A 288,358-nucleotide genomic window follows, 5' to 3' on the forward strand; every position below is an offset into this window, starting at 1 on the left:
CAAGGTTGGAAGTCAGATGGGGACAGCCTGTTCAGCCCACCTTCAGAAACATGTAGCTAAACACCCAAAGGTATTATAAGAAGGTATTTGAAAATAAACTAAAAATGTGTATAGATTTTAAACTTTGGGTATCGGTAAATCTGCACATTTCCTGTATTTTTCATTTTGTTAGCCCACATAGGGGCTTTTACAGGAATCGGCAATTTAGTCTTCAATGAGAACAGTCGGAGTCACTGAGACTGAGCGTACAAAGAACCAGTGGCGACTAGAGGATGCCTTCTACCCCCCCAAAGAGGGTTGCCCTAAGATGCCTTAGTCCCAGAAGTCACCCTTCACGTCAAACAATATCAACTGTGAATCTTGTGCTCCCTTAAATGATATAAAAGTTGTTCAAGGGAACCCCAACTTGTTGTGTCAACTTTCACCCAAAACACAAAGTAAGATTAAAAACAAACACTGGCCTTTTAAAGTATTGATAGTGGTCTTCTCTTTCTTACTCATTATTTATATTTTTATCTTTATATTATTATGATTTTATCCTTACCACTTTATTTCTGTTTGTGTTCTGTTGGGTTTTCCAGTGTGTGAGGACACAGGAGTGGATACATTGAGCTAACTGATGCAAGGGTTTATAAGGAACTAAGTGGTGGGAGGGTGAGGGATAGGGAGGGTGAGGAGATTTGGGGAGTAAACAATGAAGGGGGAGGGGGGAGCACTAGAACTGAATGTGATTACATAAGTCATTTTAAAGGTGATTTAACTGTAAAAAAAAGAAAATTTTCCAGATAGGGCAAGATATGACAAAATAACAATCTATAAATTATCAAGGGCTCATGAGGGAGGGGAGAGCGGTGAGGGAGGAAAAAAAAAAAGAGGACCTGATGCAAAGGGCTTAAATGGAGAGCAAATGCTTTGAAAATGATTAGGGCAAAGAAAGTACGGATGTGCTTTATACAATTGATGTATGTATATGTATAGATTGTGATGAGTTGTATGAGCCCTAATAAAATGTAAGAAAAAAAAAGGATTAGGGCAAAGAATGTACAGATGTGCTTTATACAACTTATGTATGTATATGTATGGATTGTGATAAGAGTTGTATGAGCCCCTAATAAAATGTTTTTAAAAAAAGAAAAACTTCTAAAATTGATTGTGATAATGATTGTACAATTTTTCTTGATATGATCAAACTTTCTAATTGTTTGGTATGTGGATTTTGTGCCAATAAAACTAAAAAATTAAAATTAAAAACTGTCTGGAGGGGCAATTTGTTAATGTCTGATCTTCTTAAATGCACCCAACTCTTGGATCAAGAACTCTGCTTCTGAAATGTGCTTGAACATTCCACGTACACAGCGACACACTTGAGGAAACTCCCTACAGAAGATGAAGACCAAAGGCAACAGGGCACTGATTAAATTACACCCACCCTACTGCGAAAACACCTGAGATGGGTCAGCATGTACACGCTGATGTGGAACAATTTCAGACATATTGTGAAGCAATAAGCCAAATGTAGAAATACATATAGCATGCTCACATATGTATCCAAAAAGCCTCCTGAGGAAATGGTGTGAAGGTTACATTTAGCCTCTGACTTCAGCAGAGAAAGCCAATCCAAGCCCTCCTCACCACAAGGTCAACTGCCACAAGGCCGGGATCAGACATGCCTCCCTCTACCCTCCATCCTCCTTTACCCTCTTCTGAAACCAACCGTTCCTCCTACGACACTCACTCTACCTCTCTGCTAGATTTGACCATCTGCAATGGGAACACAGAACTCACAGAAAACACTCGCAATGATGAGGCTGAGTTACAGACGTGAACAGCCTGCCACAAGTCAGGATCCGAAAACATGAAGAGGTCAGTTAGCGGTTCCCAGCAATGCCTGTCCTCTGTTAGCAGCCTGGTCCTTGGCCTCTCGGCCACAGGGTCCATTGACCTCTGCCTGGTTTTGAGTAGGAAGGTTTGCCCACTGCTCTGCCTCACAGTCTCGTCTTTTCTGGTTGCAGCACTGCAGGGTGCCTCTCCCACTTCAGATTGGGAGGGATCTTGAGTATGCTCCACTGGGGCTCTTCTTGATGGTCCCAGGTCTCCCCTCTGGTCCCGCTTCTGAGATGGCTCTCGGAGACATAAAAGAATGGCATTCCTTTCTATTGATGTCTCACCCGTCCTATTTGAAGACCCTCCAGTAAGCCATTTCACATCACCACTGCTATTCCATACATATGTCATTGTATGTACAGATCAACAAGTTTCTTCTGAAAGGGCCACATAGTAAATATTTGTGGCTTGGGAGGCCACACTGTGTCACAAAGCACTCATCTCTACCTCTGTAGTAGAAAAGCAGTCATAGACAATAAATGCACACATGAATTAGCATTACTATGGGCCAATAAAACTTTATTTACCAAAGTACATGACTTCCTGGATTTGGCCCTGGGCCTATAGTTCACCAAGTCCTTGTAGAGTTTTTCCAGAAGGCCCCACTCTATACACCACACAGATAATAGGAGTTGCTTGGAGTAGTAGGGCACAAGAGGTCTGACGACTGGCACCTGGCTGGTCCTGCTGTGCTAGAGAGTTGGTCCTGAGTCATAGGACCCTATAAAGCAAGGTAAATGAGCCCAGAGTTTCCTTGCCTACACTCTGCAGAAAGAGATGACCAGACCCGAGTGGCCAGTGGGTTTGAACGAATTGCCAATCTTTGGTTAGCAGCCAAGTGTTTAATCACTGAGCCACCAAGGTTTCTGGGGGCCTTGGCGAAAGGGATTTACTTACCAATGAATATCGTTATATTATTTTATCTGAAAAATAGTAAAAAGGTTTAAAAATAAAAAGACAAGTTGACTAGAGAGAAATCATACCCCTAAGCCACTGTCATTGAGTTGCTTCTGATTCATAGTGATCTTACAGCAGTTGGATTCTTTGTCTTGTTCATGGTTAGAGGGCAGCAGGGTTGACGGAGCAACTGGAGATGCTTCAAAGAGGCCCAAACACTGAGAATCGGTGGGGGAGGGGAGATTCTGAGAGGCCTGTGGGCAATTTTTCAAGAACTCAAGGTCCACTCTATGTCTGTAGGTTATTTCCATATAAATAAATGAAAAAAGCCCTGTCCAGGAGTGGCACGTCAGTTCTCATTCAAATCCACTTGGATCCTTCTCTCTTTTTTTAAAATTTAATTTTTATTTATTTATTTACTTTACAGTTTATTAGGGGCTCATACAACTCTTATCACAATCCATACATATACATACATCAATTGTATAAAGCTCATCCATACATTCTTTGCCCTAATCATTTTCAAAGCATTTGCTCTCCACTTAAGGGACCCTTCTCAATTAAAGAACAACCCCTTTACCACAGTGGATGTATTTATCAGACAAGGGACTACACTCTAAAATTTTCAGAAAAATATAACAGTTCAACAAGAATCCAATTAAAATGGGCAGAGGACATGAATAGACAATCCACCAAAGAAGACCTTCAGGCAGCCAACAAGCATATGATGAAATGGCTATTTCATTAGCCATTCCAGAGATAGAAATCAAGACCATGAGCTATCACCTCACCCTGGTATCCATAGCCAAGTTTAAACAAAGGAACCACAACTGATGCTGGCAAGGGTGTGGAGAGGCTGGAACCTTGTATACTGCTGACAGGACTGCCAGAAAGGGAAACTCCCTAGGAAAGCAGTCTGGTGCTTCCTCCAAAAGTTAGTAATAGAAAAATCATGACACAGTGGTTCCTTTACTCGATATACATCTGTGGTAGTCACCTAATTGGTGTCAATTTAAGGATTAAGAGTGTAGGGGTGGAGTCTAGGCTGTCAATCTGGAGATAGCCAATGAGGCTTCTGTGGGCATGGCCTTCTCCTGAGAATTCTGGGAAATCTGGGACTTCTTCCTTGGAGGCGGAAGACACCTCTCTCTCTGCTATTCCCTGGGAGGCGTTGCAAAAGACAAGACACGCGGATGCAAGCAGACCTCGAAGCCGGAGAAGCCACAGAGAGATCCCTGCCAGCACTGAGATGCTTACAACGCCACTGGACCCAAAGACTTTCTACCCACTGGCTTGTGATTGTCCTGCACTTGGCTTCATTGCATGTCTTTCGTGAGTCTGAAGAGGACTTTATAGATTGATATTGGACATATGGGCTAATATCAGACTTATGGCCTTGGACCAGACTGGGTTGGGACGTTTTCTCAATGTTCAATTCCTCTTATATATAAAACTCTTTCCTACACACATGTGAGTTTCTGTGGGCTTGTTTCTTTAGTATACCTGAACTAACACAACATCCTAGAAAAATAAGAGCCATGACACAAATAGATATATGCACACCCATGTTCACTGTAGCATGATTCACAAAAGCAAAAAAAGATAGAAACAACCCCCACAGTGGGAGAATGGATAGGCAAACTTTGGTATATACAACACAATGGAAAACCAGACAATGTTGAAGAGTAACAAGGAATCTGCAAAATAGTTCACAAGGATGATCCTTGGGAACATCATGCGGAATGAAGTTACTCAAGCAGAAAAGGACAACTATGGTTGAGACCACTATTCCACAAAGCTGAGAGTACTTTACCGAACTCACAGTAAAAAGGTAAATAAGAGAGAGTCAAGGATAGGTTTTGTACTAAAGAAACATTCTTTGATGTACAAAGAGATAAGAGGGTAAGGGAGGAAGAAGTCGTGAGTATTGGGTAGACAAGTGTTAACTTGGATGAAAGGGAAGACAGGAAGACAGTTAAGAGGGAGGTTGACCCAAAATGGAGGCAGGGGAGAGATTGGCGCAAGTTAAAGGTAGCAGAGGCAAATATTGTTGTGTATATAATCCTGCAACAGTGGGTATCTATAATTAGAAGGTTGGATAGACACACTGGCAGAGCAGGTAGGTGTGTTATCTTCCTGAGCATTCGCTCCTTTATCTCTAGGATCTAATAGCCATTGCAATAGCTACAGAGAATTCCCAGATAACATTCATGATTAAAGGGTTTATTAAGGAAGGTACTAGGTAGTGATGCAAATGAGAAATGCTCATGGCAGAGTTATTCATCAAGACATGTTACAAAGTTCTTTGGGGAATATATGTAGTATATGTTGTTTTAGATGCTACCGAATTGGTTCTAGCTTAGTGACCCTACATACAACAGAACTGAGCACCGCCTGGTCCTCAACCATCCCCGTGGTTGTTGCTATGCTTGGGTCCAGTGTTGTAGCCACTGTGCCAATCCACCTTCAAAGTAAAATGAGTTCTCACTATCCTTGCCTCTAAGGAGCACTCTGACACCATCATTGAAGGGCTTCCTGTTTTTCTTTCTCTCAAGGATCAGTGGTGGGTTTGAACAACCAACCTTTCCATTAGCAGCTGAGCGCTTAACCACAGAGCTCTTTAGAATTAGGTGTTACCCAGAGTAAAATTCTGCATGTTCTGTTCTCATTTTGACTACAAAATCTCCCAATGAGCCACAGTTAATAGTTCACCCCCGACACTTAAGTGGTGAGATGAAAAAACCTCAGATTTCCCATAAAGAAGTTTACAAAGCATTCCATGTGTCCTGCCATTGTTCCCCCCTCTGAAATTTAAGTACCATTTCCCTGGCGCACACCCTTCTGGAAATAAATCTGGAGCTCCGCACTCCCCTGAGCAGGTGATCTGGGAGACAGGGCTGCTGGCCCAGGCAGGTTGCGGGGGTGGGGGGGTGGGGTGGGGGGGTGGGGGGGGGTGGGGAACCGAGGGGGCGGGGGAGAGCTGGGGCCTGTTTGGGGAAACTCCTGGAGAGCCAGCTCTGGTTCCCATGTCTGGGGTTTGAGGTGGGGCGGGCAGGGACTGCGCCAATTTTCATGATGAAGGTGAGAGGATGGGAACCACCCAGGCCCCTCCATTTCAGAGCCGCCTTCTTCCCTCCAGGCCTTCAGAGTCCTCCACCCCAAGTTCAAGTCCGGGCAACAGCACCTCCCAAAGCAAAAGACACCCTTGACCCGCTCTCCCTGGCTGGGGAATTCCTGTAACTCCCACCCGCCTTCCTCCTCCTTAGAAATCAAACCCCAAGACCCTCGGTGGGCAATCACGCTGGCTCTCAGGGCTTACAAATGGCCGCCACTCCTTCCGGCTGGGGCCCGGCCGGAAGTGGTTTTCGGTGATGGGGAGGCTTCGGAAGGGCTCGAGGGGACGACTTACCTTAGGCCAGAGTCTTTTTCTTTTAACAAACAAACAACTTTTAATTGTGAATTAGCTAGGTGGCCCTGCCCAGGCCCTGGGTCCCTGTCCGGAAGCGCTGGCAGCAGCAGGTGGGGGAGCAACAGGCCCTGGACGTGGGGTCACGACCTCCGCCGGCCTCCGTGCCCAGTGCCCCTCCCCCCCACCGTCTGCTCAGCTCAGGCCCAGCGCCTAGGAGCCGGGCAGCAGGGTAACCTTCCACCAACACACCGCCCTGCCTTTTGCCTCCCAGAGGCTGGTGGGCAGGAAGCGGCAGGTGCTTTTACGCCAGGAAGCCGCCCTGCAATGACATGACCAACCATTACCCTCCGTGGCACCAGGGGTCATTCCCCCTCCCACCTGCCCAGCCCACAAGGAAGTCCAACCTGTCAACCTGTTAGGGAGTGTACAGCACCTGGGTTAGGGAAAATAAATTTCTTTTTAAAAATCATTTTATTGTGGGCTCGTACAGCTCTTATCATAATCCATACAGCTCTTATCACATCCATTGTACCTAGGTTGCCCTCGTCATTTAAAAAACCTTTTCTTTCTACTCCAGCCCTTGGTATCAGCTCATTGACCCCCGCCTCCCCCACCCTGGGTTAGAGATCTTAATGGTGGCTCTAGAACTGAAAAAGAAAACGATTCACAACAGCTCAGTAAAATGAGGTCTACTTGGAAAATGCAATAAAGAGCATTGACTGCACCACAGAGGCGCTGAACGAAGTCTTTCCCCCAATCACCATATTTTCTGAACTCTGGCTTAAAGGAAGTGGCAGAGACGCAACGTTATATAGCAGCTGAGGGGGTATAATTGCGTCCAGGGTTAAATGGCTGCAGGCACTTAGACTCAACTAACTTCTCAGCCGGCAAGTTTAAAACCCAGGGCTATTCCAGAAGTATGATGCCGATAGGAAGCTCTCTATCCTTGGAGAGAAAGTCTTGAAAAGGGATTTTCTCTTAGCTTGGGGACCAAGAATGAGGTCCCACCATTCCCTTTGGGAGACTGAATGGCCTAAGCTACCTGGTTTTTTTCTTTTTCAGTTAAGCCCTTCACACCTGAGTCTTTCCAAAGATTTATGCAAGCAGTGAGGAAAAGAAAGGCTGCCACACACCTAGATTTGAATCCCTGGGGTGACAGTACTTGTGACTTTGGTGAAACTATTAACCTCTCCAAACTGGTTCCTTTATCTCTCCTGGGGATTAGGGAGCCCCTTCCTAAGGGCCATGGGGGCTCAGAGAGGCCCTGTAAGTGCTCAGTTTGTGGGAAGTGTAGATACCTTCTCTTTCCCCATGCTCTGAATCCAAATCTTAATTGTTTTCCATTTACTATACAAAATTAAATATATATTTTTTCTTTTTAAGAGAAGAATCCACTAGACAATTTTAGGAAGGACTGACCTTCACTTGTTTTCTGACCAAAACGAGAGGTGGTGATGTGAGCACACAGCCAGGCGGCCACAGCTGACTTCCTTGGGCCTCAGGGGGAAAGGAGAACCCAAGTCCACACCAGCCCAAGGTCAATGCCTACAAGGCGGAGATCAGACCTGCCTCCACCCTCCAAAATTCTGGACCCTATTCTGCCACCAACCATCCCTCCCTCCCACAGTATGCTGTCGCTCTCCTGAGGTTGATCATTTTTAGCAATGGCCACACAGAACTCACAGACAATACTCAAAGTTATGCCCCAACCACAGAATGGAGTGATGGAGAAGATGAAGAATTCTACCAATACCATCCATCAGAAATGCATCAAGCATGCAATCAGGTTGCATTGATAATTATTGGCAATTGGCACGCAAAAGTTGGAAACAAAGAGGAAGGAATAGCAGTTGGATAATATGGTGACAGAAATGAAGAGTGAGGGAACGAAACGGGGAACCGACTACAGTGATGGATGTATAACGCCCCACCCTTCAAGCCCCCCCCCCACCCACCCAGGGACACACAACGGACACATGGGTGAATGGAGACAGTGGCTGGTGTAAGATATGAACATAATAATTTATAATTTATCAGGGGCCCATGATGGCAGGCGAGTAGGGGAGAGAGGGAAAAAAGAGGAGCTAACACCAAGGGCTCAAGCAGAAAGAAAATGTTTTGAAAATGATGATGGCAAAATACGTACAAATGTGTTTGGGCTAAACTTGATCATTCCTCTGTCATAATCGAACTGTTTTAAAACAGGAAGGGAAATTATCCTCACACCATGTTTGAATTCTGCCCTAAGGCCTTCCACCCAGTTTAGGAGAGTACAGTGAATCCCCAGCTAGGAAGTCAGATTCACTGACACTCCCTCCTTACCTTTCCGGTTGTGTAAATCTGTCCTCACTTGGAACCATGTGCGCCAACCCTGACTCACAACCAGCTCCTCACAAGCACCTCTCTGGCTGCTTGCGCAGCTTTGCAGTCACTAAATCGGCCTCAATCCTTTTCTTACACTTTGTAAAGTAAGACTAAATGAAAACCACATGCACCTGTTTAACTTACCTGCAAGCTGATTTAAGGACACATTTAAGGGAACAGATGGGCCTCATTGGTGATGCCAGGTCCTGATACCAGGTTGGGTATTGCCCGTGTTTACAGAGACTAAACCTGGAAGAGGTCTGGGGGGTAAATTACACCACCCAAGGGTGGGGAGTGGGTTGAAGGAAGTGCAAGCAATGTGCTAATGAAGACACGAGTCAATCTCCCAGCTAAGGAATCAATTAAAGGAAAAGCAAGCCAGCTCACCTGAAGATAGTCTTCCATCTGGGCGTCTTGTTTCATAGCCTGCCACCCGATTCCCTCATTCTTGTGGCTACTAGTGACACGATTTGGGCTCTCGGCGAATGGCTAAGTTTTAGCAGAAACCCTCCCCGTGTGGAGGATGCCCTCTCTGTGCACCCCACGATGTGAAAAGTCTGTGGATTTAGACATACCAGGAGTTTGGTGGGGTGCCCCCCCCGGAGTTTTACAAAGAGCCACACTCTTCAAGAGAACTACCATTTAAAAGGTGCACTCATAAGAAAGGAAACTCCTGATCCAGTTGGTTAAGCCGGTGTCCTTCCCAGCTCCTTGCTGTCAATAAGGCCCCATCCCCGCCCAACATGCTCAGTCCCAAACCCAGAGTCTGTTTTGGAAGCATACCGGAGGTGGGAGGATGACTCAGCCAAGCTGCGTCTTTCCTCCACACCCACAACACCATGCCAAGGAGCAGAAAGATGGGTTTCTTGCCCGAATGACCTGAGGTCCCCATTGTTGGAAAGATCTCAAAGATAGGTAAACATCCATCAGACTGTAAGTGAATAAACACACTAAGCACACAAAACTCCAGAACCATGACGGGCCAGTGACACGGTCCAAAGTGGGGACAAGCCAACCTCAAGGAACAAGAGGTTACAGGCTTTAAGGGGGAGAGGTTTTCCGTCCTGTTTGCAAAAGGAAATGCTTCCACTTAAGCTTTTTTTTCTCTCACAAGTCAGAAAACTAAGGAAAATAAAGCTGACCAGTTATTTGCCACCTGGCAGTAACACTCTGTGGACAGTGTGTGCTTTCAGACTGTTTTCACTGCACACTTTTTGGGGTTGTTTGTGTTTTAAAAAAAATACAAAAGCTTACTCTATCGGCCCTGTCCTGCACACTGTCCCTTTCGCGTCACGATATACAAGGTGACTGATGAATCCTCTGTTAAACTGGGCCTGTAAATCAAAGTGTCAGACAATAAACAATTTCTAACAAAGGTTCATATACTTTTCTATAGGAAAAGGCATTTAAATAGTAGAAGCTTGCTTTGTAGGATTTGTCCAGCAAAGCTAACCGATCTGTGATTTCTGAAGAAGCCTAGACCCTCAATTCCATGTTTGGGGGAGGACAGGGTGGGGAGAGGAAGGACATATTTTTTAAAAAGCACTTAGCAGTGATTGAAGACAGGCACTTCCGTGAGGAAAGAGCCCCATCAGAACACTTTCCCCCGCAGCTACAGCCAAGTGCTCCACTGCAGGGCCTCGGTAAAGCAGGTGCTCCACTGCAGGGCCTCGGTAAACCAGGTGCTCCACTGCAGGGCCTCGGTAAACTTGGCAATCGTTCCCAGGTCAGAAGCCTCTGTCAGTTCCAGCTCCCGCCTTCCTCTCAGAGCCCATCGCATGGGACTCTCCTTCTCCATGCCGCTTCACCAACACTGATCTGGGTAAAGTTCCTAGAACGGCTCACTCTTGTCTGCCTCCAGACTTTTGCACTTGCTGTTCCCATGTAGAACCACTGACCCGACCAGCCCCTTCCCATCCCTCAAGTTCAAGGCTCGCTCTTGTGTCCATTCTCCTTTGGGTTTTCTTCACGTAAACAGCCTGAGCAGTAGATCAGACGTTGGCTTGTTTATCCCGTCTCCCCACGGGGAGGGAAGGTGCTTAGAGAACTTGTTCACTGTTCTCACTGCAGCACCAAGCACACAGGGGTCACCTCCGCAGACTGGCCCTCAATAAGCAGCGCACTGCGCACGGTCCCCTTCATTGCTTACTTCCTGGTAAGCTGGGCATGAATCCAATCCCCAATGTTGTGGCAACAGCCTCAGTCCCCATGCCCGCACTTCCTCATCCTTGTGCCCAGCCATTCCCGTAGTCCCCTCCCAGCCCCAGCCACCACCGCTGGGTCAGAGCTCACAGGCTCGGGCGGGCACCATCTTCCTGCACTAGTTATATCCAGAACCTTCTGACAGAGTGCTAACGAGAGAGCCTGCTGGTTCTCACTGCCCCTGTGGGTTCACTAAGATGCTGGGACAACTCACAGGTTTTACACATGACATCACACTTGTCACGGCAGATTGATGACAACCCAAGCGGGATACAAATGAGACAGAGAGGTTGACGTCTGGGAGTTACAACACAAACCTTCCATGGCCCAAATAGGGCCACGTGACCCTCTGCTCACATGGTCAGTCACCAGGAAACTCCATCTGAGCCTCAGGGTTCAGGGCTCTTACTAGCCTCACCACGTGACCCTAAGAGACGCTATCATGCCTCCTAAGGCTAGGGGAGTGGTCACTCCCTACTCATGAATGAACCTCAGGGATTGGTCTGGCTGCAGAGTGGAGAACAAAGGTCAGCCAGATTTCCCCAAAGCAATTCTCGACCTTGCAAGGACAAAAAGTTACAAGTCCTGTCATTAAAAACTTGTGAGGTCGGTGACGGGAGGAGGAGGTTGGAGGGGAACGGTGGTGGACGTATGGGAATGGACAGCAGGAGGGTGGGTGAGGGGGGGGACAGTCGTTGGTGTGAGACATGAAAAAATTTTTTGTAGGTTATGGAGGGTTCATGAGGGAGGGGAAAAATTGAGCTGATGCCAGGGGTTCGGGTAGAAAGAAGATGTTTTGGGAGTGATGATGGCAACGATGTGCAAACGTGCTTGACACAGTGGATGGATGGATGGATTGTGGTAGGAGTTGTATAAGCCCCCAATAAAATGATTTTAAAAAGAAAAAAACCCAGAAAATGATGAAGGCAACATGTGTGCAGATGTGCTCGGCACAATGGACGGATGTATATAAGCTCTTGTGATAAGAGCTGTGAGAGCCCCCAATAAAATGATTTTTTTAATGAAAGAACAAAACCAGAGGTGACAGCAAGAATGGTGCACAATTTGAAGAATGTAATCAACTGACATGTGTTTGGTTTTCATTTTTGTTTTTACCACACTCACACAAATTGCTAAGGGAATCCTGGCCAGGCATGACATCTTGGGCAAGGCTTTATTCTATCGGTTAAATGGGTTAATGGTTTTCCCATCCCAGAGCTGCTGTAAAGGCCACATGGCGTTCAGCATTGGGGAGGCTGCCGAGAAGCAGCGCCGTGGGACAGGCATGCCATGGACAAGCCACTGCACTGCCACGGGGAAGCTGGAGAGACTCAGCAACACGGTGTGCGTTTGTTCTATTGTTCTGACACCGTACACTCGGCATTTCCTTCATCCTGACATTCTTAATGATTTTCTGGGCTATTTGACAATACTTTTTTTGGTTACATCTAGGGCAAAACTTGTTCCTTAAGTTTCAGAATGCTGTAGACACACACCCGTCTTATCATTGGAAAGCCAGGCAGACAGTTAACTGTTTGGGTTTTGTTTTTTCCTTGTTAGTAAAAGATTTCCCTCAGAGATGTCTAAGAAGAGCACCTTCAACTAGCTTTGTGCAGCATGGCCATCAGCTCGGTAAACTCAGCGGAACGATCCGTTTCTCTTTCCAGTCCGATATCTTTGCATCTTTCGGGACAATTCTTCTCCAGACGGTGCGATTGTAAGGGCTTGTGCTCACATCCCTTTTTCAGCACAGCCCGCCCCCCCCAAGGGCCATGAAACAGACCAAACCGCACTGCAGATGCCGCAGCAGGGTGAGGCCACAGAACACATCTTCACCCAGGGCCTTTGCCACCCACCGGTCCCTTGAATCATAGGCGTGTCACAGTGAACCTGCCTTGGCTGAAGGAGAGGCTGCCCCTCATTCAAGAGAACCGTGAGCCCTGTAGAAACGGCACCATGGATCACTTCAGCTCACCAAGGGCGACTTGCTTGACTCCGCAAGTGCGATGATCCACTTCCCATTTTCTTTAGGTTCTGACAGCAAAGCGCTGAAGAAAAATGCTGGACTTAAAATCGACCCATCTATCATCTCTTTCGATTACAATTCTTCCAAAGGGGAACAGCACTGGAGCCTCTCAGGTGTGGGGAGGAATATGGATTTGTGCAAAGTCATAGGAAATGAGAAACCCGTATCTGGATGTACGATGGTTTCTTGGCGGCCTTGGAAAGTTGGGCTATGGCAAGAAAATGCCGAATCCTGCCAACTTTTTTAAGCGGCACTCATGAGGAGATCGCACACTGAATTCTGGGCTTTGTTTTTAACTGGCCCATAGGACCAACGCCAAAAGCTGATCTGTTGTGTGTACCTGCTTGGACAAAGCTACAGGGCTTAGAAGTCTTGAGCAGCAAGCCGAAGGGGCCAGAAGTGATGCTGCTAAATCCCAAGTGTTTCTCTGGCAACAGTTTGTGATCCCCCTTGTGGAACAACACAGGAAAAGCTTTGTTGGACTGAGAATATGGTCGTGATAGGGGAAAGATGGGTGACTTTCAAGAAAACCTATGGCCTCGATTTTTAAGAATAGTTTTATTGGCACATAATTGACATATCATGCCTATAATTCAATCCTATTTGAAATATGATTGTGTAATCCTCACCACAATCAATGTTAGGACATTTCTTCTTCCTTATAATCACTATTGTTAGCTCCCCAATTCCCAACAACCCTCCCCTGCCATGCCTCTAGGAAACTATTAATCCAGTTTCTGTCTCTATAGATTTACCTAACCTGGATTTCCTCTATAGAAAAGACACACAGAATCAACACAAACAAACAAAACAACCCAACAACCATGACAGAATAAAACAGGGAAAAACTTCAAGGGAAAAGAAAGTGGAAAATATTAAAAATTGAAACAAATCACCATACATACTCGTGGATAATCTGAGTTGGTTTGCTTTTTAATAATTAAATCTTTTTATTGGGGGCGTGTACAACTCTTATCACAATCCACACATACATCCATTGCGTCAAGCACTTTTGTACATTTGTTCCCCTCATCATTCTTAAAACATTTCTAATTGAACCCTTGGTATCAGCTCCTCATTTTCTCCCTCCCTCCCTGCTCCCCCCTCCCCCATGAACCCTTGATAATTTATCAAGTATTATTTGGTCATATCTTACACTGTCTGACGTCTTCCTTCACCCACTTCTCTGCTGTCAGTCACCCAGGGAGGAGGTCATATGCAGTTTCTTGTAATCTGTTCCCCCTTTCTACCTCACCCTCCACCCTCCTGGTGTTGCCACTCTCACCACTGGTCCAGGGGTTGGGGGGGGCAGGGTGTTCATCTGTCCTGGACTCCCTGTATTTCCAGTTCCTATTGATACCAGTGTACATCCTCCGGTCCAGCAGGGTTTGTAAGGTAGAATTGGGATCATGATAGTGTGGGGGAGGAAGCATTTAAAATAGAGGGAAATTATATATTTCATCATTATTACTCTGCACCCTGACTGCCTCATCTCCTCCCCCTGACCCTTCTGCAAGGGGATGTCCAATTGCCCACAGATGGGCCCTGGGTCCTCACTCCGCACTCCCCCTCATTCACAATGATAAGATTTTTTTGGTCTTTTATGCCTGATACCTGATTCCTTTGATGCCTCATGATCTCACAGCCTGGTGTGCTTCTTCCATGTGGACTTTGTTGTTTCTCAGCTAGATGGCTGCCTGTTTATCTTCAAGCCTTTAAGACCCCAGCCGCTATATCTTTTGATAGCAGGGCACCATCAGCTTTCTTCACCACATTTGACAAACGGAGTTTTCCAGCACATTTTTTAAAATGCAGTTTCTGTGGTAAAATTGAGTGCCTCGGCTGATATTCGGGTCAGCGTATACTAAAGTATATACGGTACATTGGATCAAAAGGGAGATCAAATGACAAGGTGTCACATTTAACTTAACTGCAGTAACCCACCCAAAATTCGCTCTGTCTGATAACAAGGCCATTCTCATGCCTGGTGCCTAGTCAGAAGGGACTCACTGGAGGCTTCATCTTCATGGGGTCCCTGCAAATGGGTTCTGGGCTTTCACTGTCAGTGTAGCCTTCTGCAAACTGCATGTTCAAAATTTAAGCTCTAATACCATTCCCTCCTCTGGATTTGGTTTCTATTATTTACAATCCGTGGATCACACAGATGTGCTTCTTCCATGTGGCCTTAGCTGATACCTCACTTAGATGGCTGCCTGTTTTAAGACAAGCCTTTAAAACCCCATGTCATCAAATTTTATCTGCAGTGAAAACACCTAAATGAAATGGATATATATATATATATATATATCCAAAAAAAAGAGAAAAGAGGTTAATTAATATTATCAGATATTTGCTAGAACTTTGAACCAGTTCAGTCATGGCTATAGGAGTCAAACAGGGATGAATAAAAAATTTCAAAATGCAGTTGCCTGGAACAGTAATGTGACTGGAAACAATTATGGGTGAGAGGTCTGGGATGGGAGACCTAGAAGAGGTATAGTGAGACTAATTTGTCTGATGCAGGAGACTGGATTGTTACCAGGAATGGGAAGAGCAACATACACTCAAATCAGAGAAGCAGGCCACCATCTTTGAATGGGACATCATTATTCCCAACTCTGGAGAAGCCCTGGTGGCATAGTGGTTATGTGTTGGGCTGCTCAATGAAAGGTCAGCAGTTCGAAACCACTAGCCAACTCCAAGGGAAAGAAATGAGGCTTTCTATGCTCTGAACGAGTTACCATCTCAGAAACCCACAGGGGCAATTTTATCCACTCCTTCAGGATCATTATAAGTCAGAATCAACTCCATGGTAGCGAGTTTGGTTTTGAGAGGTTCGCCAGTCAAAAGATCTGACTGGCAGGTGGTGTATATTCACTTGGCCTTTGCTTTTTATAAGGAAGATTAAGTTTCTAGCAGGAAGCTAATTAATTTTTTAGAAGCTTCTCTCTCTCTCTCTCTCTCTCTCTCTCTCTCTCTCTCTCTCTCCCTCCTGGTTATCATTCCAGGCATCTACACTTTGCAACTTCCTGTCCCTCCAGTTTCACTCTGTTGGCCGTGACCCAACAAGGGAGCAGCTTTCCCGACGTCCTGGTCTTCCCCTCGCCAGCATGATTAGACGGCGTCCCCTTGCTTCTTCACTTTGCCTTCCTCCCTCAATTGGTCATGACAGGGAACCAAGATTGCTTGGTCTCATGCTCTAGATGATTTAGAAACTTTTCAAACTTTAAAAGGGAGGCGGGAGGCATGTGCTTAATGTACTCAAAAGGGAAAAATTTGCTATCCAAAGTCTACATGGTATAACACCCCCACCCCCCGCCCAAGGCAGCCCTCCCCGCCCCCACCCCACTGCTGAAAAAACAATGTCACTGTCATGCCAAATCATACGGACCCTTTGGAACAGGGTAGAACTGCCCCTGTGGGGTTCCGGGACTGTAACTGTTTATGGGAGTAAAAAGCCCGCCTTTCTTCTGAGGAGTGGAGGGGGTTTTGAACTGGTGGCTTTGAGGATTTCAGCCCAACTTGTAACCACTGTGGTACCAGGGTTTCTATCAGAAGGTTCTCTTGATATTGCGTAGGGTGTCTAAGGTTGGGAATTGACTTCACGGCCGTGAATTTGTCTGTCGCTAACTGCGTTGTTTGTATTTGCCCAAATGGATTCTCAAAGGTGAGTAGCCGTGAAGGGGGGCAGACCTCACTGGGTAACCAGGTTCTACCTGTGTACTTAAAGTGGACTCCCTCATTCCCATAACCGTATGAGGGAGGCAGCACAGAGGTAAACAAATGTGGATCACCAGCACCGACATCAAAAATAGCCCAAGGCCAGGCCAGCTACACTCTCTATGAATGGTACACTCAGCTTTAAATCACCCGAAAGAGCTTGTTTGTTTTGTGTATTCCACCAAAGCTAGAAGCATCAATGATTCTGCACTTCCCCTTAAAAGGTCCAAGGCTGGCCATGCGTGCGTGGTGCACCAATTACCTGCTGATTGGGGTTCTTGGGTTTAAATTGTGACCACGGCTTTGCGAGCTCCTGTACCTACCAACCAAGGACCTTCAAACAGTTCCTGGAATATGGAATGAAAAGAGAATGGGTTCCCCCCAAAACAAACAACCTTTTGGAAATGTCTTCCTACAAAGATGCAATAGAATCGAGCACAAGAATCAAAAGCTAAACTAAAGGAAAACTCAGCCAAGAGAGGAATTTCAAAAGCAGAGATCTTATTCTGTCACGTGCCTTACTAGAAGTCAAATCTAGAAGCCACTTGATGCCAGGGAGCTCTCCAGCCGGCATCGCCTCCAGAGATGCTCTCTAGAGGACACATCACCACACGTGGGTTAGGGCAACATCATTTAAAGAATAAATCAGATTATTTAATTAACAGGATTAGATGTCTACGTAACCGTATATGCCAAATGTATAGAAAGCAAAAGCAAACCCCAGCTCTTCAGGATTTCAGATGGAGTAGAATATTTAAAGGCGTGACAACAGTTGGGTACCAGTGCCAGAGCAGACGGGGAGCAGTGGGACACGAGTTGAGAAGCTGAACTGGTAGCTAAGTCTATTTTATGTGGCTCTGGCAGAGGACAGTTGCCTCCCAGCATCCACCCTCCTTGTCTCCTGTATGGAGACCCACTTCCTTTGAGTTGATTCAAACTCCACAGGAGAGAGCAGAGCTGGAAGCAGACTGCTCCCTCGTTGTCCTGCAGAGAAGCTGGGGCACCCGGATTGCTGACCTTTTAGTTAGCAGTCAAGTACTTTACCACTCCACCCCTAGCCTTCCTTCTTTACTGAGAGATCTGCTATCGGGTTAAGGGGCAGGTATGTGCCTCTCTAAACAAATCTAAAGGCTTTCCCCCCAAACGCTATTCCGGAGAAGCAGGCGATGAAACAAAATGCAAGGTGTCTGGGGAAATTCTCCAAGGAGCCTCATTCCGGTGGGAGGCGTGGCATTTTGTTCTCTTCTCCCCTGCTCCTCCTTCTTCCCCTTTTCAGCCTAGAACTCCGACATGATGACCGGAGTTGTAGCAGCCATCCTGGGGTCACGAGGAGCAAGTCAAGAGAATCAGACACCTTGATTCCGACACCTTCCACCTGTGAACCAGCAGTAGCAAAGGCCACTCGGAATGCTTGCTATATAAGAGAAGTGAACCTAATACGAGGGGGCTTCAAAAAGCTCATTGAAAACATTCCACTATTTGTCCTTTCGTTCTCCCTCAAGCTTTTTGAAGCCCCCTTGTCTGTTTAAGGGGCCCTGTGCTGTAGTGGCTACCCGTTTGGCTGGGATCTGCAAGGTAAGCATTTCAAAACCACCACCTGCTTCTCAGGAGAAAGACGAGGCTTTCTCCTTCCTACCTTGCCTTCAAGGGGGTCGCCGTGAGTTGGCATCGATCGGTGGTAATGAGTTTGGCCAGTATACTTCTGTTCCTTGCATTTGGAGAGATGCCCACGCAGATCCATCCATCCCCACACGGCAAGAGTAAATTGAAAGCATACACAAGTATCTTCCTGCTGTACAGTGTACAGTCTCGGCTACAGCTGAGTCTAAAATTATGGTCAACAAATGACCAAATGGTCAGCATTTACCCTAAAATGAAGATGGGGCATCTAGGGAGGGACATGGACGCTAGATTACTAGAAGCAGGACATAAAGAATGTAAACAGAATGCTCACACATTGTGGACATTGTAACCAATGTCAGGGATTAAAGGACTCCTGGTGACGCAATGCTTAAGCACGCAGGTGCTACCCAGAACTCTGGCTGCAACCCATCAGTCACTCTGTAGGCAGATAACGTGGCAGTGTTCTTCCGTGTAGATGCAGAACCTTGAGACAGTCCCACTCTGTGCCCTTAGGTCACTCTGAGTGGGAATCGGCTTTGTAACAATGGGCTGTTGGTTGTTTGTGGATCAGGTGGTAAAAAAAAAAAATGAGACATGGGAACCTAATTGCTTATGTAAACTTCCACCCCAAACACAATACAGTGATTTTCAAAGAAATCCCTCTGGATCACAGTTCACCTCTAACACACTCGGAGTGGCCATGAGTCAAAATCAACTGGACTAGATCTGGATGCTCTGTGGCCTATGCATTCTAAGTAGTATCTGGTCCACTTTGTTATAAAAAAAACAAGCTTTCTCTCCTCATTCCAGATCTATGAATTAGTTGGGAAACATGAACATAGAAGGAACGATCCTATTTCTATGCCCGCGCCTGGTGGCGTCCTGGGTCTCTCATTGGGCTGCGAACCACGAGGCCAGCGGTTGAAAACCACTGGCTCCACCTTGGGGAACGGCGGGGCTTGCCACTCCTGTGAAGCCTTGCAGCCGGAGACCCCGCGGCCGCTCTCCGCTGACCTAGGGGGAGCGGGACTGGACCGATGGCCTGGCTGGGTGGCTTGGGTTTTGGGGGAAGCAGACATGCCCGCCGCAGGCTCCGGAGCTGGGCGGCGTGAAAGGACGCGGGGCAGGAGGGGTCTTGAAAGCAGTCAAAGGACCGGGCCATCGCGGTTCCTTGTGCGAGATCTTTTCCCAGGAGAGAGACGTCACTAAGGACCCCCAGCAATGCTTCTTTGACTCGGGTTCTTTCGCCCGGTTGTTCATTCGGGCTTCTCTTCTGGGGCGGCACTTCTCAGTTGGATATGTTTGTCTCAGCTCCACGCTCTTGGTGCGGTTCTCTGAAGGTGAGTTCAGGCTCTGGTCTTCACGACTTTGTCCACCTGACCTGTACCCTTCCATTTCTCTCGCAGACCTCCGTGCCGCGTCTCTCTGCGCTGGAGGAGGGCCGGGCATGCTGCAGAGCCCCAAAGAAAGAGACAACAAATGGGGCAGAGGACGCTGCCCCGCGAGCCCTCCCGCCTTCCCTTCTCGCCCAGGTAGCATGAGGGTGGGAGAAAGGAGCCGGGGCCCGGCTTCGTTCAAGGGCCGGGAATGCTGCACAGGAGCCGCAGAAGGAAGGGGACGCGAACGCGGCAAGGCCAGGGGCTGTGCTGGCCATTCGTTGCCTCTGCCTGGTCCTTGGCAAAACAGGACCACCTGGACAAGCTGCTGGCTTGAACAAGAGTGGCTCTTGTAGAAAGGGCACCAAGGAAAATGCCGGCATGCGCGCGCCCTTTTGGAACTGGACCAGGCAGGCCACCTGTTGGGAGTCTGAGCCCCTCCAAGAATCCCTTCTCCCAAGAAACAAACTGCTTGGCGGTCACGCACTGTCAAGTGACCTCAGACCCCTAGTAAGCGGACACGGCGGATGAAACACGGCAAGGCCCTGCTCCACCTTCACAGTGGTTGTTCTTTCTGAGCCCCTGTTGATGGCTGCCTCTTCTTCACTGCCCTTCTCCCAGGCCTGATGTCCTTTCCCAAGGACCGACCTCTCCTGCTCCCCCACCCAGAGAACGGGAGGTGACGTCTTGCCATTGTTGCTTCTAAGAAGCATTCTGGTGTGCTTCTTCCGAGCTATTGACCGTCCGTGGTCCCTTCAGCAGTCTCCTCCAGCACCATGATTCAAATGCCATTCTTCTTCGGCCTTCTTTAGTCCATGTCCAACTTTCACACGCACAGGAGGCTGCCACAACCCCGCTGTCTGGTTTCGCCTTAGCTCTCTTAGAAAAGAACCGAGAACGCCAACACAGAGGTGACGTAGAGGTGGACCAGAGAAGGCCTGGCCGTTCAGAGGAGCACGGAGCTTCATGTGCGACGACAAGAGAAGACTGTCATCAGTATGCGTGTCTGCATGGGCCAGCAACCAAGTCTTCCTGTCATGTCATTTTGCGCTCTGCCTCTTCAGAACCTTCCTCTGCAATTATCATTGCACTTCCTTATGAATCATGCATGAGCAAAGTTTTAGATGCGAAAGAAAAAATTAATCCAAGGCTCTTGGCTAAATCTAGGCATTAGCACAAAACTCTTGGGTTCTCAAGCTAGAGGGAGGGCGAGGCAGAGGGAAAGCAGGGCACAATTTTAGCACAGTGGGGAAAGTGTTGGCTGCGAACTGAGGTTTGGCTGTTCAAACCCACCAGCTGCTCCGTGGGAGAAAGCAGAGGCTGTGTGTTCCCATAAAAATGTTGCTGCTGTTGTTGTTGTGAGGCGCCATCGAGAAGCTTCTGATCGAGAGAGCGACCCTGTGTAAACATAGACACTCAGAAATCCCGTCAGGGCAGAGTCCCACGCTGTCCAGCAAGGGCCCTGTGAGTTGGAATTGGGTTGCTATTTTGGAATTTCTAAAGGCATATTAATGTAGCCATATCTAAACGAACACTTAATTCTGTGTCACTTGCAAAGAAAGCCATGCCAACCGTGTAAACAAGAGAGGGGGAGGTGACCATCGCCATCAGTGATGGTGGCGTGTTCTAGCGGATTGCAGTGACAGATGCGGAGAACAGAGTTACAACCTATGGTCCTATCAGGAGAAGCCACGTGAGGGAGGCCATTTGAGAAGCAGTATGGCCTGATGACAGTTATCCTGATCTTATGGACATCAGGTTTTGAGCAGCACAGACCCTGAGGACGACCTCTAAGTCAGATGGTCACCTTGTGATTAGTTCCTTAAGCCAAGACATCAGGCAGCCACATCGCCAAGGACACACACAGGTAACACTCAGTTTATGCAAAAGAGAACAGAAATGAGACCCCAACAGATTCGAGCCACCCAGGCACTCGAAAGATGAACTCTAACAGTGAGAAATACAGAGATCAAAACGTAGGTCCCCAAACTGAACTGGTCTGGCACCAGATCTGCAGCAGAACATTTCGTGTTTTGACCGAGTGTGTGTTTGGTGTGAGTCACAGTGGGATAAGACGGATGGAAGGAAAACAAGAATAAGGCAAGCAAGCCACGCCACGCCAAACAAAACCGCAGGAGTCCTTTAAAACGAAACCAAACAACCAATCGCAGTAGTCTCGGACAACGTGAGAACCACAGAGGTGTGGAAGGCCAGAGGGATTTTAGAAAGCACCTCCCATCACTGGAGAATTTGGGGTGGAGGGGTGGATCCCACCCTGCTCTGCCTGACACCCCTGGGAATATGGGTCTGTGGCAGGGTACCAGCCTCCACCAGCATCTTATGAGGGAGGTCAATTCACACCTTCTTACACAGATTGTTTTTATGAGTCACACATGAGCAAACTTTTACATTTCAAAGTAACGAGGTGAGGAATCTGAGCCTTTGGGCTAAATCTAGATGCTACCAGAAAATACTTGAGTTCTAGAGCCATCCAAAGGGTAAGACAGAGAAATTATCAGGTACAATTTAAGCTTGCCATTACCTCGAAATTATGGCCACAAGAGAAAAGAAGTAGAGCTGGGAGGAGTAAACATTTGAGAAGAATAAAAACTGACTCCAAAAGAAAAGTGGGTGAAGGGAGACAGCAGTTCAGTGGAAGACATGAAAAAAAAAAACAGTAATTTATAAATTATCAAAGGTTGATGGGGTGGGGGGTGGATCAGCTGATACCAAAGGCTCAAGTAGAAAAAAAATGGTTTGAAAATGATGATGACAACATATGTACCAAGATGCTTGACAGAATGGATGGATGGATGGATTAGCATAAGAGCTGTAAGAGCCCCCAATAAAATGATTTAATCAAAAAGATTCAAACCAGACTAAACCAAACCCCTGCAACAGATGGAAGTCCAACGTGGAGCAACTTTAACTAGGTCTCCAAGCTGTGGAGTGTTATGGAAACAGAAAGCCTCAACTCTATTCCGCACTCACGTGACTGGTGGATTTGAACCCTTGACGTTGTGTTTAGGAGCCCACAGCTGACCTGACAGCGGCACAGGAGTTTATTTGGAAACCCCATGGACAATTTTAATTACGTCCCATAGGGTGACTATGAATTGGAATCTATTAGATGTGTTTGGTTTGTTTGGGGCATATCGTTTGGCTTTTAGAAGACAGTAAAGAGAATTTTGGGTATAAGGTGTAAAGATTATTTCAGGACAATGGTTTCAGGCGTTCATCTAGCCAATGGATCCAAAAAGTCTGGCGTCCAGGAGAATTTGAAATTCTGTTCTGCACACCTCACAAACACACCATTCTTTGGGGAAAAAAAAGAAGGTGCATTTCTAACACTTTCTCAGGTGATGCTGACGCTGGTGGTCCATAGCAGTACGTCACAAAATCATAGTGTTGTGCGGTTGTTGTTGCTTTTTCTTAAACACTGTATTCCTCTGGGGAAGGGCTGCTCAAAATCGACTCAATGGCAGTCGATTGGGTTCTGATATTTCTAAGATTTTCTGAAGTCACAATTTCCCAGTAAATCCAAAGTAGGGGTAATTTATTCGATTTTAACCTCCACGGATTCTTATTTAAGAGTATACTCTTTTTGAAATTACACACTAGCAGCCACTCAATCTTTACTTTTGGGCCAATGGTGTTTCTTGTTAATTCCGGTTGGTAATGCAGACGTCTGGGTCTCCTTCTGCTTCATTTTCAGGCACTTTTGCTAACAGGTGGTTTCCTCTCCTTCTTCCACTTGTCCTGCAGTGTTCTATGATGCTCAGCAGATTAAGCTTAAAAACATATTAAGATGTGACCTGCTGGCTCCCCACAGTTTCTGGAAGGTGCTGTCCTTTTCTTCTAAGCCCCTCGGAGCCCACTGTCCCCTGGGGTCTGTTAGGATGGAAACAATTCGGCAACCCCTGCTTCGTTTGATCGTTCCTACAAGAACCACCTGCAAAGACCCAAACCCGGTGCGGCAGACACCTGACGGAGAAGGAAACACAAGGCGTTTCCACTAATAATGAAGCGCGACAGAGAAGTCACTGCCCCGGAGGACTTTTGAGACCTCGACAAACGAGGCAGCCCCTCAGAACCCGGCTCTCACGGGTTCCTGGTGCTTTCAGTTGGAGCCTTTAGATCCCAGAGTTAAAGTGCCAGCATATGGAAATGCAGATGAAGAGGTATGCAAAGCAATGCAAATGAGTACAAAAATACCATCTCTGGGAAAAGTCTGTCAGCCCCACACGCGGGGGTGCTCTGTGCTAGGCTCCACTGCTCTCTGGCCAGCAGTGACTGGTTCATTTCACACCACATTCAGCACCTGACAGTTGAGGGCAAGGCTAAGGGGAAGGTGTCCCCACCTGTGAGTCAGGCCAGTGAACTTGGCCGCTGGTTAGCCTCAGATTACCAGTAAATCCAGTTGCTGTTTCATCAATGACGATTCATGGTGACCCCAGGTGTGTCAGAGAATAGAACTGGCTCCACAGGGTTTTCAGGGGCTGATGTGGGGGAAGCAGATGGCCAGGTCTTTATTCCGAGGCACTGCTGGGAGGACTCAAATCACCGACCTTGAGGTGAGCACCTTTAAGTGTGTTAGCCATTTGCACGACACTCAGGGACTCTCACTGTTTTGGATGAAAAACAAAACACAAAACCCTTCAAACTTCCTGCCAGCAAGTCTGTTCCGAATCACAGTGACCCCACTGGACAGATTAGAACCGTCCCTGTAGGTTTCGGAAACTGTCAATCCGTACAGGAGCTGTGGTTGGGCTGTTTTTAGGTAAATTCCAGTGGGTTTGACGCATTTCCTTAGGTATCGGATCCTCCATGCAGCAGTGAAGCACCCCCGTCCAGCACCACCTCAGTGGTGATGTTTGAGCCCATCGTGGCAGCCACTGGGCCAGTCCGTCTCCTTCAGGCCTTCCTCTTCTCTGCTGCCCTCTACTTTACCAAGCGTGCCGTTCTTCTCAGAGACTGATTTCTCTTGACCACATCTCCAAAGCAGGTGAGACAGTTTCACCATCCTTGCCTCTAAGTTTTACAGCTGTGCTTCTTCCAAGGCAGATTCGTTGGTTCTTTTGGCAGTCCATGGTACTTAAAAAAAAATCATTTTATTGGGGGCTCGTACAATTCTTATCACAATCCAAACATCCATCCATTGTGTCAAGAACATATGTACACTTGTTGCCATCATCATTCTCAAAACATTTGCCTTCTACTTGAGCCCTTAATAGCTGGTACTTTCAATAGTCTTCCCCAGCACCATAATTCAAGTGCATCGATTCTTCTTCAGTCTTCCTTAGTCAATGTCCAACTTTCACAAGCATATGAGGCAATGGAAAATACCATGGCTTGGGTCAGGCACACCCTTATTTTTCAGCGGGGGTAGAAAGTCTCATCTTTCTCCCGATGGCTGTCCCGACTCGAGACCCACGACACCACCACGCTGGTTAAACATCTGTACGAACGACACTCAGAGACACCTACAGTCTTGGAGAAAATGAAAAACCAAACTCACTGCCCGTGAGTCAATTCCTAGGAAGGGTAGAACTGGCCCTGGGGGTTCCCAAGACTTAACTCTTCACAGGAGTAGAGGCCTGTCTTTCTCCTTTGGAGGGACTGGTAGTTTCAAACTGCTGACCTTGGGGTTAGCAGCCCAGCACACAGCCCGCGACAGCACCAGGGCTCCCAGGAAGTAGCTTAGGGCCGACTGTCTTGGCAGATGCATTGGACTCTGGCAAAAGCGCCTCTGTGCAGCTAATTTTGAGGATGGGGCCCAGCTGAGGCACTCCCAGTGTGGATGGAGCTGGCTTGAGGGAAAAGGTCTCTGGAGGTTCTCACAGCTGAGAGTAGTTTTGATTCTTTAGTTGAAATGTCATCCCAATTTGCAAATAACATATTAGACCAACTCCAGTCAGTTTCTATTAGCGGCGTAGTATGACTTTTTAAAACAATAATTGCTTCTGTAAGACGTGGACAGCTTCTGTGCTATGCCTCCGATATCACAATGCCATCACACACCCTGTAGCCTGCAGCCTGGGTCTGAGCTCACTCCTTGCCTCAGCTTTCAGCCAGACCGCAGGCAAATCTATAGGGTCCCATTTGCTCTCCTAGAGCAGCGGTTCTCAGCCTTCCTCAGGCCGTGACCCTTTCATCCAGTTCCTCATGTTGTGGTGCCCATCCCCCATAAAATTATTTCCATTGATATTTCATAACTGTAATTTTGCTACTGTTATGAATGGGGCGACTCCTGTGAAAGGGTTGAATGACACTCAACGATACCTACAGTCTTGGAGAAGATGGGGTCGCGACCCACATGTTGAGAACCGCTGCCTTAGAGCAATCACCCACAAGGAGACCGGAAGGGCAGCATTTGCCCAGGGATTAGATCAGAAGGCAGGAAGGGACAGGAGAGCTGGTACTATGTGAGAATGATAAACGATGCCACAATACAAACGCGCATGGGCCATTGAAAGGAAAGCCAATTTGCTCTGTGAACTCTGACCCGTGTCACAATAAAAACGGATTACGAGGATCTACATATAACCTACTCGTTGGGGGATGGACAACAGAAAAATGGGTGAAACAAGACATCAGACAGCGTAAGATAAGACAAAATAATAATAATTTATAAATTATCAAGGGCTCATGATGGAGGGGGCAGTAGGAAGGGAGGAGAGGAAAAATGAGGAGCTGATACCAAGGGCTCAAGCAGAAAGAAAATGTTTTGAGAATGATGATGGCAACAAATGTACAAACGTGCTTGACACAAAGGATGTGTGTATGGATTGTGATGAGTTGTATGAGTCCCCAATAAAATTATTTTTTAAAAAACACCTTTTTTTTTGGTTTTTAAAGTCAATCACAATCAGATTTTTTACCCAAACCTTAAACGGAAGTTTTTGTTTTTTTGAACTCAGAGCTTTGAGAAACCAGTTTCTGAAAGTAACTTTTAATTCAAACAATAGCCTAGAAAGCAGCTTCAAAAATCCCCAAACTCATTGCAATTGAGTCGCTTCGGCCTCACTGCAGCCCCGTGAGACACAGCAGAACTGCCCCTGTGGGGTTCCAAGGCTGGAATCTTTACAGGAGTGGAAAGGCTCGCCTTTTTCATCCACCAGACACCCTGTCAGTCCAACCTCTCTGCTCTCTTGCTTCACGCTTTCCTTTTTTAACTCATGCAATCTAGTCATTGGGTCGCTTTGTGCCACCATCACCACGATCAACTTCAGAACACGTTCTTCTTCAGCTGGTGGCGAGTTCCGCATTCCCCACCCCACCCAGCCTCCCTTGCCCTGCCCTAAGCAATTCTCCATCCGGTTACTGTCTCGATGGCTGGACGGAGCCTGGTTTCAGAATCAGAAAAGCATGTGAATCACAAAAAGGAAACAAACAAACATTTTTTTAAAAAACAACAATGACTAAACAAAACAAAGAAGAGAGAGCCTCAATCAAAAAGAAAGCAGGAAATATTAAAACACCTTAAAAATTAGTCCAAAGATCCATCAAATGATAAGGTATTTAATTTTAACCTAATTACATCTGCCATAAGTGACTTTCCAGGGCTCCCTGTCTGACAGCAGGGTATTCGCCTCCCTGGACGGTGGCCAGAGGGGAGTCACAGGAGGCTAATCCATGTGGAGACCTGCAAGTGAGTTTCCATTGTCTTCCATACGGTGTTCACAACTTAAGCTCTGAGGTCATTCCTTCCTTCGGGTTTGAATTTTATTGTTCACATCCTTGAGTCATACAGGCTGGTGTGCTTCTTCCATTTGGACTTAATTGACACCTCGTTTAGATGGCTGCTTGTTTGAAGACAAGTCTTTAAGATCCCAGACACTATACTTTCTGATAGGCAGGCACCAGCTGGTTTCCTCTCCACACTTTGCTATAGCACCCACATCTTCCGTGATCGCTTCATGAGAACAAGCATTGACCAGGGCCATAACAAAGGAATTTATTGTTCTTAAAAAATCATATCATTGTGAATGAGGGGGGAGTGTGGAGTGGAGCCCCAAAGTCCATCTGTGGGCAATTGGACATCCCCCTACAGAAGGGACTTGGGGAGGAGATGAGCCAGTCAGGGTGCAGTAGAGCACGCATGAAACATACAACTTTCCTCTAGTTCTTTGATGATTCTTCCTCCCTACTATCATGATCCCAATTCTACCTTACAAATCCAGTTAGACCAAGGATGAACCCTGGTACAGATAAGAGCTGGAAACACAGGGAATCCAGGACAGACAAACCCCTCAGGACCAATAATGAGAATAGCGATACCAGGAGGGTTAGGGGAAGGTGGAGGCAAAAAGGGAAACCGACCACAATGATCTACATATAAACCCCTCCCTGGGGCATGGACACAGAAAAGTGGGTGAAGGGAGACAGTGTAAGACATGAAAAAATGAGAATTTATAAATTATCGAGGGTTCATGAGGGAGGGTGGAGGAGGGAGGGGGAAATGAGGAGCTGATACCAAGGGCTCAAGTAGAAACAAAATGTTTTGAGAATGATGATGGCAACAAATGTACATATGTGCTTGACCCAATGGATGGATGGATAGCTTGTGATAAGAGGTGTACGAGCCCTCAATAAAATTATTTTTAAAATTTATTGTTCTTAAATTGAGGCTATAACTATGCTTTTGCACCACCCTCTCCCCACCCTCACCCCTGCCCCAAACAGTTTTATTGGCATATAATCCACATATCATAGAATTCAATAGCTCCATCACATCAAGAAGAGCTGTACAAGCACCACAGTCGGTTTTAGAACACTTTCTTCACTCTTGTAGCTCTGTGCCACCCCCACCTCTCCTGCCATACCTTCAGGAAACCACTAATCCAGTTACTGTCTTATAGATTTACCTATCTTAGATTTCATACACAGAAAAAAATGTTTTAAAAATTAGCGAGAATAACCAAGTAAAACAGCAAGAAAAACCTCAATCGAAAAGAAAGCAGAAAATATTAAAAACTAGAACAAATGTAAATGCATCATAAAAGAGATCCAATGACAGAGTGCTAAGTTTTAACCTAAGTGCGCCTGCAGTGATGCACTTCCCAAGGCACTCTGCACACTAGCCATTCTGTTCACACCCTGGTAGATGGTCACAAGGCACTCTGCACACTAGCCATGCTGTTCACACCCTGGTAGACGGTCACAAGGCACTCTGCACGCTGGCCATGCTGTTCACACCCTGGTAGATGGTCACAAGGCACTCTGCACACTAGCCATGCTGTTCACACCCTGGTAGACGGTCACAAGGCACTCTGCACGCTAGCCATGCTGTTCACACCCTGGTAGACGGTCACAAGGCACTCTGCACACTAGCCATGCTGTTCACACCCTGGTATACGGTCACAAGGCACTCTGCACGCTGGCCATGCTGTTCACACCCTGGTAGATGGTCACAAGGCACTCTGCACACTAGCCATGCTGTTCACACCCTGGTATACGGTCACAAGGCACTCTGCACGCTAGCCATGCTGTTCACACCCTGGTAGACGGTCACAAGGCACTCTGCACGCTAGCCATGCTGTTCACACCCTGGTATACGGTCACAAGGCACTCTGCACACTAGCCATGCTGTTCACACCCTGGTAGACGGTCACAAGGCACTCTGCACGCTAGCCATGCTGTTCACACCCTGGTAGACGGTCACAAGGGATTCACCTGTGGCTTCATCGATGGGCATTTCCCCCTCACTTTTTTTTTAACTGAAACAGCTTTAAAATGGGTGAAAAGAAAGATCAAATGAGAAGATATTACCCTTGACCTAACTACATCTGTCATGATCTCTGTCTGTTAACAGGGCTATTCATAACTCTCAACTATGGTCAGAGGGGATTCACCATGTGTGGTCCCTGCCCATGGGATTGGGGTTTCCACTAGCATCTGTAGCACTCTGCGAACCAGACGTTCGCAATTTAATCTCTGATACTATTCCCTCCTTTGGATTTAGGGTTTATCGCTTACAATCCTTGGACCACACAGGGTGGTGTACTTCTTCCAAGTGAACTTGGTTGATGCCTCACTTAGATGGATACCTGTTTGAAAACAAGCCTTTAAGGTCCTAGACGGTAGTCTGCCTGATAGGTATGCACCATCTAGCTTCTTCACCACGCCTTTTCTTTCACCATTCTTGGGGTGGTGGTTTTATTTTGTTCTGAAATCATATTTCAATATTTAAAGCTCTTACATCTTTGCAAAAGGCTTCCCTGAGCCCCACCTCACACCTAGCACCTTCCAGGCCTCACCTCTGCTGCTCATTCCAGAACAGACAAGGTTGCGTCATAGCCTCGTCTCACACTGCCATAGTTTTCCTCCTACCTCTTCGCCATGATGACACAGGTGCGCCTGACCCAAGCTGCGGTATTGCAATTGCCTCGTATGCATACAATGCAATAATAGCTTATCATTCAATCTCCGCTTTCACTCATTTTAAAGCCGTTTCCTTTATAAAAGCAAAACGCGAAGGGGAAATCCAGGTGGATGAAACCCCTGGGGACCTCCCCTCTGACCGTGGACCAGGGCTGCGACTCGCCTGACTACCACGCAGAATGCCTTGGGTATGGATTGTTGCAAATGTTGGGCACTGCATGAGATGGATGGATGCATTCGAATATGGCCTGGTGGAGAGCAGGGTTTGGTTCTGTTACACACAGGGTCTACAGGAGGCACAACAAACCAACCTGTCCTGGGAGAAGTGCGGCCAGATTGCTCCTTAGATTAGAAGCCAGGACGCGGCCACTGCGTCTCACGTACTTGGACATGCTGTTGGGAGGGACTAGACCCTGGAAAGGGACATCATGCTTGGTGAGGTCCAGGATCAGTGGAAAAGAAGAAGACCCTTGTGTTAGTCCTGGCTGACGACAGAAATAAATTCATAGACACGCATATGTGTATAAGAAAGAGCTTTAGATACAAGAGCAACTGAATATTGAGAAAACATCCCAGCCCAGTCCAGATCAAGTCTGTAAGTCTGATATTAGCTCATATGTCTGATACCAATCTATAAGTCCTCTTCAGACTCATGAAACACATGCAAGGACGCTGAATGCAGGAAGATCACAGGCCAGTGTAAATACTTGTGGATGCGCAGGGGTGGTGTAAGCATCTCAGCGCTGGTGTGGGGTTTCACGTGGCTCTCTCAGTTCCAGGGCTTAGCACACGTAGCTCCATGTGTCTTGTCAACAGGAATGTCTCCCAGGGAGTGAGTGTACTTGGCCTCCAGTGAGCAATTTATCTCCGTGGCGCCTCCAAATGAGGTCATCAAGCTGAGACCTGATTGACAGGCTAGATGCCACCCCTTCACAAGGTGACACCCAATTATGTAACTACCATAACCCTCAACAAGATTGATGGACACAGTGCCTATCACCCTGGGCTCACACATAGGCAAGAGTGGGAGGCTGGTGCAGGATCGGGCCTTGCTGTGACGTCGAGCTGCTCCACAGCTCCTAGCAACCCACCCGCACCCCCGAGTCCTCCCATCCACTTGCGACTGTTCAGATGGTGGTACGCTCTGGGTGGTCAGCTGGAGGGCATCTCTATCCAGTGATTTACGAAGCATTTCCACTTGGGAGCCTCAAGCAGCTAAGACTCAACAAACCCTATTTCTAGTCCCCTCCCACTTTCATGGTGTTAAAAAATGGCAGCACCATCTACTCAGCTGTTCTAGCCCCAACCTGGGTGTCACTCTGAACTCACAGGCCTTAGACAGAACCACGCCACTTCAGAGTCTACTCCGAGTCCACCCATTTGTGGGAACCTCAGTGTCGCCACTCACTTCAGCTGAAACCACCAGGTGACATAGAGCCTCCACCCAGTCTTGTCGCCTTTAGGAGCTCCATCCTCCTTAAACAAGTCCACTCTCCACACAGCACCCCGAGTTCCATTTTGTTTGGGGTCTGCTTTCATTCAAACCACATCGGGACACCTTCAGCTGGGAGGCTACCTACTGCCTCTCACTGACTGTGGGGAGTCAATTCCACACAAAGGGCTCTCCCCAGGTCATGCTGGCCTCCTGTCCTTGCAGGTGTCCTGCTCAGTCTGGTTGTTCCGTGTGGCTGAGTCTCAGAGAGCCAGCGCCGCCCAGTAGAAGTGGGTTTCTTTATGGAAGCAGATAACGAAGGTTTGCCATGCAGCTGTTGGGGGGGAGGGGGGAGGTCACACCCTGGAGCTTTAAGTTAGCAGCCCACACATTTTAACCACTTCTCTTTTCCTTGGCCCTAGGACATTAGGATGGAGCGTTCCCAGGAACAGGGATGTCCCCATCCCCTTTGGCCTTCCCTTTAATTAGGTGGTCACCTTCCAAACACAAATCAAAGCAAACCCACTGCCATCAAGTGGCTTCCAATTGATAGCAGCCGTGGAGGGCAAGGTAGGCAGCATTGCTCCACCGAGTTTTGGTGGCTATATATTTTTATCGGAGTAGACAGCCTCATCTTTCACCCAGGGAGTGGCTGGTGGGCTTGAAGAAAGGACCTTTCAGTTAGTAGTCCAAAACTCAATTATGGCACCACCAGCATTACCTTCCAAACCCAACCCATCACCGTCCAGTCTGTTACAGCATATTTCTACCCCACAGTGTTCCCGAGACTGTAAGTCTTTATGGGAGCAGACGGCCTCAGCTTTCTCCTGTGGAGTGACGACTGGGTTTAAACAGCCCAATGCCCAATCCACAGCACCAGCAGGGCTCCTGAAATTTACTTTTAAATCTTCCCATCACTCCTGCCTCCACCCAGATGAAATGAACTACCGCACCTTATACTGTCTCAAAAGCAAAAACCAAACTCACTGCTTGAGGTGGTTAGTTTTTGTGCCAACCTGGCCTATAAACACGTGTGGAATTAATTGAAGGGCAGAGAGATGAATGGCTCTGTGAGCCTCGCCTTTCTTGTCTCTTGCTCTTTGATCATCGGACCAGTGTGCGGCTGCCTTGCTTGTTCTGTGCCTCAATTTGCAAGCTACACTACCTGTGGGACACCTAACCTGTGGACTGTGTCGCTGTAATTTGAGGTTCCTTCAAGACCTGTTTTGCCACAACATTGGATCTTACATCTCTTGAGCTGGACACTGTCGAACACTATCATCTGACTGACTGTTGGTGACCTGCCTTGCTGTTGCTGCCTGTGCCCAGATAGCCTGAATTGCTCTACAGAGGACTACCCGGCGGCCCTCAAGACTTGAAGGACTGCCAGTGTCTCACAACTGTCTCACGGGAGTGAGTTGCACTGGGCCATTTGTACTGCTTTATAATTTAATTAACTGTTTATTTCTTATAGTATATATCTCTCTGTATAAATATATATAAAAGTACTAACATTCTGGTTTTGTTTCTCTAGAGAACCCTGTCTAACACACCGCTATCCAGTTAAGGCAACCATGTAGGACAGGGTACAAGTGCCTCTGAGTTTCTAAGACTGTAACTCTTTACGGGAGTAGAAAACCCTGTCTTTCTCCTGAGGAGCAGCTGGTTTCAAACAGCTGACCTTGAAGTTAGCAACCTGACTCATAACCCTATGCTACCATGGTTCCTCGGCACTGCCCTGGTATACAGTAAATGCTCAATAAATTTGGCTGTGGTATTGGCCTTTTGATCATGCACCACACAATTCTAAAACCTTACTGCTTTTCTTCCTGCTCTCTAGCCTCAGAATGAAATCCTTAAAAAGAAAAAAGAATTTAACTCACTAAAATTTGAACATAAAGTTTATTTTGAGCAGTTATTTTACATGCATTACCAGTAGTCCATTTGGAGTCTAGAGAAAGCAAAAGGCTAGAAGAAGTTGGGTGCGATGAGGCTTATAAAGAGAAGCGGAGAAAGAAGCATATGAGACCAAGCCCTAGCGAATCAATCCATGGATTCAGTGAGTCTTGCTTCCCCGTTATTGAGACCAACTGCTCGCAGAGATTACTACTGTCCTGGCTGCTAAGAAGTTGGCTCTCTACCCCACCTGGGGTCTCAAGGCTCTATGAAATTCAAATTAGGCAATAATGGGTTGAGATGTTGAAAAACAGGCTGTTTGAACAAATAGATGCAAACCAGAAGACAGCTACTCAACCCACCCACTGAAGAGATCCATATTTGTGCCTATTCCAGAAGAAGGTGATCCGACACAATGCGGAATTAGCAATATCATTAATATCACACCCCAGGAAAATTTTGCTGAAATACTTGAAAAATGGTTGCAGGCTGGATTCAGAAAAGGATATGGTGAGGGATCTCAGTGCTGACACCAGATGGATCTTGTCTGGAAGCAGAGAAAACCAGAAAGACGTTTACTTGTGTTGTATTGATTATGTGAAGACATCGGACCGTGTGGATCATAACAAACTATGGATATCTTTCAGAAGAAGGGGAATTCCAGAACACTTCATTGTGCTCATGTGGACACCGGATATAACTCAAAAGGCAGTGGTTTGAAGAGAGCCAGGGGATATGAGCAAATACTCAGAGAAGCTGGATTGGACGAAGAACACAGCATTGGGATCGGAGGGAGTGTTATTAACAATCTGCCACATGCCAATGGCACACACTTCCCAGAGGACTTGCAGCACACACAGACTTCAGTCTGGAATACTCCTCCAGAGAGAGAAAAAAGAAATCCTCATAAGGAGACCAGTAAACAACATCATGCTAAACAGAGGAAAGACGGGCGTTGTGAACAATTTCGTTGTACTTGGCTCCACAATTAGTGCCCATGGAAGCCACAGTCAGAAATAAACTGATTGACGCCCTGGCAAATCTGCAGCAAAAGACCTGAGGAAAGTGTGAAAGAGCCTTACAGATGTCCTTTGGCTGGCTGGGGGCGCCTGCCCGTGGTTATTCTCAAAGATCTCATCCATCTGCATGTGAAAGCTGGACAGCCAGTAAGGAGACCAGAGGAGACCTGGTGTGGGCAGAGAATATGAAATCTGTACCGCAGACTACCAGAAGGACCAAGTCTGTACAGCCAGTCTTCCACTTAGAAGCAACGAAAGATGCGTTTATAAGGAGGGGCCAGTTTCTGGAAAAGGTCAGCGAAAAAGGAAGATCCTTTAGGAGAGGGACTGACTCAGTGGCTGCAGCAATGGGCTCACACATAGCAACGCTTGTGAGGACAGAGCAGCACCTGGCCAGGGAGTCTGGGAGTGGAGAGGCAGGCTGAATGGGAAATTCACCTTATCCTGCAGGCGACAACAGGATAGTGGGCAGCAAAGATGGTCTGACAAGGATCTTTTCCTAGAAAGATAAGGCAAATGTACACTGCCATCAGATAGTTTTTGGCAGGCTTTTGAAGTTTGGGTCAGGCTTTTAATGGTCGGTTTTGGTTTGTTCTGTAGTCAAAAGCTTATCTTATCTGCACCCAGAAGAATTCAGAGGTTCATACACTACCAGCCTGTTGGCAGAGGAAGCAATCTGCTCCTGTAAAGGGTTACAGGTTCGGAAACTCTTTGGAACAATGTTGCCAGGCCCTATAGGGTCAGTATGAGTTGGCATTCACTAGATGGGTAGTCTTAAATTCCATGTCAGATGTCTGTTAATAATTTTTCGATGCAAATCTACTTACAGTGTATGGTATAATGAGAAGCCAGCGCTATGTCATCACATCATATTCCTAAGGCTAGCTGGTTCTTTAAGGAGAAGAGGACAGAGACAGGGCACTATTCAGGACCACCTGCCCACATGCTTCCATCATCCTTGTGAATGATTGGAATTCCTTCACTATCACTTTCTAAGTATTTATTGCCTACTCTCCTGAAGATATTTAGCAAGGAGCCATCCACTCTAAGCCATTGCCTCACTTTACCTGTGGCATTTAGCAAATTAATGTACACTTTAGCACCCCAAGGCACGTGATAAATAGGAGGGACCACTTTTCCACCCCACTGCTCCCCCATAGGAAATCTTCCCTTCAGACTCCAGGCTTCCCCGTCACTATTAGACATTTTGCTGCTTTGGCTATTGTTTTCCGCTGGAAGATAAGTGATAATTCAACAGCGTCTTACTGGTCATTTCTCAGAGAACTGGACTGGAGGACATAGGAACTGCTCTCTACAATAATTCACGTGGAAAAACTGTACTTCCTCAAGACACTACCGACAGAGGGTGTCAGAAGGGGCAGCTGGACTCCGGATAGGTTTTAATAACGAAAGCGTGTGTGATGCGTGTAAGATCCAAAAAACGGTGACTGCCGTCGTCTACACAGCACACTTAAACTCATACATCTCTTCTGGTTTGATGCCCAAGGGCTAGGCTAATACCACCTCCAGTTCTGCCAGGCGACAGACAGTAAACACAAGTGCCGCCGCCTGCCTCCCCCGCCCTCTTCACCATATTGACTCAGAAAAACCTCCCCATCCCGGAAAGCTAAATTCCAAATTTGCAAAGTTTAAATTTGCAAAACAACCCCCACCCCCAGCCATTCCCACCGTTCTAGTAAGCAAAGACACGAAAACATGAATCCCCGGAGACTCCAGCCAGAGGTCCCTTCCTCCCAGGCAGCCGGGGGAGGCGCCACCACCGCGCAGCGGGGGACGATGTTGGCCCGCGCTGCCGCTCCGAACTTGACCTGCAAAAGCGCCGGAGCTAGAACCCACCGGCACAGGGCGCGGCCCTCCGGGCGGCTCCCGGAGGTTTCCATCCTCGCACTCGCCGGAAGAGAAGCACTCTCCCCCTCTACCCGCCCTCCTTGCCCTAGAAAGGTCTCGGGCCACCCCTGTAGGCGACCGGGTCGCTCCGCCACCCCTCGAGGCCCGGCGCTGCGGAGAGGCGGGTCCCGGACGGAGAGTGGCACCCTGGGCGCCCTTGACCCGCTCGAACGCGGAGACTGAGACGCGGGACGGACGTCTCCGGCCCCGAGAAAAGGGCGCCTTCCGGAGTCGTGCCATCACCACTTGGGGGGAGTCCCCGGCAAATCCCAGGTGGGGAGGCGCTGGGCTACACCTGGCCTCGCCCGGGAAGGATGCCGGCTCTGCGGCGCGCGCTGGCGACTCCCTAGGGCACCCTGGACCCCGGCTCCTCGGGAGCCACCCTCCGCCCTTTCCCAGCGGGGGCCCGAGGGAACTTTCCAGGGTCCGGTTTCGGGTAGCGACTGCGCGCTAAGCCCTGAAGTTGCCCACGGGACCCGCGACCCCGGCTCCGCTTCCCCGGCGGTCCTGCCGGGTCCCCCGCTTTCCAGGGGGAGCAGGGCCAGGCAGGGGATCCCAATGCCCCACCCCCCATCCCACCCGCGGCCCAGTGGCCAGCGCCAGCCGGAGCCGGACCCGGAGCCAAGTTCCCCCCCTCGCGGGCAAGGGAAAGTCTGGAGGAGAGAGGGTCGCGGGGTCTGGACCCCGGCGCTGCTCGCCGGCCCGCGAGGCCAAATCGACTTACGAAAGGGAGTCGGGGAACCCCGAACGCGGAGTCCCGGGGGCTGACGAGGGGGGCCCGGCGGGGCCGCGGGCTGCGCTGCGCTCCCAGCTCCGGCCCCTCGGCGGCGGCGGCGGCGGCGCCCGCTCGCTCCCGCCGCTCTCCCCTCTCCGGCTCCGGCTCCGGCTCCGCCGCGCGCCGGGCCGGGAGTCGCGCGCCCTCGGCCGGGGGTGGCAGAGCGCCGAGCGGCCCCGGTGACGCGGTGGAAAAAGGTGGGGCGCGCCGCCGTGCCTCCCCGGAACCGCAGAGGGAGCTCCCGCCGCGTCACTCCGGGGTCCCAGCCCCGCGCGCCGCACCAAGCGCCCCGCCGCCGGCCGCTCTCCCCCGCGCGCCGAGCGCCATCCAGTCCCTGGGCGGCCGCAAACGCACCTGCACCCCGAAGGCCAGCGGGCGAAGTGACCTGCCCCAGGTCGCGTGGTGGAAGGTGACAAAGCAAACTCACTCTGAGCTTTCCCCGGACCCCGGGGCTCTGGGAGACTCGGGCCGGGCAGGACCCGCCTGGGGGACGTGGAAGCCACGCTCGCTGTCACCGGTAGGACGGGAACAGAGTCCCGCGCCGCCGGAGAAAAGGCATGACCCCTTAGGGGCCGCGGGGAAGGTGGGGCTTTCGTCCCGTGAGCAGGTACACATTCCAGCAGCGCCTGCAGGACGCATAGACACTGCCCCAGGCTTCCCCTTTGCCCTCCAGCGGGGCCGAGGCCCGCGGGGTCCCGTCCCAACCCCGCTCCCCAATGGCAGGAAAGCCCGCACGTACTTCCCGGTGGTTAGCACCCACTCGTCGGCGTTGAGTGCAGGTTCCCGTGAGTCTGCCGACTGGGTGGGGGGTGGGGGTGGGGTCACTGTGTGGCGCTTACATTCCCTCACGTCTCCTCACGCTCCGCGTCCCTCCAGGGCCAGACGCTGCCTGGCAGGCTGGGGAGACACCAAGCAAGTGCCTTCACTCCTGTTACCCTTCCTTCGGCCAATCCACGTGAACTTCAGGCCTGCCCTCTGCCAAGGCGGTGGGCGGGGAGCCAGGTAAGACCCGGTTAGGCCGGGCCTCCAGTTGGGAGCTGTCATTTCCTTCACTCGGTGCCCGCTGGGAGTCCCAGAGAGGGAGGCCCCGCAGGGGACCGCGCCTGGTCTTTACCCCTTACCCAGGAGTCTGCCCACAGCCGAGACCCAGTCTGTCTGCCCTCGCTAGAATTCCCTTTGCTCCGGGAGCTAGTGCTTCAACATTCACTTCACACAACAGCTGTGCATTCATTTTCACACTGAGACCTCACCAGGCCAAGCCACTAAGGGTCACTGTCACCTTCCCTGGCCTCGCTTACCCTTCCTGCAGATGATGATAATACTGGTTAAAAAACAAAAACAAACCCGGCAAGATTGTAAGCCATTGATGAACTCTGGCAAGCCTCACCACTGAGAGTGGTGTGCTAGTTTTATTCCTGAGTTTACCAGAGAGAAGCCCTAATTTACAAGGGAGCCTGCCCCGTTGAGGAAACAGAGGCCTCCAACACTGGGATTTAGATCGGCCACTGGCTGCCTCATCGGCCCTGCCTCACATGGGGGAAGTCTCAGTGCGAAGAATCTCCTGCCAGGCTCTGAGAACCTCCTCCCAAACGGAACTCACTCCTGTTGAGCGGATTCCAGCTCATAGCAAGCCTATGAAGGCCGCCTCTCCATAATTCCTCCCAAATGGATCGAATGTTGACGAGGAATATCAAAAGGGCCGTGGGATGCCCAAAGAGCAAACAAATCTGTTTTGGAAGAAGTATGGTCAGAATGCTCCTTAGGAAGAATGATGAGCCTTTGTGTCACCTCCATTGGAACATGTTGTCAGGAGACAGTCTCCAGTCCCTGGAGAAGGACATCGTGCTTGGTAGAGTGGAGGAGCAGCGAAAAGAGGAAGGCCCTCCAGGTGGCCTGACACAGTGGCTGCAACGATGGGTTCAAACAGAAGAACAATTGTGAGTGGCAGTGTCTGCGGTCTGTTGTGCACAGGCTCGCTATAGGTCAGAGCTGATTCGATGGCACCTAAAACAACAACATACCAAATTATAAAGTAGCTGTCCATTCACTCCCTTTCATTCCTCTCTTCAGCTTCAGATCAACCTTTTGCCATAAAGCAAGCACTCTGTGGTTGGCCCTTAAAGATGATCTTCAACCAAAACGTTCATGAATCTCCCTTTGGATCCTTCCTGTGAAAACCAAACTCACCACAATCATGCCAATTCTGGCTCATAGCTCCCATAGGACAGGGTAGAACTGCCCCCGCTGGGTTCTGAGAGGTTGACCCTTTAGGGGAGTAGAAAGCTACATCCATCTCTCTCCCACAGAGCAGTTGGTGGTTTTCAATTGCTGACCTTGTGGTTAGCAGCTCAGCACACCAGTAGCGTTCTCTATCCTTCCTATGGTGGAATGAAATTTCTTTTTTAAAAATCATTTTATTAGGGACTCATACAGCTCTTATCACAATCCATACACACATCAATTGTATAAAGCCCATTTGTACATTCATTGCCCTCATCATTCTCAAAACATTTGCTCTCCACTAAGCCCCGGAATGAAATTTCTGAATATGTAATTCCCACCAAATGATTGGGTAGGACTGTGCAAACGGGGTGTGTATAATACTAATAAGGGGGATTGGTCCCTTTCCATTACCATCCCCACCGGCTATAAGGAAGAGAGAGGGTTCTAGATCTCTGTCTGAAGTGGCACCAGAGACTGTGGCCCAGAGACTCTGGGATCTAGAGAGAAAGAGGAGCAACATGAGACTACGGCACTGGGAGGCAGAGAGGCCAAGGGACCCCATGGCACGAGGCTGAGGACCAGAGAGACTAGTGTGCTGGCTAAGCGGGGGTGTGGATCAAGGATTGTATCCTTACTGTTTAATGATCCTGACTTGTGGTAACCTAGTAATGTTCCTATAATTGTGAGCACTTTTTGTGAGTTCTGTATGGTTATTGCAACAAATTATCGAAGCTAGCACAGAGGTTGAGTGCTGTGGGCGGAACAGAGTGGGTAAGAAGGACAGTGTGAAGGAATGTCTGGCTTCTCCCTCTTTCTTGGCAATAGGGAAGCCAGAGGAGGTCAGATATGGTCCCCACACCATTTACTGCACTTCCATACTCAGAATCCCATTGGGAATACTCAATATCTTTCTGATTCTCTTCCTTTACTGCCTCCAATTATTCCCTTCCTTCTGTGATCGTCTCACTCCAACAAGGCCCCTGTACTTCACGAGGGTGGCCCAAGGCTGGAAGGTGCGCAAGACCATGGTCCTTCTGAGGCTTTCTGAGAAGAACCCTTCCTTGTCTCTTTTTAGTTCGTTTGAAATGAACTTGCATCACTAAAGAATCCAAGTCTACTTCAGTTTTACCCGTCCTTCTTTCACAGCCACTCAGACCAAGTTTAGATCCAAGGGGTAAGGAATCTGGAAGGTTTTTGTAAGACTGTCAGCCTTCACTCTTCTTGTTCTTTAATGCTACCTTATTTATTTTATTAAAAAACATATTCTGTGTTATTGTACAGCCTATCTCATCAAATCAAATTATTAACATATCATTACTAATTAAACCCTGTTAAACCTCCCATAAATGCTGTGTTTTCTTTTGTTTTCCCTTCCATCCTACCCCTTCCCTCCAGAATATCCTGTCCTCCCACCTCCCTGCCCTCCAGGGCCCCTGCCTCTGGCCGCTTCTTCATGGTACATGGTGTAAGGTCTGGGTCTTGCTTCATTCTTTTGCAAGCGAAGCTTTCTTGAATGCTGCTTTTCCAGCAGCATTTATTTAAAAGGCTATGTCTTCCCCCACTTAGTGTGTCCTTTATAAGAAATCAGGTGTCTGTAGCTACTTGACTCTGTTTCTGAGTTTTCAGTTTTAATCATTGGTCGTCTCTTCCACGCTTCTGGTGGTTGGAGGCACTCCTTCATGTTCCCTCTGCTGGCTGTGATGTCAATCACACCTCTCTCCCCAGTCACATGGTCTTCCTCGTGTGTTGTTTCTGTGCACAGATTTCCCTGCAGCCACTGGATTTGGGACCCATCCTGAATGGTTATGCTGTCATCTTAACCTGACTACATCTGCAAAGACTCTGTTTCCCAATAAAGTCATATTCACTAGACATAATTTGGGGGCCAGTGAGGGAGAGGGCATTATTCAACTCAGTACTACCCCCCAAAGTCACTGTTAATGAAATGGATTGAGTTGTAGGTGTGAAGAGTCCAAACCCCAGACCATTCTCTCAAAGACGTGAAGTTATAGCAGTAATTGTGTCTCCACCCAGACATATAAATAACAAACAAGAGATGCCAAGAACCAACGGACTGGGGCCACATGACAATCCTTGTGCCAAAGGGATGCTGAGTTCAAGGAATTCAATCTAGTCTGTCAACTGAGGCTACCCCTTCCCTTCAAGGGGAGGAGCTTCTGAGCTCCTCCCGGCTGTGCCCGGTTGCCTGCTACCCACAGGCAAACAGGTCAAAACCACAAGAATTGACCTGATGGCAGTAAGTTGGGTTTGTCTGTTTAAAATTTAAGTTTACTCCTGCAGAGCTGCTGGGTGAGTTTAGATCACCAATCTTTCTGTTTGTAGCCCAGTGCTTAACCAACATTCCACACAGTTGTTGTTGTTGTTGTTAGGTACCGTCGAGTTGTTCCAACTCATAGCAGCCCCACAACCGAACGAAAGGCCACTCATTGTGCCAGCCTCAAAATTATTCACAATCGTCACACCCAATTACAGTACACTTTATTAATATTAAGGAGCCCTGGTGGCGTGGCAATTACACATTGGGCTACGAACCCAAAGGTCAGCTGTTTGAAACCACCAGCTACTCTTTGGGAGAAAGACAGGGCTTTCTACTCCCGTGAAGAGTCACAGTCTCAGAAACCTAGAGGGGCAGTTCTACCCTGTCCTTTGGGGCACATTGAGTTGGTATTGACATAATGGCAATGAGCTTGGCTTTTTAGTTTTGGGTATATTAGTATTATAACATACTACATTAGTATATTGTAACTGCATAGGACTAGGGTTGTTTTAATGAAATTACTGTTAATATTTTTATTTGATTTATCACCATCCTGAAGTTATCAGAGAAAGGGACATCCGTATCTCCATAATCAAATATTTCAAGGCACTAAGAAGTCAACTAATTTGTCCAGGTCAAACAGAAAATCAGTTGTAGCTTGGGTGCAAGCTGTGTAATTCTGGACTTTCCTTGTTCTGGAATCTCCCCAGCAAATGATACTGCCTCCTGATCCGACCCTCCAGACTAGTTTCATTGTTCAGAGACAGTGGAAAGCATTTGACGAGTAGGGTAATCCAGCTAGCAACGGGGACTTCTCTGAAAACTCGGTGAATACCAAATGGGAATTACAATAAACCTTTCTAAGACAGATAAAGTGGTTGCACTAAGTCTCCTGAGGATTTTCATGTATATTAAAGAGTGTCCCCTAGGTCTTCAGAGACTTAATAGGCTCTAGTGGTCTGCGGAACTCAGCTAGTTACCTCAAGGAAATAGTTGAACGGACCTAGGAAAGCATGCAGAGACTTCCGTAAGATGCGAGGGCGAGTTGAGTACCAACGAAATCATGGCACAAGATGGTTACGCTTGCAGAGATTGACAGCAGAAACTCAGTGCTTCATCTTCCCAGCAGGGAGTTATGCACAGATGAGTAGATCTTAGCATGTTTTGAAGACTTTCTGATAAGAACCTGTATCTATGTTTAGTAGGTGAAAGCAAGCAGGAAGTTCAACCTTGGCCTGAATTTTTGGTGATTCAGTGAGTTTCCCTGGATGTTCCTTGCTGAGTCAGTTCCAATGCATAGTCACCGTAGGTGCAAGGAACAAAACACTGCCTGCCCTGCACCATCCTGACAGTGGTTGCTATGTTTGAGCCCATTGCTGCAGCTACTGTGTCAGAGTAGGGTGAAAGAAGGATGGAGGATGGAGGCATATTTGACCTCTGCCTTGTGACACTTAGCCTTTGGCTGGTGTGGAGTTGGATTCTCCTCCTTTGTGCAGCCATTTCCTGGGTGATTCACTGAGTTATTATTTGTGCAAATAGTTGCTCTGGGAGAATACAGAAATGTAAAAATCCCTTACCTTGAAGAAAATCTCATCTAATTTAGGAGACCTGCTACATAGAGATTTTCAGTGAAATATAGTTCAATGAACTTTGTAGGCAAGTTTCTTCACTCAGTTCAGCCACCCCTTCATGAAGAGGTCATCCAGGCTCACCTTTTGAAAACAATGGCTGCCCCACCTCCACCTTGCCTGCCAGCCCTTTATCCTTTCTCTGTGGGCTTCACGACACCTACCGCTCTCTGAAATCCCTTCTTTGCTCTGAACTTAGACAAATCCTGAGGTTGTGGACTTAATTTTAGTCTCTGCATTATTGCTAACACCTAACACCATGTTGAACACATCTTCTGTGTGTCTTAAAAATTTATTGAATTTATTGACTGAAAATGGATTGTGATCACTTTGAAATAGTGTGGTGTTGCCACACTTGTTTGATGAGACTCACCTAAGTACCTATTTCGAAAAAAGCAAACAAATTCCTGGCAATTGCAAGTCAGTAAACCTGGATCAGGGCCTAGGAATCTGTATTTTTAAGAAACATCCCTGGGTTTCTTAGAATGGAGCTATTTGGGGAATACAGGGCTAGTGCAGTGATTTGAGGTGAGAGATAAAGACATAATAAGAGCAGGTTTCAGAAGTCAATTGCTGTGATTTGTATCATCTGGGGGAGATGCTTACACCCTCCTCCAGGGTCGAGGGTTACGGGTCAGGCTGTCCCACAAAGTCAGCACCAGGCACACTGAGAAAGAAAGACGAGGCTCCAAGGGGCAGCACAACTCTGTCCTCCAGAGTCAGTATACATTGGATTTAGCTTAATGGCAATGATTCTGAGACCTTGCACCAGACCAATTACATTAGTCTCTGCGATGGAGCCAACGTAGACCAGATTGTAAAGCTCAAAAGGTGATTCTATACTGCAATCAAGACTGAAAACCCTCTAGGATCTGTAGACTTAATTGCGAGTACTGTGAGTCTATTACTAGGTGGATTTCCAACATCTTGTGCCCCACAGCTGGGGTCCTTGATCATCCCCTCCATAAAAGAGTTATGCAGGGATTTTGAACAACTTGGTTTGGAGAAATCTACAATAGCTTCTTAGAAATTTTTCTCATTCTATCCAAAACCTCCTAATGCGATCCTTTTCAGAACAATTGATGGTGATAGCCAGACACCAACTCTTTCTGTGATTTTAGGATTATGGAGATTGATGTCTGTGTGTGTGGTCTATTAGTCCATTGGGTCAGTTGCTCCCATATTTGTTTATTTATCATCATTCTTTCCTCTGGACAGGAGAGACTAATCGTTGTACCTGGCATGGCTGCTCACAAGCTTTTCGGACCCCAGTCAATACTCCCTGGGGAAGTAGAGCATTGACTTGATGAATTGTTGTGTCAATAGACAGTCCCTCTAGATTATGGTTGCGGTACCCCAGGCCATCGCCAACTTTCCCCAAGGTGCTTGGTTTATCTAAGTAGCGTTCAGAACTTTGTCTCCTGTATGCTCCATCACATTTATGGATGTACTTGCAACAAAATACAATGGGCTTTTAAGGAAAATTCAACCCAAATCCAAACCACTGGCATCAAGTTGATTCCAACTCATAACAATGAGGGTTTCCCAGATGGTACCTCTTTACCAGAGCAGACAATTTCATCTTTCCTCTTCAGGAGTGGCTGGGAGCTTTCACCTCCGGATCTTGCAATTAGCAGCCCAGTGTCTAGCCCCTAAGGCCACCAGTGCTCCCTCTGACTAGAAAGAGTGGGCTGTTGGGTTTGCATTGTGATATTTAGAGTCACTTGTGGCACAGAATGGAACTCTTCCAAAGTTGACTGGGTAGCCTGGTGGCACTTTCGGGAAAGCATTTTTTTTTTTTGCAGTGACTCTTCCTATATGAAAGCCCCTGGCAAAAGAGCCTAAGTGTAAAATACGAACTTCAAATTTCAGAAATTTGGAGATCAATCATTTAACCTGTATGGAAATTAAGACTGGGGAAAGTTGATTTCACTTAGTCTAAAATGCTTTTCCTCTTGTTTAGGTTACAGAGAATTAAGACCATGAAAACATTATGCTCAAGTTCAAGAAGAAACTTAACATACTTTGTGGTGTTTTCATGCTTCAGAAAGATAGATCCCTGGTCTTCTTTGGCAAAACTGATTCCAACAAGCACGAGGACAAAACCAAAAAGCCACATGTGGAGGTTACACGATATCAGTTCCGGGGACACTGAAAATCCCAAGAGACTTAAAATTCAGGCTCTGTGGCACAGTCCCACTAGCTGTCTGTCAGTTTGTCATACTGTAGTGACTTACTTAGGTACCATTATGCCACCCACATTTCAATTATCAGTAGAGACACATCAAGGGAACAGGTTTCAGTTGTACTTCCAGACTTAGGACAGACTACAAAGAATAGGCTGTCCTCTTCTGAGGGATTAGTCACCGAAAACCTTACTAATAGCAGCGAAACAGATAATAATAGGGGAAGATGAGCCTCTTAGATTAGAAGGCACTCAAAATATGAGTAGGAAGAAGGTGCCTTCTCACAGCAGAGTTAAATAAAATGGAGTAAACTTCTAGGTCATTCATTTGCTGATGGGGCATGACTCAAAATGAGAAGACAGCTGAAAACATTCATTAATGGTCAGAACAGGGAATATACAGAGTATGAATCTTGGAAAGTTTTAAGTCATCAAAAATGAAATGGATGCATAGAGAGCAGTATTTTAGGCATCATGGGCAGAAATGGTGTGCTATGCCAAGAACAACAGTTCTAGAGGAATGGCATTACATTCAATATAAAAAAGAACACCTTGAGATCTATCGCGAAATACAAAGAAGAAGGTCAGTGAAAAAGAGGAAGAGCAACAAGATGGCTTGACACAGTGGCTGCAGCCATGGGCTCCGGTGTAGCAGCTGTGATGATAGGTCGGTCTGGGCACTGTTCTCTTCTACATCGGGGCGCTATAGAACCGGAACTGAAGTAATGGCAGCAGCAACATGGGCACACTCATTCATTTGGAAGGAACTAACAGCTCCCTGTGTAAGTTGAGTTTGGGCAGTATTTTTTTTTTTTTTTAATCTTGAAAAGGAGAAAGCTTCAAGCGCAGAGACCAATGTGCTTGCACTGGGACTTCTCCAGTGTGACTCCCTCATCTTTTCCCACCAATGAGTAGTGTGTGAGGAATCTGAAAAGTACTATGGACTGCCGAAAAGCAAGTCCAGCTTAGGGTGAATTCTGCCAGAAATGAGTTAGGAGGGTGAGACGTCACCGCACAAACGTTGGACATGGTATCAGGAGAGAGCGGGCAATGGAAAGGACGGTATGCTTGGTAAAGTGGGCCCAAAAGAGGAAGGCCCTCAGTGAGCTGGATTTATGCAGTAGCTGCAACTGTGAGCTCCAGCCTAACAACTGTGAGGACGGCGCTGCAGCGGGCAGTGCTTCATTCTGCTGAACACGGGGCCTCAATGAGCCGGAGTCCTTTGGAAGGCCCCAAACAACAGGAACAAGACCTTTACTAAGCAATCCCTTGCTTACAGATTGACATGGTTTCACTAAAATTATAAAGGTCTATATAACATATACAATATAGGTATGATTTAATATGCATACCCTCAAAGAAGTAATTTTCACTAAACAAGGGTTTACATTAAACGTTGCCCATACATTTGTAATTTTCACTTATTTATAGTTATACTTTTCTATGTGGTACCTATGTTAGTGATCCATATTTTAAATATTTGTTAAAATAACAAGAGGTGTGCCTACTTGCGTGGCTGAGAAGTGCTGTGAAAAAAAGCACTGAATCTCTAACATTTTTTTAGTACTGATTTGTAACCTTTTAACTTCTCTGGTTGTTGTTAGATGCTATTGAGTTGGTTCCAACCCCTAGCGACCCTGTGCACACCAGAATGAATCACTGCCTGGTCCTGCACCATCCCCATAATTGTTCCTATTCTTGAGCCCATTGTTGTAGCCACTGTGTCAACCCATCTTCTTGAGGGCATTCTTCTTTTTAGCTGCCCCTCCACTTTACCAAACATGATGTCCTTCTCCAGGTACTGGTCTCTCCTCGTAACATGTCCAAAGTAGGTAAGACAAAGTCTCACCATCCTTGCCTTTAAGGAGCACTCTGGCTGGACTTCTTCCAAGACAGACACTTGGCCTTTTAGTAGTCCACAACACCCTCAATACTCTTCCTCAGCACCACAATTCAAATGCACTGATTCTTCTTTGGCCTTCCTTACTAATTGTCCGACTTTCACCTGCACGTGAGGCAAATGAAAATACCATGGTTGGGTCAGGTGCACCTTAGTCCTGAAAGTGACAGCCTTGCAATGAGCGCTTATGCAGCAGATTTACCTTTAATGCAACACATCTTTTAATCTCTGGACTGCTGCTTCCATGAGCATTGATTGTGGATCCAAGCACGACAAAATCCTTGCCGACTTGAATCTTTTTTCCATTTACCATATTATCTATTGGTCCAGTTGTAAGGATTTTGGCCTTCTTTACATTGAGTTGTAATCCATACTGATGGCTGTGATCCTTAATCTTCATCAGCAAGTGCTTGAAGTCTTCCTCATTTTCATCAAGAAAGGTGTCTAAATATTTCAGGTTGTTAGCAAGCCTTCCTCCAATCCTGTTGCCACATTCTTCGTCATAATAACCAGCTTCTCTGATGATTTGCTTAGCATACGGATTGAGTAAGGTGAGCATCTACAGGCCTGCTGCCCACTTTTCCGGATTTCAAGTCATGCAGTATTCTCTTGTTCTGTTTACACAACTGCCTCTTGATCCATGTACAAATTCCACAGGAACACAATGAAGTGTTCTGGAATTCCCATTCTAAATTTTGTTTAGTCTTTTATGATCCATACAGTCGAATGCTTGGCATAGTCAACACAACAGAAGTAAACATCTTTCTGGTATTCTCTGCTTTGTGCCAAGATCCATCTGACATCAGCAATGACATCCCTTGTTCCATATTCTCGTCTGAATCTAGCCTGAACCTCTGGCAGCTCCCTGTCAATGTACTGCTACAACTATTGTCGGATGATCTTAAGTAAATGTTTACTTGCATGTGGTATCAATGATGTGGTTCTATAGTTTGAGCACCCTGTTGGGTCTTCTTTGGAATGGGCACAAATACTTCTCTTCCAGTCAGCTGGCCAAGTAGCTGTCTTCCAAATGACCTGGCAAAGAATTGTGAGTGCTTCCAGCTTCGTGATATGCATCTGCTGCACCAGCTTGTTGAAACATTTCCATTGGCATTCCATCAACACCATTGGTTCCTGCTCATATGCTACCTCCTGGAATGGTCAAATGTCCACTAGTTAGTTCTTTTTGGTACAGGGAGTCTGTATAGTATTTCCATCATCTTTGGTTACTTCTTGAATCATTCAATGTTTTACCCTTGGAATCTTTCAATATTGCAACTTGAGGCTTGGATTTTTGAGTTCTTTCGGTTTATGATATTCTGAGCATGTTCTTCCATTTTGGTTTCTAAATCTTTGCACATTTCATTATATTTGACTTTGTCTCCTAAAGCTGCCATTTGAAATTTCTATTCAGCTCTTTGACTTCATTAATTTCCTTAATAAACCTCATAACTGTATTGTCTAGGAGTTCTATGTGGCTGTTGTAATGAATGGTCAACCCTAGCAAAAACTGTAGAGTGCTGTGGGAAGGATGGTATCAGAAAAGGGTCAAGAAAGTTGGAGGGTACAGGCAAGTCTGATCTCTGCCTCACTGGAGTCCTATTTGAGCAGCTATTAGTGGGATTCCCTTCCCCTTTCATGAAGTTAGAGGCAATTAGGCATGGCCCTCATGCATTTCTTCATATGGGTTCTTACTTTGATTAATAGGTAAATATTTGTGGGTGTTTCAAATACTTAAAAAATTATTTAAATAGAAAATGCACCCATTACCTGGATAATTTTTTATATGGATCCTCTATCCACATCTCTGTAACTCCCTCCAAATGATGAATATAACCAGGCAAATGGGGGCATGAAACAATAATCGAGGCGATTGGTCCATTCTAACTGCTTGTTTTTAAGAGATGTATTTTAGAAGCAGGAACAGAGAGAATACACGGGGCCCTCAAGGAGGAGGAATCAACAGTGCAGCATGTTCAGAGTTCCTGCCTAAAGTAGAGGCGGCAGCGGAGCCCATGCACTACAGAGACCAGAGGCTGAGGCAAGGAGACCAGGAGACTAGAACAGTGCTGAAACTGAGACTGTGAAGCAGAATAGTGGCTAGGCTTCCTGGCCCATGGACAAAGGCATAGGCCAAGGGCTGAGAGGCTGAGGACCAGAGAGACACTTGGCTGCTGGCCAAGGAGAGGTGTGGCTGTGGACCAATGACTGTATCCTTAACGGTCCCTGATCCTGGCTTATGGTAACCTGCTCCTCATAACCCCTTTTAAGCTTCTTATATAAATCCCTATAATTGTGAGTGTTGACTTGGAGTTCTGTGTGGCTGCTGCAATGAATTACTGAATCCAGCAGAGTGCTGTGGGAGGAAAGGCTGGTATCAGAAGAGGGTGGTAAAGAAAGATGGAAGGTAGAAGCAAGTCTAACTTTTGTCTTGTGGCGATTGGCCTTGGGCTGGTGAGGAGATATGATTCTCATTCTCCTTTGTGTAGGCAAAAGAGGTCAGATATGGTCTCCTCACCATTTTCTCACTACCAATTTTAAGTTAGGAAAAAATATGTTAAAAGTCAGTCTTCCTTTCACCCTGGCCTTATAATCTCTCCATAGAGGCAATTATTAGGAGCCCTGGTAATGAGTGGTTACGCATTGGGTTGCAATCCTCAAGGTCAACAATTCAAAACCACTAGCTGCTCCACAGGAGAAAGATGGGACCTTTCTATTCCCATAAAGAGTTATAGTCCCGTGAACTGACAGGGGCAGTTCTACCCAGCCCTCTAGGGTTACCGTGAATTGATATCAACTCGATGGCAGTCAGCTTTTGAGCGAGGGCAATTATTAACCAGTGTATTATATTATTAAAAAGGAAGCTAAGATTCTATATATATTTGAACTAAACTTAAAATTCCATAACCTATCTCCAAATTCCCGAAAATCCTAGCATTTTATGGAATAATTTAAATTATAATTTTGGTTTCTCTACCTAACTGAGGAGTAGAGAATTAGGCCACAGAATGAAAAAAAAAAAAAAACTCCACAAACTTATTTGGGAGCCTGAGGTGAGGTATATATAAAGCATAATTTAACTATAAAAGGATTCATATAAACCCTTAGAGAAAATGATAAAACCTTTGAATATATTTTTCTTTAAAAATAAAAATCCTCGTTTGTGATAATATAACAGATACTAAAGATGAAGTATGAAGTTTATCTGATTTATATAATCAACACCCAAATTAACACTTGATTCATTCTTTGCTGTGAGTTAATATATTTAAAATTCTATCTAAACTAAATTTTATGAAACTTAAAATAATCTCTTTCATGATTTATTTCAAGGCACATTTTGAAATGAATTGGAGGTGGCACTAAGACTTTAAATTCTTGTTTTAAGTAGATTCATTTTACCTGGGACTTTTTGTTTTTAAGTCCATGGGTCCCCACTTCTATCATGAGATTACTGATATCATTATAAAGGTAGAGGTGTTGACTGAAAATTTAGTTTATGTCAGTAAAAAGAAAACCAGAGAGTCAATTAGGTTTAGTTCAAAAATGCTTTTATTTCAAAGGCAAAAAAAGTTTAATGAAAAAATAGTTTGAAGAGTTATAAATGTATGCATCTTAAGGAGCAATTCATGAATACTTCATGGCATATACTATGTCACAATAGGCACAGCAGCTCACTCAAGCTAAAACATGAAATGTTAGTAATTCGAACAAATACCTATATAAATTCTTAAGATAACAAGACTTTAGAATGTTAGCTCCTCACATTCTGCATAGAACTTCCAATGCTGGTCCATTATATGGCAAGGGAGAAATTCTTGATCGCTGATTAATAATATTTCATTTATTTGTAGATAATCTGGGTTCCTTTGCAATAGCTCTCTGGAAGTTCCTGTTTAAAGAAATATTACCAAATTAAAAACTGACTTTTAAAGTAGAAAATTTAATGATTACAATGAACAGGCCCCTGTCACGTCTACGTGAGAGCACAGATAACAGGTGTACTGACCAGGGAAGGCTTTACTCAATCCACTTTCCAAGCCTGCAGCGAGGTTATAAATCAGCACTGGTGGGTCCTGGGATAGAGAGGCCTCCTTGTGATCTAAAAGAGAAGGAAAGGTTGACAAGGGCTAAGTCCATTCAATGGGGAAAGGAGAGTCTTGCCATAAGTGGTGCTGGGAAAATTAGGTTTCTGTAAACCAAAGAATGAGACAAGATTTATGCCTTATGCCTCATGCCATGCACAAAAACTTATTCAAAATGGATTAAAGACCTACGTGTGAAAGAACATTCTTAGAAGAAAACATAGGGGCACTGGCTGCAGGACTTAGTATTTCACAATGGATCACCATCTGTGACAACCAAAGTGTAAGCAGCAAAAAACAAAACAGACAACTGGAAGCTCAGGAAAATTAAACACTCTTGTTCATAAAAAGATTTTTAAATGTGGAGAGACAACCCACAGATGTGGAGACAATTTTGGGGAACTATTTTTTTTCTGAGATGAATCCAATATCTATAATATATTAAGAAGTGAGAGGGGCCACTCCTACAATTCTACAACAAAAAGACAAACATTAAAAACAACGGCAAAGGACTCGAATGGTTCACCAAAAAAGATATTCAAATGGCCAAAAGCACACGGAAAGATGCTCAACATCACCAGTCATTACTGTTGTTGTCAGATCGTTACTCATAGCAAACCCAAGGGAGGGTGTAGAACTGCCTTCTAGGGTGTTCTAGGCTGTACTTCTTATGGAAGCAGATTACCAATATTTTTTTTCTGAGTTGCTGGGTGGATTGGAACCACAATCTATCAGTTAGCAGTTGGTGCTTACTTAGTATGCCACCGGAGCTCCGTTAGGTAAATGCAATTCAAAGATATTTAATGAGATACGACCTCATCCCAATTAGAAAGGCAATGACCAAAAAATGGAAAATGAGATGTTAGTGAGGATGTGAAGCAATTGGAAATTTCATCCAGTGCTGGCGGTAATGCAAAATGCTACAGCAGTTGAGAGAATGTCTGACTGTTCCTCAAAAGATTAAACAAGGGACTAAAAGGTGACTCAGCGATTTCAATCCCAAAGAAGTGAAAACAAGAACACGAACAGAGACAGCACACCAGTGTTCACTGTTCTATTTGGCTAACATTCACTGTGCTATTGGTTCACACCAATAACACTGTCACAACGGTGAAAATGCAGAAACAGCCTAACTTTCATCAGCAGATGACAAAACAACGTGTGGTATACATACAGTGGAAACCTACTTAGCCACAAAGAGAAATGAAGTCACAAGATGGATAAGCCTTGAAGACAAAATAAGAAAATGAAAAAAGGACAAACACTATATAACCTTATTTATATTAAATAAGTAAATATGTAGAAATCAAAGCCTAACAGTAGTTACTAGGAGTAAAAGGCAGAAGGGAGGGAGTTTTTTGAGGGGCACCGAGTTTACTTTAATGGGGATAGAATAATTAGTAAAATGAGGGATAAGGGTTGTTTAACTTGAGTGTAATCAATGTCACTGAATTGTGCATGAAGAAATCTTTGAATTGGCAAATGTTTTGTTTTATATATTTGCACCACACAAAGTAAACAAAAACATGACCAGAAAGGATGATCAAAGTTTATGTAGCTTACAAGGCCCTATGTGCCTCAGTTGCCAATAATTTCAGAATGAACCATTGTGAAGAGTAAGAAAGGCATTGTGTATAACGTGCTTACCATACGGCCTGTCATCTAGTAAACACTCAATAGATGCTCAACTCAAAACTCACTGCCACTGAGTTGATTCCAGCGCGCAGCAATTCTAGAATACGGGGTAGAACTGCCCCTGTGGGTTTCTAGAATTGTACCTCCGTATGGGAATAGAAGGCCTCATCTTTCTTCCAATAAATGCTAGCTTCTATTAATATTATCACTGTTTTTAGTGATATCACAATATTATTACTATTCTAGTCCTGGCTTTACCAGAAATGTGGCATGTGATTCAATTTCGTCCTCTGCGAGGTGAGAGTTGATGATCACCATGGTCTGCTTTAGTTCTTTTGGCTACAGGGCAATGAGCCTAAATCTGCGGTCTTCAGTCTCCCTAGCAAACCCTGAGAGCTGTTTCTCAGGCTGGCTATATGAGCGATAAATCACTCAGCAAATTGAATCTTATTCCCTAGCTAGCACCAGGATGAGTGTGACCAGGACCAGGCAAGTCTGGTTGTTTTTAGCTGTTAAGGAAGTTCCACCTTAAATGGAAGAGAACAAAATTTTGCCTTGTGCTGTGCCCTCCTCACACTTGTGCCAAAGTTGTTTGAACCCATGTTGCAGCTACTGTCAACCCATCTCTCTTTTGTGGATCTTCTACAAAACATAATGTTCTTCTCCAGCAATTGGCTTATTCTGATGAAGTGTCCAATGGAAGAAAAGATGAAGCCTCTCCATCTCATTTTTAATGAGTTTTCTCCATGTTCTTTGTTTAAGGCTGGTTCATTCATTTAGTAGTTGTTATGTGCCACTGAGGTGGTTCTGCCTCACCGTGACCCTATGTACAACAGAACGAAACACTGCAGTCCTGCACTACCCTCGCAATTGTTAAGTTTGAGCCCGTTGTTGCCCCCACTCTATCTCCTTTACATTTTTCCTGTTTTTCTCTGCTAATCTCCTTTAGCAAGCGTGATGTCCTTTTCCAAAGGATATCCCCAAAGCAGGTGAGATGAAGTCTTGCCATCTTCTATTCTAAGGAGCACTCTGGCTGAACTTCTTCCAAGACAGATGTGTGTTCTTTTGGCGGTCCATGGGACTTTCAATATTCTTTGCCAGCACCATCATTCAAATGCATCGATTCTTTTTTGGTCTTTCTTATTCTGTTTCCAATTTTCACATGCATATGAGACAATGAAAAGTACTACGGCTTGGGTCAGGGCCACCTCTGCCCTCAAAGTGACATCCTTCTTTTTCAACACTTTAAAGAGGTCTTGTGCAGAAAATTTACCAATGCAAACTGTTGTTTGGTTTCTTGATTGCTGCTTCCATGAGCTTTGATTATGGACCTATGATGAAAGCCTTGACAACTTCAGTCTTTTCTCTGTTTATCATGATTTTGTCTATCGGTCTAGTTGTGAGGATTTGTTTTCTTTACATTGAGTTATAATCCAGACTGAAGGCTGAACTCCTTGATCTTCATCAAGTTCTTCAAGCCCTTCTAATTTTCAGCAAGCAAGGTTGCATCATCTGCATGCCTCAGGCTGTTCCTCCAATTGTCGAGTTAGGGTCTTCCTCATGTACTCCAGCTTCTGGGATTATTTGCTCAGCATACAAATTGAATAAGCATGCTAAGAGGACACAACCTTGATACACACCTTGCCTGATTCTGAACCACTCAGAACTCACATTATTGTTACTGCTATCCATAATTAATTATGATACACCCAGTTGAATGTCTTTGCATTGTCAAGAAAACACAAGTAAACATCTTTCTGATATTCTTTGCTTTGAGCCAATACCCATCTGACGTCTTCAATAATATCACTTGTTTCATATTGTCTTCTAAATTTGAGTTGCATTTCTGGAAGGTCCCTGTCAACATACTGCTGCAACCATTGTTGGGCGATCGTCAGTACAATTTTAGTTGTATGTGGTATTAATGAGAGTTTGATAATTTTGGCAGTCTATGGTATAGTCACTTTTTCTTCACCAACACAACTAAACTGTCAATTCTTCTTTGGTTTTCCTTTTTTATTGTATAACTTTTGCAAGCATATGAGGTGAATGAAAAGACCGTGGTCAAGCATACCTTAGTTCTCAAAGCGACATCTTTGCTTTTTAAGACGTCAAAGAGGTCTTTTACTGCAGATTTGCTCAATGAAATCCATAGATTGATTTCTTTCTTTTCCTCTCCATGTTTGAAATGAACTTGCATGTCACTAGAGACTCCACTTCAAGTTTACCTTTCCTCCCTTCTTTTTTTCCCCCTCGCTACTCAAAACAATATTTAGATCTGGGTAAGAAATCTGGAGGGTTTTAAAAGTCTACAAGCCTTCACTCTCATTTTTATTTATTTTGTTTTAAAAAGAAACATTCTATATAATTGCATAGGCCACCTAAACAAATGAAATCAATCAATAATATACCATTAGCCTCTTCCCCTTATCCATGGCTCTCCCCCCGACCCCAGTCTTTGTTCCTCCCTCTAGATTCTAGCATTTCCGGTCCTTCCTTCTCCCTGACTCTACTCCCGTTCTTGGCCTCCTTGTAGTCTTTAGAGTATCTTGTGGTGTAAAAACCACTTTTTCTTTAATTTCCCTTATACTTATGGTGTCATTCAATATTATCTTTATAAGACTAACTCATCTAAGTATAATGTTCTCTTATTTCATCCATGCTTTACAGTTAATGGAGTCATCATTGTTTTTATTTGATGCCTAATATTGCATTGTCTGATGGTACCAGAGTATTTTATCCATTCCTCTATAATTGGGAGGCTCTTTGTTGTTGTTTCCATCTTTTTGCTATTAAGGAAATTGCTGCAATAAATATAGGTATGCATATGACTGTTCATGCTGTATTTCTACTTCTTTAGGTTATATACCCAGTAGAGAGTTTACAGGATCATAACTTAATTGTATCTGCATTTGTTTAAGGATGCGCTATACTGATTTCCATAGTGGTTGTACAATTTTACAGTCTCATCAGCAATGTATGAACATTCCCATCTCTGCATCCTCTCCAGCAATTATTGTTTTTTAAAAATTTTTCTAAAAATAAATGCCAGTGTGTGGTGGTTATCTCATTGCTGTTTACATTCGTATTTCTTTTGTTGCTAATGAACATGACCATTTCTTCAAATGGTTGTTGGCCTCCTGGATGTCATCTTCGGTAAACAGTCTATTACATTATCTTGTACCCAGTTTTTGACTGGGTGGTTGGTATTTTTCTTGTTAATCAACTGACTTCTTGCTGGCTGATTTCAGGGATGTTGATTGTTGAGCCACAAGTAGAATGAAGCCCTTGACAAATTCAGTGTTGTCAGTGTTAATCGGGATGTTGATCATGGGCCCAGTTGTCAGGATTTTCATGTTCTTTTTGCTCAAATATAATCCATACTGGAGGCTCTCACCTTTTTACCTTTATTAGTCAGTGCTGTCTTCACTTTCTTAACAGTTTTATTGGCCTATCATTCACATATCATATAATTCAATACTGCAATCACGTGAAGAAGCGTACAATCATTATCACAATCAATCTTAGAATCTTTTCTTCTTTCTTGCACTCATTGTTATTGGCTCCCTGTATCCCCACACTCTCCCCGCCCCGCCCCTACGGAACCATTGTACTTATCCTGGATTCCATATGCAGAAAAACATCTAAACAAAACACTAACAATAACAACAAGGCAAAACAGAGAAAGTCAACTGAAAAGAAAGCACGGGGAACAAAAGAAAAAGAAAGCAGAAACCACTAAAGACTAGAACAACTTTAAAAATGGGTCATGAGGAAGATCAAGTGATAAAGTGCTGGGTCCTGTTATCTTTCATGTTCAGTCTCTGTGTGAGGAGCACAAGACCCAAGAAGCTAGACTCTGGAAAAGATGGCAGACTTAGACTGCGTGAAGACTCACTCACAAATCGCAACATGCAGATGACCCAACTTTGTTCGTCAAAAGTGAAGGTACTGCCCAGAGTCAAGGGATGGGAATAGCCTTGTTATCAGACAACATTGCGAAGTCGATGATGGCAGATATAGTCAGGCTAAAATGTAGTGCCTTATTTGACCGCCCTTTTTACCCATCTAAAAGTTGGTTCAGTTAGAAATAAAAAGTGTGGATTAAGCCTCAGGTTTTTGGTGTCCAGTACCAATCTACCCTTCCCCTAGATCTCTTTTGAGAGGACCGTCCGTCTCTTTCTCTGGTTTCTTGCTGCCCAGAATGTAGCTGTGATGGGTGGAGACTCCTGGCTATATAGGGCAAGAGATGAACTGGAAAACACAAACCAGCACCGAGGAGGATGAACTGACTACTGAAATGCAGTAACACCAAACACACACACACACAAACACACACACACACACACACACACACACACACACACAGTCTACCCCACCCTGAAGCAGTCTGCTATTATCTACTACTAATTTACACACACACACACACACACACACACACACACACCCTACCCCGAAGCAGTCTGATAACATCTACTACTAATTTTTCCCATGAAAGTCCCCAGTCCTCCCTGCGGGGATGAGGTAGAATAGTGCATGAAGGTCGAGTTCTGAGTAAATAAAAGGGACAGGTACGGCAAGGAGGATTGGTTTTTTTGTTTCAATTCTACCATTGCAAAAAATTTTGAGAGTGAGACAGGGAAAAACAAATTATTAAGGCAAAAGAACTGATTAAATTACTATTTCTTAGAGAGTTCTAATTTGTTTCTACTTCACTCACCCACAGGGGCAGTTTTACTGTACCCTACAAAGTCACTATGTGTTGGAATCAATTCAGTGGTAGTGGGTTTGTTTGTTTTGGGTTGAGTAATCACCATCTTTGCATTGACAACCAAAGACATCTACTTATAGCTTTGTGACAGAGAATCTTTCCATCAGGAGCTGTGAAGACCACCAATCTACTCCATTTTGAGGTTGGTGGTGGAGAGAAACCCTTTTGACTTTTACCTGAGATAGATGCCTTAGACAAGGTCAGTAGCCTCTGAGATCTGTTAACAAAATTTCTAAACAGTAACACATCAGCAACCAAGGTCAAGGGAAAATGAGTTTATGCAGACGTCTGGTTCTCCTTGTTGCTGCCCCAACCAGGTCTGCAAAGATAGGAGCCATTGTGCTGAAGCATGACCGGGAGGGCATACATCTTCCCCAGATGATAGCACTAAACTTCAGATATTCTGCACCAGTCTACTTAAGCTGAACTGCCAAGTTTCTTTACTGGGTAAAAAACTGGGCAATTAACACTTCCAAACAACCTTAGCTTTTACTCTTCCTTCTCCTTCTGATGCCTGCTTTTGTTTTCTTGAATTCCCCTTTCAATACAAAGATGGGTTTGGTTCTTTTAAACTGACCACTCATTTCGGAAACGTTATCAATCTTATGAACTCACATTTAGTAAGTTTCACTTCTCTAGATCTTTTTCATCCCTATAATATACACCAAAGACTGGCTGATATGTGAAATTCACTTTGTTTCTGATGTTATTGAACTTGGATTTCTTACACTTGTTCTTACAAACTAAGCATTTTACATTGTATTAGGATTGTGGAAGAAAAATTTCTCTCTGGGTATAAATGGAAATGAACATACATATGTATTAATTCTCAATTTGAACCAGAAATTTATTTCAATCAAAAGCAAAAAAATTAATAAAAATCTCAATGAGTGGTTATATAATGCATATGCCCTGGTTATAGAAGAAAAGAATGCTGAATTATTGCCATTATAAATAGGTAATTCAATACCTTTTTTAAAATAAAGGATCCTAAAGAATAAACATTTAAAAATTAAAATAAAAAATAATAAATATGAACAACAGTGGTTCAGTGGTAGAATTTTTGCCTTCCACATGAGTGACCTGGATTCAGTTTCAGTCAGTGCACCTCAAACATAACCATCACCTAGCTTGCTGTTAGTGAAGGCATGAGGTTGCTATGATAGTCAACACAGCAACATAGTGGAACTTCTAGACAAAGATAGATTAGGAAGAAAGGCCTGGTGATCTACTTGCAGGAAAAATGTTGTTAGGTACCACTGAGTCGGTTCTGACTCATAGTGACCTGGTGTACATGAGAACAAAACACTGACTGCCCAGTCTGCACCGTCCTCAAATTGTTAAATCATTTTTATTTTAATCTGTTGTTGCAGCCACGTGTCAATCCATCTTTCTAAGGGCCTTTTTCTTTTTAGCTGCCACTCTTCTGTACCAAGTATCATGTCCTTCTCCAGGGACTCGCTTCTTGTTCCTGCCAACATGTGCGAAGGACGTGAAATGAAGAATCCCCCATCTTTGCCTCTAAGGAGCATTCAGGCTGTACTTCTTTGGAGACAGATTCATTTGTTCTCTTGGCAGTCCATGGTATTTTCAAAACTCTTCACCAGCACCATAATTCAAATTTATCAATTCTTAGTCAGTATCCAATTTTCAAATGCATATGAGGTGACTGAAAATACCATGGCATGAGTCAGGCACACCTTAATCAGCTGCATAAGACCTCCCAAAACTGGTCAATAAAAAACCCATAGATCACAATTCTGGGATCCAGTTTTGATGAGTTAGGGTTGACTCAGCAGCTAACCAAGAGTAAACATATGGTGGTAGAGTACTACATGCCTTGATAGTTAATACTAAACTAATAATTTGATAGAGATTTGCATTGATAAAGTGAAAATTGTACTGGAACCAATAAGCAGACATGACATTATCCCTACTAGGTTAAAATTATTTAAGTCCTCATACTTTGAGAAAACTGAAATCTAATAGGTAGTTTCATAAACAGAATTGATTTTCAGTTGAGTTTTTATGTAGAGTGTCCAGGTTTTTTGTGCATTTGATTGTAAAGAAATAAATCCAAGAGTTGTACTGAAAGGAGGCTCTTAAAATGTATCCAAAATAACCCAGCAAGGAACCTGGTCCTGTTTCTCCTCTATCAGTTGATAAATCTTCTACTTTATGAATTAGGTCAACAGAAGAAAGGATGGGCCTAAAGTAATGAAGAGAGCAACAAGCGGTGTAAGTAAGAGCTAAAAGGACACCTCTGCTCGGTTACCAGGCACCCATCTCCCCGGATGCTTTAGGGTTAGGCCGTCTTTTAACCACATAAAACAGAAGCACCTGTGAATGTGTGTGCTCACCACATTCACTCTTCTAGAGAAATGGAGTGTAGTGACAGCACTGGGACAAAGAAAACTCTTTAAAGCTGTTTATTATTATCAGTAGACTGAGGACCATTTTGTTATGTATAAGAGCGTCTACTTTTTTTCCTGGAAAAGCATGTTCTTTGTTGACATAAATAATGTTAGGCTCCCATTAAAAATATATATACATATATATAATTCGTGTGCATTAAATGATGGTTTGAGAAAAAGGAAGACTTGAGGTACTCTTCCATTACTAGATGACTGCATTTAGCCTAATGTGTTTGCAGTGCTGTGGTGCTATGGTGACAGGGACACAAATATATAAAGCTGGCTTGCAAGGTGAAGAATGAAAGGTGATTATCTTAAGAATATTTTTTGTAAAGACCTTTGTGAAAAACATGTCAATATACCTGCATATAATGATCACAAATTACATAGGTTCTTATGAAATGGTCATTTTCCCCTTCCAGTTTACACACACACACACACACACACACACACACACACACAATCAGTGATGCTTCCCTTAAGTACATAGAAGAAGTCCTCCAGCCCATTACACAGAGAGAAATAGACTCTGGAGGAAGGGGTGAAATTTAGGGGAGACAATCACCAGTCTCACTCCATTTGAAAGCGTAAAAGGACTGTGGAGATAACAGATGCTATAGGGATTTATCAACATTTCATCTAATGAATCCCAACTTTAAATGTTGTGTTTATAGGTTTTAAAATGTTTAATCCAAAACCATATGTACCCTCAAATGTGTTACTGCCATCTCTGGGAATTAATTTCATCATCATCATCATCATCCATTAATAACACTGACTTGAGTCATCAATTTAAGTATTTGAGTTTAAATAGAACTCATAGAAAAAAAATTCTTTTTCTTGTTTGATTCATTGAAGAAAGTCTTGAAATGGTAAGATAAAAACAGTTATCGCTGATCTACATGATTCAGGATTTCCTGATTTCATGTCACCAAAATGATTAGTAATAAGTTAGATATTAGGCTGTTGCTATTTATCCCATAAAATATTTATAGATATCACATCATTAAATTCATTTAGGACATGTGGATTAACAAAGCTATGAGCTTGTAGAGACTTTACCATGTTATTGTACGCTATACTCCTTAGGAAGAGGAGAGAGGGAATACGATCCCACGAGTCTTTGCTCATGAACCCTCCCTCCCCTCATTTCCCAGAGTCCTTTCTGGGGACCATGTTTTAGTACAGGGTTCAGACTTGAGAGCCAGGCAGAGTTTGTTTTGAGTCCTCTACCTTGCCACTTACTAGGCAATAACACCTTGGGTCAGTTCCTCTATCTACAAAGGGGTAAAGATTAAATGAGATAATTAGATAAACCTGTAGCTCACATATTAATAATCATCCCAAAACATTTAGGTATGATTTCCAACTAAAAACAGCAAACCATAACTGACAGAAATTGAAAAGCACAACCAGAGTGCTTGTGTGCCAACCTTTGACCTCCTCTTCTGCACTTGAGCGGCTGGGCTATCACAGTGAACCCTTGCCATGGGCCTGCTCTGTTACCAGAGCCGGGAATCGGACAAGGTTTTGGCGCAACCTTCCCTACCTGGCCTGCCACTGCCCTGCCCTGCCTAGAGAGCTGGAAAGGCTTCCCTACTCTCCACACTGCTGCTGCTGTGAGGGGCCATCGAGGGGGCCCTGACCCAGGAGAATGAAACACTGCATGGTCCTATGCCACCCTCACAATTGTTCCCATGCCTGAGCCCACTGATGCAGTCACTGTCAATCCTTGTCAAGCGCCTGCCCCTTTTTTGCTGTCCCTCCAACTTTACCAACATGATATACTTCTCCAAGTAATGGTCTCTCCTGACAGTATGTTCAATATATATAAAGACAAAGTCTTGCATCTAAGGAGCCCTCTGGCCTTACTTCTTTCAATACAGCTCTGTTGGTCCTGCTAGCAGGCTATGCTTCCTTCAATATTCTTCTCCAGCACCACAATTTAAATGCATCAGTTCTTCTACAGGTCTTCCTTTTTCAATGGCCAACTTTCACATGCATATGAGGCAATGAAGAATAACATGGCCTGGGTCAGGTGCACCTTAGTCCTCAAAGAAACAACCTCGCTCTTCAACTCTCTAGAGAGGTCTTGTGCAGCAGATGTACCTAATCTGTCGTTGGATGTCTTGCTAATCACACTGCTAGCACAGCACAAAAGACTGCAGGAAAGCTTTCCTGCGGGACTCAGAGATGCTAGGCACAGAGCCTGACAGACTGGTATTCTACTTGTTACACCTTTTGTATCTTCATCATCATCATCATCATCATCATCATCGTAAAAAACCTCCTTGTTGCTATTTTGTAACGCACTTTGATGTAAGCCTAAAGCCAGTGACTGGTCTAATCCCCACTTTTATTATTTTTCCAGAAGAACTTCCTAAAGAAGTTATACAAGTGGCCAAAGTTACATATGACTAGGTGGTTGTTAGGCGAAAGATCCCTGATTTCTCACTTCCTAATGCATTGCTACTTCTATTCACCCTACCTTTTGCTGCATAAGAATGTGACTCACACGAATACTATCAGAATATACATTTTCACTAAAATACCTTTCTTTCAGCTGCCTTTCCTTCCATTCTTTTCTACCATTCTTGCCTCTGTAGGCCTTCAACTCTTCATCTGCAAATTGGGAATGAGAAGCACTTTTTGACCTCTTCCGGTCTTTCCAGGTTTCCAAGGTTTCCCGGGATTTTCAAGACAGTGTGCTCTATTTCCACTGAAGAGAAGACTCTTGTAGTGATGCCCACTCTCTTCTCCTCTCTACGGAAAATGACCCCAGAGGCTCCGGCTACATCGCCTCCCTCCCTCCCTGGCTAGGTTTTCCATTATATTTTGCCTTCCAGTGATAAATGACACAAATTAACAGCAAGAGACAGGATAAGAAGGAGGAACAAAATAGAGAGAGAAGAGTGATGATGATGGTACTTTTAAAATTTCCTGGTTGAGAAAATGAGGATCCGTCACTTTCAAAATTATACACAGAAAATTTAAATCAGGAAGATGATATTAACTAAATGAAATCCTATTATACCATTTGTTAAATTCTTCACCAAAAAGTCCATTATAGCCTGTACAAGATCTAAGTGAGTCCACCTATTAAGACAATCACAAGTAAATCCAGTTGTAAAATATCAGCCACTTGGATCCTCTCATGTTTTTATTCTCTGTTCTTTTATTCTGTGTACCTCACATTGGGGAGCAAAGAAGAAAGCGAGAGTTGCTAAGCATCTCTCTGTACTCAAATATCTTCTTAGCCTAGCAAGGGAAAATGACTAGGGAGCCAGCAATTAGTTAAAATACAGGCTGCTATACTTAAGGCTTGGCCATCTAATTGCACAAGATCATATTTACAGTGTTGTTAAGTACAGTGTTATAAGTCCCTGGCAGGTGAAAATGGTTGAGTATTTGACTACTGGCCCAAAGGTTGGCAGTTCCAATCATGAATCTGTGTGTTTTCCTTGACCTCCTATGTCCCCTTTCAAGCTCTGTGTGTCAGAAAACCCTTGGACACCATAAAGACCTCATGCCAATGGTGTCCTGCATCTAGATAATATACCTTTGCCTTGTCTGGTTTAGAACTTAATAACTGATTCTCTAAAGGTAGCAGTTCAAACCCACACCAATGCCTTGGAAGGCAGGTCTGGGGATCTACTTCCTGCACACATGGGGTCACCATGGGTTGGAATCAAGTCAACAGCAATGAACAACAGAACCATATCCTTCTTATACAAATAAATGAACTGAAGTTTCCCACACACTTTTTTTTATTCTCTCCAAATTTCATTTTCTCAGCAAGTGTTGGCTTGGCTCCTATCCTGCATCATCTGACCCGGGCACACTGAAAGGCAAAGGCAATTCTGCCGTGTCAGCAGGAGCTGGTCTGATCAAATCAGATGTGCGGTGGCCAGAGTCACGAGGATCGGAAAGAGCTCTTCCTAGTTCCCCTTATTCCTGAAAATCACTATTCTGACAACTGTGATCATAAAAGAGCTGAACTTTATTCCAGTTTTTATTATTGTCTGCTTTCTTTGATAACTATTGGTGATGGTGGAGCCTTGTATGTTTTTCTTTATATGAATTCAGGATAGTGAATCTATAAAGATAGTAACTGGATTAATAGTTTCTTGTGGTTGTGGTGGGGGACATGGGGGGAGGTGGGGAGTTAATAATAATAAGTACAAAAAAGAAGAAAACATTCTAAAATTGATTGTGGTGATGATTACACAAATTTTTTTCATGTCTAACCACTGAAATATATGGTGTGGGAATTACATGCCAATAAAACTGAAAAATTAATTTTTTTTACAGGGAAGCGGGGGGAGGGGGAGTCACAGGGGGACCAAGTTAAATTTTTAAAAAGAGCTTAAGGGAACAGATTAAGCTAGTGAGAGAGGCTTAACAAAAAGACATGGATAAGTTCTTCTAGAACCACCACTTCTACGATCATATTCTGAAATGCAGAAGAGAGCAATATTCTCTTCTGAATGCTTGAAACAAGGCTAGATTACATTTTCCTACTTTGCCAAGTCTTTGTGTTTCCTTCAGGTCCCACAAAATCGGGTATAAAAAGAGTTCTACAACGGAGAAGTTCAAACAAAATTCCCGTATCAACCTACAGAAAGAATGCCAGCAGGGACCAGCCTGCACGGTCTTAGCATAGGGCCAAGGAGCCTAGATGCTGTTTGGTGCGCTGACAGCTCCACAGTTCTGAAATTCGCATTTCTGCAATATCCAAAGCAAAAGGGAAGACACTGTTTTTACTGCGAGGGAAAATTGCAGCAGTTCTGAGTTCTTCTCCCTGTCTACACTGGCTTCAACTGGGCTGAGGGGGGTATGTTGGAGGGAAAGAACCTCAGTCAGGTGAGCGTAGCAGAACATGTGCGGGACCTGCCCCAGTCATTTCAAACCTGCTGCTCACTGAGGAGGACTCTGTCTTCTTCTTCCTCAGACTCCGGTGTATTCCAGTAGACAAGGCTGATTAACATATGCTAACAAGCAGAGATTCATTTTAGTATGTAGTTTTTAAAAGGTGGAAAACTAATCAAATCATGCCTTTAGGAAAGAGACCTATACTTTTGTTTTGTTTACTTCTATATAAAAGAAATCTATCCAAAGGATAGCATAGATTTAGAGAAAAGATCTGTGAGGAAAAGCATCATATCTTAAATTCTCCTAGAATGAACTGTGGTTAAAAATGGAACACTGAATAAGTAAAAAAGAAACAACACTATACCACCTCCACCATCCTACCCCTAACTGCCCCCCCCAAAAAAAAGCCAGCAGAAAGTTATAGGTGTTGATGAGGCTGTGAAGAAACGAACTACAGTGCATCTCTGATGGGAATGTAAAGTGGGACAGCCTAAAAAACAAACAGACTTAAAGGAGAAGCACAGGCAGAATGCTCCTTAGAAGCTAGGATGGCGAGAAATTGTCTCATTACTTTGAAGATGTTAACAGGAGAGGCCAGTCCTTGGGGAAGGACATCATGCTTGGTAGAGCAGAAGGGCAAGGAAAACAGGCAGATCCTTGCTGAGGTGGATGGACACTGTGCCTGCAGCAATGGACTCTAGTATAGTGACAATTATGGGGACGCAGGACCGGGCGGTGGTCAGTTCTGCTGTACCAAAGATCACTGTTCTAGAACCAACTCGCTGACACCTAAAACAGCAACTAGCAGGCTAGTATTACACATATTCCCCAAAGAACTAGAAATAAGTGCTCAAAACAAATACAGGCGCACACACAAAGGTGATGGCTTCAAAAAGTTCATGGAAAAATAGAATGAAAAGATAATGGAACTTTTTACACAAGGTTTGAAGCCCCCTTGCATATATGCACATACTCATGTATATATAATGGAATATTACTCATCGACAAAAACATACTACAACATACCTGATCCTAAAAACATTATGCCAAGTGAAAGAAACTAGCCTTACAAGGCTCACATGCTGTGTGCATTTATGTGAATGATGTAGAGTAAATAAAGCTCAAGAGCTAGGATGCTGATTGATAACTGTGGAGGAAGGCAGGAAGAGTAACTGCTTAATAGGTACAGGGTTCCCTTTTGGGGCAATGAAAATGGTTATATAACATCGTGAATGAAGTAGATGGCACTAAATTGTTCACTTTAAAATGGTTAATGGTCTCTTATGTAAATTTCACCGTGACAGAGAATAAAAAGGAGCGCTTTCTCGGTGGATCTGGTGTTGAATTCCCACAACTAGGAAACGGGTGTAGCCTGTACTTACCTGGAAGGCAAGGCTGCGGTTGCGGAGCTATCGTGCTTGGCTCCGGAGGCACGGGTTCCTCCTCAGAAACAAACTTCAAAAGCTCTTTCCCAAGGTAAGTTACCTGCACAGGATGAAAAACGCACAAATATACATTCTACAGGTAGAAAATATACCTGTCTTCTGCACATTATAATTCTTTTAAAGTAATGACTATTGTTACTGACATATAATAGGCTGGCAAATGACAACTTGTAGCCACATTATTTTGTAAATAAAGATTTATTGGAGCACAGCAATGGGCATTTATTTATGTGGTGCTTGTTGCTTCTTCTGTACAACAACAAAATTGAGTCCTTACAGAAGAGACCATCTTCCTACAAAGCCTAAAATATTTACTCTATGTTGTATATCATTACTTACTTTACCCATCCACTTATTCAACAATCATTAATCTAGAAAAGTTACTTAATAACATTTAAAAACGTTACATTATATAAAATTAAGCCATAAAAGTAACAGTAGTTAAAAAGATCAGCTGTGTAACTGATTAAATTAATAACATTTCCATTCCGTTTTGATTTTGTACTTTTGCTGGTCACATATATGTGCACTCAGACATTATCTAACCAGCCCAAAGGATCAGAGTCTAGAAATATTTTCACAAGTGGGCTAGGCTGAGGCAGATGAACAAACACCTGCCAGAAATGTGCTGATTCTTTGGCTTCTGCATTCTTAATTCTAGGGTGACCTGATAATAGACGCCAGAGGTTCATTCCCTGTGGGAAACCTTTGGATTCAAAAGTATCAACTCAAACACCAGTCCCTCCATGATGCTGTTCTTAGAGGTCATCAAGAAGATTCCAACGCACAGTGAGTAGACTCATAGTGACCACCTGTGGGTTTCTGAAACGGTAACTGTCCATGGGAGTAGAAAGCCCAGTGTGTAACAGCATTATGTAAAATTTTGAAATATTGTAAGAATTACCCAAGTGTGACATAGAACCAAGAAATAAGTACATATTGTTGGGAAAAGAGTCTTGTTTATTTTAGGGCTGCTACACACCTTCAGTGTACAAATACACTTTATTTACACTTTGTCAGTGGAGTGTAAAGTAGTAAAGCAAACTGCAGTAAAACGTGGTATGCCTGCATTTCTGTCACAGTTTTCACATTCCAATGAAATTATGTTAATGTGCCTTTTCCAATTAAACTACTATAAGCTTCTTGAAGGTAGAGTCTGTGTCATGTTAATTTTTTATGCTCTGAGCATAGCGGGGGTTGCATGTTGGACAGTTAACTACAAAGTCAGCAATTTGAAACCAACAGTGGCTTCGTGGGAGAAAGATGAGGCTTTCTGCTTCTATAAAGATCTCTGTCTTAGTGGCACAGGAGGGAAGTAAAAGGAAATAGAAGAAAGAACTAGAAGGCAAAGTACATTTATAGAGGCATAAATACAAGCATGTACATATGTAAATATATTTATATATAACGATAGGGACATAGTTCTATGTACATATATCATATGTTAAATAATAAGTTAGCAGACGGACATTGGGCCTCTACTCAAGTTCTCTCTCAATGCAAGAACACTTTGTTCTAATAATCTGGCATTCTGTGATGCTCACCTTCCTGGCACAATCACTGAAGACAAAATGGGTGCATAACCAAATGTGGTGAAGAAAGCATATGGTGCTCAGCTATCAAAAGATACAGTGTCTCCAGTTTTAAAGGCTTGAAGATACACAAGCAGCCTTCTAGCTGGAAAGCAACAAGGCCTACATGGAAGAAGCATATCAGCCTGTGTGATCATGATGTGTCTGTGGAATCAGGTATTAGGTATCGAAGACCCAGCACAAAAAAACCCAAAAACATATCGATGCGAATGGTGGGGACTGTGGAGTAGAGTCCCAAAGCCCACCTGCAGACTTTTGGACATCCCTTCACAGAAGGGTCACAAGGAAGAGAGGAGCCAGCCAGGGTGCAGCATAGTACTGACGAACACACAACATTCCTCTAGTTCTTTTAATGCTTCCTCCCCACCACTATCATGACCCCAATTCTACTTTACAAATCTGGCTAGATCAGAGCACGTACACTGGTACAGATAAGAGCTCTAAATACAAGGAATCCAGGACAGATAAATCCCTAAGGAACAATAATGGGAGTAGTGATAAACCCCTAAGGAACAATAATGGGAGTATTGATACCATGAGGGTAGGTGGAAGGTATGGGGAGAAAGAGGGAACCACTCACAATGATCTAAGTATAACTGCACCCCCCCACCCCGCAAGGGGGATGAACAACAAAAACATGGGTAAAGGGAGACAGTGGTCGGTGTAAGATATGAAAATATTAATAGTTTATAACTAATCAAGGGTTCATGAGGAAAGGAGGGTTGGGGAGGGAGGAAAAAAATGAGAAGACAATAAATACTAAGTGCTCAAGTAGAAAGAAAATGTTTTGAAAATGATGATAGCAACATGTGTTCAAATGTGCTTGACATAAAGGCTATATGGATTGTTATAAAAGCTGTAAGAGCCCCCAATAAAATGATTACAAAAAGAGATTTCTATCTTTAGGCACCCACGGGGGCAGTGCTACCCCGCCCTACGGGGTCACTATGAGTCAAACTGATTGGATTGCTGTGAGTTTGGGGGCAGGGGAAGCATTTCACATCATCCTGGCAATACTGGTCACCAGACTCTGCAAGTTCCAGCTTTTAAGCAACATTCTCTTGAGCCTCAATTTATACATTTATAAACAAGAGACCCTTCATTTTATTAAGTTGTCATAGGAGTAAAAGCATTCATATAAAGCATTTGTATACATCCTAGGATATCTAAGTAATCAATAAATGTGTTTTAAATTAAACAGAACATTTGAGATCAGTGAAGCACAGGCTCCTGTTGAGCTCACATTCATAACCAAACAAAGGCTGGTCATGGGAATGTGGAATCTGCACCACTCAGTGTGTGAACCCTTCCTCTTCCACTTTGGAGGCTCTTTTATTGTTTGATGGCTCCCAGGGGCGGGGGTGTGAAAGGGCGCGTAAACAGGGGCAGACACATATTAACCTGGGCACAAGGTAAAGACCTGCAGTAAGAGGGAGATCAGCAAAAAAATGATGATGGCAAAGGAAGGAAAGAAATGTGAGGAGCACACAAGTTCAAGACAACATTACACACACAATCTTGTAATAACAATTGTCTGTGAGTGGACACACAAGCTGAACCAGGCTGGGAAGAAGAATGGTGCTGTACTCATGAATGAATAAAGATCTGACAGAAAGCATTTTACATACATATTTACATATGATGCAAGTATATCGATGAACACAGTAGAGCATAGAAGAGGCAAAGATATGGAAACTTCTGAGCCAGAAGCAAACAGCTTGAGGGAATGAGTTACTGGGCCTGTGGGCTTAGACTCATAGCCGTAAGGAACATCACCTGGCGTAACTCAGCCCACAAAGACGGTGTTCTACATTCTTTGGTGAGTAGTAATCAGAGTCTTACAGCTTGTGAGAGGCACATCTGTTGATCTTTACCCCTCCAGAGCAAAGAAATTCAAATATGCATGGAAACAACTATCCCAATGGACTAATGGACCACCTCTCAGTTTCCAAGACCAAAAGACGTAGATGGTTCCTGGCTACCACTGCAACCTCTCTAAATGAGGTAACATTACAATATTCAGGGTAGAAAGGGAGAGAAAATGTGGAACAGAACTCAAAATTATAAAAAATGACCAGGCTATCAGACTAGTTGCTTAGAGACTAGAAGAAGCCTCAAGACCACGAGATTTAAGTCACTCCTCAAATGTGGAGTGGATCTCACCTATGGCTCAATTTTCAGGCGAATAATAGATAGGTTTATAAGGTGATGCTGGAAGTTATGTCACCGGCATTTCCAATGCCAGCGGGGTCACCCAACGTGAACCGGGTTCAGCGGAAGAATTCGTTCTATTGTGCATAGGGGTCGCTGAAGCTTGGAACCAATGTGAGAGCACCTAACTACACTACAGATGAACATAGGGGGGAATGGAGAGCACAGAGAAGACGTGGGATAAGTGATGTTACATTGTAGGGTTTGTGACTGATGTATAAAACAAGGTGTGCATGAATTATTGAATGGACAACTAATTACTCTGTGAACCTTCACCCAATTCACAACAAACATACAAAAAGAAAAGAAAAGGCAGATGGATCATTATTCCTCAGAAATCAGTCTAGGCTGGTTGCCAAATCATACTTCAGGAAGAAGTCAGTGTTATCGCTGTTGTGTGCGTGTTGCAGTGAAATTCTATCCATGCTCCTCTTCTATCCATGTCGTGTCTCTGTAACTCCCAGCAAATGCCTGGGCGGGACTCTGCAAACTGGGTGCGTGTGACACTAATAGAGGGCAGGTCAGCTTGAGTTACCATCTTCCTGGCTAAAGGAATGAGCTGTCTTTGACACCGGAGAAGAGAATGAACTCCCAGGACCATCAGAAGAAGAGCACTTGCGAGCTCTGTGTGAAATGGCAGAGGCCGAGCCCACAGGCACCCAAGGCGGGCAAGGGGGTCGACAGAGGAGCAAGACGGAGGCCATGAGACTGTGAGGCCAAGCAGCAGCCTGGCTTCCTGGCCCACGGAGGCAGAGGCCAAGGGACCATGTGGCTCAGAAATGAAGACTCGAGAGAGACTTGGCTGTTGGTTGAGGACATGTGTTGGCAGGAACCAAGAACTCTGTCCTTGATGTTTTCTGATCCTGGGTTGTGGTAGCCTGTTAGATCCCCTAATAACTCCTTTACTCGTGACTAGGATCTGTGAGTTCTTTGTGGCCCATACAAGGAAACATGAACCCAGCATAGATGCAGAGTGCTGGTGGAGGAATGGTTGGCATCAGAATAGAGTCAATAAGGATGGAGGCATGTCTGAACCCTGCCTTGTGGCAATAGGAAAGCCAGAGGAGGTCAGATATGGCCATTCCCATGTTGGGGGTGGGGGGTGGTGTGTGTGTGTGTAGAAGCCAGGCAGTGAGACAGAATGAATGAATCAGCTAGGAACTATTCTGGAAATATAGCTAGAGAATCAAGTGGAATTATCAAGTAACTCTTTTTTTGGGTAAGATCTCTGAAAAATAAAGTGTAATATAATTTTGATACTAATTGTAGTAACTAATTTGGTCCTAACACACAAAATATAAAATATATTCTGCTCTTAAATACAAAAGAAGTATCGAAGAATTGACTTCCCTGTTGCATTCCATTTTACTTGGTATTATTAGTCCATTTTTGGTACATCTTCAGAAAAACCATTTGTTGTACTAATGGATGGGGATCTGTTCATGGGTAATTCAATGACTGTTTTAACTCCAACTTAAATGTTGTAAAGCAAGTCTCACAAATTTTCACTACCCCGGGGGAGAGGGATTGAAGAATTGTTTTTTTATCTCAGGGGAAAACAAAATAAAATAAAACAAAAAGTCAAAGAAATAAAAGGAAATTGTAGGTTTTCTTTTTTTAAAATTAATAAATCTTTTTATCGGGGCTCATACAGCTCTTATCACAATCTGTACATACATCAATTGAGTAAAGCACCCTTATACATTCGTTGCACTCATCATTCTCATAATTCACCTTCCACTTGGGTTCCTGGAATCAGCTCGGTTTCCCTTTCCCCCCCTCCCTCTCCCTCCCCGCTCCCCCCTTTCCCCTGGTCCCTTGATAGTTTATAAATAATTATTATATCTTATCTTACACTCCCCGGCGTCTCCCAACCACCTCCCCATTGCCCCTCTCCCAGAGAGGAGGTTACACATAGATCTCCAAGATCGGTTCTCCCTTTCTACACCCCCTTCCAGCCTGGTGTCGCCACTCCTACCGCGGGTGTTGAGGGATTCGTCTGTCCTAGATTCCCTGTGTTTCCAGATCCCCACTGCACCGCTGTACATCCTCTGGTATAACCAGGTCCACAAGGTAGAATTGGGGTCATGATAATTGGGAGGGGAGGAAGCGTTCAGGAAGTAGAGGAAAGTTTTGAGTTTCATTGTTGCTACACTGAACCCTGAGTGACTCATCTCCTCCCCACTACCCCTCTGGAAGGGATGTCCAGCTGTCTACAGATGGGCATTGGGTCCCCATCACGCACTCCCATCATTCACGGTGATGTGATTCTCACCACCACCCCGCCTTTGTTGTTTGAGACCTGGTCTCCTCTGCCCTTCACGATCACCTATGTTGGTGTGCTGCTTCCGTGTGGGCTTTGTTGCTTCTGGGTAGGTTTTCTTTTAAGTGTATTGTAAAACAAAAAAGACATTTTGGCAATGAAAATTCTAAAAATTCTTCAAGTGAAACATTTCTGTAGGGACTAGGAGGCCAAAACGGAAAGTGGCAGGAAAGTGACCCGGCTTAGCAGAGCTGCTCCTGAGGAGAAGTGAAGTTCACTGTCATTACAGTCCGCCTCTTTCCAATGCCCAGCCCAGGAGGCCACTCTCAGGCAGCTCCAAGCAAGAGAGAGCAGTAGGCCCTTTGCATTACCTCTGTTTTCAGGCTTCACCCCTACTGGAAATGTGTACTTTAAAAGAGGCTCACCTCTGTGGCGGCCATCATCTGCCCTTCTTCTCCCTCGAGAACTGAAATGTACACGGGGTTGCAGGAGTTTAGGTAAAGACACGGAACAGTGGCCATGCGATGGAAACAGGCTGCCTGTCTGTCCAGCTCAGCGCTTCCCATCACTTCTATATTCCTATCCTGCCCTCCTTTCCATATCTTTCCGTTTCTAAGCATGGCCGTGGGGAGAATTTTTTTGTGAAGGGGGCAGAGGGAGGGGTGGGAAGAGAGGGCACTCACAGGGAGAGGTCAGCACCAAATCCAATGGACTGGATGTGCAAAGGTGTACGTTTAGGCAGTAAGGCATCTGGATGGGAAGTACATTTAAGCTAACAATCTGTGTTGTACTGCTTAAACCACTGCCCAAAACAGCAGTCTGCTTTTCAAACTGCTATTTTTATGATTCTTGTGCTGGAATTATACCACAGAAAGGCATTTTTTCCCTTCCTGTTCGGGTGGGTGGATTTTGCTGCACAAGACTGAGGCTTTGCATAACTTCAGGAAGAAGGCTAGATGACAGTACACGCTTCTGGAGTTTAGGCAACCTCGGTTTCTAGTGGAGGCATGCAGGGCTCCCCTGTGCCAGCATTTTCAATGGAGAAGAGGGTAGCGGGAAATTTAGAAGACATGGTCTTAGTCCTCGTTCTGCCACTGACTGGCCATTATACTAAGTGGGCCATTTAACCTCCCACAGCTGTTTTTACCTTCCTCCATCAGAGTCGTCAAGAAGGGATACAGAGAAGTCCTTGTTTCCAGACCACAGTGCTGGAGAAGTGTCACAGAGACTATTTCGCATTACTCCTATTGCCATTAGAATTATTTGGGAAGCATCTTAAAATACTACTACTTGGTCCACCTCAGACTATTACTTCAAGGCTATTACTTCCCTAAGCATTGGTAGTTTTTTAAAAGCTCCCAAGTAAAATTCCAAAGAGCCCTGCTGCTAACCACAAGGTTGGTAGTTTGAACCCACCAGCCACTCCAAAGGAGAAAGATGAGTCGTTTGCTTCCATAAAGAGCAGCAGCCTTGGAAACCTTCAGGAGAAGTTCCCGTCTGTCCTATGGGGTCGCTATGTGTTGGAATTGACTCGATGCAATGAGGCTGGTTTGGAGAGAAGTGATTCCAACATGTGTCCAAGATTGAGAGCAGCTGGCCAGACCATGTAACTTAGCAACAGTCGTACCAGGACTAGAAGCCTGGTTGCCTGGCCCTGAACGCAGAGTTCATTCTGCCATACAGGAAGATGCCTAACTGATGGGAGGCTGTGGCAGAGGAGAGAGTCGGATGCGCTCTGGGACTAAGCACCAGGATTTCCCCAGTAAAGCTGTACCACAGACTAACTGCGTGGGTGGGAGGAATGAGTCATCCACCTACCTAGTGGTTCTGTCTGAGACAAAGGAAGTCCTACTTTTCTGGCATTTCTTTTCTGAAAACCACTCACCCTGGCCAACTATCTCCATCACCGTTTTCAGAACTCGTCAATACAAACTGTTGTTCATATGACCACCATATCAGAAAGCTCCTTTGTGAACTCAGAAGTTAATCCAAGACAAGAGGAGGCCATGATTTCTTTGGTAAACTTTAAAAAGGGAAGACTTTAGAAACGGTTTTAAATACTGTAATGAAACTCACTGGCCAATGTTTTTTAGTCTGAGAAGTGTTTTTGAAACTTTGTTTCCATTGTTAGGACAATTGTTAAAAAAAACCATCTAGTCCTGCTCAGTTAACCTTGATGAATATCTAGTATGCAAGAATTTTAGTGCCCACTTTGCACTTGGCTTCACCATCACACTGATGAAGGTGGGACACTACGGAGGTGGAAGATAAGGAAAGAGCAATGCGACATGCAAACCCAATGACGTCACAGGCAGCTGTTCAAAGATGGACGTTCCAATAGAGAAACGAGAAGAAGAAATGAATCAGCACTGGGCACCGTGTCGGCGGGTATGTCAAGTTGAAAGGAGTCTATGAATTGGTACCAGGCTCATGCTGTGAGCATTGGTTCCACGTCAGCTAAACAATACATAAGGTCATTGATCCCTGCAATAAAAAGGTACTTCCACAGATGAGCTAGGTATTAATTACCAATGCGTAATCATGAACAAAGAATTCATGGGAAGGGCTGGGCAAAAGGACTAAGATCAACTAAAAGCAGATGACCTGGTGATTCCCAGAGGAGAAACATAACAAACACCTAAGTGGGGTGGGGCAGAGAGACCATATGAGGAGGTTTCAAAGCTTCCGTGGAAAAATGGAATGGAAAGATAGTGGAAGTTTTTCCAAAACGTTTGGAAGCGCCCTCGTGTAGCTGCGACAGTCTAGAAGATGCTGATGTAAGGGTAGTGAGCGCGGTACTGTTAATACTTGCCACAGAGGTCTATCAATAAAGCCTGCAGAGTTTGGGGGCAATGACTATTAACGCAGTCTAGGACAGGGGTGTGCAGGGCTGGGTTGGAGAGAAGTACGGGGGAGGAAGCTGCTCTCCTGTTACTGGGGCACTGAGGTTTCCTGTTGGCTAGTGAAGGTGGAAGGTGTCCGCCGTTCTGTGAATGTAAAGGTAGATAACGAATCACCCAAATCCTGTTCCCAAAGTGGTGCCACGCATGTGTGGAGGTGGAGGGCATTGCAAGTTAGCCACATTTTCTGGGTAAGACAAGTTTCAAGCACACTAATTTCTGTGGTCTGAGGTCCCTTGCCCACTCCTCTCAACTTAAGGGGAAAATTAAACTTTTTAAAATCAGAACACAAATAACACACCAGTGGGCCCAAACTTTCTGTGTGGAGTCACAGAGCTCTGGAATCACTTGTCAGGATAAAAGGGGATGATTAGGAACATGAACATTTCTGAGACTAGGTCAGGGGCAAGGAAGGGAGGCACAGCTGGCTGCGTAACTCTGCCCACAGGGAATTCTGGGAAACAGAAAAGGCAAGCATGTAGCCTTTCATGAAAGGGGCATATGAGGACATCAACTAGCTTAGAGATCGTTCATATTTCTTTAAAAAGGAAAGGAAATAGTTCTATCATTCTCGCTGCCACCACCCCCGACACATAAATACACCACTCAAATTGAGTATGCAATTAAAGATAAAATGAAGAATGGCCAGCCTAGAGAAACACGTGGGACACAGCTCACACAAGAGACGAGGCCTACTGATGGACCAGAACTGATGAGACCCCCGAGACTACGACCCTCGGTCCCTTTACAGGTCTAGATGTGAACATTCAGCCAAACAACAGCTAGGTCTATAAGAGGTGCAATAACTTTAGGGAGGTACGCACATCTTAGACAAGCAACCATTTGGGAGTAAAAGGGCAGCATCTGTCCAAGGACCAAGTTTAGAAGGACTAGGAAAGAAGGTAAAATTGAACTTGGAAATACAGGGAGGATATGTGGGAAAAGTGATGCTACATTGTGAGGACTGCAGCCAAAACGTAAGACAATATGTGTACGGATTATTGAATGGAAAAAGGATTCACTCTGTGAACCTTCATCCAATTTGAAATAAAAAAAAGAATCAAATAGGTCTCAGTTAAAATGGATGAACCATGTGGCAACTATGTAACCTTGGTCAACATATTTATGATATCTGAGCCTTAGTTCCTCTATTTGCCAAGTGGAATTAATAAGAAAGGAGCCCGAGGGAGGGGGAGGTAAATGGCTAAGCACCCAGCTGCTAACCAAGAGGTGAGAGAGAGGTTGAAGTCTTATTATTTATGTAAGCCTGACAAAAAACCAATGTTTTTGTTTCTAAAGCTGTGTGGAACTGTAGAGATCTCTCCCAGGCCTTTCCGTCACAGAGGAAGTACTAGAGCCCAGAAGCTGAGCAGTTGTGGAAAGATGAAGGAGGAGGAAGTAAATCTGGAACTGATGCTCCTCCAATAGACTTGGGGAGTTCACCCAATCTCCCTAAAATGGGTGATTCTGAGGACAGTGAAATAAAATTATGTAGAGAGCTTGGCTCTCCAAGGTCTGGAATATAGTAGTTGCCTAGTAAAATGTTTCTTTACATTCTCCATTAAAAAGAAAGGAAGAAAAAGAAAAAAAGACTCACCTTACTCCAAGCATAATTCCAAGTCACAGAACTGTCACCTCCTAGGAGATCCTTCAGCCAGGTGACTAGGTTTTGATAAACCTGACCATTTTCTACCTTAATTTTACCACTGAATAAAATACTGGCTTTGTGGGTAGCCTCCTGAAATAGAAGATAAAAGAAAAATTAAAATACAAAAATAGTTGTTTGTATCTAGTATAATGAAATTTCAAAATGCCATAAGAAAAACCACCAATAAAAAATAAGCAAAATATTACAATAGAAATCACCAAAGTATAAATAGAGATGGTAAATAAGCATAGGGGAAGATGCTCACCATCTTTAATTATTAGGGAAATGCAGATTAAAACTACAAGGGTAAGCCATAATGATATGTATTTCAGCATGGTTTAAAAATAAGAGTGATTGAGAAATATATAAATACATATTTATAAAATATATATAAAACATACATATTTATAAAATATATAACACAATATAAATATATATTTATAATATATTAATATATAAAGACTAGTCACCCCAAGTATTCAGGATATGGAGACAGGGGAAAAAGGAACTCTTATACACTGTTCTAGGAAAGTAAAATGATGAAAATAGTTTGGTAATTTCTTAGTTTGGTAATTTCTACCATATGATCCTGCCACTCTGTCCCTAGGTATTTACCCAAGAGAAATAAAAGTCTATGTTCCACCAAGACTTGTATACCAATGTTCATAGTGGCTTTATTTGTTACAACGAACAACTGGAAACAGCTCAAATGTCCTTCGAGCATGAACTGATAAGCCAACTGTGGTATATAAATACAAGACTACTCTTCAGTACTAACAAGGGAATGGACATAAAATAACAATGGACTATGCTACAAGGATGAATCTCAAAATAATTATGCTGAGAGAAAGAAACCAGACACCCTCTAAAAAGGTGTTCTATTCCGAAACATGATTCTTCACTTGCTGAGAATGCAAGCACTTTTGGCCTCTAATCAGGTAGGCCAGTCAAACCCCACTTCTATAACCATAGCTACGTAGTCTAAGTGACAATAACATTTATAGTACATACTTGTGTATAAGCCAAGTCTTTCAGCACATTTTAATGCCATTTTTGTGGTAAAATTAGGTGCCTCAGGTGATATTCAGATCAGCTTATACTCGAGTAAGTAAGTACTCATTTATAAAACTTACACGGTTTTAGAGAAAAATTAAATAGGATACCTGTGTTTTGAATTCCAGAATGTTATGCCCAGGATTAATTTTTCCCATTAACATCAGATCCTTTATCTGCAAACGTTTCTTTTTAGGAGCTATGTTGTAATTTAAAGGCTTTTTAATAGTCTGTTGATGGCAAGTCCCTGAGCTGGCCGTCTGATGGTCACCTTTACATGAGACAGCAGAAGCTGCGTTTTTAAGATATGGTTTCACCTGGCTTGCAGTATCACTGCCTAGGACAGTAATTTGTTGATGTGCCAGGGAGTCTAATGCTGCCCGAGGTGGTTTCTGGGAACTTGTTTTCTTTTTTCTTTTTGGAACATAATTGGGAAGGTCTTGGTCACAAATAATAGTTGATGGCTGGACATCTTTTTGGGTAAATACCGTTGTGCTTTCTGAAACATCTAATGTGCTAGCAATTGCAGGAGAAGTGCAGGATTCATACTGTTTGGCTGTGGTTTTTAAAAGATGTGAATAATCTGCTTGAGCGATAAAAGCAACAGGTTGTGATGGCAAGGTAGTCTCCTCAGTGCCATTTGAATGACTGGATTCAGAAAACATGCCCAAGGTATAGTCATTGACATTTTGTTTAGAACTCAACTCATTTCCAGAAAGTTCTTCACTACATGCTGTCTCTGAATTTAGGCACATATTGGTACCTTGGCTGTCATTCTGAACTTCAATCTCAGTTTCTGGGGACAACTGTGTTTCCTGTATGCTTCCACAGACAAGGCTGGCAGGGAAGCATGCACCTGTTTGGGGCTGTATTGATTTTTCCAGACTGGTAGGCTTTTGACTGTTCTTTTTATTAGAGATTTCTGGGCTAGATGGCGGCTTCCTCACAGTAAGTCCAGACAATGATGTGTCATTCTTACAGCTTTGAATTTTCAGGCTTATCTTTTTCTGTTTATTTGCCACGGCTAAAAGACTCTTCTGCCTTGCAGCCAAGTTGGCCAGTTGTTCTCTCAGAGCACCTTGCTTAAATGACTCTTTGGAGACCCTAAAGAAACAAACACAAAAACAGGTGAAAATTTGTTTCTGGGTAGTATTTAGGTGTTAAAGTTTAGATAGTATGTTATTTAAATATTAAAATGTAATTGGTTTGATAAAATTAATCAGGTAAATGTAAAGGTACCAAATGTCTACTTTTGCAAGGTAGTTCCTTGGAGGGGAAACGGGCTGTGTTAAGTGGGCTTGCTTTCTTATAGGGGGTGACTCTCTTTATCCCGAAATAGCCTCGTATCATCAGTTGTAAATTAACCCTACAAGGAAAACAGGAGTTAGTTGTCAATTTAGTCATCTTGTAATCCTTAAGCTAAAAGGTGGCAATTAGTGGCTCTGGAGGGACACTATTATGAAACACATTCTGGAAAGGTGTCTCAGGAAGTAAAATTTGGGAGTAAGTTCCATTCGGTTCCCTCAGCCATGTAGGAGTGAAATTATTCTGTGAAGAAGTATACCTCAGGTAGGCTTGAGATATATCAGCTCACCAACGAATTACTATGATTGTACTTTGTCCCACACAGAGGCACTTTCAAGTTCAGGGGCATTCTCCAGACAAACATTATCTTGTGTTCCTTGCCCAAACCATATCTCTCAAGGGCTTGGCTATGGGAGGGGAAATGGCTCGCCATGCCTCTACCACAGCTCTATTGTCTGGTTGTGCTCACTCATCCATCCCTCAAGGATCTTCAGGATATTGGCCACTTGGTTTCCCCTGTTCTAAACATTTTGTTCTCAAGACCCATTTTCACTCTTAAAAATTACTGAAGACCTCACAGAGTTTTTGCTTATGTGAATTTTATGTATCAATAGTTTCTATTAAAGAAATACTTCAACAAGCATATCTTCTATTGGTCATTTGAGTGATATCATCATGCCATGTGGCTCCTAGAAATTCCACCTTCCACCCAAGAGAATGAGAGCAGAAGATGCAAAAAACGTCTTAATATTGTTATACAAATGAAGAAGCCCTGGTGGGGCAGTGTGTAACACTTGACTGTTAAAGGAGAGATTGGCTGTTCGAGTTCACCAGCAGGATTGCAGGAGAATGATGTTACAACCTGCTCCTGCAAAGACTTCCGGCCTTAGAAGACCAGTTCTACTCTGTCCTACAGTGTTTTTGTTGTGAGGCAGAATAGTTCAATGGTAGTGAGTATGGGTTTTTTTATTACAAAAAACATTTTGACTTCACTCCAAGCCAACCCACTGGTGTTGAGTTGCTTCTGAGGCTGTCAGTCTTTATGGAAGCAGACTGACCCATCTGTTCCAATGATGAAGGACCTTCCTGTTAGAAGCCAAGCGCAGACCTTGACTGATTTCACAGATCCCTGAAAATGATCTCAGGACCCCTCGTGGGTCCTTTAGCCGACCTTAAAAGGCTTTTGCTTTAAGAGGAAACACTAAAGAGATTTTGCTTCTTCTCTTTAGTTTAGGTTTGCCTGTGGAATTATACAAAGACTTCCCCAGCTTTGTCTCCCCCCAAAGACATGCCAAGTATTAGAGGTTTTTTGCCAGCATATGGTGGGAGAGGTCAGATGCTTTAGAGACATCCTCCCTGAAGGCAGTCAGTTGCCAGACAACTGTCTGGTCCCACCACAGGTAGGGTCCCGCTCCCTGCTGTTAAGGAAATGGGCTACTTCCCCTTAAAGGAGAATGCTTGTGACCATTAGCTTGGTTCCTGTAGGGTGGGTTTATACCCTACTGATAATAGTTTCTATGGAGATCCACAGAACAGGTCAGACCTGCTCAGTGACATCCAAAGTTAGGTTGCCATCCTGTATCTAGGATCCGCCCATCTTGTCACATGGATACCCCTAATACCTCCCCTTCCTATTACAACGTGGATATCCTTAGATTGTCCCCCTCTCATTGCTGTATAACCTATAGTGCAACCCCTTCCTGTGATGTATTCTTTACCTGTAATTAGTAGGCTTGCACTCCCCCCAAAGATATATAGGCCTGAGTTAGCAATAAAGAGTTCTCTCTCAGGCTCCCCCTTGGTCTCTCATCAGCTTGGCTCGCTCTCCTCTCTCCCCTGTTCCCTTTCCCCTTGTCCTCCTCCCCCTACCCCTCTCTCCATGTGGACCACCAAGCGGGGCTGAGGTGAGCATGCTACCATGAAATGTGTCTGACTCCATTATTTCAATCTCTCTTCTTTCTCTCATGCTCTTTATGACTTTAATATAACCTTTATATATTTTAAGTGTATAATGGCGCCTATTGAACCCATGTTTAGTGGTGGGGGGCTGGCATTTTCCCCCACAGTTGCAGGTACTGAACTCTCAGCAGATGGGATCTAAAAGGGAGCTGCAGACATAAGGGGATGAAGCAGCAAGAAAGAATCAGATTAACAAACAACAGAGAATGCAAGAACCTAAAAATCAGAGAAAGGAAAAAATATCATACTTAAAACGGTCTAACAGGAAGTTCAAAAAAGCCCAAAGGGGTTCTTTTTAGATGACTCAGACCAAAGTTTGAGGTCTTATCACAGTATTCATAAGGATTTACTAACTCCCACTGATCTCTCTGCACTCCTACATCCAGAGTTAAGCATAGGATATTAAAGGAAACTGAATTAAGCTTCTCCAAAGTGCACTAGAAATAAATTCATCCTATAGTCAATCATCACCGATATACTACATGAGCTCACTTACATTATACTGATAGAAAAACAAGTCTGGAAATAAAAATAAATTTATGATTCTGATCCCTTAGCGACAAAGGAAAACTCAGGGGAAAAAAAGATGGGAGAATTACAAACCAGAATAAGTGATTTTTAAATAAGTTCTAAAAAACTGAGAATGCAATAGATGTCAAGTGATTAAAAGAATATAAAGGAAATTTTAGAAAATTAAATATAAATAAGAATATGTATAGAGGTTATGAAAAGCTAATTAAAAATTCCTAAACAATAAGATACATCTTTCTCAAATAAAAAAAGAGAGACAACAAATATAAATTTGTTAGAATAAAATTCCTTAAGAGTAGTGAGAGTTTAGGAGTACACCAAAAGACAAATATGCATAATTAGTTAACTGCTTAGAAGGGCAACATTGATGACCACAATAATAAAAATAATTTTTAAGGTAAGAAGTTGGAAATTTACTAAGGAAGGAAATGTTTGAGATCATGACTGGAGGCTTTCAGAAAATTCTTGGCCAAAGACACTTCTAAAATCTTAAAATGTCCTAAAGTCATAAAGCAGAAAAACATCCTTCTGAGAAACAGCAATTCCTCATGGAGATAAAAGGGTTATTTGATTTCCTATACAGTTCAAAGGAATCTGTATTCTTAAAGAAAATTTTGGCCTACCTACTATGGGAAAACGCTAAAAAAACCCAAACACTTTAAGTACTTTTTTAAAACTCACCTGTATTTCTTAGCCAGATCATCCCTTTCTGCCTTTTGTTTGGCAAGCACACTATCCATCACCTCTTTAATTTGTAGCATCGTTTCAATATATTGTTCTAGAAACATAGAAATAAAATCCGTGACACTGAGAGATAGCAAAGAATACAATTGGGTACATAAGACTTAGCCCTACTGTTTATTTCAAAATGGTATTTTTCCTACACTCTTTCTGAATAGTAATGCTCCCCACCCCAATATCCTCCTACACCCAAACAAGCCAAACTTATTTAATTATGTCATCCTGTGGAAGTGCCTTAAAGCTTATTGGTATCAAGAAAGATCTGGCAGGCCCAGTTCTAGTCCTGTGGTCCCAATGTTAAGGTTTGTTTGCATATCTATGAAAGGAAGGTTGAAAAGAAAGAGAAGTATTTTTTCTAGTTTAAATTATTTATTTTTTAAAATATGAAAGGGCTACCTTATAATTATAAAAGAAATTCCAAATATAAATGTTCATAAAAAGGTTAAAGAGCACCCCACTTACTTTCTTTTTTGTTCTGTTTTCCTTTACAGAGAAGAGCAATGTCAGTGCTTCCGTGAGTGGATAAAATGTATTCTAATATTTAGTTTGTTTTATATATACATAATATGTATATATATTATATACAAGTATATATGATCTGAAAAACCAGTATCATACTATTAATTCTTGTTCTTTGCACCTAGCACTTGGATAGGACTGCATGAGAGATCTAAAGTCACTTTACAAATTTCCACTATAATAATTGTTTTCCTTCTTTCTTCTATTGCTTCCAAAGGAAAGGTACCATTCTCCTCCAACACAAAAAACAAGATTGACATGTAATCCTGTGGATTATGTCCAAATCCAGCTCCCCAAGTAGGAAATTGAAAAGCTTAGGTGAGTATAATTTATTTCTTTTAAGCCTCTTGCTAATCACTTCAGTTGGGCTCAGTCAGAATTTGTTCTGAACCTTCCTTGGCAAGTCAGACAAATTATTTGGTGTTGGTGTCCCCAGAGTAGTTTTTCTCTGTCATCGTATGGGGAGTATTCATTTCCCAATGTGGTATGTGTGCCGACAATGGAGAAATTTGTCTGACCCTCAGAAATTTACACAGAAATTTATTTGGCAAATTTGACAGGTTAACCTATTATCAAATTATTTTAAAAAAATATTTTCTAAATTTTCACACTTAAATTATCTATGTGCCCTGTTGCACTGGGTTTTCTAACCAAATTTTAAACCGCATATAAAAGTAGCATATCACAGTAATCTAATTTACTCTGTGTTGCTACAACAAATGATATATATGTACATCTAACTTCATACCATACATTTAGCAAAAAGATAACATTAAAAATTAGCACATGAGAGAGAACCTAGAAATTACTATCATGTGCTTAGCAGTATAACAAGGAGGAAAAGAGAAATGATTTAACCAACAGGGGTGGTGCGTTGCTGTGGTTAGGTGCTTGAGTTGGCTCTGAACAACAGAACGAAATGTTGCCTGGTCCTGTACCTCCTTTACACAGGCATGCAAGTCCGTCACTGTGGCCACTGGGTAGTCTGAGTGTCTCCTACCTGCCAGGGATCACTGTCCGGCACTACACAGGACAATGTTCTACTTTAAGTCAGAGGGTTTTCAGTGGCTAATTTTCAGGGGTAATTACCAGTCCTTTCTTCCTAGACTGCCTCATGCTGAAACCATGAGGAACTCTGCTCGTATTTGAAACACCTGTGACAAAAGGTCCAGCATCACAGCAACATCTGAGCCACCACAGCAGGAACCAATGGAGAGAAGGGAGATGGGTAAGGATGGGAAAATGGGGGAAAATCCTATTTTGTCTTCAGACCACATCCAGAAAAGAAATTTCAAATTAATTATAGACTTAAACATGCTTAAACAAAGCAATATAAAGGGTTTCAATGGTCATTTCTTGGTTTCAATTCAGTTTGGTACTAAAGATATCTGAGACCAATGTGAACACAAGTCTTCTATAAGAAAAAGTTACTGGATCGTGATAAGAATTGTATGAGCCCCTAATAAAATGTTTAAAAAGAAAAAGTTACAAAGAAATACACAATATGGGGTTCATTACTCTGGATCCTCAGTCAGATAGAACGGAAGGGGGTGTACATGTAAAGAGATTTCTTTAGAGGGCTGTTGCTGAACAGGCCAAGCAACAAGAGTGAGCAAGGCGTAAGAGCGTTCCTCTCCTTCATGTCAATCCTAATTGGGATGGTGGTGGTAGTGGGAGGCAGTTTCTTAAAGGAACTTTTGTTTAGAAAGTTTAAAACTGAACTCCCAGTTGAGGTGATACTGGACTGGTATCTGGCTTCCTCCCAGAACATCTCGATGCAGAGATCATGAAAGTACGACGTTTCCACAGCAGGATAGAGAAAGAGGATGCTATAATGGGCTTTGGTTACTTGTAGGGCAAGATACAAAGATCCCAAGGATGTGAGTTGGGTCTGGCTTATGATCCTGCCCACAGTTCTGGCCAATGAGCTCTGTAAAGCCTGAAAAGAGCTCAACAGAGGCAGTTGTGAAATATCTGTAGGCAAGCTGCAGTGTTAACCATAGTCAGTTCTCAGCCAAGAACCCTCGGTCCCCATGTCTTAGCTCGTTTCTCCCTTAAGGGGGCAGGGACACAATCAATCCATCAATAAAACAAACAAAAAACTTCACTGACATCAAATCAATCGATCAATACATGCCTGGAAATAAAGGTTATCTGATATATTGGCTATCATCAAATAAAATTCAATGATCAATTCTTAGGGTGGGAAAGTGAAAAGAATTTCTAATTTGAAAAGCATTCAAACAAACAGTAAAGGAAGAAGGATGGTAGGCGTGACCATGCGGACTTTGAAATTTGAAGAACTGTATATACTCATGTATAAACCCAGTTTATCAGCACATTTTTTAAAAATTTTTTTATTTTAACAATTTATTGGGGCTGATACAATTCTTTTCACAGTTCATACATATACATACATCAATTGTATAAAGCACATCTGTACAGTCTTTGCCCTAATCATTTTTTTCTCTTTTCTTCTTTTACATTTTATTAGGGACTCAAACAACTCTTACCACAATCCATACATATACATACATCAATTGTATAAAGCACATCCATACATTCCCTGCCCCAATCATTCTCAAGGCATTTGCTCTCCACTTAAGCCCCTTGCATCAGGTCCTCTTCCCCCCCCTCCCTCCCCATTCCCCCCTCCCTCATATGCCCTTGGTAATTTATACCTCATTATTTTGTCATATCTTGTCCTATCCGGAGTCTCCCTTCCCCCCTTCTCTGCTGTCCCTCTCCCAGGGAAGAGGTCACATGTGGATCCTTGTAATCAGTTCCCCCTTTCCAACCCACTCACCCTCCACTCTCCCAGCATCGTCCCTCACACCCTTGGTCCTGAAGGTATCATCCACCCTGGATTCCCTGTACCTCCAACCCTCATATGTACCAGTGTACAGCCTCTGTCCTATCCAGCCCTGCAAGGTAGAATTCGGATCATGGTAGTTGGGGGGAGGAAGCATCCAGGATCTGGGGGAAAGCTATCAGCACATTTTTAATGTAGTTTTTGTGGTAAAAGTAGATGCCTCGGCTGGTATCGGGTCGGCTATACTCAGGTATATCCAGTATATAAAAACAAACCAGTAGGTGTCCCAAGTAAACAGAGAGTTGAGTGGCTGTAAAAATAGCTGTGTGTTGCTGTGATGTTGGAAATCATACTACCAGCATGTACGATACCAGCAGGGTAACCTGTGGTACACAGCTTTCCGTGGAGCTTCCAGGCTAAGACAAGCTTGGTAAAAAGTCCTGCCGATCTTCTAACCATTAGCCAGTGAAAGTCCTAGGAGCACAGCGGACTCTGGGTGACATAGTTCTGGAAGAGGAGCTCTCTGGGTTGGGAGGCACTCAAAGCACACAGAGGCCACACTGGGCATTCCAAAGACTGTGCAGGTACAGGGCCAGAAAACATTTCATTCTACTGTATATGAAATCCCCCATGAATTGGGCAGCGGACACAACATACAAACATGAGTTATGACTAGAGATAACCCAACAGTTGTGTCCTGCCACACGAAAGATTGATTTGCGACTTTTAAGTAGCTTAATTTTTTATAATTTTAAAATTCAGATGTGCATCTACTAGGTGCTACTTCCTACCTTGTAAATTTTAACTCAAGACAACATAGCTATGAGATGTCAAGAGTTTGAAAATACTTACTGAGAGGTTAAGAGTTTTGAAAAGTTAAAATTCCTGGGTCAGAGATGAAACTATAACCGACCACACTGAAACGGGCGTTTGGCAAGCAGGAGGACATTCCTGCATTAGGAAATGCACCTGGAATAGCTGTACACCTGAAAAGCATGAGAATGTGCTCCGCTGGTGCCTACTACACATTTCTCTCCCGACCTGTTTAAAAAGTTACTGTAGCTGGGCGAAGCGGAGGAGCCGAGGAGTAACATCATCTCAGCTCTGGTTACTCTCCTTACACTTTTGTCTCACCTTGGTCTAAACATATCACCAGTAGTCGTTTATCTCTAACCACAGATCTAAATGCCTCTCAAGTTACTCAGGCCACCTTGCACCTAGAACAGTGGTTCTTCCTAATGCCCCAACCCTTCAATACAGTTCCTCATGTTGGGGTGACCCCCAACCATAAACTTATTTTTGTTGCTACTTCATAACTGTAATTTTGCTACTGTTATGAATCTTAATGTAAATAGCTGATATGCAGGATATATTTTCATTGTTACAAATTGAACATAATGAAAGCATAGTGATTAATCACAAAAATATGCAATTATATATTGTGAAATATTTATTTTGAATTACAAATAAATGAAGGTAACTCTATCAACATTCAGAGGACTGTCTTGAATGTGCATCAGTGCCTTCCAATGATCATTCCTGCTACTTTGAATTACTCTTTCATATAAGACTACTTTCTCAGTCCTTATGAGTTTTGAAATAACCATGTACCACGAGAAGATGTGCTTGCAGTTTCCTCGACCATCTGAAATAAGTAAACGTGTGTGAGTTGATATTTACCTGCATCTTTAGGGGTTTGTATTTCAAATGCTAACAGATTTTCTTGTTTTTCTTCGATATCTTGCAGAATGGCGCTGATGGTGTGATGCTGTCAGATAAAAATATTGGGAATTGCATTATAAGAGCATGTTTCTATGATTCTATTGACAAACACAGTCAACAGAGTGCTAACAAAAGTGCTGCTCAAAATGCTCAGGGTCCTTTGTGCTGTTCACTGCATAAAGATTCTATATGCCACACAAAGTAAAGGTAAACATACCTTATTGCAACTAGATCTACTTCTAGAAATCAAAATTTAGGGGCAATACTTTTTTATTAATCATTTTATTGGGAGCTCTTACAGATATTACAACAATCCATAATTCAATTAGATCAAGCATACTTGTACAATTGTTACCAGCATCAGTTTCAAACATTTTCTTTCTTTTTGAACTCTTTGATATCAGCTCCCTCTTGTCTCTTCCCTCCCCAATGGGCAACAACGTTTAAGGAATCCGCCTTCTCACTGACTTCTATTATAATTATAGGCATTGTTGTTGTGTGCCCTAGAATCTATTCTGACTAACAGCAAACCATACAGAGTAGAATGGAACTGCCCATAGGGTTTCCTAGACTGTGAATCTTTGTGAAAGCAGACTGTCTCATCTTTTTCTCTCGGAGTGGCAGATGGGTTTGAAACACTGACTTTTCAGTTGGCAGCTGAGAGCTTAACCACTGCTCCACAATATTCCTCTGGCTCCTTGAGGCTTCCTCACCCCCCACTATCACGACCCCCATTCTTCCTTTCACTTTGGGCTAGACTGCAACATATACTCTGGTACAGATAAGAGCTCACAACACATGAATCCAGGTCAGATAAACTCCTGAGGAACAGAAATAGGAGTAGCAATATCAGGAGAGTAGGGGGAAGGTGGGGAGAGGAAGGGGAAACCGATGGCAATGATCGACACATAACCACACACAACCATTCCCCCACCCACACACACACCACTGACGGAGACAAACAGCAGCAACGTGGGTGAAGGGGGACAGTGGTTGATGTAAGATAAGAAAATAATAATCATTTTTAATTTATCAAGTGGGCATGAGGGTAGGAAGGGGAGGAGGGAGGGAAAAAAAGAGCTAATACCAAGGGCTCAAAGAGAAAGTAAATGTTTAGAAAATAATGATGGCAACATATGCTTGATATAATTGATGTGTGGATTGTTAAAAGAGCTGTAAGAGCCCCCCAATTAAAAAAAATCTTTATGATCAGTATGGTGAGACCTGCCCATTCCAAACACATGGAAACACGAAATGAAACAATCCGCTTTAAGCACAGAACATGCGTACACATAGACACACATACACAAACATCTGAGGATGGAGAAAGAAAAGGAACTCACTTGGTAGCAGAAAAAAATCCAGCAGTGGCCCATGTGAGACTGGAGCAGAGAAAGTTCTTAGGGGCTGAATTTTTCATGCTCAGAAAGGAAGGGGAGGTAAGACCTCAGGCCCACTACCACCAGGCTGCTTACCTCTTTCCTGTCTGGGCTCCAGGCCTTTCCAAAGAGTCTGTCCTTAGAGGGATAGTGAAAGAGAGGCAGGCCCTCGACAAGATGGATGACACAGTGGCTGCAATAATGGACTCGGGCATAGCAGCGATTGTGAGGGTGGCACAGGATGGGGCAGTGTTTTGTTCTGTTGTGCACAGGATCGCTATGGGTCATAACTGACTCGGTGACATCTAACAACAACATATACCCAAGACATGTGAGGGAATGGATGGGCTAAGACACATGACATTGGCACAGTCTGTGGGACAAGAAGTAGCTGTAGAACCCAAACTAGAAGAAAAAGACCGCACCCAAACAGTAGTCTTGTTATGCAGTGTGAGCTAACCAAACAGTGCATCTCCTTGGTTCACCCTGTTCCATTTATAATTACGACAAACACCTTTTTCCTCTTTCCCTTTGTGTGACCTTAAAATGAGTACTGCCAACAACTAATAGCTGATTGGTTCAAAGAATGGCATTTCCTAGACTGATAAACAAAAAGATTTCAATGTTACTCACCTTAGGAAGGTTTTCTCTGGTGTTTTTGTGGTGTGAAAGGGAAGGTTGATCAACAGTTTTGCAGTCATCAAAATGGCACTGCTTATGTCTTTTTGGCCAAACAGGACTTTTTCCTGGAAAAAAATAGATATTTATATGTATGACAATATATTTAAAAAGGAAAACAGAGGTATAAAATTAGCTTTATTCCATAAGCTGTAATTGTAACAGAGATGGGACAGATAAATTGTCTAAAGTAATATCTTGCTACACTCAGTACTTTGGACATGTTATCAGGGGAGAGTAGTCCCTGGAGAAGGACATCAGGCTATGCGTCAGCACTGACTCGAAGGCAGTGCCTTTTTGAAAGTGAAGGGGCACCAAAAAGAGGAAGGCCCTCAACAACAGAGACTGACTGAATGACTGCACCAATGGGCTCAGACACCCTCAGACAATTGTGAGGATGGCACAGGGCCAGGCAGTGTTTTGTTCTGTTGAACAGAGAGTCCGTATGGGTTGGAACTGACTTGACGGCTCCAAACAACTCAGTATCTTGTTTATTTTTATTTTTTTTTATTTGAGACTTTAAAATATTTATTCAGTCCAGGTGGGAACATATCCAATTATGGAATACTCATGCTGCTCAAGCACATGGAATTTGGCAAGTTTTGCAATTCCTGATAATTATATCGACTATTAATAAACTGTCCCGATGGACCTATACTTTCAGACAGGTGATCAAGGTGTAAGAATTATAAACAACCCACCGTGGAATTAACTCACTAAATAGGCTGCTCACTGAAGCACCCCTCCCTCCTTATGTACCCACCCAGGTCAGAGAGAACTCCACCCCCACACCCCTCCTAGCTGCTCCACAGGTAGAGCAGCTGTTTTAGTTTTGGGTGCTTCTTGTTGGGGGTCTTTAGGTGGGTGTGGACCTGAGGACCCCACATGCAGTGCTAGAACTAACCTGGTGGTTTTAGTTTTTTGCTACACGGTCGTCCTGGTGGTTTGGGCACTGGAAGTAGAGATGGGGTCATGGAAAGATGATGATTACAGTGGGGGGGGGCAGATTGCAATTGGAACAAATAAGTACAATATTGAAAGTGCTACATAACTCAAGTTTTCACACTCTCATTTTTAATAGTTTTTCTCAGAGTGCCTGCAGTTCAGTCATTGTCCATTGAAGGACTGTCTCTAGCTATCAGTATCTCGTTTATTAGCATTATTAATTACTAGCTATATATCATGTTACCTGTCAAGTACTTTCCATGAATCATCATATTTAATCTTCATACAGACTTAGAAAGGTTCATGAAGTTTCCCAGTGTCACAGAGACCAGATCTGATTCCAAAGCCCATGCTCTTATTTAATAAGACTATGACTACGAGCCTCTGTATAGCTCTCTGAGCTCCCCTGGGTTCCCTTCTCTATATTTATTGTAATCTATACCCCAAATCCCTCTGGGATTCCTGAACAAGGAAATGTAGACAAAAGAAACAAGAGAGAAGTAGGTATAGATATCAAACTCAAACTCACTTCCATCCAGTTGATTCTAACTCATAGTCACCCAATAGGATAATTTGTAACTCATGATCCCACCAGGGCTAAATAGGATAGATTTAGTACTATTTAATAGTGAGTAATTACTCCAAAGGCAAAGCTTCTCTGGGAGGCTAGCCAATTTAAATCACAGGACCTGAACTTTCAAGTGGCTTTGGAAACAGGGACAGATATGATCAGGTCCTTGAGAAAGGTCCTGGCAATCACAGGGCCTGGTCCTGAGAATTGACCACCTGGTAGTGAGCAATAAAAGAGGAACCTTGCATTAGTGCTGCCCTTGACCTAAGTGGATCTAGTCTGCAATAAAATAGGATCTATCTTTGCCTACTACAAACCAGATCAGTATTAGTCTCTTGAGGATCAACAATTGGTAAGGATGGAGGCAGATTGGGGCGAAAGTGGGTGACATGGAAAGAGGGCAGATATGTTCTTGTGTTTCTTCTTCTGTAAGATTACTTAAGATTGGAGGATTAGAAGAAAAACTCACTTTACTCACCACTTAAAGTGTTTGGAATTGCCTATTCTCTGGCCAGTTACCCCAGACACTGCAAGTTTCTCACAGGTAGGTGGCTAATTGCACAGTAAGAACAAGCTGAACAAGTTAAGCTTTCTAAATCGTTGTAAGCTGTCACTGCGTTGCTCCCCACTCATGGTTACCCTGTATTCAATGGAATGAAATGTTGCCCAGTCCTGTGCTAATCCAGTTGTGAATCAGTCTACAGTGAGCCACAGAGCTTTCATTGGTTGATTCTCAGAAGTAGCTCCATAGGCCTGTCTTCCTAGTCTTCTTAGTCTGGAAGCTCTGCTGAAACCTGTGCAGCATCAGAGTCACACCAGGCCTCCAGTGACAGAAGTAGATGAAGTGCAATCCAGACTCGAACCCACACAGAAGGCAAGAATCCTACCTCTGATACACCATCTGTTTTAAACATAGTATTCTAAATCAGTGTTCGGTAAATGCCTGTTTCTTATAGATAATTCATTTAGTCTTTGAGTGTCAATTGTGTATAAGTTTTCACTTGCCTGATCATTCCATCAAAATACTTCTGATATAATATTGATTTATGTAAAATAAATAAGCTGGTGTTAATTAGTATATTAAGGTCTTAAAAAGTCGCTATTAGTCTAACTTACGTATGAATCACTCTAACTTTTGCAGGAGTGGAATCTCGGATGCCAAGCCTTCATTACGTGGCTCCTTTCTTCAGCCTGACTCACAAGTAAACCAACCTGTCTGATTCAGTTACACCTACCTCAGATCCAATGTTAGGGAAATAAATGTTTGTTTAATGAGTGATATGGATTTCATTTCAATGTACAACTTCAATCCAAGAGGATCACACGATTCATAAACTAAACTAAATTTGGAGGTGCTAGTTTTAAAAAATAAATAATGTCTCATCAAGAGTTTTAAAACTAAGAAACATTTATTCTCAATTTTAAAATAATTTTCACTATAGATCTTGAGATTTTGTTTTCTAAATGAGATAAACACATGCATAAAAGCATAAACAAAACTGACATGCATACCAGTATGACTCTCATCTCTATTATGAATCTCAATAGCACCATAAGATTTTAGAAGATCTTTCATTGTTTCATCATCTGCTTCATCCAAAGCAGTCTTCTGTTGGTGATCTTTTTTATTAGGGTTTGCTCCATGTTGTAATAGAATTTCAGCTGCCTAAAAGGTATATATTTTAAGTATTTATTATCAGTAATTTCAGCTTTCATCACAAATCACCACTATTAAGCATTAAAAATTACCAACTTTGGTGAGGTAGTTAGTTTATTGTGCCAACCTGGCTGATAAACACATGTGGGGCTAACTGAAGGGTGGAGGGATAAATGGCTCAGTGAGCCTCTCCTTTCTAGTTCTCGGGTCTCTTGCTTTGTGATGGTCAGACCAAGGTGCAAGTTGCCTTAGCCAGTTCCCTGCTTCAACTGGCAAGGCTCACTTCCTGCAAGACATCCCTGATGAGAAGCCTGTGAAGACCCCTGCCAGCGCTGAGATGCTTACATGTCCACTGACTTGGCTTTCCTCCTGCAGTCAGCGTCATTGCGTGTATTTTGTGAATTGGAGGAGGACTTTATGGATTGGTGTCGGACATATGGATTAATGTTGGACTTGTGGGCTTGGGAAGCACTGGGTTGGGATGTTTTCTTGATGTGCACTTAACCTTTATATAAAACTCTCTCTTATACATGAGTTGCTGTGGATTTATTTCTCTAAAGTACCCACACTAACACATTATACACAATTCTTTAGACATATATAATTATATAATTTCCAGACATTAATGAAATCACACTTATACTTATCATCAAACATCTATCATACATATAAATGAAAGCACAGAGTCCAACTGCATCTGAAATATCATACATGAACAAAGGATATATATGCAATAAGCACATGAGAAGAAAATACACTTACAATTACAAACCTTGATTTTGCTATTGATCACATGGTTGTAACTGATAGGCTGAACTACCTTCTTCTACTACCCATTCTGTATTACCTTTTTCTGTAATTTTTACTTTCAACTAACCTTTTAATTTAAATGTAATTTCTTATAAGTTGCATTTACTGGGGTCTTGCTTCCTTATCCAATGTAGTAACACTATCTTTTAACTGGAGCATTTAAATCATTTACAAAGGTAATTATTGGTGATTTGCTTTTTATTTGTCTCATCTGAACCATTTTTCACTTTTCCTATTTTATTGACTTGTTTTAAATGGAATAATGTTTACAATTTGATCTTTCCTATTAGTCTACCTATATCTTTATTTTTAAGTGATTGTGATAGCATTTACAATATATCTCTAAATTACAAAATTTTTCTTCAAAATATAGTAACTCCCCCAAAAGTTCAACCACTTCATGTAGATTTGAAAAATCTTACAGATTATTTCCATTGCACCCAGCCATTTCTTTTGTGCTATTTTTGTCTTTCATTTTGCTTAATGTTAAACATTTCACAACACATTTTAAAAGTAGTCATGTTTCTTTTTAAAGAGATTTTTTTATGAAAATAAAAAAATCATGATATTTATAAATTTTTTGGTGAAGGCTCTTCTTTTTCTCTCTCAAGGTTTTGCTTTACTTCTGCCTGGAGAGCTTCCTTTAACATTTAAACATAATTTTTAATGCTGTACAGCAGGTCTGCTGGCACTGAGTATTTTTAGCTATTGTTTGTCTAAACAAACGCATCTTCACTTTGTCCCACTTAACAAATTGAGATATAATTCACCTACTATAATATTCAACGTCTTAAAGTGTAAAATTTAGCAGCTCTCTGTATTTCAGAAAACTAAACCCAAACTACTGCCATCCAGCCAACTTTGACTCATGGCAAGCATTTAAGACAAAGTAGAACTGCTCCATAGGGTTCTGAGACTGCAGATCTTTAGGGGAGCAGACAGCCTCATTTTTCTTGCTGGGAGTGGCTGGTCTGGTGGAGTTGAACCTCTGACCTTGTGATGAGCAGCCAAATGCTTAACCCACTGTGTCACCGGACTATGCTATCTGACTACTCAGATATCTATCACTACTTCCTGACTCCAGAACATTTTTCCCACCTCAAAAAGAAACTCTTTACCCACTAGCAGTCACTGCTCACTCCCATCATGTCTCTGCCCTCTACACCCACAGGCCCCAGCAACCACTGAGCTACTGTTCCTATGGATTTGGTTACTCTGTACTTTTCATATGAATAAAACCACACATCGTATGATCTTCAATTTCTTGCCTTTCACTAAGCATATCATTTCCAAAATTCATCCATCTAGTGTGCAAAACTTTTATATTGGGATAATATTCCACTAAAATATGCCTCATTTCTTTTCCCATTCATCAACTGATGAACAATGAGTTGTTTTGACTTCTTGGCTATTATGAATAATGTTATGAATAACTATGCAAAACTTTTTGTGTGGACATATATTTTCAATTCTCTCCTAGGAGTAGAATTTGTAGGTCATTTGGTAATAGTGCATTTAACTTTTTGAGGACTTGCTAGATTATTCGCATATTTTAAATTCCTACCAACAGTGTTCTGATTTCTCCAAATACTTGCCAATACTGACTTCGCGTTCAGAAAGTACCTTTGTGGAGTATGTATTTCTAGACAGACAAGTTTTGGTTTCCTGTGTGCACTTGTCAAAGATGTCATCTAGTTGCCATTCTGGTGTCCATCTCTCCATATGTGTCTCAGCTATGACTACGATGGCTGGTTTTCAGATTTGTCATTTGCTTTAAACAATCTGATTAGGTATGCATTGGTAACGGTTTCTTCATGTTTATTCTGGTGGAGATTTGTTGAGACTTTTGGCTTTGTGAGATTATTACTTTTCATTAACTTTGGAGAAATATTGGCCTCTTACGAATTTTGTTTTTGACCATGCCACAGCTTTGGAGGATTGTAATTGCACATGTGTTATATGACTTGCTACTGTCCTGATGCTGTTTATTTTGTTTTCCAAGTCGTTCATTTTCCTGTAATTTTGGATAAATACTATTGCTTTATCTTCCATTTTATTGATAATTTATTTCAGTATTCAATCATCTGTTAATTCCATTTGATTAATCTTTTACTTTGTTTCCATCTCCAGCCAAAATTTAAACTTATTTATGTCTTATTATGTGACTTCATTGTGTTTCTGTTTTCATCTAGTTTAGAACATATGGCACATATTAGTATGCTATTGCTGCACAGGAAATTACCACAAACATGTGCCTTAAAACAGCATGAATTTCTTATCTCAGTTTTGTGGGTTAGCTATTGGAGTATGGTGTGGCTGGGTTCTTTCTTTAGCATCTTTTTTTTGGCTGTTAAATGTGAGTTTATTCAAAAGGTACTTTGGTGTCTTTTTTTTTTTTTTTTCTTTGTTCAGCATCTTACCCAAATAAGGTATCAACTGCGACTGTGACCTTCATCTAAAGCTTGGGGCATTTTTCCAAGCTCCCTAGTTTTTATCAAAATTTGTATCTTTGTAGTTGTGTAATTGCAATGGTACTTTCCTTATACCTACAGCTATAGCTGGGGGCACTTTGAGCTCCCTGAAGCTGCCTGCAGTCCCTGTCCACATGGCCCTACTTGGCCACATGCAAAATGGCTGTTTTCTTTCTTCCATACCAGCAGGAGAGTGTTTCTCTGATGCTTCCTCTCATTTCAAAGGGCTCACCTTTTTCTTGTGATATTTTTACCATGGCTACCTGATGAAGAAAACAAAGGAGAAAAAAGAAATCCCTAGGAAACGAACAACTAACTGCTCTTACCCATTCATTTGAAACATCAAACCAACTGGAGAAATTTTGAGTTAAAAAAAAATCAGCTCTCATCACTAGAATTAGTATCTTTTATGTACAAAAATAAATTCCTTTAGATGCTCAAAAATGGATTGTATTAGATTTACAGGGAGTCTAAGTAGCAGAGTGGGTAAGCACTCGGTTGCTAACTGAAAGGTGCGTGTCTCACACACCAGCCACGCTGAGGAAGAACTATGTGGCAGTCAACTTCCATAGGTTCACAGTCTTGGAAACTCTATGGGGAAATGGGCATTAGATTATAGCATGCATGCATTCATTCTAGTCTCATTTAAATGAATTATGTGATAAAGGCCATGGCAAAACGACTGATTTAGCAATGTACTGATTTTCTAATACACACACACACACAATTATTCTATCTTGTAATTTTAAGCAGGTTTTTCAGATCATTTATTTTAAGGAATCGTGTTAATTCTTAGACATTGTCAGTGTCTTCGCCTGTTGTTATAGTAACAGGAAACTAAACTGATATATACTATACCTTTAAATGACTGTTTATAACAGCATCATGCAAGGGCAGAATTCCATACAGATTTTCACTATTAACATTAGCACCAGATTTCAATAATGCTATGATTACATCATTTGATCCTTTGTTAGATGCTTCATGAAGTGGTGTCCAACCTAAAAAAGAAACAAGAAGAGTAAGAGGGGACATGTTACTGCTTAGATATCAACATTCATATGATCTCCTTATTACTAAGGTGGTTGTTTTTTAATTATTAGAATAGCTATCGATTCAGATGTACACACAAATCACTGGACAGAAAATACTATTGAAAGATATTGCCTTAAATGTTTTAAGTTTCATTTTTGAAAAACAGTTTGATCTCATAATAAACATTTGTGAAATATAAGAACAGAAGACTCACATATTGTAAATAGAATGGAAATAGTGTAACTACTACCCATGTCAACTTGTTTCAACTTGGATATTAAGAAAAATATAGTTGTGTCTGACTTTGATATTTGTATTTCTCCCATTGTCACATTTGTCTTTAAAATGACATTTGCCTCAAACTTTAAAAATGTTTCTCCCTCTAGAATTCCTCAGACGAGATTCTTTTGTGCTTAAGCATTAATTAAGTTCTATGTTTAAAGTAGAGGTTTATAATACAGGGAATGTTGAAAAAGGAAGAGTATAATGAAGAGGAAAGGGAAGAGGGGACAGGGCAATGCTTACATTCCTTCCAGAGTTAGGGAATGGAACAAAGACTTCCAAAGAAAGGGGCTAGCTAAGTACAGCTCCCCTTACTTCCCATTCCATGTAGCCCAAACTGCTCAAAAATCTATTTCAAAATAGAAGTTATTTCAGTGGGAGACCCTGAATGGTATAAGAAATGAAAATAACAATTATGTATAATTTATGAAAGGTTCAAGAGGGTAGGAGGGTGGGGAATAGGAGCTAATACCATGGGCTCAACTAGAAAGAAAATGCTTTGAAAATGATGATGGCAACATATGCACAAATGTGATTGATACAATTGATGCTTGGATTGCCTTAAGAGCTGTAAGAGCCCCAATAAAATCATTTTTTTAAGTTATTCCAGTAATGGCTAACATACCAAAATAAATCTTATTGTTCCACTAAGCAATGCTACATTATTTAAAAGATTCAAAGTTAGTAGTAATATGCCAGTGAAGACCAAAATTGAGGAGGGGAGGTATGAAAGACATAGGCATGCCAGTGAGTTCAAATTAAAAAGCAAAAAATGTAAAGGCCTCTAACCTGCATTGTCTTTTAAATTCACATCAGCTCCAGATTCTATTAGTGCTTTCACCCGAGCCACGTCTCCTCTTCTGGCAGCTACATGAAGCCGACTTTCTCCTTTAGAATTCCTCTTGTTGATTCCAGATGTTTTCAGTGCTGTAAAATTTCGGAGCAAAACTGAGGGCTCCTTTCTGCCCAATACTGATCATTTTAAAGGATGTTTGTGAATACCTGATGACTTCCACAAAATATCCTTAGTAGGGTGCACTACACAGAAACATGCACAATGAATGTTGAACATACAAGGGAAGATGATAAAGGACAAAATGCTCCGATATGTTTTCGGGAGTTAGAAAGTACACCTGGCTTGTCAATGAGTGAATACTGCATCCTAGAGCCAGCAGATCGCATCCTAGAGCCAGCAGATCAGAGAGCCAGGCACTCAGCACTTCGAGGTATCAAGTACTACAGAGGCCAGCAGGTGTGGATTAGTGTTGGGTAGAGAATATTGATTGAAAAATCCACACGAGAAAAGTTGGAATTCCAAGCTCCCTTCCCCAACCCTGATTAGCCTGGCAACCACTCCCCTCTCTAGCCAGAAGTCAGGAAATGTATCCTCTGTAAAACTGCATCAGCAAGGTGTTGGATTCAGACAGGCAAAACAGAGGGGTATGGTGATAAAATAGAGAAGGTTATTTATTAAACCCAACCAAAATCTAAACTCACTGCCACTAAGTCGATTCAGAGTAGGCCTGCCCCAGAGGGTTTTGAAGCTATACTCTTGACCACCATCATTTGTCAGTCAGTGTGTCATACTGTGGTTGCTTGTGTGTTGCTGTGAGGCTGGAAACTATGCCACATATAAAGAATCTATCATCAGGAATGAGAAAGACGTTAACATCCTGTGATGCGGATGACACAATTTTGCTTGCTGAAAGTGAAGAGGCTTTCAGCACTTACTAAAGAAGATGAAAGATTGCAGCCATCAGTATGATTATACCTCAATATAAAGTAAACAGAATTACTTACAACTGAACCAAAGGCCAAACTCTAAGCTCATTGCCGTGGAGTCAATGCCGACTCAAAATGACTCTATAGGACAGTTTCCAAGGTATTAACTTTTTATGGGAGTAGAAAGCCTTGTCTTTCTCCCATGGAGCGAACATTTGGTAGTTTCCAATGACTGACCGCACAGTGAGCAGCCCAACCTGTAACCACTACAACAGGGCCTCTCTCAACCAATCGGCAGCATCATGACACATGGAGAAAATGTGGATGCTGGCAAAGATTTCACTTTACTTGGATCGATGATGAACACCCATGGAAAGAACAGTCAAGAAATAAGGCAAATCTGTTGCAAAAGATATCTTCCAAGTGTTAGAAAGCAAAGATGTACTTTGCGGACTAAAGTGTGCCTGACCCAAATCACAGTATTTTCAAAATCCTCATATGCATGCAAAAACTTGCAATGAATAGGAAATGTCAAAGAAGAAATAACTGATGCCTTTGAATTATAGTGCTGCTAACAAATATTAAATATACTATGGACTGCTTAAACTTAACGATTATAGGGATTGTGCAGAATTGAATGATGTTTCATTTTGTTGTACATATGGGTGCTATGAGTCAGAACCAACCAGACAGCACCTAACAACCACCACCAGAATGAATCCATCTGTCTTGGAAGAAGTCCAGTTAGAGTGCTCTTTGGCTGGGAGGATGGCAAGACTTTGTCTCACTTACTTTAGACATGTTATCAGGAGAGACCAGTCCCTGGGAAAGAACACTGTGCTCAGTCAGGGAAGCAGCAGAAGACCCTCAGGGAGATTAATTGCCACCTGGCTGCAACAGTGAGCTCAACCATAGCAGTGATTGTGAGGTTGCACAAGTCGAGGCAACACTCAGATCTGTTATATGTGGGGTCGCTATAAATCAGAACCAACTTGGTAGCATGTTGGTAGCAAACAACACTCTTTATGGGAGCAGAGGGCCAGTTTTTTTAATCTCTCACAGAGCAGATAGTGGGTTCAAACCACCAACTTTTAAGTCAGCAAATGAATACTTACCCATTTTGCAACCTGGGCTTCTCAATGTGTCATTTGAAAGTTGTAGTCATTTACTTTGGGGATCATAAAAATGTACCACAAACTGGCTGGCTTAACGCAATAGAAATTTATGGTTAGTATTCTGGAGGCCAGAAATCCAAAATGGAGGTGTCAGCAAGGCTGACGGTGTAAAAGAGAAACTTTTGTTAGCTCTTACAGCTTCTGGTAGCTGTCAGTCTTCCTTGGTTCTCAGGCTCATTCTTCACATTCCTCTTCTGTGTGTCTTAGAGCTTCCTAACCCATTTCCTTAGAAGGATACTTGTCATTGGATTTGGGTTACCTAGATAATCTAGAACTAATTCAGAATGATCTCTTTAACCCAAAATACTTAATGTAATTAAATGTGGCCATATGTTTTTGGTGGACACAGTTCAACAGTGACAGGAAGTATGTATATGAAGATCTTCAGTTTACATGAGGGGACAATGGAAGAAGAAAGATAGAACATGCAAAATCTCTGTGCCTACTTCTTATTAGGCAGTGGATAAATCTACTTCCAGCGCTTATTGGTTAACCTGACGTGGTCACAGTACTACTCCCAGAGCTATCCAAGAAGAGCTTGTTCTCAATGCCAAACATGCGTGGTTCATTATCAGACACAAAGAAACTAGTGACCATGCTTCTTAAATTTCCCTTATGTTAAAAAGAGATAGGGGGAAGGGGTTCTGAGAAAAAAAAAGATGGGGGAAAGCTAAGAAATCTGACACATCATCCCTACTGTCTCAACTCAATAATCCTGTTGCCTTCACTGTTCATCCTTTCTAACATAGGAAATTCAAAGTCTTAAGTGGAAATATAATAAGACTACATCTGAAACTTAATGGATTCTGAAGTCCTGCCTAATAGTAAAAATATCCAGCAGATATAAATAAAATAATCTTATAGCAAAATGAATAACTAAAATTAAAAGCCAACCACCAATCACAAAAAAACCCACCAGTGTATCTGAAAGTTTATAAATTCTGAGAAGAATGTATTGCTGTGCTTGATTATATAAAATGTTATCTATATAATTAGGGAATACAAACCTGGGAGACAGGTAGCTTTGAACACATTTTGTCTCCTTTTCAACTTCTGAACGTGAGTATTAGGCATATGAGCTTCTGAGTCGGGCTTTTCATTTTTCTCCTCACAAATGCTGATGGTGCTCTTGTCCCCATTATCCGCTAACCCCACATCTGGAAAACAAACACGATTAGCGTTGTAAGTGAGACTTTAAAAAAAATCCACACATTTCTAGAGCTTCTGTTTAAGACTACACTATTTCTCCTAAGGGACTGGAAACTCTTAAAGATGTTTTAAAATTAAAAACATGAAATTTTCTGATGGCAATTTGATGGACTCAATAAATCCGCATCAGTGAGCTAATCTCCTACTGTGAAAATGTTTTTATGACTCCTGATACAAAACAAGTGTATATTAAAAAGAAATATAAAAATACAGAGAAGTACTATTATTAACTTCTGCCAAAAACTAATTTAACAACCAATCCTTGATATGAATAGAATGACTTTCAAAGTAAACACTATCACTTAACCCCAGTCATGGCCCAGATGTTCCAGTTCTTATATGGGCAAATACTGAGTATAATTCAGTTGGAAATTTCTATAAAATAGTTTTTTCTACAGGAAATATTTACAAATGAAGCAAGATTATGAATACCTGGTTTGGGAGAAATTTCTTTCTCTCTTCTCTGATTAAGCTGTAAGTTGCTGACCAATTCTTTGTTCACATAGTCAGTGGGCTGAGATTCTATGTTACATAGGACCTTATTCTCTATAAGGTCTTGTCTCCTTTTTTTAACTTTAGGTGCTCCTATTACTTGAGAATGAGGAGTGGTGGATACAGGCCCACTTGAATAACTTGTTTCATGATCTTTATCAGTGCAATTCTGTTTAGTATCATGCCTCTTATCCACCTTTTCTACACTATGTATACCTGTTTGATACATGAAAGGAGTAGATGATCTGGGGCTATTATCCTGAGGCCTTCTGAACAGTTCCACATGGCTAGTCAACTCTGAAGCTTCATGTGTTGAAAGTGTTCTTGCACAAGCCCAGGAAGTTTGTTCATGATTGCCAGGAGAGTGATCAAAAGATGCTCCATATATGTAATGTCCATCATTAGAAACATGTTGTTCAGAAATGTCTGTGTTGTTGGACTCAGCAAAGGCAACAGCTTCCTGTCTTGGAAAGACGGTCAGGCTGCCTGCCTGTGAAAAGTGGTGCTCAGAAGGTAGAGACCACTGAAAACACCTTTCTTCACTATTTGCTATCTTCTCTTTGTAATTATAGTGGTCTTTGCCATTTTCAGAACACACAATATTCTCTTTAGATGCCACAGTCTTCTCAGAGGTACAGCAATCACCACCACCACCATTTTCATTATTTCCCTCTATAAAGAATGGGATAGGACTTTCCCACTTATTACGGCTCTCATTTTTCTGATCTGAGTTATCATACTGCTGCTTTTTGTCAGTGTGAGGGGACTCACGTGGTAACTTGAATTCTTTATGTAAAGAATGTTCTGAAAAAGACACTTTAGTTGGGTCAGTGGATTTGGATTCCAAGAATTGTGTATCTTGACTATCTGATACATCCAAACTCTGAGTAAGCGTTTCTTCGGAAACTACACAGACCTTGATATTATTACCGAAGTCATTTGTCAAACTTGAGGAAGCTGGGTTGGAGGGTTTGTTTGAATTTTCTGGAAAGCGTCTGGAAAGACCCTGCTTCTGCGAGACCATCCTGTTGGCTCCTCCAGAAGTGACAGCTACTGTCTTTGCTGGACTGCAGCCTCCATCATCCGCTTGTGTCTTTTTTGGTCGCCGGCTTCTTCTTTCCTTATTGTCTGACCGCTGCTTCTGAGAGACCATCCTGTTGGCTTTTCGAGAAGTGACAGCTACTGTCTTTCGTGGACTGCAGCCTCCATCATCTGCTCGTGTCTTTTTTGGTCGCCGGCGTCTTCTTTTCTTATTGTCTGACACCTTTGTGCTGGCATCTCTGACATGATCAAGATTGTCCTTTCTGGATCTTTGAGAATGTATTTGGTCCTGAGCTGACCACATTTGTGTGGATTTACGAAATTTGGTATTTTTTGAATCTTTGTGGTAATATTCATCTATCTCTTCTTTATTTATACATAAACCTTCTTTGCTTCCTTTACTGACTTTTAGATGTTCAGGCTTCTGTCTGTTGGAATTTTCATCCGCAGCACAGCAAAAACAAATTTTAGAACTAAATTTTGGTTTCTATAGAAACAAAATCGGTAGTTAGCTTTAATTTTTAGATGTAATTCTACATTCAGTTCATTCTGAATTAAATAAATCTATAATTCCACTCAATGGCATGATCAGATCTGACCATGGCCCTGCGGGGATATAACTGCTCTATCAGATACAACCGACCCATCAGAAGAGTAGACTACAAAGAAAACAGCAAAGTGTAATAGAGCCAGACTCATTATGTGTACTAGTATTTACTATGTACTGTATGGTTTAATTCATCTTTACCAGTATTTTAGCATTATTGGCCTTTTTAAACTTAATACAAAGTTTTGCCTACTTAATTTTTTGGTTTTATTCATATATAATTCATGTATCACATAATTTTAACCATTTAGTCATATTAAGAAGAGTTATGCAATCATCCAACACTAAATTTCAGAACATTTTCTTCTCATACTCATTGCTGTTAGCGCCCCATCCTCCCTGCCAAGCCTCTATAACCTACTTCATTTTATAGGGCTTTAAACTAATTAGATCAAAATTTACTTATTAAAAACAAACAAACTGAATGCTTTGGAAGCAAGCCCCTTCCCCACCCCACCCCAAACACACACACACTCACACACACACACAGTCACTATCTATCAGGAGCTAGCACATAGGAGAGTTTCCTTTTCCATTACCTTAGAGGTAGAGGAAAAAGGGATTTTAAAAAATTCATTTTATTGGTGGCTCGTACAACTCTTATCACAATCCTTACATACTCCATTGTGTCAAGCACATTTGTACATTTGTTGCCATCATCATTCTCAAAACATTTGCTTTCTACTTGAGCCCTTGGTGTAAGCTCCTTTATTCCCCTCCTCCTTCCCCTCCCCTCCTGATAATTTATATAAAAAAATTTCATGTCTTACACTGACCAATGTCTCCCTCCACCCACTTTTCTGTTGTTCATCCCCCTGGGAGGGGGTAATATATAGATCATTGTGATCAGTTTCCCCTTTCTCCCCCCACCTTCCCCTTCTCCTCCTGGTATCACTACTCTCAATATTGGTCCTGGGTTTTATCTGTCCTGGATTCCGTGTGTTTCCAGCTCTTATTTGTACCCATGTACAAGCCCTGGTCTAGCCAGATTTGTAAGGTAGAATTGGGGTTATGATAGTGGTGTGGAGGAAGCATTAAAGAACTAGAGGAAAGTTGTATGTTCCATCGGTGCTATACTGCACCTTCACTGGCTCGTCTCTTCCTTAAGACCCTTCTGTAAGGAGATGTCCAATTGTCTACAGATGGGCTTTGGGTCTCCACTCCGCACTCCCCCCCATTCACAATGATATAATTTTTTGTTCTTTGATGCCTGATACCTGATCCCACTGACACCTCATGATCACACAGGCTGTTGTGTTCTCCCCTGGGGGCTTTGTTGCTTCTCAGTTATGGCCACTTGTTTATCTTCAAGCCTTTAAGACCCAAGACACTATATCTTTTGATAGCTGGGCACCATCAGCTTTCTTGACTACATTTGCTTATGCACCCATTTTTCTTCAGCAATTGTGTCAGGAAGGTGAGCATCACAGAATGTCAGGTTATGAGAAGAAAATGTTCTTCTGGTGAGGGAGTACTTGAGTAGAGGCCCAATGTCTGTGTGCTACCTTAATACTAAACCTATACATACATGTACATAGATCTATTTCCCTATCATTATATATAAATATATTTACATATATACATGACTGTATTTAAACCTCTATAAATGCTCTTTGCCTCCTAATTCATTGTATTTTCAAAAAAAGGGTTTTCTTTAAAAATGATGGCCATGCTCCCCAGTTGGTCTGTGAAGAATGATATCTGTAGGATGATCAAAACTGGGATAATGTTTCCGCTCACCCCCAACCCCCTCCCCCAAACCCAAGCACCAAAATGAAGATCATCTGCCCACAACGTACAGTTTGAAAGGATGGAGTGACACCTTTGGCTCTTGTACTGGGTTTAGGCCAAAAGAAATTTGACATGGTTGATAAAACTTGTGTCTCTATGAAGACGGGGGAAAAGGAAATGGTCCAAAAATATTAGTTTGCCCAGATATGCTACATTGACTTAATTGTTTCCCAAACTAGTAGCCCAGAACTTTTTTATTTCCATGTAATTATTACAAAGTGTTTTAAATGCAAAAGTGAAGTCACTGTTCCCAATGAATGCTTCACTAATATTTCTTTTCCCTCTGGTGTCAATAAAATAACCAGCACACCCATCCCTATAAAAATACTTATTACTACACATAGATAGATGTACCTTGTGGGGTTGTGCACTTTCTACTTCTAATGGCTCGGCACTACTCTTCTGAGCTGTAAATAAAAGTAGAAAATCAAACACAAAATCTGCCAAAAGTTTCTAAATTTCACACATTCTTTGTCATGAAAAAACAAGCAAAGGAATAAAATTATGCAATAATTTTATATTAAAATTAGCATATCTAATATTTCTATAATTTATGATAACCATAATTAAAAGATATGAAATACTATTTGAAGACAGCCAACAACTCTTCTGTAGGAAGACTAAAACAGATTCAACAGAATGATAAGCAATAGTAAAGGTGGGCAGAGAACTGCGTATTTTTTATTTTCTCCATATATTTACCCACTTAATTCAGGAGATTATGCAACTGTGTACGCAAAGGAATAATGGGACCTTGAGTCCTAAGAAAAGTGCTCCAGATTCCTTTTCATGGCCATTCCTTGGTCACAAGTGGACTCTGATGAGCAGAATATTCTGCATTCAGAGAAAGGGTCACAATGCTGAAGAAAGCACTCCCAGAAAAGAAAAACCATGCAAGTCTCCACAAAATAGAGACGTCTGTGAAACAGCTTAATCCGAAGCCCCAGGTTTACGGAAGGCTCCAGCTTGCAGTAGGAGCCCTAATCTACTGTGAGTCTGCCTCCACACAGCGTCAGCCTCCATTGTGTTCTAACTACTGACTGGCAAAGCAAAAACTGTGCCTTTGAGAAGAGTGAGTTTTCTATGCCACTCCTGGCAATCCTGGGTCACTAGTCTGTCACTCTGCCATACCTTGATCACGTGTGTGTTGCTGTGATGCTGGAAGCTATGTCACTGATATTTCAAATGCCAGTAGGGTCACCATGTTCACTTTGAAGGAATTAGTCACTGAAAACCTTGTGTACAGAAGTGAAAGATTTTCATATACTAAAATCTCATGCAAAGAACATTGTTGGGAAAAGTGCCATAAGATGAGCTCCTCAGGTTGGAAGGCACATGGCTGAGGAAGAGCTGCCTCGAAGAGTCGACGGTAAAGACATGGATGGAGTACAGCCCATGGAAGCAAAGCTTTCGGACCTTCATTTGCTGATGGGGCACAACTCAAACTGAGATATAACTGCAAACATCAATTAATAATAAGAACTTGGAATTTAGGAAAATTGGAGGCTGTAAAATATGAAATGGAATGTATAAAAACCGACATTCGAGGCATTAATGAGCTGAAATAGACTCCTACTGGCCATTTTGAATCATAAGGATTAATATGCTGGGAATAGAACGATCAAGAGGAATGGAGCTGCATTCATTGTCAAAAGGACAACTCAAGACCTATCTTGAAGTACAATCCTTTCTGTGACAGGATTTTATCTATCTGCATTCAAGGAAATCCCATCAATACAATTATTATTTAATGCTCCCATTTCAAAAGAAGGTGACCCAATAGGATGTGGGAATTATCAAACAATTTCATCAATATCCAATGCAAGTAAATTTTTGCTGAAGATAATTCAACAACAGTTGCAGCAGTATACTGACAGGGAGCTCCATGAATTCAAGATAAATTTAGAGGAAGTTCTGGAATGAGGCATACCACTGCTGAAATCAGATGGATCTTGCAGAGAATACCTGAAAGGGATTGGCTTATGTTTTACTGACTACACCAAGGGTCGGCAAACGGAGGCTGGAGTGCCATATGCTGCTCTTTCAGTACATACATGTAGCTCTGAAGTAAAACTGAAAAATCTTAAAGGATATTATTTAGATAACGATTATTTCATTTTTTGGTTAAAATATATTTATGGCTATCGAATAATTTTTAAGTTGTTATGAGGCACAGGATTGGCTCTTCTGTCTCAAAAGTTTTCCGACTCCTGGATTATACAAAGACATTTGACTATGTGGACCATAACAAACTATTAAAGAAAAATTTATGAACATATAATTCACATATTGTACAATTCAGGAGTTCAGTCATATTTAAAAAAAGTTGTGCTATCATTACCACAATCAATTTGAGAACATTTTCTCCTTTCTTATACTCATTGCATAACAAACTAGTGACAGCACTGAGAAGACTAGGGACTCCGATTGTGTTCATATGGAACCTGAACATGGACCGAGATGCTGTTGTTCAAACAGAACAAGAGAATTCGGAATGATTTAAAATCAGGAAAGCTGTGTGTGATTGTGGCATCCTTCCATCAGACTTATTCAATCTGCACACTGAGCAGATAATAAAAGACACTGGACTAGAGGAGGAAGAATGTGGCATCAGGATTGGAGGGTGGCTTATTAACAACCTTTGGTACATAGATGACAAGACCTTGCTTGCTGAAAGTGAAGAGCATGAAGCACTTGCTAATGAAGATCAGGAGTGTAGCCTTCAAGATGGACTATAGCTCAATGTAAAGAAAACCAGTGTCCTCACAACTGGACCGGAGGGTGACATTATGATAAATGCAGAAAAGATTGAAGTCAGGATGGATTTCATCTTGCTTGGATCTACAATCAATCCAGTGATCTATTGCATCGGGCAAATCTGCTGCACAGGAGCAAGGATGTTAGCCATATCTTCAGTGACCTCTTCATGAGGGTGATCTTTGAATAAGGCCCACTCACTTTCAGTCACAAGGGTTCAGGCTTAATTTTTCAGGTGCAAAAAGGAAAACTCAAAGAGGAGAAGCCTCTGTGGTTAAATATAATGTTAAAAAGCCTCTAGGGAAATACTTTCTGGGGACATTTTCATTAAAATGTTTTAATAAAAGATATACACATTTCTTGAATGGAAAGAATTTGTTTTTCTGTTTTGTTTCAGAGGACTGATATATTTCTTTAGTCAGTAAATATTTACTGAATGTCTACTAGGTGCTTTAATAGTCTTTTATAAATAAACAAAGCTCTCTTGTTTTATGGAACTTAGATTCTTGTGGGAAAAGCCGGGGGTGGGGTGGGAATTAAGCAAAGTGTAATGTTTTAGAAGGTAATAAGTGGTAGGGGAAAATTCTAAGTAGAGCAGATTAAGAAAACCAGAATAATAAATTGCCTCCAACAACAAATGACCTCTTTGCTATGAGACTAAAAAAATGGAGTCACTGGCTACAATTACTGGATATTTTGATCCAAGATTCCATAGAAGAATCCTGGTTCACAGGAGGAATATGCAAGACAGCACTTTATATTCTCATGGATTCTAGACTTTCTGGATCCACGGAGAGCAGATTAATCCCTGAAACTGCCATCCTGAAATAACCTTTCAACTGTAAACCAAGAAGATCCCCTGACATCTTCTTTAAACTGAACAATCCTTTAGCTCAACTATCAAAAAGGGTCTGCTCTAAGCATTATACCTTTGAAGAACTAGCTAATGAGCTTATGTTAACTGCGAGCAGCTGCTCTAAAGAGAAGACACAAGCCCGAGGCAGCAGTGAGTCTGTGTTAGTGTGGGGAAACTCTGAAAAGGAGGATGGGATGGTTGATGGCACGAAAGGCACCTGTGGAAACTGTTCACTTCCTGTATGTTCTGCTATGTGTATTCTCAACATAAGTATTTCCAAAAGAAATACAATTTAAGAAAAATAGAGAGATGGCAATGAGCGTAATTTTAAAAATAAATATGCCCATAAATTCTTTGGCACACTCCCTTCAAGAAGTAGAACTTCATTCTGCACCCTTGACTTTGAACCACACTTAGTAACTTATTTCTCATTAACAGACTGCGAGAGAAGTACTGGGATAACCCACATGAGATGATCGGCCAACTCACTGCCATTGAATCAGTTCCGACTGATGGAGAGCCTATTGGACAGGGTAGAACTGCCGCCCCTGTGGCTTTCTGAACTTGACTCTTTTTTTATATATACAATAGTTTTATTGGCACTTCATCCACATATCACACAATTCAATAATTCAATCATATCAAGATGAGTTGTATAATCATAACCACAATCAATTTTAGAAAAAATTTTTCATGTTTAAATCTCTTTTAAAGTGAGCTGTATAATCACCATCAGTTCTAGTGCTCCCTCCCCCCCGCCCCCACATGCATTGTTTGCTTCCGGAGTCCCCTTGATGTCCCAATCTCCCACTTCCCACTCCCACCTCCCCTATAAACTCATGCATCAGTTATCTCTATGCATCTACTCCTGTGCTTCACAAACTGGAAAAAACAACAGAAACAATAAAAAGGAGAAACTAAATAAAGTGGTAAGGATAAAGTAATAAAAATAATACAAAGATAAACATAGAAATAATGAATAAGAAAGAAAAGAGCACCCTGAATATTTGAAAGGCCAGGGAAGAAATTTCTGTCATGGAACAAGCAAGAAATACTTGCACAATTTCAGGGTGGGGCAAGAGGGAGGCTAACGGACCAAGTACCAAGTCTGATCCAGTGTAAGAATGATCACAGTGACCTCTATCTGATAGTGAACCTGTTCAAGACCTTTGCTAGATACTTTGCATATGGATTCTGCCCTCCATAGCCAGCTACACATGGGATGCTTGCATTATGGGCTCTCATACTTTTCCTTTCATCATATTTGAATGTTGTTATTGTCATCTTTGGAACACACAAGCTGCTGTGCTTCTTCAGTGTGGACTTAGTTCACTCCTCACTTAGATGCCTGCTTGTTTGAACACAAGCCTCTTAGACCCCAGACTCTATTCTGATTGATAGCTGGCACCATCTGTTTTCTGCACCCCACTTTGCTTTAGCACCCTTATCTTTAGTGATCATTTCATGCAGGTGAGTATCAAGCAGGGCCATGTTATCAGAACAAACTGTTCTTGGACTGAGGATAAGAGTTAAGTGGGGGTCCAGAATCCATATGCTTGTCCCTAGAATATGCATGACTCAGGTTTATTTTGGTGGTCCTATTATGAAAAATTCAAAACCCCATAAGACCAACTACCCCAACAACAGCAACAAATGAATTAGAAGAAACAAAAAAGCAAACAAACAAAAGCAAGCAAGCTAAAGGCAGGGAAACAAAACGCCACAGAAATAGAAAAGTAAAAACTGACAATCATCCGCCTAGGGTATAGGAGATTGCACTTGTAACATTATCAATCTGTCCAATGACACTGCACTCTGGACACTGTCTGTATGAGGAGTCTGTGCAAGTACAGTTCCACTATGAGCCGCAACCCATGAACTGTTTACCCTAAACATGAGGATTGGTGCCAGTGGAAGCTTCTGGATCAATTCTTCCAAGTCCAAATTTGTTCCGAACAGACCAAAACCTGTCCTATCGCTACTAGGGTGACATCGAGGTACTAAATATTTGTGTGATTCTGGGTACCTTTCCATTAGACACCCATCAAACTAGGGGTTCCTGCCAAGTTCCAATTACTGCCTCTTCCACAGGGCCAGTGCGACAACTGTCTTATTCCTCTCCCAACCGAGTACCCGAGTCCTCAGTCCAAGAGTGCAGGCAGCATCAAGGCAGGGCACAGATCATTCTGCTGCACCTCTATGCTGTCTTCTGGTGTAGCCCCTGGGTTATGCCATACTACGGAGCCTACAACTCTTTATGGGAGTAGAAATTCTCATTTTTTCACAGTTGAGCAGCTGGTGATTGTGAACTGCTAATATTGTGGTTAAAAGGCCAAAGCACAACCCATTGGTGTAATCCAAAGATGGCAAATTACCAAATCTAAGACTGGAGGAGGGAACCGTATTAGAGCTTCAATTCTGAGCACCCGGCCGGTTTGCAGAAGGTTATGGAGGCCAGTGAAAGCCCCAAATCCATTTGGGGGACCCCACATGGACTAAGCCTTCAATGGACCCCCTCGAACCATAGACCAGTAACGTGAACAGCCTTGCTATCAGACAGGGTGCATTGGAAAGTGGAGTAATGCAGATGTAATTATGTTAAAATTTAACACTTTATCAGTCGCTCTCCCTTTTGACACACTTTTAATCTATCCTACCTTTTATTTATTTACTTTTAATCTATCCTACTTTTCAATATTTTCTTTTTTTTATTCAGATTTTTCTCTTTTAGTTAATGTTGGGTCTCTTGCTTTTGTTTTTTCGGTATGGTTTTCTGTACATGGAGTCCAGGATGGGTAAATCTATAGACAGTAACTGGATCAACAGTTTCTTAAGGTTATGGTAGGGGAGGTTGGAGGTTGAAGGCAAGTGGGAAATTAATAAGTACACAAAAGAAGAAGATATTTCAGAATTGATTGTTGTGATGTGTGAGCAACTCTTTTATAATACGCTCGAACCATTGAATTTTATGATATGTAAATCATATGTAAATAAAACTGGTTTTTAAAAAGAACAACAAAAAAGGCCAAAGCACAGCTACTATACTACTTGGGCTCCCATATGAGATTTGGTTGTAAAACTACTGCATTTTTTTTCTTGTGTGTACTCTCTCTTTCATTTGAGTCACTTGCTCTGAATCAGCGGCCACAGAGCTCTGACCACATGGCGAGAACCATCTGTCTGTCGATAAGGTCTGTCAATAACTAAGGTCTGTCAAGAGCCATGTAAGTGAGTTTGAAAGATGCTTTTTATGCCATGATTTAGGAATGCAGCACTTGCAAATAATTACATGTGAGAGACTCTGATGCAGAAACACTTAGCTGAACCTGACTTTCAGAAAGTAGGGGAGATCATGAATGTTAGTTTAAGCTACAAGGTTTGGAGCAATTGATACATAGCATTAGATAATAGAGTAAAAGTGGGAAGGGAGCAAGTTGTAGCAGTAAATAATGTAAGTCTAGGCTGCATTTGTTTTTAAAAATAATTTTATTGGGGCTCATACAACTCATATCACAATCCATACATACATCCACTGACTCAAGCACATTTGTACATTTGTTGCTATCATCATTTTCAAAACATTTTCTTTCTACATGAGCCCTTGGTATCAGTTCCTCATTTTCCCCCTCCATCCTTCCCCCCTCCCCACTTACCCACCCTCACGAACCCTTGATAATTTATAATTATTGTGTTTTCATGTCATATACTGACTGATGTCTCCCTTTACCCACTTTTCTGTTGTCAATCCCCAAGGAGGGGTTTATATGTAGATTATTGTAATTGGTCCCCCCTTTTTACCCCACCTTCCCCTTCCCCTCCTGGTATCATTACTCTCATTATTGGTCCTGAGGGGTTTATCTGTCCTGGATTCCCTGTATTTCCAATTCTTATCAGTACCAGTGTACATCCTCTGGTCTAGCCAGATTTGCAAGGTAGAATTGGGTTCATGATGGTGGGGGGTGGAGGGGGGCTGAAGCATTAAAGAAGTAGAGGAAAGTTGTATGTTTCATCGGTGCTATACTGCGCCCTGACTGGCTTGTCTCCTCCCTGCGACCCTTCTGTAAGGGATGTCCAGTTTAGGCTGCATTTGTAAGGACATATTTGAACTAAGACTTGAAGGAGTTGAGTGAGGAAAACACATCTGAGAAACAGAATGAGGGGCCAGTGTGTTGGAATTCAAGTGATGGAGGTAGAGAATGGTAGAAGAAGAGGTGAATCAGTGGAGTGACCCACAGATAAGGATTTGTAGGTCCTTATAAAGATATTGGATCCCTGGTGGCACACTTGTTAAGCATTCAATTGTCAAAAGAAAGGTCAGTGCCTCAAACCCCCCAGTCCCTCTGTGTGTGTGCATGCGGGCGTGTATGTGTGTGTGCGCGTGAGAGAGAGGAGGGAGAGAGAGAGAGAGAGAGAGAGAGAGAGAGAGAGAGAGAGAGAAGGCAGTCTGCTTGCAAAATGATTTGTAGACTCTATGAGGGCAGCTCTACTGTGTCCTAGAGGGTCACTATGAGTCAGAATCAACTTGATGGCAAATGGGTTTTCAGGTAAGAATACTAGTTTTTTAAAGATGAATGGTCAGCCACTATAAGGTTGTTGTTTTTTTTCACTATAAGGTTTTAAGTAGAGTATTGTGGGTTTTTTTTAATCTAACAGATGCATTAGGACAGTATGAAGAACTGTGCCCTCTATTTAAATCATATTACATAATCTTTTTATTTTTCAATAGTCAACAGCATATCAAGTTATTTTGTAGTTTAATTTAGCAGTTTATTTGGATGGGAGGCTCAGGTACTGCTTTAAGAAACAAAAATCTTAGGATACGGAAATAAACAATCCTGGCCATATTCATTTAAAGGGATAAACCAATTTATAATTTACACCATAGCATATTATTCAATCAAAAGATTTTGGGAGTGGAGGGGAACCTAGAAATTTATAAGATTCTTAAGGACATTCAAAGTACAACCTGGAGAAAAGTACACTTAGCATTATTTTTCTGTTCTTTTAGATTCCTTACAAACAAGTCAGCATACTTTAGCAAAGGTATGGAAAGATGGTACCACTGTATAAATACATATGAGGAACATGTGAGGAAACATGAGGATAATAATTTAATTTCTATAATCCTAAATTTAGTTTCTGTACCTTTTTATTAAACACACACAACAGAACAGTTTCATCTTACCTGACAGAAGGTGTTTTTGTTGTTTAGTAATATGTCTCTCAAGGAGGCGCTTCATACTTGAATCCTTGGCCACATCCAAAGCTGACTTTCCAAAGTCACTTCTGAATAATGGATCTGCTCCCTTCAGGAGAAGTAACTCTGCCACCTAGAGGAAGCGTGCTTGTGAGGGAGCTTAGACAAAAGGTTTATTGTTGGAAATGTGACCTTGCATGCAACTTTAGGTAGCAACAAATATCTCTTTCACGAACACAGAATTTCAGTTTACTTATGATATCTCTGTACTGTATTTTTATGAATCTATTGCTTCTGATGCATAAATTTTTAATCTAAAAGTATAAATCCCTTCTCTTGAGAGACAGAGAGAAGGAGGAGAAAGGTAGATAAGGGAAGAAAAAGAGGAAAGGGGAATGCTGAAGGCAGGAGAAAGGGAAGGGACTGAAAGGGAAGTTGAAGAGGAGGAGGGACTGGAAAGAAGGAAGGGGAAGCTGAGACAGGAATATCTGTGGTTTGCCTGCTAATGAAAGGGAGTGGTTAGATACCAAGAGTCAGGATTGGGATCTGTAGTCCAACATGGAACTTTAACAGGTGCAGGATAGTTAGTTGCTGTTGCTGCACTGGACCTCAGACTCTCACAGAGAAACTGGTCAATCCTTAATCTGTTGCCACTTACTTCTCAAGTAAACACCCCTATGAAGCACTCCCTAACTCCATCCAAGTTGCCCTAGAGAAAAATGACTTCTACTCTGCAAGTGATGGCAGAGTGGAATATGCACTGCTAACCATCAGTTCCGTGGGAGAAAGATGAGACTTTCTACTCCAGTAAGGCATTGGCTGAATGTAGGTCAAACCATTCATAAACTCCCTAAACAGTGAAAGCCCTGTTCAAGCCACACCAATCCAACAGCAAAAAGGCAATTACCTTTTTGCTTGAGGACTTGGGAGACTGAGCCATCAAAATTATGCTATTTGAACAGTGATACAGAAGAACAGAGAGAAATTAAGAGAGCCTCAGAATGATGTGGGACATCGTGACACACAGATATAACAAGAATTCCCCACTTCTACTGTTAGATTTTGGTCCGTCGCCCCCCCCCCCCCCCGCCCACCAAGACTCTAAGCAGAGATTTTTGAGCTGAGTTGATTAGCCCCCTTTTCCACCCTAGGTGTTTTGGACTTAGAGCTAACTTCCAATACCTGAAATAATCAACTAGGTACAGGTTATAATTTAAAAAGTGCCTCAGTTCTGCAATCCAGAACACAAGTGACTTCTGATATAAACCTATGTGCTAGAATTCATATTATTTAATGCTACTAATTATTAGAGTTATGACTAGCCACATAGGATGGAATTACAGTAGTTCGACATTTTAACAAGCAATATAACTGTGCTGGCCCTGTATGGTGTACTGAATGGGTGACCATTAATCCCGAGAGGTTCTCATGGCTTAGGCTAACTATGAAAGTTTCCCCAAGCTCCATAGCCCTGGAAGCCTGCTCTGAGGCCTGGGCGTCATTGTACGACACGCTGTATGATGGAAAGGTAACTTCTAAACCCTAGAAAGCACCACAGGAGAAGTCATAAGGAAATGGAAGGTTTAGGAATTCTATGGGTAACAAAAACTCTGTTCTGTACAGTTATTAAAAATGGTATGTAAAACAGTATCTATCAAATTAGGCACAACAAACCCATTTTGCAGTAAAATGTATTACAAAATCAAAGTATTTATTAACACAAATGAAAACTCAGTTCTTCTCGCTTGGTCCTAGAGATTTTTGACACTTACAAACATAGTATTTGATCTGAAAACAAAAGCACCACAGTACCTTAAAATGTCCATTCATCACAGCATCATGTAGGGGGGTGATCTGGTACATTCCTCTGATATTTACATCTGCTCCACCTCTTAAGAGTTCACTTGTTACCTGATAAAAGCCTCCTGCACTAGCTTCATGGAGAGGTGTCCAACCTGTCTCACAAAAACAAATGCTATGTGTTTATTTTTGGCATATTAATGATATTTTAGGCATACCTTTAATTTCCAAGTTGCTTCTTAAAAAATATTTAGAGACAATCTCATCATGAAAATATCTTATATAAATTGGTGGATTCAATAATTTGAAGGACATATCAAATTCTCAGACTCCAAACTCTATTGTGGAACATGTATAAAATAGTAAGCTACCTGAACTTAGTCCTCATCTAGCAAATACAAAGGCTGAAAGGGCTAGTTGAAAGCTGCTTTTCTGAGGAGAAGGCAGTGGAGAAAACCCCTTAGCATTAGAGCACAGGGAAGGACTGACTGTAAGGTAATTTCCTTACCGGAGACCAGTTTGCAGAATACAGAAGTCCATTCAAATGCAGTCCCCTCTTTTTCCACCTTATTCATAAAAATCAACTAACCAGTCACAGCTGGCTTCAGGAAAAATATGGATAAATTTCTTTTTTCTATTGTTAGCCAATGGTGTAAGATACATTTATTAAATTCCAGTGAAAGTGTATGGTAGATGTTAAGATAATCAAACATTTTTATGTTTAAAATTTATTTCACTAGTTCTTTTGAGAGCTTTTCCCATAAACCAGGGTTTCTCATCAGCACTCCTGACCTCTTGGCTAGACTATTCTGTCTTGTTCTGAGTCGGGCAGGATGGTTAGCAGCACGCCTGGTTTCGACCTGCTTGATGCCAGAAGCAGCCCTTCCCCACTCCACTGAACCAACCACAAATGTCTCCAAACACAACCAAATGTCCCGTGGGGGCAAAACTATTCTATTGAGAACCACTGACATGAACTGTTAGAGAAGCTGTGTGAAATATTACAATATTAACGCTCGCTGAGAAACAGTAAAGATGTAAATGATAATCCCTAGATAAAACACTAAAAGTTGATGAACAAAGACAAAGAAACACTAAACATTCACAGAAAAAGGAACTAAAATCATATGAGGTGCATGGGAGACAATAAGTAAAATGATAGTACTAAATGCAACCATTTATATTAAATATAAATGACTAGTCACCCTAATAAAATGCCAGAGACTGTCTAAGAATATATTTTAAAAAGTAAAGCTATGCTTTCTGTAAGAAACACTTTTAAATATATAGGCACAGGCTGAAAACAGAAACACATACCACATCACGAGTAAACATTAAGATGGCTAAAATGGTATACTAAAGCTATAGAAAGAAGGACAAGGAGTCCTGGTGGTGCTGCTGTTAAGCATTCAATTGCTAAGCAACATGGAAGCAGTTTACACCCACCAGCTTCCTGGTGGGAGAAAGATGCAGCAGTGTAGGGGTTCCATGTACATTCCTGCCACAGGAGCCACTCTTCCGTGGAATACCACCACACATGACCACTCTGGTGGGGCCCATGCAGGCACTCTTTGAAGGAGAAATACAGTACGCTAACCCGCTCTGCCCAAACTACCTGGCTGACTTCCCTAGGAAATGATGGCAAAGAGCTACCTAAGCAAGAAACTACTTGAAAGCTTTCTGTTTGGGGGTTTCTTAGGCCATTTTTGCTATGCTTTCAAAGGACTCTGCTAATGCTACAAACCACTCTCCTGATCATTGTGGGTGGTAGCCCCGACTTACCAGCATACGTTGGCTGATTTACATTTCCACCTTTTTTTATACAGTGATGAACAAGATTAAAATTGTTTAGGAGAGCAGCCTTATAAAGTAAGTTCTCTCCAAAAATGTTTTTCCGATTAATACGAGAAAGAGAAATCTTATTTATCTTCTTTTTTTCTGAAATGAAAGAATAAACAAAACAAAGAAATCCTTATTTGAAAATCAAGAGGAACAAAAGTAACAGGTGAGTCCCGTCAGCACTCTGGACATAAGGTATGTTAGATCATGAAAGAGAATCTCCTTCATTGACCTAACTCTCTGGTATTTATATGTGCAAATATTATGTAATATAATCTGCCTCTTTAAAAAACAATTATGGTAAATTATGAGTCATGATAAACCCCATGAAATGTATACAAGTATAATGACTAACAGATTTTCTTAAAACTTCTGGGGAAAAGTATTACTAAGATCTAGAGATTTAATAAAATGGTATAGTATCAAAATGTCTTATATTTCCCTCCTCTGTTATAGGTAATTGTTATGAAATTGAATAAAGTGCCATGACCTCCATCTGTATATTAGTTTTGGTTTCCTAAGCCAGGAAATGCATAATTAAAGTAAATTTTTTCTGGATCACGCCTACTAAGTGTCAATTCTCCACTTCACTTCCCAGAACACTGAGACTTCTCATTTAGATTCTCCATAGCTTGTCAATTTTAATGAATGTCGCTTGTTTGGTTAATCTGAATTCCAACAGCTTTGATAAATAGCTCTTCTAATTGTGATGGGAGATAATCTGCCTTATCCTATACTCTCACAAAGGTAATAGGAAACTGTGTAAACTTTCTTAATGGACCACAACTGAACTACTTTTTTGCCTTTTACTTAACTTCTTCCATTCAGTCCCACTGTAAAAAAAAAAAAAATCATCTGCTGGACTTTTCAGTCGTCTACCTTCTCCCACCCCAGGCTACAGAACCTTCTGTTCCCAAAGTATCCATAGTCTTTTTTCCCTAAATATGTCTGTAATAGTTATACTTGCTATATAACTTATTAAAATTAAAATGTAAGCATAAAATGCAAAATTTTCTCATGAAACCTATGTGGCAGAAGACATTCACTTTGAGCAATAACTAAGTAACTGTCCTGACTTGATCTCCCACTACAAACAACTAGAACACTGTACAAGTTGTACCAGGGAGAAAATCCCCATTTTCAAATATTGGAAAACAAAATGTTGGGTCTATGGACCTTGAGTGAAGGGAAACAGCTGAGGTGAGTCCTATGACCACCCCAGCACACAGAGGCTGAGCCCAAGCAGAGCAACCTGATGTGGGTGATCCGAGGGTTTGGGTCGTAGTGGTGGCTAAAATTTATAGAGGGCAGGGCACCACAGACAAGAGACTAAAAAAACACTAAAAATTTATGTAAACGGCTCCTGGAGTAATTATCAACGTATTAAAATGCTTAAGTCTTCATGAGGAAGGCAAAATCAACCACCGAGGAAGTTTCAATTATAGGATTACGTCCCAGTTGTGCAATTAGCAAGCTGTGTGACACTGCAAAATATCCATAATCATTCATAAATTGAGAAAGTAATCATCAGTAAACTGAGAAAGTTGAGATAGGATACCCTTCTGAATCCTTTCTCGTGCCAGACTATGCTTCTATAAATGTTACATCAGTGGAGAAGCAATAAAAATAAGCTCACCAGTCGTCACTGCAAATTTGTTTCTCCTGATCCGGTGTCCGCTCTTGAGTCTAAGTGAATGCACATTCTTTGATTTGCCTTCAGTCCTTACAGCAGCATCCTGCAAGCTTAAACAGCAACTGTTTTTAAAATTCTTATACTTTTCTCTACGAACATTCATGGACGCTAACAAATATTAACTAACATTATAGAGCTCAAAGATATAGCGAGCTGCTTTCCTGAGCATGGCTGTCTGAAACAGAGATGGCTCCTGAGGTAAGTGGCGGGTGTGCCGACCATTATGGCACCTTGGGTTTCTCACCTCAAGTGAAAGTCCTGTATAAGCATGAGTATTTTCAGTCTCCCACCCTTGTACCCCTCCCCCCACCCACACACACAAGATAACACGCCACTACCCACTCCATGTATCGCTAAGCTATGGGTAGGGAATATCTGGTCTGCGGGCCACGTAAGGCTCCCCAAATCATCAATACCAGCTAACCACAAGCCTCACCAAAGAGGAGAAGTTCTCGCCATCAAATTATGGTTGAGTTGATTAAATGTCTGACCAGTGTGGTTCATAACTGATCTACATACATCCAAAAGGCCCTTGGCAAGAAAAGGGTTCCCCACCTCTGTCCTAGGGGAAAAAGAGGCAAGCCCTTTTCAAAGAGAAAGAGCTTTGATATGTAGTATGGCCCTGATTAAAAACACAGAAGTAAATAAAGCACCCCAAGCCCCCAAATTTCCTGGGTGGCCCAAACAGGAGCTTGACTACTAACCCAAAGATAAGGGAGCTCCAACTAGTCAGGTGATACCTTAGAAGGCCTGGTTACCTGGCTCCGAAAGGTCATATCCTTGAAAGCCCTTAGGAAGTACTGTTCTACCTTGCACACATGAGGTCATCAAGGACAAAATCAATTCCATGGCAACTGGTTTGGTTCCGGTACACTAACCCTGTATCTCCAGACATATGGGCCATGTGGACGTTAGTGTTATCTGGGCAAAGAGACTTGTTTCAATGACATACCTGGAATTCTTAGCCAAAGATTTGCGATTTGTTTGATGCTTACGGCTATGTACATTTGGTAAGATTTTTTCTGGCTTATTGTACACATCATTCATGTGTTTTCTAGCTTTGTTTACTTTGCGTTTTTTCAGTCTCAAAGATCTCCTTAATACACATGGAATTTCCGGATCAGAGTTATTTTCAAATGGATTAGAATCCTCCTGATTATTTAGTTGATCACAAGGGGTGACATTTTGTTGTTCCAAAGTTTGCAATTCAAATGGAGCTGGTCTTTCTGTAGTCTGGAATAAGATGCAAATACATTTACAAATAATTACAACACTTGCTAAAAAAAGTAAGTCTGTCTGATACTTTATTTTAGGTAGAAGCCTCTTAAAAGATGAAAGCATAAGGTTTCACAGACATAGGTGAATACAATAAAAAATTAGAATGTAATAAGAATGTAAGTTAAAAATGACTTTCCTCAGTATTCTTGTCTAAAATTCAAGGGCAAAACTAAGGTTAGTGTGGGTACTTAAATTTCTAGAGAATGACGGGAGATCCATAAAAACCTATATGAAATGGCTTACGTGGCCAGATCAATGGTCTATTTAGGCTGGTATTTTGGTATAGGCAGCAGCAGTTAGTGATCATTTTGTAGGACAATATGGTACATAACCTCGACAGTATTGATTTTAAAAGGTTGAGCATACTATGAATGAGTCTGACTTTCCCCTGAATAATCTATTATAGACTTAAGGTCCATAGAGGATATTTATTTTTATACATATCTAAATCTTTCCTGTGCTAATTTATAGGTTCAGATTAAAATGCTTCTCAAGACAGCAAGTTCTATATTTTATTGATCTCGTTGTTAGATGTCATCTTTGAAATGAGCATGGTTTTTCTTTCCTTCCTCTTTTTAGGATTTGCTTAAGTTTGAGCTCACTCTGGTCATACCAATTGTAATTTCCTATAATTTCATCCTGTTTCCTCTTTTGAGATCGAAATATTAAAACACTTAACCTATTTTCATGCCTTATCCCCTAGACAAGGCACCTTGGTGGCACTGTGGGTTAGGCATCGGGCTGGCTAGTCCTGTTCAGATCTAGTCCTGGAAGCCCTACACAGGGCTGCTGTAGAGTCAGAATCAACTCAATGGCAATGGGTTTGGTTTCTATGGCACGCCCCCATGATCAGTTCACTTCTATTTTTCTGGGTTTATGTTTAGCCCTATTATGTCTGTTATGAATTAGAATCAAGTTGGTGGCAGTGGATTTGGCTTTATCTGCTATGGGACCACATGGAATATTATTCCAGCTGTGTACGTTACGTAGCATGAGACCACCATTATGACATCTAAGTCTTCACGGGGTGTTCAAAGGAGCATTTTGTTAATTACCAAAAGGAAAAAAACTACCCAAATGACTGCTGTGAGTGTATTGGTTAAATAAACTATAACAAATTCATACAAGCCAACAAAAGTCATCCTGCCCCACAGGAGTTCTGGCTCCATGAGTAAGACTGACTTTCATGTCAATGGGCTTGTTCAGTTCGTTCATCTTCAGAGAAGCAGACTGCCACATATTTCTCCTATTGAGTGGCTAGTGATTTCAAAACTGTCACCTTCCAGTTAGCAGCCTAGTGATTACCCAGTGTGCCACCAGAGTTCCTATGAAGTAGAATACTATTCAGCAACTTAAAACATTTGAGCACTGTTAAAGGGTGCAATATATATCGGAATCAATTTGATGTCAGTGGGTTTGATTTGGGGCTTATAGTTGCTTACATGGAAAAATAATGAAGACATACTATTAAATTTTAAGGCAAGTTGCAAAGCATTATGTATACTATAATCACAATTTGTATAAAATTGTGTACAGAGAATATGTACACAAAAGCCTGGAGACTGATGCACCAAACTGTTCTCGTGACTATGTCTGTTGAGTGGAATTGGGAAAGGCTGTTTTGTACATTATTATGTAATATTCTAATACTTGAAATTTTAATAATGATTATTGTAATAAAGAAAAATAATGAAAAGTTTTTTATTTATGAGGGAAAAAGTTCATCTGAAAAAGGCACGTAGCAAGTGGTTGGGCTTCTAGGCACACCAGTGCAGAAATTTTAAACTCAGGGACTGTGCTACATGGAAGTGTCCTCAGACACAGAAGGACATTTTCCCTTAAGCTGCAGAATTTCCCTGCCCAGGGAAGCCAACTGCACTAACTAGAAGTTCATCTGGGGTATCCCATCTCTATTCTGCAGTCAGTGATTTTCTGAAAAGGGAACCTTCTAAAAACTCCTTTCATGCCTATGTATAAGCAAGCTGGAACCAACTGGACAGCAATGGGTTTTGGTTTTGTGGCTCCTGATTTGTTTTTCTTAGCTCTGTTGGAAAGAAGCTTAACCCCCTTTTAATTTACTTTTAACTTTTTACTGTGGAAACCTATCCATTTGAAGTCCCTGGCAATGTCGTGATTAAAGTATTCAGTTGTAAACCAAAAGGTCAGTGGTTTGAACCCACCAGTCATTCCGTGGGAGAAAGATTTAGTAGTGTGGATCCATAAAGATCTGCAGCTATGGGAACCCTATGGAGCAGTTCTGTTCTGTCCTACAGTGTTGTTGTGAATTGGAATGGACTTGATGGCAATGAGTTTGCCTTATGGGTCTAGGTCTTTAGAAACTCTACCCCAAGAAGTACACAAAAGATCGCGGAATGGTTCGAAGTCAGAAAGAATCTGCTGAGTTTGGGGGGCACTGATTGAAGAGCTGATAAAGGCTAAGTTGTGAGCTATAAAAGACTCAGACTTGCACTTACTTGATGCATTGATAGATGCTTGTCCTGTAGCTCAGCTGCCTTGGAATCTTGTTCAAATGGGAGAGTGGGACAAAAAGACTCAAAATCTCCCTCTGCGATTTGTGTGCAATCTTCATCAGTCTGAGGCATACTGGGTGCCACTGCTAGACATTCATTTCCAGCACTGAGACTACTGCCTCCCTCTATTTTGTGACAGATGGGTCCTACCGTGGCTTCTGACAATGAGTTCAGGGCTGCCAACAACTCAGCTGGCAATGCACCATCCTCTCGGTTTTCTAGTTCTTCTCTGTAATATGCCCACCAGGCATTCAAGGCAGTCTGTGTGGAACTCAGGGAGTCACTCAATGGGTTCATCAAGTCTATGGGTTCAAAATTATTCATTATTGGACATTCTCTTTCCTCCTTGTTGCTTTCTGGTAAATTTTCTAAGGAAGACACAAACGTTTCACAAGAGCTTTCTTCATCTTTGGTTGTTCCAGAAGTTATAGAAAATGTGTCTTTCTTTCCAGGCTCAGAAAATACATGTTGTGCTGTATTCCTCTCTGCTTCAATTAGCGGCATCGCTTTCACAGCAAACAGACTGGGCATTTTGCCAATGGGACCCGAGAGAAGGCTAATTACAGGAGAGTTGCTATCTTCATTTACAGCCTGTGTATTCCAAATAGAAAGTCTATCATTATACATACACAACCAAAAGGTTACAGTTTTAGAATTTATTTTGTGGTTAAGTTCTCCCCCAAAGTTTTTTCAACTCCTGTTCCTTCCATAAGCAAAAAGAATACTCTATCACTTTCCTATAGCAACAACCAATCACTAACAACTCTGAGCATGTAAGTAAATATTTAATAAATGACTAAGGGTAACATTTGCTGGAATACAGATGGCAAATTATTTATTTGGCTAAATTAAAATTGCTCATGTTAAGAGACAGAGATGGCATGGATAGTTAATTAACAAATGATATCAAAACCTCACCATCATTAATGGTTAAACATTTCCCCCTTTCTAAAAATTTATTTTAAGTTTATAAAAATGGACAGAATTAAAATTTGGATCATTTCCTATTCTTTTTAACCCCTACCTTTATATGAATATGCAAATGGGAAGTAAAGAGGACAAAGGACAGATGTGAAAGAGAAAGAGGAGAGAGAGGAAGGCACAGTCATATATAAATACTGTAAGTCCTGACATATAAATCTGGTGGTAGTTTGTTTTAAACAAAAACAAACCAGAAGTTATACTGTTAGATGACAATTATGTTTTTAAAGCCAAGACTATTCTGTCTCTCAATGTTTCCAGGGTTCGAAATATTATTGGGATTCCTTTGTTGAAGCTGTTTCAAAGTCTGTATCAGAACACCTGTGTTGTCATTTGTAAGTCCTGCAGATTCTGCTTTGGTCTGAGAAATGAAATGAAAACCACCTATTCTCTGCCCTCCTTTTCTAACTGCTACTTCACTAACTATCTTCACTCTACATTGCACACAGTTTAGAATTAGATATTTATTAGTAATACAAACTATAATGTGCTTAGGAAAATAAAGGTAGGGAGACTTCCGGGAAGATGGTGCCCATGTAGAATCACCTGTTCTGTGCTCCCATTCTTAAGACCAGAAAATCAAGAGGTAAGGCAGTCAACCCTGGGAAACCAGATGCTAGAACTCGAATCCTACTAGTCTAGGATTCATGATTCAGACCTCCCCTTCTGATTTTTGCCCATGGAGTGACTTTAACTTCACCCTACCTGCCAGAGGGCTCTCCTTATCCCCTACCAGGACCCCAGAAGGACAGAGTCCACCAATCCCCCTTCATCCTAGATCCTCAACCCACCAGCATGGTGTACTATCCCTAGACAAGACTGTTGTACAAGAGTGGGTCACAATTCCACACCCCAAGGAAAGCCTCCAAAAGCAAGCCCCAAGAGCTCAACCCAGCATTCCCTCCCTGCAAGCCAATTAATAGGCTTTCCCCCTCCCCTGCCAGGACCAAAGGGATGGTGTCGGTCCTTCCCTTCACTGTAGTTCCGCATGCAGCCTGCCAGCCTACTGTAATAAAAGATAAGTTGACACAAATTTACTTAAATCAGAGAGCAGCAACATCTGCCTATTGGAAGCCCCTGGGTCATTTCCCTCAGCATTGGGCCATCACAGATCCCCAGTTCTGCAGCGAGAAGTTGCCTGAGGTGAAGGAGAAGCAGAAAGACAGGAATACAGTTCTAGGGGATCAGGTTCAGGCTGGATAAAACCAGAAATAGATTAGACCCTCCACCCAGACTAGAAGAACCCAGACAGAGACCCACAGACCCAGGTTCCCCAACAGTGAGGATAACACAGTCTTTGAGGGGGTGAGTTGACAGGGCAGCCGAGAGGAGGAATAGTCAAGAATGCAGACCCAGTGAGCCCTAGATCCACTCGACCAATCTTGTCCCACTTCCCTGAGGGGCAGTGCAGTGCAGCCCCCATACCAGGACATGCTAAAACCTTTTAAAAATTAAAAAAACCCAACAACACGGCCATTGTAGGGCTTCACTATGTTTGCTTCTTTAACTCCTCTGGATTCTTTAACTTCTTAAGCACGCTCCTAGTTCATTATAAAAGTTTTAACATAACAAAGCAGAGAAAAACCACCAGGTTTTACAAGGAGCATCTTCTATTAGTTAGCTAGTTCAGGGACAGGAGTTGTTGATCCCATGCCTGCAAAGACCCCCATAAAGTAGGTTGGGAAGAACTCAGGTTACCATTAGACACCTATGAGGACACCCTAACTAAGCATGCTCAAATTCAAGCCTCCAAGACAGGTGGGAGGTACACCTGGGCGGTCCAAACTAGGCCCAGGCCATCGTATCATCCAGGTGGGCTTAACAATCCAATGGGTCAACCAATACCATCAACCACACCTCCCTCAGTCAGGGGGTGGACCAGAATAAAGGCAGGAAGCACACTCTGGGACTTCCTCTTATGCTCTCTTCCCCTAGTGTTCTCTTGTTTCCCATACTCTCTGGCTCCAGTCCTCTGGCCTTTCTCCTTCAACCCCTCTGTCCCTGGGATCCCTCCCCCAGTTCCACACTTGTGGGTGTGCTGTTTCAAGAGGTTTCTCGTGACCAGTTGTGAGCCCCAGCGCAGCTTCTGCACTGCTCGGCATGCTTCCCTGAAATAACATGGACTCGTTCGAGACTATAAAACCTGAAAATTCTCCTATCCTTCATAAAAACCCACTAGGATTGCAAAACGGGCTTCAAGGTGAATTCTTTCATCATGCGAAGCCAAGAATCGAGGTATTACCCACTTGAGAAACCTTACATTTCGTCTAGAAGCAAGATTTCGGACTTCCTGGGAGATGTCACTAATATAGGGACACCCCTCTGTAGTTCCCTGGGAATAATCACTGAATCTGCGAGGGAGGAGGCCAATTTGGGAGATCCGAACTGAGCACCCTGGAGAACTTTTGGCAGTTTCCCTGAAAATAACACAGCTATACTCACCACGACACATGCCCCCCTGAATTTCCCTGCAACTGAGACCTGTGCACCATGATATCTACTGTTTCCCAGCACCGGCAACACACTGAACAGGGACCACAGCACCAGGTTTCCCTGCGATATCTCCCTACAAGCATGCGCGCGAGCACGTGCGTACACACACACATAGTTTCCAACTCTATGACCAGTGCACCTCAAACCCTTAAGTTGTTCCCTCCCCCTTGCCAATGACCATGCACACCACACATGCTCCACCTGCACCCCAACACTGTGAGGAGACCCAAGATAGTCTGCCCATCTAGGGTAAGACATATCAACACAGATTTCTGGAGACCCTGGACGCTGGAGACTCCTGCAGCCAGCAGATCTGAATCCCAATAGGGACAATCTCTTTGCTGAGCCCCTGCATATTCCTATAATAACATGGGTGCAACTTGGGCCTCTTGATAGATATCCCAGCTTTCAAATTCAGCCCCAGTGAGACAGAGACCCTGCTTGAACCTGCATAATAGCTGGCTCCAGGTAGTTGTTAGACTTAGTAGCTTCTGAGAAAGAAGACACAGGATTACTTTCATACCCGAGGAACTGGACCTCAGTACATCAGGGTTACTTGGCAACCTTCAGCACCCCTGACAAGAGGGCCAGCAAACATGAGTGTCACTGACATTAGCCAGATTGCCTTCTAATCAGAGGCCCGTCCTCCATGGGTCACTAACTATAATAGCCTATATCCACCCTGGGACCGCACATAAGGAGTGAAGAATTCTGTGTTATGCAGCAATCTACTATAAAGGGGTCTTCTATTATAATCACCAATAACAGAAGGACAACACTCTCCCTTTGATAATTTCCAGGCCGAAAAGGAACTCTGGTAGATTTAATATAACCTGCAGTGACCCAACCCCCCACAACTTTAGAACCTGCTTGCTACACCTCAACAATACCCATTGCCTGCTACCTTACCAATTAAAAGCGTATCTCCCATTACCCTTTTCATCAACTTATTAAAAATTAACACACTTAACAGGAAGCCTTCCTAAGATTAATACTACTAACTAAAACATACACCTGAATAGCTATACCCTATTTTCTCCTCTTCACCCAACTAACATGTTCTCATCAATATACTTTACAGCACCTAGCTGATCCTCTAACCCACAGAACCAACCCCTCCTCCCTACAAATCACAGAAGCTGTCATAGCACGTCAGTTCATCCACAATGCAACAGATAATAGCCAACACCAACAGCTACCAAAAAAAAATCTAAGAAACAAAAATCAATAACTGAAAATGACCCAAATATAACAGTTTACACAAAAGAATCAGCCCTTGAGTTGCCAGATAGAGAATTCAATAAAATGTTGAGATTCATACAAGAATTTAAGGGATCAGGCGGTGGTGTAGTAGCACAGTGGCGGAGCACCTGCTGCTGTCACTGCCCACAGTGCCCCTTCACCTGGTGCCTCACCAGCCTGGGCAATCTCTCTGTAGCAAGCAGTGTCAGTTTTCTGTCAAAATATGAAAATTATGGAGGGGAGGTTCAAGGTGCTTGTGCTGATGGATACATGATGGTGAACAGCGTGTTAACTAAAGATCAGAAAATCAAGAGAATTTGGCTGCTAGCTGGATATCTGGAGCAGGCTGGGGATCTGAAGCAGGCCAGAGGTGTAGAGCAGAGCTCATGTCTTCTCTTGGCTAAGGATACGAAGCTAAGTCAATTTCCAAGGACATCCTTAGCTGATGGTAGCAAGGTGGTCAAACTGGCCACCCTCACATCCCCTTCAAATCCCAAACATCAACATTACATCCCTGAGGGTACAGGAAGGTGTAGGGGGAGCTGGTAGCACTGAAGACTGTATAACCCCACTTGAATAGAGTGAACAACAGAATTGTATGTAAATGGATATAGTTGATGGTATAAGATGTGGCAAAAATTACTACACAAGGGACCCTAGGATGTGGAGTAGGGGAGGGAGGGGAAGATAATAGGGAGCAGATATAAAGGAGTTCAAAAAAGAAAATATTGAGGACTTCCGGGAAGATGGCGACTAAGTAACACAAGAGGAACTCCGCAGAAATTAGCCCAGGAGAGTTGCTTAGAGGGAAATTCACCACTGCTGGATTGCAGGAGGAGCATCATAAAGATAAGTAGGCACATACCACAAGGTACTGAAGGTCCAGGGCTTTTGGCATACCACAGTGAAGGCCGGCTAGGGCTTGATCTAAGCCCGCCACTGTCTCAGCCCAAACCAGGATCATTTGGAGTCAGCCCAGGGGCTTAATCTCAACAGAGCCACAATTTGCCATAGCCTGCCTTGGGGCATGTACTAACCGCTTGCGGCTCCACAGGCAGGGATTAGGGTTCAGCAACACTGTTACATTTGTTTCCTTCTCTTCTATCCCTCCACAGTCTCAGTGGGCTGCCCAGGGGCTTTTTCTGAACACAGCCACAGCTTCCCACCCTCAGGGACTAAACCCTTGCAGCTCCAGGGGCAGGGATCAGAGCTCAGCTACATTGTTACTTTTGTTTCCTTCTCTTCTCTCTATCCCCCCCACCCCAGTCTCAGCCAGTTTACTTTTTAATTTTTTCTCTTCTTTGTCTCTTTCCTGTTCTCTCACACTCCACTGCTGGCCTCCAGGTCACTCCCTTTAGCCTAGGGTATTTACGCTTGCCCCACACCCAGCTAGGTAGCTCCACCCTGTGCAACATAGCCCAAGGCTGGTCAAAGCCCTACCAACCTCCACCAGGGAATTCCTGCTTGTGTGGCTGGGGGAGCTCCTATTTTTCCTCTGTTGTACCACATGACTGAGGGAACTTCCTCCTGCCTACTTTAGTGCCTCACAAGGCCTAAGGTAGCTCGGCCAACACTCGCCTATGTTCCAAGCTGCTGCAGGAACCTATGCCCAATCTCCACAACACAAAGCAGGCAAACCACCAGACTTCTAGGGTACTCCCCTGAGAGGGAAGTCACAGGAGGATAAAGTGGTAGGTTAATTCCATACTGAAATTAGTTGTAGGCAGTTCGAAGAAGCATTCCTACAAGTCTCCCAGAGCGAGCCAGTGCTCTTCGACTCCCTAGAAAATGGAACTTGGCTCCTCTAAAACAACGCAACACAATTAGCCATCTGCCCCAAGGAGCTCAATGAAAAAAGAGGAGAAACAAAATGCAATGGCAGAAGATGTCATGAACATAATGACATGCATAGAGGAAGCAGACATTGAGCTGTGACAGAAAGAAATTTTCAGAATGTTGCTTGGATTTATACAGGATATGAAAGAAACAGTACAGGAAAATAAAGGATGAAATTATAGAGGAGATAAAGGCCACACACCAAAGGGAAATACAGGAGCTTAGGAAGGAGATTAAAAAAACCAGTAGGAGAAACACGGACTTCGAGAATTGACTAGAGGAAGCAGAGAACCGCATCAATGACTTGGATGACAGCCAAGCAGACTTTAACAAACGCAAACAAAAATCTAACAAGATCATCAGAGAAGCTGAAGAAAACCTAAGAGCTATGTCTGATGCTATGAAGCGGAACATCATTAGAATTATTGGCTTACTGGAGGAAGAAACAACCAAGAGGTCATCTACAATAGTGAGAGAATTCCTGGAGGAAAATTTCTCCAGCTTAAGGAATGAAAACCAGGCAACCATTTAGGAGGCTGAAAGGACACAAGCTAGAGTGAATCCCAAGAAGTCACCAAGGCACATAATAGTTAAACTACCCAACTTTGAGGAAGATCCTTGCCAACCCAGTATGGGCAGAAGAACAACATTCAACAAGCATAAATAAGAGACTGCCACATAGAACAACCTCACCCAGAGGGAAACAAAGAGAAAACAGACCCCAAGATAGTATTGGCTTAAGGATGGAAGGAAGTCAAGAATGATAAACACACACACACACACACACACACACACACAAATGAGAAACGAAAGTAGGAAAACACCCAACAAAAAAGGTATAAGATGACATCACAGAGTCCGCAGATGATAATAACCATGAATATCAATGGCCTGAACTCAGGCATTAAAAGATGAGACTAACAGACTGGCTTAGAAAACACAACCCTTCAATCTGCTGCCTACAGGAGACACATCTCCAGACTAGAAAAAATAGGCCGAAAAAGAAAGGCTGGAGAAAGGCATACCATGCAAACAGCAATGTAAAAAAAAAGCAGGGGTTGCAATCCTAATTTCGGATAAAATTGTCCTCAAAGTGTAAATCATAAAGAGAGATAAGGAGAGACACTATGTAATACTCAAGGGAATAGTAGTCAAAGAACCACGAAGCATTGTAAGCATATCTTCCCCAAATGAGAGACCCGTACTCCAAAAGATGAAAAAAGAAATCAGTCTCAACAATTATACTGGGTGACTTCAATACACCACTCTCTGAGAAAGATAGATCACAGGAAAAGAAATTCAACAAGGAGACTAGAGATAGGAACACTACAAGTAGACAATTTGACCTGATAGATATTTACAGAGCTTTTCATCCAAATACAAAAAAAATCACATTCTTCTCAATCCCACATGGCACATATTCAAAGATAGACCACATGCTGGGGCATAAGGCGAATCTACATAAATGTATGCACATTGATATACAAACCTCTCTCTCTGACCGCTGTGCCATAAGGCTGGAAATCAACAAAAGGATGGCAAAGAAAACAAGAGCAAACAATTGGAGGATGAATAACTCTCTCCTGCAAAAGGAGTGCGTACTGGTGCAGATCAGAGATGAAATTAAGAAATTTCTATAAACCAACGAAAATGAGCACACGACGTACCAAAACCTATCGGACACTGGTCATCATCGATAGGCGGTCATCAGAGGAAGTTTCATAGCAATACATGCACACCTCAGAAATGAAGAGACTCATGATTGATATGCTGGTACAAAATTTACAAAAACTAGAAGCAGAGTCAGCAGGACAATCCTACTAATAGCAAAAGAAAAGAAATTATAAAAATCAGGGCTGAGAATCAGGAGAGGGAAAATAAGAAAACTATGGAAAAAAATTATGACTGCTAAAAGTTGGTTCTTTGAAAGGATAAACAGAATTGATAGACCACTGGCAAACCTAACCAAAGAAAGTAGGGAACAAATTTCAATAGCAAGAATAAGGGATGAAAGAGGGGTCATTACAACAGACACTAATGAAATCAAAAGTATAGTTACACAGTACTATGAAGGATTGTACTCCAATGAATTCAACAATTTGGAAGACATGGACAAATTCTTAAAAAACAATCCCTCCCTAGACTATCCTCAGTGGACGTCAAGAATCTCAACAGACCCATAGCAATAGAAGAAATAGAAAAGGTTATCAAGGAATTACCAACAAAAAAAAATCACCTGGACCAGATGGCTTCTGGTCGATTTAGGGAAGAACTAACAACAAGCCTACACAAACTCTTCCAGAACATAGAGGAAGACCGCAAACTCCCAAACTCCTTCTATGAAGCTAGTATAACTCTGATACCAAAACCGGGCAAGGATCCTACAAGAACCGAGAACTACAGACCAATATCCCTAATGAACATCAATGCAAAAATCCTTAACAAAATACTAGCCAACAGAATACAAAAGTATATGAAACAAATAATTTACCACAACCAAGTTGTGTCCATACCAGGAATATAGGGATGGTTCAACATACGAAAGACCATTAGTACTATTTGTCACATTGACACGAAAAACTGTAAGAACCACATGATGATATCGATAGATGTAGAAAAAGCATTCAACAACATCCAACGCCAATTCCTGTTTAAGACACTTGAGAAGATAGGAATCGAAGGAAAATTCCTCAAGACAATACAAACTATATATGAAAAACCAACATGGTAGTCAATGGAGAAAAGACTAACACAAACCCACTGAAATAGGGGACCAGACAAGGATGCCCCTTGTCCCCACTCTTATTTAATATGGTGCTGGAGGTTTTAGTTCACAGTATAAGGTAAAGAAAAGACATCAAAAGTATTTGTCTGGGGAAGGAAGAGGTGAAAATAACGTTATTTGCAGATGATATATGGAAAACCCCAAAAGCACCACAAGTGGAGTACTAGAAGCAATAGAAGAGTTTGGCAGAGTGATAGGATACAAGATCAACCAACAGAAGTCTATCGGACTGTTATACACATTGGACAAAAAGACAGAAGAGGAGATCAAAAAGGTGGTACCCTTCACAATAGCCAAACACAAATTGAAATATCTAGGGATATACCAGACTAAAAGAACAAAAGATCTATATGGGGAAAACTATAGAACACTATTATAAGCAACCAAGAGCAACCTCAACAAATGGAAGAATATTCCATGGAAGACTCAATATAGTCAAGATGTCAGTTCTCCCTAAGGCACTATATAAGTTTAATGCAATCCTGATACAATTACTCTCATATTTCTTCAAAGAAATGGAAAAACTGATTACCAACTTCATATGGACAGGGAAGCAGCCCAGAATTAGCAGAGAACTCCTCAAGAAGGAGACAGTGAGTGGGCTTTCTTTACCTGACTTTAGAACATACCATATAGCCACAGTTGACAATTTTTCCCACATCCTGTGGCATTTTTTAAAAGTCCCAATTTTTGGAAAGAATGCACAAGCTAGGGTATACGGTTTTCGGCTGCCATGTGGTTATTTCGCCAGGATATGAATTTTATGAATGGTGTCCTGCTTTACCAATGTTAAAATCTGGTCACCTTTTAACAGTGGGATAAGAGGAAATTCAATGAAACAGAGGCAAGAACTAGGAGGCAAAGGGCATTTATAGAGGTCTAAATAAAGGCATGTGCATATGTAAATATATTTATATATGATAGGGAAATAGATCTATGTGCATATATTTATAGGTTTAGTATTAAAGTAGCAGATGGACATTGGCCTCCACTCAAATGTTCCCTCATTGCAAGAATAGTTTGTTCTATTAAATTGGCATTCTATGATGCTCACCTACCCAACGCAATCACTGAAGACAAAGCGGGTGCATAAGCAAACGTGATGAAGAAAGCTGATGGTGCCCGGCTGTCAAAAGATATAGCATATGGGGTCTTAAAGGCTTGAAGGTAAGCAAGCGGCCATCTAGCTCACAACAAAGCCCACAGGGAAGAAGCACACCAGCCTGTGCGATCCACAAGGTGCCGAAGGGATCAGGTATCAGGCATTGTCAGAACAAAAAAAATCCTATCATTGTGAATGAGGTGGGGAGTGTGGAGTGGAGACCCAAATCCCATTTGTAGGCCACTGGACATCACCTTACAGAAAAATCTCGGGGAGGAGACAAGCCAGTCTGGATGCGATGTAGCAACAATTAAACATACAACGTTCCTCTAATTCCTAAATGATTCCTCTCCCCCTACTATCATGATCCCATGCTTCTTTGCCACGGAGGGTGACCCAAACCTTCATTCCTGAGGGATCTGGGTGATTGGACATCTGGTCAGGAAGGGGTTGCTGTAGTTTACCACTTACTTTAATCACAGGGCATGTTAGTACTAAGAAGTGGCCTTGGTGAATTCCTGGACTCCATATTCTTTACTTCCATTATGTAGCACCAGCCCCATTTCTCCTTGGTAACCGGGATCAATAACACCACTCAGTACAGTGACACCTTTCCTGGCCTGTTGATCCAAAGGCATGAGGAGCCCAAAGTGGCCTGCGGACTTTCTTAGCTGTCAGTTCAGTGGAATCGGTGCTGTGTTTCCATGGGAGATTTCCTTCCTTTGGAATTAGGATCTCCAAGCCTGAAGAGCATAGGGTTGCTGGGACAGGAAGCAAAAATGTTGTAAGTGGATTAATAGTGAGTGGTGCCACTCTGGCTTCCACCCCTTGGTTCTTGGACCCATGAATCCTGGCTATTGGAGGCACAGTACCATATACTGACCACTGGTTTAGAGCATATACAGCCTCTTGGAGAACACTGTCCCAGCCCCGCAAGGTGTTGTCACCTAGCTGGTGCTGTAATTGGTCTTTCGGAGTCCCTTCCATCATGCTATCAAGCCAACTGCTTCAGGATGATGAGTAACATGATATGACCAGTGGATTCAATGAGCAGAAGCCCATGGTCACACTTAATTTGCTGTGGAGTTCCTTGATCTGAGGCAATGCTATGTGGGATGCCAGTGGTTAAGGCATTCTTTAAGTCCGCGAATGGTAGTTTTGGTAGAAGTATCGTGAACAAGGAAGGCAAATCCATATCCCGATTAGGTGTCTATTCCAGTAAGAACAAAACGCTGCCCCCTCCATGTAAGGGAGCCTATGTAATCAAACTGCCACCAGGTTGCTGTGGTTGATTTCCCAGAGGAATGGTCCCAGATCTTGAACTCAAAGTTGGCTTCTGCTGCTGGCAGAGGAGCACTCAGCAGTGGCAGTGGCCAAGTCAGCCTTGGTGAGTGGAAGTGCACGTTGCTGTGCCCATGCATAACCTCCATCCCTGCCACCATGTCCACTTTGTTCATGTGCCCATTGGGCAGTGACAGAAGTGGCGGAGGAAAGAGGAAGACTAGTCTTCACAGTGTGTGTCATCTTATTCATTTGATTATTAAAGTCCTACTCTTCAGAGGTAATCCTTTGGTTAACGTTCACATGAGACACAATTATCTTTACTTATTTGAACTGTTCAGAGATGTCTATCCACATACCTCTTTCCCGTACATCTTTGTCATCAATTTTCCAATCAAGTTCTTTCCAATTCCATGACTATCCAGCCAAGCCATTAGCCACAGCCATGAAGCAGTATACAATCACATCTGGCCATTTCTCTTTCCAGGCAAACTGAAAGGCCAGGTTCAATACGCAAATTTCTACCCATTGGGAAGACTTCTATTCACCACTGTCCTTCGGGGAGATCCCAGAAAGGGGTTGTGTAGTGCTGCTGCTATCCATTTTCGAGTAGCACCTGTCCAGAGTCATCAATCAATCAAGCATGAATTTTCTGTTATCATAAGGAACTCCACAGGAGGCCATAGGTGCAGACTGGAAGAAGGAAGGTACGATGACAGGAGTGGAGACTGTGGCATTTAGATTACTTTTTCATGCAGCTTACTTGTACCTTCAGGTCCTATGCTAGTCCGATCTCGTATATACCAATTCCATTTAACAATGGAGTGTTGCTGCGCACGTCCAACTTTATGATTCCGTGGGTCAGACAATACCCAATTCATGATAGGTAGTTCAGGCCTCATGGTGACTTGGTGGCCCAAGGTGAGGCGTTCAGTCTCCACCAAGGCCCAGTAACAGGCCAACAACTGTTTTTCGAAAGGGGAATAGTTATCTGCAGAGGATGACAGAACCTTACTCCAAAATCCCACGGGTCTACTCTGTGATTAGCCAATAGGGGCCTGCCAAAGGCTCCACACTGCATCTTTATCTACAACTGACACCTCTAGCACCATCGGGTCAGCTGGATCATATGGTTGCAGTGGCAAAGTAGCTTGCAAGGCAGTCTGAACAGAGCTTTTCCTTGTTCTAGGCCCCACTCAAAATTGGTGGCCTTACATGTCACTTGATAAATAGGTCAGAGTATCACACCCAAATGTGGGGCCTCCCAAATCTGAAGAAGCCCACTAGGTGTTATGAATCCTGCTTAGTTGTTATTGTTTGGGGTGGGGGACAGATGCAGCATATCATGATATGCCCCATATCACTTCACCACTAGAAATTTTATTGAACTGGAGAGTGCCTGATTTTTATTAGGTTGATGTTTCATACTCAATCAGCATAATGTCATCAATATTAAGACCATGTGACATTTTGTGGAAGAGCCAGGCAATCAAGGTACCTTCGGACTAAATGATGGTACAGGGTAGAAGAATTGATATACCCCTGGGGGAACGTTGTGAAAGTATATTTTTCCTTTGCCAGCTGAAGGCAAACTGCTTCTGGTAGTCTTTCAAGACTGGTAGTGAGAAGAAAGTATTGGCCATATCAATAGCTACATACCAAGTATACCAGGAGCAGTATTAATTTGCTCAATCAAGGAAACTTCATCTGTAACAGCAGCTACAATTGGATTTACTATCTAGTTAAATTTATGTTAATCCACTGTCATTCTTCAAGATCCATCCGTTTTTCTTTTTTTTAACATGCCAAACAGGTGAGTTAAATGGGGATGTGGTAGGAATCACCAGCCCTGCATCCTTCATCCTCAGAGACATTTGTAATGTGAGGTCTTCAGCCAGAAAACACATGGTGTCTGAGGAAGCAGAAGACAGCTGTACCAAGAACAATGTACTATTGGCTGGTGGACAAGCAAGATCTTGCAACATCAACACTGTGTGCCATATTAAGAGACACATTATTCCACAATTCTGTGATAGCCAGTCTGTTATATTTTTATTATATTGTGTATATTAGGGTATATCTCAGAGGTGTACCACCACTGGGGTGTTTCTCTCTTTGAAGCTGTGTTGTTTCTCTGTTTTTCGGTAAACAAACCCCAGGGACGTTGAAACTATAGGGAAAGAAAACATAACAAGAGTCTGTGGAGAGGGGTGCTATCGTGTGGGAAAGCTAAGAATGGATGATGTCAAGAAGCCCAGGAAGGAAAAGTATGTCTAGAGACTGTTTATGGAAGTGTACAATTATGTTTGAAATGACTGAACTATGGAATCATGACATATTTATTAAGTCCCAAGTTACAGAATATTAAAAAAAAGGCATAGATTCAGGAATGATTTCTGGGCTCACACTAAATCATAGCTCCAGTTTAAGAACAATTAGTTCTTATATCATGGCACTGCCTGATACTCACTTTCATGAAATGATCACTGAAGATAAAGGATGCTACAGCAAAGTGGGGTGAAGAAAGTAGATGGTACCTAGCTACCAATCGGAACAGTGTCTGGGGTCATAAAAGCTTTATTCAAACAAGCAGCCATCTAAGCGAGGGGTCTACAAAGTACACACAGAAGAAGTACCGCAGCTTGTTTGATCCAAGATGAAAATTACAAAATTCAAATATGGTGAAGAGAAAAGTACTCAGGGCTAGAATTATAAACACCTAATTTGTGAAAACTCGTGGAGGACAGATCTGCAGAGTATCTAGTCACACCAAGCCACTGGAAAGGCAAGAGTCCCGAACCGTTTTATTATCAGGCAGAGATCATTGTAATCTTGATCACGATTAATCAAACATGGTATTTGGCCAGTTGATCTGAAATTGTTCTGGATGCAAGTACCTCTTAGTTGTTCCATGACAGGAATTTCTTCCCTGGTTTCTGGAATGTTGAGTGGGGGTTTCTCCCTCTCACACATTGTTTCTATTTTTGTCTTTATATTAATATTTTATCATTACCATTTTGGTACAATTTGTTTTTAATTATTTTTTATTGGGGGGTGGGTACTCTAAGATAAATGCAGTGGTGACTGTATAATTCCCCGTGATATCACTGAATAAATAAACAACTCAATTGCATGATATGGAAATTATGTACTAATAAAACTGTTGGGAAAAAGAACTTCCAGGAAGATGACCCCAATGTAGAGATACACATCTATAGTTTCCTGTGAGTGGTCGCCAGATCTGCAGATGAGGGGGGCAGTTGGGGAGAATTGGTCATAGGCCTTATGTGGAAGTACTCTGGGTTCCCCACAGATGTTTCAGCTTTACTTTCCATGACCTGGGTCACCCTGGATTCCCCCACATGGGGGAGCCAAACAGTAAGATCTCCATTGTCCCTCAGCACCAGTGACAAATAGCCAGGGCTCCCTGACCTTCCCCGGCTCACCCCATCCCCAGGAACCCTTGCTTTCCTTGTTCTCCTGCAATAACTCCCTCACATACATGTGCTCCTGTCCCGTGTTTCTTACCCCATAGATTAGTGTGCCTAATCCCTTGGGTTTCTCCCTCCCCTGGTGACTTGCCCTAGGCCCATATTTCCTTTGCCACCAGATGCCCACGTGTGTTCCCTCCCCCTCCTCACATCAAAACCCCTGAGTCTGCATGCTGCTAGCCTGCTCTTCCCAAGCCACCAACATCCCACTTGCACCATCAGGTGCTCAAGTGATCTGTGCCAGCTGCTCATGCAGACTTCTTCCCCCCTCCAGCTAAATGCCTGAGCCCGCTCCCTTACAGCCCACGGTCCCTACCACTCCCTTACAGCCCATGGTCCCTACAGCTGTCTGCCAGTGTTTGCTCCCTCCACCAAACAACTTGCCTGAGTCCAGGTGCTACCAGCCCATTATTCGTGTGTGGCAGGCCATCCTCACACAAGCTTGCTCCTGGGCTGGGAGGAGGCCCAGGAAAGACCGCCCCTTTAGGGTATTATAGGATGTTCACATGGCCTTCTGGAGGTGATGGATGCTGGACACTACTGCAGCCAACAGATATTAATCCATAGTAGGATAATCCCATTGCCTAGCTCTGAGTATGCAGCTAGGCCCTCCGGATATATAACCCAGCTTTCTAAGGAGAGACCAAGCCCCAGTGTGACAGTATATTCAACTCAATACCGTGGTGAAGCCAATTCCAAGTATTCCTCCAATCATCCAGGAATGAGAGCACAGCAATTAGACTGAATTCCAGGATGAACACATCAAGGCATAAAGTAGTCAAATTATCCAACTTTGAGGAAAAGGAGAAAATCATAAGATCAGCCAGAGGAAAAAATGCAGTCACCTAAAAGGGTAATCAGATAACCATATGCTCACACTTGTCAGTAGACAAGAGGAGAGAATGGAGAGCATCCTCCAAACATTGAAGGTGATTAAATTCAGCCCAAGAATCCTCTATCCTGCTAAACTCACCAGCAAAAAAAATAGAAGGTGAGATATGAGTTTCTCGGATAAAGAAAAATTGAGAGACTATGTTAAAAAGAAAAAAAAACAGCACTATAAAAATTACTTTCCAACTCAGTTTGGACAGAAGACCAACATCCACAGAACACAAACGTGAGTGTAACACCGCACTGAAGCAACGCCCAAGACGTCATTCATCCAGTGGAGAAAAGACAAAAACGAAGCTTACACACATACACAACACACAGCTAAGGAGGTAGGTAGGAAAATACCTAACACAAAATGTATGAGAATTCAGCAAAGAATCCACAGATGAATGTAATTACTCTGAACTTTAATGATCTGAATTCAGCCATTAAAAGACAATGGCTACCAGACTGGATTAGAAATTGAAACTCATTAACTGGTTGTCTATAGGAGACACATCTCAAGCTCACAGACTAATACAGGTTGAGGGTTAGAAGATGGTGAAACGTATATCATGCATTTAAATGGCAATCTAAAAGAAGCAGGAGTTGCAATTGTAATCTCTGACAAAACTAATGTAAAGGTGTAGGACATAACAAGAGATAAGTATGGGGACTATATAATGCTTAAGGGAGCAGCAGACCAAGAGTCCGCAAGCATAATAAACATATGCCTAAATGAGAGAATTGCAAAATTTGTCAACCAAATCCTTAAAAAGATGAATAGGAGACATCAATACACCTCTATCCAAGAAAGCCACATCAGCTAACCAAGATGCTCAGCAAAGAAGCTACAGAACTAAACTCTACAATCAGACAACTCAACCTGATATAGTCAGAGCTCTCCACCCAACTACAAGAAAATTACATTCTTTTCAAGTGCACACAACATGTAATCGAAAATTGACCAAATGCTGGGATACAAGTCAGGCTTCTGAAATTCAACCATAAAGAGGTCACACTGACTTCCCTCTCTGACCACTACACCATGAAGCTGGAAATAAATAAAAGAAAGAAAACAAGGGCAAATACATGGAAGTTAAATAACTTATTTCTTTAAAAGGACTGGATTTGGGCCCAAATTAGAGACAAAAATGGGGTTTCTAAGAACTAATGAGAATGAGATTACATCATACCAAAATCTATGGGATACAACAAAGACAGTCATCAGAGCATACTTGATCGTGATAAATGCACATATGAAGAAGGAAGAGAGACTTGGTTGATACTCTATCACAAGATCTTCAGCAGTTGTAAGAGTGTCAATAGAATAATCTACCAAGTAGAAAAAGAAAAGGAAAATGGAGATAAATCAGTGGGTGGGAAATGGAAATAATCCACTGAATAAAAAGATGGCTCTTCAAAAGTATCAAGAGAATTGACAAACTGCTAGCAAACCTAACAAAAGATAGGAAGGAACAGATGTCAATATCCAGGAAGAGGGATGAAATGGGAAAATTACAACAGACTCCAATTAAATTAAAAGACTAATTACACAGTACTACAAAACACTGTATACAAATAGACTCAACGCCTTGGAGGACATGGACAAATACCTGGAAAAACAAACCTTCCCCAAATTATTTCATATCTCAAGAACTTAAACAGACCCATAGCAAAAGAAACAGAAAATGTTATTAAGGAACTCCCAACAAAAAAAGCCTCAGTCCAGACGGTGTCACAGGAAAGTTCCCCCAAGCATTCCGGAAGAACTGACACCAATCATGCACAAACTCTTCCATAACCTAGAAAGGATGGTAAACTCCCAAACACAGTCTATGAAGCTAGCATAACAGATACCAAAGCAAGCAAGAATCCCACAATAACAGAGAGCTACAGGCCAATATCTCTAATGGACATACATGCAAAAATCCTCAACAAAATTTTGGTCAATAGAATACAAAATTATATATAAAAATATAAATCCACCATGACCAAGTGGGATTCATATCAAGGATGCAGGGATGGTTCAACATTCAAAAAGCCATCAACACTATCCACCAAATTAACAAGGGAAGGGACAGGAACCACATGATAATATCAATAGATGTAGAAAAAGCATTTGACAACATTCAACACCCCTTCCTAATACAGGCACTCAAGAATCAAGAAGCTAGGATTAGAAGGAAATTACCTTGATATAATAAAAGCTATATATGAAAAAACAATAGTCAATATTATAATTAATGGAGAAGACTAAAACATTCCCAATGAAAAAGGGGAACCCCCAACGATGGCCCTTGTTCCCATTTCAATTCAACATCATCCTGGAGGTTCTAGTGAATAATATAAGGCAACGGAAGGATATCAAAGGTATACGTTTGGGGAAAGAAGTGAAAGTATTGTTATTTTCAGATGATATGATTTTATATATTGAGAACCCAAAAGTCTCTACAATTAGATTGCTGGAAACAATAGAGGAATATGGAAGAGTGGCAGGATATAAGATCAACAAGCAAAAGTCAGTTGGATAGCTATATACCACTGATGGGACTGTAGAAAAAGAGATCAATAGTACTCTTCACAATATCTAGAGATATACACAACCAAAAAACCCCCAAAATATCTGTACAAAGAAAACTATAGAATATTTTTATAAAAAAACAAAGGGGCCTTCACAAATGGAGGAATAACCCATGTTCTTGGATCAGAAGAATCAATATTGTAAATATGTCAATCCTGCCAAAGGCACTATATAAATTCAATAAAATACTGATATAAATCCCAACATCATTTTTCAAAGAAAAGGAACAACTGCCTACTAACTTCATATGGAAAGGGAAGAAGCCCAGAATTGGCAACAAAATCCTCAAGAAAAACAAAGTGGGTGGGCTTGTATTATGTGACATCAAAACTTATTTACAGCCACAGTTGTGACTATTTACAGCATAGTACTGGTATTATGATAGATACTTGGACCTATGAATAAGAACAGAAAATCCAGAAATAAAAACAGCAGCATAAAGACAACTGATCTTTGACAAAAGTCTCCAAAATATCAAATGGGGAGCAGATACCGTTTTCAACAAATGGTGCTGGAAAAACTGGTATCAGTCTGCAGAAGAATGAAACAAGACTCTTAAATCAATCCATGCACAAAACAAATTCAAAGTGGATCACAGACCTTGAGGTAAAAACCATGGGACATCAGTAATAAGGAAGGATATACACCCAGATAAAGATAAAATAGATGTGGGATGTACTAAAGATAAAACACTATGTACATCAAGAGACTTCATCAAGAGAGTAATAAGAGAGCCTACAGACTTGGAAAAGAGATTTAGTTATGACATAACAAGTTATCACTATATCTACCGAATCCTGCAAGCTTACAAGAGAAAAATGAATAGCTCACTGAAGAGGTGGGTAAAAGACATGAACAAAAGATTCACAAAGCTGGCAATCTGAATAGCCAATAAGCTGATTAGAAAATGTTCCCGATCATTACCCATCTGGGAAAAGCAAATCAAAACAACCATGAGATATCACTTAATACCCACAAGGATAGCTCAATTCAAAAAACCAGAAAGCAACAAATAATGGAGGGGGTGTGTTGAGATAGGAACTCATATCCATTGCTGGTGGTCTTGTAGAGATACATATAGCCACAGTGAAAAGTGATTTGGTGATACCTAAAACAGATAGAAATCGGGCTACCATATGACCCAGCAATTCCACTACTGGGCATATATCCAGAAGAAATAAGAAACAGATCACAACCAGACATCTGCTCTTTAATATTGATCGTGGTGCAGTTTACAGTTGCAAAAAAAAACTGAAACAGCCGAAATTCCATCAATAGATGAAAGGATAAAAAATCTGGTACATACACACAATGGAATATTATATATCCCTGAAAAACAGTGATGGAACTATGAATCACCTCATCTTGTGGAAAGAGTTGGATATTAGGATAAGTGAAGTTAGCCAAGCACAAAAGGTCAAGTATATGAGTCCACTGATGTAAGTTCAAACAGCAGAAGAGGTATAAGGGAAAACGTGCACAACACTTAACTCCCAGGCTGAGGACCAGGTAGTCTGTCAAAAGCCAGACCTAACAAATGATTCATATGTCATCAGCAACATATACACATAGCACCTGTGCTGAAAGGCATCTTTTTCACCCTCTCGTGTGCCTTTAATATGTGGTGAAAGAATAATGATATCAATGGGGGGTGTCAGAATGCTAATGGGGGGTCAGAATGCTAACCAACCCAAGAGGATGATCTTGTTTATATTTCCACAGGAAAGGGAGAGCGAGAGTAGACCTCACTCTGGTGTGCCAATTCCTACTTGGAGAGCTCGCTCTGAGATAGATGACTGCAGGACTGGCCTCAGCTTGAGACATGACATCCTCTCCCTAGATGACAGTGCTGCAGAGAACAGTTCTGAAGGTACAGTTTGAAGAAAGGCCCCGGCCCGATCTGTCCACCTGGGGCAAACCAAGATAGGAGTACAACAGACCAATGACGGGAGCATCAATCATAGACTTCTGACTAGGGGGGAAGCACTTGGCAACCTATCTGAACTGGTTGGGGATTACTCACACAGGAGTCACATTGAAAGTCTAAAGGCACTAACTGGCGGGGAAGGGGTGTGTGTGCACTAGAACGCTCCATCCCTGACCACAGGAATAGCAACGTGGTCTTACAGGATGCTTGCCTTTCAGATATGATGGATGAAGACTAAAAAGGCGCATGTGCTACGATCTAAGCAGGACCCAGAACAGGTAAGCCTGAAAGAAATGGGGTCAGGACAGATCGTTTACAGCATGTACTTCTTTATATGTAACACAGACATATTCATCTGTTCTATGTCATGACCCCTGTTAGACTTGTGACTAGTTGTGTGTTGTGCTTGTTTGTTAGCTTTTAATTTGGTGTTTATCTATACAAGATATGCAGGATGGGCAATCTTGTGGAGATAGCAACTGGATCAATGGGACCAGGGGGACATGAGAAGGGAGGTGGGGGGAGTTGAGTTGAAAAGACGGGTACAGGGGAATAGTAAGTATTTTAAAATTGACAGTGAGGAAGGTGTGGCTTTTCTGGTCATGTTTGTTCAATCAATTTGTATCTGAGAAGAATTATTGAGAAGTGAACAATGGGTAAACATAATAGTGGGGTAAGAGAAAAAATATATGTGTATAAACATATATTAATATATATACATTTTTTATATATATGTATGTATATGCAACAAGGAAACAGATGGACTTTAGGTTTCTACAAGGATGGTTTGTTTTAATAATGTAGCATTATATGATACTTTCTGACATGAACACTGAAGACAAAATGGGTGCATAAGCAAATGTGATGAAGAGAATTGATGATGCCCAGCTATCAAAAGCTGCAGCGTCTGGGGTCTTAAAGGTTTAAACAAGTGGCCATCTAGTAGGGAAGCAACAAAGTCCACCTGGAAGAACCACCCCAGTCTGAGTGATCATCAAGTACTGACGGGAAAACGTATCAGTTCAAAAACAAGCAACCAAATCAAGGTGAAAGGACATGAATGTAGTGGAGACTAAAAATCCACCTGTAAGATAATTGGACAGTACCTTTCAGAAGAGCCACATGGAAAGGATTTTAAATCCAGAGTGTGGTATAGCATTGATGAACCACATAACTACCTTGTAGTTCTTTAATATTTCCTCCCTTTATGATTATAGTTTTTATTTGTTTTACCTCATTATTCATGTCAAATTTTGGTAGGCTCATCAGAATATTTAAGTTTATTTTATACATAAAATCCTAGATAGATAACCTTTCAGAAACAGTAACAGGTTGAATGGTTCCCTGAGGATATGGGAAGAGAGGGTAGGGGGGACAGAGGGGACAGGAAGCTGATAGCACTGTTGACTACATAACCCTACTCGATGGGCTCCAACAACAGAATTGTATGTGAATGGATATATTAAATGTGTCAGAAATGGCAATAATAATAATAATAATGGTTCCAGGGGGCATAGTGAGGAAGAGAGGAGAGAAATTAAATGGGAGCAGATATGAAGGAGTTCAAGGAGAAAATGTTTTGAAACAGACTGTGGTAGCAATTATATAACACGGCTTAATGTGATTGAACTATGGAATGTTAGGATATCTGTAAGAGCTCCCAATAAAATGATTAAAAATAAAAACAAAAAAATTTTGTCAGTTGATTCCCCCTCTGATGCATGCTAGACCTAATCTGGTTTTCAACATTTTCTGCATTTTTGTTTTATTTTGTATTGTTTTTGCTCATTTATATTAGGGTGTATCTCACAGTAATTATGTCATTGGAGGTCACACTCTTGAAGCTGTGTTACTTGCTATTCTGTTTTTTGGGATATGCAACTCAGGACTGATGAACCTATAGGGACAGCAGGTTTTTTTTGGAGGGGGGTACACTGGTGGTGGGGGTGGGTGGGTAAAAGGGAAACGATGTCAAGTAGTACAGAAAGAAAAAAGAATGGAAACTGTCGTAGCAGCTGGACAATACTGCTTGATGGAATTGAACTATGGAATGATATGCTGTATGTATTAACTCCCAATTAATAATATATTTGTTTTTTTAATTAAAAGCCAGACCAGACCTCAACCTGGTATGCCAAGACTTGAGGGCAACATACTGGCATGAAGCCACGAACTAATAGGTCTGTGGGGTCAGCCCCAATTCTATCTATACTGACCCTCTCCCCCAGAAGACTGTACTCCAGAGGGCAGCACTGAAGGTACAGTCCGGGGAGAGTAGCGAGTCTGCCCAGGCCACGTGGGAGCAAACTAAGAAGAGAGAGGGAGGGAGGGGGAGAGAGAACACCATATCCCTGGCACACCAAGCCCCAAGGACGACACTCCTGCTCAGAACAGGCAAAGCTGAGAGGACCATAGGGCTGGCCACACCATGAGACATGACATCCCCCCACTGACCCACAATGCTTCGGGGGACAGCAGTGGAGACACAGTGCAGAGACTGTGCCTGGTCTGACCCCCCTCCACCACACACAGACACACACACACACACACACACACACACACACACGTGAAACACGAAGGGAACGCAACAGACTCGGAGGGCAGGGTTTGGCACCTCATCAGACTCAATTGGAAAACGGACATAAGGGTCAGCTGATAGACCTGGAATTATTTATAGGTCCTTTTCTTCTTCTTCTTCTTTCATTTTTATCTATGTAAGACAGTTAAGATAAGCAATCAAGAGGAAAAAACAACATTTCCAGGACAGGAGATGGGGAGGTGTGGGAGGGGGAGGGGGACCCAACAAACCTAGGGACAAGGGAACAAGAGATCTAAAATCAATGGTGAGAAGGGTATAGAACAACTGGTGGGGTTCAATCAAGTGCAATGTAGCCAAGAGGAATTACTGAGAACTGAACGAAGGTCGAACATGAAAGTGGGACAGGAGGAAAGTAAAAGAAATTAGAAGAAAGAACTAGGAGGCAAAGTACATTTATAGAGGTATAAATATAGGCATGTGCATATGTAAATATATTAATATATAACAATAGGGATATAGATCTATGTGCATATATTTATGTGTTAAGTATCAAGGGAACAGACAGACATTGGGCCTCTACTCAAGTATTCCCTCAATGCAAGAAGACTTTGTTCTAATAATCTGGCACTCTGTGACACTCACTTTCCAACATGACTGCTAAAGTAAAAATGGGTGCATAAGCAAATGTGGTAAAAATAGCTGATGGTTCCCGGCTATTAGAAGATACAGCGTCTGGGGTCTTAAAGGACTGAAGTTAAATAAGCGGCCATCTAGCAGGGAGGCAAGAAAGCCCACATGGAAGAAGCACACCAGCCTGTGTGATCACGAGGTATTATTGATGGGTGTAGATATCAGGCATCAGAAGACCCCAAACAATCATATCAATGTGAATGAAGTGGGACGGAGTGGATATCCAAAGCCCATCTGTAGACAATTGGACATCCCCTTACACAAGGAAGAGACGAGCCAGCAAAGGTGCAGTATAGCACTGACAAAACACACATTTCTCTAGTTCTTTAATGCTTCCCTGTCCCAAACTATCATGACCCCAGTTTTACCTTCCAAATCCGGCCAGAATGGAGCATGTACACTGGTACAGATAAGAGCCCTCAACAAATGGATATCAGAACAGATAAACCCCTCAGGAACAATAATAGGAGTAGTGATACCATGAGGGTAGGGGAAGGGGAATAAAAGAGGAACCAATCGCAATGATTGATGTATAACCCCGCTGCATCAAAGGGGAATGAACAACAGAAATGTGGGTGAAGGAAGACAGCGTGCAGTGTAAGGCATAAAAATAATAATTAAAACATTTATCAAGGGTTCACAAGGGAGGGAAGGTGGGGAAAAAAGATGCTGATATCAAGGGCTCAAGTAGAAATAAACTGTTTTGAAAATGCTGATGACAACAATGTAAAATGTACTTGATACAATTGATGTATGGATTGTTAAAAGGGTTGTAAAAGTCCCAAGAAAATAATATATATATATATATATATATATATATATATATATATATATATATATATAAAATAAAAACCAAGTCTTTGCAAACAAAAATACAACACAGCAAAAAGCAAAAAACTGTTGGGGTGGGAGGTGAGAACAAAAAAGGTAATTAAGAAGCAATTCAAGAATCCTACCAATTCTTTTAAGTTATGCCTCAAGGCCTCCCTTCTAGTTGAAGTTCTTTGTTTACTAATTTCAGACTCAGATATAATAAACTCTATGTCATGGGCTATACCTTAAAGGATCTTCATTTTGAACTGAAGATTTAAGACAAAAATATTGAGACATGGGTGTAAATAATGTCATCAAGCACTCTGTGATCCACAAATGACCTACATTGGTATCAAACAGTTCCACAGAACACTAGAGTTTTTGCAATAATAGTTTTTCTGGGTTACAGAGGAACTCTCATGAGAAAATTCTTGGATAAACAAAGATAAACAGGACTTTTGAAGCATGTGTAAGGGAAATCTTTAAGTGGAAGCTTTAGAATTCAGACTCCTCCAAATGTTTCTGTCCCCAAAAATGACTTTCTCCTGAACATCAAGTGATTGGGAAACACTGATATAATCCGTGAGTAATGAAAGATAAAGATGGAACAATTACTTTGATCAAGGTTGCCAGACTATTTGGGAAGGGATCACAGAGGAGAAAAGATTTGTTCAAGAAGTAAAAGATCCATCTATGAAACACTAACTGTCAGGGTCGCCGAGTCAGGATTAACTGTATAGCAGTGAGTTTGAAGTGCCAGGCACCACACCATGAAATACCATTTCACTCGGTTCTTACAATGACCCCATGAAACAGATGGTGCTGTTTATCATTGTATGGATGTAAATGAGAGTTGGCACTGGAATGAAGGCCTATCTGGTTCCAAATTTCAGTAGGTTTTCCCTGCCTTCTGGCTCCCATTTTAAGCAAAGTATGGAAGCAGGCATAGCTAGGATGAATTAAGATACAGATATGAGTGAGCTAGCACTTGATATGCTGGTATCTCGGAAAGAGCTCAGGTTCCTTGTGGGTGCAGTCAGTCCTTGGAGTCCCCACAGCACCATACGGAAGACAAAGCCAAGGCAGTCAGTCACTGGACCCACAGCAACTAGCAGAAGATGGTAATGTCTAGGAGAAGATCTTAAAGGCACTAAATAACAGACAAACCAACGAGGCAGTTTTGCTATTTCATCTCAGCAACTGGTTTGGTAACAATTTACATGCTTCTCCCCTAGATAAAGAATGAGAGGCTTACATTGCTAGATAAGAAACACTGATTAAGAAAATATTATTTTATTATAGTTGTTAGACAAGAGTAGATTTCTATTTGAAATGACTTTTGTATTCCTGTCTAGATGAAACACCCAAATGAACTTGATATTTTAATCAACATAATTAAAAATCAAAACTAAACTCATGATCTATGTGGCTCATCTTAACTATACAGACCAACCTTTTCTCTGTGTGGCAAAACTTCAGTATTTTCAGTCCCAGGTCCTAGAAGATAACAATATATGTTTTCACTGCAATTTTATTAAAGCATTAAAACATCCTCTCTCAGTAAGCATTACTCAATCATATATCTTGGCAGTAGTCGATTTATTGATATCAGAGTAGCTATTTTAGCAATGAAGTTATAAAAAGAAAATCTCCTACTTCTTTGGAAAGTGTTCTATATAGAGCTAGGTGAAACTGCAATTAGTTTAGGTAAAAACCAACTTAACTCTATTTTGGTTGAGCTATTGTAAGCATGCATATACAATCACATGAGGAAAAATCAGATCTAATTTCTGAATGATGTTCTCTTGCCTACTACGGGTTTCTGTTGTGAAGAGGATGAGTCAGCCCCCTACTGACGGAGACCCTACACACAACAGAATGAAATGTTGCCTGATCCAGAGCCAACCCCATCATCAAACCATATTGAACCACTGTGATTCATAAGAGTGTTCATTTAATTATCTGATTTCTGGAGGACATCACCAGAGCTTTCTTCTTAACCTGCCTTGGCCTGGAAGGCCAGCTGAAACCTCTTCGGCATAAAGTGCAATGGCTGGGAAAAGAACTCAGTCTCCTTCTGGGGGTGGGGGGTGTGGGGGTAGAGAATTCAGGTTTGACATGTTAAAAGAACATCCATGACAGGTCAAGAAGGAACCAGAGGTCATCCTAAGGACTATGGAGAGATGCTGTCTTGTCCCTGTGGCTTTCTGGACACAAATACACTCCTACCCTGCTCCTGCTCAGTCTGAGCTGAACTGGCTGAGACCAATACCAAGTTAGGTTAAAGGGGAACAGGAAAAAAATTGTTTTTAGTCTCTTGCCTCCTCCTACCTTTTCCATCAGGATACAGGTACTCTGACATATTGGGAAGGAATTTAGGACTCATTCAAATTCCAATCATATGTTTGAGTCATTCTTTAGATTTCTTTTAATTAGGCAGTACCTACATAGCTAGACTAAAAGCAGGTGATTAATTATGTGCTGAACTTCAGAATGCATCTTTACAGGCAAGACAGGTTTTTCAAGGGAAGGTGCCGGTCTTCTAATACTGCTAAACTTGTCTTTTTGTCTCCCTTCATCTTGGCCATTGAAAGAGGAAAAACTCTGAAAATCAGCTAGGAGAGTTAAAACTCATTCATAAGATGGCGGGCAAAAATCATTTCTCATCTAAATCAATGCTTTAGAATGTAAGCACTTTTAGTCAGTTTATTTTCTTTTTATCTCTAGTTGCTTAAAATTTAACACCAATAAAACACTTTAAAATAACAGTACATCTTCATGTATCTTTCTTTATAAGGAATTTAGGTTTTTTTCCAAATAATCCTTAGGAGGAGGAAGAGAAATGTAAATTTAAAGACAGAAAAAGATTTCACATTTCTTTCTCTCCCTCGGTCTCTCTCGTTCTCTTTCTTTGGAGAGGCGGCGGAGGCTTTCTATTCCTGTGAAGCTCTGCAGTCTGGCAAACCCACGGGCAGTTGTACTCTGCCTATAAGGTCACCATGAGTTGGAATCGACTCGAAGGCTGTGATTTGGTTTGGGTTTTCTCTTTCTCTAAATGGTAAAGAAAAAACCACCAAAGGCCTCATTTCTTATGTTGTCTTGAATAACTTCCACATGAAGATGATCACTGTTCTATGTCACGTTGCTATTTTTAAAAATGTGATGACTACATAAAATAAATTCCAGGAATATAATTATTATATTAAAATATATTACAGGAATATGATATTATATTAAATATAAACATATTAATAAGTATTTCTCATTGCCTAGTTACAAAATTTACTTAAACTGGTTTTTGCAAAGTTAAAAAGAATTTTTCCTGAATTTTTATTAAAAACCTCACTGCCATCAAGTCAAAGCCAACTAACAGTGACTCACACTCTGTCTCCCAAGGAGCCACTGGTGGTTTCAAACTGCTGACCTGACACGCAGCAGCAGCCCAGCATGCAGCCACTATGCCACCATCCTATATTCAGTCATCAACGAGATTTTGCACACTTGGAAAGGCTCTTTAAAAATGTATTGGTGTGTATGAAAAATAATTCTAAAGTGCCAATGGTAAAGAAAATTCTCAGATGAGCTGCATTTTTAAAATGCTAAACCCATTACTGTAAGGCCAATGCTATTACTTAAAGTCATTGGTTTATGTGATCATTATGCAATTGGACTAAGATTACTCTTTGAATTGGCAGCAAGGTGATAGGACTGCAGTAGAATAGAGCCAGCTATTCTAGGTTCCCATTTATTAGTTTACTTGTCATGATTCAACCTATAGGCTGGATCAGGGGTCCTCAAACTACCGCCCACGGAGGACATTTATCTAGCCTGCAGAGGTTTTTTGCCCCGCTTGTTTTTTTACTTCAAAATAAGATATGTACGGTATACATAGGAGTTTGTTCATAGTTTATTTTTAAACTATAGTCCAGCCCTCCAATGGGTCTGAGGGACAGTGAACTGGCCCCCTATTTAAAAAGTTTGGAGACCCCTGGTCTGGATGATACTAAAATGAGTTGTCTGTTCTGAGCACTCTGAAAGGCAAACAGGCAAGCGGCAGCTGCCAGGAGGGAAGGTCACCACAAAGTAGCTTCAAGGCAGAAAAACTACCACAGAGTGATAAACCCAGGCATGGAGCACTTTAAAAAGATCACCAATAAAAGATTGTGGAATCAGAAGTTCAGTGAGGATGGTGGCCACATTACACAGAAACCAACAACATCACAATATAGTCAGGCCTCTCAGAAGGCCAAATGAGGCAGGAGTTTGTTTGGACTGATGGGAAATGCAGGACATAGTGGGACCCTACATTTCTACAAAATGTAATTGGGCGTGAGAAAAAATGGAAATATGTCTTTGTCTAACTACTGCTGACACCTCTTAGCAAACTCAAAACCCAAGGGCAAAATAAGGTATGCCTTAGTCATGACTGTGCTCAGATAGAATTGTACACAGACAATTAATAAAGAGGAACCGAGAAGAGTAAGTTGCTCAGACAGAACAAGGGAATACTGACTGCATGGTTGAAAATCAAGAAAGGTATGTGGCAGGTTACATCCTTTTTACCGTACTTACTCCATCTGTAGGCTGGGCAGTCTAGATGAAGAAGAACATAGCATCAGGACTGGAGGAAGACTCATTAACAACCCGTGCTACGTAGATGACACCAACGTTCAGAGAAAACTAAGAACGAGGGCTGGAAGCACTTAGAAGTGACTACAGCCTTCAATGTGGGTTATAGCTCAACATAAAGAAACCCACAATCCTCAAAACTGGGCCAGCAAGCAACATCACCATAAAAGTAGAAAAGAGTGACGTTGTCAAGGATTTATTTCGATCCATGATCAATGCCCCTGGAAGCAGCAGTCAGAAATCAGTGACAAATTACACTGGGCAAACCTGCTATACAAGATTTCTTTCAAACGTTAAAAAGCAGATGACGCTCTGAAGACTAAGGTGCACCTGAGCCAAACGATGGTATTTTAAACTGCATTATATGCATGTGAAAGCTGGACAATTAGTAAGGAAAACTAAAGAACTGGTGCCTTTGAAGACTATCAGATGTATCTTAGCCCACTCCAGCCTTAAAAATACACCAGTCTTCTAAACTTGAAGGTCACTTGATGAACTTCAGCTTTACAATCCTTGATTTTATAACTGAGTTGCTACAAGCCTCAGGAAAGATCAGAGTACTTGATGTCGCCAGCGGCTTTAAATCATTTCTGAAGTTTGAAGAATTTCCAACTGTTGGCATAGACATTGTACCTGCTGTAGAGAGTATGTATAAATATATTTCCTGAGTTTAGAGTTTCAGCAACCACTTCAGCATGCACAGGATGCTGTAAGTGCTTTCTAAAAAGCAGCTGAAAAGCCTTACTGATTCTCTTCTTGAAGAGCTTTTCCAAGTTGTTGTTTTCTCTTTATTTCCCATCATCTTAGCAGTGATGGATATGCTGCACGAAAGCTCAGGAACTGTTCATGTTGACTGGTTTACTGCTTATCGTCACATCTGATGCTGGAATCTCTGATGATCATAGAAGCCACATCAGAGCTGGCATCTATGATGACGAAAAGCTGGAAGGCTGCTAAAAAGACGCTGGGCTTTAAATGTTCCAAGTATTCAAAATTTTCACATATGCATCGGATGGCATTTAGAAAATTTTCATTAAAAAACCATAAATGATTTTGGTTAGTAGGTACTACCAAGGAATGTTATTATATATGAGAGAGTACCCCCCGAGCCCCCCCCCCCCCAAAAAAAACCCGGATGTGATGTTAAGGGGAGAGTACATTTGGAGTTCGTTCCACCAGGTCAGACTGTTAATCAAGCTATCTATTTAAAGGTTCTGAAAAGATTGCATAACTGTGCAACAAAAAAGGCCTGATTTGTGGCAGATAGGGCATTTCCAACCACCAAATGCGTCTGTTCAAGCAGCTATCTGTTTGCCAGTTTTTGGGGAAAAAACAGCATGTCTCTTGAGGTAGTTTATTGTGCCAACCTGGCCAAAAAACACATGTGGGGTTAACTAAAGGGTGGAGAAATAAATGGTTCCATGAGCCTCGCCTTTCTAGTTCTCAGGTCTCTTGCTTTCTGATGGTTGGACCTGGGTGCAGCTGCCTTAGCCAGTTCCCTGCTTCAGCTGGCAAGGCTCACTTCCTCCAAGATATCCTCAAGAAGAAGCCACATGGGCCTACCCTGATGCAGCCCTGGTTGCTGGAGCAGCCATGTGGAGACCCCTGCCAGCACTGAGATGCTTACACAGTCACTAATTCGGCTTTCCTCCTGCAGTTGGCATCATAGTGTATGTTTTGTGAGATGGCGGAGGACTTTGTGGATTGGTGTCGGACAAATGGGTTAATGTTGGACTTGTGGGTTTGGGCAGCACTGGGTTGGGATGTTTTCTTGATGTGCACTTAACCTTTATATAAAACTCTCACTTATACATGAGTTTCTGTGGATTTGTTTCTCTAAAATGCCCAGACTAACACACCTCTCTTGCCCCAAACACCTGACTCACCTTAGTTTCATGCGACTTCTTTTTTTTTCCACGAATGCAGAGGGGCATGAAAGGATAGCGATTTGACAATGTAGAAGAGGTGAAGAAAAAAACAAGGGATGTGCTGTCAGCTATCCAAACAAATGAGCTTGAAAAATATTTCCAAGAAAGAAAATTCAGATTTAATAAATGTATTACATGTAATGGAGAGGACTTTGAAGGTGATAAGGTTGCTTTGTAAAAATATTTAAATACAGCTTTCAAAAAAATTCCAGTTTTGGGGGGGGTACCCCTTCGTATAGCTCAAGATTTCAACAGTATAGATGAGTAGTATTCTAACCCTTCCTGCTATGTCCGATTAGATATGGAAGATGAACAGCTAGCATACAGTTTTACACAGCCCCCTGATGCTCTATATGACTTCGATTCTAGAGGATGCCAAGCCAGCTCTACTCCTGTCTAGAGGATCCTATATTACTTTTAAGTTAATATAAAAGCAGACTCTTTAAGTCCAAATTCCTTAAATTGTTTACACTAATTAAAATATTAATATGAGTTCATAAAATCTGGTTGGCATAGAAAAACTGAAAAGGTTTACAGAGTTTGCTTTTTATCCTACTTCTCAATTTAAAATTTATTCTATATAAAAAGTTTCAAGGTTCCAACTAATGACTCCTGGCATAGAAAAACCACTGATACTGTGGTTTTAGCACTAAGATATCATAGAAAGGTAATTTTTTCTCTTCAGTGCTATTGTGAAAAATGAGGCTTAATTTACTCCATATTTTTATTTTCTTCAACTTCGCAATGTTGATATTAAACCACTGCAATGGGAAACTTACGATTCATAGAAGCTATAGGTTGTGCTTTGATGAATCACAAGTTAAATGTGACACAGAGATTGCTTTAGCTTAGTGATGCACTTGTCTTTGTTTGTTTTTCATTTCCCTAATTAAATTGTTATATCAAAAAGACATTTTCTGTCTAGTTTTGTCTGATGATCCATTATTTCCTGAACTTTTTGAAATTGATAATAATACAATCCATCCTTCTTTTTTCTACTAAAAGTTCATTTGAAGCATCTGATATTGGGAAAGAGATTCCCCAAAATTATATATTCTAGTTTCATTCATACAATAAACACCATGCCAAAGTAGCATTTCTAACCTTCGTGTTAAGTATCTTTTTACCTGTGAAATTGTCTATTTTAGCAAGGAATATCATACTTAGTACTGACTTTAAATGCCTCATTGAAAGGGTATGTGCTTGCAAGAGAGCTTATGTTCTAATGAGACCAAATTTGATAAGGTCTTCATCTTTCCACTAAGGAGATGCTGCACTACAAGTCTGTAATTATATAGAAAATTCAAGAATTAACACTTTGCAAATAATCTAATAAAATGGTTGTGACCTTTAGATTTCCCTTTTAAGTCCATGAAGAAAGTTTTCTTGGAATAAGTCACTAGTTGGTGACCATTAGTTGGCACTGAAAAATGTCTTTCTGTGTTTCGGAATCAGAAGCAAATGATTAAGGAGAAATACATATCCAAACAAGACAAGACTGGTTTTAGACCACTTTCGAACTGTTAGTCCACATGTCTTGTCAGACACCAATTATCATGTAAATGAAAACTTTTAAGAATGCCACTGTGTGGATTTTTTCAAGTAGTTATTACATTAAATTACCTCACTATGAGATATTTGCACTAATATTAAAAAATATTGTGATGATAGCCCAGGCCCAGGCATTATGTATTGGAACTGATATGATGTCACCTAACAATACAATGCCATGATACTACCATGATACCCCTATCTCAATTGAGAAGACATCCATATAAAAAAGGGACTTCAGCATCTAATATGGTACTGCTACTTCATCTTAACTGTTTACAGTGATAACTTAAGAGGTATTAAATCTATTTTAACCAAATTCTGAAGTATATTTTGAATAGTCTCAATTAAAATATTAAGCTATTTGAAACTGATTCAATTACTTAAAAATCACAAAGGTTTTTGACCTTGAAGAAGAGTATCAATTATTCTTTGTACTTACATTTCTTTAATGATCAATTTATTAAACTTCCATATTTAACACTTGGGAGTTATTGTTTTAACCGTAAACATTGATTGCCAATTTAAATTACCTTAATTGAAATAAAAGTTAATATAATTTTTTAACCATTTAAAGCATCCAGACAAAAAATACATAAACTTCTTATTGCTCTTAAACTAATTCTAAAGTAACAATCTTCTTGGGATTAAAGCAGTATTTTGATATCTCCCTGGGGTCACAGAAATTCTATCAGATCCAAAAGAAGAAGAAAACTCCTTGCATCACGCGAAGCGAAAGATCTAGGTTATCAACTAAAGTGGCTTTTAATTGCAATTGGAAGTGACTGACTGACTGCTGCTCCCAAGGTGATTCAAATCTCAGCAGCCAACTATCACAGACCTGTAAAGACCTGTGATATATCTAAAACACTAAAACTTCATCAGTTACCATACATACTCGAATATAAGCTGACCCAAGTATAAGCCGAGGTACCTAATTATTACCAGGGAAACCAGAAAAACTGATTGACTCAAGTATAAGCCTAGGGTGGAAAATGCAGAAGCTATTGGTGAATTTCAATAATCAAAACAAATGAAAATAAAATTACTAAAAATGGAGACATCAGTGGGGTAATGTATTTAAATATTTATTTTAAATAAAAAACATAAATAAAAGGACAAGTCATTTAACATTAGTAAACCAGCACAGTAAGTGGAAAATTGCTTCAACAAAAATAAGGTATCACTAATGATACCTTAAGGATACTACTCCCTGAGCTCAATCAGCAACCAAGCTAAAATGTAAAGAGTTAAAACCCTTCAAAACTGGATTCCTCATCATCATCCGTATCCCAATGCAGAGCTTTAGCTGGTGTGAGGGCATCATAGACGCTGTCCTCACTGAGATCGCCGTCATCACCATCACTGCTGTCATTTTCATACAAAGCGCAGTCTTCACTGCCATCCATAGCATTACTAATACTACATTTCTGGAAGGCACGTCACACCATGTCTTCTGGAATGTCTTCCCATGCATCTCGAACCCACTTTGCTATTAACTCTATGTCAGGCTTCATGAGATTTCCTCCTTTTGTTAGTCGGGCTTAACCAGATGACTTCCATTCATGCCACATCCTTTGCACATGTTCTTTGAAAGGCTTATTCAAAGATACATCCAGAGGCTGCAGTACAGATGTAAGCCCACCTGGAAAAATGGCTAAAGTAACTTGACTAGATTTTGCCAATTTTTTTATGTCATCCAATAGGTGGGCTCTGAATATATCCCAAACAAGATGACTGTTTTTTTAAGGCTGCTCCTGGTCGTTGGTTCCAAATTTCTTCCAGCTATTTTTCTGTTCCGTCTTCATCCATCCGGCCTTTAACATGTGCATGCACAGTAATTCTTGGTGGGATATTGATCTTTTTAGGCTAGGTATTTCTTTTAAAAATCATGACAGGACGCAGTTTAGTTCCGTTAGCCAAACATGACAGAACTGTAAAGTGTGTTTTTTCATTTCCTGTGGTTTTGAGAAAAGTGTTTTTTTCTCCTAAACTTGCCACAGTTCTGTTGCTTGGAAGATCAAAGTCATGGCAGTTTCATCCATATTCCCAATATCTGCCTGGTCGTAATTATAAATCCTTCTTTGTTTTATATAAAAGACTGGAATGACATAATTTTTTCTTCAGGGTCTTGTGCCAATTTCTGGGAAATCTTTGTTCTTTGTCTCTAACACAGTAGGCCAAATCTATTCATGAAGTGGGTACACCATCCTGCTGATGCAGCAAATTTTTCAATGCTTGGTGCTTTATATTTGTCATCCTTAGCCATTTGTAAAGCACGTATGCAGATTCTCATGCATGTTATGCAGTAACTATTTTGATGATACCCCATAACCCATTTGTGCAATTCACTCTCTAGAGCCCCATAAAACGACGTTAAACCACGACAAACTTTTTTAGCTTTTGGAATCTGTTCCAAGTCAGCCTTCATTTTCTGCCACTCCCTCACTTGCTTTTCATCAACACAGAATTCCCTACTTGCAATACTGTTAGTCCTCTCTTCTGCTCTTGACACAACCTTCATTTTGAAACCAGCCTCATATGACCAGTGTTTTTGTTTTGGTTCAAGAGTATCCATTTCTAATAGGATAAAAAAAACAAGACTTTGAAAAAGAACTTTCATGGTAATGCCTCCACCCCCATCCCCCACGACGTGTTAGCAAGGGGTGGGGTGGGGTGGGGTGGGGTGGGGGGGAGTCCATGTGGGTGGGGGATACAGGATGTGAATTAACACAGAGACCAGAGGGGAGAGACCCCCCGCCACAGACACATCCTTACCAGTTCAGCAGCCAACCTAAGTGAATCACTTATCGTGCTTCTGCGAATTGGAGCCATCCACGCCATAGGATGGCTCTGATTGGTTGGATGTGAGTAAACAAACATTCAAAGCCCTGCAGTGTCAGCAGGGCTTTGAATGAACAGCGGAGAAATGGCAATCACCCGCGAGAGGTTATACCTCGCTGGGGTACCACTGACCTGTGTATAATCTGAATCCCAGTTTTTCATCACCTTTTTTTGTGCTGAAAAACTCGGCTTATACAAGAGTATATATGGTACTTTTTAGGACCTAATATTTTGGCCCAGGCGTTGTTTTGCCGTTTCCCTTGGCCAGTGGTCCAAAAACTTTCGCCTTGTTACTGTCAACCATACACAGTTACCAGTGGGCTGCTAACTGCAGGCATTACGAAACTATTAGCCATTCCTGGAGAGCAAGATGAGGCTTTCTACTCCTATAGAGATTTACAGTCTCAGAAAACCAAGAGACAGTTCTACTCTGTACTATTGGGTTGCTATGAGTCAGAATTGAGTCAATGCAAGTGACTTTGGAGTTTGTGCAGGGTCATCTACTGTTTTACTTCCTAAGAAATAAAGGATTGACTTTGTGCAGAAAAGTCAATTAATCACAGTGGGACTTAGGAAGATTTAACTTCTTAAATGTTTTATGTGTGAACTGCTAATCCTGTGTGCTCCTCCAATTTTGGGTACAACTCTTACTTTTTCCAGAGCTTATTCAAAATTTTGTTTTGCTGTTGGTTTTCTATTTACATTTTTAAAAATGGAGATATCTTGAGCTTTATAACAAGATGTGCAGAGAAAGCAAAATGCACACATATTAAGGGGTCCTGATGGCAATGAGTGCAAGGTTTTATTTCTTAAAGAAGACCCTAGTAGTGCAGTGGATTAAAGCGTCGGGATGCTAACTGCAAGACAGGCAGTTAAAATAAACCAGTCATTCACTGGGAGAAAGATGAAGCTGTAAGCTTTCATAAAAACTTAGTCTCAGAACACTGTGGGGCTGCTCTACTCTGTGCTGTACGGTAGATGAGTCAGAAACAACTCAGTGGCAATGGGTTTTTTTTGGGGGGGGGGGGCTGGTGGTGGTGGTGTATTTTGCTATTTCTTAAAATCATTAAAAAGTTTAAAACACCCTACTATAGGTACTATATTTGACAATGATCTACGGCTCTTCATACATTTTCACTGGCTAATTCCTCAGAAGTACAGCCTATTCCTTCTTAGTAGCCTGTTCTTAGTCTGTTGAAACTTGTTTAGCTAGAGCAAACCTGCTGGTATTTAAATACCACTGACACAGTTTTCAGTGTCACAGCAAGACAAAAGCCACCAAAAAATACAACAAACTGACAGACAAGTGATTGGTAAAGTAGAGGGGCAGGAGAAAAGAGGAAGACCATCAGGAGCTGGAGGTGGACTGACACAGTGGCTGTAACAGTGGGCTCCAACATATCGATTGTGAGGATGACACAGGACTGGGCCGTGTTTCATTCTACTGTGCATATAGCCATTATGCTTCAGCACTGACTTGACAACACCTAACAATAGGTCCTACTTTTGTCACTATAAAGACGATCTTTTGTACACTATTAGTGTTTGCTTAAGAGCCCCAGAAGCTCAGTGGTTAAGCACTCCCTTCCTACCTGACAAGCCAGTGGCTTGAACCCACCAGCTGTACCTGCCCACCCTCTTATAAGAGATGTGGCAGTCCGTTTCTGTGAAGATTACTGCCTTGGAAACCCTGGGAGGCAGCTCCATTCTGTGCTATAGGGTCTCTATGAGTCAGCATTGACTCAACAGCAGCAAGTAACTTTAACTTTTTGAATACCACTATGAACTCATAATCTTCCATAAGTTTATCTCCATAAGCTAAGATGATTAGATGTATTCCCTGCTTAAACTGTCACAGTTTGACTTGCCCTTTATCCTTTCAGCACTGCCCAGTCATTCTTAAAAACAGCCTTGCTTCCCAGCAATAATGAGATGTTTCAGACCCATCCTTGTAGTGTCAAGATTCAAGATAGAACAACTATCTTTTAGTTCCTGGCTTATTTTAGCAGCCTTACACCCCTAGCACCCATACATCTGGAACATAGTAGACTCAATAAATATTTGTGGAAGAATAAACAAATAATATTAGAGTCAAAATATAAGGATTAGGAGCAAAGGCAAGAGGTAGTGGTGTGCGAAATGTAAGACTGCTACTGCTGGGCCACTTTCCATACCAATAGAGCAGAAAAGGGTAGTTTTTAAAATTTAACTTCCTATTTCAAATATGTCACAGTGTTCTTCTGTTATAAAATAAAGTATATTAGAGCTAAAATTCTAAAGCACTTGATTAGTGGAAAGCTGTAATCTACTATGAGAGTCTAACTCCTTTTTGAGCCCTAACTTAAATTCAGACTCCATTTGTATTTTTCCCTGACCACTAACCAGCAATGTGGCAGTTCTGCCCTCAGTTAGAGCGTGTATGAAAGATCACAACTCCCAGGTTAGTCCGGGGAGATATGTGTTGCCTTGAGGCTTACATGGAAAACCAGGAAACATGCCTGAGTGCCCCCTTAATGATTTACCAAAAATAGTCATGTTACTTAAAGTTGGGGTTTTGATGGTTACGATTCAGGTCCAAATGTCCATTGGTGAAAGCTGACCTATAAATTTCTTTCATCTGTAATTGTGTATGTCTTCCAATCATGGTGCTTTCTTCAATTCTGTAATCCTGCCTGTAGCAGTGATGAATTGGCCTGCCACCAAGCCTGATTTTGTACTGATATCTTTTGTCTTCCACTCTAGTGGACTCCATTTTTGGTCTCTGTACTCTGTCCATACTGAGTTTCCCTCATTCTAGGATGATTGTATTTGTCTTTGTTTTATCCTGTCTAAGGTTAAGTAAGCGGTCTCTATAGTATATGTACACATTGGGAGAGTAACGGGGCTCTCTACTCCTGTAAAGAGTCACGGTATCAGAAACTCATGGGGGTCAGTTCTATACTGTCCTATAGGTTCACCATGGTCAGCATAGACTTGATGGCAATGAAAAAGAGAATATATAGTATATGTTTAAACCTGACATTATTTTTTCCTCCGCACAATGGTTTCTTTGACCACTACAATTTTACAATACACTATCCAGCAACTTACATGGAATTTACTCTGGAGAAGTCACTGAAGGACACCTCAGAGAAAAAGATAATTATGCTCAAAAACAATGTAAACTAAGGTACAAAGAGCCTAGGTGACCATCAGTCAAGGGAGACATGCCATGGATATTAAGAATGTTATGAAGAGAGAAAATAAACAATGTCTTCAAAGTTGAGTTCCAAATAACAGGGCAACAGAGCAAACATTTGGAATAGCAGGCACTGGCTACCAGTGAGCTGCTTTTGATAAGGGTGATGCTAAGCAGCAGGATCCAAGGGCAGCAGAAACACTGATTTCATACATAAGAGTAGTAAAGGATCTACTCACACATCAAGCAATGTAGGGCAGGCCAGACTAGCTATAAAGAGGTAAATAAATTTCTATTTCCAGCAGACAAAATTTCTAACTCTGTCCATGTAAACATACCTTGAATGTTTTGGTGGCTGAGTGAAAGATCGGTCTGTGGAACTGACAAAGAAAACATTGGACAATTTGTTCTAGGATGAAAAAATAATCAATTAATAAATTAAAATATGCTTTAAAGTAGAAAGAAAACATTATCATTCAAATGTGTTGTGTGTTTTTTCACCTAAAGGGTTTTCAAAATAGGATGCTAGTCTGTTACATCATTGTCCTTTCTTTTACAATTGCTACCAATTTGTCACATTTCTATTTCAAGTGATTGCAAAAATGAAAATGAGACTGGAACAATTAATGGATGAGCTCCAAATGTTTAAAAAGCTTAAACATTTAGGTTTGAAAGTGACGTTGTAAAGGACTGTCTTACAATCATAAGGGTGACGATGTCAGAGAGAAAATGACACTGAATTGGAACTAAGTTACCAAATAGCTATACAGTTTAACATCAAATAACCTGAAAACGTGCTCTTGTGGTTTTAGATGTAAGTAAAAGTCAGTAATGAGAAAATCCCCAGACATTATTTATCATTCTTGTATTTTAAGCAGATAAAAGGAATAAATAATTGCAAAGAATAGGTTGAAAACAAAATAAGGGCCATACCTAAGTAATTTGCAATTTTGATCATTTGCCTTTGGATAATTAAAAGTGGATCGAAGAAAAGCAATCAGTTAACTCCCTCACCCTCCACCCCAAACCCAATTTAGCGTATAAATGCAATCAAGAGAGTCCTTAATAAAGAGGCTCTGTTTCAGGTTTTCTATGAGTAGCTACCTGAATCCTAGGCAAGAATAAGAAATTAAGTATTCTCTCTTGTCCTAAAATAGAAGTGATCAATATAAGCTATCTTGAAAATGGAAATGGAATCACTCAAATAGAATGATAATTTCATGGCAACAAACTGAAAAGAATACTAGTTCTTTTTCTTAAAATATAATTCTTTGAGAACAAGCTGACTGTAAACAAAATAAAACTAGAGTCTAACGATAGAATTCGTTAATTACAAAATATAATTTAAGACATGTCTGAACACAGAACAAAATGATATTGACATTAACACTGCAAACAACCTCAAGGTCCAGTATTGAACCACTGAGATATATAGATGCTCTCAGTTGGAGCCCTGCTGACTGCCGGTCTGTGCTCAGCTGCAACCCGCATGCTCCACAGTTTGAAGCCACCAGCAGCTCCGGAGCACAAAGTCTGGGTTTTCTACTCCCACAAACAGTGACAGTCTCAGAAACCCACAGGACGGCACTCTGAGTCAGCATTGACTCAATGGCAGGGAGTATGTTTGTTTTAAAAAACTCCACCTCCTTGAAAGTGTCATCAGTATAAACATTACCACTGATCTCATCAGAAAATGCCAGGTATTGCAAAGGCATCAAGATCATGGTGATGCAGAAAAGATTTCCCAAACTCGAATTTTCACATGAAAGCTTAAATTTTTCCCCTAGCACAGAATACCAACCCAAGCTGACCAGCATATTTCATTCATTTTCAAGAAAATGTCTGCCAAAGCACCCAAATGTGAATAACCAGTGTGTCTACCAGTTGTTTTCAAGTGTTTTTTAAAGTGTTCCATGACAACATGAAGCCAGTTCTGCACATAAGTGTATATGTACTTTCCTCAAGATTTCAGTATTAACATTAGTGCTTTAAGCATATTCCCCATTTCATCACACAAAACATTTTAAAAGACATACATTCAAGAATGGAGATTTAATAAAATAAATAATTTTTCTGCTTTAATCAGACACTTCTTGGGTGAAACTCATTTTTTGGTTGCTGTTTTCTAAATTGTGAGCTCATGACAAAACAATGACTATTCTGTAGGCATCAGCGTATTTGCCCAACTGTTTTAGCACTATCCTCACATGTGCAAACGTCATGACTGTGCATTGGGCACAGAATGTGTCAGTGTTATTGTGAAAATAGTTTTGATCTCCAGACCATATGAAAGGGTCTCGGGGTCTCCCTGGGGTCCACACCCCACACTTGGAGAACACTGTGCTGATGGACAATTTCAAGCCAAAATTATCCTTTGCAGTCAGTTCCAATTAAGACCTATATTGCTTTCAGGCTTACAAACTGCATAAGCTAATGTCATTGCAAACATGAGTTACCTCATGACCAGTCAGCAATGCTTGGCAGAAAAACGTGTGTATGCTCATGACCAGTCAGCAAAGTGATTAAAAGAAATGAAAGAAAATGTCAGCATATAATAGTTATCTGAAGTCCAATTTCAATGAACTCTATAATTTTTTTTCTTTATGCTATACTGTAAATTTGGTTTTAGAATTATGAATAAACAATCAACTTACCTTAATGAGTTCATCTTTCTTATGAAATTAAACATATCTAGTGTTATAAAATTTGTGTAAGAGCTCCCCAATAAAATGATTAAAAATTAATTAAATAAACATATCTAAAAGTAAACTTACCTAAAATGTGTGCAAAATAACATATGCATGCTGCTAAAGGGGCAATAAACTAAATGATTCTGAAACGTGTGAAATGAAAATGCGGATCCATTTTAGATATGTAAGATAACAAAAAATACTTCATAAAGCCAAAACTTAGTATACTTACTGTAAGAGGGCTAGATTTTGTTCCATTTCATCTTCAGATTGCTAGAAGGGAAACAGCAGGTTTTTTCTGATAAATGTCAATTCAAAGCAAAGCTAAAAATTTAACATTTTTCTTGTGTTACATTTTCTTAAAAATAATTTGTGGAACTTGAGTGAAGAGAGAAAGAGAAAGATCCTTAACAAGATGGAATGACACACTGTAACAATACATGGTACCCCCCATCTCCTCCCCTGCACCCCCCATAAAAAGAAAACAGGAAAAAACTCGGCTGGGTGGAGCTTTAGTAGTTCATATTTTTCCAGCTAGGTGAGCATTGAGCAACTTGCTCTGAGTTAGTGCACCAATGGCATCAAATGGGAAGGTTCTCTCTGGTCACAGTGAATTTTCTCATGAAAGTAGTTTCGCTCAAACCTTGTTTTTTGTGATGGCCAAGTTAAGAGACCAGCATGAAGAGGTGAAATTTTGTTTCCTGCTCGGGAAAAAATGCTGCAGAAACAGCTTAGAAGGCCAGTGCTATTGGAAAAACTCAAGTGTATGAGTGGTTTTCTCATTTCATAAAAGGTGAAATGTCGACTGATAATAAACCTCATCCTGGCCGTCTGTCAACTTCCCCAATGGACAAAAATGTCAACTCACAGTGCATTTGGAATTCTTCCACCAGGTCAGACTGTTAATCAAGCTTTCTATCTAGAGGAGCTGAAAAGATTGTGTTAACAGTGTGAGACAAAAAAGGCATAATTTGTGGCAGATGGGGGACTGGTTTTGCTACCATGACAATGTACCTGCTCACACAGCCAACTCAGTGAACTGGTTTGGGGCAAAAAACAGCATGCCTCTCTTGCCCCACTGACCCGACCTCACTTGATGTGATTTCTTTTTGTTTCAGTGAATGAAGAGGGGCATAAAAGGACACTGATTTGATGATGTAGAACAGGTGCAGAAAAAACGATGGAGATGCCATCCCAACAGGTGAGTTTAAAAAATGTTTCCAAGAATGGAATCGCAGATTTGACAAATGTATTAAGTGTAATAGAGAGTACTTTGAAGGTGATAAGGTCATTTTGTAAAAAAAAAAAAGTTTAATAAATAATTTTGAAAAAAACCTTTTTTGATGCCCCCTCATAGAAAAGTGTGTTCTGCTAGGTCCGATGATTTGTTGCAATGGCCACACAGAATTCACGACAGTGTTCATGACTGTGAGGCTTTATTAGAGAAGTTAACAGGTTACAAAACATTAAAGATGCAAATTTTGGGGTTCAAAGCACCGCCTCTCAGCCATCCTCACAGTCTTTGCTTTGAGTCACAATAAAGGGAAGCTGGAGGGTGCAGGCATGCCTGACCTCTGCCTCATAGGAATCATCCTGGGGCAGATGTGTGGCTGGATTCTCCTCCTTTGCTTAGCTTGAGGAAGTCAGATGTGGCCCCATGCCATTTCCTCATATTCCATTGTACACATGTACTACATTTGTTCATTCGTCTGTTGATGGGCATTTAAGTTGCCTCCATCTTTGGGTGATTGTGACTAGTGCTGCAATGAACATTTGGGCACAAATCTCGGTGTAAGTCTCTGTTCTCGATCTTGCCCAGGAGTAAAATCGCCAGGTGATACGGTAGCTCCGTTTTCAGTTTTTTTAGGAACCACCACACTGATTTCCATAATGGCAGTATCATTTTACATCCTCAACAGAATGGATAAAGCTTCTCATTTCTTCATATCCTCGGCAGCATTTCAATTTTATTTTGTCTTCACTTTAGCCATTCTAACACCAAACCCATCCCCAATTCCAACTTATACTGACCCAATAGGATCTCCATAGGATTTCCATGGTTGTAAACATTTACATAACTAAACTGGCACATCTTTCTCCCAGAGGGACTGGTGGATTAGAACTACCAAATTTCTGGTTAACAGATAGGCACTTTAATCACTGCACCACCAGCTCATCCTAAATGGTAGTGAAATGGTGTCCCTTTATGGTTTTGTTTTGCATATCTCTAATGGTGAGCATCTTCTCATGTGTTTAGTGGCCACTTAAATGTTCTCTTTGGTGAAATGTCTATTCAGATGCTTTGTATATTTTATGATTGGGTCTCCTTTGAATTAGCATCCTTTAAATATAGGTGTATTAGGCCAGGTTGACTATATAAACAAATCCAGTGACACTCATATATGTGTAAGAAAGAGCTTTATATCAAGAAGTAATTATGCATCAATAAAACATCCCAGCCTAGTCCAACTCAAGTCCATAAGTCCAATACTACTCCATAAATAAGTCCCTCTTCAGACTCACACTGCCACATGCAATGGTGTAGAATGTAGGAATATCTCAGGTTGGTGTGTGCAAAGTTGTGTGGATCCAATGGCAGTGGAAGAATCTAGTCTAAGCGTGGCCAACCAGCAGGAAGGTGAAAGTAGAGAGAGGGTGGGAGGTTCCCAGGGCCCTCCTTAAGAGAAGGCCATGCCCAGGCTGTGACCTGAATGACAGTCTATACTCAATTCCATACACTTTTACATCAAGTTGACATGAAATTATATAATAACCACAATAGGGTCTGTTTCTTATCATATATATACATATGATATTCTCCCAATCAGTAGCTTATCTTTGCCCTGTGTTAGTAAAATCATTTGATGAACCAAGTTTTTGCTTAAAAAAAAAAACCCAAAAACATATCTTATTGTGCTTTAGGTGAACGTTTGCATAGCAAGTTTATTTATCCAATCAATAGTTCATACCAAAAGTTTCCATAACACAGACTGCAATCCCTGAAATGTCGCAGAACTCTCCCTATTTCCTTCCTGGGTCCGTTTCAATTCATCCAGTTTCTCTGTCGTTGTCTTCCTTCTCCTCTTGGGTTTTGGCAAATGTTGCAAAGGTTTAAATTTTTCAGGGGGTCCTATATATTTTATTTTTTACTGTTTGTGCTTTTGTTATTGTATTAGGTCATCTACTGTTAAAAGTCAGACCTGACAGCATTGCCTTTGTATTTTCCTCTAAGGATTTTATGGTTTTAGTTTGTACATTCAGGTCCTTAATCCATTTTGGTTTTGTGTTTGATATGAGGCATAGACTCTATTTCATTTTCTGTTGTTATAGAAGTTTTGATCGGGAATATATTAAATCTATACATTTCTTTGGGTAGTATTGGAATTTTAATATATTAAGCCTTCCAATTAATGATATGGAGGATCTTTTCATTTATTTATAGAAGTTTTCAAAGATTATACCCTTATTCTTTAATCTCTTTCAGTAGTCTTTCTAATTTTCATTGCATAAATCCTCAAGTCCCTGGTTAAATTTACTCCTAGCTATTTTATTTTCTTAGGTGTAATTGTATGTGGAATTGTATTCCTATTTTCCCTTCCAGAATTCTCATTACTGGTATATAGAAAACGAACTGATTTTTGTTTGATGACATTGTACCCTGCTACTTTATACATTTCTCTATCAGCTCCAGAAACTTTCTTGTGTACTCTTTTGGCCTGCACAAATATTTTAGACTGACTATATTTGTGGCAGTCACCTCGTCTGGTGTCAATGTAAGGATTAAGAGTGTAGGAGTGGAGTCTAGGCTGTCACTCTGGAGAGAGCCGATGAGACTTCTGTGGGCATGCCGTCTCCTGAGAATTCTGCAAAATCTGGTACTTCCTCCTTGGAGACTGAAGACCGACCGCTCTCAATCTGCTACTCCCTGGGAGACACTGCAGAAGACAAGCCACATGGACACAACCAGACCTTGGGAGCCGGAGATGCTTAAAACGCCACTGGACCCAAAGGTTTTCTACCCACTGGCTTGTGATCATCCGCATTTGGCTTCATTGCATGGGTTTCATGAGTCTGAAGAGGACTTTATAGATTGGTATTGGACATATGGGCTAATATCAGACATATGGCCTTGGACTGGACTGGACTGGGATGTTTTCTCAATGTTGAATTCCTCTTGTATATAAACCTCTCCCTTATATACATATGCGTGTTTATGAATTTGTTTCTTTAGTCTACCCAGGCTAACACAATATTCATTGTTTAGAAAGCATTTATAGAATTTTCTTAGATTTTTCTGATAGCACGTAACTTTTAGCAGGTCATTACATTATAAATTGCTTTCTATTGAAGTTCTGGTAGAACAACTCAGTTGTACAGTTAATGGATTTTGAAATAAAGACATTCATTGTCTTTGCACTTGTATCAAAATTGAAGAGCCCTATAAATAGTAGTTACATGTTGGGCTGTGATTTACAAGGTAAGCAGTTCAAAACAACAATCTCCTCAGGAGAAAGATAGGGCTTCCTACTTCCATAAACAATTACAGTGTCAAAAACTCACAGGGGCAGTTCTACCCTGTCCTATATAGCTGCTATGAGTCTGCATCGACTTGATGGCAGTGAATTTTGAGTTTTGTATCAAGATCAGAAAACGGTTTCTGGAACTGTAAGCTGAGGTCAGAAAACACTGCAACTTCGTGTGAGAATGAGATCTAGCTTCTTGTTTTAACTTTAACAATGTAGGAAGCTTATAAAGGAGCTTGACATTACCTGTGATTCAAAAAACATAAATTGTCACTGGAAATACAACTCATGAACTTGTTAGTTGCTGTTCAGTTGATTCTGAGTCCTGGCAACCCCATATGTTACAGAGAACTAGTCATATGATTTTCTTGGCTGGAACCTTAACGGACGATTTTCAGCTCTTTTTTTTCATGGTTCTACTGAATGGGCTCAAACCACCAACCTTTAGATTAGCAATCAAGTGAAAACATTGTCCCACCTAACCACAGTCTAAGTTTTGGATGTAATCATTGCTTTGCCTTGTCATTTTTGACTGGATTCCTTAAAATACACGATAAAGTATGCAACAAAAGCCTAATATCCAAAGCTATTTCGTATTTAATAGTAGGAGTTAAGGAGAGTTCTCATTCAGTCTCAACCCTGAACTTAAAAAAAAAATCAAAATAAAACTTCACCATTGCTAAACTGCTGGGTGTAAGTCAAGATATTTACTGTCTATATTTTTTTTACCATAAATCCACTACTGATGTAGGTTAAATCCACAACAGTAAATAAAGTTCAACATCAACAGTAGTGGTTCAGTAACATGTGATAGATTCAAATATTTTCTGCAAAGTATCTTCTGAGGAAAAATATAATGATAGTCTTTGATATGCTTCCACACAAGGTGCACATTTGACTGACCAAGACTTTTCTGCCACACACAAATTTTTAATAGATTAATTAGAGCACATCTTTACAAATTCAACTTCAGATTGTGCTAAATTAATGATTTCTCAGCTTCTTTGAAAACATTCTCCCCTGTAGTTCTTCTACCCAGGCTATTCAGAGCGGCTACTTCATTACTTCAGAGGCATTGGCTCATCAAATTAAATGAGTACTATTGGCAACATCTATCAGCTCATTAATAACCCCGAAAAATCCCTTGAAATGATTGACTTTGTTTTCTAATTCACTATTGATGTGGCTCTCAAAACTGTCGACTGCTCTCTGTTCTGTTCTCACAGAAGAGTTATAATCAAACACAAGGTAATTAACTCACTATTTATCAGTGGTTTTCTTGCTTGGTTAATAAATAAGACCTAATTTGGCTGCAGACTCACTTTTATTTTCATTTTTTTAAAAATGTTATTACAAAATTCTGCTGTAATGAGATAGTCCACTTTAAATTTTTTGATTTTTCTTACAGTTGCTTTCCTGTGACTTAGAACTATTGTGGTGACTGCACAGTTTGTAAATGTCTAAATATATCATAATTTTCCATCACATCTATGCTATCAGGACTAGCATCCCTGGTGGCACCATGGTAAAGTGCTCCACTATGAACCCAGAGGTGACTCTGTGGGAAAACCTGGTGAGCTGCACCTGTAAAGACTTGTGTGGTAGTTTCACAACTTCATGTCCACTTGATAAAAGAATAAAGAGATAGAGTCTAGCCTGTCAATCAGGTCACAGCCTAATGTTGCTTCCTTGGGGGGGATGCTTTCTCATGAGGATTCTGGAACTTCCTTCCCGGAGGCAGGACACACTCTCTCTGCTTGACCTTCCTGTTGGAGAGCCACACAGAGCCATGCTAATGGCAACCAGAGCCCTAGAGATATGTCTACTGCAATTGGATCCACAGGGCTTTCCAACCACCAGCAAGTGATCTTCCTGCATTCAACATCACTGCATGTACTAAATCAGTTTGAAGAGGAATTCATGGGCTAATATCAGACTTATGGACTAATATCAAACTTATGGACTTGATCTGGGCTGGGCTGCTTTACTGATGTGTAATTACTTTGTGATATAAAGCTCTCTCTTACACATATACGAGAGTCTCTGGGTTTGTTTCTCTAGTCTACTTGGACTAATACAGTCTCTAATAAACACTGTGTAAGATGACTCAGAATCAACTGGACAGCATCTACAGCTCACAGTGTCATTGCATAATACACATAACAAGATAACCCACACTTCACTGGTCCTTAAGTTATGACATTCAAAATCCATTTTCTCTTTTCTTGACATGATCAGTATGCAGGGGCAATAAAAGTCAATGAAATGTTGTAATACAATACACACATGGCATTTAAAATGCTATACAGTTAAAACTGCATCATTGATATTTGTTGCATGCTAAACAGCAGGACAAAGTAGTGACAGTGTCTCATACACTCTTTGTCACAACTATTCAACTCTTGTTGTAGCATGAGAACAGCATGCACAGTACCTAAATAATGTGACTGTGCTCCAAACAGTTTTACTTATGAGCAATGAAATTTCAGTGTTACATAATTTTCACGAGTTACAAAATATTATTCATTTTCTGATTTTTTTCAACCATTTAAGCTTATTTGCAACCATAGTGTTACAGTGTTAAATGTCAGGCTGATTCTGCCTAGTTCTCAAGTCACGTAAGAACTGAAATAATTTTGTCCTTTTCAAAAAAAGATGAAATGCACAGGGATAAAAATGCTTCCATTTTAAGATTCCAAAGCGCACTGGCTTTCATTTAAAATGAATCCTTACCTTAAATATCTTGTCAGTATCAAGGATTTTTGGTAAGACTTTTGAGGGGCCCCTCTATGTTATTTCGATTGATCAACAATATAACTTTCTGAAAATAAAGCCATAGCCTGAACTTCTAAACATTTTGATTACTAATACAGCCACAACAACAATCAAACATGAACAAACCACTGTGGGAGTGACAGTTTTCTCCAATTAGTATTCAGTATTTTTTTAAAAATCTTTTTATTGGGGCTCATAAGGCTCTTATCACAATCTGTACATACATCAATTGAGCAAAGCACCCTTATACATTCGTTGCACTCGTCATTCTCATAATTCACTTTCCACTTGGGTTCCTAGAATCAGCTCGGTTTCCCTTTTTTCCCCCATCCCCCTCCCTCCCCGATCCCACCCCTGGTCCCTTGATAGTTTATAAATAATTATTATATCTTATCTTACACTCCCCGGCGTCTCCCCTCACCCGCCTCCCCCTTGAGAATCTCCCAGAGAGGAGGTTACACATAGATCTCCGAGATCGGTTCTCCCTTTCTACATGCCCTTCCCTCCTGGTGTCGCCACTCCCACCGCTGGTGTTGAGGGGTTCGTCTGTCCTAGATTCCCTGTGCCTCCAGATCCCCACTGCACCGCTGTACATCCTCTGGTATAACCAGGTCCGCAAGGCAAGGTAGAATTGGGGTCATGATGATTGGGACGGGAGGAAGCGTTCAGGAACTAGAGGAAGTTTTTGAGTTTCATTGTTGCTACACTGAACCCTGAGTGGCCCATCTCCTCCTCACTACCCCTCTGGAAGGGGTGTCCAGCTGTCTACAGGTGGGCATTGGGTCCCCATCATGCACTCCCCCTCTTTCACGGTGATGTGATTCTCACCACCACCCCACCTTTGTTGTTGGAGACCTGGTCGATGATGTATCCTTAAATATCTGATGATTTTACATTGGGACAGAGAGATATATATCTATACATATGTGTGTATATATCTATATCTATATCCGAAACAGGCTTTACAAGGCTCAGAGACTCAGAGACTCAGAAGTAAGAAGAAATTTCAAGAGAAACTCCCAAGCCATATCTTTTCAATTATCTCTTATGTATATGAATGTTGAATAATGAACAAATAAGACAGAAGAAAAACTGATGCTACTGAAATTAGTGTTGAAAGGTACTGAGAACTGTAACTAATGTTCTTTAAAATTAAAAATGGTGAAACTTCTCACTTTGTTATCAGTGAAAACCAATTGTTAGAAAAGGAAATTATGTTTCATAAAGCAGAGTCACAAAATACAACGTGAGTACATCCCTGGGGTGATGTCCAGCAGCTATCGCAGGGGCCAAACCCAATCCAAGGACCCATATGGCAGCAACTAATAAGAGGGGTAAATAAAGAGGGGGAAAAAGGCATGGATGCTGGGGAGCAGGGCACTAACTCATTCAAGGGGAGGGTATTGTTTATATCTCCACAGGAGAGGGAGAGAGACCAGGCTTCAACCCCGATATACCAAGACATGAATACAACACACAGGCATGTACCAGGGAACCAATAGAGAGGTCTGCAGGGCCGGCTCCAATCCCAACTATGTGGACAACCACTCCCTTCAGAAGAATGCATTTCAGAGGACAGCACTGGGGCTACAGTTTGGGGAGAGGGACACATCTGATTAGAGTACATGGGAGAAACAAAACAGGATGGAGAGGGAGGGGAGTACATCCTGGCCCACCAAGCCCAGCGATGATATTCCTGCTCTAAGCAGACAATGTACAGAGAGGACCATAGGCCCGGCCCCACCACTAGATACGATGTCCCTCACTAAACCATAGCATTGTGGGGGACAACACTGGAGACACAGTGTGGGAACTGTGAACAATCTGACCCCATCATGCTGGGGCAAAACAGAGTACATGCAACAGAGTAGCAAGGGGAGAAAATTGATGAAGTTCCTGGGGAATATCAAAAATAGACTTTGGAGACAGAATGTGGTACCCCATAAGACTCAAAAGGAAAATATTCATAAAGGCCAACAAACAGATCGTGAACTATTTATAGACTTTTCCATTTTTTGTCAGGGGTTTTCTTTGTGTTGGTGGTAGTGGGTTTTGTTGTTGTTATTGTTTTGTTGGTCTTGACTTGCTTTGTTGTTGTATTTGGCTTTGCTGGGTTTTTCACTTATTAATGTATCTGTAAGTCTATCTTGATAAGATAGGTGGGATAAAGAATTTGGAGATGAAAAGAACAGGACCTATGGTTCTGGGGAGATACAGGAGAAGGGGAGGTGGGAGAAAGGAAAGTGGGGGGTGGGGGGAAGGGGTTGTAACCAAGCCTGGGACAAAGGACCAACAAGTGAACTAAAATGGAGAGAAGGATGTAGGATACCTGGTGGGGCTTAATCAAGGGCAATGTAGCAGTGAGGAATTACTAAACCTTAATGTAGGCTGAACATGATGATGGGACAAGTGGAAAGTAAAAGAAAATAGAGGAAAGAATCAGGAGGTAAAGGACATTTATAGAGGTCTAAATACAGGCATGTACGTATGTAAATATACATTTAACAAGAAGGGAATAGAACTATGTACTCATCATATCTATATGTTAAGAATTAAGATTGCAGATGGACATTGGGCCTCGACTGAAGTACTCCCTCAACATAAGAACACTTTGTTCTAAAAATCTGGCATTCTGTGATGCTCACCTTCCCGACATGATTGCTGAAGACAAAATGGGTGCAGAGAAAATGTTGTGAATAAAGCTGATGGTGCCTGGCTATAGAAAGATTTAGCATCTGGGGTCTTAAGGGCTTGAAGATAAACAAGTGGCCATCTAGCTGAGAAGCAACAAATCCCAAATGGAAGAAGCACACCAACCTGTGTGATCATGAGGTGTCAATGGGATCAGGTACCAGGCATCTAAGACCCAGAACAAAATCATACTCAAGGTGAATGGGGATGGGGAGAGAAGTCATAGAGTGGAGACCGAATGCCAATCTGTAGACAATTGTACATCCCCCTATAGAAAGGTCACAGGGAAGAAATGAGCCAGTCAGGATGCAGTATAGCACCAATGAAACACATAACTTTCCTCTAGTTCTTTGGTGTTTCCTTCCCCCTACTATCATGACCTCAATTTTACCTTACAAATTGGATTAGACCAGAACATGCACACTGCTACAAATTAGGGGAGGGTTGGTGGAGAAAGGGGGAATCAGTCACAAGGATCAACCTAAAACTCCCTCTCAGGGGGACAAACAATGGAAAAGTGGGTGAGAGAGAACAGAGGACAATGTAAGATATGAAAATAATATTCTATAATTTATAAAGGGTTCGTGAGGGAGGGTGGGTTGGGGAGGGAGAGGGAAGAAATGGGGATCTGATATCAGAGGCTCAAGTGGGAAGAGAATGCTTTAAAAATGCTGATGGCAGCATATGTACAAATGTGCTTGACAGACTGGATACATGTATGGATTGTGATAAAAGATGTAAGAGTCCCCAATAAAAGTACTTACCAACAACAAAAAAAAACCAATGTGAGAAACTATGGACTGTCACAATAGCTACAATAAAAGATTCAAGCATACCAGCAATCATGAAGATGGTGTAGGACCAGGCTGAACAAAGGATGAAGGCTTTGTTCAGTTACATATAAGGTCAGCATAAGCCAAAGCTGAGTCAACAATCAATAACATACAGTACTGATGTACTGAACTAGAGATTTCTGAGTCTCTACAAGCTAAATAATTCAAAAATCTATAATGCCCATTTTATTTATCTTTTCTTATTGTAAATTAATTATTCACTATCTTCAATGGCATTGATCTCTATAATAAATTATTGAGGTGCTCTCTATGTAAGTGTAAAAGAGACTTAAGTAGAAAGTAACCTTTTAAAGACTGGCATTTTATCTTCCATAGGCAGAAATACTATTCAAGAGCTATGCCTCTGTTTGTCTGTCCAGTCCCGATCTCGACAGTTCAGATTGGGACAAAAGGGGAAGGTAGAGCTAGCAGGCTTAGCAGATTGCACTTTCCAAAGGTTCCAAGGCCTTGGATGGTGTTCAGATTCTCAAGAATCCAACACTAGGCAAGGAATGGGTGAGCCTTTAGGAGCCTCTGTCTTGATATTCCAAAGTAGGGTGGTGTGGTAATTAGATGATTTTATGTCAACTTGATGATATAAGAAAGTGTATGGGGTAGAATCCAACCTATCAATCAAGTCACAGCCTGATGATGCCTCCTTGGGGGTGTAGCCTTATTATTATTAGTTGCGAAAACTGGGAAACTCCCTCTCTCTCTGCCCTTTCACCTTCCTGCTTTCTGGGACTCTGCTGCCAACCCCAAGAACTGTCGGTGACTTGCTATGTTTCCACTGACTTTGGGTCCATATAACTCTGCACCCACCGGCCTATGATCTTTCTGTGACCGGTCTATCATTCTGCATCACCGGCATGCGGCTACATGAGTTTGAAGAGGGATTTAGGGACTAGCATTGGATTTACATACTTTACAAAGCCTTCTTGATGCTTCTTGATATACAGCTCTTATACATAGATGAGTGTCACTGGAATTATTTCTCTAGAACACCTCATCAGATATATGTGGGCATGCATGGGTTGGAGAGCTGAGGAAGCCCAACTCCCAACTTTGGTGATCTCACTTTACTGGAGCCCCTGTGACCTCACAGCTATTTACTTTGCAATTTGTTGACCTCAGATGCTGCACCACAGACCTCACCTGGCACAGAGAGGCTTCCAGTACCACCCTCCACTTGGTGAGGCCCCACTGAACCAGGTGCTAAGGAAAGCCTTTCTCTGCCCATGAGGGGGTTGTGAAGGGGGGGGGCGTGACATGGGAAGGTTGAGCAGTTATTTTTGTTAGGCAACATCAAGTCTATTCTGACTAATAGTGACCCTGTGTACACCAGAACAAAATACTGCCTGGTCCTACGCCATCCTCCAATTGTTCTTATGTTTGAACCCATCAATGCAGCCACTGTGCCAATCCATCTTGTTGAAGGCATTCTTATTTTATGCTGCTCCATTCCTTTACTAAGCAAGATGTCCTTCTCCAGAGAATAGTCTCTTCTGACAATATGAGAAGCTTCCTCATTCTTGCTGTGGTAGCTATATAATCTCCTGACAACTTGCGGGTATTAAGAGTGAAGGGATTGAGTTTAGTCTCTCAATCAGGTCACAGCTTGGTGACGCCATTTGGAGGTGCAACAGAGATAAACAGTTCATTGGAAGCCAGACCCACTCTCTCTGCTTTCCCTTTCCTGCTGTTGGGACACTCAGAGCGCTGGAGGAGCCACATGGAGACCCACGTCAGCATTGAGATGCCTCCATCACCACTGGATCCACAAGACTTTCTACCCACTAGCTCGTGATATTCCTGCATTTGGCATCATTGCATGTGCTGCATAAGTCTAAAAAGGAATTTATGGACTAGTATCGGACATATGGGCTAACATTAGAATTATGGACTTGATTTGGACTGGGCTGGGATGTTTTCTCAATATACAATTGCTCTTTGATATCTCTCTTATATACATATGAGGGTCCCTGGATTTGTTTCTCTAGTCAACCCGATCTAACATACTTGCCTCTGAGGAACATTTGCTGTACTTCTAGAACAGATCCGTTTGATCTTTTAACAGTCCATGGTACTTTCAATATTCTTCACCAGAACCATAATTCAAATGCATTTATTTTTCCTTGATCTTCCTCATTCAATATCCAACTTTTACATGGATATGAGGATATTGAAATTACCAGGGCTTTGGTCAAGCTCTCCTTAGTCTTCAAAATAAACATCTTTGCTTTTCAATATATAGCAGATTTACCCAATGCTATGCATCATCTGATCTCCTGACTGTTGCTTCCATGCACACTGATTGTGGATCCAAGCAAGATAAAATCCTTGACAACTTCAACCTTTTCTCCATTTATCATGATGTTACCTAAAGGTCTAGTTTTGAGGACATGGGTTTCTTTACATTGGGTTGTCTATACTGAGGGTTACAATCCTTTATCTTTATTAGTAAGTGCTCAAGTCCTCCTCACTCTCAGCAAGCAAAGGTTGTGTTTCCTACATATCTCAGGTTGTTAATAAGCCTTCCTCCAATCCTAATGCCACATTCTTCTTCATATAATCTAGCTTCTCCAATGATTTGCTCAGTATACAGATTGTAACGCTGACACACACCTCTTCTGATTTTAAACCATGCAGTATTCACTTACTCTGTTCCTACAACTGCCTCTTGATCCATGGACACGTTCCATAGGAGCACAATGTGATGTTCTGGGATTCCCAGTGTTCTCAAGGCTGTTCATAGTGTGTTATGCTTCGCACAGTCGAATACCTCAGCATAGTCAACAAAACACAGGACACAGAGCTATCTGCAAACACTTCAGGATGTGAGGTTACAACTTTTCTGTTAATTGAAGCTGGAAGAGGGGTCATGTGCTTCCCAGAAAGCGGGGTGGGGCACCTCGATTCACACGCCTACACTGGCTGCTGCCACCAGTGGGTCAAAAGTGAGTTCAAGTACCTGAGCATTGTAATCAATTCTGGTCACAGTTGTACCACAGTTCACTGGAGTTATACAAAACAAAAACAATCATTTCTTGCTTAATAGAATAAATGTACAATCTATCCTAGTGATACTTAAGACTGCTATTTTTCTCTCGCCCTACACTATGTTTTAACCAACCATTATATTGAAGAATTTTCTTGGTTTTTTTTTATTTGTTGAGAGAAGGGAGTGAGGAGTGTAAGAGTTGAAATTACTGTGTTAATCTGGAGCAAAGGAATACATAGGTTTAGATATCCTTACCCAAGAGCAATCCTCTACTCTCGTGTCATTTTTTTCAACTAAGTCGTGGATTATTGGGAGTGGAGTGTAAGACGTTTGGTCAGCCAGATCAGTACAAGCTACTTTGGTTCTCTCTATCTATAAGGTATCAAACGTAACACATAAGCTATAGAACTGTTCGATAAAGAAAATTCATTACTAGAACTCATTAAGTGCTTTAATAACCTTGATGAATTGCTGATAATTTGATAATCTGTTTCTAATAAAATGAATGTGCTTAATCTATCTTTCTTTTACACTGAGGTACCTACGGGTTACATATAGGAAGATACATGGTTGGTAGGGACGATCAAATCAGCTCTGATTCATAACAACCCTATGTAAAACAGAATGAAGCAAGTCCCTACAGAAGCGGGAACTGGGATTGCATTAGCTCTGTATTTTTAAATGGCAGGCTAAGTGTCTGAATTAGCTAAGTGTTCACAATTAGACTGGGGAACTAACTTCATCTCTTGCTGAATTAACTGCTATAGGTTATAAATCCCAGAACAAAAGAAGTAGGCAAAAAAAAACCCCAACCAACCACCATATTAAAGCTACAACAAATGTAATACCCAGATAAAAGAAATGATTTATGTCAGCACTGCCTAAATTGCCTGTTGATATTTCCAACATCCCCCCAAATTGTAATTACTACAAAAATCCTGGCCACTAGAAGGATGACTTCTTTAAAATATAACAAAAACAAAGAATCTCTTTGCCTGCAAGTTCTAAACCTAAGTTTGAATGATGGGACTCCAGGGTGGTGAACAGAAGCTTCTGCTACGTCAACTCTAGATATTCAGAGAGAGACGACCCTGGTTGCTAATGGAGAACCATTTCTTTTCAATAAGGGCCACCCTATCTGTCCTTAACCCCTCAGGTTTCAAAAGACTACCAAAAAAAAAAAAAAGGAATCACAAATAAAACTCAAATATATCATTCACAATCTGTGCCAATATATCTCAGACCAAAGGAGAATTTGTACCCTTTTCTCCTCAGTCAAGATACACCTGTCAATTTACTAAGAAGAGATTTTTTTATCTAAATGAAATTGTCAGTTGCAGTTCAATTCAGAAATGTTACTATTTGTGTCTGATGCCTTTGAACAGATAAATTAATGTTTAGACTAAAACCAAGAAAAGACATGACATGTTACATGAAGCCATTTGCCTTATGCATTTATGACTTGCCCCAATCTAAACATGCTCCTACAAAAATCCTCTCATCAATTCTCGAGACTCTACGGACCCCCACGTCCATTTATGTGAGTAGAGTCCTGTCTGCCAAACCTATTAAAATTCAAGTAGATGTAACAACTCTTACCAAAGAGTCTCCAATAAGATTTTAAATGGGAAGCTAGAGAAGGCACAGCTCCAATAACACAAAACTCCATTAACACAGGACTCTATTTCCAGAGGGCTTAGTCCCTTGTACTTTTGCACAATAATCCTCCCTGTAAGAAACCTAATAATCAAGGTTAGAGGTTTGGTCAAGACTTGTGAGCAAATAATCTTAATTTCAAGATTTCCCATTGTTCCTAATCCTCATTAATGTCCCACCAGAAACTACTCATTTTACCATCACAGATCTTTGTAGTGCCTTTTCCACTATTACAGTTCACTGACAGCAAATATTTATTTGCCTTGCCTCAGAAACCCTATATACAGCTGCTATGGGTTAGGATCAACTTGATGGCCATGGATGGGATTACATGAGAGAACTAACAGTTTACTTGGACTATGATGCAGATTTCTTTACTTATTTTTCTGAAGTTTTGCCTAATTTCTGCCTTTATAGTTGATATAGAATTTTACCTAACGTCAATACATAGATATCTGTCAATATATCCTCTTCCAAGGAGTTTGCTTAGAAGAGAGTCTTTGAGCTGATGGCAGACCCATTCTAGGCAAAGGCAAAAATCTCCAATAGTCTTACTATCAGGCAGAGACCACTGTAATCTTGATCATGCTGGATCGAACTTGATACTTGGGCAGTTGACCCCCTACAGAAAGAAACTGAATTTGTACTGGGTCAAGTATCTCTTACTTGTTCCATGACAGAAATTTCCTCCCTGCCCTTCTGAATGTTGATTGGGGGGGGGTCTTTTCCATCTTATGTATTATTTATATTTAGACTATTATAATTTTGCCTTACCACCTTAATATGATTTTGTTTTTTATTGTTTTCTGTTGGGTTTCCCAGCTGTGAAGTATAGGTGGAGTGGATGTATCATGAGAATAATTGAGACAAGGAGTAATACAAAATTCAGGGTTCAAGAGTGGGTGATATGGGGGTAGGGGATTCAGGGAGTAAATAATGAGGCAGTGGGGGTAGGGAGCACTAGAACTGATTCTGATTGCATAACTTAGGTTAAAGGAAATTTATCCAATGAGGGGAGGATGCTCTAAGATTGATGTGGTGGTGATGATTGTTCAATGCCCCTTGATATGAATGAACGATTGAATTGTATGATATATAAATTGTGTACCAATAAAACTGTTGGGGGAAAAAATAAAAACCCTGTGGAGCACAACAGGGGGGAAAAAGCCAGTCTTATTTTAGTTGAATATTTAGTCACATCAGTACATAAAATATCTTGAAATGTATTACAGCCTTTTCAGCCCATGGTTAAATACCTAAGTCATTGTATTAGGCTGAGTTGTTTCGAGAAACAAAACCAGTGACACTCATAGATGTTAAGCGTTCTATATCAAGAATTAATCATATCAAGAATGCATACCAGCCCAATCCATCTTAAATCCATGGGTCTGATGCTAGCTGGAGCCCTCTTCACATCATACAGCTGCAGGCAATGGCATAGAATGGTGAAGGGGGATACAGGAAGATCACAGGTTGGTGGGTGCAGAAGTGGATCCAAATTCAATGGGAAGACAGCAGGGTGACAGCTACCAGGATCAGGTGTCCCACATAGGGCAGACACAAAAGAAGGCAAAGGAGCAAGAGAGAGAGGAGCAGTTCCCAGTGTCTGGTTCTGAAAAGAACCACTCCCAAAGAGGCCTCATCAGGCTGTCACCAGATTGATAGGTTAGACTCTATCTCTATATATTCACACATATTCAGGGTGACAGAAAATCTAACTGCTATAGTCATTTAATTTCTGCCCATGACATTTTTATAGATCCCAAAAGATGCTATTTAAACCTACCCAGTTCCAAAAGCAAAGAAATAATTACATGGACTTTTAGGATGTGATTACTGTTGAATTTGAATGATTTTTTATACTGTATATACATATGTATAAGCCAAGTTTTTCAGCAAATTTTTTATGCAGTTTTTGTAGTAAAAGTAGGTGTCTCGGCTGATAGGTTGGCTTATACTTAAGTATATACAGTGTCTATACTTAGACTTCATACAGTATGTAAAGTCCTCAGAATCATATTCATTTCAACTTAAGCCTGAGGATTGTCAGGCAATTGAAACTATAAAGAAAACCCTAGTATCATCTCTTGCTTTGGGTTTGCCTCATGATCAGATTTATCTCTCGTTATTTTTCTATAAGGCAAACGTAAAAACATTAGGTTTATCAGGCCCAAACATAGGGGACAGCATACTCCTTTACACTACTACAGCCCTAGCCTTTGAGCCATGCCCACCACTGAAAACTTGTAGAATCTACTGCACACATTGCTCTCAGAAATTTCTTATTTATATATCCCACGCTCTGTCTGCCCTCCTTAACTCAGCACGTGCACAGCATTATCTGCCAGCAAGTTTACCTCTTATGAAATTATTATTTTAGCTGTTTGCTCTGTGACTCATTTAAATTCAGCTACTCATCTTTCTCCCACCATTTATAACTACCTAATTTATGGTTGTTTAGATCTGACACAACAATTAGTGCTTCCAAGACTTAAATAAGACACCTCTTGTTAATCCTGTTTTGTTTCTTTTTTTTCCGCATGGTTTTCATCTGTGAATTGATCCTGCTGGAGGTCACTATCAAACTGGCTATGCTGTTCCAACCACCATTGAACTTCAAGAGAGTCAACCTCTTCCTGAAGCAACTGTAGCCTAATAATCTAAAGCAATTGCCCTTACCAGCATTTTCAAACTAGCCAAAGAAATATCTATGAATGTTTTTATGAATTCTCATTACTGTTTTGGAGTTATTTGTGATTCGGGTACGCTATAATCGCTGATGGCACAGGACAGGATATTGTTTCGTTCTGTTGTTCATAGGGTCATTATGAGTTGGAGCACACTCACAACACCTAACAATAACAACAACATAAAAGCAAAGTGGTTTGTGGCAACTTCTGGAAAAACATTTCAAAATGAAGAATTAGTAGCTAGATTTTTAGATGTATTATTATTAACCCTCTGTGTTGGTCTGGGTACTTCAGCGAAAGAAATCCATAGAAACTCATGTGTAAGAGAGAGTTTTATATAAAGGGTAAGTGCACATCAAGAAAACATCCCAATCCAGTGCTGCCCAAGTCCACAAATCCAACATGAACCCATTAGCCCCTTTGTCCAACACCAATCCACAAAGTCCTCCTCCATCTCACAAAACACACACTATGATACTGACTGCAGGAAGAACGCCGAATTAGTGAATGTGTAAGCATCTCAGCACTGGCAGGGGTCTCCCACAGCTGCTCCAACAGCCAGGTTACATCGGGGTAGGTCCATGTGGCTTCTCCTCAGGGATGTCTAAGTGAGCCTTGCCAGCTGAAGCAGGAAGTGGCTAAGGCAGCTGCATCCTGGTTCTACCATCACAAAGCAAGAGACCTGAGAACTTGAAAGGCAAGGCTCACCGAGCCATTTATCTCTCCACCCTTCAATTAACCCCACATGTTTTATCAGTCAGGTTGGCATAATAAACTAACTCACCCTCTGAAATTGCTGTGATAAACTTTCTCAAACAGGAAGTCCAAGGAAACAATCTTACAGATGCAGCTATAAAAAAGGCTGCCTCCTAATCTTTATAGGCTATTGTTAAGAGACCTGACCCGCTTATAATGATTTCAGTTTATATGCTGCCTTAAAAATACTTTCTGGTATAAATATATTAATATATAATGATAGGGATACAGGTCTAAGTGCATATATTTATATGTTAAGTATCAAAGGAGCAGACAGACATTGGGTCTCTACTCAAGTCCTCTCTCAACGCAAGTACATTTTGTTCTAATAACCTGCCATTCTGTGACGCTCACCTTCCCGACATAATCGCTGAAGTCAAAATGGGTACAAAGGATAGCTGGTGAAGGAAGCTGATTGCCAGACTATTGAAAGATATAGCTTCTGGGGTTTTAAAGGCTTGAAGTTAAACAAGTGGTCATCTAGCAGGAAAGCAATAAAGCCCACATGGAAGCAGCACACCAGCCTGTGTGATCATGAAGTGTCGACGGGATCAGGTATCAGGCATCAGAAGACCCCAAACAAATAATCATATCAATGCAAACAGGGGGAGAGGGGGTCACAGTAGAGACCCAAAGCCCATCTGTAGGAAATGGACATTCCCTCAAAGACGGGTCACAAGGAAGGGATGAGCCAGTCAGGGTGAGGCACAGCACCGACAAAACACACATTATTCCTCTAGTGCTTTCATGCTTCCTCCCCTCCCACTATAATGACCCCAGTTCTACCTTGCAAATCTGGCTAGACCGAAGCATGTATACTGGTACATGATAGGAGAACAGTAGGGGAGAAGAGGAAGAAAGGGTAAACTGATCACAATGATCAATGTATAACTACCACCACCCCCTGAAGGGGGACAAACAACAGAAACATGGGTGAAGGGAGACACAAAACAGTGTAAAATATGAAAATAATAATAATTTATAATTTATCAGGGATTCACTGGGATTGGAGAATAGAAGAGCTCAAATAGAAAGAAAATGTTTTAGAAATGATGATGGCAACATATACAAATGTGCTTGATATGAATAATGTATGGATTGTTATAAGAGCTATAAGAGCCCACAATAAAATGACTTATAAAATATATATATACTTCCTGAATATCAACAAGAAGTCCCAAAAAGTGAACTCATAACTTGGGTAAAGGTTTGTAATCAATATCCTACTACCAAGTTATGACTTGTACGTAATGACAATGGTTTTACCAAAATATCTTTATCTTCCAATTATTCAACATTTACATGAACCTTTATATTTGAAACAAATGAAAGTGAGGACATCTTCAAAACTACTAACTGTGTGTTAGTCTGGGGAGACTAGAGAAACAAATTCATAGACACTCATGTGTACAAGAGCGAGCTTTATATTAAAGAGTAATTGTATATTAAGAAAACATCCAAGTCCAGTCCAGATCAAGTCCATAAGTCCAATATTCACCCATATGTCTAATACTAGTCTATCAATTACTATTCCTACTCACATAACACATGCAATGATGCTAAATGCAGGAAGATCACAAGCCAGTGGGAGCAAAGTCTTTTGGAGTCAGTGGTGGTGCAAGCATCTTAGCAATGGTGTGGGTCTCCAAGTGGCTCCTCCAGTTCCAGGACTCTGACTCCATCGGCATAGCTCCATGTTACTTGTCAACAGGAATGTCTCACAGGGAGAGAGTTGGTCTGGCTTTCAATGAGCTATTTATCTCTCCTGTACCTCCAAATGAAGTCATCAAGCTGTGACCTGATTGACAGGCTAAACGTCACCCCTTCATTCAACTACTGCCTTCTAATGGCTATAAATATGTACTGTTATGGTTGACTGCTCCTCGCTTTGAGTAGAAGTTAGGCCTTGTAGAAAAGCTAGGGCTTAAAGGCATTATACCCATATGGACAAATCATTGTCATCTTTATCCTATACCCAGCATCTTGACCATCTCTAAACTTCTGGTCTAGTAGAATGAACAAATAAAATCATAGAACCCCAATTAACCAAATTATGTAAGTCCTTGAATTTGTCTTGGGTTAAAGTCCTTCCTTTAGTACTCTTAACCTTAAGATCTACTCCATTTGAATCTGATAAAGTTTTCTCCCTATGAAATTGTCAGTGGTAGACTGAAATTTCTTCATGCCTACCCTCATATTGCACACGCTAACTGACTTCAATATGGTCAGTCTTTAATAATTAAAGTCAAAATCGACTCTAGTGGTATGTATGAGCATAATTTTTAAAGCTCAGCAATATCACTCTAAAATCAAAGAAACTTTTATGACTATATTTGCCTATATAAAACTCACCTGACATAAACCCAGGAGATAATGTGCATAGGAAAAGCCATCAACAGAAAGATTTCTTAGAGCTCCATGGACACATTTATTTAGCACATTTAATTAAGCTTTGCACTATGAAATTACACTAATTTGACCCAAATTCAATCAACTTTTTGGAATTGTCAGGCCATTAAGAGGCTAAGACTACAGTCTGGATGTTCTGGTGGCCAGAAGTAGACAACTTCAGAGGTAGAACACTAAATCCAAGACCTTTGGACTTTGCATACTGTGCTTTATCATTTTGCCACCCTCTTGTTGCATGCTTCTAGGACCTGGAGCTTTATTACCTCTCCTTGGTAATGCAGGCTACTGAAGTTATTGCCCTTTTAATACATATTGCCTCTGATATAGCTTTGTTGCATCAACTAGTATTTATTGTCTGTTAAAGGGTATTTTATAACTTATTTTTATAACTCTACTTTTACTTTCTTTCATCATGGAGATCTCTTTATGCTTAATATTGCTCTTGCTAACAACTGTGATGGCTTGGAAGCAAAATGCATTTGCTTAACTAGCTCAAACAGTAGCTAGTGCTGGGAATTTGGTCACTTGCTGGGTCTGTCACTTTGTCCTTTCTCCAATTTATTATCCTAGTTTGCTATTCCTGCTCTTGAGAAAGTGATTCATAATCTAAAAATATATTATGTTTAACATCACTTATGAACTTTGATTCCATTACATATCCTTAAGACCCTTTCTAACTAACAAACAAGTAGACTTCAAAAAGTGTGTGGAAAAAAATCCACTATATCTAAATTCCATTTTTCCATAAACTTTTTGAAGTCCCTTCATATTATTAGTTAATAAAACATCCCTAGATTTCTTTCTAGAAAGATAAAGGGTAATGTGTTACGCCTATAGACACATCAGGAGAAAGAGAGCAAAACTAAAAGAAAGTTTTCTTACAAACTACTTGGCAACCATTGATGCCATCCAGATATTACTCTTTATTTTTTTCCACTCTTCTTTCTTAGATATTTCAGCTAGTTACCCAATAGGACAGGATCTTGGCTTCACTCTTTCAAAGCGGTCTAATCATACCAATTGTTGTTATTATATGTACCAATAAATCAATGCTGCATGAAATATATATTTAGTGTATCTTAATACATTATTAATTCGATTGACTAAGCAAAGGCATTTGACTGTGAATATTAACAAACTATGACTAGGCTTGATAAGAATGGGAATTCCAGAGCACCTAACTGTGCTCATGCAGAACCTCTTCATGAATCAAGAGGCAGTTGTGCAAACAGGAACAAGGGAATATTGCATTTTAAAGCCAAGAAAGGTATGTGTCAGGTTTGTCTCCTCTCACTATACTCATTCAATCTGTATGCTGAACCAATCATCAGAAAAGCTCAACCATATGAAGAAGAACACAGCATCCGAAGTGGAGGAAAGCTTCTTAACAACCTGAGATATGCAGGTGACACAACCTTGCTTGCAGGAAGTGAGGACTTGAAGCACATAATGATGAAGATCAAAGATTGAAGCCTTCAATATAGATTATGACCTAAAGTAAACAATATTCTCACAACTGGACCAATAGGTAGCAGCATGATAAATGGAGAAAAGATTGAATTTGTCCACAATCAATTTTCATGGAAGTAGCAATCAAAGATCAAATGATGCAGTGCATTAGGTAAATCTGCAGCACAGGACCTCTTTAAAGTATTTAAGAGAAAAGAGGTTACTTCGAGGACTCAGGTGTGCCTGACCCAACTCATGGTATTTTCAACTGCCTCATATGCATGTGAAAGTTGGACATTGAATAAGAAAGACTAAAGAAGAACTGATGCATTGGAAATATGGTGCTGGCAAAGAATATAAAACGTACCACAGACTGCCAAAAGAACAAACAGATCTTCCCTGGAAGTACAGCCCAAATGCTCCTTGGAAGCAAGAATGGCGAGACTTCGTCTCACCTACTTTGCACCTGTTGTCAGGAGCAACCAGTCCCTGGAAAAAGACAACATGCTTGGTGGAAGAGCTGAGTAAAAGAGGAAGGCCCTCAATGACATGGATCAACACAGCAGCTGCAACAATGGGCTCAAACATAAGAACATTTGGGAGGATGGCACAGGACCAGGCGGTGTCTTGCTTTGTTATACATAAGGTCAATGAGTTAAAACTGACTCAATTTCATCTAAAAACAACAACAAATTCTATGATCTTTAAAAGAAATGTATACTTAGGAACTGATTTTCAAGTGAATCTGACTTCATTACATTATCTGGCCTTTCCTTAATATCAGATTGTTCCCCTGAATTTAACTTCACTCTCACATTCCCTAAAACAACTTCAGATGGTACCCATATACTCTCAGAATTGCATAGTGGTCTTAAATTTTTGTAAAACGAAATTAGCCATCCAAAAGACCAATAAAAAACCCTTGCTGAAGACAAGTTATTCCTTAGTGGATAACATAAACTGCTGGTCCTTAAGATGGGATTCTACAGAGAGCAAGGTAAAGTTTTAATCCTTTTTAAAGAATCTCATATAAAGATTAATGACCATGTAATGTAAGATCATGTAATATTAGTAAATGAGTTGCCTGATTAATAAGAAAAAGCCATCTTCTTGTCCCAAAGTCAAACTCCATTTTGACTTTGAGCATAGGTTATGCTTCCAGACTATAGTTTTTTGTTTCTACGGTGCTTTGCTGAAACCAATAGACAACTAACTTTTAGGAAAAAATGACAGCACTTTTACCACCTTCAGAAAAATTAAGCAAAAGGTCAGGACGTAAAATCATTTTAAAGTAGGTCAAAATGTAAAAGATTGTTTCTAGGAAGAGCATGTCCATAACGAACCAAACCTGTCAGAACGTACACAATCTCAGAAGAACATGGGGCTAGTTTGTTCCTGGACACTAGCACAACTTGGGATAAAAATTTTTTTAAATCAAATTACCATGCAATCAGTTCCCACTCATAGCAACCCTCAACGGGACTTCTGAAATGGTAATCTCTACAGGAGCAAGTAGCTCCGTCTCTCTCCTGTGGAGGGGCTGGTGGGTTACATTTCCAACCTTTGGTTAGTAGCCCAGCCTCTGACCCAGAAGGCCACTAAGGCTCCTTGAATAACTGACAATTCTACATTCAATAACCAAACCAGTGGGACTTATATATTTCAGAGAACTCTAAACTGAAATTTATCTGATCTATAATCAATGACCCCCTAGCTTTCATTTTCAATGTGTACCCCTCTAACTCAATAAAGATAGTTGAACACTGTGTTAAAAAGCACCCTCAACTCGGTTTTACAAGTATGTCAAATGTTTAGCTAAGTGGATTCATCTGCTACAGATGGTTAAACACTTGGGTTACAGGGTCTAAAGTCTACAATAGAAAAGCCGGGGGTGGTGGGAGAGGTTGCTAAGGAAATGTTAAATGTGAATAAAATATCTACTTAACTCTCAATGAATTTCCATAAAGGTAAAAAGAGAGTGACATATTATTGATTACTTCATCTATCTTTTCTTACCCTAGTTGTAAAAAGCCCTGGTCAAGCACTCGGCTGCAAACTGAAATGGTCCACCTGTTATTTTTCATGGGAGATAAGGTGACAGTCAGTTTCCAAAAAGATTACGGTCTTGGAAACCCTATTGAACAACTGTAATCAATTCTCTATGAGTTAGAATAGATGCAATGGCAATGGGAGATTTTTGTTTGTTTGTTGTGGTTTATCTTAATTTTACAAATAGGCCACAATAAATAGTGGTTAAATAGCTAGCTAACAATAAGCTTTTGAAAGAAACATTCATTAACTATTCAAGTCCTTTAAAGCATCCTAGTGAATCATCAGAAATTACATAGGAGATTTTCAAAATTTTTTTAGAGATTTCCATGTGAACGTGAGAGTCCATGTTTTTTTTAAAAAAATAACTATTCAAATTAGTGTGATACTAACTGCTGCTAAGACCACTAACCAATTAGCAAAACCTTCAGACAAAGCTGAAAAATTCATTGGTTTTCATTTCATGGTTACTAAAACAAAGACAATAAATGTTTTTTTCTTACCTCAAATACTGCCAAACTGATTTTTGAACAAATTATTAATAACCAAATATAGACACCTCCGTTTCAAAGAAAAAATATTTAGTGTTGAGATTTTCTCTGATACCTTCCTGGGTGCAATAGTAAATATAGTCTCATAATCATACTTTGGATCCATTGCTTATTTATTCATACCTAGATGATTCCGCCCCCCAGACCAAATAAATAAAATTATAATTACAAGGGTTCACGAGGGAGAGGTAGTGGGGAGGGAGGGGTAAAATGAGCTGATACCAAGGGCTCAAGTAGGAAGCAAATGTTTTGAGAATGATGAGGGCAACAAATGTACAAATGTGCTTGACACAATGGGTGTATGTATGGTGATAAGAGTTGAATGAGCCCCCAATAAAATGATATAAAGAAAAAAGTTAAATAAAAAAACTTACGATATGTATGTATATACACACACACGTAGGACAAAAGAACCTCTTCAGTGACAGATGTCAAATTATGATACAGACTAGTATCTTCACAAATTTATGATTATTTCTGACACACAGGTAAATTAAAATCTTAACTATTATAACCTACTTTTTTTGCTTCTTTTATCTACATATCTCTTTTACTAAAAAACAGGAAACATAAAAGACATGAGAGGGGAAAAGGGTAACAATGAACCCTCCCACCCCCCCCCTAAAATAACTGGTTCTCATCAAAGTTGGAGCAAAAACATAGAATGACTGGTTAAACAAAGAGGAAATACTGAATAAGAGGAGATAGAAGTAAATAATAGAGAAAAAGCATTACTGTTAGTACTTTACTGTTCTTAGAGCTAGTATTTCCAATCCTTAATTAGTATACATTCAATAAATATGCTACACACCTGTAAGACTGTAGCCCCATTAAGAGCACGCATCATCTGACTTTTATTCATTCGCTTTTGTAGATTCTCTCTGAGTTTAAAACCAAGTTGAATCTCAGGAGAAGGCATGCCTAGAATAAAATATATTCACAAATCACTTAAAACAGCTTTATTGTTGTGCTTTGACAATGAACCAAAGATTTCATTAACATTTGAAAAATGTCATTTAAAATTATTATTAAATATCACAATTTTATAATTGTCACCTTTTGTCTCAAGGTTTCTGAATCATTAGTTAGGAGAAAATGTATTTACTACATTTAATACACTAATACTTTATATTTCTTCCAGGAAAAAGGAAATTTAAGCCCCATCAGAAAGAATCCTCTTTATCTTTTTCTAACCTTTTTTAGGTCAATTATAAAAACACATCATGCTAGCATATAACCAAAGAAACATGGCTTAACTTTTCTTCCCCTATTTACAAATTCATAAAAAATCCACAGAAATTTCTATTTTAAAAATAATGACTAGAGATAATACAAAGTCTATCATCCATAGATCAGAAGACTAGGTTACATTTTTTAATAATCAGTGGTTAGGAGCAGAAATCTTGTCAAAAACTAAATGTCTCACAGTTCAAAGATGTTAATTCTAAAGCAGAATAAATAAAGTCTCATACTTCACTGAGCTTGCTGTTTATACCAATGAAGCTTCTGGGGGAAATGCAATAGGCAGCTACTCTACTTAAGGCGATATCCTTTCTACCAGACACAGAAACATGGTAAGGCTAAGGATAATAAAGAATGTAGTGGCAATGCAGGAGCATCACACAGATAATGATGCAAATAAGGGAAACAGATCTTTAAATAAATCTGATACTCTAGCATATAACAATAATGGCATTTTAAGCAGCTGCAAAAGATGAATACTTCAATAAATAATACTGGAGCAACTGGTTAAACATTAACAAATTAAGTTAGAGCTTTACTACTTTCATGTACCAAAATATTATAGGCAGATACATGTAAATATAAATACAATGTGAAATTTAAGAAATATTTATGATCTTGAGGTAGGTAAAATATTTCTAAATTTGAAAGAAAATCAAGAAGCCCTAAGAGGAAAAACAGATAGATTTGATTACATAAAAGCTTCAAATTTCTACAATGTAAAATATATTCTGAATAAAATTTTTGAATAACCAGCAAAGTAGGTAAAACTAGTTGTAATTATTATCACAAAGTTTGTTGTCTTTGATATAAAATTATCTTATATTTAGATAAATATATAATGCAAATCACATGTACAAAATAACTATGAATAGGCAATATTAAAATATTACTAACCCCAAGATTCTGTTTTAAAAGCAAAGTATAACAGATATTTTTCACTCACCAGTTCAACAAATAAAATTTGCTCTCTATTGGGTCTAAAGGAGAAAGGTCACACCTTTTGGGTGGAGGGAGGGGGTACCCATGTGAAAATCTGATATGTACAAACCCTTTAAAAGCAAATCTACACAGACAGGCATTGGGTCTCCATTCAAGTACTCCCTCAACACAGAACACATTGTTCTAACAACCTGGCATTCTGTGATGCTCCCCTTCCCAACACAATCACTGAAGTCAAACAGCTATATAAACAAATGTGAAGAAAGCTGACAGTGCCCAGCTATTAGATATGTGTCCGGGTCTTAAAGATTTAAAGTTAAACATGTGGCCATCTAGAAGGGAAGCAAAAAAGCCCACATAGAAGAAGCACACCAGCCCGTGTGATCACAAGGTGTCGATGGGATCAGGAATCAGGCATCAAAGAACAAAAAATCCTATCATTGTGAATAAGGAGGAGTGCAGAGTGGAGACCCAAAGCCCATCTGTAGGCGACTGGACTTCCCTTACAGAAGGGTCACAAGGAAGGAATGAGTCAGCCAGGGTACAGCATAGCACCAAGGAACACACAACATTCCTCTAGGTCTTTAATGCTCCACCATCCCCACTCCCATCCCCACCCCTGCCAACTATCATGATCCCAGTTCTACCTTACAAATCCAGCAAGACCAGAGCATGTACACTGGTACAAATAAGCTCTCGACACACGAAATCCAGAACAGATAAACCCCTCAGGAACAGTCATGGGAGTAGCGATACTATGAGGGTAGGGTGAAGGTGGAGGGAGAAATGGGCAATCAATTACAATAATGGACGTATTAACCCCCCACTACCACCCCAGGGGATGAACAACAGAAAAGTGAGCAAAGAGAGACAGCAGACAGTGTAAGATATGAAAATAATAATTTGTAATTTATCATGGGTCCACAAAGGTGGGAGGGGGTAAAAAGGGGGCTGATACCAAGGGCTCAAGAAGAAAAAAAATACTGCTGTGCCCTCGGTGTCAGCTCGGGTCACCATCATTGTGCTCTGAGGTGGTGGGTTGCCAGAGCTCCCCCTGCTTTGGCCTCACGTGTTGCTCTTTGGAGACTTCATCACCCAGGTTACAATACCAGATGGGCCAAAATCATTCTCCCGAAAATCATCGGGAACGGTAATGGTCTGGACAGCCCTGTAGCAGTTACGGTTTTCTTTGGTGCCAATGACAGTGCTTTAAAAGACGAGACTCCTAAACCACACATCTTGCTGGAAGAGCATGGTGCAGTACCTGAAGTCTGTAGACATCTCAGAGAACAGAGTGATGATCCTATCACTCCACTTCTTCTTTGTGAGAAGAAAATGAGTGTATCCTAGGAGGTTGCTAATTAAATCGCCTAAACTTGCTTGCTGGTGAATATGTCAAGGCCTGTTTACAATTAGCCCAAGCCTGCGGGACCAATGTACTTGACCTGTAGAGCCTGAGGCAAATGGACAATCAGGATTTCTCATCCTGCTTATCAGATGGACTACATTTATCACCAAAGGGGAATGAATTTCTTCTCACAACTTTGGCCTTTGTTGGAGGAGATCTCTCCCCTGCCCTTGCTGCTTCCTTACTGGTGAGATGTTGCGGAAGCAAACTCTGAATGAAGTCTGCCGGGAGATGTCAGCCACAGAACTGGCAAATTAGGATGTTAGCCCACAGGATGTAGAGCTGCTGGTGCACACACAGTCCAAGATGACCAAGCAAAACCACTTTTCTCTCATGACTCTGTATTTGCCACCAATATCAATAAAAGCACTAGGTTTTTTTTTCAGAGAAACTTTAAAAAAATGTTTTGAAAATGATGGCACCATGTACAAATGTGTTTGATGAAATTGGTGTATGGATTGTTATATGAGCTATAAGAGTTCTCAATAAAATGATTTATTAATTTAAAAAAAGCAAATCTATACTTAGTTCTTCCAAAGAAATAATCAGGAAAGTCAGCAAAAGTGCTAGTATTACAGTATTCATAGCCATGTACTATTAAATGAGAAATACCATAAGTATAATCAATTCATCAAATAGGTATATTAATACAATGGAATCATATGCAGCCATTTTCAAAACTAAGTTAGATGAATCTAGACCAGGCAAAAAATATATGTAGTATGATATAAATTATTTTTAAAATATATTTATATTGGTAGAAAAATATATAGAATGCTATACAAATACTAAACATTGGTATCCTTAGGTGTGAAATCTTAGGGGGGGTGAAATTTATTAACTTCTATAATATTATACTTTGTATACTAAAAAATATTTTTACTTAATAATTAGGACAATTATAAAGGTATATAAAGATTGAAAAGTTGTTTTCTTTTTAATTTTGGTTTGATTATTAGAACAGACCTCTAGTTCCTTCCTAGTATTTCTTAATACATTGTAAGAACACATTGTGAACACATTCTTAATACATCGTAAGAACGTAATCCTACATATTGTCCCTTCCACTAACATGTAGGATAAACAGCTCCAAGGTGAAAAACAAATTTGCCAGTGGAGTATCAAGTGAGATGTTATATCGTGAAATGACTAAATAAAAATGATAAGTTAATGAATAAAACTTGGGAAATCGAAGGAATTATTTAATAAAAACTATTATTTCTTACCTTTGCATATTTCATTGATATCAGGATGGGGTTTGGACTCAGCTCTAAGAGCTACGTCTTCACCAAAGAACAACCTTTCAAATACAAGAAAAGGGATAGATTATTTAAGGGTGGGAAAAAAGGCTATTATTGCAACCATTATTTTTGGATTGACTTGCTGCCCCCCTAATGGTCGCCTTAACTGGACCATGATTCGGGCTTGGCGGTTGTGTAATGATGTAATGTGGCAGTTATGTAGTTAGCTCCCATGACATGATTAGATGTGATACGTCAATCAACTGTAAGGATTAAGGATGAGGTGCAATGCCCTTAATCTCTCCACAGCTTTGATGTAATGTAAAGGACGTTTCCCTAGAAAGTGACCTATAATACCTTTTACTTGACAGGAGATAAAGAAAAAGGCAGAGATCAGAGGGACCTATCACCATCAAAAAAGAAGCTGAGTGGAGTGTGTCTTTGGACCTGGAGCCTCTGTCTTGAAAAACCCATAGAACCAGGGGAAGAAGCTACCACACTGAAATCTCCAAGGAACACTGGGCCTACAGATGCTGCAAGGGGACAAGGGCCTTTCCCCAGTGACAACAGAGACAAACTATTCCCTGAGAGCCATGCTCTGGATTTGGACTTCTAGCCTCCTAAACTGCCATTAAATTGTCAGAGATTCATAGCATGCTACTAGGCAAGCTTAATTATCATATTTTCTATTTTAAAAACAAAACAAACTTTTGAAAGTCCAAGACTGCAACAGTACTGTACTAAGGTGTGTTAGTCTGGACTGACTAGAAGAAACACATCCAGAGACATTCTTATGTGCTTAAGAGTTTTATATCCAAGAAAGTACATATTAAGAAAACATCCCAGCCCAATCCAGATCAAGTCCATAAGTTCAATATTAGCCCTTAAGTCTGATATTAGCCCATATGTCCAATACTATATATTCTTTTTTTTCCCACAGTAGATTATCTACTATATATTCTTCTAGCAACTCATGTAGCACATGCAATGAAGCTGAAAGCAGGAAGATCACGGGCTAGTGGGTGAAAAGTCCTGTAGAAGCATCTCAGCACTGGAGTGACTCTCCATGTGGCTCCTCCAGCTCCAAGGCTCCAGCTGCCATAAGCATAGCTTCATGTGGCTGCTCAACAGGAACGTGAAGCAAAGAGAGTGTGGCCTGGCCTCCAGTAAGCTATTTATCGACCTCAAGCCTCCAAATGAGACCCATCCAGATGCAACTTGATTGACAGGCTACACTCCACCCACTTTTACCTTAATATCCTCAAGTTAACAAGTTATATAAATACCACATAAGATATGCTCATATGACTTGTTAATCAAGTTTTGTGTTTATTTTGTTGTTTTACTTTGTATGGAATATGTCCAACCAAGTTTGTCATACTGCAGTGGCTTGCCTGTTGATGTAATGATGGAAGATAAGGCACCAGGGTTTAGAAAAAAAAAAAAGGATCATCCAAGGTGAACAAGTTCAGTGGTGCTTCCAGACTAAGAAAAGTCTACAGAGCATGAATAGACTGTTCACTTCTGATGGATTAGCCACTGAAAACCTTATTAATAACAATGGAACACTGCCAGATATAATGCCAGGAAAAGGCTTCTCAGGTTGAAAGGCATGCAGAATATGACTAGGGAAGAGCTGCCTCATCAAAGTAGAGCTGACCTTAAATGACATGAAAGAAGGAAACTTTAAGGGCCTTCGTTTGCTGACAGGGCACAACTCAAAATGAAAAGAAAACCTCCAAACATTCATCAGAATGTAGAATGCAATGCATAAAAATAAATATCCCTATGCAGTAGTGAGCTGATATGAGTTATTTTCAGATGGACAATGCTTTCATATACCAGAATGACAAATTTAAGAGAAATGGCATATATCTGTCATCAGAAACATTTTAAGATCTAGCTTGACGTATGATACTGTCTGTGACAGGAATCTCTACAACTACAAGGAAGTCCAGTTAAGACAACTATTATTCAGATATGCACACCAAACACTACATTGATGTAGAAATTAAAGAATATCACCAGTTTCTTCATTCTGAAATTGATTAAACATGTAATCAAGATATAGTGAGATTACTGGCAACTGGAATGCAAAAATTGGAAACAACGAGGAATAATCAGTAGTTAGAAAATACGGTTTTGGTGATAGAAATGAAGCTGGGATTGCATGATAGAATTTTGTAAGACCAACAACTCCTTCATCACAAATTACTTTTTTCAACAAAAATGATGATTATACACCTGGATAGAATTGCCAGGTGGAATACATGGGAACCAAACTAACTACATTCATGGGAAAGGATGATGGGAGTTCTATTATCATGAGCCAAAACAAAGGCCAGGAGCTAACTGTGGGATAGACCTTCAACTGTTGTCTTGTAAGTTCAAGGTAAAAAGCATTGGGCTGCTAGCTATAGAGTCAGCAGTTCAAGGGAGAAAATAAAAATTTTCTGTTCTCATAAAGATTCATAGCCTCCATCAGACTTGACCAGAAAACAATGGAAAACATTGATGGCACCCCATCAAACTCGATGAGAAAACACTCATAAAGGCTAACAAACAGACCAGGAACTAACTATTGATAGGCTTTTCTTTTTTTGTTGTTTGCTTTGCTTTGTCTTGTTTCTGTGCTTATTATTGTCTCTGCATGTCTATCTAAATAAGATTGGTGGAATAAACAATCCAGAGGAGAAAACAACAGAGGAACATGGGAGAGGGGGAGTCAGGGGAAAGGAAAGGGAATGGTGCCAACAAACCCAAAGACAAGGGAACAACAAGTGATCTAAAGTAAATGGTGAGGAGGTTATAGGATGCCTGCTGGGTCTCAATCAAGGGAAAAGTAGCTGAGAGTAATTACCAAAACCCGAATGAAGGCCAAAGATGATAGCGGGACAAGAGGAATGGAAAAAAGAAATACAGAAAGAACTAAGAAACAAAAGACATTTATAAAGGTCTAAATACAGGCTTGTATATATATACATATATATACATATATTTATATATAACTATAGGGAAATAGATTTTTGTACATATATTTATGTTAAGTATCAAGGGAGCAGACAGATAGATATTGGGCCTCTACTCAAGTACTCCCTCAATGCAAGAACACTTTGTTCTAATAACCCAGCATTCTGTGATGCTTACCTTCCTGAAAGGATGGCTGAAGACAAAATGGGTACATAAGCAAATGTAGTGAAGAAAGCTGATGGTGTCTGACTATCAAAAGATACCACATCTGGGGTCTTAAAGGCTTGAAGATAAACAAGTGGCCATCTAGCTGAGAAGCAACAAAGCCCCTAGGGAAGAAGCACAGCACCCTGTGTGATCATGAGGTGTCCATGGGATCATATATCAGGCATCAAAGAGCCAGAACAAAAAGTCTTATCCATGTAAATGAAGGGGAGGGTGGAGTGGAGTCCCAAAGCCCATCTGTAGACAATAGGACATGCCTTTATAGAAGGATCACAAGGAAGAGACGAGCTAGTCAGGGTGCAGTATACCACTAATGAAACATACAACTTTCCTCTAGTTCTTTAATGCTTCCTTCTCCCCACTATCATGACTTTAATTCTACCTTACAAATCTGGCTAGACTAGAGCATATACACTGGTACAGATACGAGATTGCAATCCAGGACAGATAAACCCCTCAGGTCCAATAAGGAGAGTAGCAATACCAGGAGGGTTAGGGTAAGGTCAGGGAGGAAGGGGGAACCAAGCACAATGATAGACATATAACCCCCTTCCAGGGGACGAACAACAGAAAAGTGAGTGAAGGGAGATATCCATCAGTGTAAGACATGAAAATAAAAACAACCCCAAATTATCAGGGGTTCAAGAGGGAGGGCGGGTGGGAGAGGTAGGGAAAAAAGAGTGGATAACAAAGGTTTAGTGGAAAGAAAATATTTTGAAAATGATGATGACAACATATGTACAAATGTGCTTGGCACAATAGACTCGTGTAGGGATTGAGATAAGAGCTGTAGGAGCACCAGTAAAATGATTTAGTAAAACAAACCAAAAAATAAGATAGGTTTGCATGGGAAAAAAGAACCAAATAGATTTTAAATTTCATTTTAAATTTATAAATGTATTTCATACTTAATAAATTTATAGCTAAATAAATTTATAATTAAATAGATTAAAACAAAAAAGATTCACAGCTTCAGATATCCACAGAGGCAGGCAGTTCTATTCTGCCCTACAGGGGCTCCGTGATATCGTTAGGTGCCATCGAGTCAATTTTGACTCATTGCAATGCTGTGTACAACAGAACAAAGTGCTGCCTAGTCCTTTACCACCCGCACAGTTGTTATGTTTGAGCTCATTATTGTAACCAGTTTGTCAATCCACCTAGTTGAGGGCCTTCCTCTTTTTCCCTGCTTCTCTTTTCACCAAGCAGGAGGTCCTTCTCCAGGGACTGGTCTCTCTTGACAACTTGCCCAAAGTAGATGAGAAATCTCGCCATCCTTGCTTTTAAAGATCATTCTGGTTGAATTTTTGCCAAAACAGATTTATTTGTTCTTTTGGAAGTCCATAGTATTTTTTTTAATTCTTTGCCAGCACTATAATTCAACTGCATCAATTCTTTAGTATTCCTTATTCAATGTTGAGCTTTCACTTGCATAGCAGGCAATTGAAAATACCATGGGTTGGCGCAGGCACACTTTAGTCCTCAAAGTAACATCCTTGCTTTTAACACTTTAAAGAGGTTTTGTGCAGCAGTTTGGCCCCGGAAATATATCTTTTGATCTCCTGACTGCTGCTTCCATAAGCATTGATTGTGAATGCAAGAAAAACAAAATCCTTCACAACTTCCATCTTTTCTCCATTTACCATGTTGTCACCTATTTGGTCTAGTTGTGATGATTTTAGTTTTCCTTACATTGAGTTGTAATCCAAACTGAAGGCTGCAATCCTTGATCTTCATCGGCAAGTGCTTAATCACAAGAACAGATTTGACACATTGAACACTAATGATTAAAGACTTGAATAATTTGGGATAAAATTCAAAAGATCATACATGAAGAAAGCAGAGTCACTTAAAAACAAAACAAAAAAGACTCAAGTAGATATCAGAAGTAACTCTAAAATGTAGAGTAGCTAAAGCAAAGTGAAGAAAGGATGAACTAAAAGAGTTGAACAAGTAATTTCAAAGAGCACTTTGAGAATATCAATCAATAAATGGAAAGAGTGAAGTTGTTAAGGATTTCATTTTACTTGGATCCATTGTCAGTTCTCATGGAAGCAGCCGTTAAGATATCAAGCAGCCTATGGCATTAGGCAAATCTGCTGCAAAAGAACTCTAAAAAGTGTTGAAGAGCAATGATGTCACTTTGAAGACCAATGTGCACCTGTCCCAAGCCATAGTAGTTTTCAATCACCTATATGCATGTGAAAGCTAGACAATGCATAGGAAGACTGCAGAAGAACTGACCTATTAGAATGATGGTGCCTGTCAAGAATGCTGTCGGGACCACGGACTGCCGGGAGAATAAACAAATCTGTCTTGCAAGAAGTACAACCAGAATGTTCCTAAGAGCAAACATGGCAAAACTTCCTTTCACATGTTATCTGGCAGGACCAGTCCCAGGAGAAAGACATAATGATTAGAGAGGGTCTGAAAAAAAGAGATGCGCCCCTCCCCCGAGAAGAATGTGTTCCAAAGGACGACATTGACTCTGCAGCTCCGGGAGAGGGACATATCTGATCAGAGCACACGGGAGCAGATGAAGGGGGAGGAGGAGTGAGTGGAGCACAGCCTGGCCCACCAGGCTGTGAGGATGATGTTCCTGAGTAGAGCAGCCAGGCCACAGAGAGGACAACATGGCTGGCCCCACTATGAGACATGATGCCCCTCAGTGACTAAGGGTGATACAGGGGACAGCACCGGGGACACAGTGTGGGAACTGCAGCTGACCTGATCCCACCACACTGAGGCAAAGCACTGGGGGAGTGCAGTGGAACAGCAAGGGAATGCTGAAGTGGACTTTGGGGCTAGGGCGTGGTGCCCCAACAGATTGGACTGGAAAACACTCCTAAGGGCCAACAAATGATCCTTGAACTAACTACAAGCTTTTCTTTCGTGAAGTGTTTTGTTTTGTTCTTTGTCAGTGGTTTGTTTTGTTGTCTGGTTGTATACTGTTGCTTTGTTTTCCTCTGTCTTGTTTTCGTGCATGTGTCTCCACAGGTCTGTCTGAATAGGACAGGCTGGATGAACTATCTGGAGGAAAAACAATGGGACCGACAGTTCCGGGGGGACTTGGGGTGGGGGGAGGTAGGGGGGCAAGGAAGTGGTGTTAACAAACACAGGGACAAGGGAACAACATGGGACCCAAAATGGTAGTGAGGGGGGAGTGGCAGGCCTGGTGGGGAATGATCAAGGGTAAGGTTGCGCAGAGAAGAGGTATAGCTGTAGCCCAGGTGGGGACGGAGTATGGTAGTAGGGCAGGAGGAAAGTCAAGGGAGATGGAGGAAAAAGCTAGGAGTCAAGGGGCATTTATGGAGGTCTAGACAAAGACATGTACATGCAAATATATATATAAGGTTGGGGAAATAGATCTATGTGTCTATATTTATAGGTTTAGTATTAAGGTGGCGGAAGGACCTTGGGCCTCTACTCAAGCACTCCCTCAATGCATGAATACTTTCTTTTATTAAATTGGCACTCTACGATGCTCACCCTCCCAACACAACTGCTGAAGCCAAAGCGGGTGAATAAGAAAATGTGGTGAAGAAAGCTGATGGTGCCCGGCTATCAAAAGAGATAGTGTCTGGGGTCTTAAAGGCTTGAAGATGAACAAGTGGCAGAAGCAATAAAGACCACATGGAAGACGCACACCAGCCTGTGCAATCACGAGGTGCCAAAGGGACCAGGTATAAGGCATCATGAAAACTAAAAAAAAGTGTATATATATATATATATATATATATATATATATATATATATATATATACATACACACACACACATATGTATATATATATCAGAGTGAATGAAGGGGGAAGTGCAGAGTGGAGACCCAAGGCCCATTTGCCAGCCACTGGAGATCCCCTCATAAAGGGGTTTAGGAGAGGAGATGGGTCAGTCAGGGTGCGATGTAGTACCGATGAAGACAGATTTCCCCCAGATCCTGGATGCTTCCTTTCCCCAACTACCATGATCCGAATTCTACCTTGCAGGACTGGATAGGGCAGAGGTTGTACACTGGTGCATATGGGAGCTAGAGGCCAGGGAATCCAGGGTGGACGATACCTTCAGGACCAGGGGTGTGAGGGGCGATGCTGGCAGAGTGGAGGGTGAGTGGGTTGGAAAGGGGGAACCGATTACAAGGGTCCACATGTGACCTCCTCCCTGGGAGATGACGGCAGAGAAGGGGGTGGGGAAGGGAGACTCCGGATAGGGCAAGATATAACAAAATAACAATCTATAAATTATCAAGGGCTCATGAGGGAGGGGGAGCAGGGAGGGAGGGGAACAAAAAAAAGAGGACCTGATGCAAAGGGCTTAGTGGAGAGCAAATGACTTGAAAATGATTAGGGCAAATAATATAGGGATGTGCTGTATACAATTGATGTATGTATATGTATGGATTGTGATAAGAGTTGTATGAGCCCCTAATAAAATGTTAAAAAAAAAAAGAGAGATGCGTCTCACTCACATTCTCCTAAGTAAAACTATTCCCCAGCATGTCCCCCATAATAATGCCAAATTTAAGGTGCTGTAGGCAAACACATGGTCACTCATTATACTCTTGAAGGTCAATTGCTTGAAGGCTATCTGCTTGAAGGTTATCTGCCATCAAAAGCAATCAGACCCTATTGTCTGTCCCAACCTAAGTAGGGTTCACTCCCCTAAAGAAGCGTTCAGATACCTAAGGCAAAGCCAGCTCAGAGACAACCAATCAAGGTTAGGCTGCCATCTTGACTCTAGAGCATGCCCCTCCTATTACGTATATAACTTCCTGTCACAGTATGTCTTTAGTGTCTCCCCTTCCTATGATGTAGGCCTAGCCTATCCCCTTCCTGTTGTGTATACATGTCTGTGGGACACAACGCCTTTGGGGGTCAAATGACCCTTTCACAGGGGTCGCCTAAGACCACTGGAAAACACATATTTCTGATGGTTGGGGGTCACCACATGAGGAACTGTATTAAAGGGTCACGAAATTAGGAAGGTTGGGAACCACTGCTCTAGTACAACCACTTCCTGTTCCATATTTACCTGTTACATGTTTACCATGGCCTCCAAACCCAAGGCTATATTAGCTCGTGAGACTACATTAAGCTTTCTCTCTCTCTGCTCAGACTTAATTCATGAAGCAATCGAGAAGATGAGCCCTGGGATATTTTATCTTGTTTGATGTCTCTTTAATTTACCCTCATAAAAGTAACTTGGATTTACCAAAGTTCTTCCTCCACTCAAATTTTTTCATTGTTGAGAAGAACCAAGGTAAACCATGACAGAAACCTAACTAAATGGACTTGCTTCTCGTCCAAACCCAAGGAAGCTCTGTTCTGGTCCCCTCCCAGCCCTACCTCCCCATAGCAGGGATACCAAGCAGTGTGAGAATGGCTCTATAGAGCAGCCTGTAGCAGCTGTAAGTAGTGAACAAGCTAAAGCTCCACACAAGCTGGAGGGAGCACCAACCCTACTCTACCAAAAAAAAAAAAAAAACCCCATCCCAGGGAGACAGCTCTGTAAGGCCCAGCTTGCAGCACCTAAAAGCATGGTCACTGGGGAGCATTTTCCCCCATTGTTTTGCAGATAACCCTCACTTGGCCCATTAGCAATGTATTAGCGTACAGATATACATACATAGAGTGCTAACAAACAGGGGGATGGGGGCTGAGTTCCCAGACCAGAGAGATTAGTCAATCCCTAGTTTTAAAGCACACCATCTGGCCTCCAGGCAGTCTACAAACTGGACATATCCTTCAGTGGGTGGTGCTCCTGGCAGGGTGTCTACCCAGGTATACGGTGAAACTGCACCATGGGATTTACACAGCAAAGGTAAGGAGTTTGTGCATGAAACAAATTATAAGCCCAGGACCCTGAGGGTGCTCCTGGCTGAGGTATTGCATAGACTAAGCAGTCCATCAGCTATCCCACAATACCAACCCCTGATAAGTACCCAAAGCCACTTAGATAAGTAACCTGCCCTCAGCAGCCATTGCTTCACCCCTCCCCACTAGACCACACAGGTCGGTGGTAGTTTTAGACCCCTCCCCATTTGGTCACTGTCATCATCTGAAAAGAAAAAGAATCCTGTATCCTCCTTCCTGATCCACTAAAGGCCAATTCCTTTAAGACAGTGGTTCTCAACCTGGGGTCCCAACCCCTTTTGGGAGTCAAACTACCCTCCCACAGAGGTCGCCCGATTTATAACAGTAGCAAAACTACAGTTATGAAGTAGCAACGAATATAATTTTATGGTTGGGGTCACCGTAACATGAGAAACTGTATTATAATGGGTCACGGCATTAGGAAAATTGAGAACCACTGGTTTAAGATAATTAACTTAAATCACAAGAATACAGGACACTCTCAGCCCTACCAGATATCCAAATTATTCCCCTAGCTTTAACTTCAACCCTACCCTGACATCCTGAAAGACTCTAATAACTGATGTAATAGCTTATGGGGGATATGTGTAGGGGCACAGTTTGATGGGGATGGGAATTGGAGAGCAATCAATGAATGCAGGAGTGGGGAGGAAGCACTAGAACTGATTGTGATGATGTGTATACAACTCTTTTTAAAAGTGACTTAAGTATAGATGTGTATGATATGTAAATTTTATATCAAGAAAATTATAAAAGAAGAAGAAACCAAAGTTGACCAATGGTTTCCATGGGTAAAGAAGAAAGAGTTTTTGCTTAAGGGACATTTAGTTTATGTTGATGGTGGTGGAATAATTTGGAAAAGGAGATCGATGAGGGCTATCAACATGAAGAATAATCAATAGCACTGAATTATACATGTAGTAGTTGGAGAATGTTTTGTTGTGTATATTTTTTGCTACAATTAAACAAAATAATTACACTAATAACAATGAGTACACTGAAGAAGAAAATATTCTAATGTGGATTAAGCGGGGGATGGGGTGGGGAGGGAGCTGATATCAATGAGTTCAAGAAGGAAAGGAATGTTTGGAAACTGTGATAGCAGTCTGTATTAGCTCCCAATAAAATGGTTTTGAAATAAGTAAATAATAATAATTTAAAATTTAAAAAATGATTGTGGCAATAATCATACAAGTCTTTTGGATTTAACTGAACTACTGAATTGTATGATATATACATGAAATGCCAATAAAAGTTTTTTAGAAAAAGGAAATCTCATGGTTTGAGTCAGGGGCACTTTAACGTGTTAAAGAACAAAGTAACATCTTCGTTCTTTAACATTTTATAAAGATCTTATGCAGCAGATCTGTTCAATGTAATACATATATCATTTGATTTCTTAATTGCTGCTTCCAGGAGTATAGATTATGGATCCAACTAAAACAAAATCCTTGACAACTTCAATCTTTTCTTCATTTATCATGATATTGTTTATTGGTCTAGTTATGAGAATTTTTTTTCTTTACCTTGAGGTGTAATCTATTCTAAAGTCTTTGATCTTCATCTGTAAGTGCTTCAAGTCCTCCTCCCTTTTAGCAAGCAAGGTTATACGACCTGCATATTATAAGTTGTTAATTAGTCCTCCTCCAATCCCAATGCCAAAAATTTCTTTAGTCCAGGTACTCATTTTATCTGTTCAGCATACAGACTGAATAAGTATGGTAAAAGGATACAACCCTAATCCAACCCTTTCCTGATTTTAAACCATGCAGTAGTCCTTTGTTCTGTTTAAATGGCTGCCTCTTGGTTTATGTACAGGTTCCATGAGTACAATTAGATGTTCTATAATTATCATTCTTTGAATTATTATACATAGTTTGTATGGCCCACAGAGTTGAATGCCTTTGCACAGTCAATAAAATACAAGTAAATATCTTTCTGGTATCCTCCACTTTCAGCAAAGATCCATATGGCTCCACCAACGATATCCCTTGTTCCATGTGCTCTTCTGAATCTGGCTTGAATTTCTAGTGGTTCTCTGTCAATGTACTGCTGCCATTTTTAAACTTTCTTCAGCAAAATTGTACTTGTATATAATATGAATGGTATGTTTCATATGGTCCTCATTCTGTTTGGTCATCTTTCTTTGGAAAGGGCACAAATATGAGATATTTTAATTGGCATTCTGTCAATTCCTGGAATCTTGCACTGCCTTCAGTGCAGTTTGGATTTCTTCCTTCAATACCATTGGTTTTTAATTATGTACTACCTACTGAAATGGATGAACATCAACCAATTGTTTTTGGCACAGTGACTGTACATTCCTCCCCTCTTCTTTTGACGCTTCCTGCATCATTCAGTGTTTGCCTATACAATTCTTCAGAATGCCATGGGAGGCTTGAGTTTTTTCTTCAGTTCTTTCAGCTTTAGAAATTCCGATCTGTTCTTCCTTTATGGTTTTCTAATTCCAAGTCTTTGTATAATTCATTATAATATTTTAGTTTTGTCTTCTTGAGCTGTCCTTCAAATGTTCTTTTCAGCTCTTTTACTTCATCATTCCTTGAGATGCTTTAGCTTCTCACATTTAAAAAAAAGTTTCAGGGTATCTTCTAACATCGATTTTGCCTTTTATTTCTTTTCTATGTTTTTAACCAAGCATTGCCCAATTGCATTGAGCAAATCTGCTGCAATAGACTTAAGAAATATTAAAAGCAAAGATGTCACTTTGAAGATTAAGGAGTACCTGACCAAAGCCTTGGTATTTTTCAATCACCTCATATGCATGTGAACAAACAAATCTGTCTTGGAAGAAGTATAGCCAGAATGCTCCTTAGAAACAAGGGTGGTATTCTTTTGTATGTACGTAGAGTCACTATGAGTAGAAACCAGAAAGGCCACATATAAGAGAAACCCTAATCACTGTAGTGTGTGTGTGTGTGCAAGGAAAACTATTCTTTTCACCAAAATTTTGTAAATTTTTAAAGTTTTTGAAGCTGCATTTCCATCTAACATTATGTCTATACATGTCTATGTCTATACATTTCTAATGTCATAAAAATTCTTCCCCAAACCATTAAATATTGATAATAATGCACATAATATAATCCTTAGTTAATTTAAGTATCAAAGTTCTAACATAGCTAACTTTTAAATTTTTTAAATTGTAAATACCTCTGATAAATTTCATTATACATAGTTTTCTGTCAACTTTTTTTTACTGTTTCCTAAAAGGAAAAATTGAGTACTACAAAAAAGTACTTATTCATGTTAGTCAGCAAATGAACTGAAGATAATACTGATTTTCTGATTATGATTTTTTTTAACTACTTAGCTATACAAAACAGAATAATGATTGGCCTGCTAGAGAGCTTTACCCAGGATGTGCTTCTCATTCCATAGCTGAAACCTGTGCATGATAAACAGCCTTAATTTGCATGTAGTTAAGCAGAGAAAATGAAGAAGAAAATCAACCCAAAAAACCCACTAACATTCAGTCCCAGTCGTGCTTAGGCTCTGAATTGTCATGCCATTAAAAATCAAAAAAGCTAATTTTGAAATTTTGGCTATGAGGTATAACAGTATGGCATTTCCATGGCATTGCAAAAGAGTGTTTTAAAAAGAATCAGAAGAAAAAAAATGACTGGCAACTCAAGAGAGACGTAGCTATCCGTTGCCAAACCTCTTTCTCTACTCATTACAAGTAAAAACAATAGAGAATACAAATGGTAATCTGAGACTTCTGAAAAGTAAATCATCTTGGACCAGAGACTGAAGTTAAAATCAAAATAAAAACCAAACAACATGGGTGAGTTTCACTGTTTTTTTGCCTGAAGTCAAGATCTAAATAAAAATCAACAAAGGTGAGTTTCACTGGCACCTATCCCAAACCTTACTTTAATCCAGCGGTTCTCAACCTGAGGGTCGCAGCCCCTTTGGGGTTCACACGACTGGTTCATAACAGGAGCAAAATTACAGCTATGAAGGAGCAACGAAAATCATTGTATGGTTGAGGAGTCACCACAACATGAGGAACTGTATTAAAGGGTCTTGGCATTAGGAAGGTTGAGAACCACTGCCTTAATCCTTTTTTGTCTCTCAGTTTTGTTACAAACTGACATACCCCCCCACCCCCCACACACAGAGTAGAACTGCCCCTGTAGGTTTCCAAGACTGTAATTCGTTATGGTAGTAGAATGCCTCATCTTTTCCCCAGTGGGTGGAACTGTTGACCTTCTAGTTAGCAAGTCAGTGTATAAACCACTACATCACTAGGGCTCCCTGGTTTTGTCCCAAACTCCTAATGACTCTATAATGGCAGGGTAGAACTACCGCTGTGAGTTTCTGAGACTGCAACTCTTCTAGGTAGTAGAAAGTCTCATCTTTTCCCCAAGGAACGTCTGATGGTTTTGAACTGCTGACCTTGTGGTTAGCAGCCGAATGGATAACTACTAAACCACCAGGGCTCCTTTTGGGCTTTGTTCCACGGGCAAACTAATTCCTGGAATTTTTCAGTGAACATAAACAGCAAAAATATTCTTGAAGAAAGTTTCTATATCTAGCTAGAAGACTGGGGGAAATGGTGTGATGTTCTGCCCTGTGAGTACCAAGATGGTCTTCCTCAGAGGCATTAGCAAGTCCCTTCCAAGTGGTTTCTCAAGTCAACAAAGGACGGACACACACACACACACAACAAAGGTTTATTTAAGCATACGAGGGGGTACCTCTCCCCACCCCCCAAAAATGCGATTGTGCTGGGTGGGGCATAGGTTTTGCAATATACATTATTAATGCTAGGTGAACATCAAGGAGCACTGAGCAACTCACTCCGAGTTAGTTCACCCTGTGGTGTTTCCTGCGAAGGTTCTCTCTGGTCACAGTGAATTTTTTAGTGAAAGCAGTTTGCTCTCAAATGTGTGTGTGTGTGTGTGTGTGTGTGTGTGTGTGATGGCTGACTTAAGAGAACAGTGAAATTTTGTTTCCTGCTAGGAAAAAATGATGCAGAAACTGTTGTGATGTTGAACACAGCTTACAAAGACAGTGCTATAGCAAAAACTCTAGTGTATGAGTAGTTTTTCTCATTTCAAAAAAGGTGAAATGTTGATTGATGACAAACCTTGTTCTAGCCATCCGTCAACTTCCCAAATAGACAAAAATGCCAAATTGTGGTGGTGCATTTGGAGTTCATTCCCCCAAGTCAGCCTGTTCATCAAACTTTCTATTTAGAGGTTCTAAAAATATAGCATAACAATGTGTGACAAAAAAGGCCTGATTTGTGTCAGATGGGGGACTGGTTTTGCCACCACAACAATGCACCTGCTCATGCAGCCATCTCAGTGCTCCATTTTTGGGCAAAACACAGCATGCTTTTCTTGCCCCTCACACCTGACCTGGCTCCGTGCAACTTCTTTGTGTTTTTGTGAGTGAAGAGGGACATGAAAGGATAACAATTTGATGACTTAGAAGAGGTGAAGGAAAAAACGAGGAAGGTGCTGTCAGCCATCAAAACAGTGAGTTTCAAAAATGTTTCCAAGAATGGAATCGTAGATTTGACAAATGTATTAAATGTAATGGAGAGTACTTTGAAGGTTATAAGGTTGTTTTTAAAAAATATTTAAATACATAGTTTTGAAAAAAAAAACCTTTTTTTTTGGGGGGGGGGATGGTAAATACACCTCCAGGAGCTCAGTTGGTGTAGTGGTTACGCATTGAGTTCTAACCCCAAGGTCAATAGTTCAAAACCACCAGCCACTCCTTGGGCAAAAGGGGAGGCTTTATACTTCCGTAAAGAATCATAGTCTCACATGAACAGAGAGTTCACCAAAATGACATACAAATGGCTAACAAACACATGACATACAAATGGCTAACAAACTGTTCATGATCATTAGCCATCCAGCAGATACATATTAAAACCACAATAAGATGCCACCTTATACCCCAATTGAAAACAAACAAGCAAACAGAAAATAACAAGTGCTGGAGAGGTTGCAGAACGAATGGAACTCACATCCACTGTTGGTCGAGTTATAAATGCATACCACCTTTATGGAAAACGATATGGCAATACCTAAAACAACTGATAATGTACATTCCTTAAGCGTCAGTAATAAACCCCAAAGAAATGAGACACAATAGGAGTGGATGTGTGCTGCCCCATGTTTACTGCAGCACAGTTCACAATAGCAAGAAACTGAAGCAGCCCAAATGTCCAACAGACGAATGGACAAGAAACTCTGGTACATACACACAGTGGAATATTATGCGTCCAAAAAATCCCCAGTGATGCAAGCATGAAACACATGATTTGTTTAATTGATGTTTCTCCTTATAGTAGGCTCATATAATATTTGTCCTTTTATGATTGACTAACTTCACTCAGCATAATGGTTTCCAGGCCTGGGTGATACAAAGATGACAAATAACAAAATCCAACTGTGATGCAGGGAAAGGTATCAGAGCTTAAACTATGAACACAAAATTTGTAGAAAGCTATGGAGGGCAGTGGGAGCCCCAAATCCATCTGCAGAGTGTCTATTCAGATCAAGCCTCTAGCAGATCCCCAATGGCCACAATCAAAAGATATAAACACCCTGGCTATCAGACAGAGACAACCACAAACTTGATGGAAATACAGTATAATATGACACCTGGTCAGGTGACCTCCCTCTTGATGAATTCTGAATTTGCTCTAAGTTTAAATAATTCTTACTTGTTACTTAACAGTTTTCTCTCTGGCTTATTTTAATATTGCCAATAGTCTTTTCTTTCTTCCTTTCCCCGTTTTTGTCTTTTATTGTTGTTTCCCAGTTTATGAAGCACAAAAGGGGCAATGTATAGAGATGATAACTGATGTAATATCTTATAGGGATTATGGGGAAGAGTTAAGCAGAAATGGGGAGCAAATAATGAATGTGGGAGGGAGAGGGTACACTAGAACTGATTGTTCTTTTTAAAAGAGTTAACTATAGAAGCATATAATATGTGAATTTTATATCAATAAAACTATTGGACAGAAAAGGAGTTAGTCTCAGAAACACAAAGGGGCAGTTCTGCCCTGTTCTATAGCATCTCAAGGTTAGGCTCTTTACCAGGCTTGGTCTCAAGGTCCAATGTTCCCTTAGCAGACAGAAATCCCTATTCCGTCCATCTCAATGGTCCCTCTATGTCAGAGGACATGAAAAAAATACATGAGGTTAAAAATAAAACACACCAAAACTTCCCTCCCTTTGATCTCCTAAAGGAGTCCTGGTAAGCCAAACACTTGTAGGATTTCAATTATGTCTGCACTAGTAACTAGACAAATACATAGAGTTCAATTGAATAGACTAGAGAATCCAGAAACAAACCCACACAAATATAGTCCATTGAATTTCAACAAAAGTTCCAGGACAATTCAATAAGAGCCTTTTCCCCTACAAATGGTGCCACCCCAACCAGGTATTCATAGACAGAAAGATGAACCTTAACCTGTAATTTACACCATACACTAAATTAACGTATCATTAAACCAAATGAAACTCATTGCTATAGTTATTCCAACACGCAGGTCACAGTGCAATATCTTCATCTGCTGGTGCTAGAAAGTAAGCTAACAGAACAATCGCAGTTCAAAGCTACCAGCCAATCCATGGCAGAAAGATGAGGTTGTCTACTCCTGTAAAGACTTACAGTCTGAGAAACCCTAGAGTGTGTCACTAAGAGATGTAAACAACTTTGGCAGTGTGTTGGGGTGCCTGTCTCCATTTAGTTTCCTTGGTCTAGACTGCCTCTCTTCGTATGGCTATTCTCTGATCCATCTTCAGGCCTCTATTCACTTCTTCCGTGTAAACTCTGTAAACCATTTATATTGAGATAAATCCCTCTGGGTTCCTACATAGAGGGGCAGCGAAAAAGAGGAAGGCTCTCAATGAGATGGATTGACACAATGACTGCAATAGGCTCAAGCACAGGAACAACTGTGAGGCTGATGCAGATCAGAGCAGTATTCCGTTCTGTCGTGCACAGGGTCAGTCACCATGGGTCGGAAATGACTTGATGGTGTCTAAAAAGATCACCCAGCACATACTCAGTCCTGAGGTTTTCCACATTCTATTGAAATTACCTCTGTGTACCTTTCGCTGGCCTGCAACTTTCTCAACTTGCCCATTTTTACCTGGCATCTCACACAGGAAACGTGTTCAGAAAAGGCTTTGAGGAACTACCAAATTTTGATGACAAAACTATCCATTTCCAGTTTGCTAGGTACCTGGTATTCAATTGTGAGGCTGGCGCTGAGGACTGGCAGTGTTTCTTTCTGTTGTGCACTGAGTCCAAACGGGCCTGAACAGAATCGATGGCTCCTAACCACCACGGGTCCCCATACCACATAGCCTTCCCCCAGAGAAATTCTGTTAAATAGCTCCTTGCCCTGAGTGAGCTACCAGGTTCTTGGGGAAAATTGCATTTGAGTACTTTAGACTTTTTTTTTTTTCTTGTATCCCAGTTTAGAAAGATTTTTTTGGGGGGGATAAAAGAAGCCACCAAGTCACCCACTATAAACCTCAGTTTTTCTACATTGGGGTTGGGAGTATGTCTTATTTACAAGTTCTTAAACTTAAAGTGAGGCCAGGAGGCCTGGTGGCGCGGTGGCTTATAAATTGAGCTCACGGAAAGATGGTGGTTCAAGCTCACCAGCCCTTGAGTGGAGAAAAAAAGACGAGGCAGTCTGCTCCCCCTTCAGATTTACAGCTTCAGAACCCTATGAAGTGACTGACTGGCTTCACTACAAGTCGACATCGACTGGGTGGCAGTTGGGTTTGGTTTTTAGCTCACGCAAAGCCGCCAGGCTCAGTTTCCCTCCCGCCCGCAAGTTGAGGACGACTTCGCCCTAACACTTTCTACTCAGAACTCGGGCGCCCTCAGAGAGAGACCCCCCAGCCAAACCCCGGGCCACGAGGTGGAAAGCGTTCAGGCCTTCCTGGTGGTCACCTTCTCCAGGGCAGCTCCTCTTCATCCAGGTCGCTCTCGGACACCGACCCTTCGATCACCGTCTCGTCACTGTCCCAGTCTAGGGCCTGGGTGCCTTCGTCCATCTTCCCTGCCCGCCCACGCAGAATCTCTCCCCCTACTCCTCTGTCCCCCTCCCAAGGGAGGAGAAGGAGGCGCTCTGAGGACCACGTTGCGGTGGGTTGTGAGTTAGTAATAAGGCACGATAACTAATATTACAAAAATAATAAAACCCGCAGCTCTAGCTGAGCGCGCTGACAGGGCTGCGAGGCCGTCCGGGTCCGGGTTCTCCGAGGCCGCCGGAAGGGGGCAGGCGCGCGCCGCACGTCCGCACGCGCGCCCGGAGCGGCCCCGCCCCCGCCGCCCCGCCCGGAAGTCTGCCGCGGGCGCCCGGAAGTCCCCCGCGGGCGCCCGCCAGTTCCCTGGGTCGAGGGTCGATGCGGGCCTTCGTGGTAGCTCGCCGAGAGTTCCCGCGCACCGTCACTGAGCCACGAGAGCATCGAGACTGCGGCCGTTGGCGCCTTGAAGGCACCTGTGACTCCGAACGACCGCGCGCCCAGGCCGCCCTTCGCTCTTGGCAGCGAGGGTGTCCCGAAGCCCGTCGCCTGAGACGCTAGCTGAAGCCCTGCCCATGTGACACCCCTATGAGGCAGATAGCACGCGCACATTCTGAATGCGTCAGCCATTTGTTGCTCTCAACCCGACATGTGCTTTGCGGTGCAAGCCTCTTGACGTGTAACCCGTTGACTTGTTCGGCTTCCGTTCATTCGGCCTTCGGTGTATCTGGCGCTGTTTGAGTGCTACGCCTGAGGTTTGCAGCCACCCGGTACTCCAAAGGGGGCCGATCCCTTCGTTGTCTGTTCCTAGTCCGGAAGCTTGCCTGAAGCCTGCTCACTTTGGATGAACCAACTGCGTTTGAAATACCAGTGACAGCTTCCAGCGTCACAGCAACACACAAGCCTCCGCAGTATGGCAAACTGACAGACGGACTAGTGGTGGAATTGCTTTGATGCCCCTCCCTAAAGGTCCCCTGAAACAGTCTGTTTATTGGCAGCTTTTAGATAAAGGGATATGAATATAGAGGCCAGATGAGAAGTTCAGGACATGAGAGCACCGCTTCCCTTAGCCAATGTTTTACATTAGTTTTATTATCTCTTTTCCCCGACACTTCGCAGTTGTTAGGTACCCTCATAAGTTCTATCAGTTATTAGTTCTGTCAGTTCTATATCATTAGTGGCCCTATGCACAATGAAATGAAACATCGCTGGGTCCTGTGCCGTTCTCACAGCTGTTAGGTTTAAGGCCATTGTTGAAGCCTTGGGTCCAACCATCTTGAGTGACTTTTTCATCAGCACTCTACTAAGCATGTCGTTTTTTGAGGATTGGTCTCAACTAACACATGTAAAGTAGTAAAATGAAACCTTACCATCCTTGCTTCTAAGGAGCAATTTGACTCCACTTCTTCTGAGGCAGATTTGTTCATTCTTCTGGCAGTTCATGGTACTTTTAATATCCTTTGTCAACACCATCATTCAAATACAATTCTCAGAACTTCCATATTCATTGTCTGACGTTCACATGTATCCGTGGCAATTAAATACCATGGCTTGGAGCAGGCATCATTAGTCCTCTAATTGACATCTTTGCTCTTTAACACTTTGAAGAATTCTTGTGCAGAATATTTGCCCAATACATCATTTGGTTTCCTGACACCAGTTTCCATGAGCTTATTGTGGATCCAAGTAAAATGAAAACTTTTTATTTATCATGATGGTGTTTATTGGCTCAAATATAAAAATATGGGGGATTTCTTTATATAGAAGTATATAATCCATATTGAAGGTGGTAGTCTTTGATCGTCATCAGCAAGTGCTTCCAGTCTTCCAATTTCAACAAGCGAGCTTGTGCCTTCTGCATATCACAGGTTGTTAATGAGTCTTCCTCTAATCTTGGATGCCATGTTCTTAGTTTTTCAAATTACTTGCTCAGCATACAGAATGAATAAGCTTGGTAAAAGGATACAACTCTGACACACACTTTTCCTGAGTTTCAGCCATGTAACCTCATCTTGTTCTGTTCAAACCACTGCCTTTGGGTCTATGTACAGATCCTGGATGAACACAATTCAATAGTCTGTAATTTCCATTCTTCACAATGGTATCCATAATTTGTTATGATCCACACAATACAGATGAACGTCTTTCTCTTCTTTCAGTCAACATCTAAATGATATTAGCAGTAATATCTTTGTTCCACATCTTCTGAGTCTAGTTTGAATTTCTGGCAATTCCTGAAATGTACCGCTATCAATATACTTCTAGAACTGTTTGTGAATTATCTTCAGCATAATTTTATATGAGTGTGGCATTGCTGATGGCATTCAATTTCTACATTCTATAAGATTACCATTCTTTGGTATTGGCACAAGTATGAATCTCTTCTAGTCAGTTGCCCAGGTAACTGACTTTATTTGGCCCTGACCTTATTTTGACTAGTAATCTTGAGCCTTTGCCATCTGTTTGATGAAATGTTGATGTTTCATCAATTCTTTTTAAGATCGTTTTATTGGGGGCATATACAGTTCTTATAACAATCCATATATCAATTATGTCAAGCATATTTGTCCATATGTTGCCATCATTATTTTCTAAACATTTACATTCTATTTGAGTCCTTAGTATCAGCTCTTCTTTTCACCCTCCTACCGCCCTCCACCATCATGATCCCTTGAAAAATTATAAATTATTATTATTTTCATATCTTACACTGACCGCTGTCTCCATTCCCCCAAGGTTTCTTCGCCTATGCTCTCCCCACCTTCTCCCAACCTCCAGGTATCGCTACTCCCATTTCTGTTCCTGAGGGGTTTATCTGACCATGATAGAGGACAATACTGGGGACACACAGTGGGGAGTGAATCCAGTCTCATTTCTGTATCCTGAGCTCTCTATCTGGACCTGTGTCCATGCTCTGGCCCAGCCTGCAGTGAAAGGCAGGACTGGGGTCATGATAGTGGGGGGTGAAGAAGCCTCAAGGAACCCAAGGAATATTGTGTGTTTCCTCGGTGCTATATTTCACTATGGTTGACTCATCCCTTCCTTGCAACCCTTCTTTAAAGGGATGTTCCATTATCTACAGGTGGGTTTGGGGGTCTCTGCTCTGACCTTCCTCTTTCTCAACAATATGTTTTTTGTTTGTTTGTTTTGGGTCTTCTGATGTTTTTTACCTCATCCCGTCAACACCTCGTGATCACACAGGCTGGCGTGCTTCATCCGTGTGGCCTTGTTGCATCTCTGCTATATGGCCGCTTGTTTCATTTCAAGCCTTTAAGACCCCAGACACTACACTTTTGATAACCAGGCATCATCAGCTTTTTTCACCACATTTGCTTGTCTTCAGCAATTGTTCAGGGAGGTTGAGCATCACAGAATGCCAGGTTGTTAGAAGAAAGTGTTCTTGTGTTGAGGGAGGGCTTGAACAGAGGCCCAAAGTCCATCCACTTCCTCAATGTATTGCCATGTAAATATAGGCACCTATGCCAATACCTCTATTTTTATGAATTAATATACATACATAAGTGCACACCTATATTGATACCTATAATCATAGCTTTTCTTCCTAGATCTTTCCTGTTTCCTTTTACTTCTTTCCCACCATCACACTCACCCTTCTTCTGCCTCTTAATAATTCCTCTCAGCTAGATTATTGTTGCTCCAACATCCCCAGAATCTCTACGTCCTCCTCATTGTTGATTTAAATTCCCTAGTTGTTCCCCTGCCTATGGCATTGTTTGCTCACTGCTCCCTTCCCCTGCCTCCTCCTCCCTCTAAGTCCCTCCAGAATCTTAAGTTCCATTTCTTTTTCCACAGGCTTGGTTCCCATACCAATCTTATATAGGTAGGCAAATCAATAATAATGTAGACAATACAAAAAGAAAACAAAAATTGAATAAAAAGATTGGAAAAAGGATATATATATCTATATATATCTATATATATCTATATCTATATATATATATATATTAGCCCTCAAAATGAAAAAAAAACATAGATAACTCCAGGTCTGTCTGCTGACCTTTATGACTATCTCCCCACTGGTCAGTGGGATTCCAAGAACTGCCCCTCCTAGCCTGAGGTCTATTTAGGGGCTCCTCAGGGTCTTTGTGGCTTTGTTTTGCTCCCATTGCTGATCTGTTATGTTCCTTTCTTGGTTCACCGCACTGTGGGGGGTTCAGACTGGATTCACTCCCCACCATGTGTCCCCAGTATTGTCCTCTACCACGGTGTACTCCAGCGAAGGAGCATCATGTCTCAAGTTGTTGACAGCCCTACAGTCCTCTCTGTGCCTTAGCAGCTCCATCCAGGGAAGTCATCCTTAGGGCTTAGTGTGCTAGGATGGTCTAGAACTTCACTCTCTTTTTTTTCTTCTTGGTTTCCTTCTATGTGGGTGTGACAGGTCAGCCCCTTTCCCCAACCTGTAGATTTAGCGTTGTTTTCTGTAGCACATACTTCTGGCTCTGATTGGGGGACAGCCCTGTAACCCACTCTGTTCGTGAGTTGTTCCATGTGGTTATGCTGCCCTCAAGGATTGGTGTGCCATGCTGTGGCAACACTCCCTTTTGTGGAGACATAAACAGTACTCTCCTCCTGGGTAGATTAGTGGTCTGCTCTCCCAATATCATTGTCTCCCTCTTTTAATTTTCCTTTTTCTCCACCCCCTTCCATCTCCCCCTTTTGTTGTGTTGGAATGACATGTACATCTTTGGGTTTGGTCTGTCCCCTGCCCAATTGCCTGTACCTCAACCCATATAATATGAGACAAGTGGTTTTTCTTCTATACCTACTGTGCTGATTATACTTATCTCAGTGGACTCATCTACTTGTCCTTTTGTGATTGGCTAACTTTGCTTAGTATAATTTCCTCCAACTCTTCCCATGAGGTGATGTGCTTCATGAAATCATCAGTGTTTTTTAGTGATGCATAGTACTCTACTGTGTGTATGTGCCAGAGTTTTCTAATCCACTTCTCTATCAGTGGAAATTTAGGTTGTTTGCAATTCTTTGATATGTGAATTGCACTGCAATAAATATCGGGGCACAGATGACTGGTCGTGGTCTATTTCTTACCTCTTCTAGATATATGCCCAGTAGAGGGATAGCTGGGTCATAAGGTAGCTCAATTTCCAGTTGCTTTAAATATCTCCAGATCACTTTCCACAGATGCTGTACAAATCTACACGACCACCAGCTATGGAGGAGACTTCCTATCTCACCACATCCCCTCCAAAATTTGCTTCTCTCTGATTTTCTGATTTGGGCTATCCTCAAGGGTGCTAGGTGGTATCTCATAGTTGTTTTAATTTGAATTTCTCTGATGGCTAATGGTTGGGAGCATTTTCTCATTGTTTATTGGCCATTCAGGTCTCCTTCCTAATGGAATTTCTGTTCAGGTCTTTACACACTTCCTCAGGGGTTAACAGTTTTCTTCTTTTTTTGGAGCCTAGGAGGGTATTGTAGATTTTAGTAATAAGCCCTTTGTCTGTTATCTCATTGCTAAAAAAATCCTCTCCTGGGCTGTGGGTTCTCTTTAAAAAAAAAAAAAAACCAACATTTTATTAGGGTCTCATACAACTCTTTTCACAGTCTATCCATACATCAATTGTGTAAAGCACATCTGTACATTGATTGCCCTCATCATTTTGCTTTCCACTTAAGCCCTTTACATCAGGTCCTCATTTTTTCCCCTCCCTCCCCATTCCCCCCTCCCTCATGAACCCTTGATAATTTATAAATTATTATTTTGTCGTATCATGCCCTGTCTGACATCTCCCTTCACCCCCCTTTCTGTTGTCCATCCCCCAGGGAGGAGGTCACATGTAGATCCTTGTAATCCATTCCCTCTTTCCAACCTACTCTCCCTCTACCCTCCCAGTATCGCCACTCACACCCCTGGTCCTGAAGATATCATCTGCCCTGGATTCCCCATTTCTCCAGCTCCTATCTGCCCCAGTGTACATCCTCTGCTCTATCCAGACTTGCAAGGTAGAATTCAGATCATGATAGTTGAGCCGGGGGTGGGTGGTGGGTGAGGGGGTGAGGAAGCATTTAGGAACTGGAGGAAAGCTATATTCTTCATGGGTGCTACATCGCACCCTGACTGACTCATCTCCTCCCCTAGACCCCTCTGCAAGGGGATCTCCAGTGGCTGACAAATGGGCTTTAGATCTCCACTATGCACTTCCCCCTTCATTCACTTGGTAAGATTTTTTTTTGTTCTGATGATGCCTTATCCCTGATCCCTTTGGCACCTTGTGATTGCACAGGCTGGTGTGCTTCTTCCATGTGGGCTTTGTTGCTTCTGAGCGAGATGGCTGCTTGTTTACCTTCAAGCCTTTAAGACCCCAGACACTATATCTTTTGATAGCCAGGCATCATCAGCTTCCTTCGCCACATTTGCTTATGCACCCGTTTGTCCTCAGCAATTATATCATGGAAGTGTGCACCCAATGATCTGATTTTTTGTTCTTTGATGCCTGATAACTGATCCCTTCAGAACCTCATTATCACACAGGCTGGTGTGCTTCTTCCATGTGGACTTTGTTGTTTCTGAGTTAGGTGGCCACTTGTTTATCTTCAAGCCTTTAAAACCCCAGATGCTATATCTTTTGATAGCCGGGCACCATCAGCTTTCTTTACCACATTTGCTTATTCACTCGCTTTGTCTTCAGCGGTTGTGGTGGGAGCGTGAGCATCATAAAATGCCAATTTAATAGAAGAAAGTATTCTTGCATTGAGGGAGTACTTGAGTGGAGGCTCAATGTCCTTCCACCTTTGTGGGTTCTCTTGTTACTCTCTTGGTGAAGTCTTTTGACACACTCAGGTGTTTAATCCTCAGTATATCCCACTTTTCAATTTCAGGTACACTTGTGTGTGTACCCTTCCCTGTTGCCATTAGCCTCTGAATTCAATGGGTTGAGGTTCTTAGGTTTGTTCTGATTCCTTTGTTGATTGTCCTGATAGTTTGGGTTTTACTTCTCGGTCAGTGATCCACCTTGAGTTTGTTTCATTTTTTACAAATGGATATCCATTGTTTCCAGCACCACTTGTTAAAAAGGGCCTCTGCCTCCTATCTGATGCTTCTGGGGCCCTTGCTGAAGATCAGTTGTATATATGCTGATGGTTTTATTTATGGGTTTTCTGTTCTTTTCCATTGGTCTGAATATCTGTCATTATTCCACTACCACACTGCTTTGACCACCATGGCTGAGTAATAGGTTTTAGTCAGGTAGGGTGAACCCTCCGACTTTGTACTTCTTAAGGAGTTCCCTACTGATTCTGGGCTTCTTCCTTCTCCATATGAAATTTGTGGTCAGTTTTTCCAATTCTTTGAAGAGAGTTTTTGGGATTTGAATTGGGATAGTGTTAAACTTATATAGTGCCTTGGGTAAGAACGACATCTTTACTATATTGAGTCTTCTAATCCATGAGCATGAGATAATCTTCCATTTGTGGAGGTCATTTTTGGTTTCCTGTAATAGGGTCCTGCAGTTTTCCATTTATAAGTCTTTTGTGGTTTTGGTTAAATATATCCCTAGATATTTCAATTTTTTTCTTGGCTATTGGGAAGGGTACTGCCTTCTTGATCTCCAATTCCATTGTCTTGTCCAATGTATATGGCAAAACAATAGACTTCTGTTTGTTGATCTTGAATCCTGCCACTCTCACATATTTCTCTGTCACTGCCAGTACTCCTATTGTCGAGCTTTTGGGATTTTCAATGTATAGAATCATGTCGTCTGCAAATAGCGAGTTTCACCTCCCCCCCCCACCCAGTCGGATACTTTTAAAGTTCTTCTGCTGCCTTATGTTGTTAGCTAAGACCTCCAGTACAATGTTGAATAGAACTAGGAACAAGGGGCATCCTTGTCTGGTCCCCTTTTTTCAGTGGGATTGAGTAGTCTTTTCTCCATTGACTATGATATTGGCTTTTCATAGCTTGTGTTAACTTGTGGAATTTCCCTCCCATTCCTATCTTCTTAATTAGGAATGGGTGTTAGATGTTGTCAAATGCCTTTTCTGCATCTATCGATATTATCATGTGATTCTTATCCTTTTTCTTATCAATGTGGCAAATGATGCATATGATTTTTTTGGATGTTGAACCATTCCTGCATCCCTGGAATGAATCCCACCTGATCATGATGGATGATATATTTTATATACTTTTGTATTCTATTGGCCAATATTTTGTAAAGGATTTTTGCATCTAAGTCTGTAGTTATTTATTCCTGTGGGATACTTGCCCTGTTTGGAAATGAAAATTATACTGGCTTCGAACAATGAGTTTAAGAGTTTGCTATCTTTTTCTATGCTCTGGAATAATTTGTGGAGGATCGGTGTCAACTCTTCCAAGAATGCTTGGTAGAATTCTCCTGTGAAGCCATCTGGTCCTGGAGCTTTATTCATTGGTAGTTTCTTGATAACCATATCTATTGCTTCTTTTGTGAGTGGTCCAAGGGGGATCTTGACCTCTCTCTGGGAAAATCTCGGGAGAGGTTGTCTTTCCAAGTATTTGTCCATATCTTCCATGCTGATTAATTCATTTTCATAATACTTGGTGATTATCCTTTTAATCTCATTGAGGTCTGTTGTGATTTCCACAGTTTCATGCCTGATCCTGGCTGTTGATGATTCCTCTTTCGTTTTCTTGGTTAGGCTTATCAGCAGTCTGTTGATTCTGCTGATCCTCCCAAATAACCATATTTTTTGCTGCATTGGTTTTTTTGCCTTGTTCTCTTGTTTTCCTACGTGTTTAACTCTGCTCTGCTTTTTATTATTTCTTTTCTTTTGCTATTGGACAGGTTGTTCTGTTGACTCTGTACTAGTTCCTCAAGGTTTTGTGATAGCATATCAGTCATAAGTCTCTTTTCCTGTTTTATATATGCATTAACTGCTATCAAACTTCCTCTGATAAGTGCTTTTGCTATATCCTATAGGTTTTGGTTCCTTGTATGCATAGTCTCATTAGTTCCTAGAAAGTTCCTAATTTCCTTGCTAATCTGGGCCAGTACCCATTCATGTCACATAATATTGTTATTCATCCTCTAGTTGTTTGCCCTTGTTTTTCTGGTCATCCTTTTGTTGATCTTCAGCTTTATATTGTGGTGGTTTGAGAGGGATGTCTGAGTAATCTCAATGTGCTTGAATTTACTCAGGCTTAACATGTGGCACAGCATGGGGTCTATTTTTTTAAATAGATGGTGTGCACTTGAAAAGAATGTGATTTTTTTTTGCTTTTGGATGGAAAGGTTTATAAATGTCTATCAGGTCCACTTGCCTAATTGTAGTGTTCAGCTCTGTAGCCTCCATGTTGAGCTTCTTTCTCAGTGATCTGTCTCTCTCTGATAGCGGTATATTAAAGTCACCTATTAAAATAGTTAACTCTTTGATTGACTTCTTTATTTTTTTAATACTTTGATAAATTCCGTGAATCTCTCATTAAGCACGTGTATACTTATTGTGCTCACTGCTTCCTGGTCTACTAATCCTTTGAGCATTATATAATGCCCCTTCTCATCTCTTGTTATGGCACCTTGAGGTAAATTTTATTGATGATTAGCATTGCAACACCTGATTTTTTTAAGTTCCCATTTGTGTAGTGTATTTTCAGCCAGTGTTTTACTCTTAGTCTATTTTTGTCTGCGAGCTTAAGATGTGTTTCTTGCAGGCAACAGATTTATGTGTTATGTTTTTTCAGCCAGTCTGCTAACCTTTGTCTTTTAATGGCCGAGTTGAGGCCGTTGACATTCAGACTTATTATCACCTTTTGTGTTGGGTGTTTTCCTGTCTTCATAAATATCAGTGTGCTGTGTTTGTGTGGGAGCTTCATTCTTGCCTTTTCCTTCTGAGGCAATATTATCTTGGTAATTGTTTTCAGCACCTATACTTCTGGATGGTGTTGTGCTATTTGGCAGTCACCTGCTTGTGCTTCGTGGATGTTGGTCTTCTGACCATAGTGAGTCAACAAGAATTTTCCGAAGGCTTGGGTGTCTTATGGAATATTCTTTGAGTTTTTCTTGTCCTGGAAGATTCTTAACCTTGCTGTCTATCTTAATAAATAATTTGGCATTGTAGAGGATTCTTGGGCTGGCTTTCTTTTTCCTTCAGCTTTTTAAAGATGTTACTCCACCCTCTCCTTCTCTTCATGGTGTCTGCTTATATGTCTGAGCATATTCTTACCTTTATGTAACCGTATTTTTTCTCTCTTGCTGCTCTTAACATTTTCTTTTTCCTCAAAGTTGGATAATTTAACAATTATGTGTCTTGGTGAGTTCTTCCTGGTGTTTAGTCTTATTGATGTCCTTTTTGCTTTCTGTGTAAGTGTCTGATTCTCATTCATTAAGGTGGATAAGTTTGCTTCCTGAAATTCCCTTGATAATTTAACTGTTGGCTTCTTCATAGTGTCTTATTCTGGTAGACCAATTATTCAAATATTGTTCCTCTTCACAGCATCTGTCACTGACCTCCAGCTTTCTTCTGACTCTTTAATTATCTTGTTTAACTGCCTTTCCCATTGAAAGTTTGCCTGAATGACCTCAAGGTTGCTGGCACAATTTTCTGCCTCTTCTAGTCTGTTGGTGAGGTCTGTGAGCTTGTGTTTTGCTTCTGTGACCTCATCCATGAGTTCTTGTATTTCCTTTTGATGCACGAATTTCATGGCCTCTATCCTGGACTTTATCCCCTCTATCGTGGACTTCATCTCCCCTATAATTGCAACTTTATTCTACCTTGCTTCACTCATATCCTGTATTACTCCAAATAGCATTCGGAAGATTTCTTTTTGTGGCAGATCAGCATCTGATTCTTCTATGAGCGTCTTAGGTTTACCACTTCCTCTGCTGTTGTGTTTTGTTTTTCTTGCTTTCTTGTTGAGGGTGTTGAAGCATGTTGCTGTTTGCGTGTCATTTTGGAACTAGGTGCCATTTTTTTCCGGAAACCAGGGGGCCCTGAGCTCTTTCTCTTTGTGACTGGTAGGTATGTTTTTGAGGACTGCCTGTGGCCTACTCTGGTGGTGAGTTGGATTGCTATATAGGCAGGGTGCTGAGGAGAGTAAGTAGCCACTGGCGGTGGGGGGCCTCAGAGTCTGGGCTGAGGCAGGGGACTGTAGGTTTTTCACTGACTGGTTTGGGATGGGACTGAAGCATGGGCATGGGCCTAGTCTAGGCTGCCTGGGCTCAATTTACAGACTTTAAAGACTCTCTGTGTAGCCCAGAACTAGTAGAATCAGTTTTTTGCTTGGGCTATTAGCTATTAGAACACAGTTGTTCACTTTTCCATTTTTTTAATGTTAAAATCCTAGGCTGTGCTCTAGAGTTTAGTATTGCTATGTTAATTTTATGCTACAGGACAGAGTTCTGGTTGCTTACATTCAAAGCTATACAAAGGACCACAGCCTAGAATTAAGAGTGGGTTTTTTTGTTTGTTTGTTTGTTTGAAAAAACATTTCCCCCCTTTTCATAATGGGTTTGTGGGGTGCCCTCATATCGGGGCTGTGACATGCTGTCCCCCAGGGAAAGGGACCAGGTTAGAGGAGTGGGTTTGGGGCTGAGTGGAACTGAATTCTCCCCCAGCTATTTTCCTGCATCACTCCTGTCACTATCCTAGATAGCCTGCCAGTTGTGCTCTGGGGAACTGAGTTCTGTCATAGGTAAATATCCAAATGGCTCTTTAATTGCTATAAATTATTATCTAATTATCTATCATTACCCACAGTGGTAGGTGTGGAGATTGGGAGAGGCAGAGAAAGGGGTAGCTGATGTAGTTCCTGGACTGCAGGAGCAGGAAGGATAGCAGAGAAGGGAGCTCCAGTGTGAAGTCTTGTGGCTAGTTCTCAGAGGCTCTCCTCAAGCCTGGGATTATGACCACTTTTAGACAGCAGCCTGGGGAAATTACTGCTCATTTCAGGTCTCATATTTTGGGCACAGGAAGGGTTGGTGGATGCTGTCCTACTGGTCCTGGCAAGGGTTTAATGTAGCCCACAGACAGACGTAGTGAGCTTAGAGCTTTTCAGTGTGTTCTCAAATTACTTTGTGGGTGAAAATCACAGTGGGAGGTCTGAAACAGACCCTAGCACACAGCCACCCAGTATTGCCCTCATTACCTCTTAATTTTCTGGTCTAGCAACAGGATCACTGGGCAGGTGATTCTACCTGGGTGCCACCTTGACTCCAGCTGACCCATCCATCAATTCTTGAAGCCATGTTTTTCACCAGCTCCTTCACAGTACCTTGAACTTCTACCAGTACCTCCTCAAATGGATAAACATCAACCAGTTCTTTCTGGTTCAATGATTCTTTCCATTTTCTTTTGGTGCTTTCCTCATCATGCAACTAAAAGGTTGATTTTCCCCACATCTTTTTTTTTTTTTAGTTTGAGAAATACCAAGTATGTTTTTCCCTTTCAGTTTTCTACCTCCAGATACTTGTATATTTTGCAATAATGCTTTGCTTCTTTTTAAACCATTCTTTGAAATCTGTTCAGCTCTTTTACTTCATAATTTCTTCCATTTGCTTTAGCTATTTGCTGCTTGTGGTTTCAAATTGCTAACCATGTGGATTGAAACCCAGCACATAACCACTACAGTCATTATTAATAGTATTGCATTTCTGGATAGATTTTGAAATGTTTGATTGATTGATTTCAGAAATGAATGTAATACCATTCCTCTTCAATTTTTAATTCCCAGCATAGGAGACCATATGTTTGTCTAATTAAAAATGGCTATATTAGTTCATTTCAGGACATGACTATTAATTGTCCTAAATTTCTACTTCTTACATTCTAGTCTTTTATGGAGTTATTGGATTAATGGGTGTTTGCAGCTGTTTCTTATTTTGAGTCATTTCTAGTCTGTCTTGGTCTGAAAGCTCTGTAGAAATGAGTCCACTAAGAAGTAGCCCATTAATAAGTCCCTGCTGGGCATAATTCTTATGTGATGCTATACTCTATACCTTTGGCTATGATCTCATTTTGCAGGGAGTTCTCTGTTTCAGGACTAAAAAACAAAACAAACCATTGAGTCAATGCTGCCTTATAGCAAGCCCCTGTGAGTTTCTAAGACTGTAACTGTTGATGGGAGTAGATAGTCCAGTCTCTCTTGAACCACCTGCTGGTGGTTTTGAACTTCTGATCATGCGACTCATAGCCCAACACATAACCACTACACCACCAGGACTCCTTACAGGATTAAGGTAGGGTTACGTTGTGAGGCCCAGTGCTGTAGAGAGAAGCTGAGGACCAAAAGACATTTGTTGCTAGCTGAGTAAAGGTGCTGCTTACTGTATCCTTACTGGTTACTGATCCTGTCTTGTGGTTAATTGCCTGTTAACTTGCCTAATAAACCCCCTTAATCATGAATATCATCTGTGAGTTCTGTGTGGCCATTGCAAACAATTATCAAACAGAAGATAAATAAGATTCCAGGAATTTATGGAACACCAATTACGATGTTTAGCAAATGAAAACAACACCAGAAGTGTTCACGCTTCTGTGTCAAGTAATTTAGAAGACAACTACCTGATCAATGGTCTGGAAAAGAACCTTATTTGTGGTCATTCCAAAGAAAGGTCATCCTCACAATGTGGAAATAAGGAACCACTATCATTACTGTCGTATGAAAGTAAAACTTTGCTGGCGATAGTTTTTTTTTTTTTAATGATTGCAATAGTATATCAATAAGTAACTGCCAGAAATTCAAGCTGGGTTCAGAAGAGGATGTCGAATAAGGGATATCATTGCTGATGTCAGATATTTGACTGTAGAAATTCATTCAACCATGTGAATCATAACAAAGTAGAAATAACATTGAAAAGAATGAGAATTTCAGAACACATGATTATGCTCATGAAAAACATAAAAGAGGCAGTTTTCTAACAGAATATGGTTCAGGGTTGTATCATTTCACTATGGTTATTCAATCTATATGGTAAGCAAATAATCTAAGAAACTATACTACGAGGGGTACCCCCCCAGAAACACTGATGTTCATTTGTTTTGTTTTGATGTGAGGGGGGTAGTGCATTGGGAGTTCATTCCACCAGGTCAAATTGTTCATCAAACTTTCTATTTAGAGCTTCTGAAAAGATTGTGAAACAGTGTATGACACAAAAGACCTGATTTGTGCAGACAGGGAACTGGTTTTGTCACCACAACAATACACTTGTTCATGCATCCATCTCAGTGTGCCAGTTTTTGGCAAAAAACACCATGCTTCTCTTGCCCCATACACCTTCCTCACCTGACCACACTGAGCGACTTCTTTTTGTTTCTGTGAATAAAGAGGGACATGAAAGGACAGCAATTTGTTGACATAGAAGAGGTGATGTAAAAAACAAAAGTGGTACTGTCAGCCATCCAAACAGATGAGTTTGAAAAATGTTTCCAAGAATGGAATCACAGATTTGACAAATGTATTGAGTGTAATGGAGAGTACTTTAAAGGTGATAAGGTTGTTTTATAAAAGTATTTAAATACATAGTAATTCTTGGTTTTGGGGGATATTCCCTTCTATATGAAGAAGAATGCAGCATCAGGATTGGAGGAAGGCTCATTAACAATCTACAATATGCATGTGATTCAACCTTGCTTGCTGAAAGGAAAGAAGACTCGAAGCACTTAATGAGGAAGAGAGAAGACCATAGCCTTTAATACAAATTACACTTTAACAAAATGAAGATCAAAATATTCACAACTGAGCCAATAATATCATGACAAGTGGAGATAAGATTGAAGTTGCCAAGGATTTCATTTTACTTGGATCCACAATAAATATCATGGAACCAGCAGTCATGAAACCAACCAATGTATTAAATTTTGGTTATACAATACCTTTTTAAATGATTAGAAATCAAAGATATCTCTTTAACTCACATGCATGCAAAAGCTGGATGATGAATAAGGAAGACTGAGGAAGAATTAATGCCTTTGAGTTATGGTGCTGGCATAGAGTACTGAATGTGGACTGGCAGAGGAAGAAGTACCTCTGTGTTGGAGGAAGTGCAGCCAAAATACTCTAGAAGCAATGATATATCTCCTATGTGCTTTGGATTTTCTTTCTATCAGGAGAGGCTAGTCTCTGAAGAAGACCATGCTTAATAAAGTAGAGAGTCCATGAAAGGAAGACCTTCAAGATGGACTGAAACAGTGGCTTCAACAGGGGTCTCAAGCATAGCCTGTGACGATGGCACAGGACAAGGCACTGTTTTTATCTATTGTACATAGGGTTGCTATGGGTCAGACCCAACTTGATAGCACAAAACAACACCTTAACCCATTGCCTCAGGATACCTGCATATTCACTGTTGAACTTAATACTAAACTATAAATAATGTATTTCTTTCATGAAAATACACGGACTTATAGTTAAGAACCAAAAGTTTTTTTATAGCAATCCCAGATGAGAGATACATTTTATAATTCATGATGACATGAAAAAACTAATAATACTGGAATACAGACATTTTATCCCTTATCTATCACCAGAGTCCTCTACTGATGGTTAGATTGTTTTCCTTTGGTAGTTATATTAGCTTTGGAAATTGGCTATCATAATGATAAAGTAATTCACCATAAACTGTCAAGGAATTAAAAATTCAAATAGATCAGCTTACTTAATATCTCTTTGAGAGATTCCTTCTGGTTGACATCTGTAGGCCAGTTATACTAATTGATAGCTCAAATGCTAAACCTCTCTACTCCTCTTTCTATTGTCTCTTCTTTCATAGCTATCTTTTTCTTTGTAACGGTAATTGGATAAAATGCTTGATTTTAATAAGATGATTAGCTTACCTCATAATTAAAGAAATGATACTTCTTACACTATTTAAGATTTTCTTGATTTTCTTTCTTTCCTGCCTGGCTAATGACAGTGCCAAATCAAGTGTGGGTGGTCTGGGAGACAAGAAGGGACATGTTCAGCCACTCACTGCATTTGGAGACTTGGGACCCCCAAGTCCTGAGAACTGAGTGGTCACTGTAGCTGCAGATCTTCAGGTCCTGGAAGCCCAGAGACAAGGCTGACAAAGTCCACTGGGGAGGTGGGACAAGTACACAACTGGAACATTGATCCCCCTCAGGAAGAAGGGGCACGGAAGAATTTCCTGGAAGTGGTGAGGGTGCAGTGGCCCAGCTACCTTCATAAGAGTAATCCAGGCACACAGGCTGCACTCCTGGCCAAGCATGGGCCTCAGGCCACCAGCTTCTGAGCACTTGGATCATCTAGTGCAACATTACTTGGCACTGCTTTTATACTTTTTCTTTAAAAAAAATTTATTGGAGGCCCATATAACTCGTATCACAATCCATACATACATCCATTGTGTTAAGCACATTTCTCCTTTTGTTGCCATCATCATTCTCAAAACATTTTCTTTCTGCTTGAGTCCTTGGTAACAGCTCCTAATTTTTTCCAATCCCTCTTTGATTCCCCCTCCCTCAGGAACTCTTGATAATTTATAAATTCTTATTATTTTGTCATATCTTACACTGTCCAAAGTCTCCCTCCACCTACTTTTCTGTTGTCCATCCCCCAGGGAGGAGGTTATATGTAGATCCTTGTAATCAGTTCTGCCTTTCTACCCCATTCTCCCTCCACCCTCCCAGTATCGCCACTCTCACCATTGGTCCTGAAGGGATCATCTGTCCTGGATTCCCTGTGTTTCCAGTTCCTACCTATACCAGTGTACATGCTCTGGTCTAGCCATATTTTTAAGGTAGAGTTGGGATCATGATAGTGGTGGAGAGGAAGCATTTAGGAACTAGAGGAACGTTGTATGTTTCATCATTGCTATATTGCACCCTGACTTGCTCCTCTCCTCCCCTGACCCTTCTGTAAGGGGATGTCTGGTTGCCTACAGATGGGTCTTGGGTCCCCACTCCACACTCCCCCTCATTCACAATGACTTAATTTTTTGTTCTTTGATGCTGATACCTGATCCCTTCGACACCTCGTGATCACACAGGCTGGTGTGTTTCTTCCATGTGGGCTTTGTTGCTTTTGAAATCCAGGCTCCATTAGCTTTCTTCATCACATTTTCTTAAGCACCCACTTTGTCTTCAGCGATTGTGTTGGGAAGGTGAGCATACAAGGATATGATTTTGTATTCTTTGATGCCTGATAACTTATCTCTTCAGCACCTGGTGATCACACAGCCTGGTCTGTTTCTTCCATGTGGGCTTTGTTGCTTCTGAGCTAGATAGCCACTTGTTTATCTTCAAGTCTTTAAGACTCTAGACACTATATCTTTTGGTAGCCAGGCACCATCAGCTTCTTCACCACATTTGCTTATGTACCCCCTTTGTCCAGTGATCGTGTCAGGAAGTGAGCATCCTGGAATTCCAGTTTAATAGAACAAAGTATTCTTCCATTGAGGGAGTACTTGAGTGGGGGCCCAATGTCCATCTGCTATTTTAATACTAAACCTATAAATATATGCACAGAGATCTATTTTCCCAACCTCGTATATAAATATATTTGCATATGTACAAGCCTTTATTTAGACCTCTATAAATGGCCTTTACCTCCTAGTTCTTTCCACTATTTCCTTTTACTTTCCTCTTGTCCCATTATCATGCTTAGCCTTCATTTGGGTTTCAGTAATTCCTCTCGGTTACATTCCCTTGTACACACCCTACCAGGCCTCCTAAACCCTCCTTAACACCAATTTGGATTGCTTGCTGTTCCTTTGTCCCTGGGTTGGTTAACACAACTTCCTTTCCCCACACCTACCCCTCTCCTATGTCCCCCTGGAACCATCGGTCCTGGTGTTTTCTCTTCCAGATTCTTCATCCAGCCTATCTTATTTAGACAGACCTGCAGAGATAGTAACATGCACAAAAACAAGACAGAGAAACACAAAACAAAACAAAAAAACAAAAAGGAAATGACAAAAAAAAACCAACAACAAAAAAGAAAAGCCTGTAGTTAGTTCAAGGACTATTTGTTGGCCTTTGTGAGTGTTTTCAATTGAGTCTGATGGAGTGCCAAGTCCTGGCCCCAAAGTCTATTTTTGGTATTCCCTGGGGACTCATTGTTCTGTTCCCCATACTGTTCTGTTGCACACCCTTAATGTTTTGCCTCGGTGTTGTGGGACCAGAGCAGGCACAATTCCCACACTGTATCTCCAGTTGTCTCCTGTAGGGCTATGGGTCAGTGAGGGATGTTGTGTCTCATAGTGGGGCCGGCCATGTGGTCTTCTCTGTGGATTGACTGCTCTGAGCGGGAATATCATTGTCAAGGTTTGGTGAGCTAGGATATGTTCTACTCTCTCGTCCTCCCCCTTCATTTGCTCCCATGTGCTCTGATCAGACATGTCCCTCTCTGTGAGCTGCAGCTTCAGTTCTGTCCTCTGAAATAAATTCTTCTGGGGGGAAGAGCCGTTGTCCACATAGTTGAGACTAAGGTAAGCTTTAAAAATGCAAATGGGGCACAGGGAAAAAGCTACTGTATACAAACATTCCTGGGGTGAGGACCAGGTAGGATGGCAAGGGTCAGACCAAATCCAGGGATACATATGGTAGCCAACTAAAAAGGAGGGGGGGGAAAGGAAGGGAAAAAAAATAAAGAAATGGCTAGTGGGGAAACAGGGCACTAACCCACCCAAAGGGAGGGTATTGTTTACATCTCCACAGGGAAAGAGGAACCAGACTTCAACCCCGTGCTCCAAGATGTGAATGCAGCATGCCGGCATGGAGTAGGGAATCAGTGGAGAGGTCTGAGGGGCCAGCCCCAATCCCACTCTACTCAGGGTTTTCTAGTGTGATCCTGTTAAGAACAGTTGATAGTGATAGCTGGTAACCATCTAATTCTTCTGGGATCAGGGTTGTAGAGACTGATATCACATGAACAATTGGTCCATTAGACTAATGGTTTCCACATGTCTTTCAATTTTCATCATTCTTCTTTCCACCAAACTATAATAATCATTATAGTTTAGATGACTGTTCATGAGCTTAAAACCCCAGGAGCTACTCGCCAAGTAAACTATGTTGTGCCAATTGATCTAAGTGTCCCTCAAGACAATGGTCCTGTTGCCCCAGGCCCTCATTCTCTCAAGGTATTTTGCTGTGCCTAAGAAGCTTTTAGAACTTTATCCCCTGGATTCTCCATCACACTCATGGATATATATACAGTAAAGATAAATAAACATGTTGAAAATCCTCTGTCAAAATTACAAATAAGTTGTAGGTATACCACCACACTCCTTCCTAAATATTGTTCAGCCTGCATGTCTGCCCAAGCATCTACTGGTAGATCATCACTACTCAGGATTGTGTATGTACTTGTATTGCCTATTTCAATACATCCAAATCTCCTTCTTGAAAAATTCTATGAGCAAAATATTCAATGATGCAGGAAGCATCAAAAGAAGATGGAAATAATACACAGAGTCACTGTTCCAAAAAGAATTAGCAGACATTCCACCATTTCAGGAGACAGTATTTGAGCAAGAGCCAATGGTAATAAATGAAGAAGTTGAAGCTACACTGAATTTATTAGCCAAAAGCAAGGCTCTATGATTTGATGTGATACCAATTAAAATGTGTTTAACCAAGCTGATGAAGCACTTGAAGTATTTACTTGTCTATGCCAGGAAATTTGGAAGACAGCTACTTGGCCAACTGACTGGAAGAGATCTGTATTTGTACCCATTCCAAAGAAAGGTAACCCAACAGAATGCTCAAACTGTAGAACAATATTGATATCACAAGCAAGTAAAAGTTTGCTAAGGATAATCCAGCAATGGTTACAGCAGTGTATAAACAGAGAGCTGCCAAAGGTTCAGGCCGGATTCAGAAGAGGACACAAAGCGAGGAATATCATTGCCGATGTCAGATGAATCTTGGCGGAAAGCAGAAAGTAGCAGAAAAATATTTGTTGTTGTTATGTGCTATCAAGTCAGTTTAAAACCATGGCAACTTTATACACAGGAAAAGAAATACTGTCCAATCCTCAGCCATCCTCAAAATGTGGATTACAACTCAATGTAAAGAAAGATGTTTATTTGTGTTTTGTTGACTAGGCCAAGGCATTCGACTGTGTGGATCATAACAAACCGTGAATAGCCTTGAGAAGAGTGGGAACTCCAGAGCACTCCTCGTGGATCAAGAGACAGTTGAGCAAACAGAACAAGGGAATACTTCATGGTTTAGCATCAAGAAGGTGTGCATCAGGAGTATATCCTCTCACCATACTTATTCAATCTATGTGCTGAACCAATAATCAGAGAAGCTGGGTTATATGAAGTAGAATGCAGGATCAGGATTGGAGGAAGTTTTAACAACCTGCCATATGCAGATAACATAACCTTGCTTCCTGAAAGTGAGGGGGTCTTGAACAACTTGTTTCGGAAGATCAAGGATTACAACCTGCAATGTGGATTACAATTCAATGTAAAGAAAATCAAACTTCTCACAACTAAATCAATATATAACATAATGATAAATGGAGGGAAAAATGGAAGTTTTAAAGGATTTCATCTTGTTTGGATTCATAATCAATGTTCATATAATCAGAAATCAAGAGATCAAATAATGCATTTTTTTGGGCAAATCTGCTGTCAAGACGTCTTGACTTCTTTAGAATGATGAAAATCAGGGTTGTTACTTTGAGGACTCAAGTGGGCTAGACTCAAGCCAGGGTATTTTCAATTGCCTCATGCTTGTGAAAGTTGGACACTGAATAAAGAAAACTGAAGAAGAATCAATGCATTGTATTGTGGTGCTGGTTAAGAATATTGGAAGTACCATTGACTGTCGAAAGGAAAACAAATCTGTCTCAGAAGAAGTATGGCTAGAATGCTCCTTAAAGGCAAGGATGGTGCGACTTTCTTATATACTTTGAAGATGTTGTCAAGAGAGACCAGTCTCTGGAGAAGGACATCATGCTTAGTAAATTAGAGGGGCAGGAAAAAAACAGGAAGGCCCTCAAGGACATGGATCAACACAGTGGCTGCAACAATGAGCTCAAACACTGGAATATTTGTGAGGCTGGCGCAGGACTAGGCAGTGTTTCGTTCTGTAGTGCATATGACACTATAGATCAGCACCGACTCCATGGCCCTTAACAATGAAAAACCTCCCAGTGTCTGGAAGTACTGAATGCTGGAGAGGCCACAGAGCATGAAGGACTTACAACCACTGTAGGAAGCAATTTGGCAGTATTTCATGAAATCAAACATGCATTTATCCCATAAGCTAGTAATTCCACTCCTAGTAAAATCCCTGTCCTTCAGTAATAGGAAATATGTACAACACTGTGAATATCCACTGCTATTGAGTTGATTGTGACTCATAGCAACCATATAGGGCAGAGAAGAATTACTGCCAATGTGGGTTTCCAAGACTGCAATTCTCTAAGGAAGTAGAAAACCACATCTTTCTCCATGGAGCAGCAGGTGGTTTTTAATTGCTGACCTTGAAGTTACCATTCTAACACATAACCACTACAATAAAAATGGACTTCCAAATTCACTGGCGTCGTGTAAATGCTGGCTCATAAGACAGCATAGAACTGCCCGTGTGGGTTTATGAGCCTTTAGCTCTTGATGGGAGGAGAAAACCCTGTGTTTCCCCCTGAGGCAGGTGGTTGTTTGGAACTGTGGAGCATGACCCAATGTATAACCACTAGGCCACAACCACAAGAATAGTATAAACCCAACCGTCCTTCCAAGAGAAAATAGACCTAAATGTTTCTCCAGAACAGACGAGAAAATTTGAGGCATTTTATACAATGAAGTGTCTTATGGCTGAAAAAGATATCAATATATCAACATGAATGAATTCTTGATGCTAATGAATAATCACCTTAAGTGTTGAGGTTCTAGCGAACTATTTCCTCCATTATGCACATGGAATTGTATCTTCACATGCGTTTAATTTCGCAACATTTTCCAAATTGTATAAATAGTCATGAAATACTTTCATAAATTTTCATTACTTTTTTTTAGGAATGCCAAAATGTTGGTACTATCTTTTGAACTGTCATCTGTATGCATCAGTGGTTTCAGATCCCCTGCCAGGGATAATTAAATAATTTAGCATTTTTATTTAGTTGGAAAACGAGTGTCAAAATGCTAGCACACAAATTTCCACACTGTCAACAGTGCCTGTAAATTCACTCCTTACTAATATGCTTTACTTCCTATCTTTAGAAAACGCACTTCCTGTTTCTCTGGAATGGGTTATTTTTACTATATCTGACATAGCTAAGATTCCCTTAAGCTTGAATTCATTAATTAAGAGTCCTTGGATGAAAACTAAGATTGTAAATGATTTTAAAAAAAAGAAAACAGATTGTTTTATCTCATAGGCCTTTAGCAACATCTAGTGAGTATTTCACGACAGGGCAGGGCAATCAAACATTTTCCTACATAAAGCAACAATTTAGAAGTTCAATCTAATTAATTTTTTTAATCTTAAATCCTCAAGACAGATGTAATTTATCCTGTGAAGGCAAATTTTACGTGTGTGTGTGTGTGTGTGTGTGTGTGAATACTTAGGAAAAAGTATAGTTGGCATTTCCTTGTTTAGCATTTGATGGACATTATCATAAAGGGCCATATGGTAAGAGTATATAGCAATGTAAAGAGGTATCAAGTATAATATAAGAGCTTAGATAGAACCACATCTATTAGAAATGGAAGCTTCCAGGAGCATCAGATGAGGGGACGAAAAGAGAGAGCGCAGAAGGAAGGCGGTAGAGAAGGAACACGGGAAGGAGGTAAGTCAGGTGAAATCATAGAACTGGTAGCTTTATAGAATTCATATTTTATCCTAAGATAATTACAGTCCAGGCACTATTTTGTTAATCTCTTCATTCTTCAAAGTGTTTGAGGTACTGGCTCATTCTACATTTTTTGTCATTTTCCTCTGACTTGTAGTGCTTTACTTCACCAGAAGTTCTGGTCCTAGGTGGGTGGAATGTGGTCAACTAGGTGATTGGGTGGTCAAAGAAGCTCCCAACTTCTGTCTGGAGGTGTCGGTTTGAGCAGAATCCATGACTGCAATTCCTCCTATGAACAAAATTTGAGTCCTAGCCAAGACATCACTCTCCCTAGAATGCTGATACCATTCCTAAAAATAATTTGTCTTCTGATGTTTGCAACAAAAGAGGAGACTCAACATTCTCCAGTGACGAGGAGGGAATAGCACGAGCAGGAGGCACTCTGACCTTTCACCTGCATGACTTCTTAGCTCTGTCACCTAGAAATGTGATCGGATCTCTCTGCCTTAACTTCTCTACCTGTAAATTAGATACGATTAATCAGCACAGATATTCACAATCAATTAATGGTTATTTATAGTTATGCCTTTAACTCCTAGCAAAACCCAAAAAGCCTAAATAAAAGTATTAGCACTCCAAGCATACCTAAACAACAAAGCTATCTGGGGCTATCGAGAAGTATTACATGAGTTAAATAAACCCAGCTCAGCAATTTGGAAGTATTTTTGCTCTAATTCGGCTTTAAAACAGAGAGCTAGAGATATTATTGAAGAATTTTTGAGTCACTATGGTAGATAGGCAGCAAATGTGAGCCGGGAAAAGAGAGGACTTGTCCAACTGGATATCAAAATGTATTTTAAAGCTTTAGTTATTAAAATATGATATACTGGATCAGAGACAAATAATTCAATGTAGCTGAATTGAGGGCCTTATAAGAATATCCATGCATGAATGAAAATAATTTGCAATACAGATTAGGGAAAAGATTATATAGTTGAGAAATAGTACCAGAACAATTACTCATGTTAAAAATAAATTTGGATCTATGTATATAATTATATACAAATATCAGTTACAGGTAAATCAAGGAATTAAATATAGAAAGACAGATTTTTAAATACTTAAAAAATACATAGAATATTTTTAACACATCCAGGTAGGCAAGTCTTTCAGAAACAAGAGAAAAGAAAAGCAAAATTTATATAGAAAAAGTTGATAAACTTTGCTGAATATAAATTAATCATGTTGTTCTTTGAAAAGTAAATGAGGCAATACACAAAGTGGGAGAATATATTTATGGAATACATTACCAGCGAAAATATCTAGTTATATAAAGAATTTTTCTTAATAAGAAAAAAAAAGTTAAACCCAATAGAAAAAGTTCATTTCACAGAGCAAAAAATATGGTTGGTGGGTAAACACCAAAAAAGATGCTCAATATCATTAGTGATCAGAGAAGTGCAAGCTGAAATTGCATTTTACATCCAGTTAGGTGGCCAACTGGACTCATAACTCAAATTCACTACCATTGAGTTGATTCTGGCCAACTGGAAGAGATTCATATTTGTACCCATTCCAAAAAAAGGTAATCCAACAGAATATGGAAATTATCCAATAATTTCATTAATATCACAAGCAAATAATATTCTACCGAAGATAATTAAAAAACATTTGCAGCAGTACATTGACAGGAAGCTGTCAGAAATTCAAGCCAGATTCAGAAAAGAATGTGGAATAAAAGATATCATTGACAGATATCAGATAGATAGTGACTAAAAGCTGAAAATACCAGAAAGATGCTTACTTGTGTTTTATTGGCTATGCAAAGGCATTAAATTGTTTGGATCATAATCAAGTATGGAAAACATCGTGAAAAATAGAAATTTTAGAACACTTAATTATGATAATGCAGAACCTATACATGTACCAGAAGGCAATCATTTAAACAGAACAAAGGAATACTGTGTGGTTTAAGTTCAGAAAACATGTGCATCGGTTGTATCCTTTCATCATATTTATTCAGTCCATATGCTGAGCAAATAATCTGAGAAGCTGGACTGTATGAAGAAGAATGCACAACATGGGGATAAGGCTGAGTCAAAACAGTGGAATGGAAGAAGAATCTTGATGGAAAATCAAGCCAAGAGCAGGGGAGAGGAGCACCTACATTTTGGGTGAGCCACTGATGGTTCTGTTGGTGAGTAAGGTGGGTGATGGGGGGAAGTAGCCGCACATCGGGAAGGGATGCTGAACAATGATTGTAGGGAACCTAGGGGGACAATGGACCAAATTTTATGTTCCTACGTAGATACTACGAACACGCTTCTACCCAACCCTGGGTGAACCATGCCATGGACTAAGCACCATGATGACCTTGGATGATGACCTTGAGGGCAGCTAGGCTACACCAGAAGGACTTAACATAGAAGCCTGGCAGAGTGAACTGAGCCCTGCCTCAAAGCTGCCTACCTCCTTGGACTAAGGACAGGGCACTTGGATGGGAGAGGAAACAGTGAGTGGCTGTTCCATATCTGTGGAAGTGGTAGTCATTGGACCTGGGGGGAAAACCTCAGTTTGGTGGTTGCCCAATGGAAAGGGACCCAGAATCACAATATATTTAGTACCTTGATGCCTCCCTTACAGAGACATGACAGATTTTGATCTGTTGGGTAGGGATTTGAACTTGGAAGAACTGATCCAGGAAATTTCTCCCTGTACCTAGAGTAAACAGAGGGCAGTTGAATGAGTGATTGAGCTGTGTAGGGCAACAATTCATGGGTTGGTTCTCATGGTGGAACTGTATTTGCATAGACTCCTTACACCTACAGTGTCCAGAGTAATGTGTCATTGGAAAAAATGATGATGTTACAAGTACAATTGCCTTATAACCCAGGGGATGATTGACAAGGTTTTACTTTACTCAGTTTTTGTTTTCCTGCATTTAGTTTGTTTGTTTTTGTCTCTTTGTTTCTTTTGTTGTTTGCTAGTTGGTTTGTTGCTGTTGTAGGGGTAGCTGGTCTTAGGGTTTTGAATTTGTTACAATGACTGCCACCGGAAACCTGAGTCATGCATATTCCAGAGATAAGCAGATGGATTATGGGGCCCCACTGAACTCTAACCAATTAGTTCTGGTAACATGGCTCTGCTTAATACTCACCTGCATGATCACTGAAAATAAAGGTGCTACAACAAAATGTGCAAAATTTGCACTTTAGCAAGTATTCCATATGATATTTATGATCGAGAAATTTACAAACTACTGGTCTAAGATTTAAAAAGCTGATGATAGCATATGGAATGTATATATATTTTAAATTCCAACCATTATTCAGGTCAAAGTGAACACAGGTGTCCAAGCTGCCATTGCACCATTCACTTTACAGTTTGTGAAATTTTCAAATCTGATTCACTGAGTGATAGAGAAAATAGCCTTGTTGAGGTTGTTTGTACTTGTCTCCTCCTCTGGTGCCACCTATGGTGAAAGTCACCTTCTCCCAGTTACGTGAGATAGGAGCACAGGAGAACCAAAATGATAGTAAGAGAAGTGCTCAGCTCAGCTCCCTCCTAGGAAAATGGAGTGAGTGATGCTCCTCCGTCCACTCAAATCTCTTTCAAGTAATACAGGAAGTCATCTGAGATCCTTCATCTTTGCTGAAGGATCTGGCATTGCCTGTCCCTGTGTGTGATTTTACCTTTGATTTCTGAGGCCTTCCCAAGCTCCTGATGTTGACTGCACACATGTTCCCATCTCATGGGTGTACATGTCCTTTGTCTTTGATACTCCCAACCCGCCCTTCGCCTTACTCACATTTCATAGATTGGAAAGAGGCATTGAGGTTCAAGTGTCACAGATCTGTTTTCCTTTCTCCACTTTTCCACAGGTCTTAGGCAATAGGAAGGCCAGCACATATCCGATTGACTTCAGAATCACACCTTCTCATGAAGGCCTAATTTTTTTCAGACCACATTCTGGCACCCTGATTCCATAGGTTAAAGATGAATTCTCTTTCTATGACGTTTCTTCAGTCTCTTAAGCTCCAAGCTCTCTGCTCCGCGTATCTAGGACTTGCTTGTGGCTTTAAGTGGTATGGATGCAGCTTACATTTTCACGTTTATATGGAGGCTCCTGCTACAATGGAGTATTTTGAAGAAATTGATGCAGAAGTGTAGATTTTGTTTGTTTCAAAGCTATCAATTGCTGGATTATAGAAAATTATTGATGACCTGTTTCTAGGCTGTTCCAAAATATAATAACTGCCACCAGGATTTACTGAGCACCAATATGCCAAATGTTGTGCATACATTCAACTTCATAGCAACATGCAGAGTAAATCATCTGATTTTACAGCTGAGAAAAGAGGATAAAAAGGAATTGGCTAACCCAATGGGCGGTGATGAGGAATTTCTTATATATACTTGTCAGAAGAGATACTAAAATCCCTGGGCTGGGACAAATATTAATATCAATATTTAACACCAGTTGTTCTATAACTTGGTCAACACTAACCACAGACTACCATTCAGGTGGTATCTGAGGTAGCAACTGGTCAAATGAACTTGCTGAATTTTATTTTTCTCTTCCATACTCCTCTGGGGGAAAAAAAATCCTACACATACTTCCTATCACCATCATCACCAAGAGAAGTGAGTATAAATACCTGAGTATATTGCTCACTCTTGAAATAATAGTATTAATGGAGTTTAAATGACTAATCCCTGGGAGAGTATATGAAGGTTTCCCTTCATTTCCAATCACTTTAGGGAAATTCTGAAAGGTCATTCTAGCTCCAGAGTTCCCTAGAGGAGTAGCTGTCTGTATGTACCTATGTATTATTCTATTATATAGAGAGTCTCTGTACGTCAGAACCCACTCGCTGACAACAACTACAACATGGATTAAATCTTTGCTCAAATCTCTCACATTTTCTTGCTGCATAATCCTGCTTCATCCTCCTCTCCTGCCCTTTAAACGTCTCTCTCTTAAACATCCTGCACCCTAAACTCGATTTCAGGATCGACTTCCTGAGGAGCGCAACCTGCAACAAGGAGGCACTGGATTTCCCACCAGCACAATAGAAGGGAGATGGAAAAGGAATGAAATCCATGCGAGTAAGGACCCGTGTGGGTAGGATCAAGACTGGACAAAAAAATATTTTTTCACTTAGCTAAGAGAGATGAAGGGAATATGAAAGGTCCCATCAGAGTGAACATATAGGATTTGATCTAGTCAGAAGCTTTCCTAGGGAGATATCAAATGAGGTTTTCCCTACTTGCCAAATTAACACCCTTATTTTAGCCACATGAGAATTCAAGCTTTTCAACTTTTTGTGTCATTTGGAGAATGCATTTATGCCTCATGGTGCTTATTTTCTGAGATTGTTGTATTTTGAAAAAGTACTTAAAACGGGGTTCTTCTGAAGTTCTGCAAGAAAGTGTTTCTAAATTGTATTGTACTGACAGCATGTATGTATGTATTGATTTATCTGCTGAGAAATATATATATATATATATATATATAGAGAGAGAGAGAGAGAGAGAGAGAGAGAGTTAGAGTTGAAACACTATGCTTGAGATCATTGTTGTAGCCATGTGTCGATCCATCTAGTTGAGGGCCTTCCTCGTTGGTACCGCCTCTCTACTTGACCAAACATGATGGGCTGAGCATAGGAGCATGTGTGAGGATGGTGCAAGATCAGGCAGTGTTTTGTTCTGTGTGCTCTATGAGTATGAACTAACTTGATAACTAACAATAACAGCATGTCTTCCTTCCACCACTATTCCAATCTTCCCATTTTTCATTCTCCCACAAATATATTTAGTAGCTATTATTAGTGTATGTCTACTTCCAAAGTTTCTTTAGAGGATAACATGTGCTATATTCAGGCATTTTTATACAAAATATAGCTTAGAATATAGAGTTGTGTGAATGTATCAAATTCATCAAGTAGCTCCCCTGTTAACGAAACCAAACAGGAAGAACATGCTCATCATATCTTAAACTGAAAGAACTCAAGGAAAAATTCAAGGTTTGAGTTGTAATATTAAGATTCTATGTGCAAAATGTGGAATGAGGCAGGAAGTATCAACAGAATGGAAAGAATATTGAGTCATTGTTCCAGAAAGAACTAGTGGATATTCCACCATTTCAGACCTTGCGATTAGCAGCCCAACGTGTGACTACTGCAACCGTAAGCCCCAAAGCTCCGTATAGGATTGTGACGAGTCAGAATTGATTTGATGGCAGTGAGTTTGGATTTTGGTTAACTGTGATAGTTTTGTTGTGTTAACTTGGCTTGGCCAAGATTTTCACTGATTTGGCAGTTAACACCCGGAAATCCCCAGTTAACTGACTTAGCATAATATAATCACAGCTGATCAGCTGTTGACCATGATATAGGATAGAATGAAACATTCTTACTTAGGTCACAACCATGATGCAATCAGTTTTCTCACTTGCGCGGCCTGCTTCCTATATAAGTGGATGCTGTAGGGAAACTTGCTTGCTTTTTGCTGGGTCTCAAATATACACTTGGTTCATTATCCTCGGGTCAATGGTCTGCCATATGTTCGGACCTTGGGAACCATCAGTGGCCTGCCACCTGACCTGACAACTTTGGATTCATTTGCCTCTACAGCCACAAGCCTGACCTGCTGACCTTGGACTCATCTGCTTCTACAATTGTGTGAGCCCTCTTTTTGATATAAATGTCTATATGTGAACATATAAGCATCACTCACTTTACTTCTCTGGAAAACCCAGCCTAAGACACCAAGTAAAGCTTTATGGAGCCCTGGTGACACTGTCAGGTCTAACGGCCAGATTAGCAGTTTAAATCCATCAGCTGCTCCTCAGGAGAATTATGAGATTGTCTGCTTTCTTAAAGACAGCCTTGGAAACCCTATATAGGGTTGCTATGAGTCAGAATTGACTCTGATTGTGTGTTTGTGTTTTGTTTTTTAATTAATTAATGCTATGGTGAGTGGATTGTTTTCATGTATGAAGAAGTTCACTGCTGCTCCCCTTTCTCCCCCAGTAGTCTCTCAGACAAAACTTGCATTTTGAGAGGTGAGCCTAGGAAACACAAGTGAGGACAGTGATACCTGGAAGTAAGATAAACTAGTGTTGTGGTGCATTTTGGAAGTTTCTAGGACTTCCCGAGAATGTGAAAAACACATCCAATTATTGATCACTGAAGGACGAAAGATGGACATTTGTTCACTGCCTCTCTTTTTCCATTGAGAAAAAGGTCCTTTATATAATAATTCACTTGCACATCCACTCTAAAGGAAAGCTCAAAGACGGTGACTATCAGCTAAGTCTATCAATAACCCAGTGTGATAGTCTGGGTACTTTAGAGACACACATTCAAAGAAACTCATGTATAAGAGAGTTTTATATAAAGGTTAACTGTCCATCAAAAAAACATCCCAACCCAGTGCTGCGCAAGCCCACAAGTCCAACATTAACCCATTAACCCGTATGTCTAACACCAATCCACAAAGTCCTCCTCCATCTCACAAAATGGACACAATGATGTCGACTTCAGGAGGAAAGCAGAGTCAGTGAACATGTAAGCATCTCAGCTCTGGCAGCGGTCTCCAAACAGCTGCTCCAGCACCCAGGGCTACATTGGAGCAGGTCCATGTGGCTTGTCCTCAGGGATGTCCTGCAGGAAGTTAACCCCGATGGCTTAAAGAAGGGAACTGGCCAAGGCAGCTTCACCCTGGTTTGACATCAGAAGTCAAGAGATCCGAGAACTAGAAAGGCGAGATTCACTGAGCCATTTATCCTTCAGCCCTTCAATTAACCCCATATGTGTTTAATCGGCCAGGTTGGCACAATAAACTAACTACCTCACCCAGTCGTTGAATAAACCCAGGTATGTATGAATTGGAACCCTAATAGCAATACAGTCATACTTCATATATACCTCATTGGAAAATAGCCATGAATTATATGCCTCATGGGGAAATACCATAATTAGTGATAGAGTTGGAGAAATGCCAATATTTAGTTAGTTAATAAAATACATAATTGTTTTTCCTAGAAACAGCTATGAGATCAAGGAACACACAGCAATCTTTGTTCCACCACAGAAGAATGGTGTGAGAAAATCTGAGAGTTCTTGTAAAAACATTTCTGGTGTTCTTAGGTATTAGCAGCTCCAGGCAAGCTAAAACACTGGAAATATGAATGTGCCAGGCCAGGAGAGCAGGGTTTCATTTATCAAGGGAGGTGAAGATTAGGTGGAAGAAGGGGTCTACAATCTATGCTTATCTCTGATCTACAGTTTTGATCTCCAGGCCGAGAGAGGGATGATAAGAAATAAATGTTTAAGGCATAATATTAAAAATAAATACATAAATAACCCATCAATTGAAATGTTGCTGAGATCCAAGGTGGGCTGAGGCATGTGATGGGGTTACCACATCGATTAGCTCAGTATGCCTTTATAAGTCATCAAAATAACATGGAATAAGTAAAAATCAATGTCCTAGGCATTTGTGAGCTGAAATGAAGTGGTATTGGCCATTTTGAATCAGACAGTCATATAGTCTACTATGCCAGGAATGATAAATTTAAGAGGACTAGTGTTGCATTCATCATCACGTAGAGCATTTCAAACTCTATAACTATTATTCAAATTTATGCACCAACTACAAATGCCATAGTAGGAGAAACTGAACATTTTTGCCATCTCCTGCATTTAAAAATTGATCAAGCATGGAATAAAAATGCATTAATATTCATTGGCTATTGGAATGCTAACATTGGAAACAAAAAAGGATCATCATTCTGTCTTTTATAATATTTTTATGAGTATGCACTGGTGGTGCCTTGCTGTTCTTTTTGAAATTAGCATTTTTAATTAGCATTTTAAAGGTAGATAATGAAGGAGTAAGTTGATAATACCCCACTCAATGCTTAACTTTAAAAAATCTCCTTTAAACATCATACATTTTATATATAATGCATAACATGCAACCAGGAACTGCCCTTTATCTGCTGATTAGTTACTGGCAGACTCTCCTATAGATCTTGGCCTTGGTGCTCATGAGATCTTTGACTGACTACCTGGTAAAAGGAATTTCAGAAAAGTGGTAGGAATGAAATCCAAAGGTCAACTGATTTATTCACATGTCAGCTATCTCCAGAAAACTAAAGATTTCTGAGCTAGATGGCCGCTTGTTTATCTTCGAGCCTTTACGACCCCGGATGCTATATCTTTTGATAGCCAGGCACCATCAGCTCTCTTCACCATATTTGCTTATGCACCCATTTTGTCTTCAGTGATTGTGTTGGGAAGGTGAGCATTATGGACTGCTGGGTTATTAGAACAAAGTGTTCTTGAATTGAGGGACTACTTGAGTGGAGGCCCAATGTCTACCTGCAACTTAATACTAAACCTATACATATGTGCACATAGATCTATTTCCTTATCATCATATATAAATATATTTACATATGTACATGCCTGTATTTAGGTCTCTACAAATGCCCTTTGCCTCCTAGTTCTTTCCTCTATTTCCTTTTACTTTCCTCTTGTCCCATTATCATCTTCAGCCTTCATTCAGATTTCAGTAATTTCTCTCAGCTACATTGCCCTTGATTAAGTCCAACCAGGCATTCTACACCCTCTTTGTCACCAGTGTTGTTCCCTTGCTCCTGGGTTTGTTAACACCCACTTCCTTTTCCCCACTTTCCCTCTCCTGAGACCTCCTAGAACCACCGGCCCTGTTGTTTTCTCTTCTGGATTGATTGTTTATCCCACCTATCTTATCTAGATAGACATGCAGAGACAATAATAAGCATTAAAAAAAAAGACAAAGCAAAACAATAACAACAAAAGAAAAATCTATAAATAGTTCCAGGTCTGTTTGTTGACCTTTAGGAGTGTTTTCCAGTCGAGTCTCATGGGGTGCCATGCCCTGGTCCCAAAGTCTGTTTTTGGTATTCCCCGGAAATTCATTGCTTTGCTCCCCTTGCTGTTTTGTTGCACACTTTTAGTGTTTCACCCATGTGATGGTGTCAGATCAGGCACAATTATTGCACTGTCGCCAGTGTGATCCCCCTTAGCTCTATGGGTCAGTGAGGGACATCATGTCTGTGTATCGTGGTGAGGCTGGCCTGATGGTCTTCTCTGCATTGGCTGCTCTGAGCAGAAATATTGTCCTTGGGGATTGGTGGGCAAGAACGTGTTCCAATCTCTTTCCTTCCCTCTTCATTTGCTCCTGTGTGCTCTGATCAGACATGGCCCTCTCCCCGAGCTGTAGCTTCAGCTCTGTCCTCTGAAGTGCATTGTTCTCTGGGGTGGGGTTGGGGGAGTGTGCCCACATATTTGGGATTGGGGCCAGGCCCACAGACGTCTCTATTGGTTCCCTGCCTCATGCTGGTATGTCTTGGAGCACTGGTTGAAGTCTGGTACCTCTCTCTGGTACTTTCTCTGTGTAGAAATATAAACAATACCTTCCCCTTAGGTGGGTTAGGCTCTGTTCTCCCACTATGCGTGTCTTTTTCCCCCCTCCTTTTTAGTTGGCTGCCATATGTATCCCTGGATTGGGTCTGGCCCCTGCTACAGTACCTGGACCTCACCCTAGGAATGCATGTATATAATAGTTTTCCCCTATGCCCCTTTTGCATTTTTAAGTTTACTTCAGCAGACTCATGTTGTACTTGTCCTTTTGTGCTTGGCTTACTTTGCTTAGCATAATTTTTCCCAATTCTTCCCATGCAGCAATGTGCTTTATGCATTCACCACTGCTTTTTAGGGATGCATAGTACTCCATTGTATGTGTGTACCACAGTTTTTGAATCCATTCATCTGTTGTTGGAAATTTGGGTTGTTTCCAACTCCTTGCAATTGTGAATTGTGCCGTGATGAATATTGGAGCACAGATGTCTGGCCATGGTTTGTTCCTTGCCTCTTTTGTGTATACACCCAGTAGGGGGATTGCAGAGTCTTATGATAGTTTGATTTCCATATGTTTTAGGTATTGCCAAATTGATTTCCATAGTGGCTGTACATACCTACAGGTCTACCAGTAGTGGACAAGAGTTCCTATCTCCCCACAGCCCCTCCAACACTTGTTACTTTCTGATTTTTTGAATTGGGCTATCTTTGAGGGTGATAGGTAGTATCTCGTTGTTTTTTTTGTTTTTTTTTAAAAAAACATTTTATTAGGGGCTCATACAACTCTTATCACAGTCCATACATATACATACATCAATTGTATAAAGCACATCTGTACATTCTTTGCCCTAATCATTTTCTTTTCTTTTTTTTCTTCCTTTTATTTGTTTTTTTTTTGTTGTTGTTGTTTTGTTTTAAACGTTTTATTAGGGGCTCATACAACTCTTATCACAGTCCATACATATACATACATCAATTGTATAAAGCACATTCATACATTCCCTGCCCCAATCATTCTCAAAGCATTTGCTCTCCACTTAAGCCCTTTGCATCAGGTCCTCTTTTTTTTCCCCTCCCTCCCCTTTCCCCCCTCCCTCATGTGCCTTTTGTAATTTATACATCGTTATTTTGTCATATCTTGCTCTATCCGGAGTCTCCCTTCCCCCCCCCTTCTCTGCCATCCCTCTCCCAGGGGGGAGGTCACATGTGGATCCCTGTAATCAGTTCCCCCTTTCCAACCCACTCGCCCTACACTCTCCCAGCATCGCCCCTTACACCCTTGGTCCTGAAGGTATCATCCACCCTGGATTCCCTGTGCCTCCAGCCCTCATATGTACCAGTGTACAGCCTCTGCCCTATCCAGCCCTGCAAGGTAGAATTCGGATCATGGTAGTTGCAGGGAGGAAGCATCCAGGATCTGGGGGAAAGCTGTGCTCTTCATCGGTACTACCTCACACCCTGACTGACCCATCTCCTCTCCTAAACCCCTCTATGAGGGGATCTCCAGTGGCCGACACTTGGGCCTTGGGTCTCCACTCTGCACTTCCCCCTTCATTCAATATGGTCTCATTGTTGTTTTAATTTGCATTTCTCCTACGGCTAATTTTCAGGAACATTTTCTCATATGTTTATTGGCCATTCAGATTTCTGCCCTTGTGAAACTTCTGTTCAGGTCCGCTGCCAACCTCCTCAGTGAGCAATTAATTTTTTTCTTATTGTAAGATAGAGTATTGTCGATTTTAGTAATAAGGTCTTTGTCCAAAGTGTCATTGCTAAAGATGTTTTCCCAGTCTGTGGCATCTCTTATACTCTCTTGGTGAATTATTTTAATGTACACAGTGTTTTATCTTCAGTATATCCCACTTATCAATTTGTGCCTCCTCTGTATTTGTGTCCTTCCCTATTTCTGATAGTCTATGTATTTACTACAGCAAAGTTCTTAGGTTTGTCCCAATTCCCTCATTGATGGCCCTAAGAGTTTTGGGTTTTACCTCCAGGTCTATGATCCACCTTGAATGTATTCTTGTACATGGAGTGAGGTAAGGGTCTTACTTCATTTTTCTGTAGGTAGATATCCATTTTTTTTTTCTAGCATCCACTTCCCATTTGATATTTTGGGGGCCTTGTCAAAAGTCAGTTGTCTGTATGCTGATTATTTTATTTCTGGGTTTTCAATTCTTTTCCATTGGTCTGAATATCTGGCATTATATCAATCCCACACTGTTTTGACCACTTCGGCTGTGTATAATAGGTGCTAAAGTCAGGTAAAGCAAGCCCTCCAACTCTGTCCTTCTTGAGTTTTCTGCTGATTCTGGGCTTCTTCCCTCTCCATATAAAGTTGCTAATCAGTTTTTCCAATTCTTTGAAGAAAGATTATGGTATTTGTATTGGGAGATCAGTAAGCTTATATAGTGCCTTGGGAAGAACTGATATCTTTATTATATTGAATCTTCTGATCCATGAGCTTGGGATATTCTTCCATCTGTGGAGGTCACCCTTAGTTTCTTGTAATAGTGTTCTGTAGTTTTCCTTGTATAATTTTTTTTAGTCAGGTATATCCCTAGATATTTCAGTTTGGCTTAGGTATTGTGAAGGGTACTGCCTTTTTGATCTCCTCTTCTGTGGTCTTGTCCAATGTGTATAGCAGTTTGATAGACTTCTGCTTGTTGATTTTGTATCCTGCCACTCTGTCATATTACTCCATCGCTTCTGGCACTCCCCTTATGGAGTCTTTGGTATTTTCCATATATCAAATCATATCATCTGTGAATAATGATACTTTCACCTCTTCCTTCCCCAGACGAACACCTTTGATTTCTTTTCTTTGTCTTATGCTGTTAGCTAGGACCTACAGTATGATCTTAAATAGAAGTGGGGTCAAGGGGCATCCTTGTCTGGTCCCCTTTTTCAATGGGATTGTTTTTGTCTTTTCTCCATTGACTACCATGTTGGCTCTTGGTTTTTCATATATAGCTTATAGCATATTGAGAAATTTTCCTTCCATTCCTATCTTCTTGAGTGTCTTAAACAGGAATGGGTGTTGGATACTTTCTAAAGCATCTCCCACATCTATCGATATAATCATGTGGTTCTTATAATTTTTCATATCAATACGGCGAATAATACTAAAGGTCTTTTACATGTTGAACCATCCCTGCATCCCTGGTATGAATACAACTTGGTCGTGGTGCATTTTGTTTTATGTGCTTTTGTATTCTGTTGGTCAGTATTTTGTTAAGGATTTTTGCATCTGTGTTCATTAGGGGTATTTATTTGTAGTTCTCAATTCTCGTGGGATCCTTGCCCTCTTTAGGCATCAGAGTTATACTAGCTTCATAGAAAGAGTTCAGGAGTTTGCCATCTTTTCCTACACTCTGGAAGAGTTTGTGTAGGATTGGTGTCAGTTCTTCCCTGAATGCTTGGTAGAATTCTCCTGTGAAGCCATCTGGCCCAGGGGATTTTTTTGGTTAATAATCCCTTGAAAACCTTGTCTATTTCTTCTATTGCTAGGGGTCTGTTCAGATTCTTGGCATCTATCAGGGATAGTCTAGGGAGGGATTGTTTTTTCCAAGAATTTGTCCATGTCTTGCAAGTTGTTGAGTTCACTGGAGTACAGGTCTTCATAATATTGTGTCATTTTCCTTTTGATTTCATTAGGGGTTGTTATAATATCCCCTACTTCATTCCTCATCCTTGCTGTTGAAATGTGTTCCTTCTTTTCTTTAGTTAGGTTTGCCAGCAGGAAATACCACCTTTCTGAAGAGAATTACAAATGAAAGATCCATCCAAGTTCCTTAAAAGGCAAGTAAGGTGTGTATATATGTATATATATTCTTGAGTATTTTCATTTTTTTTCTTCCTGTAATCATCCTTGATAGACTGATTATTTATGTAATATAAAATATCACTTTATTCTTCATAATAAAGAAACACCTGGCACTTTGTATGAAAACATACTTCAAGAACATGTTGCAAAACAAAGCAAAATACAATCCCATCTCACAAATGCCATGAGGATAACCCAAAAGTATTGCTACAAAATTGTAAAACCTTTACTGAACACAAATTTCAAAATGTGAAGCCCTTGTTTATTGTCATATCTATCCCCCACTTATGTCTATACACGTCTGAAATCAGGGTTTCCATCCCTCTGACCCCTGGAAAATTCTGTGTTCTTCATTTTACACCATGTCCATATGGCCATTTTGGCATCCTCAAGGGATTCAATTTGTGTTCCTTTTAAATTTCCTTTGAGTTTGGGGAAGAGAACAAAGTCAGAAGGGGAAAGGTCAGGGCTGTCACTTGGGTGGGGTAAGGTTTCCCAATTAAACTCTTGTAGTACAAACCTTGCTATCCACAAAGAATGAGCAGGTTCATTGATGTGATGGGGAGGAATGGATTTCCTCAGAATCTTTCTGGTCATTTTTGCATGAATACAGTTATCCGTTTTCTTAAAATTTCTAATAAACTCCATGATTGTACCATATCCTTCAAGAATCTATCAAAACTTGTCAAAGATACCTCAGGGATACAGAACTATAAGCATACACCTCTAATGAACATAGATGAAAAGATTCTCAACAAAATATTGGCCATAGAATCCTACAACATATATGAAAAAGAGTAGTACATCATGTCCAAATGGGATTCATACCAGGGATGCAGGATGGTTGAACATTCAAAAACAATTCATGTAATCCATCATATTACAAGAAAAATAACAAGAACCACATGATCCTATCAATTGAGGCAAAAAAAGCATTTGATAACATGCAACACCCAATCCTAATAAAAACTCTGAGGAAGATAGGCTTGGAAGGAAAAAAAAAATCTCAATATAATAAAGGCCTTATAAGAAGAACCAATCGCCAATATTGCACTGAATGGAGAAAAGATGAAAACATTTCCACTGAATCAGGGAACCCAACAAGGTTGTCCCTTATCCCCACTTTTATTCAACATTGTGCTGGAAGCGCTAGCCAATACCAATACCATATGACAACCAAGAAATCAAGGGAGTACAATTGGGTAAAGAATAAGTGAAACTTACATTATTTGCAGATGATATGATTTTATATATTGAGAATCCTAAGGTATTCACAATAGGATTACTGGAAATAATAGAAGAATTTGGTAGTGTAGCAGGATACAAGATTAACAAGCAGAAATAAACTGGTTTATTATATACCAGTAATGGAAATGCTGAAAAAGATATCATGAAACTGATACCATCCAAAAGAAATGTAACAAATAAAACCCCCAAAAAACTAAACCCCTGTACAAAGAAAACTACAGAACATCATCAGAAGAAGCCAGAAGGGATCTACACAAGTTAAGGAACATCCCAAGTTCATGGATTGGAAGACTCACTCCATGAACTTGGATGTCCCTTAATTCCCTTAATATCAATATTGCCTAAAGAACTATACAGATTCAACGCAATCCCAATCCAAACCCCAGCATCGTTGTTCAAATAAATGGACAAAATTATCACCAACTTTGTTTGGAGAGGGAAGAATCCTAGGTTAGGCAAAGAGCTCCTCAAAAAGAAGAACAAAGTAGGTGGTCTTGTTCCACCTGACCTCAAAACCTACTTTGCAGCCACAGTTGTCAAAGCAGCCTGCTATTGGTATAGTGATAGATAGATGGAACAATGGATCATGATAGAAAATCCAGAAATTAAAAACATCCACATACAGACCATTGATTTTGGACAATGGCCCAACAAACATTAAATGGGAAGCAGATGTTCTTTTCAATAAATGGTGTTGGGAAAGCTGTTTATCCACATTCAGAAGAACAGAACAAGACCCATATCTCATGCCATTCACAAAAACAAACTCAAGGCTGTGATAAGAGCTGTACAAGCCCCCAATAAAATGATTAAAAATAAATAAATAAATGAACTCAAGGTGGATCAAAATCCTGAATGTAAAACCCAAAGGTATCAGGATCATCAATGAAAAAATTGGGATAAATCTAGGAGCCCTCGTGCAGGGGATACATGGGTTATCAGAGATAGCAAACAAAACACACTCTGTGGAAGATAAAATAGAATAACGGGACCTATTAAAATAAAACACTTGTGAACATAGATAGACTTTATTAAAAGAGTGAAAACTGAGTCCACAGACTGGAGAAGATATTCAGTAATCACATAACAGATTGATTACTAAAATCTACAACAAGAAAAAAAAACTAACAGCTCTCTGAGAAGGTGGGTAAAAGACCTAAACAGACGATTCACAAAGGAAGACACTCAAACAGCTAATAAATACATGAGGAAATGCTCCTGTCCTTAGCCATCTGGGAAGTGCAAATCAAAACAACCGTGAGATACCACCTAACACCCATTACTGTAGCCCAGTTTTTAAAAACTGAGAACAATAAACGCTGAATACAAATGTGTGCATAAGTAAGTGTGGTGCAGAAGAAGGCTGATGGTGCCCAGCTATCGAGAGATATAGCATCTGGGGACTTAAAGGCTTGAAAGTAAACAAGCAGCCACCTAGTCCAGAAGCAACAAAGCCCACATGAAAGCAGCACACCAACATGTGTGATCATGAAGGGCCGAGGGGACCAGATTTCAAGCACCAACAGAGCGGGGGGGGGGGATCATGGCATTGTGAATGAGGGGAGCACATGATGGGGACCTAATGCCCATCTGTAGACAACTGGACATCTCTTGCAGAGGGGTAGTGGGGAGGAGATGAGTCACTCAGGGTTCAGTGTAGCAATAATGAAACTCACAACCTTCCTCTAGTTCTTAAACGCTTCCTCCCCCCAATTATCATGATCCCAATTCTACCTTGCAAACCTGGTTAGACCAGAGGATGCACAGCAGTACAGATGGGATCTGGAAACACAGGGAATTTAGGACAGATGAACCCCTCAGGACCACGGTGAGAGTGGCAATACCAAGAGGGAAGGGAGGTTAAAAAGGGGGAACCGATCACAGGGATCTACATATAACCTCCTCTCTGGGGGATGGGCAACAGAAAAGTGGGTGAAGGCAGATGCCTGGCATTGTAAGATAAGATAAAATAATAATTTATAAATTATTACAGGTTTATGGGGGGGAGCAGGAAGAGAGGGGGGGGGGGAGAAGGAAAATGAGGAGCTGATTCCAGGAACCCAAGTAGAAGGCGAATTTTGAGAATGATCAGGGAAACGAATGTATAAAAGTGTCCTTTACACAATTGATGTATGTGTGGATTGTGGTAAGAGTTGTATGAACCCCAATAAAATGATTTTTTTAAAAAACAACTGAGAACAACAAATGTTGCAGAGGATGTGCTGAGAGGAGCCATGTGGAGACCCACACCAGCGCTGAGATGTTTCCACTGCCACTGGATCCACAAGACTTTCACCCACTGGCTTGTGATCTTCCTGTATTTCACATCATTGCAAGTGTTTCCTGAGTCTGAAGAGGAATTTAAAAGAATGGTATTGGGCATTTGGGCTAATATCAGACTTATGGACTTGATCTGGACTGGGATGTTTTCTTAATATATAATTATGTAAATCAATTTCTTAAGCACATATGAGCCTCTTCCTTGATTTGCTTCTCTAGTTTACCCAGACCAACACAGGTCCTATTCCAGCAATCCTGTGATGGCCATTCGGTTATATTTTGCTCATGTTGCATATATTAGGGTGTATCTCAGAGGTGCACCACCATTGGGGGTCACTCTCCTGAAGCTGTGTTATTTGTTTCTCTGTTTCTCAGTAAACAAAATCCCAGGGATGTTCATCTATAGGGAAAGAAAACATAACAAGGTTTTGGGTTGGGAGGAGGGGTGATATATAGGGGTGGGAGAGATAAAACGAAATGACATCAAGAAACCCAGGAAGGAAAAGTATGTTTGGAGCCTGATTATGCAAGCAATTGTACCATTGTGTTTGATATGATAGAATTATGGAATGATATTCATATGTGTTAATGCCCAAGTTACAGCAAACTAAAAAAAAAAAAAAGCATAGGTCCAGGAATGAGTTCTGGGCTTGCACTAAATCCTAGCTCCAACTTCAGAACAATTAGCTCTAACATCATGGCCCTGCTCCATACTCACCTTCATGAAATGACCACAGAAGATAAGGGTGCTATCACTGAAAATACATGGTACCCAGTTATCAATCAAAATCGTGTCTGGGATCTTAAAAGCTTGTGTTCAAACAAGGGGCCATCTAAAGGAGGAGTCAATTAAGTCCACACATAAGAAGCACACCAACTAGTGTGATCCAAAGATGACAACTACAAAATTTGAATATGGCGAAGACAAACTATTCAGAGCTAAAATTATGAACACTCAATTTTGGAAGGACAGTGGGAACCCGATACCCATCTGCAGAGTGTCTGGTGAGACTGAACCACAGGCAGATCCGCTGTAGCCAAAGGCATGAGTCCCGGACAGCTTTACTATCAGGCAGAACCACTGTAACCTTAATTATGCTAGACCAAACTGGATACTTGGCTAGTTGACCGCCTAGAAACACGACCTGAATTTGTACTGAGTGTAAGTGTCTTAGCTGTTCCATGACAGAAATTGCTTCCCTAGCTTTTGACTATGCATGGGGATCTTCTCCCACTTATGCATTATTAGTGTTTTTGTCTTAAACTAATCTAATCTTATCATTACCACCTTAACTCAACAGATCCCATAAAAAGCCACTATTTTATTGCACCTTCTTTTTGATGCACCCAAACTAGATTAAGACAATACATTACTGAGAGATCTTGTCTGCAGCCATCCATGTTAATACACATGAGATAGTTTATTGTGCCAACCTGGCCGATAAACAGATGTGGGGTTAGTTGAAGGGCAGAGAGATAAATGGCTCTATGAGCCTTGCCTTTCTAGTTCTCAGGTCTCTTGCTTTGTGACCTGGGTGCAGCTGCCTTAGCCAGTTCCCAACTTCAGGTGGCAAGACTCACTTCCTGAAAGACATCCCTGAGGAGAAGCCACATGGACCTACCCCGATGCAGCCCTGAATACTGGAGCAGCCATGTGGCGACCCCTGCCAGTGCTGAGATGCTTACATGTTCACTGATTCGGCTTTTCTCCTTTAGTCGACATCATTGCATGCGTTTTGTGAGATGGAGGAGGAATTTGTGGATTGGTGTGGGACATATGGGTTAATGTTGGATTTGGGGGCTTGGGCAACACTGGGTTGGGATGTTTTCTTGATGTGCACTTACCCTTTATATAAAACTCTCTCTTATACACGAGTTTCTGTGGATTTGTTTTTCTAAAGTACCCAGACTAACACATTATGGTACTTTGGGAGTGGGATACTGGAGAAACAAATCATAAGATGGAGAGTAGATGTTTGTTCGACCTCTCTCTCCCTCATGGTAGTTTTTCTTCTTTGTCTAGCCAGAGGTCAGATAAAGCCACACTGTTTACTCAGTTGTTTTCTGGGGGGGAAATATGGGAAGTATGAAAATAGAAAGTTTGTAAGACCACTTGTTTTCAATCATTAAAGTTTGATCCTTATATGGGTTTGGGCCATGCCTACAAAGAAAGCTTTGAAAAGATATGCCCCACCCAGTGCTTTGGAGTACTCAGGAACCAATGGTCTTTGTCACAAGCTGGAATTAATCTGGAACCATGAGGAGAAATCCTTTCTGAGACTGAACATTAAAGGGAGCCTGTGGGCAAGCTGAGATGCTTGCTAGGTGACCACATGGATCTACTGTTGAGTGGAAGTGGGAGAAATGCAGCAATAAAGAGACAGGTTGAATTTGGCCACTGACACCTGTGGACTTGGTTAACAGGAAGGAAAAAAAGAAGATGAGAGCAGGTTGGCTGGTCTAAAATTCATGACCTAGCACGAGGGGTCTAGGCTTGTTGAGTATTGGTGAGAGCCCATGGTCTAAAGGCAAGGTGACCAATGGGCACCCTGTGGAGGCTGAGTGAGGCAGCTCACATTGAGTTGACCAGAACCCATCCAGATGAAGAGATTTTTGAGCCTGTGAACTGGTGCATATTGTTGCTGACTTTATAGATGGCCTGTCCAGATTTGACTTTGTTTATGGATGCATACTTCACAAGGTTCCAACTGGAACGAAGATTTCTTCGTGTCAAAAAATATGATTGTCTCCTCAGAGTACTGGGTTGATAGAAATGGGCAGTATATAAATTGGATACCCAAATTTGGGGGGATAAGGTCATGAAGTGGCTGGTTGGCTTACAAACTTTCAGAGGTGGGAGAACATATTCACAGCATTATAGGATTAAGGTGTAGGTGTTAATTGCAATTGGAAAGCTAGAAAGTTATGTACAGGTGCCATGTTGGCAAGGGGCAGATGGAGATAGTTAAAGTTTATTGTGCCAACCTGCCTGATAAACACATGTGGGGTTAATTGAAGGGCGGAGAGATAAATGGCTCAGTGAGTCTCACCTTTCTAGTTCTCGGGTATCTTGCTTTGTGATGCTAGGACCTGGGTGCAGCTGCCTTAGTTGGTTCTCCGCTTCAGCTGGCAAGGCTCGCTTCCTGTAAGACATCCTTAAGGAGAGCCACATGGATCTATCCCCATGCAGCCCTGGGTGCTGGAGCAGCGGTGTAGAGACCCCTGCCAGCGCTGAGATGCTTCCAAGTTCACTGATTCGGCTTTCCTCTTGCAGTTGGCATTACTGCGTGTGTTTTGTGAGATGGAGAAGGACTTTGTGGATTGGTGTTGGACATATGGGTTAATGTTGGACTTATGGGCTTGGGCAGCACTGGTTTGGGATGTTTTCTTGTTTGTTTTTTTTTTCTTATCTTTTTTTACTAACTCTATTGAGTTTCCAAGACTGTAAATTCCTTATGGGAGTAGAAAGCCCCATCCCTCTCCTGAAGAGGGGCTGGTAGTTTTGAATTCTTGACTTTCGGGATTGCAGCCCAAAGTATAACCACTAGGAACCCAGGGCCCCTCACTTAGCACCACTATTAAGCTCTAAGTAAGCATTAGTTACTACCACTTACTTTGAAAGGTAAGAAATAAGCAGGCTACCCCTCCTCCTTGCCGCCCCACTCCACCCCACCTCCTCAGTTTCCTAAAAGCCTGACAGGAAATCCTCTTCTAGATTCCAGCCCTCAAGAACTAGTCCCAAGCCTGCCTGCCCCTAGGAGGAAGACATGGTTTCCCAGAAGATAATGTCTCATGCTCCTGGATGTTTACTTGATGTACACTTAACCTTTATCTACAACTTATTCATACATGAGTTTCTGTGGATTTGTTTCTCTAAACTACCCAGACTAACACAGCACACTATAAACCCATGCATGTATGATCTGGGACCCAAGTAGTAATCTTATTTTTACTTACCCTCGTATGCACACATCCCACTGTTAATGCTGTTAAAACTCTTTTGAAATGTGATAGGAAATGCCTTCCCTCTTTTCTATACCATACAAATAAATGTTGCTTAATAATATTAGCACAGAAATGCATGTTTCTTTTGAATTAGAGCTGTAACCATCCCCTCCAACATAGCAGGAATAAGTAATAACCTTGATAAGTGTTTATGAAATGCCAAATAATAATGTCATACACTGTAAACCCACCAGAGGAAAAATAAGCGATGCTTAAGGATCTTGTGTTTTCATTTTTTAATTCACAGATTAGGGTTATGTAAAAAGATACAGTATTATTTTAAGTGGAACAAAGAAGGGGTAGATTGGATTAAGTTCAAAGTCCACTGTTGCTTTGGGGTATTATTGCTTCTCTTTGTTTTACCACTTTACCCTTTTTAAAATCCAAAACAAATAGATGTGTTTCCTTTATGATTTGATTGTGAAATCTCTATTGTCTGAACTTGTACAACAATAAGGAAGTAACCTTGCCATCAGTGAGGTGTCCTCAACTCGATGGCAATGAGTTTGTTTTGATTTCTAGTCTCTTCTGATGACATGCCCAAAGTACATGAGAAAAAGTTTCACCATCTTTGTTCTAAAGAGCATTCTGGCGGTAATTCTTCCAAGACAGATTAGTTTGTTCTTTTGGAAGTCCATGGTGCTTTCAATCTTCTTCAGCAGAACCATAATCCCACGGCATTGATTCTTCTTTGGTCCCCTTTATTCAATGTCCAACTGTTCCTTTTAGAGTCAGCAAGGTCTACTGAAGCCAAGAATGAGTAACTCGCTATCACAACATAGTAGGCTGTAGACATAGCAGTTAGTCTGTGTCTTTTTCTCTATGGTACTAAAAAATAGAAGGAAAAACAGATTAGGAATGTGGAAGGGAGGGGAAGTTATTGATTAGATTTTGGTCATGTTTCGAGATGCCTTTAGAATGTCCCCATGGATATATGTCAGGCAAAGGTAAATAAGACCACCTCTGGGGGTGTCCAAGGTGATACAGAAAGCTTCATTTATCTCCTTTGGAAAAGCTAGTGGGGTTTAACTATGGACCTTGCTGTTAGCATCTCAGTACTCACTCTAATCCACTATGACACCAAAGCTCCTAAACCATGATTTTTAAAATGCTTCCTATGATGTAAAAACTGGACAATAAAAAAGGAAGACGGAAAATGGATGCATACAAAGAATCGTGAATATACCATGGGCTGCCAGAGAATTTTCAAAACAGTCTTAGAAATAATATACCCAGAATATTCCTTAGAAACAAGAATGTCACGTTTTCAACTCGCTGTGGATACATGTTTAGGAAAGACCACTCCCTGGACAAGGACCTAATCATTGGTGAGGGTCAATGAAGAGGAAGAAGGCCATCAGTGAAAAGGACTGGTGCCATGACCAAAACAATGAATTGAAATAAAACAGTTATGAGGAAATCACAGGCTCATTCTACTATACGTAAGAACACCATGAGTTAGAACCAATTCAATGACAATTAATATAAACAAATTCAACAAATATAATTTATATAACCTTTGCATATATTGCTCTTTTGTGCATTTAATATTATTTTGCATACAGATTTCTAGAATTTGATGTAGCTACATTACATATATTTATGAATGAATAGTATACTTTTGTCTTGATATAGTTATCTATTTAACCTTAATATCCCAGTTGTTGGATATTAACAATATCTTATAATGCCTGCCAATATAAAGACTGGTATATGTTGCTGTTGTTGTTAGGTGCCCTTGAGTCAGTTCTGACTCGTAGCAGCTCCATATACAACAGAATGAAACATGTTCTGGTCTGGCACCATCCTTGCAGTTATTATGTAAGAGCCCATTGTTCGGGTTACTATGTCAATCTATTTTCTTGAGAGTCTTCCTCTTTTTCACTGATGGTCTACTTTACCAGCATGATGTTCTTCTCCGGGGACCAGTCCCTCCTAATAACATACCCAATGTATATAACATGAAGTCTTGCCATTCTTGCTTCTAAGGAGCATTCTGGCTGTACTACTTCCATTACAGATAAATTCATTCTATTGATAGGCCACAGTGCATTCAATATTCTTCACCCACACCATAATTAAAATGCACTGATTCTTCTTTGGCCTTATGAAGTGATTGAAAATACCATGCCTTGGGTCAGATGCACTGTAGCACTCAAAATGACATCTTTGCCCTTTAACACTTTAAAGAAGTCTTTTATAGCACATTTTCCCAATGCATTATGGGTATGTGCTAGGCTGTCTCATCTAGAGAAACAAATCTGGCGACATGCATCTATGTATAAGACAGAGTTTTATAGTAAAAAGAAACTATATATCAAGAAGGCATCCCAGGACAGTCCAACTCAAGACAATAAATCCAATGTTATCTCAAACTCAACATATTCCCATGCTGGTGATGTAGAATGGTGAACCTGAAAATAGAAAGATCAAAAGCCAGTAGGGCAGAGTCTCATTGATGCAAAGTCAGTGGCGACATGGCAGGGTGTCAACAGCTCTCAGGGTCAGCAGTAGAGAATGCAAAGCAGCAGACCAGAATGCAAAGTGACAGAGAAAGAGCTAGTCATTGTTCACCTTGCTCTTATACAAAAGACTTCTGATATCTTCTCCATATCTTACATCTTCCTCTGCAACCCACTTTTCCGTTATTTGCCCCCATGGGAGGGGGTTCTAGTTTGATCCTGAGTTCAGTTCCCTCTTTCTCCCCCACCCTCCCCTAATCATACTGGTATCTCTACTCTCTTTGTTGGCCCTGAGGGGTTTATCTACCCTGCATTCCCTGTGTTGCAGGCTCTTATCTATAGCAGTGTGCATGTTCTGGTCTAATCCGATTTGCAAGGTAGAATCAAGGTCATGATAGTGGGGTGAAGGAAACATCAAAGAACAAGAGGAAATTTGTGTGTTTCATCAGTGTTCTAACTTATCAAGGGTCCATGAGGGAGGGTGGGCACGGAAGGGAGGGGGGAGAAATGGGGAGCTGATATCAGGGGCGCAAGTGGGAAGAAAATGCTTTGAAAATTATATGTGCAAATGTGCTGTTGGTCTGGGTACAATAGAGAAGCAAATCCACAATAACTCATGTATAAGAGAGTTTTATATAAAGGGTAAGTACACATCAAGAAAACATCCCAACCCAGTGTGGCCCAAGGCGAGAAGTCCAACATACGCCCATATGATCCACACTAATCCACAAAGTCCTCCTCCATCTCATAAAATACACATAGTGATGCCAAATGCAAAAGGAAAGCCGAATCAGTGAACTTGGAAGCATCTCAGCGCGGGCAGGTGTCTCCACACAGCTGCTCCAGCACCCAGGGCTGCATCAGGGTAGGTTCATGTGGTTTCTCCTCAGGGATGTCTTGCAGGAAGTGAGCCTTGCCAGCTGAAGCAGGAAGTGGCTAAGGCAGCTGCATCCTGGTCTCACCATCACAAAGCAAGAGACCCCAAAATTGGAAAGGCAAGGCTCACCGAGTCATTTATCTCTATACCCTCCAATTAACCCCACATGTGTTTATCAGGCAGGTTGGCACAATAAACTAACTCAATCCACTCCCTGCCAACTTGACACCTGTACATCATCCTTTAGCCTCATAATTCCAATTAAGTAACACCTACACCTTAATCCTATAATGCTGTGAATATGTTCTCCCACCTCTGAAAGTTTGTAAGCCAACCAACCACTTATCCCCCCAATTTTGGGTATCCAGTTTATATACTGCCCACTTCTATCAACCCAATGCTCTGAGGAGACAATCATATTTTTTGACATAAAGAAATCCCCTGAGAAGAATTTATTTCAAAATATGGCATTGAATTTGCAGCTCTGAGAGAGGGACATATCTGATCAGAGCAAATGGGAGCAGATGAAGGCGGAGGAGGAGAGAGTGGAGCACATCCTGGCCCACCAGACCTAGAGGACGATGACCCAATTAGAGCAGCCAGTCCACAGATAGGACCACATGGGCAGCCCCACTATGAGACATGACGCCCCTCACTGACCCATAGCTTTACAGAGGACAACACTGGAGACACAGTGTGGGAATTGCACCCTACCTGATCCCGCCACACCTAGGCAAAGGGGGTGCAACAGAACAGCAAGGGAATGGAGCGGTGACGTCTCCAGGAAATGCTAAAGGTGGACTTTGGGGCCAGGGCATGGTGCCCCAGCAGACTGGACTGGAAAACACGCCTAAAGGCCAACAAATGATCCTTGAACTAACTACAAGCTTTTCTTTCTTGTGTTTTGTTTTGCTTTGTTGTCATTGGTTTGTTGTTGTTTTGTTGTATATTGTTGCTTGGTTTTGCTCTGTCTTGTTTCTGTGCATGTTATTATCTCCACAGGTCTGTCTAAATAAGATAGGCTGGATGAACAATCTGAAGGAGAAAACAACGGGACTGACAGTTTCGGGTGACATGGGAGATGGGGAGGTGGGGGGAAAGGAAGTGGTGTTAACAAACCCAGGGACAAGAGAACAAGTGATCAAAATTGGTGGTGAGGAGGGTGTGGGAGGCCTGGTAGGGCATGATCAAGGGTAATGTAACAAAAAGGAATTGCTGAAACCCTGGTGGGGACTGAGCATGATAGTGGGATAGGAGGAAAGTCAAGGGAAATAGAGGAAAGAGCTGCGAGGTAAAGGGCATTTATAGGTCTAGATAAAGACATGTACATATGCAAATATATTTATATATGAGGATGGGGAAATAGATCTATGTGCATATATTTAATAGGTTTAGTATTAAGGTAGCAGAAGGACATTGGGCCTCCACTCAAGTACTCCCTCAATGCACGAATACTTTCTTCTGTTAAATTGGCATCCTATGTTGCTCATCTTCCCGACACAACTGCTGAAGACAAAGCGGGTGAATAAGCAAATGTGGTGAACAAAGCTGATGGTGCCTGGCTATCAAAAGAGATAGCATCTGGGGTCTTAAAGGCTTGAAGGTAAACAAGCAGCCATCTAGCTGAGACGCAACAAAGCCCACATGGAAGAAGCACATCAGCCTGTGTGATTACGAGGTGTCGAAGGGATCAGATATCAGGCATCAAAGAATAGAAAATCATATCATTGTGTGCTCACCTCCATGATACGATCACTGAAGACAAATGGGTGCATAAGCAAATGTGGCAAAGAAACTGATGGTGCCCGGCTATCAAAAGAGATAGTATCTGGGGTCTTAAAGGCTTGAAGGTAAACAAGTGGCCATCTAGCTCAGAAGCAACAAAGCCCACATGGAAGAAGCACACCAGCCTGTGCGATCACAAGGTGTTGAAGGGATCAGGTATCAGGCATCATCAGAACAAAATATCTTACCATAGTGAATGAGGGGGGGAGTGCGGAGTGGAGACCCAAAGCCCATTAGTAGGCCACTGGAGATCCCTTTGCAGAGGGCTCTCGGGGGAGGATATGAGCCAGACAGGGTGCGATGTAGCAATGATGAAAAATACAACTTTCCTCTAGTTCCTAACTGCTTCCTCCTCACCCCCCACCCCACTATCATGATCCCAATTCTACCTTGCAAGTCTGGCTAGACCAGAGGATGTACACTGGTACAGATAGGAACCAGAAACACAGGGAATCCAGGGCAGATGATCCCTTTAGGACCAGTGGTGTGAGTGGCGATACTTGGAAAGTAGAGGGTTGTGGGGTGGGCTGGAAAGGGTGAAATCATTACAAGGATCTACATGTGATTTCCTCCCTGGGGGACAGACAACAGAAAAGTGAGTGAAGGGAGACATCAGACAGGGCAAGATATGACAAAATCATAATTTATAAATTATCAAGGGTTCATGAGGGATAGGGTAGCGGGTAAGGAGGGGGAAAAAAGAGGACCTGATGCCAGGGTCTTAAGTGGAGAGCAAATGTTTTGAGAATGATAAGGGCAATGAATGTACAAATGTGCTTTACACTATTGATGTATGTATGGATTGTGATAAGAGTTGTATGAGCCCCTAATAAAATAATTTTTAAAAAGAGTTGTATGTGCCCCAATAAAACGATTTTAAAAACTAATAAGGACCAGTTACAGGATTGCTTTTGTGTTCTCTTGCTTATAAATGTGTCTTGGTACAATTTTTGAAAGGTTTTTTTCCTGGTAATTTACAACATGAATGCAACTTTTTAAAGAAGACATACATGGCCAATCTGCCTATCTTTAACCACCTGGTTACTGGTTTGTACCTGAGAGATGCTGAACAAATTGACTGTCAAGTTCACTATAGACTGTTGGCATTGCAGAGTTTCTCTTTTGTAAAAAGCTCACAGGATTTTTTTTTCATGAAAGAACAATTCTCTGAAATTAGAGTACAATCCTTAGATGCAAGCAAACCAAGGCCTCTGAAGTTTAATGATTGAGGCAAGATTCACACAACTTGTTAAGGCAGGGCTGGGACTAAAGCACAGGATCTCCTCATCCTGTCATTCAAAGGCCATGCAAATGGCTATTTGGTGATTGTAAAGGTTATGTGATGTTTTTGTTGGTGAGAATTTTCTATTAACAAGGTTCAAAACTAGCTATCTAGAGATTATATTTATGTTTATTTTTCTTTTCCATGAGCCTTCATAATCTCAATGGTATAATATCATGTTAATGACATTAAACTGAAAATGGTCAATGAAAAAAAAGTGATTTTATTATTCCAGTTTCGAAACATTTCTTTATCCAAGCCTACAGTCCTACATTCCCTAGTTTTTCTGGGATTGTCATCTGTCAGTTTGTTGTTATGTGATGGCTTGTGTGTTACAGTGATGTTGGAAGCAGAGCCACCCATCGTGAACAGGTTTCAGTGGAGCTTCCAAACTAAGAACAGACTACGAAGAAGGGATCGGCTGTGCACTGCTGAGGGATTGGCCACTGAAAAACTTAGAATAACAGCAGAAAAGTATTTGATGTAGTGCCAAAAGGTGAATTCCTTGTGTTGAAAACACTGAGAATATTCCTGGGAAGAGCTGCCTCCTCAATAAGTCAACCTGAATGATATAAGTGGGAAGAGCTTTCAGGAACTTCATCTGGTGATTCGGCATGATTCAAGGCGAGAAGAAACGGTTTCAAGTGACCTCTAATAATTGGAACATGGAACGTATGAAATATGAATCTAGGAAAATTCAAAATTGTCATAAATGAAATGGAATGCATAAAGATCAGTAGCCTGTAGTTATTGGTGTTATTGTTGTTGTTAGGTTCCATTGACTCAGTTCAGATTCATAGTGACATTATGTACAACAGAATGAAACACTGCCCGGTCCTGCTTCACCTTAATAATTGTTTTTCAATTTGAGCCAAGTGTTGCAGTGACTGTGTCACTTCATCTTGTTGAGGGCCTTCCTCTTTGTCGCTGCCCCCCTACTTTAGCAAGCATGATGTCCTTCTCCAGGGACTGGTCTCTCCTGGAAACATATCCAAAGTCCAAGAGGAAAAAGTCTTGCCATCCTTGCCTCTAAGGAGCATTCTGGCTGTATTTCCTCCAAGACAGATTTGTTTGTTCTTCAATATTTTTCACCAGCACCATAATTAAATGCACCAATTTTTCTTCAGTCTTCCATATTCAATGTCCAACTTTCACACATAGGAGTACGCTAAAATGGACTGGTAACAGCCAGTCTGCATTAGATAATCACACGGTTTACTATGCTAGGAACGACAAATTGAAGAGGCATGGAGTCACATTCATCATCAAAAAGAACATTTAAAAAAAAATTTTTTTAATTTTAACAATTAGGGGCTCATACAATTCTTATCACAGTTCATACATATACATACATCAATTGTATAAAGCACATCCATACATTCCCTGCCCCAATCATTCTCAAAGCATTTGCTCTCCATTTAAGCCCCTTGCATCAGGTCCTCTTTTTTTTTTCCCCTCCCTCCCCTTTCCCCCCTCCCTCATGTGTCCTTGGTAATTTATACCTCGTTATTTTGTCATATCTTGCCCTATCCGGAGTCTCCCTTCCCCCCTTCTCTGCTGTCCCTCTCCCAGGGAAGAGGTCACATGTGGATCCTTGTAATCAGTTCCCCCCTTCCAACCCACTCACCCTCCACTCTCCCAGCATCGCCCCTCACACCCTTGGTCCTGAAGGTATCATCCACCCTGGATTTCCTGTACCTCCAGCCCTCATATGTACCAGTGTACATCCTCTGTCCTATCCAGGCCTGCAAGGTAGAATTCGGATCATGGTAGTTGGGGGGAGGAAGCATCCAGGATCTGGGGGAAAGCTGTTTTTGAGATCTATCTTGATGTCCTTTTTGATAATGGATGCCATGCCATTCCTCTTGATTGTGCTATCCTTGGCATACGATTTTTTAATATAATTTTCTGCTTGAGGTTCAGGCCAGACGCAGAAGAGGAAGTGGAACGAGGGATATCATTGCTCGTGTCAGATGGATACCAGAAAGATGTTTGCTAGTGTTTTATTGACTGTGCAGAGCCATTAAACTCTGTGAATCATAATAAATGATAATCTTGAGGAGAATGGGCATTCCAGTTCACTTGATTGTGTTCCTGCAGAACATGTCCATGGATCAAGAGGCAGTTGTGTGAACAGAAAAAAGGGCAAACTGCATGATTTAAAATCAAAAGGAAAGGTGTACATCAGGCTTGTATTCTCTCACCATACTTATTCAATCTGTTTGCTGAGCAAATAATCAGAGAAGCTGGCTTATATGGACAAGGATGTGTTATTAGAATTGGAAGGTTTATTAACAATCTGTGATATGCAGATGACACAATCTTGCTTGCTGCAAGTGAGGAAGGACTTGAATTACTTGTTAATGAAGATCAAAGACTGCAGTCTTCAGTATGAATTACAACTCAATAAAAAGACTAAAATCCTCACCACTGGGCCAATAGGCACCAATCATGATAAGTGGAAAAAAGGTTGAATTTGACAAGGATTTCAATTTGCTTGGATCCACAATCAGCGCTCATGGAAACAGAAGTCAAGAGACCAAAAGACACATTGCATTGGGCAAGTCTGCCACATAAGACCTGTTTAGAGTGTTGAAAATATTACTTGGAGGACTAAAGTGTGCCTGACCCAAGTCATGGTATTTTCCATTGCCTCATATGCTTGTGAAATTTGGACATTGGATAAAGAAGACCGAAGAGGAATGAATACATTTTGAATTTTTCTGGAGAAGAATATTTCAAGTACCATGGACTGCTCAAAGGACAAACTGATCTCTCTTAGAAGTGCAGCCAGAATGCTCCTTGGAGGCAAGGATGGCAAGACTTCATCTTACATACTTTGAATATGTTGTCAGGAGAGACCAGTCCCTGGAGAAGGGCATCGTGGTCGGTAAAGTGGAGGAGCAACCAAGGAGAGGCAGTCCCTCAGAGAGACAGATTGCCCCAGTGGCTGCAACAATGGGCTTGGGCAGAGAAACAATTGTGAGAAGGGTATGTGTCCAAGTAGTGTTTCATTCTGTCATGCATAGGAACGGACTCGATGGCACCTAACAACAACAACTTGAAGTCCAATACTGTTTGTGATAGGACACTATCTGTATACCTACAAGACACTTACAACTAGTATTCAAATATGTACACCAACCACTTAAGACAGTGATAAAGAAATGGAAGAATTCTACCAACTTAAAAAAAACAGTTTTATTGGCATATAATTTACATATCATACAATTCAATAGGTCAAGAGTTGTACAATCATCACCACAATTATAGAACATTTTCTTCTTTCTTGTATTCATTGTTATTAGTTCCTTTCCCCCAAAACTTTACTCATATCCCCAAGAAACCATTAATCCAGTTGCTGTCTCTATAGATTTACCTATCCTAGATTTCATACACAGAAAAACATATCAAACAAAACAAAATAAAAACAATGTCAAAGTAAAACAGAAAAACCTCAATTAAAACGAAAGCAGACAAAATTAAATACTAGAACAATTTAAAATGCATACAAATGGAGATCAAATGACAAAGTACTAAATTTTAACATGATTGCATCTGCAATAATTCACTTTCAATGCACTCTACATGATAGCAAGGTCATTCACATGTCTATTCTATGGACAGAGGTGATTTACTGGAGTAAATCCACCTGTATTTCCCCTTTGCTTTTTAAAAATTGAAACCACTTTAAAATAGGTCAAAAGGGTGATAATTTTAACTAAACAACATCTGCTGTAATCTACTTCATACTGTTCTTTCTGATACAAGGATATTCACATCCCTCAACTATGGGCCAGGGGATTCACCAGAAATTTCATCCATGTGTGGACTTTGCAAATGAATTTTGGGTTCTCACTATCATCCATGGCCTTCTGCAAACCAGGGGTTCACAATTTAAGCTCTGATACCATTCCTTCCTTAGGATTTGGATTTTATTATTTACAATCCGTGAATCGCACAAGTTGGTGTGCTTCTTCCCTGTGGAATTAGTTGACACCTCAATTGGCTGCTTTTCTGAAGACAATCCTTAAAGATGGCAGATGCTATTCTTTCTGATAGCCAGGCACCATCTAGTTTCTTCACCACAATTTTCTATAGCACCCATATCTTCGGTGATCTCTTCATGAGGGCAAGTACCATGTAGGGTCAGGTCAGCACAACTAATTGGTCTTAGATTGGGCCTAGAATTAAGTGTGAACCCCAAATCCATCCATCTATCTATGGTTTATACATGTCTCTGTTTCCCTTAGAGACATCATTATCTTTGTTAGCGAGCATGATAAATTATACCCATGGGACCTACGGTAATTCTACTGATAGTGTCATTAATTTAGCCAATGGTTACATGCATCTTCAGCCAAAATTGATCAAACATCCAATCATGAGGCGCTGGTATTATTGGTGATTGGAATGTGTAAGTTGGAAACAAGGACGAAGGAGTATCAGTTGGAAAATATAGACTTGGTGATAGAAATGAAAGAGAAGATAAGATTCCATGAAGGAATTTTGAAGATCAAACATTTCTTCATTACAAATATCTCTTTTCAACAACATAAATGGCAGCTGTACATATGGACTCCATCAGATGTAATACACAGGAACCAAATTATGGGATGAGACAATAGAGAAACTCAATATCTGCAGCCCAAACAAGCTCAGGGGCTGACTGTGGAGCAGACCACACACTGCTAATATGCAAGTTCAAGTTAAAGCTGAAGAAAATGAAAACAAATTTGTGAGATCCAAACTAGGACCTTGTGTTTATCCTACCGACTTAATGCATTGAACATTAATGGCAGAATATTTGACAAACTGTAATATGCCATCCAGAACATCATATTTGAAGAAAGAAAAGCTCATTAAAAAACAGGGTTTACACCCAAGTACTCCCTCAATGCAAGAATACTTTGTTCTATTAATCTGGTATTCCATGATGCTCACCTTCCCAACATAATCGCTGAAGACAAAGCAGGTGCATAAGAAATTGTGGTGAAGAAAGCTGATGGGGCCTGGCTATCAAAATATATAGTATCTGGGGTCTTAAAGACTTGAAGGTAAACAAGCGGCCATCTAGCTCAGAAGCAACAAAGCCCGCATAGAAGAAGCACACCAGCCTGCGTGATCACGAGGTGCCAAAGGGATCAGGCATCAAAGAACAAAAAATCATATCATTGTGAATGAGGGGGAGTACAAATTGGGGACCCAAGACCCATCTGTAGGCAACTGGACATCTCCTTACAGAGGGGTCACAGGGAGGAGACGAGCCAGTCAGGGTGCAGTGTAGCAATGAAACAAACAACTTTCCTCTAGTTCCTAAATGCTTCCCCCATCCCCCACCACTGTCATGATCTCAATTCTACCTTACAAATTTGGCTAGACCAGAGGATATGCACTGGTACAGATAGGAAATGGAAACACTGGGAATCTAGGACAGATCCCTTCATGGCCAGTACTGAGAGTGGCAATACTCAGAGGGTGGAGGGAAGGTGAGGTGGAAAGGGGAAACTGATTACAAGGATCTACATATAACCTCCTCCCTGGGGGATGGACAATAGAAGAGTGGGTGAAGGGAGATGTTGGACAGTGTAAGATATGACAAAATAATAACAATAATTTATAAGTTATCAAGGGTTCATGAGGGAGGGGAAAAATGAGGAGCTGATATCAAGGGCTCAAGTAGAAAGCAAATGTTTTGAGAATAATGATGGCAACAAATATACAAATGTGCTTGACACAATGGATGTATGGATGGATTGTGCTGAGTTGTAGGAGCCCCCAATAAAATGATTTAAAAACAAAACAAAACAAAAATAATAAAAAGAGGAGCTGATTCCAAAGGCTCAAGTAAAAAGAAATGCTTTGAAAATGATGGTGGCAACATATGCACAAATGTGATTGATATATAGTTATAAGAGCTTTGAGAGGCTCCAATAAAATGATTTTTTTAAATGTGCTTGCATAAGATGTTAATGCTAATGGTTGACAATTTCCACATTCTGTTGCGTCACCTTTTCTTGAAATGGGCACAGTATTGACTTCCTCCAGTCAATTGGCCAGGTAGCTGTCTTACAACTTGCTCGGCATAAACTACTGCTTCCAGGGATGTACCAGTTTGTGAAACATTTCAATTAGTATTTCATCAGTTTCTGGATCCTTATTTTTCACAATTGCCTTCAATGTTCTTTAGACTTCTTCCTACTCATAACAATCCTACGGGGCAGGGTAGAACGGTCCCTGTGGCTTTTGAAGACTATAACACTTTATGGGAGCATAAGGCCTTATCTTTCTCCCTCAGAGTGGCTGGTGGTTTTGAACTATTAAGCTTGCCATTAGTAACCTTAGAATCCTTCAATAGTTAAAGTCAAGGCTTGAGGTTTTTTCCTTAACTTCTTTCAGCTTGATATATACTGAGTATGTTCTTCTTTGTGGCTTTCTAAATCTAGGTCTTTTTACTTATTTCATTATAATACTTTTCTCCATCTTTTTGAATTGCCCTTTGAAATTTTCTGTTGAGCTCTTTAATGTCATTTCTTCCATTTGCTTAAGTTACTCAAAGTTCAAGAGCAACTTTCAGTCTATTCTGACATTCACTTCAATATTTTTATCCCCATTTTAAAAAAATTAATAAAATCATTCCATTTGGGGGCTCTTACAGTTCTTATAACAATCCATACATCATTTATATAAAATATATTTGTACATATGTTTTCCCTACCCTCACTCTCGCTGTCCAATCCTTGTGAACCCTTGATAAGTTATAAATAATTGTTATTTTCATATCTTACACTATCCACTGCCTCCTTTCCCTCACATTTCTGTTGTTCGTCCCTCTGGAGGTGGGGTGCTACACGTTGATTTGTGATTGGCTCCCCCTTCTCTCCCCACCTTTCCCCTACCCTCATGGTATCACTACTCCCATTTACTGTTCCTGAGGAGTTTATCTGACCTGGATTCCATGTGTTGAGAGATTTTATCTGTACCAAGGTACATGCTCTGGTCTGGCTGGATTTGTAAGGTAGAACTGGGTCTTGATTGTCGGGAGTGAGGTCAGGGGGAAGCATTAAAGAACTAGAGGAATGTTGTGTGTTTTATCTGAGCTATACTGCACCCTGGCTGACTCGTCCCTTTCTGTGACCCTTCTGTGAGATGTCCAGTTGTCTACAGATGGGCTTTGGGTTTTCACTCTGACCCTCCTCTTCGAATCAATATGATTATTTGTTTTGGATCTTCTGCTGCCTGATACCTGATCCTGTCAACACTTTGTGATCACAGAGGCTGGTGTGCTTCCTCCATGTGGGCTTTGTTGCTTCCCTGCTAGATGGTTGCTTGTCTAACTTCAAGCCTTTAAAACCCCAGATGTTATATCCTCTAACAGCTGGGAACCATCAGCTTTCTTCACCATGTTTGCTTATGCACCCATTTTGATTTCAGCAATCCTATTGGGAAGGTGAGCCTCACAGAATGCCAGCTTATTAGAACAGAGAGCTCTTGCATTGAGGGAGGGTTTAAGTAGAGGCTACTTTATATGTCTGCTGCTTTAATACTTAACATTGTACATAGATGTATATCCCTATTTTATATATTAATATATTTACATACATACATGCCTACATTTCAGTGCAGCAAGTACAATTTTGCTGAAGACCATTCAACAACAGTTGTATCAGCACATTGACAGGGTCAGAGATTCAAGCTGGATTCAAAATATTGTGGAACAAGGTATATCATCGCTGATATCAGATGGATCTTGGATGAAAGCAGAGAATATCAGAAAGATGTTTACCTGTGTTTTAATGGATATGCAAAGGCACTGGACTACACGAATCATAGAAAATTATGGATAACAATGGGAAGGTTGGGAATTCCAGAACACTTCATTGTGCTATGTAGAACCTGACTATGGAACATAAGGCAATCATATGAACAGAACACTATATGGTTTAAAATCAGGAATGCGGAGCAAAGGATCCAAGAAACTGGACTATAAGAACTGGACTCCATCAGAATTGGAGGAAAGCTTATTAACAACCAGCAAGACACAGATGGCAAAGCCTTGCTAAGTGGAAGTGAGGAGAATTTGAAACACTTGCTGATGGAAATGAAAACCTGCAATCCTTCCGTATGGATGCAGTTATTCAAGGTAAAGAAGACATACTTTGGATATATATTATCGGAAGCGACATGTCTCTGGAAAATCACATCATACTTGGTAAAGCAGAATGTCAGAGAAGAAGAAGAAGACTCTCAGGGGAATGGAGTACCACAGTAGTTGTAATAATGAGCTGTAGCCTAACGCCACGAACAGGCCCCGTCGATGGTTTGCTCTTTTGTTGCACATTGGCTTGCTATGAGTTAGAACCAACTCCATGGCACCCAACACTAATTTTTTACTCTTTTGGAACAAGACACCTTTATCTCCAAGTGCTGTGTTTCCTCCTTCTCTGAAAGAAATAACATTTTCATTACCATCTCTGCTCGAAAGGGTAGGTTTGTTCCAACTTCCCACTTTTTTTTTCTCTTACCAGTTTTCTCTCTTTCACTCCTGCTCCATTTAATTAAATTTCTTCCCTTTTGTTTTACTATGAAAATAATCAATATTCTTTGTGAAAAATATTCAAATTACAGAAACACAAAGAAGCATATTTAAAAAGCAAACAAAACAAAAGTGGTCATCCAACGACTCCAAGACAGCCCCACATGATATTTCGACTATTTCCCTTGGTCTCTGTTGGGTCTCTGGAACAGCTTTTTAACTTTACCGCCCACCTGGCATCTCTTGCATACCTTCAATGTCTGAAGCCTCTCAACTTGCCGGCCAAATATCTACATAAAAAGGTCTAAGAACTTGGAAATGAAAAAGCCCACATGGAAGAAGCACACCAGCCAGTGCGATCACGAGGTGCCAAAGGGACCAGGTATAAGGCATCATGCAAAAAAAATAGATATATATATGTGTGTGTGTATATATATGTATGTGTGTGTGTGTGTGTGTGTGTATACCATATTGAATGAAGGGGGAAGTGCAGAGTGGAGACCCAAGGCCCAAGTGTCGGCCACTGGAGATCCCCTCATAGAGGGGTTTAGGAGAGGAGATGGGTCAGTCAGGGTGTGAGGTAGTACCGATGAAGAACACAGGTTTCCCCCAGATCCTGGATGCTTCCTCCCCCAACTACCATGATCTGAATTCTACCTTGCAGGTCTGGATAGGGCAGAGGTTGTACACTGGTACATATGGGGGCTGGAGGCACAGGGAATCCGGGGTGGATGATACCTTCAGGACCAAGGGTGTGAGGGGCGATGCTGGGAGAGTGGAGGGTGAGAGGGTTGGAAAGGGGGAACTGATTACAGGGCTCCACGTGTGACCTCCTTCCTGGGAGATGGATGGCAGGGAAGGGGGGAGGGGAGACTCCGGATAGGGCAAGATATGACAAAATAATGATGTATAAATTACCAAGGGCACATGAGGGAGGGGGGAAAGGGGAGGGAGGGGAGAGAAAAAAAGAGGACCTGATGCAAGGGGCTTAAGTGGAGAGTGAATGCTTTGAGAATGATTGGGGCAGGGAATGTATGGATGTGCTTTATACAATTGATGTGTGTATATGTGTGGATTGTGATAAGAGTTGTATGAGCCCCTAATAAAATGTTTAAAAAAAAAAGAAAATATGCAATAAAATTCACTGTTTTTCAGATTGCTTTTTCTTCCATTAAAAAAAACTATGAACATTTCACAACACACAGAAAAGTTGATAGGTGCATAGTGTAGACCTACTACCCAGCTGCAATCATTGGTCGCCATCTGACATTTAGCCTTAGCTACTTACCCAATAGCTGCTCCAGAGCAGAAAGATGAGGCTCCCACGCAGAGGCAGTTTCACTTTGGCCTATAGCATCTCTATAAATTGGATTAGACTCAATGGCAGCGAGTTTGATTATTTTGGTGTTTATCTATAAGCAACCATTTGAGCGTAAGAAGATATTTTGGTGCTTTATCAGCATGCATCACCTGAAAGTGAGGCTTTCTCCCACATAGACCCTTAGTAACGGTAGTTCCATCATATCATCGTTCCATAATACCTAATCCATATTCAGTTTCCAAACTTATCCAAAGAAGGTCTTTGCTGGCGTTTTGGTTTTTTTTTTCATTCTATGACTTTGTGTTCGGCTATCCCTTTCATCTCTTAGTCATGAGCAGCCTCTCCTGTTTTTAGCTTTCCTCTTTGGAAGTCCGACCATATTGTAAGGCTATTCCCCACCCCCTGGAACTGGTGCAACCCATTTTCATTCGTATGACGGCAGTACCCTCCTCACTCAGATCTGGACTCCAATCTCCCCAGCACTTATTCTTGACAAGATTATTTTCCTAGAACCTTAGATCACATTGATTTTTCAAGAATGTGGGCCAACAAAATCCCTTTTTAAGGCTAGCCATATTGAGTTGGGTTTCCCATCCATTTCACCCGTCTCATATATCTTTGAATAATTTGACCACAATCACTGATACTTAGTGCCTTCTTAAGCACATCAGCATGTGTGATCCAAGTATTGTAAACAATAAAATCCAAACCCAGAGGAAGGAATGGCACCAATGCTTAAATTCTAAACACCCGGTTCTCAGAACACTATGGATGAGTGGAAGCCCCAAATCCATTTGCAGGGTCCCTATGCGAATGGAGTCCCTGATGAATCCCTCCTGTCCACAGACTAGGAATGCGTACAGCCGTAACATCAATGAGCACTGTCGTTGCAGTCGTACTTAGACTGGGATATGACACCTAGCCATCAGAGCTCCCTTTGAACACACGTTCAGTTTATCCTACATTTTTAATATCATTTGCCTTTTTTTAGATTGAAGTCTTTTACTGTTTTATATGATCATTTTTACCGAGTCCTCCTCTCCCCCTTTTTGTGTGCTTTGTCCTTGTTTTATAGGTTTTTCTATATAGAGAAGCCAGGATTTATGAAGACAGTAACTGAAATAATAATTATCAAGGGGCAAGGATGGGGAGGGTGGGAGCAATAGTTAACACCAATGGGTACAAGAAGGAAGAAAATGTTTCAAAGTTGATCATTGGGATAACTGGAAAACCCTTCTTAATAGGATGGAACTATTGAATTGTGTGATATATTAAGTTTAACTCAATAAAACGAATTTTAAGATATTAAGAAACTCATGAAATGAAGCACCGTTGCTATGGTAGAACTGGGACTGAATGTGCATCTCGAGATGCCATATATAACGCCTTTCCCTCCTTGCTTTTTCTTTTTCATTTGTTTGAATAGATAACACAATCACAGGATTCAAAACTTATAAAAAACAAAAAGGTTAACAATACCCCTATCTGCCCTATTCTCAGAGTCCTACCACCACAGGGGCCCTTGCTATGTATTTTTTCTCCTTTCAAAGTCCTCTTAGGTTACAAGAGGATCACTATTGGTGTCATTGGTTGCTGCTGGGCTGCTAGCCATCAGGTCAGCAGTTTGAAACCACCAGCCACCCTGCAGGAAAAAAGATGAGGCTATCTACTCCTGTACAAAGTCACAACCTCAGAACCCCATAGGGACAGTCATACTCTGACCTACAGTGTTGCCATGCGATGAATCCACTCAATGGCCGTGAGTTGGTTTGTGTATGCATATACAAACACATATGAATATTTGCTGTCATTGTAATGTTTTTGCTTTCTTTTCCATTGAGGTTTTAATCTGTTTTATTTGGTCATTGTTGCTGGGTCCTTCTATTGCTTTTTATCTTTGCTGCGTATATTTTTCTGTATATGGAAATCAGGGTGGGTGAACCTATGAAGACAGCAACTGGATTGCTAATTACTTAGGGGAACAGATGGGGCGGTTTGGGGAAATGGGGCGCCAACCACAATGGGCACAAGAAAGAAGAGCATGTTCTGAAATGGATTGCGGGGATGAGTGCACAGCCCTCCTGAATATGACTGAGCTACTGAAATATACTAAATTATCTATTAAAAGTAAAAAATATATGGATATTTGAATAGGCAAAATATGGATTCATATGAGGGAGAATACTATGCAGTGTTTCGCACTAAAACAATAACAGCATATTCTATAGAAAAGAACTTTCTTACCAGTAATAAGACAAAAGCTAATACAAAATCCTTGCTGTATGTCAAACCCTTTTCTAAATGCTACATGTATTAACTATTTAATCATCACAACAACCCCAAGTATAGGTAGTGTGTTGGACAGGGTTCTCTAGAGAGACAAACCAGATTGCTAGTAATTATATATAAATATATTTATAAAGATAGATATATAATTCAAGAAATAAACCGTTAAATAATATACAGATGGATAATACAAGAAATTAACAGTTAAGTTATAAAGCAGTGAGACACTAGCAGTCCTTCAAGTATTTGAGAGTTGCCAGGTGCCAGTCCCCTTCTGTAGAGAGAGCTGGGCTATATATACCCAGGCAGTAAACTGCAGGGCAGGTCCCCAACTGTCATCAACTGTCGGTCCCCAGCTCCAGAGATGAACATTCCAATCGTGTGGGCTTAAAGGGACCTCAACTTACAGCGACACAGTCCACAGGCTAGGCATCCCACAGGTAGTGTACCCCTTTAAACTGAGGCACAGAACAACCAAGGCGAGGCTCACTGAGCCATTTATCCCTCTGCCCTTCAGTTAATCCTACTTGTGTTTATCGGCCAGGCTGGCACAATAAACTATAGCAGGTAGTCATTTTATAGATGAGGAAACCATTCCTTCATAAATATGGAAAAGGAAGTAGTGGAGGCAAGAAATAAAATCAGGCAGTCTGATTCCAAAGACAGGCATTAACATCACTGTGTTGAGAGGCTCTGTACTATTCCTTACAGTTACTCATTCCTTTCTTTTTCACAGTCATTTTGCATTATTGCAGTAACCTCTGGATTACATCTTAGCATACTATTACTGTCAGTGATTTTCATAACAAATAATTGTGCAATGGATAACCTTGAACATAAATCCTTTCTTTTTTTTTCATAAATCCTTTCATACGCAGGTATGACTTTGACTACATTTTCAGAGGCAGAACTGCTGAGTAAAAGGTCATAGGCCATTGCAAATTTGACAGAGGTTATCAAATTGATCTTCATACAAATGAAAAGAATTTATAGACTTTTAGGATAAAGTTATGCTTCTAGAGCATATAAGACAGATGACACCTTGTAAAATTTGTAAGTCTATTCATTTTTGTATATAACAAATGTATGTAATTTATACATTTTATATATCAGCAATAGTTTGTATATTATAAATACATTTATATATTTTTCTTCAGTTAAAAATAAAAACACTTTTTAAATTTTTTACTGAGCAAACATGAAAGAATTGAAATTTCTTTCCTTTTTGTGGGGGAGGGTTTTCTTGGTTTTTTTAATCATTTTATTGGGGGCTCATACAACTCTTATCACAATCCATACATACAGCCATTGTGTCAAGCACATTTGTACATTTGTGGCCATCATCATTCTCAAAACATTTGCTTTCTACTTGAGCCCTTGGTATCAGCTCCTCATTTTTCCCCTTCCTCCCTGCCCCCCCATGAACCCTTGATAATTTATAAATTATTATTATTTTGTCAAGTCTTATGCTATCCCACGTTTCCCTTCACCCTCTTTTCTGTTGTCCATCCCCCAGGGAGGAGGTTATATGTAGATCTCTGTAATCAGCTCCCCCTTTCTACCCCACCTTCCCTCCACCCTCCCAGAATCACCACTCTCACCACTGGTCCTGAAGGGATCATCCGCCCTGGATTCCCTGTGTTTCCAGTTCCTATCTATACCAGTGTACATCCTCTGGTCTAGCCAGATTCATAAGGTAGAATTGGTATCATGATAGTGGGGGTGGGGGCAGAGTGGGAGGAAGCATTTAGGAACTAGAGGAAAGTTGTATGTTTCATTGTTGCTACACTGCACCCTGACTGGCTCATCTCCTCCCCCCAACTCTTCTATGACTGAATGTCCAGTTGCCTACAGATAGGCTTTGGGTCCCCACTCCGCAATCCCCCTCATTCACAATGATATGATTTTTTGTTCTTTGATGCCTGATATTTGATCCCTTCGACACCTCGTGATCACACAGGCTGATGTGCTTCTTCCATGTGGATTTTGTTGTTTCTGAACTAGATGGCCACTTGTTTACCTTCAAGCCTTTAAGATCCCAGATGCTATGTCTTTTGATAGTCAGGCTCCATCAGCTTTCTTCACCACATTTGCTTATGCACCCACTTTGTCTTCAGCGATTGTGTCAGGAAGGTGAGCATCATGGAATGCCAGTTTAATAGGACAAAGGGTTCTTGCATTGAGGGAGTACTTGAGTGGAGGTACAATGTCCATCTGCTACCTTAATACTAAACCTATAAATATATGCATATAGATCTGTTTCTTCATTCTCATATATAAATCTATTTACATATGCACATGGCTGTGTTTAGGCCTCTATAAATGCCCTTTGCCTCCTAATTCTTTCCTCTATTTCCTTTTACTGTCTGTCCTCTTGTCCCACTATCATGCTCAGCCTTCATTTGGGTTTCAGTAATTCCTCTCGGTTCCATTATCCTTGATCAAGCCCTACCAAGGCTCTTACACCCTCCTCTCCACTGATTTTGGATCACTTGTTCCCTTGTCTCTGTGTTTGTTAACACCACTTCCTTTCCACCTCCCAACCATTGATCCCTTTGTTTTCTCCTCCAAATTGTTTATCCCACTTTTCTTATTTTGATAGACCTGCAGAGATAATAATATGCACATAAACAAGACAGAGCAAAACAAAGTAACAAAACAAAACAACAACAAAACCAATGACCAAAAGAAAAGCCTGTAAATAATTCAGGGTCTATTTGTTGATCTCTAGGAGTACTTTTCAGTGGAGTCTGATGGGGTTCTATGCCCTGACCCCAAAGTCTATTTTTGGTGTTCCCTGTGGACTTCCATGCTCAGTTCCCCTTGCTGTTCTGTTGCATGCCCTTAATGTTTTGCCTCGGTGTGGTAGTGTCAGATCAGGCGCTGTTCCCATACTGTGTCGCCAGTGTTGCTCCCCATAGCGCTATGGGTCAGTGAGGGTGTCGTGTCTTGTAGTGCAGCTGGCCATATGGTCCTCTCTGTGCATTGGCTGCTCTGAGCAGGTATATCTGCCTCAAGGCTTGGTGGGCGAGAATGTACTCTATTCTCTCTTCCTCCCCCCTTCATTTGCTGCTGTGTGTTCTGATCAGACATGCCCTACTCCCTGAGCTGTAGCTTTCAGCCCTGTCCTCTGACATAAATTGTTCTTGGTGTTAAGGGCGCTATCCACAAAGATGGGATTGGGGCCAGTCCTTCAGACCTCTCTGTCTTATGCCAGCATGTTGCATTCACATCTTGGAACACTGGGTTGAAGTCTGGTTCCTCTTTCCCTGTGGAAATATAAACAATACCCTCCCCTTGGCTAGGTTAGTGCCCTGTTTTCCCACTAGCCATTTCTTTATTTTCCCCCTCTGTTTTATTTGGCTATCATATGTATCCCTGGATTTGTTCTGACCCCGGCCATATAAAATCACTTTTAAAACTACACTTAGACATGTCTGCTCACTGCAAAACTTTGGCTATGTTTTCTGTTGGCCAAGCCTCTGCAAATTTCCTGGAAAGATTTCTAGTCTCACCAACCCCATGGAGTAGTTCTATTGTATTATGAGGTCACTAAGCTGGGGTAGATTGTAAGCCATCCACACACATAACTAATTTCTTGACTTCTAACAGCACCGATTTGTTTTCCCTGTTTTAAATGCCATATAAGTGGAGTCATATAGTATTTACTCTTATAAATCTGGCTCTTTTTGCTCAAAACATATTTATCCATATTGCTGCCTTTAGTTTTAAATCATTCATTCTCCTTTAAAAATTAATATACACATCCTATTATGTCATTCAATAGTTCAATCATCTTAAGCATAATTGAACAATTGCTATTACAATCAGTTTCCAAACATTCTTTTTCTACATGGACTTCTTGACATCTTCTCCCCACCACTCCTTACCCTCCACGACTGAATCCCCTTCCCCACCAAACCCTTATTCTACTTGCTATCTTTATAGGTTCTTCAATCCTGGGTTTCATAGATTGAAAAATGGAAAAACATATAACGCAACTTCAAGGGGGTGCCCTCCAATGACATGACACCTCTGAGATACATCACAATATGGACAAGCAAGAACCAAACAGAGCAATACAAACCAAAGATACAGACCATTTAAGAAACCAGATCAGGTCCAGCCTGCATCAGAGGGAGGATCTACTGACAACATTTTAAGGGTTCAATTTAGATCCCCCCCTTTGATCTTCTGTACTCATCTTTCCAAAGTTCTCTGTTTAGTAACTTTGCTCCCCTCCCTCAATTGTAGATGGAGTTCTCTGGAGATGTATTTCCTATGTAGGCCCATACATGAATCTTGGGCTCCCATGGTCAACCATAGCTTTCTGTACACCAGATGTGCTCACAGTGTAGGCTATTGGTCCCTCCTTCGCTTCAGATTATTTGGTTTACTATCCATCAGTGACTGATGATGCTGTTTCTTCCATGTGGTCTTATTTGACATCTCACTTAGAGGGCTGCTTGTTTGCAAACAAGCCTTTAAGATCCCAGATGCTATTTTATCTGCTAGAGGGTACTATCTACATTCTTCACCACAAGTCTTCTATGTTTTCTTTCTTTGTTCGAGTATCGAGCACGGCCATGATGTAAGAAATAATTGTTCTTAAGTTGGAGATAATATTTAGTGTGAGCTCAAAACCCATTTCTGGATCTATGTTTTTGTTTCTGCTCCTTTTAGTTTTTTTTTACTTTGGGGTTAATACATATGGCATATCACTCTATAGTTCAATCTTGTCAAACAAAATTGCATGAATGCTTCCATAATCAGTTTCCCAACATCTGTTCTTGCCTTACCGCCCCCCCCGCCCCAAATGTATCCCTCTCCCTATACCCTTGTTCTATTTGCTGTCCCTATAGACTCATCAATCTTGGGTTTCATTTACAAAAAAAACCCAAACATATAAATTATAGGGTGACCCCAATGACATAGCACATCTGAGATATACCCTACTGTGAACAGGTATAAACAAAATGAAACAGCTTGATGGAATGATACATATATTAATACAGCATATAGGATGTTGATGAAGCAAGGTCTTGATTGTCCATCTACCAACAGTTCACCACTCTTGGTCCAACTGTCTTCTGCTTCCTCAGACACCATGTATTTTCTGACTTAAGTCCTCAGGTTACTTAAGTGTGTCTGAGGTAGGGTCCAGTTCATTCAGTGGAATTTCTGCATCTGATCTCACTGATGCAGCCTCTGGAGCATGCTGCGCACCCCGAAGACCCAGGATTCAGTGACCCAGTGTTCCAAGGCACCCGACCTGGTTCTGTGAGATTCCCCTAGACTGCTGAGATCAATGTGACCCATTCATTGCATGCCACCAAAGTCACCCCCCCCCGTTGTCCCCCAAAACATGTTCAGTCATTCTTACCCCCGCCTGGGGATCAGTCCTCCCTCTTTTCCTACCGACAGGCATGCCTTTGTGTCCCCCCAGCCGTGTTTGCTCCCTTTCCCCTCTGCTGCACTGTCTTTCCCATTGGCCTCCCTTATCCCTCTGACAGGGTTTTATACATGCCCAGGGTGAGGGACCTCATCGCAGATTGATATGACAGTCACTCAGTAGGCAACATCCCCTTCCCCTTCCGTGGTCTGTTCCCAGCTGACTGAGGCACCCCCTGGTCAAGTGGTCTACTGAAACTTACCTAGAGCAGATGGCATACAGTTCATTGACACCAGTCGGGCTCTCTACCAGGCTGTCTGACCCCTGGCTGCTCTACAGCCTAAGCTTGTGCCCATTCGGCTGCTTGTTCCGACAGCAGTGGCCTCATACAGTATTTGTCCTTTTGTGCTTGACTAATGTCACTCAGCCTAATGTCTTCCAGATCCCTCCATGTCTCCAGCTATCTCATGGTTTCATTGTTGGGTTTAAGGGTTGTATTGTATTCTATTGTGTGTAAATACCAGGGTTATTAATCCAATCTTCTCCTGATGAAAATTTGGGCCGTTTCCAGCTCTTTGCTATCGTGACCTGTGCTGCACTGAACATAGTGAACATATGTTCATGATCTGTTTCATGTTCCTTTGGGGTATACACCCAAAAATTGTATTGCTGGATCATACAGTATTTCAATTGCCATCTGTTTTAGGTACTGCCGTATCACCTTTCACAGTGGCTGAATGTATTTGCAAGCTCACCAGCAGTGGATAAGCACTGCAATCTCACCACACCCCCTCCAACATTTGTTGCTATTAGTTGTTTTGTTTTTTAATTGGGCTGCAGTAATGGATGTTAGGTGGTATCTTGTGGTTGTTTTGACTTGCATTTCCTGGATGGCTAGTGACCAGGAGCATTTCCTCGTGTGTTTATTAGCCATTTGAGTGTCATCCTTTGTGAATCGTCTGTTCATGTCCTTTGCCCACCTTCTTGGTTCTTTTCTTATTGTACTTTAGTACAATACTGTAGATTTTAATAACTAGTCCTTTGTTGTGTGGTTACCAGTCTGTGGGCAACTCATTCATTCTCAATACTGTATAGTATTCCACTGTAAAAATATACAAGAAATAATTTATCCCTTCAATTGCTTATGAGCACCTGGAAAGTTTCTAGTTTGGAGTTGTTACAGATATTCTTGTACTTATATTTTGGAACATATATAGACATCTCTGTTATATGTAAATCTAGGAGTGAGCTTGCTCAGGCATAAAATATGCATATATTTAGCTTCAGCAGATTCTGCCAAATGCTTTGTAAAGATGTTATATCACTAACAGCACACCAAGACGCAGTTGCTTTACATTCTTCTCAACCCTTCACCTTGTTTGCCTTTCTTATTTTAATCATTCCTTGATGACTATTGATGACTATTGGAGTTGAGCACACTTGCTTAGTATTTATTGGTCCTTGGGATATTCCTTATTGTGAAGTCCTTATACAATAATTTCGTCCAGGTTTTTTCTTTCTTTTTGTATTATACATCTTTTCCTTACTGATTTCTAGGAATTTTAAATATATTCTTCATGAGAGTCCTTTGTCAAATGAGTATATTGTAATTATCCTCTCTTGTTCTGTCGGTGCCTTGTTATTTTCTTAATGATGCTGTGTAATTAAGAGAAGTTCATATTCTTTAGGAAGCCTAATGTCCTAGCAGTCTGAACTCGCCATCACTCTGAGGGAGAAAAATGAAGTTGCCTGCTCTCATAAAGATTTATATCCTCAGACACCCTGGGAAGTAGATCTACTCTGAGTCAGATCACCACGAATTAGAATTGACCCAATAGCAAACAACAAAAACCAACTCACTGTCATTGAGTCAATTATGACTTATAAGGAGCCTATATTATGTTTCTGTGGATGTTCTTCTTTATGGGAGCTGACAGGCTCTTTTTCCTCCTGTAGAGGAGCTGGTGGGTTTGAACCACTGACCTTTTGGTTAGCAGTCCAATGGTTACCCAACAGCACCACCAGGACTCCTTAACTCAATGGTAATAGGTGTATATGATTTTATGTTTAGTATATTTGTGTCAAACAGTGCATTTCATTGGGGGAAATCTCCTGCATAAGACCCCTTTACAGTGTTGAAAAGCAAGGTTACTTTGAGGATTAGGTGTGCCTGACCCAAACCACGGTATGTTCAATTGTCCCATATGCATGTGAAAGATGGACATTGGAAAAGGAAGACTGAAGAAGAATCAATACATTTGATACATATGGTGTTGGCAAAGAATATAGAAAGTACCATGGACTGTCCAAAGATATACAGCCACAGTGCCCCTTAGAGGCAAAGTACATGTCATGTGCTTCAGACATGTTATCAGAGGCAACTAGTTCCTAGAAAAGGGTGCCATGCTTGGTAAGTTAGAGGGACAGTGAAAGAGAGGAAAGCCGTTAACAAGATGAATTGACACAGTGACTTCAACAGTGGGTTCAAACATAACAATTCTGAGGATGGTGCAGGTCCGGGCAGTGTTTTGCTATGAGTCAGAACAAATGCCATGGCACATAACAAAAACAACATATTTTGTTTCCTGTTTGAGATAGCTTTGCTTATCCTAAAGTTCTGAAATGCATTCCTGTGCCTTTCAGATTTTGATCTGAATGTGATTGAAGATATCAAGCTATATATTTCTCCCCTGTATATTGTCAAATGACTTAAAACTGTATTTCTTGAAAAGAACGTTCTTTTCCTACTGCATTGAAGCATCAGCTTTTTCATAAACCAAGTGACAATGTACGTGTGTTTTTCTCTGAATTCCGCATTCTGTTTCACTTGTTTATCTTTGCTAGCACCAGTATTGTGGTGTTTAAGTGCCATGGTGACCCCATGCACAATAAAAAGAAACACTACCCAGTCCTGCCCCATCTTCACAATTCTTGTTATGTCGAGCCCATTATTGCCAATCCGAACAGTCAAGAGTCTTGCTCTTTTTCATTACCTTTCTACTTTACGAAGCATGATGTCCTTTTCTAGGGATTGGTATATCCTGATAACATGTTCAAAGTGCATAATATGAGATCTCGCATCATCCATCTAAAGAGCATTCTAGTTGGATTGCTTCCAAGATAGATCTAGTCTTCATTACTATAGACTTATAATTAATTGGTTTTGATATGTAGTAGTATAACTTCAGTTTTCTTCAACAAGATCCCCTCAACTATTTCCAAAATTTTTTTAGAATTAGGAAAAACTAGTTTTGTTCTTCAAAATTGCCTTGGATAATTCCATTAAAATTTTAGAATCAGGAAAAACTAGTTTTAGAAAAAGGGCAAAACTTGACTTCAAAAGAAGAGCAAAAAGAATAGAGATTGCGTTGGTCTATAGATGCACTTGTACAGGATTGACGTCTTCATGAGATTGACCTTCTAACTCACGCATATGACACACCTCTCCATTTCTTCATCTCAATCGTGCTTTGTAATACCATCTAGAGCTTTCACACATATTTTTATTAGATTTGTTCCCAAGTTTCTAATTCTTTGTGTGTTATTGTAAATGATTCCAACACATGGCAATGCCCTATAGAGTGCCTGAGACTGTACATCTTTTTTTTTAATCATCTTATTAGGGGCTCGTACAATTCTTTTCACTATCCATACATACATCCATTGTGTCAAGCACATATGTACATTTGCTGCCATCATCATTCTCAAAACATTTGCCTTCCACTTGAGCCCTTAATACCAGCTGCTCATTTTGCCCCTCCCTCCCCATTCTCCCCTACCTCCTGAACCCTTCATAATTCATAAATTGTTATTATTTTGTCATATGTTACACTGTCTGATGTCTCCCCCACCCTCTTCTCTGCTGTCCATCCCCCAGAGAAGCTATACGTAGATTCTTGTAATCAGTTGCCCCTTTCTATCCCATGTTCCCTCCACCCTCCAGGCATCTCCACTCTCACCACTGGTCCTGGAGGAATCATCTGTCGTAGATTCCCTGTGTTTCCAGTTGCTATCTTTACCAATATACATCCTGTGGTCTAGCCAGATTTGTAAAGTAGAATTGGGATCATGATAGTGGGGGGTGGGGGGAGGAAGTATTTAAAAACTAGTGGAAAGTTATATATTTCTTCGTTGCTACCCTGCACCCTGACTGGCTCATCTCCTCCCCACAACCCTTCAGTAAGGGGGTGTCCGGTTGGCTACTGATGGGCTTTAAGTCTCCACTCTGCACTCACCCATTACCAATGGGCTTTGGAGACTGTAAATCTATGGGAACAGACAGCTGCATATTTCTTCCACAGTGTAGCAGGTGGATTTGAGCCACTGACCTTGCAGTTGGCATCCCAGGGCTTATCCTACATCATCACCAGGGTTTCTCTCTGCCTTTTGGCTAAGATCAAGTCAAGTACTTTTGGATAAGAGCAGTGAATTTAAATGTTTCCTTTCCAGATATTAAACTATTACTGTCCTAAATTAAATCCTATTTGATTTATATGTTTAGAACCTCTAGCAGCTATTTTTTAATTGTTTTGAGGTATAAAAGAGAACTTAAATCTCAAATATAATTTAAGGAGAAAATGTATTAAGTCCAAAAGGGAACAAGGACAAGACAAAGACTCATCATCCAGATGAGAGAAGCCGTTAGCATGTGGTCCTAATGGCATCAGGATTCATAGCCACGCAGGATGAATTTAAAGAAGGCAGGATGAATTTGTCATAAAGAATTTGCTTAAAGAAGGCAGGATGAATTTGTCATAATAAAAAATGCCAAAATAAACCCAAGTCATGCATATCTCAAGGACAAGCAGATGGATTATTGCATCCCCACTGAACTCTAGCCCCAATTCAAGAACAGTTCGTTCTGATAACATGGCCCAACTCAATACTCACCTGCATGAAATGATCACTGAAGTTAAGAGTGCTACAGCAAAATGTAATGAAGAAAGCAGATGGTGTCTGGCCATCAATCAGAATGGTGTCTGGGGTCTTACAGGCATGTATTCAAACAAGCAGCCATCGAATCGAGGTGTCTTCTAAGATTGCAGCTGTGTGATCCAAAGACAACAGTAACACAATTCAAATATGACCAAGGGAAAAGTATCAGAGTGCAAATTGTGAACACCCAATTTGTAGGCGGCTGTAGAGGAGAGGGGGAGCCCCAACCCCATCTGCAGATTATCTAGCCTGATTAAGTCTCTAACAGACCCCCACGAGAGTCTTCTAGGTGGGAGTTTTTTGTGGTTGTTCCATGACAAAAAATTTTCTTCCCTAACCTTTTAAACATTAACGGTGGTCTTTTCTTTCTTGCTATTTGTATTTGTATCTCTGTATTATTATTTTATCCTTACTACTTTATTTTTCACTTTCTGTTTCTGTTGTGTTTTCCAGTTTGTGAAGCACGTTAGGAATAGAGGCATAGAGTAAGAACAGATGCAAGAGTTTATAGGGGAGGTAGCTGTGGGGTGGGAGTGGGAGAGAGGGAGGGTGAGGGGTGAGGGAGCAAACAATGTATGTGGGAGGATGAAGGGAGCACTCTCTAAAACTGATGGTGATTACAGTACTGTGTTAGGGTTCTTTCTCTACAGGAACAAAACCAGGACACTTATGATTACATATATAAGAGGATAGATATATATATCTCAAAGGAATGTAACAGCTAATTAGTCCACACAACAGTACAGAGGGCTCAATTAAACTCACTTTGATGGAACAATTAATATACTGAAAGTCCTTCAACTCACGAGGGCTGCTGGGTCCAAGGTCAAGGAAGCAGACAGTTGAGTCTTCCCTAGGGCAATTCAGGCAGTCTGGCCACAGGCAGCAAACAGCAGAGTGGGTCACCAACAGTCAGCAGCTCAGAAGCTTGGCAAAGCAGGCCCCAGGAAGTTTATTGAACTCAAGCAATACAAGATGACAGGATTCAACAGCTTCAAGCTCAAGCAATGTATACTCCAGTAGCATGGTGAAGCAGGTCTCAAAGGAACCTCAAGCTCTAGAGACACAACCTATGGGTTGGCTGTCCCACAGGTAGTGTATGTAGCTCACAAGTTGAGGCAGAGAACTAGCTAAAGCAGCCATTTACTGGTCTCATCAACAGAGAGCAAGAGACAGAGGGGCGGGCTGTGCCAAGCCATTTATCTCTTTGCCCTCCAAATTGTGACCTTATTAATCCCACATGCTCCTATTGGCCAGGTTGACACAATAAACCTACGTATCATAATCTATCCCTTGCCAATTTGGAACCTATACACATTTTTTAGCCATATATAATTTCCAGACATAAATGAAATCACACTTACGCCTAATATTATACATGAACAAAGGAAAGGTATTCAATACGCACATATAAAGAAGATAAACTGACGATCACAACCCTCGCTTTTGCAATTGATCACATGGTCTTAACTGACAGGTAGAACTACCTTCTTCTACTACCCATTTCTGTATTAGCTTTGCCCTTGGCCAGTACCACAGCTGGCCATGGTTGTTTGCCTGGTGGGGTGACCCGGACCCTCATTCCTGAGGGGCCTGGGCCATTAGATGTCCTATTAGGATTGGGTTCCTGTAGGTTACCACTTATTTAATCACAGGGCATGATAGTACTAAGAGTTGGCCTATGGGATCTCCTAGATTCCAGACATAGTCTTCTTTACCTCCATTATGTAGCACCAGTACAATTTCTCCTTGGTAATCAGGATCAATCATGCCACGCATTACAGTGA

At 41.3% G+C, this 288,358-nt stretch overlaps 1 protein-coding gene and 2 pseudogenes across 1 annotated transcript; 2 read left to right on the top strand and 1 right to left on the bottom strand.

Annotated features, from left to right (window-relative positions):
• Nucleotides 1–50,874: 50,874 nt before the first annotated feature.
• Nucleotides 50,875–213,231, bottom strand: ANKRD31 (ankyrin repeat domain 31). Its single transcript, XM_075543046.1, has 26 exons — nt 213,128–213,231; nt 195,078–195,151; nt 191,071–191,180; nt 165,109–165,149; nt 162,525–162,595; nt 149,510–149,553; nt 123,366–124,013; nt 120,566–120,846; nt 119,557–119,663; nt 117,864–118,019; nt 116,094–116,236; nt 114,270–114,414; nt 105,826–105,878; nt 103,166–103,560; nt 101,973–103,057; nt 101,339–101,488; nt 96,976–97,118; nt 92,692–92,845; nt 89,619–89,731; nt 87,565–87,652; nt 82,494–82,590; nt 78,128–79,121; nt 76,914–77,054; nt 66,288–66,390; nt 51,138–51,230; nt 50,875–51,020 (listed from the first exon to the last, which is right to left on the bottom strand). Exons 1-26 carry the CDS (start codon nt 213,229–213,231, stop codon nt 50,875–50,877), a joined length of 5,679 nt encoding a protein of 1,892 aa, XP_075399161.1.
• LOC142438789 (S-adenosylmethionine sensor upstream of mTORC1 pseudogene) lies at nt 152,573–155,039 on the top strand (annotated as a pseudogene).
• On the top strand, nt 192,114–194,117 carry LOC142438790 (isoamyl acetate-hydrolyzing esterase 1 homolog pseudogene; annotated as a pseudogene).
• Nucleotides 213,232–288,358: the final 75,127 nt, after the last annotated feature.

Source organism: Tenrec ecaudatus, chromosome 2 (genome assembly GCF_050624435.1).
Source record: "Tenrec ecaudatus isolate mTenEca1 chromosome 2, mTenEca1.hap1, whole genome shotgun sequence".
NCBI classification, from domain to species: Eukaryota; Metazoa; Chordata; class Mammalia; order Afrosoricida; family Tenrecidae; genus Tenrec; species Tenrec ecaudatus.

Coding starts and splice junctions, on each gene's coding strand:
- ANKRD31 (XM_075543046.1), bottom strand. CDS start 213,231: ATGGACGAAGGCACCCAGGCCCTAGACTGGGACAGTGACGAGACGGTG. Junction 79,122..82,493: donor GATCTGGCTAAGAAATACAG/GTGAGTTTTAAA, acceptor TTGTTTCTTTAG/GGTCTCCAAAGAGTCATTTA. Junction 77,055..78,127: donor TTCTGGAATTCAAAACACAG/GTATCCTATTTA, acceptor CTTCTATTTCAG/GAGGCTACCCACAAAGCCAG.